Consider the following 270,907-nt stretch of genomic DNA (forward strand, 5'->3'; position numbering starts at 1 on the left):
GTGCTTAAAAACAGGGACCTCATATATTGCCATTTGGAAAAGAAAAAAATTGTAGAGAAATACTACAAAAACACTATGATACAAAATACTACAAAACCATGACTACAGTAATGTTACAAAATACTGAAGAAATATGACAAAAACAATACTATTTCAAGTCAAGTCAAGTCATGTTTATTTGTATAGCCCTTAATCACAAAGAGTCACAAAGGGCTGCACGGACCATATATTATTGCAAACCACAGAATATTATTACACACTGTTTTGGAAATACATCAGAAATACCTCTAGAGAAAAACACAAAGATACCACTTTATAATACTATAATGCAAAACACTAAAAGAAATATATTACTGGTTGGGAGGTGTGAAAATTCTCCCACCGTGGTCCGCTGCGTGTCGTAAGCAGGGTAGGGTAGGGTTACTTTAACTGGATTACTTTCAATTACTTTTGGATTACTCAAATACCAAATATGCTAATAAAAGACAAAAGAAACTAAATATGAATAGAATTACTAAATTTTGTGCTGGCTTGGGGAGTAACGGAATACATGGAACGGCAAAAATGATGTTGGCATGCTGTTTGGATTTATTTTCATTTTCTTTCTGTCGCATTTTATGTTAGTTTTGCCGGAGATTAAAGAGATCAAAGCCAGGAGAGAAAGCTTACCACGTGTTGTGAGTCATCATTTTATTCATATTTAGTTTATTTTGTCTTTTATTAGCATATTTGGTATTGGAGTAATCCAAAAGTAATTGAAAGTAATCCAGTTAAAGTAACCTTACCCAACCTTGGTCGTAAGAGGCGACTACAGTGGAGCGAGCGAGGGGACTGAGGATCATCTCCTCTCTATCTCTACTCCCTAAGAGACAGCAAGGCAAAGAAAGGGGGGTGGGAGACCGAAAGGTCTCGCAAACCCTAGTTATAGGGTCACTAAATGTGAGAGGATGTGGAAGTAAAGCGACTGAGTGGAAGAAAGAGGAGATCGGAAAAATGATAACTAAAAGGAAGGTTGATGCGTTAGTTTCAAGTGAAACTACAGAAGTATTACAACAGAAATACTACAAAAATACAACTAGAGCAATACTTCAAAAATTCTACAATGGAAATACAACCAAAATACTACAAAAATACAGCTACAGTAATACTTTACTACAGAAATACTATAGATGTACATCAAAAAAACTACAAAATAAGACAGAAGATGAAAAATATGATAAAATATTAATAGATTAATAGAGTATTTCTACAAAAACACAGAAATCATTAAAGTACTTTAATACTACAAAAATACTACAGACATTCAACAACAAAATCTACTATCGTAATACAAGATAAGTACTACAGAAATACTAAGAATTTACTACTATGGAAAAACAGCTGAGAAAACTACTGCAGAAATAGTAAAAAAAAACAGTAATATTTAAAAAAAAAACTACTGAACTTAAAAAAAATCAGGGAAATACTAAAAAAAACATTTCAAAAAAAGAACAACTACTAACGCTTGAAAACTAAATATCAAATGAATTTCTTAAAATAGGGACCTTATATATTATTTTACCTAAATTGGGATTCAAAACCAATTTGATGAGACTAAACTAGTTCAAAGAGATTAAAAATAATAAAACCACAGTACTGTAACAACAAAAAACTACAGAACTTCGAAAAAATCTGACTTCAGAAATACTAAAAAAAAACTTTAAAAACTTACAGTACTTCTTCAAAACCAAAGAACAAATTAAGTGCTTAAAACGGGGACCTAATGTACTACTTTGCTGTAGATGGGGTCGTTTCAAAACCAATTTAAAAAGAAGTCTAAAATGTCACATGGCAGCCCCCGACTCCAAATAGTTGCCCACCCCTGCATTAGAAGATGGAATGACTTCTAGTAGGTATGCACATTAACAAGAAAAAGGGGGCCCCAAATCTAATTTTTCTTAGGGCCCCATGAAGGCTTGGGCCGGTCCTGCACACACACAACAGCTGGGCATGATGTGTTTGCAAGTTGCGACTCTCAAAATGCAACTCAACATACAAATGTTCTCTTGCTCCATTCAGACTCGTACCGTTACTCCCGCTGTTTTGGGTCAACAATGCGCTTCCATCCTCTGCTGATCCAGTGAAGTAGGCTGGAAAGTTGTCTATTTAATTATCCATTATCCATTATCAGCACCGCATATCCTCAGTAGGGGGTGCTGGTGTCCATCCCACTTATCTTCGGGCAGTGGGCAGGGGAGACTGGGAGAGACAACTCACTCGCTCGCTCTCACCTAGGGACAATTTGGACCGACCAATTAACCTGACAAGCATGTTTCTGGGATGTGGGAAGAAACCAGAGTGCCTGAAAATAAACCCATGCAAGCACGGGGAGAACATGCAAACTCCACACAGGTTTGATCTCATGACCTCAGAACTTTCCCTCACACGCGTCAACTACTGCGCTGCCGTGCTGCCCCTATTTGATTACTCAATTGTTATCAATTTTTTTTGTTTCTTTGTTCCACTGTCCCTCGTCCATTCCAAGAATCAAGGGATTGAGCCGTTCCAATGATGTTGAAGAGTTTCTGTTCATTAAAATGCTGGGAATAGTTTGTGTGTGTCTAAGTTTCCAGCTTTCTTTTGGGTCAGTGTAGGATCAATATTTTTTTCTCCATTTTAGTGCCTCACTAGTTATGTGCACACCTTTGCTGTGGTCTTTGTTCCTGATCGGACCTTGAATCATATTTTCGATCGTAGGTTTTGGATTCTGATTATCCGTTTACTGTTTTTATCTGAGGTGACCATCACCTGTGAATGAAAATTGGAATAATCTATAAAAAGGAAATTCTGTTTTGAGACAATTTATTTTGAGAAAACTCAAAAAGAGCCGCATGTACTGGTTTGCACTTAAAAGAACAGGATTTTTCAACAGACGTACAAGTACATCATCGGTTCAGAATTGTTCACAATGACATAATGTTTTCTGAAATTATTATAATGTTTAGAAATCAACCTTTAATAATCAGCGTGGGGTTAAAATTTCATGTACATCTGTAGCATTTCTGTTGTAAAGTATTACTGTTGTAAATATTCACGCAAAAATTCCAACATTGGAAAATTACAACTTCATAATGATAACATGTTTGGAAAAAAAAGAACATTTTTCGTTCCCAATATTTCCAAAATTGCGACGTATTACTTTAAGATGAGTTCACAATTGTTTCACAACTTTGTTATCAAAATTATTTCTATATTACACCTAACTCCAGTCACATAAACATATGGCTCATTGGCCGGATTCGGCCTGTCAGATGATTCATGTCAAAAAAGAAGAGAGTATCTAGGTCATTTTTATCGAAAGTATGTCACGGTTGCCCATGGCGCCCAATTGGCCCCGCCCATTTGGCACCAGCTGCGGCTCGTTGACTGATTGGCTTCCCTCCTATTTAAGCTCAGTGCTCTCACTCACCCTTTGTCAGTCTGTCAACGAACCTCTGCACACGCAAGACGTGTGTATGGATTCTTGTCCGGTGTCAATCCCGTCTATTTCGTCCTGTTTTAATATCGGTCTCCGGTCTCCTGTGTCTGGTATCGTTCCCGTCTATATCGTTCTGTCTGATCTCTGTCTCCAGTCTCCTATATGTGTTATCAATCCTGTCAGTCCCATTCTGTCCGGTATCGACACCATCTGTCCGGTATCAGCTCGTGTAACTGGTATTGATCTCGTTGGTCTCTGGCTTCCTGTGGTTCCAAGCCAGACTTTTGTCTTTCTTCTTCTGCCCAGCGATCGCCGAATCACTGGCGTTTGTGTTAATGTGCATGACTGCCCCATTCCCGTAAAATAAAGCTCGTGTGAGAAACGTTACGCATCTGGGTCCTACTCCTATTCCGGTTCTTGACAAAGTAATACGTTTTAAAAATAAATGCAAACCAAATGCTCTCTCCAGACGACGAAGGCAGTGCTGAGTTTGTATAGCGTGGTGATTTGGTTCAAGTGTTAACTGTTAAAATAAAACAGATAGCACACTCAATGCCAAACATGAACATCATTTTACCCCTATTGGTTGTCAATAAACGTCCTGTGTTTAGAAAAGATCCCTTGTCATCCGTGATAATTATATGTCGGGTATGTTCCAAATGTCGGCTGAATGATAAAGCATATGACTGACAAACATAGCCGAGTGTGACATCCCTGTCTTAATCCTAATTCGTACCTTTATTTTGCTAAAAATAAGTCACCATGACTTAATGGTAGGGATGGGCAACTACTGATACTAGAATCAACATCCACACTAGCCTATTTCTAATCTATAGTATAGGTAATGACAATGGTAGCCATTACCAGTATCGGTTGCCTTATAGTGGCCGGGAACTTAAAGTTAAATGAACGGCCAATAAATGAATAAAGTATAGAAAATATCATGTTGGTACTCAAGAGTATTTTTCGGTAAAGACATCAGTCATTTTTTGCTGACTTTTCCATACTTTTCAAGATTTGAAACTTCAAAAATGTGTCACTTTCTTTCAATCCTTTCATGACTGTTTAATATTTAGTCATAATTAGACAAATTGTTGTCGTCAGTCTCTGAGTAATTATGCATTATCGCCATTGGATTTCATTTAAATTTTTCAATCTGCAACCTCAGTGGAACTGTTTAAATCTAGGCTTAAAACACACTTTTATTCTATAGCTTATGAATAACCTATATTTCACGATGTCTGTGTATTATTTGTCGATGCAATATCCATTGCAGCCTGGTCATCCTGGAATGGGAATCACCTCATGTGCGGTGCTTTCGTGAGGTTTCTTCATTTCCCTCATGTTGAGGTATTTGAGCTTTTCCTTTCACCATGTAGGTTTTAGATCAGGGGATGGTGTAATAATAGTCTGTCGTTTGCAATAATCTGTGGTCTGTGCATCCCTTTATGACTCCTTGTGATTAAGGGCTATAAAGATAAACATGGCTTGACTTGACTTAAAAACACGAACAAAAGTTGGATAGTTTGGAAATTGAATTATTTGGCCACGTGTGAGCTATAGAGATTATCCATGGAATACAAAAACATGAGCAACCATTTGAAGACAATTGTCATTTTTGAGCGTGTTTGCCCTGTTTGAATCGTTGGCGGGTGAGTGCTTCTGTCTTACTGCAATGAATTCTGTTGAAACTGTTGAGCCTTTATCTCAATGGTTTAAGTGTAACACAAATTTAGAATAAAAACAAAATAAGCCTCCGCTATCAGTGTTGCAACAAGCGCATGAAAAAGGAACGTGCTCCTGGAATGTTATTACCTCTCCGCCTTATTAATTAAATTCTGTACCTCTACTGCCGATACTACATGCTGCATTGCTGCGTTATGCTGCTGCATGCAGATAATGAATTACAGTGTCCTCTGGTTGCTAAATATTCCTACATTACTCAGGTTGTCACATTCAACCCTTGATATACTAGTAATGTTCTCAAAAGTTTGGGCATATATATGCTTACCTACAAAGTACAACTGAATACAGTTATGACGGAGCCGTCTCATGCACAGAGTACTAGCTTGCTAAATTTCTTCTCATTAGTATTTTCTCTCAACTGTATATACTCATATCCAGGCTGAATTTACAACTTTAGAATAAAATACTGAAATAAGGCTATCATTTTGTGTGTCACCAGTAGCAAATTGTAGGCAGCGTACGTTGGAGAGGAGCATGGCTCATACAGGAACAACAAACTAACGGGAAATTAACGGAGCAAAAGTGAGCACAGAATTTTCAGTAAACGTGTGCTGAATTTTGGTGTCTTTAACAGTAAAATTACTTTTGTAATACACCATGCTTGGAGAAAAAAGGGAAATGTCTTGGACAGACCCCACAAATAGAGAATGAGATCTCAAGGGGTTAGAGGCCCAAAGACAAAATTGATATGGAGTGTCTCGGCTAAGTGTTAGATTGCACAAGCCAATAAATATGAAAGGTTCGCTGCTTCCACAGGTTGTTTTAAACATTTTCTTCCATTTATTTTATCAAGTGGCTATTTCAAAGCAGTTTTAGGGGCTCAGCTTTTATGTGAGTATGTGTGGTAACCAGATAGTTACTTAGTTTTGGGCTTAATTGATTTCTGAATGAAGTAAGAAGTTGCTGTAACTAACTATTGTTTTCCAGTAACGTGCCCCACACTGAGCATGGTACTATGTGCAGTATTTCGATCTTACTGCAGCACTCTCAAAGCAGATTCCTTCTCGTCTTCTGTTATATGTGTTTGAGCACTATACTAAACACCTCGGTGCCACAGTTGCTCTCATTTCTCTGAACTTACTCATTGAACAGATATAAACTGTTATGTTCATGAAGCTTTATTTCACCCATAATGCAGATAATACATGAGAGAAAAAAGGAGAAACCTGCCCGAGTACGGTTTATTCATTCAAGCAACCACATTTCTGGGGAATCTATTACTGTGATATGTATTATGGTATTGCATATATAAATAGCAGCAGGTCATATGAGAAAAGTGTGCAACATATGAGAGTAAATATTCATGTCAGGCTGCACACCAGGTGCAGCTCACCTTTGCTAAAACTGCAGAAAGCAGGGTAAATGAAACGAGAGCAGTTCATCTCTCCATGGACGTGCACATAAAAATGAGTGGATGTGAGTGAGCAAATTCCTAGGGGCTTTCAATAGTCGTCATCGCTGTCATCGTCATAATATCGGTTCTTCTTGATCTGTTCTTCTGCTGTAAGAGTGTCGTCACTGGCAAACGCGTAGGTGTCTACTTCAGCTCGCTCGGGTCTTTCCCTCCACTCTTGTCCTGAATCCAAAAAGTCGTCCCTTGCTGACGGTGGAGACCCCTCGTATGTTGGCTTCTCTATGTCAAATTGGAAATCGGAAAGTAATGTGGCACCGCTTGTGCTCAGCCCGGCAAAGACATCCTCCAGGAAATTTGAGGCGCTCGCCTTCAGCTCGTGTGCGGTGTTTCTGAAAGCATACGCTTCCTCAGCTTTTGCTTCTGGAAAATGCGTGGGATTATCCGGATCTGAATCAGGGGCATCAGCACATTTGGCAATAGCCGGCACGAAGGCATCGTCCCTCTGCGCTAGACGTAACACCTCCGCTGGCATCCAGTTGTATTCATCTCTGGTATTACTGGTTTCCCTCAAAAAGTTGGCCTGAAAGCCTGTTTCCTCATCTTGAGTCGGCCCTTCCATGAAGACATGATGGTCAAATGGCATGTCGTTGATGTCATTGTTATTGTTCGTGTTTGAATTTAGGGCATCTCTATTTGATAACATCTCCTCTAATACCTGTTTGTTTGTTACATCATCTCCTGGTGTCACCATTGGCTCTTCTTGTGTCTCCACAATCGCTCCATTTTGCTCCCTTGACTCCTCAACTAAGTCAAGTAGTGGTGAAGAGTCTTCCAAGACCCAATTGTTTATATCCTTGCTGGCACTCCCAGAACCAGGACAAATTGAAACCTCATCTTTCATTTTCATGTTTGTTGCTCGCACATCATCCTCCGGGGGTTTGTTTTCTTCTTCATCAGGGGGTAACACGGTCGTTTTTTCTACAGTCTCATGGATGTGCTTTTCTCCGACTGCAGTCTCTGCAGGAGGCCATGATGGCTTCTTCAACTTTAACTTATCCTCAATAGTAAAGGATCTCTTTGGAGAATCAGCCTCGGGTGGCCAAACAACAGATATTTTATTTTTGATCTTGGCGTTCCCACTTCCAACTGAGTCAATGTCATAATCCTGATAAATAAATTTGCTTGGGACAGGGGTACACATTGAAATTTTGACTTTCTTCTCAGGTGAAGCTGATTTGGTCACTGTCTTTTGGAGGGAAATGTTTTGGTTGTTGTTCCATCTTTCTTTAAGTGGTTTTTGTCCAAATCCTTCGTCATAATTTCCTTTGGACTTGAAGAGTTGCTTGTAGTGTGGTGGGCAATACATTCGTCCATGGAGAGATGCGTAGTTGCCAAGACTGTTTAAAACAAAGAGCATAAAGAGCATGAGACCTCTTGGCAAAGACATTCCATGACAATATTTACAATCACTTTACCTTAGTTTGCCTCTACAGTGGTCACAGCGAAAGCAGTTTTTATGGAAATTTTGCTTGTCTGCTATCAGAGCTTCCATGGGGTACACCTTCTTCCGACACACCCTGCACAGTTCGGAATCTGGAACTTGAATCTTCTGCACAAAGATAATTATACAAATTATAATCTTAGTTCGAACAGAGATAGATTAGAAGCCGCAGGCAATTCAAAGACCATTTCCAATTGGAAAACGCATGCAATAAAAAAAGCTATACAAAAACCCTATAATTATCCCAGTCAATTATTGACTGCCACTGCTGGAGTTTTATTGTGGTAAAAAAAATTGATCAGATGGAATAATAAAGGTGCTCAGCGAGTAGCCCTTAAGCGAAATCAAAACCATAAAAATCAGCTCAAAGAGTTTTCCTCAAGATCCAGCGAAACCACCATTCCTTTTTTTTTTTTTTTTTGGATGAATGCAAACTATTGAAAGGGGATACAGGATATTGTATTCTTAATTTCATTTTTCAACCATTTGTCTTCACAAAGGTCACAGTGGTGCTGGAACACGTCCCAGTTGTCATCAGGCAGTGGGCAGGATACACCCTGGAGTGGTTGCCAACCATTCTCAGGAGATTTCAAAAAACTTATAAAAACATTTTAGCAGATACTTTTTTTCATTTTATGTTAGGGTCTCCTACACCTTCCTCCCACCAGAGAGCCCCAACCAGGGTTTGATCTGGGTATTGGTGTCCAATCACCACACACCTGTGCCCAATTCATATATCCGACAGCGACCGCTAAGCTACGCACACCATAGTTACGCCATTTATGTATAAAAATATGGGGCGTGACACAACAACAGCGAGCGACTCTTTAAACTATATTCCTGATAGCATAGCAGTATCATTATTTCCGCATTATGCAAACTTATCTCAAAAGTCAGTAGAAAAGGGTTTCAATTATTAAATGAAAAGGTGTACAAAGACACTAACCTTGTAAGGGTGGATGCAAAATGTTGGCTATCAAGGAGGAAGTCAGAAGTCCCTTACCAACTACGCATTAAAATATATTCTGATTTGTCAGGTCTGACTGACTCTTACTGCAAAAGAAGGGCAGGGTATGTACACTTTAGTGTTTTCCTTCTAGCAGACCTTTATGAGCCCCCTTGCCTTTTCCTGCTTCCTGCATTTGGGTCCACCGCGAAATCGTGTTATGATAATAATTTTCTTATATTTTGAATTTTTTTCTGACAAAAAAAGGCAGTAAAAACAATGAGGGATCAGTGAAGCATTTTGTTTTGAACTTTTATCAAGTCAAAATTGTTCTTAGAAATATGTAAAATAAAAACAATACCATTTTGTGTGATTTATGATAGAGTTATATGATTGTGTTATCTGATTATCTGATTGTATCCAAAATCGGTAGATATTAAATCTATTGTTGGTTCCATGTAAAAAGAAAGTGTTTTTTAAAACTCCTGGACAAAACAATTTTTGAAATAAGTGTTTTTCACATGACAGCAATAATATTTAATAATTAATATTCTAGAATGTATATTTTTTATTTAGATTCTATTTAGAGGCTCTAGTTGGGATAGGCAAGCGTTTTGGTTTTTTTAGCTAACGTTATTACTCTGTAATTGCTGTAAGGTACAGCATGATTGTGTTTCTTACATGACTGCTGGTGTATGTTACTGAATGTTAAAGTCTGGAAAAGAAAGTTAATATTTTTAATATCTTCAATTCCAATGTAAGACAAGTAATATCCGATTAATTACCGGGATTGTTTCCGACCAAAGCATAACCAACTTGTATTTTGTTAGGAACCAAAAATACCACGCAAGCAATATTTCAATAAGTTAGTGATATTGTAAAAACAAACAGCAAAATATGTGAACTGCCAAAATCTTGTGTAACAGCCACAATCACAGCACCTGCAAACTGGTCAAAGCAAAATCTTGATCAAAAAGCGGGGTTAATCAAACCCTTATTTTTATACATTGTATTAAAATGTCCCAAAGCAAAACACACCATCACGCCGGATTAGCGTCTTCATGCTCCAATGGCCACATTACCCATCACGACTGTCTCCTGCTGCCGTGTGACAGTCTGTGAACTTCTCTGCTCCACAACGCTGTAGCCAACATTTTGAAAGTTTCCTTGGCTTTCAGCCCAGGATTGCTGGAAGTTCCTCAATAGCTCCTCACTTGAGGTGTTGGAGGGGACACCCACAGTCACCACTTTGCCTCTCACCACATCGGCGTAGGACGGCGGGTTTCCGCGGGTTACAGGGCTTCCAGAATGCACCTCAGTCCTCATCACGTTCCCAAAATTGTCAATGCTGCAGAAAGGTTCCGTGAGTGAGCATGTTTCTGAAAGGTCCACTGGCTTAAAGAGAGAAGAGTCTGCTTCTCTTCTTTCAATTTGCTCCCTGAGGTCTCGAGCAGCCTGGGAACTGTGCTCGCCACTCTCAAACACGTTCTTTATGGCTTTGACATTGAATGTGGACACTTCTTCTGATCGTAGGGCATGCGAGTCGGTCACTGCATCCTCAGTGTCATTCTCCAGCCTCTCAGTGATGACAATTGGTTCTTTCCTGATATAAACTGTGTCTTTTGGAGACTCAAATTGATGGACTAGCTTTGTCATGTCTACCCTTGGTAGATCTTCCTTCAGGATTTCCTCAGTGAAAACCTTGGTACTCTCCTCAGTTTCAGCTTCAAGACGTTCAGGGATATCAATTGGATCCTTTTGTGTGTAGGGTTTGTTTTTTTCTGTTTTCTTAGTCTCCTCAAAGAAAGACTTTTTGTCCATCACCGTTGTCATGGAGCCGCCTTGTTCCACAATATTCACTGTCACCTGCTCAGTTTGCCCTGTTGGTGTGGCCAGTCTAACAGGTGGTGGTGATTGTGCTCCACCTTCCGCAAACAACTCCAGTGGTGCTCTTAGATGGGGTGGGGTGGAGTGACGAGAAAGCTGGGTATCATTGAGTTTCATTATCTTCTCAGAGCGGCTCATGGTGGGAGACGGTGTGGTGCGGAAGGTGGATGTTGAGGTGTATTGCTTGCGGGCTGGAGGCGGAGGCGTGCCCAAAGATTTGTAAGGTGGTGGTGACGGGGTGCCCCTGAGCGGTGATTCTATCCTCCTCGATTCAATGCTAATGAAAGTGGGCGAAGGGGTGCGGATGCTTGCCAACGGAGAGTGGACCCTCTGATCCGCTGCCTCATTCAGCTCATGCTGAATTGACTTTGATCCCTTCTTTTCAGTTTTTGATGAACCAATGTTGATTTTTGATGACTTTGTAGTCACCCCAACTAAAAGTTTCGGATCTGGTTTTGGTGCCACTGGAGGTGGCAAAGGGGTAATTTCTTTCTCTTTTATCTCAATGGATGACAGTTTCTCTTTCAGAGTTGTGTGCTTGATTTGGACAATATTCTTCAAATAAAGTACCATCTCTTTCAACTTTTTCCTACTCGACTGTTGTGCAATCACATTTAAATTCTTTCTTTCATCCGAACCTAACAGCCAGTCAGGGAGCTCACTTATAAGCATGCTGACAGTAGCAGGGTCGATTTTGCCTGGTGTTCCCTCAAACTCTTTGATCTGAGTAAGCAGCTTCAGCAGTACCTGACATTTCTCTAACTCTTGCATTTCCTTTGAATGTACTTGGTCCATTTTAACAGGTACACTTTTTGATTCTTCCGTTGTTTGCACTTTTCTTATTTCTGCACTTTCTTCTTTGTAAGAGCCCTGCTGGACCACGCTCTTGGTAGTGATTGTTTCCTTTTGTTTTTGAATCTGTTCTGATTTTGTGCTCTGTTGAACCGTGGACACGGATGTTGTCTTAGATTTCTTTGGCATTGAAAATGTTGCTGCTTTAACTTCATTTGCCTGCATATGTTTGGAAGACGTGACGTTACTCTCTTGCTGAGGAGGCACCAATATTTTTGAGTCCCTCGCTTGAACTTCCATCGTTGATGATGTCACGTGACTGCCTTCTTTGGTTGATTTAGTTTCACTCCTTTCTGACACTGTGCTCGCCTGCTGCTCAAAGTGTTTCTCACTTGTTTTGGCCTCTTTTTGTTCCAGCATGTCCTGTCTCTCAGATTTTTTCTCATTTGGCAACTTAAACGTTTTAACCTTGAAACTTGGTGTTACCTTGGGAACTTTTGTGGGACGAAAAGCCGCCATATTTACTTCTTTTGTTGCCGCCTCATTGACATTTTTCCCATGTTCTGCTTTCACAATGGCTTGAGCTTGCCCTTGAACATGGATTTTTTTGTCACCTAGACTACCTTGTGAGACAGCGGTATTACTCGATGTGGACTTCTTAATAAACTGCTGCTGCTCAGTGACAACACTAGCACCTGACTGGACTTGTGCATCGGCGGATTTGTGATAAGTCTGAGGCACAGAAAAAGATTGACGCTGAACATGGGGTTCATGTTGATTTTTTTCACTGGCTTTTGAAGTCAGTAATTTTTCTGTGGAGATCTTGCTGGAAAGTTGCTTGTTATCAAAAGAAATATCGACAATTGGGGCTGCAGGGATAAAAGGCTTATTCGTAGGAATCTGAGATGAGATTGTCTTCGTGGTCATATGTTGCACCAAAGTTTCTTCGGTTCCAGTTTGTACACTTGCTTTTGCTGACTCTTTCATTTTTACTTTTTCAGCCCCATCAAATGTGAAAGGCTGATGACTGTCAGACTCTGAAGGGGCTTGTCTGTTCACTGGAAGAGTGGTGGGAGTTGTGACAGAAATGTTCCCTGTATCCTCGTTCTCTATTCTCTGCTGACGGTATTTTTCCTCCGCAAGCATCAATGGCGTTTTGAATTTGCTAGCGTATGGCCTCGGCTTTGTCTCAGGAGGTGGTTCAGGGGGCAGTGGCAACTTCATGGGTGGAGGAAATATTTTTTTAGGTGGCTTTGTAATCGATGTTTGTGTCACATTTGCAGAAGGAAGGTTGGATATTTTTTTCTCTGATTTTATAAGTTCGTGCTCTTCCTGCTTGCTTGTTGTTGTTACACTTTCCTGATGCTTGACTTCTGTGAGGGTTGCGATTGTAGATTTCTCTTGGTCAAGGTGAAGCTGAGTGGGACGTTGCAATGGATTTTGTATGTTTTTTTGCCATTTTGGTTTAACAGGAACTGGCCTTTGTGCCTCGGGTTGTTTGGGCACTTTAAACAAAGGCCTGGGCTTTGGCTTTACTGGATTTGTAGCAGGAAGCAGAGGCATTGCGTTAAGTTCTTCTTGTGAAGGTGGAGGAGGAAGAAAATCTTGCCCAGAGCAAGAGGTAAGAGGAGGAGGTGGAAAAAAATCTGGTTCAGATTTTCCAGTTTCAACAGGAGGTGGTGGTGGTGGTGGCGGAAGTTCACTATCCTGTGTTGAGGTGGGAGCCCTAGACAATGATGATGCTGAGCTTTCGAGCACTGGAGATGGCGGTGGAGGGAGAGAAAGGTCCGACTCTGAGAGAGGAGGTGGCGATAAGGGAGGTGGGGGGAAGTGGATTTCAGCCTTACCCTTTTTGATTATGCCACGCGCCATCATGTCAAGATTATGAGGATTACTCTTCATGTTTTTGAAGTTTTTGTCCTGTGAGATGGCCTGAGCCTCACCTTGTGCTTTGGATGTATGCTCCGATATTTTGACATTTTGTTTATGAGAGACAGTTTCCCGCACTATCCTTGTTTGCACCTGTTGAACTGTCTCTCTTTTATGCATTTGTTTGCTTGATACATTTGTCTTTGATGAGTTGTGCACCTCTTTAATTGTATTCATGTCATCGGTTTTTGCTCTTGCTTGCTCGTAATTAGATGTTTGTTTAGTCATCACCATAATAGGCTTTGGGGATTGTATTTTTTGTGGGGGCAGCACTTTGGGCTTTTCTTCTTTTATGTTCTTTTGTTGAACGGTCCCAACAGTGTTGTCTATTTTGGATACAGTTGCAGAGGCATTATTGGTAATTACCTGTGTTTTCACCAGTTTTCTTTCATTGTGCTTTTGCGACTCAACGCCTTGAGCGAGGTTTTTTACAGCAGTGTTTGAACTGCCTGTTATGCTCCTCGGATTTTCTTCAAGTAAGCGCTCCTGAGTCACTTGATCTATACCTCCTGAATTTTTCTGGGGCGCCTTTGCTTTTGAGTGAGTGCGCTTTGGCTTTGAATACTGTTTTCTTTGCATTAGGCACTTAATTGCCCCTTGAACATCCCCTTTCACTATGTCTTCTTTTTCTATAATTGCTGTTTCTTGTCCTTCATGGAGAGATTTTATGGATGTTTTCACATCTCCTTCGATGCTCCCCCGGCGCTGCAATCTTGGGCTGGTTGTTGGCTCAAGGAGGAGCTGAATTGTTTCTTTAACGTTGCCTTGTTCACTAACTTGGTGCTGATAAACCTTTTTATCACTGGAGGCCTCATGTAAACTCTGCATGGCAACATGTATGTCTCCTTTGACAATTTCCTCTTTTTCAACTTCTTTGACTGAAAGCTTGGCCTCCTCCAAGGACTTCAGGGTACCTTTGATATCACCTGGCACTAAATCTTCAACAGTAGCTTCGGTTTTTGAGGTAGAAGATTTCTCAAGTGACTCAAGAGCACCTCTAATGTCTCCTTTGATTATTTCTGGCTTTTCCATTTCTTTGAGCTGATTCTGAGCCTCCTCAAGAGATTTTAAAGTTGTCGGCAAATCTCCTTTCACCACCTCCTCTTTCACTATCTCTGCTTTCTGACTGATAGCTTGGCTCAATGAATCCAAGGCTGCAGTCAGGTCGCCTTTGACAATGTCTTGTTTCTCTAGATTTCTGTAACTCACGGTGGGCTCTGTCATGAACACTTGAACAATGCTGCATACATCACCAGGAAGTATGTCATCTTTGGCCACCGTGCGGCCAATCACCTGCTGATTCCTTCTGAGCAAAATTTTTGTTTCCTCCACATCCCCACCGATGATGCTCTCTTTTTCTACTTCTTGGACAGATTCATCTGTTTCATACTGAAGCTGTTTTAAGTAATCCAAGGCACCAGACTCGATGCATGTGGAGTAAAAGCTGACATTACCCCTTTCTGTGTCCCCTACCTTTATCCTTTTTGAGTCTTCTGCTCCCGAGTTGGAGAGGAGACGGTGAAGGGTTTTGCTGACATTGCCTTGAATTATTTCTTCTTTATCCATATTTGCTCTTTCCCCTTTATTCAACAAAGAATATATTGTCATTCTCACATCACCCTTTTCATCCTCTTGAATCAGAATGCCACGTTTGGAAGAACTTTCATTCCTAAGCAAATTTTTTAAGGCCTCCTGAATGTCCCCATGGAGAATTTCCTCTTTCTCAACATTGTTTTCTTTTTCTTGATTAAAAAGCTGCTTTACTGTAGTGCTTATATTGCCTCGCTCCTCCATGTCAAGTGTTATTCCTCTCTCAGTGGTCTCCCTGCGGTTCAAGAGGTTCAGCATTATGTTGCTCAGATCCCCGCGGATAATCTCCTCTCTTTGAATTTCGGGGGACTCCTGGTTCATCAATTTGTACTTTGCCATGCGAACATCACCAATTTCATCTGCCTCAATGAGGATGCCTTTTGAATTAACCATTTTTTGACAGTAAAGCTCTTCGAGTGTCTCTTTAATGCTTTTCCCAACAATTTCAGTTTTTTCCACAGTCTTCTCATTAAATTCATGGAAAGGCGTTGTTTCAAAGAGCCATGTAGTTGTCTTCACGTCTCCCTGTGGAATTTCTTCTTTCGCAATCTCAAGCTCTGTGTCATCGGTCATTTTGATGCTGTCGAGTGGCTGCTTCTCAAAAAGCCAGACGGACTGTTTGACATCACCCTTCATCACATCCTCCTTTGTTACCTTCTCCATGCCATCATAGTCTGCTCCTTCACCACCAAGTTCATCAATCGCATGTGTTTCAAACATCCACGTCGCCGATCGGACATCTCCTTTTTGGATTTCACTCACACTGACTGTTCGGATGTATTTTTGCGACATCTCATTTTTTTCGAATCGCTGCTTGTTTGTCCTAACATCACCACCCTGGATATCTTCGACTGTTTTTGACATCACTTTTATTTCTTCTTTAATTTCATCTAAAGGTTGTGTTTCAAACCTCCATCTGGCTGAGCTAACATCTCCTTTGTTAATGCCTTCTTCCGTAACAGATTTGATAACATAAACTTCATCTGACTCTCTAATAGAATCTAGTGGTTTAGTCTCGAAAAGCCACCGGGCACCCACAACATCTCCTCTCATAATCTCTTCTTTAGTGACTGTTGTGACTTCATGGTAATGGCCTTCTTTGTCACGTATAGCATACAGAGGTTGGGTCTCAAACATCATAGTGTAGTTTTTTACATCCCCTTTCTCTGAATCGTTTCGAAAGATACTTGTGAGTTTTGAAATATCGCACTCGGTGGATTCGTCTTTAATCTGATCTAGGGAGAATGTCTCGAACGTGAAACGACCTTTGTTAACATCACCGCCTTGGACATCGGTGACTGTTCGGATTCCCCTTTCCTCTCTGGATTCATCATGGATGGCATCAATTGGGTTGTTCTCAAACTTATAAGTGCAATTGACCACATTGCCCTTGCAAATGTCCTCAGCTTGCTGCATCCTTAATTGTTGCATTGTTTCCTCTGAGGTTGAACTCATAAGGTCCGACGAGCGATTCTCAAAAATGTATTTCATCCTCGAAACGTCACCTGACTGGATGTCGATTTCTGTAACCCTTCGAAAACAGCCAATGTCTTCACCAGTTAGGTTTTCAAGATTTTCTGTCTCAAAAAGAAATCGGGCAAGCCGCACATCTTTTCCTTGGATATCATCTTGGTTTACAGTGCAGGTTTTCAAAATTGTCTCGGACTCTGTATGATCACGTATGTTGTCAAGATTCTGGGTTTCAAAGAGCCAAGTGCATGTTTTGACATCACCTTTCTGCACTTCCTGAACATTTGTCTCACTATTTTGAACCTTCTCATAAAGGACATCCATTGGTTGAGTTTCAAATAGCCAACGGCAAGTTTTGACATCCCCTCTTTCAATCTTAGTCTCTTTTTTATTCTCTGTTTCTTCACTATCAACATGCTTGATTGCATCAAGTTGTTGTGTTTCAAAGAGCCATTTGGCTGTTTTAACATCCCCTGACTCGATCTCTTGTTTTGAGATCCCTTTTATTATCTGAAACTTTTGTATGCTTTCGTCAAATTCATCAATGGGCCGTGTTTCAAACATCCATCTACAACTACGTACATCTCCCTTGATAATCTCTTCTCGTCTTATGGTCTTCACCTGATGGTAATGGCCAGAACTGTCTTGCATCGCATACAGAGGAGTTGATTCAAAAAGAACTCTGTTGGATTCCACAGATCCGCTTGTTACTCCCTCAACTTGAATTTTCTGTGTGCTCTCACTTTTACCTAAATCCATATGTTCAAATTTTTGCTTACAGTTTGTTACATCACCTTTATCAAGAGCTTCAATATTTACAGTTCTCATCTTTTCTTTCTTCTCCTCTTGTATGTCTGCCAAAGGTTTGCTTTCGAAAACCCACTTTTGATGCCTCACGTCGCCCCTCTCTTCTTCACTCGCTTCCATTTTTTTAAGTTTCCCAACATTCATAAGTTCCTTGAGATCTTCCATTGGTACTGTTTCGAACAGATGCTTTGCTGATTGCACATCACCTCCAACTATTTCTTCAGATGATAAAGCTCGAGCATTGGCATTATCTTTCAGCGTATCCATAGGCTGTGTCTCAAAAACCAAGCAGTACTTCCTTACATCAGCTCCAATAACCTCTTCCCTTTTCCTATTTGTAGCCTCCCATTCCTCATCCTTAATTGTGTCCAAAGTCTTTGTCTCAAAAAGCCATCTACCTTTGTTGACCCCCCCTTGAATGTTGTCTTCCATAGAAATCCCACAGATAAGCTTCACATTAGCAAGGTCTTTGTTAATAGTATCGAGGGGTTGTGTTTCAAACATCCAGCGTGACGTTTTTACATCACCCTTCTCAGTCTCCTCCCTGCGTATTGTTGTGATCTGCAGCATCTCTCCAGAATCTCCTCTGATTACGCACATGGGCAGAGTCTCAAACATGCGTGTGGTTGTTTTCACATCCCCTTTAACCTCCTCCAGCTGAGATTTCAGGCTCAAAAAATGGCTCTCCTCAATAGTTTCTGTTTTTCCCAATGAATCCAGATGCTGCGTCTCAAAGAGATACCTGGCAGTTTTCACATCGCCCCCGGTGATGTCTTTTGTACCAACAGTGTCCTGCTCATCTTCTTGGTAGATTTTATTCATATAGTCCATGGGCTGCGTCTCAAAGAGCCAAGTAGCAGTACGGACATCACCTTTTGCAAGATCCGTCACCTTTTGTACTTGCTCTGAAGAAGCCAGGGTCTCACTCCCCAGAGCATCTATGGGTTGAGTCTCAAACATCCATGCTGTCTGTCTGACATCTTTACCAGCAATGATTTCCTGCTGTGCGATGTTCCTGTCCTCGTCCTCATAAGGGGTGTCATTTTTAATTGCGTCCAGTGGCTTGTTTTCAAACATCCAGCGCCTAGATTGTACTTCTCCTCTAAGTATCTCATCCCAATCCACTGATTCTCGATCAGGACTTGTACTTCCACTTGAGCCATCATTCTCAAACATAAAGCATGTCTGCTGAACATCCCCTACAATTTCCTGAGTCTGTTCTAAATCAGTAAAATGATTCTCATAGTCTTCTTCAAGGTTTTTACGGACCTCTGGATGAATGTGCTTGTAGAGGCGCTTTAGTTCAGCCATGCTCTTGTGTTTGAAATACTGTTCCTTGTTAACATTGTTTTTATACTCAGGTGCTTGCCTCTCAAGCTGGACACTGCTCTCCAAGGGTTCCAGTCTTATATCTGGCAAATTAGTGGGAGGAGGAGGAAAGTATTCTGTTGTTTCGTGGATTGCTGAAGACACTGCAGGTGAGGCATTCGTCTTAACAGAGGAGAAGCTTTGGTGGTTGCTCATGGTTGACGCTTTGGACAACTGGCTAACCGGCATCCATTGAAATTGGTTTAAATCCATTTCGACCTAAATAATCAATAGGTGGGCATGGCAAGAAGAACAGTTGGAGTGAGCAGACAATTTTTTTACAAAAGCAACTAATGACAACAGATTTACAATCCAATTAAAATCAAATCAAAGATGTAAAATACTTTCAGTTTTCAACTGATCAGATCTGATATTGCAGCTCTTCATTTCTGAGTCTTTATTTATAAATAATTGTCTTTTTTTTTTTTTTTAGAATTTTAATAGATGTGGCAAACCAGTCAATACCTTTATTTCACTGGATGGCGTGGCTTCCTCAATTGTTTTTTCATATTGCTGCTTCAAAGACTGTGTGGAAACCTTTGGTAGGTCCTCTCTTCCAACAAGCTTAACTGAATGAGACACAAGAAGATAGTTCCTTCATTAAATCCTCCTCAGTGAGGAGAATGGAACATGAAATAGTTCATTTCATTAAAACCCGGGTAGATTTCATTTTCTATAATCATGCAGCTGCAATTACTCAGTTACCTCTTTCTAGTGTTTCACAATACATACAGTACTTTCCGCTTGGATTTTATTGCTGTGCATCTAACAATAAGTTGGATGCATTATTGTATTATTAATAGGCTGCGGATGAAAAATACATGTCTGGCGTGGACTAACCTGTTTCATTGTAATTTCCATGACTTGCTGCCACATTGTTATGGTGCACTCTCCCCTCATTGATCACCTGCTGTGAGAAGGCAAATCATTAGTATTTTCAGTTTTTGATGTGTGTAATTAAAAGGCTTTGTCATATTTTGAACATATAATGGAACAAAAGGTTCAAGATCTCATCACTGTAATGTGCAATAGAAGTACCTCTTGCTGATTTTGAAAGATACTAGTGGAGGGGATAGTCTCTCCGATAGTGCTTCTCACAGTGACCTCTGAGGAACGGGATATCTCCTTGCAATTTAAAAAAATGCACTGAATCACTCCTTTATTCTCAAAATAGACAATTTTGTCAGGTACAATCAATTGACACCCAGAATACAGTAATCAGTCGGTTATCACAGGTAACTAGGACCAGAACCCCCTCGCAGAACGGAAAATCCGCAAAGTAGCAATGTCCCTTCATAAAAGCCGTGAAGGGTCAAACTTACTTTGAGATGATGTCCTCAAGACTGAGAGTAAACGACTGTATCAAACAAACACTGAGAGATTCAAGCATAATTGAAGTTGAATGTGTTTTATTGTGACTCTACACAAATAAGTTTCAAAGGCTTCTGCTTTCAGTGTAAGAAAGCGATTTAGAGAGTGGCTGTCTAGCTGCATGCCAGCATCGGGTGTCCTCGGATTGGGTCGGGTCTTCACGGTGATAAAATACAACTGTCCCGAATGTAGCAGTTTCCCATGAGTTATAGAGGTCATACGTTACATGGGTAATGGATTTGGCGTTGGTGAGAATCAGCAAGGTAAGGGTGGCTTGTGAAAGTTGTTATGTAGCCAGGCCGCAGTAGGCCGGACCTGCAGCTCCTCTATTGCCTTCTCTCCCTATGGCACCTCAGTTGCTTCCAGAACCCCTGAGCACCTGCTGGTGATCAGCCTTTCTTTGCTCTCTTCTGACTTTCCTCAGAGTTTTATTTATTGATACATTTATTTTGAATGTAAAGAGCCGCTAAAAGCTACCCGTCATCATGCTTTGCAATTAGTTTACCTGGCTACATTGACTTGTGCGCCCAACCCTCTGTTTGACTGACAGCATACACCTGCCTATCACAGTTTCTTACACAGGCAGTCACGCCCACCCAATACACACACATTAAACCTGCCCTAGTGATATTTGCTGTCTGCTGCAGAACACAATGTATGATATGTTGATATCAACGCCAATAAGGACAAATCAGTTCAATTCAAAATCCATGAAGCAGTGAACCAGTGATAACCTAAGCGTGAAGTAGTGAAGAGTCTCAATATTTACCGACCAAAATAACTGTATGATGATTCTAATTCTTTGTGAATGTTCTTGCCTTTAACTGTGACACACTAAGATTGTTTTATCTTTGATGTGATGCAAATGCAGTTCACCACAAGTTTGAAATACAACCACAGCTGTGCTTTGATGTAGTGTCCCATTATTTTCATTTTGGTGCAGTTCTTTTACTGTTTTATCTTTAAATTATACTCAATGTGTGGTTGATGAGTATATAACTATACGCCTATAGACTCAAGTTTTATCACCATGTAGTTGTCCAAAGCTGAGCCAGCCGGAGAGTAATTTTCAAAAAGCTTAATAAGAGCCCTTCATGGTCTGCGTGTGTGCTTTTTTGTGATTACTGCACTGAGTTAAAATTACTCCCTAAATTGCTTTCTGTTTGATTCCAACAAAATGCATAGGCCAATTATTCCAAAATGAAATTGTGTGAGTCGGTGGTACAGATTTTGCTGTTAACATGACAGAAATAGCCCATGCTCCTAAACCTTTTAGAGTTTGCACAGTTATATATTTTTGAATGTTCGACAAGCTTTAAAACATAGCATAAAATTGTTCCTGGATAACATATGTGAGAAGAATCTGACGTGAAGTGCTTTCTGTTCAGGCGCAAGAGCGTGAGTCTGTGAAACAGAGGCAGACATTTCTCACACAGGCCTCTATGTAAAATTTAGCATTACGCAAGGTTTTTCACGCTCAGTGGATTCGCTCTGCTTTCTGTTTCAATAGGGATGGTGAATGGAGTAAGAAATGACCTTGCTTTACTGGAAAAGCACAGATGTAACATGTTCTGGCATTTTCTGCATGCACAGTTGTGAAGAATTGATGACCCACGTTGATGACGACCTAATTGATTGAAAAATAAAAATTGGACATCTAAGGCTCCAGGAGTAACTTTTACCAGGGACATGCCTTTTAATGTAATGAAATATAACAAAAAATAAGCTCGATTTGACTGCTAATTTGACTGGAAAATTAGTAGTATGTTAACTCCACTCATTTTAACATTTGTTGGTTGAATATAATAGTGTCCCAATTGTGATAACCAATTGTCCTATTGTACGGAAAATTGTGGAAAGACGTAAAGACATCAAAATCACACAGCCTAAAAAGAGTGCGCCAGCTTGCTAACCAGGTTAGGGGGCGAACATTGTTGCTACTTGTCTTCCTAGATAGAGTTCATCCACTTGACAAAAACATGAACCTGCTGCTACTCTCAAGCAGCTCCAAGGACTTGAAAAACTGCTGTAGACATTTCTGTCAGAAACATTTATCGTTGCTCAGTAGCCTAGATGGTAAGGCGCCCGCTTTGAGACTGGGAGGTCGGTGGTTCGCGCCCAGGCCGAGTCATTCCTAAGACTTAAAAAAAGTGGTCGGCGGCGCCCTCTGTTGGCTGCGGCTGCATCGGCTCGCTACAATGGGTCAGGTGCAATCGACATTTCGTTCTGTGTACATTGTTACACAGAATGACAATACAAGGAAATTATTATTATTATTATTATGTTGATTACATTCCCTTGAGAGGTAATGCTAGCAAAAGTGTAATAGGGAACAAGAACCTCGGGATTTGGGTTAGAAGTTACTTTCATCACATACAAATTTATAGATTCAAATAAACTTGCATTGACCATTATTTCAATGTTTCTATAGCAACAGAAAAACTACAAGTCGATTACTGTATTTTCCAGACTATTGCAATGCAATGCATACTGTATTTCAGTGCCCCCAACCTTTTCTCGAATATTTCTGACGTTATTCTCGTGGCCCGGTCCTATAGTAACATCAACAATTTGGCACAGTGACTCAAAATAGTGTGATGATGAGATGAAATCTAGTGCCTTTTTATGTGACATCAGTATCTAGTGGTCTAGTTGCAATCCAGATTAAAATCCCGTTGAATCCTTTTACGTAAAACTGTGATTGATGTTTTTCTCTGACTGATCAATCGATGGACAAAACGGTACTTTTTTAATATTTCTGCAACCTTAGTTAGCCCTTACTGTAGTTTTAATTCCATGAGCCATATAAATATAATTTTTTGTGTTTGCGAGTTTGACATCATTCAAAATTTTATTGCTTTCCCCCCACAAAAGCACAAACAACTAAAATCTGTAATCTCTAAACAAAATTAGATTCAGGTTGGTTGACAAGTCCATCCGAAAATAAAGACCAATCTGAATTGCATGTTGCACAATAGAAGTGCAATCAGCAAATACTATACTTTATGCCGGTCAGCAGAGGCGTAGCTTCCTATTCAGCTAACCAGGAGATATTTGGGAAACTACTAGTCCAACATGGCCCTAAGTGGACCATCAGATTTAATAATATGTGTCTTAAGGTGAATTAACACTGGGGCCATTGTACCATTCTCAAGCATACTTGCTTACCATACCAAGAGCTCTCCTATAATGATGTTTTATTCCTATTCTTGCATAAATCAACGCAATGACTTAAACTGTATTTTGAAAGTGACTGGTCCAAAGAACTGAGCCCAAGGGAGACTGTTTAGCCACGGTACTTGAGAAATGGCCCTTGTGTGAGTCCCCCTTAAACTTATTACAGAGACCAGCATGCCAATTCAGCCACCCCCCTACTTGTTATCATGGCGTGTTCGGCAAGCAGAAACAGTAAAAGCGTAATAAACCAAAGAAAAAAATGAGACTATAAAGCATGACATTTCTCAGTGAAGTGCAATCATGATTAAGCATTGTTAATGACTCTTTAAAAATGTTGATTATCTAAAATCGAAGGCCGAGTGGTTGCTCATTGGTTTTTGTTCTCTTTTAATCATTACTGATAACTGTAATAAATGACAGGAGCAATTGAAAAACAAACCTGTACAGATTAGTTGATAGCATGTCAGTGTAATGTTTATGTTTACACACTAAAGCTACCATAAAAAAGAGATCTTCTCAGTTAGTTTATTTTACTATGAAATGAAATGAGTCAGAAAAGTCCAATTTTCTTCTTTTTTTAAGAACGTAACAAAATGCAGAGATATTTTTGCCATATTATTGTTTATCAGTTTTTGCTGTAAGTAGCTATTCCAAATCAGCCTGACATGTGAAACCGACTGGCAATAACCATTCTCTGGTACAGCATCAGGTCTTAACTTGCAAGTCCAAATAGGCAAGCTTCCGCATGCTAATGCTATTTCAATGAATAAACAGCATTATATATAATGTATTTGAAGTACAATTATTATTCATTCGTTGAAATGCTAATTTGCATTTTTCTAATCTAACAATATGCATCTGACAAATAAGCCGTTGTCTTTGGTGGCCCGTACCAATTTACCACAATACCCCATCTGCCATGGTCCCCAAACCATTCCTCCTTGGAGCTCCCAAGAACCCTTGCTACACAATCATCAAATTGGGTTGTCATTCTCACCTGTGAGGATCTCTGCTGGAAATGGAACTGGGTGCTGCTGGACTGGGAAGATGAGGAGGAAACGTTTTGGGTTTCAAACTGTTTCTTCACACTGGCCAGGCCACCTGGCAGTGAACAGGCTTCTGAGTCCTCCATTACCTGTAAAATACATCTGAAATCAGTATAAATGAACAGAAACATCAAATACAGGAGTTCAAAATGTTTACAGAGGAGAAAATGTGGGCGTTGAAAAGAGAGCAAGGCATGGTTATGGTTCAAAGAATTGGGATGTACTGAGTGAAAGAGAATGACTCTACTCAATCTAGTGAATTTAACATTGTCCTTGCAGCTATAATTGCAGTTATTTACAAAATTGTTCATTGTTATTACATCTAGCTAGTTAAACTTTCAAAATGTCTTGTTCATGCAGGGGCACAGAAGGAAAGGTTTTTAAGTTTTGGTGTTTTACATTATAACATAAATGCTTGTCTGTCAGTGAGTGCAATGTAGCAGACGTGCAAGCTTTAAAATTATTTGTTTTTTTGGGGATTCAAATCACAAGTCTGATTCACTTGCAATTGGAAACCAAGTAGAGTATAGTTTTTAAATAATTTATCAATGCATGTGATTTTTTTTTAAACATAACTATTTTAGTCTTGTTGCATGAAACCACTCGAGGTGAGGTGGAAGCAAAGTGCAGAAACACAGAATAGTAGAGCAAACGGTGGCCTTTTATTTGGGCAGGGTTCGGTACATGGTAAGTCAGATAGGAAGGCAACAATCTTGTGCCGAGATGCAAGCAAGATGTTCCAGTCAAACCACAAACAGCAAAGGAGTTTGTCAGGTGCCTCTCCTGATCTGGAAGAGCGGGCAAGGGTTTGCTACGCTGGAATAACAAGAGGCTGAGACAAGAGTGCTAGCAGGCAACGGACCAAAGGGTACAAAGTACAGATAAAGGGAGGACACAAATCAAGACAGCTGTGAGGTGGAAATTAGTACCCGGAAGCTATTGACTAAAAACGTTAAGATTAAGCAAGAGTGAGCAAGCAAGCGAGAGAACTGGAGATCATACAGAAGAGCAGAACTCAGAAAGCAGGATTGTGACACTCATTGTGTTTAACAGAGTTCAAGTCAAATGTATACGCAAACAATCAGTCCAATGCAATCTGTAAGGAGCAGATTGGCTTTGGAACATTTTTGGAATTTTGCACTCTGACATTCCTCTCCTGTACTCCTTGTAAGTTCAAAATACATTGATGTCTTCTCTCCTTTTTTGAGTGTCTACTAGACTGTACCATTATCATTTTGTTATTCTGCAATTTACATCATGCACGATACAATTTAATGTCATTCACGGTAGTAGCTGATATACCTGCATGGTTTCCAGTAAAAAAAAAAAAAAAAAAAAAAAGATCAAAGCGGCGCTGCAACGAGCGGCTGCCTTTTCCAGCAGCTGCCCTATTGTTTTATTGTCTGCTCCTATCTTCGGTGTTTTTTCTTCCCGTTTTGACAACTACACTATGGATTACTTCTATCCTATGGACATGGGTTTTAACGCACAAGAAATGCGTTTATTCAAGGAATTTCAACTCCTTGCCCTGAAGAATTCTCGTGCCGGCGTGATGAAGGGGCCTATCGTGGAGGAAAAGCCGGAGCTAGCGTAGCGGCTAGCGGCGTTATAAGTCTTCGGTACCATCCGTAATCATGGTAAATACGAATTCACGACCAAATAAGATAATCGAGTGCTGGTGGAAAACATCGAAGCGCACAGGGAGCCAGTTGCTGTGTTTTGCGGAAACGTGGCTCACGTTTAGCATTCCGGACGCTAACGTGTAGCCACCCGGAGCTACCCGGAGCAATCCGGCTTCAACGCCGCTAAACAGAGACACGAAAGCCGGGGGGAATCGGAGAGGAGGCGGACTTGCTAACACGAGGTGGTGTATCCCTGGATTTTCACAAAGAAAAGTTTTCCATCTGCCGCAGGAATGTCGAATTTTTGGACTGGCGTGACGTCATCCACTTCGCTACAAGCACCCCTAGGGCATCATGTTTATCTGTTAATAAACAACAGGGTAGACTGTTGGAAGTGTGAATTTCCCTACGGGGATGAATAAAGTATCTATCTATCTATCTATCTATCTAATGTGGATTCCTTAAAACAAAAGCCAAATCCTCTGACTCCTTTCATACTTGTTTGTCCGTGGACAAACTGACAATACAAGCTCCGTATTATGTAATATTTAGGTTTTTTGTTTGTTTAACTTGATTGATGCAAAATAAGAAAAGTCACAGTGCAATCCTGCAGGGAAGAAAACTATGGATGGTCTGTTTGTGATGGATGATTGACAAGGCACACAAGGGTTCAATGGGTTTCCTGTTATAATCGTTTGGGTATGCTGACGACATTTGCCCCAAGTAAAGATGGAAGAGGTGAGAAAAAGTGAAAATCCCATGCAAATATATTTCGGGGAACTCTGGCTCTAACTCTCAGCTGTCAGTGCTGCCACAAGAGGCCTGGCGCTAAGCATTAAGTGAGGTCAGAGAGGTTGTGGCTCTGCTACACCGGCTATTACAGCAGTGAAGTGCACGAAAATGATTCAGTGAATCCTGCTTGAAGCTGTGCCGGCCGTTGTTCCATACTGCTATTATATGATGCACGATAAGTCACTATGGTGCAATTTTGGAACTCTGTCCAGACAAAGGATGGATGGATGTTTGGAACCTATTATTTGAGGCTAATTTAGATGGACTTGAAAGGCACTAAGAACCTGTCTGGATAGAAACGTCAGTAAAACGTCTGCCTTTAAAAGGCTTACCGTGAAGACTGGTACCCAGGTCACCGATGTAAAAGCAGAGCTAATGCGTCATCGTAATTCTCTGTTAGAATCACTTTTAAATTATAACGTTTATTGAAAAATGTTGCTTTTATAACCAATCTAGAAAAGAGGATTAACAAACACTCTCTCATTACATACACACATACATCCTGTACATACATACATACATACATACATACATACATACATACATACATACTTACATACGCACATACATGCATAGATACATACACATACATACACACACACATACATATACACACACATACATACATACATACATACATACACACAGACATTCATACATACATACAAACATACACACATACAAACACACACACATACTGTTTAAACATACACACATACATACATACACACGTACACACATATACACACACACACGCACATTCATACTGTACACACATACAAATACACGCACATGGATACATACTGTACAACATACACACATACATAGACACACACGTACACACACACGTACACACACACGTACACACACACATACACACACACACACACGTACAAACATACTGTACACACTTACAAACACACACAAATACATACACACAAATATACATACATACATACAAACATACAGACATACATACATACATACATACAAACATACATACATACATACATACATACGTACATACATCATTTATTTGTATTTTGTTTTTGAATAAAATGTATTTCATTTTAAGCATTGGAAGTTTATTTTGTAAAGAAACCTGAAGTAGTGCTCTAGTATATTTACTAATGAGACTACAATACTCCAAGTAGTTTTTTAAATGGACACTGTATAATATTAGACCAATAAATTTTGTTGAATTGTGCAGTTCAACCGAAAACTGTTGCTACAAAGCACATGGAAAATTACAAACTATAGAGACTCAAATAGACCAAACCTCAGATTGTTCTTTTTGGGTCACCCTTTCACAAGGTTTTTGGTCATGGGGGTACCCTTAGCAGCAAGATGGCTGTCAATCATGTCAGCTTCCTCTAATTTAGCCCCATATTATGTAAAGTAAATTAAAATATCTTGACCCACAAGTATTATAAAAAAAATATTTATATGCTAGTTGTATTTTTATTTATTTTACAAATCAATATTGTGTTTTTTTTACCATTTGAGACAGTAAATAATACACAATTTCCCTTTAAATCGGCTTCCTCCATTGGGTTTTTAAAAAATAATCTTGTTAAACCCATGCTTACTTAAAAAAATGACATCACCACACTCAGAAACCTTTCCATTCAATAATGTTTCACCCATTTATAGTGGGAGTTTTGTACTGGCAGATTTCATCGCTTTACCTTATTTATTTTACTTTTTTATTGTCCACTGACCAAGTCGTCAGGTTACAGTAGAATGATTTGGCATCCGCATAGCTTTCATCTCAACTAACCGCCGTGTCATGATTACGGATGTGAATCACCTGTGCCCGCTCCTTTGGCGCCAACTGCCTCGGACTCTGATTGGCTCCCTGTCCCTATTCAAACCCACTCCTGTCTTTCGCCTTTGGTCAGTCCGTCTGTGAACCTCAGTTAAGACTAAGCAAGCCTTTTTCGACCCTGACTCCCACGTGTTGTTTGCTCCCATCTGTCCCCCGGCTTCGACCCATTTTTTATCCTGACCACGTCTACTCTCCCGTCCCGGCTTTCGAGCTCTTTTTGTCCCCGACCACCTCTACTCTTCTTTCCTGGCTTGCGACTCGCTTACGACCCCGACCACGTTTTTGCTACTGGCCCGTTTTTCCGTTCCCGACAGCCCCATCGTTCGCCACGGAAGATCCACTTTTGCGTTCAGAGAGACCTGCTTCCCGCGTCCATCAATCACCGCAACCCTTTCTCTTTCTTCCAATAAAACATGTGAGAAACGCAATGCAAGTGGGTCCTGTCTCCGTTCTGGTCCTGACACGCCACCTATTTTATATTGCATGTACATAACTTTACTTACTGCTGCAGAAGAGGAGCAGGTGCTTTCCTTTTGGGACACTGCAGCCTGATACATGGCAAGACGCTCTTTCAGTGACACAGACTCGCTGGTTTCACCGTCATCAGTGTCAAGACCCCGAGCCCCCTGGATGGATGCTTGCTCTGCTGCTAAACACAAAAACACACAAACCAAAAAATCATCAAGATGTGACTACCTCAGATGTTAATTAAACATCATCCTCTTTGAGATCAATGTAGACCAATGGTCAGCAACCATCGGTTTGCCGATCGGTACAGGGCCGTGGGTCTTTCGGTGTCAGGCTGCACAGAATTAAAAATAATATGTCTTATTTTTTTCTTATACCGTATCTATTTGTGTAAAAATGCATTTTGTTTTATCCCCCCAAAAAACTGAAAATTTGGATGTGCATCATACACTGTATTAAGCAATGGTGATCACATTTGCTCGGCAATGGATACAATGGGAATCGAGCCCAATTCCTAACCAGTTGGCCTGTAGGAACCGAGATGACATAGGAAGAGGCATTAGATTCGATCACATTGTCACACTCTTTTTACTCATGATCCCACGTTGTGCAACGTTCTAATGGGGCATTATGGGAAAAAGTTCCGCCAACATTGTGCATTGTGGTAACGTGATTAAAAATAGTGTGAGGATGAGATCAAATCGAATGCATTGTCCTATGTCATTTAGAGGTAGATCCCTTGTGATCTAGTGAGTTTTCTATCATCGTTATCACTATTATTATTATGATCATTATTATTACTCATTTTATTATTGGGCCAGGCTCTGAGAATTTTGTCTGACATTAAACCGGTTCGAGTTACAGAAAAGGTTGCAGACCACTGGTGTAGAAAATATCAAAGATATTCAGCATTGTTTTTTCCCACTGCCACTCTGTATGTACACATCGGAAAGAAAACAGTAACAAAGCCATCAATAAACATGCACTATTTTATGATTCTCCATTTTTACTGGATGCACCCTGTGGACTACCAATTAGAGAAGACCATTGATTCTGCATTTGACTTTTCTGCGCTACAAAGCATCATTAAGCTACAGAGAACGCTGTACCATGTCTTTACCCACACCCACATTGGACCTTTTAGCTCTTTGCATTTTCAGTATCTTGCAGCAACAACATAGGATGAAAGAAAACCTACATAAAATATTTTTCTCTCATTATCGGTGCATGGCGGAACCTTTGGACATTTGAAATCCTACGCCTATTTGTCTTGTCATCAGACACTCACATGCAGTATTTGCCTTTCATTCAATGTATGTGTACAAACAAAGGGGTAAGTCATTTGAAGTTTTTGTAAGGAGTTGCCTAACCTGCGTCTTTGGAATATATCCGATGATAATAAAGATTCCGTCTGAGAAATCATCTGCCTGCTTTTTTTTCTGTTTGTTCTGTGCAGCTTCTCTTTTGACATTTAAATCTCCATTGGTCGATACATTCCATTCAGTTGGAGCAACAAAGGCTTTAGGCCGGTGGTTCTTAACCGGACTGACATAAGGACTCAACAGTAGACCCTAATGACATGCTGCGTCCCAAATCTAAAAAAATGTCCACTTCTCAATCAGCAAATGAGGATTGTGCGGGGATAGAATTTATTCATTTTTTAATTTAAAGAAACAAAATGACCCGCAAAACCAAATTTATCATAAGTACCCTATATATGCGTGTATGTAAACCTGAAACTGATTAAAGTAGCCACTTACCAAAATAAATGTATACCCAAAAGTATTAATCAAACATTGTTATCACGTTTTTCCACTTTTCCTTCCCCTTATCACTAACCTCCTCTGTACCCATTTTTCTGGGCAGAAAAAGGAAATAAAACAATGAAAGTCACAATAAAATGAGATGTGGTCCCTCTCAAACACAATTGGGATGGCGTCGATTGACTGAACATGAACAATGGATTGAGCATTATAGCATACAACTCAGGGAAACCAAGATAAGGCATAAGGCTGGTATATATTTGTTATTTTGGCTGGGTTTAGCCTCAAGTCAATTATATGAAAGCAGGTTAAATTTAGCTTGGCTTAGCTACTATGGTGTTTTATTCTCTACAGTCAGCTAGCCTGTTCTATCTCAGACTAACAACCACATTATTCCCAGAGATACATTGTCATGATTAGCCCATTGCCCTCCCCTATGCCTGCTCGTTTGGCTCCAGCTGCTGCTCGTTTCTTGGTTGGTTCCCCTCCTATTTAAGCTCAGTACTCTCATTAATTTCTCGTCGGTCCGTCAGCGAACCTCTGCCCTTGAAAGGCAAGCACTTTTTGTCTCTGGCTCTCGTCTGTCCCGCCCTGTATCCAATTTCCTGTAGCCTGTATCCTGTATTGATCCCCGATCCAAGCTCCGTTCTCCTGTACCGGTTACCCGTATCCTGATTCTCTTTTCTGTATCGATCCCCGATCCAAGCTCTGTTCTGTCCCGGCTACCCGTATCCTGATTCTGTTTCCTGTCTCGATCCTCGATCCAATCTCCGCTCTCCGTTCTCCTGTCCCGGCAACCCGTATCCTGATTCTGTTTCCTGTTTAGACCCCTGATCCAAGCTCCGTTCTCCTGTTCCAGCTACTCGTGACCTGATTCTGTTTCCGGTATCGATCCCTTATTAAAGCATTGTGTGAAAACGTTACGCATTTGGGTTCCCTGCTTGTACCGGTCGTGACATACATGTGGTATGACTACTGCCAATTGTGTAAACAATGAATGGGTTTTACAGCATTTCCACACATTGTTTTAATTTCATGGCATTTATATGGTGGCTATATAGGCTATACATGTTATGGTAACTAGTCATTTCATTAAACCCTGTTGACACTATGATTGCAATAGTTGATTTATAACCAGTCATGTAGTAAATGTCATAAAATGTATTTCAGGCAACATGTTTTAATGCTATGCCGGTTCAGTCTCTGCAAAATCTCTCAAACACCCAATCAATCTCAAAAACCTTTTTCCTCTGATCCACACATTTTACCTTTTTATTACTTTTACTTATTTACTTTTTCATGGCCAAGGTTGAGCTTTTTTTTTCGATTACATGAGCCTCTACTAGTAGGAGCTTACATAATGGCCATCTTTCTTTTTGCTAGTTATCCAAAAACCTAAAACAAATTAGGATAAAATGAGAATTTAATTTGTCTGTTTGGGTTTCTCTGAGTCTCTGTAGTTTGTATTCTTCCTTGTACTTTTAGCACTCCTTTTTGTTACACAACACTAACTATATTGTGAAATCTAGTGGTTAAATAACACACAGAGTCCTTCTATTGTATCACTATGGGTAGATTATAAACCTTTCAATATGAATCCTAACATTTTGACGCAATATGCTAGCAAGGTTAAATTTCTTGAGCCAATGTGATTGGAGTAAAGAACCAAATGTATTCATTTCACTTGATATTGGATGACATTTCATAGAAGCATTTTAAGATCATCTCATTTCCCTTTCAGGATTCTCAAATTAACAGCTTTCTGTCACACTGCCAAAGATATCAGCAAGTTTATATGCACAAAATAAGTTACTGAATTCAACTCTCTCTAGTTTTACATTTACTGTTCAGTCTTTGTTTACATGCAGGTCTAATTCAATATTTTGAAAAGATAAATGGATGCACGAAAAATAGTTCTTGAAATAAGAAAGAGATTTCTGGGGCATGTGGTCTCTATTGATGAAACTGAATCGAAAAGTTGAGCGTTAACTATATAAGGGGTTGGCGAATTGATTCAATTTTCAATGCGAAGGAAGTACTTGGATCGGAACAATATTAATGCTTGATCGCTACGTTCCTTCTTCACCATTTTCCTTTGAAGCATCTTTCTCTACGTAGAAAGCGCAGCCCTTCTCCCTCACCCAGAGCCCATGACCTCTCTATGTTTATGCCTGAGTGGATGACTAACAGGCATGCTTTTAGCACCTGTCCCTACCTGGCCTGCTGCTGCTTCTATGGGAGAAGCCCTACCAGAAGCTAGAAATAAAATAGGCCAATAGGAAAAGCAGCACAATGAGGATTTGTTTTTTATACCTACAGAAAAGGACTACGCAAAGTGTCATTAGTGAGGTATAGTGGTCTGCCACTGTGGCACCACAAGTTGGAATAAACACATAAAAAGAGAGCGCAATAAGCTTCAACCAAAAAAGTAAACCTAATGCTGTTCCTGAACAAAAAGCTCTTGTCACTATGGACAAGAAGAGGGATTCTCACTAACTTTAGGTATATTGCACAATGGAAGATATTTTAGTTGTCTTGTTCACAATATTTTATTATATTTTTCTATTGTTACTGTCATAATTGCCTATATGCTTCACCTGGGCCCGCCTCGTTGTCGCGAATTTCCTTGGACTCTGATTGACTCTCTGTCCCTATTAAAATTCACTCCTATCTGTCCCCTGTTGTCAGTCCGTCTGCAAACCTTAGTTTACTCTAGGCAAGCTTTTCGACACTGACTCACTTCTGTTTTTGCTCCCGTCTGTTTCCCGGCTTCAACCTGTTTTTGATCTTGACCACGTCTACTCTCCTCTCCTGGCTTTCGACTCGTTGCTGATCCCGACCACGTTTTTTGCTCTCCTGTCCTGGCTACTGACCCGTTTTTTCCGTTCCCGACACCGCCATCACTCGCCACCTCCACTTTCAGAGCGACTTGCTTCCTGCGAACAGCGATCACCAGATCGTGTGTGCAATTCGTAGCGCAAGTGGGTCCTGTCTCCGTTCTGGACCTGACAGTTACATTGCTAGTTTTCTGACTCTCTTGGATTTTTTTAGTAAACAGGTGTAATAGAAATATTAATATTTATCTTCTATTCTTTCTAATACATTCTATTTATAAAGTTATTAGTGTTAAAAAATTGTCATTTTAGTGCCCAAGATGTCTACGGATATTATATTTATAAACTAACTTAAGTGGAGGAGGGTTCAATTATTTAAAGATAAAGACATTTTTAAGCAATAAGTATCGGATGAATATTAATCCATACCATCATGCATTTACATTGGATTGGACTGATACCAAAATTCGGGTATCAGCCAGCCCTAGTAGATAAAATCTTATAATACGTCGTATATTTCTCACAAAGATGTGCTTGTAAATAATTGGCAGCCACTGAGGCAGAGACAAACCCCACAAAATATTACCAGCAAGGACAGCCGCCAACCATAAACACCGAATGTGACTTTGAGGGCTATTCATTACAATGATTCAAGCACCACCTGATAAAAACACGTTGTCCTCATGACACCGGTTTAAGCGTCCTGTTATGTTTGGCATGTTGGTGTGTGATGAGTAATAGGCAGCCAGTGGCTACTGGAAATAAACTGAGTCCATTCTATAAATATAGGTCAGATATCCTACACCTGAGACTATGTTGAAAACTCGCACAGGCACATTGACAGAGGCACAAGGATAACGGCTTCATTCATCACCAGAGAAGAACGATCACGTCATGGTCAGAAGCTGTCAGAGAGCCAGAGACTGACTTTTTAAATGATGACGGCAGTGACAACACCGCCTTCCACAAGAATGTTGTCTGCAAAACTGCCATTGCGCAAAGGTGAGCTGGATGGCAAAGAAAATAAAATGGATCTTTTTATATACTGCTTGTTACTGCAGCATCATGTTCTCCTCCATGGGTGTAGGGTTCTGTGCTAAGGGAATTATTCATAAAACAACTCTCCCACTATCGTAATTATTAATGGAGGGATGCGTAGTTTGAGGTGTCCTTAAAAAGTTTCAAAATATATATATTTTTTTATCAAGTATGTCTTAACCATGCACTATTGAGTTCAAAGAGCCTTTTTTTCATGGCGCCTATTTGCTATTATCTTACTTTTACCCTAGGTGTTTCGGCCATGGAGCTTATTACACTAGAGGAAAGGAGGCTTGGGGCTGGGGGGTGGGTGATTTTACGTGCATTCTGCGGTTTTATTTTATTCTAGGATGAAAATGGTGAAAGTAAGAAAATGTTTCAAGTACAGTCCAAATGCTAAGCCAAGGTTAAAAAGGAGGATTATTTGAGCGCATCTAAAATTTGCATGCGCAATAAAAGGTCATGACAGAGGCTGCAATGATAATTTCAGCCAGAAGATGGCATCGGCAAGTAGAAAATGTTGAAGTTAACGACACCACCTTTACCTCAATATGTTCCCTCACTTTTTGCTGCCGATATGTTTCATACGCACCTACAACTTAGTGTTGTCCTTTTTTCTATTTTGATATATTTTTAGATTCAAGTTTTTTGCGAGAGTAAGTTTCAAGAAGATCCCGCGATAGTCAAAACCCGCGAAGTCGAATTTGTATTTATTTATTTATTTAATACTCTATTATACATTAAAATAAAGGAACAAACCAATTTACAGGCTCAAAAATGTTTTGAACAAATGTATAATTTTTACAAAAAAAGTTCTGTACTGTCAAATTAACATTTTCAAAATAATCATGCAGCTTTATCACACTACTATATTGATTAAATAAGCGATCCTTTTTAGTTCAATGATGTTTTGTAGCTAACGTGTGGAGAAGTCCAACTCTTTTGGCAATAGATAGCACGTTCCTCCCCTTTGGGGCCCAGGCGCAGTCGGTCTGAGCGTTTTGTTGACATGATGGCTTTTAGAGAAACTTAAATTGAAAAATATTTTCCCATACGTAACTGACAGTTTATACCGACACAGGCAGACACAGGCAGAAAAGGGGCAGTGTGACTTTTTGGCCAATCATAATGCAGAACACAACGCACAATGAAAATCTATGTGGTAGCGAAACCGTGAAAAGCAAACTGCAATATAGCGAGGGATAACTGTGCATCATTTAAATTTTGAACTCACGCACAGGACACTTTCCTAAACGCATCTTGTACCTAACAACTTTAACTTTTAGAATTCAAAATGTGAATAAACAAATAGCTGCTTTTATATCTTAAATTTGCCCAAAATTGGTCAAATAAGCAACGATGAATTTGCAATTGATGAAAAGTGAAACAGCGAGTGAAAATTCTTTTCAGTGAAGTTAAGGAGATTTTGTGCTTAGTACGGTGTGTGGAAGGGGTCATTATTAAGCATATACTGTAAATTTAATATATAAATAAAGAATTTTAATATTCATAACTGTTAAATGGTATTTGACTCTTATCTATGAAATTGACTGTAAACATTTTTCAACTTATGAAACTTCAGCCTTACCACGGATCAAAAATTAGAAATGAAAATGGGGGTTTCACTGCAAGATTGTAAGTACGCAATGTTGGGTCTTTAAAAATCTACAAACTTTTATAAATGATAATAATTTATAAATCTTAATTCATAAAAAAATACTAATATTTATTTAAATGATAAGTAAAAATACTTACAAACATGCATTTTTTTTAAATACTTGGTCATGAAATTACCTTTTACCTTAAATAACATGAGAAAAACCAAGAGAGAGTTTACCTATTGTCAGTCATCGTGCTGCTACGGGTGCCTAAAAACCTAAAAAAGGCTGGGCAAAAAATGAGAAGTAAAATGGTGTGTTTTGGTCACTTTGAGTTTCAGTTGTTTGGCATTTTACTTGTGCTTTTTAAAATTTGTTTTTGGTTTCACTACACTATACAGAGACATCTAGTGGTCAAACAACACATAACGGTCCTTTCAAGACAACTAATATTGGATTCAGTGAAATTTACATTTGTTTTTGTCATATCCCAAACATATCATTTCCAGGAGCTCTAGCACTACCTGTTGTGTATTCCAGTGGACCTCTTATTTCTATTCAGGAAAATGGTGAGCTGGATGGCCTTTTACATTTGCTTCTTTTTTTAATCAAAATCAAATTTATTGGCCAAGGATGGGTGCCGACATGCTGCACCTGCCCAAGACACACCACAGGAAGTGGTGCCCTTAAGACCCCGGTGGTTAAGGGATCCGTGAGCCGTGAAATATATAAAACAAACAATAAATCTAACTTCAGTTATTTCTCAAAAAACGAAACCAAAAAGCCTGAAGGGATGTTATGAGTGCCCGGAGTTCCCGCAAAAAATAGTATGAGTGAGTAAAGAAAGGATTCGTTTGAGACCCTCATCCTTTTAATAGCTGCTTAAAACTATTTTTCAGTGGCGGTTGACTGAAATTGTGAATCACAAATTTCAGTCACCTGTCACTGATGTCAGACTGACACAAATGTGAAATGTCAGTGATTAAAAGTTACATTGCAAGTAAAGAATACTGGCCCAACACCCACTCTCAGGCCCCCCTCAAACCACACGTCCTCAGCAATACAATTGTGTAGTCTTTGATTGGTGTGCGTCGACAGGAGCACCCCAAATGAGCCCGACTAATTGAAGTGTCAGCCATGGAGGATGATTTTCTTCCCGCAGATAAAAGCAAAACAGGCGCAATAATGGAGTTGTCAAATCTATCAGAAGAAGTTCTTTACATGCAGAATGGATTGCCCTGGAGTGGTTCCTTGTGCTCAGCTAAGCACTTTGTTTCTCATTCGATACACTCTCAGAATACTCCCACTGAGCTTGTCGCCAGCCATGATGGCTGATTGAAAACAGAAAGCCTTGCGGAGTCACTGAAAAATCACAGTTTGCTGCTTTTGGCCACTCAAAATCACAATATTTTACCCCTCACCCCTAGCTATCAAAACAAAAATCTAAAAATGTAAATGTCGTCCCGATCGCCATTATGGTTTTCTGTAAGGGCGCTTGAGGTAAAATTGGTTCACTTGTTTTGAAGTACGCTTACTATTTATAATTCACAAGGACTACTTACCTTTTGCTGAGTAGAGCACTGCAAAACTTGATAGAATTCTACTGGATAGTAAAAGGTTTTCAGGGTCCAAAAATTAAAATCTATCAGAAAAAGCAGCAGATCCGCGATAGAGACCAAGAGCAAAGCTTGGAGACCAGCTCCAGCAGCGTGTTCCTCAGCAGTGTGGCCCTGGCATGTGGTGACAGCTGATTTTATTTTAGATTCCCCCTACGTAAAAAAAGAAATAGGATGGCCTTACAGGAGAGGGTTGGTGCATGCGCCTTGGCCTTTTTATAGATGCAAGTATCGAGGTACTTCGCATGCTCTCTCACTTATGTCACAGGCAATGGTATGAACACAGAAGTTACATACGCTCTGTGTAGGTATGGAAAAGGCCATAAAATTGTATAATCACCTGCTTTAGCATATAGTTTACAGTTTCACGTTCCAATGAGATCCAGTCTTTCACTTGTAGCCATTCTGATGCAGGGGTAAGAAACCTTGGACCCACAGAGAGTAATGTCTCCTTTAGCTAAAACGACTGATTTGATGAACTGGATATTTCAGACTTCTACACAGTCTGCTGAAGAGCTCCTCTTTAGCCTGATGCTTGTGCCTGTAATATCCAGATTATATCCATTTTATACACAAGTTTGATCTATATATCTAGAAAATCTATCTCTCTCTCTCTCTCTCTCCCTCTCTCTCTCTCTCTCTCTCTCTCTCTCTCTCTCTAATATATATATATATATATATATATATATATATATATATATATATATATATATATATATATATATATATATATATATATATATATATATATATATATATATATATATAAGCGTCTGCTTCTTACTACTACCCCTTTTCAAACGTGTTATGTTAACATTATTTTTGTTGTTGAGTCATTGTTTTTGTCCCGTTTTTATTTTATAATGTTCAAAATAAAGTTTTATTCCCCCACTGATACTAAGATGATCCGGATTAGAGCCAAAAATGAGCAAAACAAAATCGGCCTAACAAAATAAAAAATAAAAAATAAAACCCAAACAAAAAACACTTTGCCTCCGCACAAACATTGTTATTCGGTGTACACAATTTTAAATGATTAAGAAAAACGTATAAAATATGGGGAAACGTATAAGTTGACAAGTCAATTATTACGTAAGCTTCATGATACAAAGGTCATTATCTATACAGCTAATTATAATACGGTTGTCTTGATACCAATAATCACATCAACTAACTTAAAATGTAATCACTTCAACACTGAGACAATGAAAACCAGTGAGTCACGGAGCTGCTTGACAGGCCCTTGTCTCGAACATATCTCTGCTTAGTTTTCATGAAAAACCGCGGTGTAGACTACAAAATGCTCGCCAAGCACATTGAAGCTGAACTTTGGGAAATTTGGGGTCTTGCTCAAGGACACATCGGCTTGTGAGAATACAGGACAGACTTTAATGACCATAAGACCAGAGCTAATGATTATCAAAGCACTGAAAATATTTTCCAGAGGAAAAAGTTCTAACCAGTAGCAGTATCAGCATGCACGCCAGCTAACTAAAGTTAACATCAGCTAATATAGGCAGTCTTACCCGTAAATGTTACCTTAAATTGGACAGCAGTTTCAAAATTGGAAGACATAATTTGCCCTTAACAGTGGCGTTTTTTCCCTATTTAAGTACCCATTAAAGGCATTCTTTTCATTAGAGCCCATGCCTGCAACTACACCATGAGTTGTGGTGCGCCGTGCACGCACGTCGTGTGTATCCCTCATCCCTCTTTGTTCTCGAGAGTCAGTGGTTAACATTATGACACAATTATTCTATCGGTGCCCAATCCATTTGTAACTATACTTAAAAATTAATCATCTATTTATCTATCTATCTATCTATCTATCTATCTATCTATCTATCTATCTATCTATCTATCTATCTATCTATCTATCTATCTATCTATCTATCTATCTATCTATCTATCTATCTATCTATCTATCTATCTATCTATCTATCTATCTATCTGTCTGTCTGTCTGTCTGTCTGTCTGTCTGTCTGTCTGTCTGTCTGTCTGTCTGTCTGTCTGTCTGTCTGTCTGTCTGTCTGTCTATCTACCTTGGTCATATCCCTCAAGAGGGGTGTCCGACAGCAAGACAAACACATACAATAACAAAGAAAATAAAAGGGAAAAAAAAAAGCCAAAAAAAACACACACAAAAATTTTTGGACCATGGCCAACCCAATTGCCCAAACACCCAAACAAGTTAGGCACCTCGGCACCTAAGTTGGTCATGCTTCGTCCCTCCAGATGAAACAGGACACCAGAAAGCGGCCATGTCATTCGGGTCAGGGTGACACGACACACTCTTTTGTTCAACAGCTCTGTTCACTGGTTTACCCCTGCCGCATCATACGGGTGCCCAGCCCATCCTTAAGAACGCGTCCCACAATCCCACTATCCTTTCACAACATAAAAACATTAAGAAGGAAATTGAATGTTTTTGAGATGAAGTGTTTGAGGACTATGTTCGGAGTGAGAAGATTGGATAGATTGAGAAATGAAATTGTGAGAAAAATGAATAATCCTGAAATGAAATCCTTATCTGTAACTATAACAGAATACAGATTTTTTTTGTATTCTAATCACGTAACACCGTTGAATGTATTCAGTCACTCTCTAAACCAGTTTGCCTACAAGGAAAAAAGATCACGTGCCATCACCACAGCACTCCACTCCGTACTGAGCCACCTGAAGAACCAAGGGAGGTATGTGCGACTGCTCTCCTTGAACTTCAGCTCAGCCTTTAAAGACATCACTCTGATTCTGATGCACGCTGTGCAGGATATACTGTAGCTAGCCAATCATATTGGTGGGCAGATTTTCATCAAACTCATACATTTTTTTCCCTGTCTATTTCTCATGTGTGAAAGCACATGCATTAAGACAAATGTCACTGGCGAGTCAAAGACACTAATGCAAAAATATTACTTTTAAGATGTGCCAATTTGAACCTTTCCTCCATCAAAATAAAGTTCGTTACCCAAATATGCTGCATCTCTTCAATCATGCCTAAATAAATGAAAGTTGACACAAATATATTTTGTACAAAGATTAAAGACCAAGCAGGTGTGTATATATAGCTAGTTTTTCATGATTTGGCACGAAACAAAAGAGTAGACCATGCTGATCTGTGAAGAAAAAGATTATTTTCATAATAGGTTGAGGATCTTCTCTGCCTCTTTCTGTTGTTGATCAAACAATACAGAAACTGCATTGAAAAATTTTGATCCCTGTATAAAATGCAAAAAAACAACACATCTAAAAAGAATATTGCTCGAGAGCTGCACTTTAGAATAAGCTTGACACTCACAAAATGAAATCCTGCTTTATTCTGCTCAATGGCTCCGACTCCCAAACATTGGTGAAAACTGACAGCTTCGAGCACCTCGTCAAACAAAGGGCAAACAGATCTTTGTGAAACGTAGTCTGGAGAGGATAGATTTTGAATCATCCGACCAAACGCCGTAGCAGCCAATGTCAAAAGAGTTCTTCTATCAATCCCTCGTGTCAGCAAACATTACTCTGCAGAACATGTGGGTTACCTTCGTAAACGATTGACCTCAACCTAAAGCCTTTTCATTCATTCTTTCCGGCGCAATTTTCTTCCCACAATACAATATTGAATCCATTTCAGATGAATAATTCATGTCTATTTTCTCCATTAGCTGTGATCACTGGTGTTTACTGACTTGAGCCCACCCCGTGAGTTGTTGTCGGCAGCCCATTGACCACAGAAGAGTGCGGTTATCGGCCTTGAAGAGAGGCTGCACCCTGCTGATAATCCCGCTGAAATTGCACATGGATTTCCTGTTCCAACGTGAGGAAAAAAACGCACTCGCACAGAATACCTAATCAAAGAGACCCAACCTATAAAAAAATGCAGAATAGTCTCTGTCGGGTTTTTTTCTATTTATGCAAGGGTTTGGCTCGGTGATTAACAGTTTACCATGTCTGCATCACAGTTCAGAGGTCCTAACTCAAATCCCAGCTACCAGCCTCCCCTTGTTTGCTTGTTCTCCCCTGCATGAGTAGCTTTTCTTTAGGCACTTGAGAGTCCTCGACGGTTGGCGAGTTGAAGTTTTCCCGAGGAATGTGAGTGAATGGTTGTCTTTGTGTCCAGAGTGTCCCCTGCCCACCGCCCATAGTCAGTTGTGTTGAACTCCCACTCTGTGCAACCTTGATTGATTGATTGATTTATTGACATTTTTCTTTTTCCCCACTGGTAATCATATGCTTGGTGAGAAAAAGTTTAAAGCTTTGATTAACAATTGACAGAAGAGAAGAGGGGAAAGGGCAGACAGGAATAAGCCGCTGATTATTTTGCTCCTGTCCCTTGACAACCAAAAGACTTTTCACATCATCACATAAGATAAATAATCATAAATATAAAATTTTGAGAGGGCAGCACGGCGGCGTGTGTGGCACAGTTCTAAGGTCTTGGGAACCTCCTGTGTGGGTTCAAATCCAGCTACCGGACATACTGTGCGGAGTTTGTATGTTCTCCCCGTGCTTGCGTGGGTTTCCTCCGGGCACTCCGGTTTCCTCCCACATTCCAAAGACATAGATAGATGATAGTTAGATAGATAGATAGTTAGATAGTTAGATAGTTAGATAGTTAGATAGTTAGATGGATAGATAGATAGATAGATAGATAGATAGATAGATAGATAGATAGATAGATAGATAGATAGATAGATAGATAGATAGATAGATAGATAGATAGATAGATAGATAGATAGATAGATAGATAGATAGATAGATAGATAGATAGATAGATAGATAGATAGATAGATAGATAGATAGATAGATAGATAGATAGATAGATAGATAGATAGATAGATAGATAGATAGATAGATAGATAGATAGACATGCATTTCAGGTGGATTGGCCAGTCCAAATTGTCCCTGCGTGTGAATGAGCGAGCGAGTTGTCTGTCCCTGTGTGCCCTGCGATTGGCTGGCAACCAGTTCAGGGTGTCCCCTGCCCACTGCCCGATGATTGCTGGGATGGGCTCCAGCACCCCCGCGACCCTGCTGAGGATAAGCGGTGCAGCTAATGAGATGAGAGATGAGATAAAATTTAGATCAGCATAATCATGTCTAGCATAATGTGTCGAATTCATGTTTGCCTTGACCTCTCCCCCTCTTCATTACAATATTAATAAAGGCGGCACGGTGATCGAATGGTTAGCGCATCAACCCCACAGTTCTGAAGTCCCGGGTTCGAATCCAGCTAACAGCCTCCCTTTGCTGTTTCCTATGGGCATTTCCACATTGAAAACCATCCTTGACAGGTTGTTTGGTGACTCCAAATTGTCTCTAGGTATGAATGAGCGTCTGAATTGCTGAATGTCGCACTGTGCCCTGCGACTGGCTGGCAACCATTTCAGGGTGTCCTCTGCCTACTGCAATGTTACAATGTAACACTGCCCCTTTAAAAGGGGCGTAGCTTACACTCCGCACAGGAAACACAAGAGAAAGGAAAATAAGCAGAAAAGGGATGCACGGAAGTAGTTGAAATGTAATATTTGTTCTACAGATTTTTACAGCATTGGAAAACATTAAAAGTGTTTGTGTCATGGTTCTCTTACTACAGACACCATATTAAAAGAAAAACCTATTTCCCTCCCACATAATTTTTAATTTGTAAGCATCTACGCTAAAGAGCCGCATGCTGCTCCTGAGCCTCGGTTTACCGACCCCCTGGTTAGGATAGGGGTGGTGGGGTTTATCTGGGGTAACTATATAATAATGTTCCTGACTTTGTATTACTACTATGGTACTCTTGTACATAATGTGATTTTTCTATTCACATCACAGTACGTATCTGTGTACATAATACAGTATTTGTAATAACACAACACATGACCCACTTAGTACTGAACATATTTGAACTTTGGGCTGATTCTTGTTTGGCCGTTTGTAAACTTCATTTATCAATCCCAATACTTCCTCTTTCACTTATCCACTCAGAGTTGTTTATTTTTCCCTCCCCTTTAAACTTCATCGGTGAGGGCAAGGTGTCACGGTTGCTCATTGCTCTCACTTGGCCCCGCCCGTTTGGCGCCAGCTGCTGCTCATTGCCTGATTGGCTTCCCTCCTATTTAAACTCAATGCTCTCATTCACTTCTTGTCAGTCCGTCGGCGAACCTCTGCACTTGCGGGACTTCTGTTTTGGCTCTGTTCGATTTCCTGCTCGTGTGTCCAATGTCCGGTATAGATCCCGTCCGTCTCCCCCTGTCCGGTATTTTGCTCCGTTCTCCAGTATCCGATATCGATCTCGTCTGTCTCCTTCTGCCCAGTATTTAGCTCCAGTCTCCAGTATCCGATGTCGATCCTGCCTGTCTCGTCTTGTCCAGAATCTTGCTCCAGTCTTAAGTATCCGGTATCGATCCCGTATGTTGTCCCGGTATTGATCCCTTCTCTCCCGTCGGGTATCTACCCGTGTGTCCTGTATCGATTCCATCTATTCCGTCCGGCCTTGATCTCGTCTGCCTCTGTTTCACTTCTTCCGCCCAGCAATCGTCGCATCCCTTGTTCACGCGCATGACAGCCCCATTCCCGTAAAATAAAGCTTGTGTGAAAACGTTACACGTCTGGGTCCTCCTTCTTTTTGGGTTCTGACACAAGGAAACGATTGGTCTAGAAATCTGGAACATACTTCCTACTTTTAACGTCATTACTTTGAGCTACGCTTGTTATGATGAAACATGGTCGAGAATTGTTCATTCACTTCTGTTTTTACTAACCTCAAAACAGTAACTTTGGAATTGGTTATAATATACTGTATAGTTTAAACTGTAATAAATAAGTTTGCCAATAAACAAATACTGCACTTTATACCCATTTATTCTTCCTCGTTATCCCCACAACCACCTCTCCTACCTCCATGTTTTTCTTGTCTAGCAGCACCCGCTGTAGTAATTTACAATTCCATTACACTAAAGAAATATATATAATTGATGCATTCCCTCCCAAAATTGCTTTCAGTTTGTCAGTTTTGCAGAAGGAGGACTAGGTAAGGAGAAGGTAGGGTGCTCCTGGCCTGACTTACAAAGGGGCTTGTGTCCCTCTCTCCTTCACGTTACACTACTCATTGCAGAGGTTTGAGACTTTCTTACTTTCATCATGAACGAGCTTTGCAAAAATTAACCATTGAAATTGAGGGCTAAAGGGAGTGATGAGATTGAGCGTCAGTCCAAAAAAGGCTTATGTTTAGCCCTTCCAGCATTTAAACCCCAACAAAAGATATTTAAAGACTATTTCCTTTGCCTTGAAAATGTATTTTTTTTTAACTTTTAATTCACCACCAAAAAAATATGTGTTTCGTATAGAACCCTTATGTCTTTTCAACCAGATTTTGCATGGTGGCGACAAACATTCTAGACGGTTTAAGTGTTTGACTTTCAATATAAAGAAATCTGATACACATTTACTGCTTGTAGTTTTTGCTGGAGCAAAGAATATAATAGAAAAAAATGAGAAATACATTTGCAATCTAATGTCTACCAACTACTGCTCGACTGCTCTTACATACTGAATTATTTTATGAAGCATGTGAGTGACACATGTCGTAGCAAATAAACAAGGATTTATGAAGACCAGGAGTCATGAGATAAAGACAAGAGCTTTGCATCTGCTTTACGACTATGCCTCGATGCTTTATTTAAAGTTGACGGCTTTGCCTGAAACAGACCCCCAACTCATCGCCTGCCCCTGCAAAACACCCCTTGCCGCAACAGTCTGTTACTTGACACTGCAGATTGGGCGACATTGTCAGAGACAACCTGTCAGCGGTGAGATAGTTGCTTTGGAAAACACAAGGTACAAACATCATCGGCTTGAAATTGCTAGCGGGATTTCAAATTTGCATTGGCAGGGCCATACTTGCAGTTTGTGTGTGTATGTGTGTGTGTGTGTGTGTGTGTGTGGTACCGATCTTTACTTATGTTAGATTATCAAAATAGGTTGTCACCATAACATGAGTTTTCCAGCTTTATTACGTTTATTATTTAATAATCACAGCATTACTTCAATAACAACATTACACATTTAGTTTTTATAATTGTTCATCCACATATTTGACTGAAGTATTTACTTGCTGTATCCTTTCTTATCAGTACTTTCCCAGAAATGCTCTTCCACCTTTATTTTATCATACAACCTTCAAAATCCAGATGTGTGCAGTTTCAACAAGTGTTTTTTGTTTATTGAGATCATTTCTTCTATCGTATAATGTGAGTTCCCAGGAGAATTCCATTTTGCATAATCGACGCCTTCCTCCTTTAAGAGAGAGGCTGAAAGATTTGTCGAAGCCTTTCTGGGTGGGAGACGCGCTTCTCATTGATTCGACCAGAGTGCACTCTGTTTTATCTTTATTTTGAAACTTTGTAATAAATGTCCTCAACTGCATTGCTTCTCTCCAGCTCTATTGGTGACATCGGAATTGTCCTTCGCCTTCACTTGCAAAACATCGAATACGTTATCATGCAAATTGACCACAGCTTACTACTCATTTATCATAAGTTGTAAATATATTCGACCAAACTAGAAATTAGTATGCACAAGTGGTAAAAAAAAGTGCAGTGATCTCTCGCACCGTAAGGGGTATCAGTGGAGCCTTTATTTATTTTGCAATTATTATTCAAATATGCTGAAACCAAAAAAACAAACCCTTTTTACCGACTCAACCATTTGTGTAACAAACAAATGTACTATAAACGTTTTTTGTTTTTGTTTTTACAAACAACAACAGTGATGCCAAATAATAATAATAAGTGGGGGAGTGATTAGTCAATCAGAATGAAGAATATAATACTGTCATGATTACTGATGTGACTCAGCTGTGCCCACTCCTTGGGCGCCAACTGCCTCGGACTCTGATTGGCTCCCAATCAGTATTTGTACCCAGTCCTGTCTGTCCCCTTTGGTCAGTCCGTCTGAGAACCTCAGTTAACACTAGGCAAGCCTTTTTCGACTCTGACTCCTACCCGTCCCGTTTTTTGCTCCCGTCTGTTCCCCGGCTTCGACCCATTTTTGATCCTGACCACGTCTACGCTGCTCTCCTGGCTTACGACTCGCTTACGACCCCGAACACGTTTTTGTTCTGCCCCGGCTACTGACCCATTTTTTCCGTCCCCGACTCCGCCATCGCTCGCCACAGAAGATCCACTTCCACGTTCGGAGCGCAATCCGAGTATCAGAGCAACCTGCTTCCCGCGTCCGTCGTGGGCGCAACCCTTTCTCTTCCTTCCACTAAAACATGTGAGAAACACAACGCAAGTGGGTCCCGTCTTTGTTCTGGTCTTGACAAATACACAATGCAAAAGTAGCAAAAGAGTAAAAAGTAAACTGTGTAATAGCGAGGGATTACTGTATACGTATTAAAAGATAAGTTACACTTGTACTGCAAAAAAATTAAAAGTTGAGGAAGAAATTCCTTCAATTAACCAAAAGTAGTAGCAGCAAAAAAACAAAAACAAGATATGGATAAAATATATTCGACCGACTTTGACGTAGTTGTCAGAAAAAAGCAATTGTTGGAGATGGTACGAATAAAACCATTAATTGATGAGGGAGATTAGTTTGGGCATTACCTTAATTTCAAAAGAAAATGTTTCATGGCCCACAGAAAAGAACGATTTATGGTGGTGGATTCCCCTCTTGCAAGCGGTTGGCATAATGTCATGAGCCATCATTAAATGAATGAGTCTTTTAAGTACTAATTCCCTGACCCTTACATAACTCACTGATGTGTGTTTACTTGAATGCAATCGTTTTCTACTGACCGAATGAGAATGTGTAACTTGATTTTATTCAAATGCAATTTATTGATCAACTAATTAAATATTTTGAGGAAACCGGCCGGCTGTCTTTTGCCTGGTTGGCTTGTTCTATTTGTATATTGTTTGTGTGTGTAGAGTCAGAGCTATGCATATTACATAATGCATTCTCCTGCATAAATCCAAACTGATTATGTCCTATACACGGCATGGAAATATTTGTTCACACATATTTCTTTGCACATGCACACTTGATAATAAATGCCTGGTCCTCTTTTCTGCTGAACCAATGCCGAGTTATATTGTAGCTTTCCTACAGTTCTAAAAACAACCGACAGTGATGTATTGATCAGATTACATTCTGGGTGGGAATAGGCGACAAACACGTACTGTAACACTTAAAGAGACAGTGTGTAATATTTAGCGCCTCCCAATGTTACAATAAAACGTTCATCCAGTAAAAAAGAAAAAACATTAATTTGATTACCAGGCAAAAATTTTAATTTGTATTGAAAATAAATCAAAGGTCGAGAAATTTGTATTGGTTTTTTACTGTGGAATCCCCTTGTCAGGACCAGAACGGAGACAGGACCCACTTGTGTTGCGTTTCTTACATATTGAAAGAAAGAGAAAGGGTTACGCCCACGATCCGGTGGTTGCTGGACGCGGGAGGCAGGTCGCTCTTAACGCGGAAGTGGATCTTCCATGGCGAGCAATGGCGGTGTTGGGAATGGAAAAACGGGTCAGTAGCCGGGACAAGAGAGCAAAAAGGTGGTCGGGGTCGGAAGCGAGTCGTAAGCTAGGAAAGAAGAGTAGACGTGGTCGGGGACAAAAAAGGTCAAAAGCCGGGACAGGAGAGGAGACGTGGTCAGGATCAAAAACGGGTCGAAGCCGGGGGACAAACGGGAGCAAAAAACAGGTGGGAGTCAGGGTCGAAAGAAGGCTTGCCTGGAGTTAACTGAGGTTCGCGGACGGACTGACAAAAGGGGATAGATAGGAGTGGGTTTAAATAGGGACAGAGGGCCAATCAGAGTCCGAGGCAGTTGGCGCCAAAGGAGCGGGCACAGGTGATGAATATCGGTAATCATGACACCCTTATTAAATCAGTGCCATGTTCTTCCGGCATCCTGACGCCTCACTCTGCCGTGTATCAATGGCCCTTGCTCGTAACAGACAACAGAGTGCCATTTAGTGGTCAATTATTACACATTGGGGTTTTAAAAATGAGCCATTGGATAATGACAAAAAATAAAAGGCCTCAAGCTTTTGAGTACAGTAAAGTCTCCAGCAAAGGTGCATATTGCCCATACCCTGATGACGAAACTGATCAAACTGTATTCTACATGTGGTCCAGATAACTTAACATACTGAAAATATTGATAGGGTTCAGAGGGCTCTTCTTAACGACAAAATATAAATCACAAATCTTAACTTTGCCTCCTGGAAATCAATTCTTATATGTCCATGTTTTATTTATAAATTAAAATATCAATATTGATGACCATCATTGCAAAAAACTACTGTACTTTAGTTCATGAGTACAATGGCCCCTCTACATAAAGAATCTTGCCCGATATACGAAAGGAAATCCAAGTTGTGTAAATTTACAGACACTACCACTCTCTTTAAGTTGGCACATGCTTTTCCAGCCATACAGGCCTGATCCAACGTTGTTGTGCTGTGTGTTTTTTTGTGCTCCCTCACTCCACCCACCGGTGGTTTGAACGCTCAAGTTTTGAACAACTTCTGCTGTACTTTTCCCAAGCCTTCGGTGAAATTCCCATTAGAATGACCTCGAGGGCATTCGACATTAGAGCTAAATCTTAAAAACTGTAAACCGGCACAAACACCGGCGGGCAATCACAGACAAACACACACCTGGACACACACCATTCGAAGGACTCCAAAAGTTAGATTGGCACACTTCAACCATAATAGGCTGAAAACAAACTAGTGGTAACTTCTTCAGTGTTGCTATCAGATTTTGAAAATAAATAGCTCAAGGGATTTATTATCTTCTAAAGGCCAAGTCCTATCGAGCAAGAATTATTTAGTTAAGTCACATTTATTTGTATAGCCCTTAATCACAAGAAGTCTTAAAGGGCTGCACAGACTAAAGACTATTACAGACTTCAGACTATCATTACAGCATCTATTGTTCCCAAGATGCTTTCGTATATTTTCTACTGCGGGTAGGTTTGTTATTTGAAAGGGCTAGTGAAGAACACTGAGGCTCCTATCAAACATCCCATTATGTTGTTATTGAAAGTACTCACAGAAACTGTCATCCAGATAGAAGGTCATTGTCTTATCTCGTGGTTGATCGGGCAGCACATTGCATCGGGATGTCACTCGTCTGGATGGTGATGTTGGAACACTTGGCACTTCCTGGTTACAAAAAGAAAGAAAAAGAGTAGAGCAGTCACTTTACTGTGACGCAGGCAAGGTGCCGCCTCGGGTCATTGACAGCAGCTGTTTGGTGTCCGAGTACAAACAAGCAGGGATTTATATCATGGATTTTGAAATACAGTAATCACTCGCTATGTTGCACTTTGGATATCGCTGGTTCACTGCTTTGCAGATTTTTATACGAACTGTCTTTTTTGTTGATGATACCAATGCATCGTGCGTTGTGTTTTGCAGCAGACAGCAGAGAGCAAATGCTGTCACGAAGGCAGGTTGTATGTGTGTTTTGGGTGGGTGTGACTGCCTGTGTGTGCGACTGTGATGGGCTGGTGTATGCTGTAAAAAGAGCAGGGTGAAGGCACACGTCATTCGGTCCACCCGAAATATACAGCGGCACCTAGCTTTTAGTGATTCGTTACATTGAAAATAAATTAATTAATAAAATTGCACACTGAGGAAAGTTAGAAGAACACAAACAATGGTGATCACCAACGAGTGCTCTGTGGATTATTGTCGAGTTCTGGAAGCAACTGAGAAAAGGCAACTGTGGTGCTGCAGGTCCGGCCTACTGCTATTGCTTGGTTACGTAACAGGCTACGCTTGCCAAGCTTGCATCTCACCAATGTCAGATCCATTACCCATGAAACAGATGACCTGGAGCTACAGTTCGTAGAAAACTTCTATTATCGGGACCGTTATATTTTAATCATTGTGGAAGCCGGGCTTAACCTGAGGATACCCGATGTTAGCCTGCAGCTAGCCAGCTGCTCTCTAAATCGCTTTCTTACATTGAAAGGAGAAGCCCTCAAATTTCGTTTTCTGACAATCATTCATTCAACTGCAATTCTGTGTTTTGTGTATTTAATTGTAGATCAATAGTTTTTATTTTGTTACAGTCATATACCGGTACTCTGATTCGGTAAGGATTTCACTGCAACGTAAGTTTGACACTTGTGTGCTTTTATGAAGATGTGGATTTCCTGGGGGGCTTGGCCCCGATTAACCACGATAACCGAGGGATTACTGTAGGTTGAACCAGGTATCCAGTAGGTAGAAAATTAAGACTAATGCTGTACAACAACAAAATCATGGATGAGGAAAACACATTTGCATGATTGCTGGTGTGGCTCACAAAATCCTTATTAATAACTCGATATGACTCTAAAAATAATAAGTCAATGACATACAAATAATAATATTGATGATTAAACGCTTTATTCTCGCCAATACTGTTTTTTTTTGTTTGTTTTTTTATGATGGCACGTCAAAATGAAGATGATTAGACACAAGGTTGTCACAATCACCCGGATCGGGAACACCTGTGTTCAGGATTTGGCGCCAACAGCCAGGACAGCTGACTGGCGCACCCTGTACATTTAAATCCCCAGCTTCCGGTATCACTTTTATCCGATTGTACTATGCGATCTGTTGCCATCTGCTCAGAAAGCCCGTACCTGCGACTCTTTGCCTGCCTCCTGTTTTTCTACCTGATCTCCGTTGCCGACCCGTTTCCGAATCTGCCTACGACCTGCCCTGCCCGCCTGACTCCTGATCTCTCTTCCGAACACAACGACGCCCTTCTTGTCCAGCCCCAACCAACAACACGACTACGCCTGTCCGCAACCATTCCCGCCAAGCCTTCACCCGCCTGTCAAGTCTCGACAATCCGTCAAACAACGGATCGAAGATTCACGTCTTGTCATTCCTTCCTTCCAATAAAAACCAAGAAACGAGTGCAAGTGATCTCAGTTTTCCTTACATCCTGCCTGACAAAGGTAACTTGAAATAAAATCTTGATAGAGGTCTACCAATGTCAGGTTTCGGTAGTGGTGATTTTTTCAAGTTATCGGTAATCACGTTTGTAGCTGAAACCATAATTGACTGTCTTCTAGTGGCCATTAATCAATCAATAACCTGAAAATCAAGTTAGAAGTAAAAGGCCGTCAAAAAAAATCAATATGAATGGAAATCATTTTGCTGGTATCTGAAGAAATTAAATTAATGATATCTGAAGGCATTTCTTTAAAATATATCAGTTATTTTATACAGGGAGAAGTCCTGTTATCTACTTTTACATATTACTGGAAACATGGAATAGGGGTATGCACTAAAAAGCTTTGACTTACGTCTACTCTTGTTGGGTACATGTACATAGATTATATTATTGTGCTCTACATCAGAAAGTATTTTTGTTTCTTTTTGGTAACTAGTTGATGTTGTTTCTTCTGTGCCTAAATAAAAGCCTCAAACATAAGCAATGGAATCGGAGTGTGGCATTTGATTGGAGTTCTAAAGGAAGTGTGTAAAATTTGACCCTTAGACATTGCTATATTTTGTAGTTTGACCAAAATCGTGAGCTACAAAGCACAAGTAAGAATACAAACTGTAGAGAATCTAAGTAACCAAAAAGCACCGTTATTATTTTGCCCTGTCTTTCACAAAGCTTATGGTTTTGGAGTGTACTTGTAGCAACAAAATGGCGGAGTCTCATGTTATGTCGTCAAGGCAAGTCATTTTTATTTGTATAGCCTTTAATCAGAACAAGTCTCAAAGACTATAGAGCGTTATCCAAATTTCTTGACCTACAAATCCATCCATTCATTATCTGCACCAGTGGCTCAGGAGGTAGAGCGCTTGTCTTGGGATCAAGAGATCGCAGTTTGAATCCCGGCTTCTCTGTTTTACATGTCGAAGTGTCCTTGGGTAAGACACTGAACCCCTAATACCCCCAATAAGCAGGTTAGCACCTTGCATGGCTGCACGGCCGCTATTGGGAAATGTGAAGCACACTGTAAAGCGCTTTGGGAAGTCTTGACTTGAAAAGCGCTGTATGAATGCAGATCCTTTCATTTCATTTATCCTCTATTCAATATTCAATATAGAGTCTATAGGGTCGCGGGGGGGCTAGAGCCAATTCCAGTCATCTTCAGGCAGTGGGCAGAGGACACCCTGAACTGGTTGCCAGCCAATCGCAGGGCACACAGATACAGACGACTTACTTTCTCATTCACACCTAGGGACAATTTGGACCGGCCAATTAAACTGACATCCATGTTTTTGGAATGTGGGAAACTGGAGTGCCCGGAGGATACCTACGCAAGTAGAGGGAGAACATGCAAACTCCACACAGGAATGTTCAATCTCATGACCTCATAAATGTGCTGTGGACGCGCTAACCATTCAGCTCCGTGCTGCCTGACCTGCAAGTATTTCTCAAAAATGCACTTCTATGATATTATGTGTATTATTGCTCCTTTATGAAATCCACATTGTTGTTTTTTAATGAATTAGGTATTTTTACCCATTGAAGGTGCTAAAAAATACACAATAAACCTTTAAGTAAAACAACAATGTTTCTGTCAAGACCAGAACACAGACAGGACCCACTTGCGTACGTTTCTCTCAGTTTTATTGGGAAGAAGTAAAAGGATAGCACACACGATCCGGTGATCGATGGTTGCGGAGAGCAGGTTGCTCTGAACGCGGAAGTGGTACTTCCATGGCGAGCAATGGCAGTGTTGGGAGCGGAAAAAACAGGTCAGTAGAGCAAAAAACGTGGTCGAGATGAGAAAATGGGTCGAAGCCGGGAAACAGACGGGAGCCAAAACAGGAGTGAATCAGGGTCGAAAAGCTTGCCTAGCGTAAACGGAGGTTCGCAGACAGACTGACAACAGGTGACAGAAATACGGGGGTTTAGATAGTGACAGGGAGCCAATTAGAGTCGGACACATGCTGCCTCGCATCAGTACCGTAAATTCCGGACTATAAGCCGCTACTTTTTTCCCAAATGTTCAGCCCTGCGGCTTATTCAGTGAAGCGGCCAATTTATGGAATTTTTCTAACGGCCACCAGCGGCGCTGGAGTATAAAAGGTAAGATTAAGACAAGTAGAATATGTGCGCCAAGAAAGACTGCAACCTCTATGTTTAAGCATACATTGTCTGTAAAGTTGAGGTACGTTCCGATAATGAGGAAGACACTCTTGATGGCGGTAGTTATGAGAAGGGAGTTGAGGACTATCTTCCGTGAATTTCACAATTACGGGACCTTTTTTTTTTAACAGGTGCGTTGGATACATTGCGAGCGTGATCCTACTAGCGTGTTGGTACCTTTCAAAGGCACGGTTTGGGATGAAAGTTATATTATTATTATTAAAGCTTTGAAAACTCTCTCGGTGTACCGTCTTTCTTCGTAAATATGTGTGACCATGTATAATATGTATTTGCAACTGTACATTTTTGTAATGTATTTATTTTAGAGATTTATTCTGTTATGTGTTCTACGGACGAATCAAAAAGAAGGGGCGGAGCAAACGCGGGCTGATGGGAATTGGGGTAAAGCTGAGTTACCGGTAGATCTGTCTGTTGTCGCAGCGTACTATAGTGGATATGTATTTTTCCTACCCTTAACTTTGGAAATATACATTTTGTTTCATTGGATTAGTTTCAACGGGACCTCGACTTTACAAGTCTGCATCATACCTTAATTACAGGTACCATTTTCTATTTATGATGCCAACTGTGTTTCTAGAATTGTGTACTATCTGATGGAATAAGAGCCGGTTATGAAAATCTAGATGTGTAAGTGTAGGTGGTTGTTCAAACCTCACATAGCTTGGCCTTTTGCTAAGTTGATTTTTGCAATCCAGAGATGGAATAAGAGCTTGCTCTGTCCACTCCACGCATCGGCCCGGTATTGCAGTACCTCCGGGAACGGTGCATTCGCAATGATCGCAGCAAGGCTTTAGGGATAGGACCTTAGCTTGGCCTTTTGGCTGAGAGTAAGTGTCCCGGCTCCTAGGCTTTGTAGCGTATTATGAACTGACCGATAACGGATAATGGATAATGAATAACGAAGATAGAACAATAACCCTTAAAAACCCCCAAAACCCCAAGAGCTTGCTCTGTCCACTCCACGCATCGGCCCGGTATTGCAGTACCTCCGCGAACGGTGCATTCGCAATGATCGCAGCAAGGCTTTAGGGCTAGGACCTTGGCTTAGCCTTTTGGCTGAGAGTAAGTGTCCCGGCTCCTAGGCTTTGTAGCGTATTATGAACTGACCGATAATGGATAATGAATAACGAAGATAGAACAATAACCCTTAAAAACCCCCGCAATATAATATTGTGAATGTGCTTAATTGCTGTTGAGATATTCATGATTGTTTTCTGTTATTAGTGTCAATAAATTTGTTCAAACCACAGTTGTGAATTGCTGTTAAGATTGTTGAGAAGAGTTTTTCAAACCTCACATTATTTGTTTGCTGTTATTAGTGTCAATACATTTGTTCAAACCACAGTTACAATCGTGGAAGTTACAGCCTGGCCTGGGTTAAACTTGTGATTGTGTCACAAGTGTTGATCCGGGCGCACGCGGCTTATACATGGGTGCAACTTATGTAAGTACAAAAGTGGTAAATCACCTAGAAAGTGATGGGTGCGGCTTGTAATCAGGTGTGCTCTATAGTCCAGGTGCGCTCCATAGTCCGGAATTTACGGTAACCATGACAGATTCATCTCAAAAAATAAAAATAGATAAAGTAACACAATACACATCATTTAAAAATGTAAAAGGGCAAAAATATTGCCTGATGTAAATTAGATTAAAATAATAATAGCTTTTGTCTTGTTTTAGATGCAGATCTTTAAAAGTTTGGTGTAAAATAATGACAAAACGGCTTGATTTATAATCAAATGATAAACATGTATTGACGAACGTATTTTCTAAACATCCGTATATCTGCACGCTATCATTGCCGTTGAAGTAGTTTTATTCACAGGTAAAGTGCATGTTGTTTAAACTGAAGTCTGACACTGAAAAAGTAGGACGAATCAAATTTGAATATAGGTACGAAATGACAACTGGTTTGAAAAAAAAGAACACTGCTGTTCATCACAAATACTGCCTAAGTAAATATGGAGAAATAGGGTATACATTGGAGAGAAGCTCACATGGTTGAGCCGCCTTGAATAGAATATATTCTGCTTTTTGTGAATCTCTCTACTAGAAAAAAGATCCTTCAACAAGAACGCGTCCTTGGTGGAATGTATTTCTTCCGAGAGCATTTTGTTACGACTTAGAAGTCAGCCCGCACAACATTTTTCCATTTGCAAATCTAGTGCATACGTGCGTGAGTGCAAATGTTTAGGTGTTTATTTTATGCTAATTATATTTTCCCCGTAGCAGGCTTTGAATTGCATTTTGCACCGTGTTACCATGGAGTCACTTCAGTCATAATAAGCGCATTTGGCCCATAGAAAAATAATGCAATTATAATGCGTCAACCTTGTGTAACCCCCGTTAAAAACGGAGTTAAAAATGAAAAAAATCATAATTCAACATTTAAGAAAAATGTAAAAAAAAAGATAGGAAACACATTGTGGTAAAAAGTATTTATACAACTAAATTATTGAATGAAGTAAATTACTTTAATTAGCGACCAATGATTTTGTCAGGACCAGAACGTTTACCACAAGTTTTTATTGAAAGAACGAGGAAGGGCTGCGCCCACGATCCGGTGTTCGGAACCAAGTCGCTGTCGGACTCGGACTGTGATCTGAACACGGAAGTAGATCCGTAGCGAGCGATGGCAGTGTCAGGGACGGAAAAACTGGTTGGGACTGGGAGAGCAAAGCGTGGGCGCGGTCGTAAACGAGTCGTAAGCCAAGACGGGGGAGTAGAAGTAGTCGAGATCAAAAATGGGTCGTAAGCCATGACGGGAGAGCAGACGTGGTCAGGATCAAAACAGGTCGTAGCCGGAGACAAACGGGAGCAAAAAGGGGACAGGCGGGAGTCAGGGTCAAAAAAGGCTTGTCTTGTATACGAAGAGGTTTACAGTTGGACTGACAACAGGGGATCTACAGAACTCGGTTCAAATAGGGACAGGGACCCAATCAGAGCCCGCAGCGGTTCGGGCCAAAAGAGCGGGCACAGGTGAATCACATCGGTAATCATGACAGATTTGTTATTTGCTTTTTCAATAAAATTTTGAAAAAACAAAACCAAACAAAAATCCACGTGTGCGGCACGGCGGCTGGGTAGTTAGTGCTCAGCCCTAAGGTGCGGAATTCCCGGGTTCAGTTTCAGCTGCCGCTTTCTTCCCGGGCAGAGTTTGCATGATCTCCCCGTGCCTGCTTGGGTTTCCTCCAACATTGCAAAAATATGCATGTCAGGTTAACTGGCCGATCCCAATTGTCTCTAGATATGAAAGAGCAAGTGAGGTAGTTGTCTGTCAGTGTGCCTTGCCACTGGCTGGCAACCAGTTCAGGGTGTCCCCTGCCCACTGCCCAAATATGCCTGGGATGGGCTCCGGCACCCCTGTGATCCTTGTGAGGTTAGGCACAGAAAATGGATGGATAGGTCGTTTAAAAAAAGACATCATAGCAAGAACCAATAGTACGTCTTTGTAGATACCTGACAGGAACATAGATTATCAATAGCATTTGTTAGCAAGACATTCCTTGGAAAATCAAGTCCCTCCTTTTCTTCGTTTTGACTCCACCCTCACCTATGGTCATGAACTTTGGGTCATGACCGAAAGAACTCGATCCCGGATACAAGTGGCCGAAATGAGTTTCCTCCGCAGGGTGGCTGGGTTCTCCCTTAGAAATAAGGTGAGAAGCTCAGTCATCCGGGAGGGACTCGGTGTAGAGCCACTGCTCCTCCACGTTGAGAGGAGCCAGTTGAGGTGGCTCGGGCATCTAATAAGGATGCCTCCTGGACGCCTCCCTCGGAAGGTGTTCCGGGCATGTCCCACCGGCAGGAGACCCCGGAGGCGGCCCAGGACACGTTGGAGAGACTATGTCTCTCGGCTGGCTTGGGAACGCCTCGGGGTCCCGTCGGATGAGCTGGAGGAGGTGGCTGGGGATAGGGACGTCTGGGCTTCCCTTTTAACGCTGCTGCCCCCTGGATGACCAGTCAATAAACTAAAACAGAAATTAAACATTGACCAAACTTAAAACTCTGATTTGAAACCCTTTAACCAAGTAAAAGAGTTATTTTACCAACATTTCTGTTAAATATTGACCATTGTCGTGTCCATTGTTTATTAAATTGCAAAATTTTGTTCAAATTATTTTTGATTCTGGTCTTTCTGCTATTAATTTCACCATTCATCAAACCTAGAAGAAGTCCATTACCTTTTCTTGTCTCTGCCTACCATGATAGGTACTACACTAAAAATTAAAAATGCCCTTAAAAAAAAAATTGGAAGCTACAAATGTTTGAAAACCCTTATATACATGGTAAATGGTCTGCATTTATATAGCGCTTTTCAAGTCAATGAAGACCTCCAAAAGTTCTTTACAATGTGCTTCACACTTACCCATTCAAACACACACTCACATATCTCAAATTGCTGTCTCACTTTCCACTCACAATGGAGTGTTCAGTCTATTCTTTTCAGTCACTATCATTCCTTCGCTTCCTCTACTGATGCTCACCTCGAATGAAGCTCAATTCCTTGAGCAGCTCAGAACAGCACTGTCACATGGTCAAAAAACAGCTCCCCAGGGTGCCATGTTTTATGAATTGTTTGTTTGACTTCACAGAAGAGATTCACTGATGTCACTCACCGAGAACATCAAGTGTGCTTGATTCATGAATCTCAGCCACAAAAACATCATTATTAACCGTGTAGCACTCAGACACACCCTGAAATTTATATTCTTGTTTTTTCCGTGTCTTTAATAGCGATGTTTCTATTAAAGATTTTGCAAAATAGGAGCAATTCTTTGAATAAAGCTGGATGTTTTCCTTGAAGGGTGATTTATTTTTGGTGTCTAAGATTTATCAATAAGGTATACTGGCTGGTAGAGGACGAAGATGAAAATATAGCGAGAAAAGAAAGCCACAAAGTCAAATAAATCAATGTCACACTAACACAAAACCTGAGGAAGGTGGCTATGACAAACAACAACAATAGACTTTGCCCTTGCACATAATCCGGTGATGAAAAAGGGAACGAAAGGCAAAAGTGAACAGAAATCCGATTAGGCTACCCAAGAGTAGTCTAATTGAAAGTGTTAGGTTATTCCTTTCATTTTACAACCTATCGTGCATGTATACCCCTTTGCAATATTCTGCACACAGTTTCACACATTACGGTTCACAGAGCCCTTAACAGCCTTGGTCATCGAAGCACAACTGAGGACGCAACTCTGGACAGCTTTCTCCACTGCTGACATTTCCTCGGCTGTTTGTGAGTCGTGGCATAGTGGCACCAGTCCATCCCTTGATGTTGTCTGCCCAGTCCTTTTTCTTTCTCTCCTACTGCCTCCTCGGACTGTGCTTCGGAAAATTATCTTGGCCAGTCCAGATGATGTTGTGACCAAACTGCAGTTTGTCTGTGCACAGTTGAAAACAGTTCTTCGTAAAGTCCAATGTGACTTCTGATAATGTTGCGCACTGTTTCACTTGTCATATGGGCTATGCAGCTGTTGCCCAGAAGTTTCCAGTAGCATTACATCTCATTGGCCTGGATTTTCCTTTCAAGCTATGTTTGGCGAGTCCATGTCTCGCAAGCATAGAGGAAAATAGAGGTAACCAACGCTTGCATGAGGCTTGGTGCCAGTTCACTTGCTGAGAAATGTCATGTATTGTTTGATTTCTCCAGGACATATTCATTGGTACAAAATGCCACAGTTGTATCAATCCACACATAGTGTAAGTCAATCCTCCTGGCAAACGAGATACATGCACAAAAGACATCACGCAGAAATAAAGCACAACTTTAGAGCAAGGAGCTAACAACCATGGTACTTTGTTGATTTTGTTAAGAGACGTTAATGATATCATCATTTATTTAATGTAAAAAGTGAGATGTGGAAACAATGTCTATTTGCATAAAGATCTTGCTACTGCTTGAAAAGGTTTCAAAATCATTTGTATTTTTTTATGAAGAATTGTCTTACAAGTTGATCAAGTTTGAGTGAGCGTGAATTCATGTCATCGGATATCTAGAACCAGGGCTCCTGTAAAATTGGACACAGGAAGGCTGTCCCAATTTGACAATAATATTTACGATAATTATCAAAATGTATATACCTAAAAATGCAATACACTAATGAAATCCGGATGTTTTTTTTGACGTACATGGGTGCTACAATCTTCTCAATGTGTCACCTGTGCCCGCTCATTTGGCGTCAGCCGCCGCTAGCTATCTGATTGGCTCCCTGTCCCTATTTAAACCCTGTCATGTCACTCTCCTGTTGTCAGTCCGTCTGTGAACCTCTGTTGATACAAGGCAAGCCTTTTTGACCCTGACTCCCGCCTGTCCCGTTTTTGCACCCATTTTTCCACCTGCCCGCTCCTGATTTCCCTGTTTGTATCCGGCTGCGATTATCCCGACCACGTCTGCTCTTCCGTCCCGGCTTACGACCCGTTTTTGATCCCGACCACGTCTGCTCTCTCGTCCCGGCTTACGACCCGTTTCTGACCCCGACCACGTTTTTGCTCTCCTGCCCCGAAAAGCGACCTGTTTTTCCTTCCCTGACCCCGTCATCTCCCCCTACGGAAGATCCACTTCCGTATTCAGATCACAATCCGATTGCGAGAGCTACTTGTTTCCCGCGTCCAGCTAGCACCGAATCGTGGGCGCAGGCATTCCTTTTTCTTTCAATAAAACTTGTGGTAACGTTACGCAATTGGGTCCCGATTCCGTTCTGGTCGTGACACAATGGGCACCAGTGAATCCATTCCATTAGCCTGAACATTTGTCAGATATGTGGCATTTAAATCGGTTATAATCAGGCAAAAAGAAAGAAAATTCTGTCCATGTACATAGATAAATAGACTGGCCAAGGCTGGGTTTTCTTCTTATGGTCTCCAGCAGACATTCAGAAATAATACGAAAAAATAAACTGCGACAATTAGAATCAAAGATGCCAGACATTCACAATGGAAAATTAATTCATCATGAGGAAAATAAACTGGCACTGTTTAAAAGAATTCCAGATAATGAAATCAATTCAAGCCATCTGGGACCATTTCATGTGACATACGCCAACTGCAAGGCCGTTGAAACGGGGCAGCGGTGAAACCATGGTAACAGAGAAGTGCGCATGGTATTGCCTGGAGAGATGACACGGTGCCATTCTTCATACAATCCCCACATCGGGTTCTGCCTACAGGAGGGAAAAATGACCACCCGACTGCAACTAACACACTCTTTTCATTTCAGTCTTGCCTCAACTGCTGATATTTTTTGTTCCCTCCCAATAATCGTGAATCAAACTTTTTTAAACGAAATACCTGTTCGGATTCTGGTCTCTCGGGAGTTCTATTGACTTTCCCTAATGTGAATAGTTTGGCGTCTTTTGCTCTTGCTCTTTATTACATTCTCCTTCCCAAACTGAAAATTAATATAGGCTTGTGGAAAGTGCTTATTTACATTTAGTTTAGGGTGTGTTGTTTCTATTGAATGATTATTTTTAACCTTCTTTTTTAATGTTACTGAGTGTTAGTTCACATGTCCTCTTGGCAGTTGGTAGAGGAGAGTTAATGTAATGCCTAGAACATACATTTTAATAATGATGTCTGTGGATCAATGCAAGTCCTAGTGGTCAATAAGTGACTCACGGGAGCCTGACGAAAATCGGACACTCACAATCAGTAAAATTGCGTTGTACCTTTTATCCATTACATATGCAGCATAAAGCTCTCACAATCACCCAGACAGTTTTTTGGCCAGTTGCCTTGAGCTGTATTAAATTTCATATGGCTTTTCTGTCATAGTGTCAGCTCCAAAAACATAATATACCCTGCGTGCAGCAAACCATCAACCAGTCATTTCATCAGACCAAAATACTGTAATATGGAAAACAAAACAGATTCCCCAAGTGAGGGCCAATGTAAGACGACCAAGTGATAATTACTGCCATTAAGACAAAAACTTGCAAAAAACACAAAAAAAATTGACCATGGCCAACCCGAAAACCCAAACACCCAAACAAGTTAAGCACCTCGGCACCCAAGATACTCATGCTTTCCTCCCTCCAGATAAAACGGGACCCAAGAAAGCGGCCATGTCACTCGGGCCAGGGTGATGCAACACACTTTTCTGTTCAACAGCAGGGCCCAAAAGCCTTCACTGGTTTACCCCTGCCGTATCATACAAGTGCCCTGCCCATCCCTTAGAACACATCCAAACATAACACTATCCTTTCACAACACCTATCCACTCATTCCTATCACCAACAAGAGCTCTAGCCATCCACTATATTTAGACCTCTTTCTAGAAAACTATTATAAAGGCTTTGCCACTGCTGATCAGTAATAGAAAGCCTCTGGGAATTATTTCAGTATAATAAATCACTACTAGATGGTAGTGATAGCTTTGATCAGATCTTTGTCCAGAAATCGATGACCCCTACTTCCTTGTGTTGCTTCCTTTATCAAGTGATTGGGAGTGTGTGGGCGGCCCCTGAGTGACCAAAATTGTGTGATCACGTGACCGGAAACAACGGGCGCTGAAATGTTCTTGAAAAATTCCTGTATAGTTCATTGGTAGTTCATCCATAGGTTGCATGTTATTGTAATGAAATTTTATTTTGCAAGCAAATTGCCTTTGTGTTTATGGAAAATGTTATTAAGATATTGTAGGTGTCACAAAACACTGAAGTGAAATTTCTTCCTGAAATACGTCCTTTCACAAAAAGCCGTTTTTCTATGAAGCTTTATTCGAAATGAGTTGTTTCTTTTGTCAGTATAGCAACAGAACTCAATTTTCTATAGGCCTTAAAAAAGGAGTAAAAATGGCAAAAATTGGCTGGCACCAGCACTTCCCATTTGAAAGAAAAATTAGGAATTGAATGTGTTGATTGGCAGACTTTCAATTGTAATGATAAAAATTGTAAAACTACTATAAAGAAATCAAGTTACATTACTTCATTTCCATGACACTAGTGTTCAAGTAGTCTGACTACATTTATAATGTTTTACTGTTGAGATTTGTTGTGAACAAAATATTTGAAGTGCAGTTGCCTTTTTCTACTTTTCTGCCTTTTTTTAAATTATTTTACACTGCAGTGTTAAACACAATTTATACTGTTGAACTCGTTACTTTTGATGTCAAAATGCTTAAAGTACAGTAGCATATGTCTACTTGAGCGGTTGTCTGATTAGAGATTGTGATTTATTCTGAAGAGCAAACTCACTTTATATTGTTTTCCAATGGACTTTTGTTGTGAACAAAATACTATGTCTACTTGACCAATTGTCTCAAATGTGAGAGTTAGATTTTACTGCTGATTGTTATTTTATTGTATAGTTACTGTTTTTTGTTGTTGTTGCAGTGTAGGATAAATCTGTTGCTGGTGAGGTGCAATAAATATTTCATCGTTTTATAACACAATTACCTCTGTGTTCTTCTCTGTTTGATTGATTCGAATGCTGCTCAGAAACCTTCTTTGACGTGCAACAACAGAAATAGTTACTTTCCCTAGTAACTAGTTACTATACTGTTGAGTAATTCAATTGCTAACTCAGTTACTTTTTGAAAGAAATAGTGAATACCTAAAACCAAGTCGTACGGTCTTTGCAAAGATTTAAGCAGTGGTTGGATTAGCATTAAAATATTCTTGCAAATATACCCAATATTATGGCATTATTTCATCATTTTGATGATCACAGTGTTCATTTAGTTGTAATTAATACCCTTTATAATTATCTATATAACTATAGTATAGTATTTAGTCTAGTTATGTTGATGTCTCGTCCGGTCGTTGTGCATTCTTTGAATTTCTTCCAAGTGATTCGGTTTGTGGTAACGAAAACCACCGGACAACTTATAAAGTCCAAATTGCCTGTTTGAACCGGATTTTTTTGTAAACAAAGTCATTTCGGAAAAATGTCATTACTTTCAAAGATTGTTCTTTCAAACAACACTACTGTTTTTGATTGTTTTCACAAGCCCAGAACTGTATATTCTGTTTTTTGTTTTATCAGGTCAGCACGGCAACTGATTTGTTTGCACGTCCGGGCACAGTTTTGAAGTAACGGGTTAAAATCCAGATACTAGCCTTCCTGTGCAGAGTTTGCATGTTCTCCCAGTACTTGCGTGGCTTTCCTCCAGCCACTCTGGTTTCCTCCGACATTCCAAAAACATGCATTTTAGGTTAATTGAAGGAGCGTGTGAGTTGTCTGTCTCTTTGTGCCCTGCGACTGGCTGGCAACCAGTTCAGGGTGTCCCCTGCCTACTGCCTGTAGATGGCTGGGAGGGCTCCAGCACCCCCGTGACCCTATTGAGGATCAGCCGTGCAGATAAGGAATGTATGGTTGTAATAAAATCCTTCAAGGACCTGCTCTCCACCAGCTTGGGTTTTATTCATCATAAAGTCTCGCTCTGGATGTTGAATTGAGCACTAAGAGGGAGATAAAGCTTCCTTTCATTAATTTGAACTGTACACATTATTTGGCAATTTATTGTGTCACATGAATTACACAGGCATATTAATGCTTACTTCCCGACGTCAAAGCTAATCACTTGCCCTCCTCCCTCCAATACCGCATGCCTTCTGTTGATATTATGCAATAGTGAGCATTCTTCTTATGAAGGTCATCCAGACTTTTATAAATGCCTCATCCTCTCCCTCAGAATTTTTATACTGTTCAGCTTTGCTTTCTTTCTCTGCAAGCTCTGTGTGCTGTTTGGTGGAATAGGGGCTCCTCTTTTTAGTCGTTTAAACAAAACAATACTTTTTCCCATGCAACAGCACAAATCTGCATGCCCCCTTTATGTATAAGCATAGTCAATGCAAGACCATTTTACACAGACATAACCACAGAGTACACAACAGTGTATAAGAGCGATGAGATGAGAAAAAAGCTGAGGGAATCGAGTGAAAAATACTGAGATGATAGAATTATAGAAACATGAAAGCTCAGGAAAAGATTGCAAAAGGAGAAAAAAATTGCGCCAATGTGGTTTGGGAAGCCATTGCTTTAACAAATAGAGCCCATAATTACCATTTCGGCAAAGCACGCAAACAGTTTTTGAAGTGCCAGATGGGGATTGTCATGCAAACTTCTGCTTGAGCGATATCAACAATGTTTAAATTCTAAAGCCAATGAAAACTTTAGGGTTTTTATGCAAAACCAAAGATCTCCAAAATGAAAAAAGTATCTATATAATTTATCTTGTGCATTATAACAGACCTATTTAATCATTAAACAAATACTCAATCTCTATTGAAGTCACAAAAAGAGATCAAAGAGATTTATGTATTTAAATTGTCACATTATCTAAAATGAACCAACATATTATTCATCTAAATTAAAATGGATAAAATTTGTTTACTTAAGTATCGGTTGGGTTGAGCGTGGGGGCTGGGAATCCCCTCCTCTGCACCAATCTTCCAGAAAAAGTCAAGAATGCAAGAATATATATATATATATATATATATATATATATATATATATATATATATATATATATATATATATATATATATATATATATATATATATATATATATATATATATATGTAGGAGCAGAGGTAGAAAACAAGTACAGTATGTGGATTGTATAAGCGATACAATGATATCAGTTACGACAAGATAATCATCAGAGCAAGTTATTACCTTTAAAGTATAGGAAGGGGAGGCAGTTGATTTTAAACTAGGTTGTAGGAGACAGTGTAGTCAGACTACAAAGGATGGTGTGAAAGATAACCGTCACTGTTGGAGGTGAAGAAGATTAAGAAGATGCAGTCCAAAACAATTTCTGAGGAAGTTGAGATAGAATGATGCTGTGCAACTTTTTGAAGAGAGGTCAGGCACGTACTGGGTTTGTAGGAGAAACATCAGTTTGAGTTGATTCAGAGAGACAGGAAAAAGAATAATTGGAATTTTTCTGGTGACATATGGGAGAATGTGATGGTAGAGCCAGGAAGTAGAAAAAAAATAGATGGGGGGTGGGAAAGTTATGGACACTGTGTGCATTGGGCAACAATGTAAACAAGGATGGCAAAGTATAGTTGGTAACGGACAAATAAAAGGTAGTTTGACATAAAAACCGCAGATTAGCAAGACATACTGTTAGATATGGAATGAATGTGCAGTAGGTCAGCTCGGGTGTAGGATTTTGTGAATTAGAAAAGTAATGGGGAATGAAAAGTAGAAGAGGTGGTTATGGTGGACCAGGAATTGGCAACGTTTAGTGAGGGGAAAGTTGGAATTTGACTAAATGAAAGGCAGATTGAAAAGATGTGCATGAAAAGATACCTTGTGGAGCATGTCAAAGAGCTTCAACACAATGAAGTCACTTATCATGTTTGTAGGATAAATACTTGGTGAATACAAGAACCAGAGAACGAAAAGAAGGCAGATGGAATGACAACTGTCAAGCAAAATATACTTAGCTGACCAAAACTGTAACGCCCCACTTGATTTTCTCTGTTACGCAAAACTGACATTTTCATAACCATTTTTATCTGAAATAGGCACAAGGCGTGCATACAATGTCATACAAACATTTATAGAATGATCCTCATAAAATTAAAGATTCCACAAATTAAATATCATGAGTAACACACACACACACGTGCACCAACCCATTGTTTGACTGACAACATACAACAGCCTATCACAGTCGCGCACAAAGACAGTAACACCCACACACATTCAATCTGCCCTGTTCAGCATTTGCTGTGTGCACTCTGTAGACCACAATAAGCGATACAATGATATCAGTTACGACAAAGACGATTCAATTTTCAAATTCACGAAAGAAGGAAACATCGATTAACGAATCGCGAAGTAGCGGGGAGTCCCTGAATGTATTTGTATATGTTATATACAGTATATAATGTTTGTTTGTTTTTTTGTTTGTGCGTCTGTCCACCCAAGAAAAGGGGAAGGGGTTTAGATATGAACACCATCTTTCACAGATGGGTTACTCTAGATGTGAAAAATGTGTCTCAGCTCAGGTGATGTTTTAATGGCTCAAAGCCCTTCTAGTTTTACCTGAGTTTCTGTTTATTGATACCACAAAGCAGTATTTAAGGACTGAATTTTATTTATTTTTTTGTTCTGCCCCAAAAGGTAAAGCCAAGAATTTCTCTGCATGCAAGGATAGCTTGCCACTGTATGGTCTGCTTTGCATCTAATTTATTAGCCGGAAAAAGAAAAACACCCTGTTTTGTCCTGGCTCTAAAACATAACTCTTTTCTTTGTCTTATTAACATTCCTACACTCTTTGTTGGCTGTACATGCAAGATATAGATCCAAGATTACCCTCCAGATTCAACCCACTACACCCCCAACTGACAACTGTTGACAGTGTCATGGGGTCTCGTAGACCAGATGACTCACCCTGAATCAATTTTTAACAGGGGGACATTTTGTTTCAAACAAGTACAAAAACAGTGGTTCTGACCAATGTGTGAAATGAGTTTAATTTTAAAGATTATCATTTAATTTGTATGTCCATCAGTTCATCCATTATCTGGACCGCTTATCCTCAGTAGGGTTGCAGGGGTGCTGGAGCCCATGCCAGCCATCGTCGGGCAGTGGGCAAGGGACACCCTGAACTGGTTGTTTATTCGAGACCGAGCGAAAACATGAGTTGGCCTGGAGAGGGATGGGCGCCTCCAGGCTGTACTTGCCCAAGACACACCACAGGAAAATGATGCCCCTACGGCCCTAGTGGTTAAGGGATCCAAACAAACAAACAAACTTTATTGTCATTGATTACAAAGTAGTGCACCTTGTCCACAAATTTAGTGGCACTTCAAGACAAGCATACAGTATAACAAAACTCCTTGAACTCCCCGGTGCTGTGGAATGCTCTTCTCCCTGAGATTCGATCTGCAACTTCAGTGGAAATGTTTAAATCTAAGCTTGATGACATAGTGGTTAAAGAAAAATGGGAACAAGAAGCTAATGTAGTGATAAAAGACGACGAATGGGAAAAAATAACCAGAAGCCCGACAAGGTGGGAGTTTGAATGGAAAGTAAAAATGTGATTCTTCTATACACCCTCTATCACTTAAAAATATAAAAATACCTCAAATCTAGGTAGGTGAAACTGTGGGAGGGTCGGAGATTTTACGCATATTTTCTGGAATTGCCCTGTAATATTAAATTTCTGGAGAAGTATTCAGACAGAAATAAAATTAATTATTGGTTAGGAGTTGCGGTTGGACCCAGTGACCTATGTATTAGGAATTTTGCCAGAAGAATTTTTGACTGGGCAACATAAATATATACTAAAGGTTATGCTTCTGGTAGCAAAGCAAATGATCACAGTGTCCTGGCTGAAACCACAACCTCCTGACATAAAACAATGGAGAGACAAATTAAAGCACATGTACGTTATGGAAACAATCACTGCAAGACTTCAACTGAAACTAAATCAATTTGAGAAAAGATGGAAGCTTATCACACAATTTTTACTTGATGTCTAAACACCTCACTTTTTATTTCATTTATTTTATTAACATTTTTTGTTGTTGTTTCTTTTGTTATTTATGGGTATGTCAATTGTATATATTTTTTGTTTGTGTTGCTGTATGATGGAGGAATCAAACCTCTGTCAAAATGTGTGTGAGAAATAAAAAGTTATAAAAAAAAACACACTTCTACTCTATACCATATGAATAACCTATATGTTGACAATATAAGAGGATGGTATCATAAGAGTCTTTGATCTGTGCAGCCTTTTGAGACTCTTTGTGATTAAGGGCTATACAAATAAACAGGACTTGACTTGACTTTACTCCTGTGTGGGTTCAAATCCAGCTATCGGACTTCCTGTGCGGAGTTTGTATGTTCTCCCCGTGCTTGCGTGTGCTGCCTTTGATCCCTTTGATTTCTATAAGGGGAATTAGCATTTTAGCAGAACATAGATAGATAGATAGATAGATAGATAGATAGATAGATAGATAGATAGATAGATAGATACTTTATTCATCCCCGTAGGGAAATTCACACTTCATGCATGCAACATGCAACGTCCGGCAAAACTAACATAAAAGGCGATAGAAACAAAACAGCTTGACAACATCAATCACATTACTGTGCATGTTGAGAGATTTGTCAGCAGTGGTTTAAATGTTTAAAATTAACTATTAATTATTTTTCAGAGCACCAAGAAATTGTGGTTTCCTCCGGGCACTCCGGTTTCCTCCCACATTCCAAAGACATGCATTTCAGGTGGATTAGCCGGTCCAAATTGTCCCTAGGTGTGAATGAGCGAGCGAGTTGTCTGTCCCAGTGTGCCCTGCGATTGGCTTGCAACCAGTTCAGGGTGTCCCCTGCCCACTGCCCGATGATTGCCGGGATGGGCTCCATCAGCCCCGCGACCCTACTGAGGATAAGCGGTGCAGCTAATGAGATGAGATGAGATGAGATGAGATGAGACATGACTTTAAGTAAAATATTTGTATGGATAGGTAATATTAACAAGGTAGTACTTGTTGGTGCCCGCCCCGAGACTCGGAGGTTGTGGTTCAAGCCTTGGCCGAGTCATACCTAAGACTTAAACATTGGTACCCGTTGCCTCCCTGCTTGGCGTTCAGCATTAGGGTTAGAATTGGGGGATTTGGTCACCTAATGACTCCCAACAACTCAGTTGGGTTGAGCGGGGCTGGGAATCCCCTCCTTTGAATCAATCTCCCAAAAAGAGCCAGAAATGACTCTAGCCACCTCCCACTAGGTAGGGGGATATGGCTGTGGTATGTATATATATATATATATATATATATATATATATATATATATATATATATATATAATATATATATATATATATATATATATATATATATATATATATATACATATATAGTACTTTAAAATAAAATTAACTTGACCATAAAATAATTAAAATATGTAAAAAAGGATAAAAAAATACAAAAATAATAAAACAATAACAAGGTCTCACGTTGGGTCAAAAGCCAAGGAATAAAAATGTTTTTTTGAAAACTAGGTTTAAAAACGGACGGTGAATGATCCTCTATGATTGGCTGTATTCTAAGGTTCTCCTCTTTGCTGCCGTGCACCCGGTATACCACAACATGATGCAGTATGCCAGTATAATACTCTCCATTGTGGCTGAGTCGAAGGAAAGTAGAACGTTATCTCCTAGGTTGTTTTTTTCTGATCACTCTCAGGATGTAGATAGATAGATAGATAGATAGATAGATACTTTATTCATCCCCTAAGTACTGCAGGTGCATGTGTGCATGTGTGTGCGTGCTCATATTTGCTGCATCTGTTTGGAATATGAATCATTTTCTTCTCAACTTCACCATGGTAAACGGGACAGGAGAGCAAAAACGTGGTCGGGGACAGAAACTGGTCGTAAGCCAGGACAGGAGAGCAGAAGTGGTCGGGATCAAAAATGAGTCGTAAGTCGGAACGGGAGAGCGGACGTGCTCGGGATCAAAACGGGTCGTAGCCGGAATCAAACGGGAGCAAAAACGGGACAGGCGGGGGTCAAGCCAGTTAAAATGGGAAGTGACATCACTGAGCAGCAAAGCAAGGACATTCAGCGCCAGAATACTCAATTGCCTGTGATGAGTTGTGTAATGTGATGGTGTCAGGACCCACTTGCGTGACATTTACCACAAGTTTTATTGGAAGAGAGTGGAAGGCTGCTGCGCCCATGAGCCGGTGTTCGCTGGGCAAGGGGAAGCAAGTCGCTCTCGTACTCGGATTGTCCTCCGAACGCGGAAGTGGATCTTCCGTAGCGAGCGATGGCAGTGTCAGGGACGGAAAAACTGGTCGATTGCTGGGACAGGAGAGCAAAATTGTGGTCGGGGACAGAAACGGGTCATAAGCCAGGACGGGAGAGCAGACGTGGTCAGGATCAAAAACGGGTCATAAGTCAGGATGGGAGAGTAGACATGGTTGGGATCAAAACGGGTCGTAGCCGGAGACAAACGGGAGCAAAGACAGGACAGGCGGGTGTCACGCTCGAAAAAAGGTTTCCCTTGAAAAACAGAGGTTCGCAGACTGACTGACAGCAGGGGACTGACAGGAATAGGTTCAAATACTGACAGGGAGCCAAGAACCCGCGGCAATTGGCGCCAAATGAGCGGGCGCAGCTGAGTCACATCAGTAATCATGACAGATGGTTTTATCTTTATCTTTATATCTTTATTTTGCCAAAGCAATCAAATATATTGTAATTCATCACTACTGAAATGAAGTTAAACAGAGTAGTCACGTTTTGCATCAATATTTAGAGGATGTGCTGCATCCAACTTTCATTTAAATAGTGGGCTAACATAGGCAATATACAGTAGATACAAATAGCAAGTGTTCATAAGGCATATAAAAGGATTTTAATTTTTGTGAGGCATTGGACACATTTTTATGTTTTGTTTTTTGGTCCAATGTGGCTCTTTAAACATTTTTGGTTGCCTACTTCTGCTTTTAGTAATCATCGCTCTCAAAGCTCTATACTTAGAATAGCGTACGTGAGATTGTTTTTTTAAAGTAATCATTTCTTGCACGTCTCTACAAATTCTCATACATCCTAACCTTTTTAAAAAAAAAACCTCAGTAGAAACCTGTAACACTGATTATGCATTTACCGCAGTGTGCAAGTGTGTGCGTTTGCACGTGCGTGCGTGTATGTGTGCGTCACTTTAACGAACATGTTAGATCACAGTCTGCAGATTTCCATATCGAGCGCAGAGAAGCTAAGAAGGCGGCTTGCAAGGTCTTTGCATGGCTGTCATTCCTCAGTCATGTCAGCTACTTGTTCAATGTGAATCTAAGCCCTGCTTCCAGGTCAGCTTTTCTCATCATGAGATTCAATAAATAAGCAGCCTAACATTTTCATTGGTAATGTTGACATGGAGGCAGCTTCTTAATAACCATACCAAACTCAGTTGAGAGATAGCAAAGAGCCTCCAAAGCAACAAAAAGCAACGGATTACGGTAGATAATAGACACTTGCATGAGTACCGTTAATTCCGGACTACAGAGCGCACCTGATTATAAGCCGCACCCACCCGATTTCGGGAGGGAAACCGATTTTATACATACACAAGCCGCACCTGTATATTAGCCGCATGCGCCCACATTGAAGAAACGCAATACAAACACGAAATTAACCCATACCCGATACTGTCTAATAAACTCCGCCGGCAAAATGAACGGAAAATGATACCGGTACTTAATATTTAATGCAGACCTGCAGAGTCCGGATGCCTGTTGAAAGTAATCCAAGGAAAAAAGTGTATATTTCCAAAGGTAAGGATGGGAAAAATATATATCCACTATTGTCAGCCGCGTCCACAAACACGTCTCACTTTTACTCCACTTCCCGTCAGCCCGCGTTTGCCCCGCCCCTTCTTTCTCATTTGCTCGTACAAAACATATCAGAATAAGTTTCTAAAATAAATACATTACAAAAATATACAGTTGCAAATACATATTATACATGGTTACACATATTTACAAAGAAAGACGGTACACCGAGAGAGTTTTCAAAGCTTTAATAATAATATTATAACTTTCATCCTAAACCGTGCCTGTGAAGGGTAGCAAAACGCTACTAGCAACATGCTCGCAACACAGCAAATGGTTTTCTTAAGAAAAACATACCGTACATGTAGAAATCACGGTAAACCATCTTCATCTTCCTCCTTATATCTGGCTTTGTCATATAGACGTCGTCCCACGCTTCCTTATTCAAACACACGCTAGCATCACGCTCGCAAAGTATAGTTTGCGTGCGGTAGCTTTGTTTCCTTCTATATCGGACTGCTCTATTGCGTTTAGCTTGAAAGCTGCGTCATGTGCCTTTCTTTTTGCAATTTGCATGATGAGGATATATCTACGCTAATTTAATTCGTGCACAAGCTAAGAAGTTGCAGTCTAAATTTTACCTTTTGTACTCGAGCGCCGCTAGCGGCCGTTGGAAAAATTACGTAAACTGGCCGCATCACTGAATAAGCCGCAGGGTTGAAAGTTACTAGAACCGCTTTCTTCCATCTCCGTAACATTGCTAAAATTCGTCCTATACTTTCTCAGTCGGATGCGGAAATCATAATTCATGCGTTTGTTACCTCCCGTCTCGACTACTGTAATGCACTACTTTCCAGTCTTCCGATGACCAGACTCAAGAGTCTTCAGCTGGTCCAAAATGCTGCAGCGAGGCTTTTAACAAGGACAAAAAAGTACGATCACATCACCCCAATTTTGGCTAGCCTGCATTGGCTCCCTGTTAGCCTAAGATGCGATTTTAAGGTTCTCCTACTACTATACAAAATCATACATGGACTTTCCCCCTCATATCTTTCAGATCTGATCTCCCCCTATTTCCCGGCCCGAAGCCTTCGTTCCGAGAGCGCCGGTCTCCTGGTGATCCCAAGAGCCAAGAAGTGTTCCGCTGGTTCGAGAGCGTTCTCCATCCGGGCACCGGTGTTGTGGAATGCTCTTCCCCCTGAGATTCGATCTGCAACCTCGGTGGAAATGTTTAAATCTAGGCTTAAAACTCACTTCTACTCTATAGCATACGAGTAACCTAAACTTCTTATATGTAATAACTTGTGAAGCCCTTAGAGACTAATTGTGATTAAGGGCTATACAAATAAAAATGACTTGACTTGACTTGAAAGTTTTCTGGGAATCCATGTTTGGGTTTGTATTATTGGAGTTAATCACACTGTTGATATAACAGAGGATGCAGCAAGCCTTAATATTTTTCTATTTAGCTAGCACAAACGCAAAATAATAATTGAATGTCCCACGTAAATTTGGAATCATTTTTCGATAATTGTTTGTGATCAGCCATCAAGAGCACAGGTGTCAAACAGACGGCCCACAGGCCAGATCAGGCACGCTAAGGGATTGAATCCGGCCCGCGAGACAACACACAGAGAAGCGCAAGATAAAAACCAGCTGCAGGTTGAAATATGTCAACTTGATGTTGCTAAAGCCAGGTGTCTCTCACAAAGACACCTTACTTGTATTTATTTCTCTCTCTCTCTCTCTCTCTCTCTCTCTTTACCACCCCTTTTCTCCCACTCTCTGTCTCTTTCACTCTGTCTCTCTTTTCCTCTTGCTTTGTTGCTGTTTGTCTCTTTCTCTCTCTGTCTTTTTAACATATTTTTCTCTAGTTTCCTTTTTTTTCCTTGTCTCCCTTTTCTCTTTCTCTCTTCTTACCCTTTGCGCTTTCTTTTCTCTTTTCTCTCCTTCTGTCTTTCTATTTCTCTTTGGATTTCTTTCTTCCTCTCCCTTTCTTTTCTCCTCTCTCATGACTTTTCTTTTTATCTCTTCTCACGCTCACTCCCTCTCTCTCTTTTTCTTTCTTTGTCCTGCCCTCTCTCCTTTTCCCTCCCTCTTTCTCTTATTTCTTTATCTCACTTTTTGTTTCTCTTTAATCTACTAGTCCGGCCCCCGACAGAATGTTTGTTCTATCGTGTGGCCCCCGAGTTAAAATGAGTTTGACACACCTGAAGAGTAATCAACATGCTTCGAAAATGAAATGGCTACATATCAAGGGAACCACTCACCACGCTTTCATCCTTTCCCCTAAAATATGTAGCTAGGTTTGAGCCTTTACCACAGACAGAATCAGGAGCATCATGGCTGCAGCTGCCATCTACGACCTAGACCTATATTTCAGAATCTTCTTTCCGACAAGAAATAAAAATTAAAGTCCAATTACTTATTGAAAGGACTCCCGTGCCACATTTGGCAAACTCACTGCAACAATTTTTGTAGCCGACGGGGGACAGCAACAAGTCATCACCGCGCAGCACATTTGCAACTCCATTAAAAGATTTGAATCAGTCAAAGCGAGGCGCTAGAGATGCCTGGTAAAAGTTAATGGAATTTTCCCGAGCTCAATAAACTTGATGGAGGTACCAGTGTCCTCATCAAAAGCAGATCAATTTCATGCTGACACATTATGTCTCTTGGTGTACTTAACGTCGTGGGCGATTTTAGGTTCAGAGCTTTAGGGGTGACCAGTGTGTCTAGCTGGTGCAAACATTTGTTTTTCATTTCACTTAACGGTACCGTGTGTAATATTTAGTGCCCAGTGGTACAAAAAACTTTCATTAAGGTAAGATAGGTTAAGGGTTACCTCATGTGCAGTCCCTTCCCAAGGTTTCTTCCTTTTGTTGAGGATTTTAAGTTTTTCCTTGCCCTCATGTAGGTTTTAGATCAGGGGATGGTGTAGTAACAGGCTATAGTTTGCAATAATTGTCACGGTTGCATTGGCGCCAGCTGCGGCTCAGTGACAGATTGGCTTTCCGTCTATTTAAGCACAGTGATCTAACCCTTCCTTTGTCAGTCCGTCAATGAACCTCTGCCCCGCAAGACGTGGGTTTTGACTCGGTCCTGTTTCCTGTTGGTATTTCCTTTCCGGTATTGTTCCTGTCTATTTTTCCCTGTTTAATTTCGATATAATGTTTTGATATCAATCCTGTCTTTCCCGTGGTTTAATATCGGTTTGCAGTTTTGTTCCCGGCTAGTTTGTCCTGTTTATTTTGGATTTCCTGTTTCGATATCAATCCTGTCTGTCCCGTCCTGTCTGGCATCGACCCCATCTGTCCGATATCTGCTCGGGCAATCGTTATGGATCTCGTCGCCTCTGGCTTAGTATCATTCCACGCCAGACTGCTGCCTAACGTGCATGACTCCCAATTTCCCGTAAAATAAAAGGCTTGTGTGAGAAACGTCACACATTTGGGTCCTGATCCTCTTCCGGTTCGTGACAATAATCTGGTCTGTGCAGCCTTTGGAGACTCCTTGTGATTAAGGGCTATACAAATAAACATGACTTGACTTGACTTATGAAAAAAACAAAAAAACATTGATTTGAATACCAGGCAAAAATACATGAACTATCTTACCATAAAAAAAAAAAAAAGGTCGAGAAATTCGTATTTACTTTACATAGTGGAATCCCTACCTAGAAGTCTCAGCCCTGCTTGTCTGGCATCTCATTGCTCCACTGTCTTCTGTGACACTGGTTTTCGTTTGCATTAGACAGTACAATGCCATCTAGTGGTCAAATATTATACATTAGGGCTTAAAAGTGAATTAGGACGATTCAACACTGTTATTTCCCATTTGTGAACATCACATTAGACTTTGAGGTTAGCAGAAATGCTATTACTACGCCATGCCCAGTTTTTCCTCTCACACACATACATCTACAGAAGAAGAGTGGAACATATTAGTCAATGATGCATTCTATTCAACACTTTATAATTTCACCCATCACTTTACGGATTAATCTGCATCGTCTGGGCTTGAGGGTTGCAAATCTTCCAATAACTTTTTGGTGTTGCACTTGGTCAAGCACATCTTTTTCAATTGCCAGGTTCCCTCTCCTCGCTTCCCACCCCGCCTTCTCTTAGCGCTGACAGCCATATACAAATAATTTAGTAGAAGGTCATGCGTATATCTTTATAGTTACAGTGGGTAATAGATTCTCATCTCAACAGAATACTTTATTGCGGTAAAACTGCAAAAGTCCATGCTGGTTCTGGAAGGATAACCACTCACATGTAGCTTACACACACGCAAAAACTAAGCTATGGTGATCATTGTTGCATTTGATTCGATGCAGCTAAAATGAGGACTCATATCCAATGTTCCCTCTAATTTTCCACGGGTCTGAGCGTTCACACAAAGTCGGTGAGCAACGCTTGAAACAACAGTGAGCAACAGCAATCCCAAGTGTTGCAACTAAGTCATTATCAAACATGTCCAAAATTTGACATAAAGTTACATTTTGCTGAGTTTCCGGCGATGCAAAAAAATTTTCACTTTTGAATGAATTGACTAATGTATTATTGCAAAGGTTGTACGGCCTTACAAACGTCATTTGTTTTTGCAACAATTCTTTCACAAGATTTCCATTTCTTTTTTTTCCTGGTATCTTTTGTCGCATAATACTAACATTTTTGGGGGCTTATTTAGTCGGTTGCACGATACACAACTGTATTTAATCACATTTTTTAGTGGAAGTACAATGTTGGCAACAAGATTGACTTGGTATAATTGGAATTTATTTGAATGCAACACAAACTTTTTCTTCTTTTTCCCTGTTCTTTTCTATTTTTTTTAATCCCTTTTAAAAAAATCTCATTGTGTTTATTTTTTCCTAGCTGTTACTTGTTTCTTTTTGTTCTCTATTTACTTTTTTTCCCTTGTTGATTTCTTTTCTTTTTTTCTGGCTTTTTTTCTAAATTTTTACTTCTTTTTTCTCTTCCTTTTGTTTCTGTTTTTCTCAGCTTTTTACTACTTTTTCATTTTGTTATTTTTTTCTTTTTTGTTCTATTCCCCCTTCCTTTAAGTCATTTTGTACATAATTTTACATAATATTTGGTCATATAGGGATGAAAGAAGCAAAAACAACCTGAAGAGCCATTTAGGACCCGAAAGAGCCGGTTCCTTTTAGTGAGCCGAGCCGAAGAAGCCGGTTCTCGAAAAACTCGAAAAACTCACACACGCAGTTTAGAGGGAACATTGCGCTGGATAGATTTTCTTGTGCACTGAGGATGTGCAGCTTAGAGGGAACACTGCTCATATCCGTTCATTATAAATAAATCATGGTATTGGGTGGTAAAATAGTTGTTCAACATAACCATTGTATAACATACTACCTCCCTAATACACCAGAGCCTCCAAAGACTTAACTGCTATGCAGCAAGTGGCACTAGCCAAGCAAAAGAGGAGACAGGAGAGCCAGGAAATAAATGGACTGAACCATCAAGGCAGTGGAGTATTTCGGACGCTGTGTTGTTCACATTTGTTTTGTTTTCCTTTTTTTAAAATTCTAAAATCTTTCATCATATTGAAGCCCAATCCCTCCTTTGTTAGGTAAAAAGGTGTTTTTAAAATCCTACAACTTCGGGGTTGCTTGGGTTGAATTTGGGGGCGATTGAGCACCCCCAAAATAGAGTGTAACAAGCTTTCGTGGGGCTCTAAGCAAAATGAGATTTGTAGTATTTCTGAATTTTTTTGTAGTATTTCCATAGTACTATTTTTCAGTATTTTGGAGTACTTTTGTTGTATTTCAAAAGTATATATATATATATATATATATATATATATATATATATATATATATATATATATATATATATATATATATATATATATATATATATATATATATATATATATATATATATATATATATATGTATATATATATATATATATATAGTGGTATTTTGTACTATTACAGTAGTTTTATGATTATAGTATTTTTGCAGTATTACTGTAGGATTATTTTTTTAATTATTTTATACTATCAGTGTTGTATTTGTAGTATTTCCATATAAGAATGTTTGTTGTATATCTGTTGTATTTCTGTAGTATCTTTGTAGTACAGTGTTACTGTAGTTTTATTATTGTCTTGTTTTTGTGATATTTCCATAGGAGAATTTTTGTAGATCTTTATAGGTGTAATTTGCAGTTTTTGTGTTGGAAACCTCTTCCAGTAGTATTTTTGTAGTAATATTTCTCTGGTAGTTTTTTATATTATAGTACTATGTAATGGTATTTTTTGTATATCAGTATAATTGATGTATTTCCAAAGCAGCATTTTAGTAGTATTTTTGTATGCCCATAGTAGTATTTTTTTCCATATTTCTTCAGTATTTTTGCAATAATCCGGGAGTTGTCCTTTTGTAGAATTTTTGGAGTAAAAAAATCTGTAGTAGTATTTTGTAATATAGTGTTACTGTAGCAGTATTTTTAAAGTAATTCTATATTATTTTTTTTATTTTCAGAATGAAGCAACATGATATACGAGGTCCCTGTTTTGAACCATTAAATTTGATACATTTTGCCACCCCTCAGGGATTTGCTTTAAACGCATGCTCAGTGTGAGCACTTTTACCAAAGAATTGTTTACATTTGACAGGCTTTATTCCATCAAAAATAAAAAGGAGGCAGACATTTTACTGAAGACACAAGTGAAAAAAATATTAATCTATAGCTGATGAGAATATTAACGAGTCGATTCGTGAAAAAACAATTTCCCCCAACAACCAACTCCCCTCATTAAATGCATTCACTATGATTTCATGTTACCTTGCAAGTTCCCATGGATTGCTACTTTGAGTCAAACCTATTTTAAATGCATTACTATTTCACATACTCTTTTGCTCCTCCATACTCTGATACATAAATTACTGGGTGGATGTGTGGGACAACACCTACATGACAAATACACAGCCTGTATTAATCTTACAGAAAAGAGCAATGAGAATAAAGAATAAATGTGTATATGGAGAACCAATAAACCAATTTTTGAAAATAAAATGAAATGATTTGCATTTATATAGAGCTTTTCAAGTCAATGACTTCCCAAAGCGCTTTACAATGTGCTCCACATTTCTCAATAGAGGCCTTGTAGCAGCCATGTAAGGCGCTAACCTGCTAATTGGGGTTATTAAGGGTTCAGTGTCTTACCCAAGGACACTTCGACATGTAACAAGGACGAGCCGGGATTAGAACTGGGATCCCTTGATCCCAAGACGAGCGCCTTAATATTCCTGTAAAATTTGCCAATCTAAGACGCAACCAAAGTAAAATAAATTGCTCTGCTTGAGCTATTTGGAGAATATTGTTTTGTTCTCTTTTGAAAGGTAAGACTCTCAAGTTTTATCTCAAACTGAGGTAATCACTGCAAGTGCTACTAACATTGATCTGAGTTGGAACACACGGAAATAGAAGGTTTTTCTTCTCGCCTGTATATTTTTTTGCAATTAAATGCTTGCAGAGGAGCGTAGCATAGGCAGGTGAGACAATAGCTTGAGGTCTTACCTGGTATTTTGTCAAATTCGATCACAATCTGAAAGACTAAACATTGTGTTTTACACATTTTTCAAAAAGTACTCATGTGGGTTTGATGTCATTTTTAGCTTCAATTTTTCTTTATATTTTGTGTCTGTAGTTTTTTATTTCTTTTTCTTTAACTTGCTTTAACAATAGTTGATTACAAACGTATTTCTTATAACCTGAAAACAATTTTATACTATATACATTCAGAAGGTAAGGCAGGTTCATTGTGTTAAAAAATATATTTTTTTTCTTATTGTTACTTGTCAGGACCAGAACGGAAACCCAGTTGTGTGACGTTTCTCATAAGTTTTATAGAAGGGAAAAGGGAAGGCATACCTGTCAACCTGTACGGTTTTGCCGTATAAACTACGTTTTTTATGACGAGTACGACGTACAAGGAAATCTGTACAGAAAAACGCAAATTTGTCAAACGCATGCGTCTGCCGCCTGGGGATTTCCCATCATTCAGAAAAAAAAGATATAGTGTACGATTATTTTGTATTTTATACGAGAAAATACGACAGTTTGTACGGGCATGGAGCTGTGGAGGTTGACAGGTATGGGAAGGGCTGCGCTCACGATCCGGTGGTCGCTGTACGCGGGAGGAAAGTCTCTCTCGTACTCTGATTGTGTTTCGAACGCGGAAGTGGATCTTCGGTAGCGAGCGATGGCGGTGTCAGGGACGGAAAAAACGGGTCGGTAGCTTGGACTGGGAGAGCAAGGCGTGGTCGGGGTCGGGGTCGAAAGCGAGTCGCAAGCTAGAACGGGAGAGTAGACAAAAAGAGGTCGGAATCCGGGACTGGAGAACAGACGTGGTCAGGAGCAAAACAGGTCGTAGCCGGAGACATACGGGAGCAAAAAACAGGACAGGTGGGAGTCAGGGTCGAAATAGGATTGCTTAGTGTTCACTGAGGTTCGCAGACGGACTGACAACAGGGGATAGACAGTACCGGGTTCAAATAGTTACAGGGAGCCAATCAGAACCCGCGGCGGTTGGCGCCAAATGAGCGGGCACAGCTGAGTCACATCAGTAATCATGACAGTTACTACTATTTTTAAAGGGACACTGTAGTATTCCCCCACTAGATGTCGACATACTGTTTAGTGCAACCGTAAAAGAGTGCTACAAAGTACAAGGAAGAATACAAACTACGAAAACTCAAAAGTGACCAAACAACACAATTCTTTTTCTCGTTTTTTCCCATAGTATTTCACAAGATTTGGGGTTTTTTAGGGTTACCCTTAGCTGCAAGACTGTGGACAATCATCTCAGCTCCTTCTGGCTGAGCTTTATGTTAAATAAATACATGGGTTCAAATCCAGCTACTAGGCTTCCTGTGCATGGTTGCATGTTCTCCCCGTGCTTCAGTGGGTTTCTTCCCACATTCCAAAAACATGCATGTCAGGTTAATTGGCTGGTTAATTGTCCCTAGGTGTGAACCCGCGAGTGAGTTGTCTGTCTCTGTGTGCCCTACGACTGGCTGCCAACCAGTTCAGGTTGTCCTCTGCCCACTGACCGATGATTGCTGGGATGGGCTCCAGCACCCCCGCGACCCTACTGAGGATAAGCGGTGCAGCTAATGAGATGAGATGAGATTATATATATATATATATATATATTTATATATATATATATATTTGTTGTTTTTTTATGGAGGGCTGCGGGATATGAAACCTTAAAGCTGCAATGTGACTTTGAGCCAGGAAATGGCGACAGAGTAACACATTATTTGCATAAATTTCTGAATAAACTCTTTATTTTTCATCTTTTTGCGGTCTTTGTTCCTCCCCGAACAGACCTGATAAAAGTAAGATAAAAGCAGATAGGCGCAATGGGAAATAAATCATAAATGCTCTTCAGGTGGGCATTGTTAACTCATACTTAAAAGAGAAAATATTTAACTTTCAACTTTTTAGACGCCTCAAACTATGCACCCTACCTTTAACCACTAAGAGGCGCTATATTCCCAATACACTATCACTTTGATGTAGGGTATCTGCCCAGGCTACATTTTTGTCTTAAATATACCAAGAAAGCCAAAATGAGACACTTTATATTCAAACCAAGAGAATATGACAGACAAATGTATATATTTATTTAGTTTGTGAGTTCAAATTCTTGGAGGTGATAATAACTGAGATAATAAGGTCTCTGTCGTAACGTACGCAGTCTCTCTTGTTCTCTTGTTTGTCTATTAATGCCACACTACCACCCACTGGTCAAAAGCCGCCAATACATCAGTGCGCGACATAACTCGGAATATTTATTTAACCTGGAGAAAACTGATCATATGACAAATGGGAACCAAATATCCTCGCATACATGTTTTTTTTTAAATATAAACATTTTGGGGGGGAAGAAATAGGAAAACATGTTGTCAAATATTTAGCTTTGCCTTATGAAGGAGTCAATGCCTAGGTTGTTTTATAATTTTCTTATTACGAACCTTGAAAATGCACTTACAGACCATTCAAGCATAGACATTAAATGTATAATGCCCAAAAAATCTAGAATTATTTTGACTAATGAAACTGTTAGGAGTCTTTAAAAAGTGCAGACAAAGTTATGATTCGTCAGGGATGTAATTATTGATTGAATTATTGAGATATATAAATGATCTGTGAATTATTTGGTCATTTAATCAATGCATGCAAAAATATATCTTTTAAAAAATCCTTTCAAATCAACAAAGTCAAAAAGTTACAAAAATAAAAAAATAATTTTAATTTACTCGAGTGAATGTTTTTGTTTATAACAGGTCAAAACAAGGAATATTGGAATTTCGTTTTCAACAAAATAAAACAAAGTTGCTTTCATCCAGCCAAAAATGTTTCAATACAATGAATAAACAAATATCCATACATCCATCTATGACTTTTCATCCACCTTTTCAGGGTCGGGTCAAAAGGGCAGCAGCTTTAAAGGGTGAAAGTGTTAGGTTTTGGTGGTAGATAATGGACCCATGCGGGGGAGGCAGGAACTGGAAACAGCGACGCTCAAAACATCTATCTATCTATTACCAAAACTAGGACCAAATACCAAACAATTTGGCACAAAGCAACAACAAAAATGCTTAAACCAGAAACAAAGACTAACCTGGAACTGGGAATGCAAGGAGTAATGTTACATATAAACCATGGACTAACATGACATGGGGGTAGAAATTAAAATGATAATGACCCAACCAAGTATGGTGTCCAGACAGTCGTATATAAAGGCCTAGGATGATTAAGGACAGGTATGAGCCTAGTTCCAAAGCAGCTTGGGGCGCTCTGGTGGAAGGAGGCTTACTAGACCCCAATGCCAGAGTGACTAATCAGGAAGAACAGGAGATTTTCCGAAGGGCTGGCTCATGTCAAAGTCGAGTTTGGGCTGGCTCAGTGAGAAAAATAATTTTAACATATATCTGTCACTTGTACTAGCTAACCTTAATCGTGCATTAATCTCTAGTTTCTATTTGGCCACATTCAGCACAACCCCAACATTGTAGCAGCAATTCTCCCCTTCTAAATTTGAATAATTTCCCCAGGCCGAATCATGATTCACGATTGTTCAGACATCAGTTAGTTTTATTTTCCGAAAATAAAAACTACACTAATCTATTTTGGGATTAATTATACAGACTATTCTTTGAACGTAAAATGCATTAGCTTTTTATATGATAACCCATAAATCGTCAAATTATCGATTAATTGTTCAATTAACGTGGCACGGCAGCGCAGTGGTTAGCGCATGTGCGGCAAAGTTCTGAGGTCATGAGATTGAACCTCCTGTTTGGAGTTTGCATGTTCTCCCCGTGCTTGCGTGTGTTTCCTCCGGGCACTGCCCACTGCCCGAAGATAGCTGGGATGGGCTCCAGCTCCCCCGCGACCCTACTGAGGATAAGCGGTGCAGATAATCGACGGATGTTCAATTAACATGAAGATTAATGTTCTGGAGGCATATTTTAAACCATTAGTGAATAAAATCTTTGAACAGATGGATTGCATTAGCTCGGATGTTAACAGAAACAGAAGTGACTACAAATGGCATGCTACTGTGTCTGGAAGCAATGTCATGTGCCATATACTCGCAGCACATGTGGGATTAACTTCTGGAACAAGTTTGAACTCTATTGCTTCATATAAAAATTCGGTCATCTTCAGCCTAAAATATCATAATTTGTGAATCTCCGTGATCATATTTTGGCAGAAAAGTCTAAACACTGAAACTGCAGAATTTTGTAAGCAAATATCAGCATTTTGGGGTTATACTGAGAAGAACAAAGGCCCTGCTGGAAGCAACTGTGCCTCTTTCTGTTGTTCTCGATGCAGATCATTAGCAACAATCATGTGTGTTGAATACTTCTACCCCCGGTTGCCAGATGTGACTTCAACAGATCTTTCTTCGTTCACTCTCTTTTTAGATGTGTTTGATGTGGGTCCAGCGACTGCCGACGTACCAATTACAGCACTATTTTCACATCCTTTTTAACCATACATTGGTCTCAAATAACAGGGCGTCATATAAATGGCAAATGCAGGCGTACTGTGCTAGTGTGTCTGTGCCACCCCCTGGCATTGCATGGCAACGTTCCCCATAATAGGCCAACTCGGGATTGTGTTCTGGCATCTGCAAAAGATTTTTGATCGTTGTGGTAAAGATTCCATTCACCTTCACCTCAAAAGTAGGTGCAATAAATTTCACAACCACAGTGGGTCAGAAAGTAGGTCGCCTGGGCTTCTCAGAGTCATCACTGAATATTAGGAAAATATGAGTGAGACTTTCCTTTCAGGTTGCCAGCAGGGGTGGAAAATGGAACAGGAGATACGTGCATTTGATCGTTTTCCCCCCCCCTTCAAATGAATTCAATAAATGATGGAATGAATACAATGCATTTTCATTAATTGACTACTAATGCTTTATTTATCCGTATTTTTCATCCAAACAATAGCAGAGTAATTAAGCAACATTTGATGTTGGAAAAATCGTGTGATGTTTCTTGTGTTTTTTTCCCACTTAATTCAAGAGGTTGTTTTTGCAACTAAGAAATTAACAGTAGAAATAACTTATCTGTGGAGAAACTAGATTTCCATGAGTGTAATTTTTCCACATGGATCTGTCCACCAGATGCTACTTGTGGCTTCTGCATGCATTTTTCTCATTTCTTTTCAGCCTCCTTGTAAATATGTGGCCAGCATGAAAACCCCCCATCTATGTGACATATTCAATCGAAATCGCAAGGTTCATGACAAACCCTCAGACTCTGGTGACATGCAAAACGAGTAAAAATTGTATAAGCAGGTAAGGGGAGATTCAAAAAGTCTCTCTACTCACGGTTGACTTTTCAAACATTCTTTTCAGGCTGTCAAGGGGGATGTCAAATCTCTCAATCCTCTTGGCAGCTTGCAGGTCTTCTTTGAGCACCTGATCTTCCGATGTGGCTACCTGGGGCCCGTGCTGGCTGTGTGAGTGGCGGGCCGAGGACGCAGGGCTCGCTTCGCCTTCTCCATTTCCTGATTGAATTTCCATTGTCCTTGAGAAACTGTACCTCCACCTTCCTTTTCCCTTTGAAGGAGGAAGTGTAGTGTGTGATTGAGAAAATAAGGGACTCTGAAAAGGTGAATAAAAGACTGTTGCTGGTCCTTCACTGTGCGAGAAGCTCCACAAGCTGAGCAAGCTGAAAAGAGGAGGGGAAAGGGAAAGTTTGCCAAAGTTTTTTTCCCAACTTCCCTATAATTACTTACACAGAGGGAAGAAAAGAGTGGGGCTGCCAGAGCAAAAATGGAACTGAAATGTTGTTCTCATTGACTACAAATACCTTCAAAGAGACTGACTTGCAGGAAGCTGCCATGGACACTTTTTGACTGCATTTTGCGCGACAAATGACCTGTGGTTTTCCTCAAACAGTAAAAAAAATCACTACAATAAACAGTCAGTACAAACCAACTGTATTGACTCTTACGCTCACATAGTGTCACGGAGCAGAGCGGAAAACAGGAAATAAGGACCCATTTGTGTGGACATACTCACAATTTATTGGGGGAGGACGAGGAGGGTGCGCACACTCGATACAGGGATCGATGGTCACGCAGTGGATTAGAAATCCAAACAAAAGAAAAGTTGTCAAAAACAAACGGATCAGACCAAAAACAAAACAGGATCAAATACGGGCAGATTCACAGAACTAAGCATTTAACAGGGTTTAACAGAAGTCTCGTATAAGTCTCGCAGACGTTTCCCAAGTATAACAAACGCTCCAGCAAGGCACAGTTCAAAGGAACGCGTTTAAGTACTCTAAGAAGCAATCAGTCAAATACGTCTCAGCCGGTGTTCATGGGCGGGGCCAACTGGGCGCCGAGGCAACCGCGCCAGAATCCGGCGCCACCCGGCTGGGACCAACTGGGCGCCATGGCAACCGCGCCAGACGTGACACTTAGAACATACGGATGTGTTCCATAGGCTGAAGCAAGACTGCCATGTTTTTAACAATTAACAAATTTTGTTTCACTTTTATATCCAGAAACTTCATAAGAGTGGTAGCCTGTAACAAAGAAGTATTTCTTAACTTCAAAAAAGTTGGAGCCCTTTGTCTAGTATGAGAACTGTAGTTGTTGGACTATGAACTGGTGTGGTTGACGACAAGCCACACATAATACAAAGTTAAAAAAAAACAAAAAAACACTTTGGACATAAATAAGCCGCACCTGACTAAAAGCCACATGTACCCATGTGCACTGTAGAAAGACATCTGCTCTCTGGGCATCCACCTTGCATTCAAGAATGTAGTCAGTTCCGGCCTCCTGCTTTTGTTTCTCCCAACATCTTTTTATTTTTTTTTATTTTTACACTTCACCAGGTTTTTCCGTTCCTGTTTTCAGCAACTCACTATTGATTCAACAGAGCAAACTTTACATGCAGCCGCTCTGTTTCCTTCTTCTTTGGTCAGCTAAAATGCTTGATTCTTGAGATCTGCGTCATATGCTTTTCTTTGTGTATTCTCCAAGATAAGAGTCAGTTTATGCTAATTTCATTCACTTATCAATTGCGTTATCGTACGATAAAAGTCTTCTTTCATGGTATTTATTGGCGGATGTTGTGCCAAGCCAACGCTTTGGTGTGCTTTTGCGCCATCTCAAATATATACAAACACTTTTGTTTCTAAATTTGTCATTAAGACCATCCTCTTTGTCAGCCCTCTATTAGCCCTGGGGTGGTGATTGAATTCCTTGAACTGTGCCTGCTTATCCCGCCCCATATGGAGTACCTGGATGTCTTAATGTCTTCTAACAAAGGGGGACAATCACTAGCTACTCCATTCACCGGATCACATTAAGTACAATTCCATTTTCAGTACAATGACATCTCTTTCACAAATTGACTTTGCTTGCTGAATCTTAGACCTGAATCCAATCAAGGATCATTTACACACAATGCTGCATCCAGCAATAGTACAAAAATCAGACTGTGATCTGAGATCTATTCACATTGTCAGGAGAACGAACATAATAATGTCATGATTACCGATGTGAATCAACTGTGCCCGCTCATTTGGCGCCAACCGCTGCGGGTTCTGATTGGCTCCCTGTCCCTATTCAAACCCAGTCCTATCATTCCCCTGTTGTCAGTCCGTCTGTGAACCTCTGTTTATACAAGGCAAGCCTTTTTCAACCCTGACTCCCGCCTGTCCCGTCTTTGCTTCCGTTTTGATCCCGACCACGTCTGCTCTCCCGTCCCGACTTACTACCCGATTTTGATTCCGACCACGTCTGCTCTCCCGTCCCGGCTTACGACCCGTTTCTCACCCCGACCAGGTTCTTTTTTTCCTGTCCCGGATATTGACCTGTTGTTCCGTCTCTGACACCGCTATTGCCCGCTGCGGAAGATCCGCTTCCGTATTCGGATCACCCTGAGATTCGGTCTGCAACCTCAGTGGAACTGTTTAAATCTAGGCTTAAAACACACTTCTATTCTATAGCTTATGAATGACTTATATTTCATGTTGACAATATCTGTGTATTATTTGTTATTGCAGAATCCATTGCAGCCAGGTCATCCTGGAACAGGAATTACCTCATGTGTGGTCCCTTTTCAAGGTTTTTTTCATTTACCTCATGTTGAAGTTTTGAGTTTTTCCTTGCCCTCATGTAGGTTTTAGATCAGGGATGGTGTAATAATAGTCTGTAGTTTGCTATAATCTGTGGTCTATGCAGCCCTTTGAGACTCCTTATGATTAAGGCCTATACAAATAAACATGATTTGACTTGACTTGAATAGCCCTACCAGTCCACAGAGGAAAAGTGACCTTATTTCAAGATGAACTGAATTTAACCTTAACACCGATGCGGCCTTTCACAACAGACTTTTTGCATGTTTTTCTTCTCATAATGGAGGACACACAAGTATTTTGTTTCATTTATTAGAGGTTTATTCTGATGTGTAGCAATTAACTTATCATATTCAGATACCGTATTCAAATAGAACGTGATTGAATTCATGTTTTTCCTGCTTTACTCTCACAGAGTGGGGATCAAATGCTGCTGATGATGAGGGGTGCAAGTACCTTGAATGAGGGTGTCATGAAATAGTGGCATATTAGATCAAATAATTAAGATAAGAAATGTCAAGACCAACAGAACAGTTTATAAAAAAAGAAAAGTCAAGAGGCAATCTGTATAACATTGTAATCTAAATGAATCATCAGTCACTACTAAAGCTGGACTATAATGGACACATTGCACTGCCTTTATACTTGGGACTGATGTATTATTCAGATGGCTCACTTTACAGCACCTAACCAAGAACCGTGAATCACATACCTGAAACAACGGTTCAATGGTTTTGTTTTAGGTTTTCTTTTTCAGTTTTTCTGTTTAACTGCAACCTGTTCTTAACCATTTGATCGCAAAAGGGTTAAAGTAACCACCTCTCCCAGTAGGTTTTTTTCTCAATACAATCAGATAATAAGTCTTTACGGGCTAACTAAGATAAGATTACTAAAGGAAAAAAATGTTTTTTTGTTGTTGTTGTTTTTAATCCTTTTCAGATCCCGCTATCCGTGACGGTGAACTGGGCAGTACTGTCACAATTGCCATGGCGCCCAATTGGCCCCGCCCATGTGGCTCCTGCTTCGGCTCGTTGACGGATTGGCTTTCCGTCTATTTAAGCTCAGGGGTCTCACTCTTCCTTTGTCAGTCCGTCAACATATCTCTGCCCCGCAAGACCTGGGTTTTGACTCGGCCCTGTTTCCTGTTGGTATTTCCTGTCCGGTATTGTTCCCGTTTATTTTGTCCTGTTTGGTATCGGTTTCCAGTTTTGTTCCCATCTAGTTTGTCCTGTTTATTTTCTATATCCTGTTTTGATATCAATCCTGTCTGACCCGTCCTGTCCGGTATCGACCCCATCTGTCCGATATCTGCTCGGGCAATTGGTATCGATCTTGTCAGCCTCTGGCTTCCTGTCATTCCATGTACATGACTCCCCATTTCCCGTAAAATAAAAGGCTTGTGTGAGAAACGTCACACATTTGGGTCGTGATTCTGTTTTGGTTCATGACAAGTACTGTATTTAGCTTATCTGAATTTGAGGAATTCTTTCTTCAACAGTCTTCAAACAGGGGTGCCGTCTGCTCCCCTCAAAAGCAATCAGTTTCCTTATTTCTCTGAATAAATAGGATTAGCCTTAAAAGACAGGGTTGTCGGAAGCTGTCGCTGCCACTTTTTAATTACATATTGCGCCACAGAAAAATATCCAAAGCATGTGATTTTCTTCAGACAGTAAAAAAGTCATTCCAATAAATGTTCAGTCCTAATCAACTGTATTTACGCTTATGCTTACCAGTAAAGTGCAGTCAGAGGAGGCAAGGCCTCACCTGTCAGCATTGAAATCTAGAATTAAAAATATATTAAATGGTTATATGTATTAAGTGTTATTCTTTATTTTGCTCGCAAGAGCTGAATCCTAACCTTGGTGACTTCTAGATGGACAATCAATATCAACTCTGATCCTTACATTACCGAATCATTTACCTTCACATTTTTAGTCTTTCTTTTTCAATGAAATATCCCACATTATAAATACAATTAGTTTGTATTACTTGTCACGACCAGAATGGAATCAGTACCCAAATGCGTAGCGTTAATTACAAGTTTATTGATAGACAGAGAAAGGGCAGCGCCCACGATCCTGTGCTCGCTGGACGCAGGAAGCAAGCCGCTCATGCAATCGGATCATGATCCGAATACGGAAGTGGATCTCCTGTAGCGGGAGATGGCGGTGTCAAGGACAGAAAAACAGGTCGATAGCCGCGACAGGAGTGCAAAGACGTGGTCGGGATCATAAACCGTCCGTAAACCGGGACAGGAGAGCAGCCGTGGTCAGGATCAAAAACAGGTCGTTACCAGAGACAAACGCTGAGATCAGGAACGGACAGACGGAAAAACGGGTGCAAAAACGGGACAGGCGGGAGTCAGGGTCAAAATGCTTGCCTTCTGACTACAGAGGTTCGCTGACGGACTTACAACCGGAGAGTGACAGGACGGGGCTTAAAACGGGACAGGGAACCAATCAGGTAGCCCGCAGCGGCTGGCACCAAATGAGCGGGCACAGGTGATGCCAATCGGTAATCATGACATTACTGTGCTGAGGGTCTGCAGATGCAGAATGAGGCTCACAATTCTCTTGCCTCATGGCAGAGTACAATAGTAAGACCAAGAATTCTGATTTAGTACAAACACGTAAAACCCAACCAGTAAAAAAAAATATGTTGGTTTTTTTTGCAAGCTAACAGCAAATCAAGCCATCTAGGATTTTTTTTTACTCTTTGCACGGACATGTTTTATTATAAAGCCTAGTAGTTTGATCTGATGTAATCCTTTTATTCAAAAGGAGCAGCGCAAAAATTGCATTTATAAGTTAAGGTAAGACAATAAAAAAAAATAATGCTACAGTTTATATATTGCTTTCTTGCTCTGCTGATCAAATGATGAAGAAGATGTACGTTCATTTATCTGTGAATCTGACACGAACCTCATCGCACGTCACTGATACTTACATTATGCATAAGGATGTGTTACATGGGCCAAAGGAAAAAAAAATGTTTCCTCCTGCTTCTAACAAATTCGTTTTGTTTTACATCAATACAATTAGATAATATCTCATGTCTTCAGAGGCTTCCAGGGGTAACATAACTTGAAATGACTAAACTTTTATTTTTAACATTTTAGGTCTTCTGCTATTCTTGGCAGTGTGCTGGGAAGTACTGTACCTAGCTTTACTGTCTTTGATAAATCTTTAAACAGAGGTTTTATCTGCTCCCCTCACGAGCAATCGGTTTCTTTGTATCTCTAAGTATGGAAATTTAAACATGTTTTATTCATTGCCACCTTTGGCATTATTATAGTGTTGTGGGAGCAATCAGTTGTAGATAGAAGTAAAGTCATTAGGAGTTGTGCTAATTTGAGAATAAATAAAAAACCACTAAAACTCAAGACTCACTTGAAAGGTTTATTCTGAGACCTCATGTGGCTCGTAAAACTATCAGCATAAAGCGGTCCGATAAATCAATTACATTTACCAGTGCAGAGTCTAAAATAACATCTCACTGTAGGGCAATATTATGTTTTCATGCTCCTTGCTACTTTGAAACTATGAAAACTGAACGACCAAAAAATAAAACATAAATAAAAATCTCAGTCTCACATTTATGTAAAAATATGACACAAAATATACTATAGATATTTTGGAGGGAAAACTGCTCTACATATAGCTCATAAAAACATTGGGGAATGACATTTATTAACAATAGAGGAAGAAAAGCACTGCATAAAACACTTGTTTATTATGTTGGTTACTTTCCAAAAAAGACTCACGAAAGGCAAAATCAATGATAAAAAAAACTTTATTTTTCTTAAAATAATTAGACAACTATATACTTTACTACAGTTTGTGCTGAAAGTGTCAGAACCCGAACAGACGGTGGACCCAATTGCGTAACATTTGCACACGAAGCGTTATTTTACGGAAACGGGGCAGTCATGTACGGGAACACAAACGCCAGCGATTCAGCGATCGCTGGGTAGAAGAAGTGAGACAGAGAAGTCAGGCGCGGGAAAACAGGAAGTCAGGGGCAGACGAGATCGAAACCAGATATAGGAAACTGGACAGGACGGGACAGACCGGATTGATACAGGATACAGGATGCACGAGCAAGATATCTGACAGGATGGAACAGACACCGGATACTGGATACATGAGCAGGATACCGGAGAGGACGGGACAGACGGGATCGATACAGAATACTGGATACACAAGCAGGATACCAGACAGGACAGGACAAACGGGATCGATACCGGATACCAGATACTGGATACACGAGCAGGATACCGGACAGAGTCAAAATGCAGGCGTTGCAAGTGCAGAGGTTCGTTGACGGACTGACCAGGAATGAATGAGAGTTTAAATAGGTAAAAAATGGTAAAATCCCTTATTACGGCAAAATTGTCACCACAAATGATAAGAAAAATTGTAAATCACACTGTCAATTTAGATCATGTGATAATGTAAGCTCTTTTTAAAAAAATACATGGAAATGGTGCCAGGAACTAATTTTCAAACATTTTCGACAGTGTCCCTGAGATTTTTTATGAAGACAAGTGGGCCTTGGCTCAAAAGCGGTTGAAAAACATTGGTATACAGTACATATTTTTAATATTTGATCACAATATGGGCAGCACGGCGGCGCAGTGGTTAGCACGTGTGCGGCACAGTTCTGAGGTATGAGATCAAACCTCCTGTGTAGAGCTTGCATCTTCTCCCCGTGCTCGCGTGGGTTTCCTCTGGGCACTCCGGTTTCCTCCCACATTTCAAAAACATGAATGTTAGGTTAATTGGCCGGTCTAGATTGTCCCTAGGTGTGACTGAGTGAGCAAATTGTCTGTCCCTGTGTGCCCTGCGATTGGCTGTCAACCAGTTCAGGGTGTCCCCTGCCCACTGCCCGAAGATGGGTGGGATGGGCTCCAGCATCCCCGCGACCCTACTGAGGATAAGTGGTGCAGATAATGGATGGATGGATGGATGATCACAATAACCAATGCCAGAGTGACTAATCGGGAAGAACCGAAAGATTTCCCGAACATCCGGCTCATGTCAAGGACAAGTTTGGGCTGGGTAGAGAAAAATAGTTTTAAATTGTATCTGTCACTTGCACTAAACTCACGCGTGCTTTCATTCTCTAGTCAGCTATTTGGCCCCAACTTCGTAGCAGCAGATGAGGTGAGTTTTACCATCTTGGGGGAATGCTACCCTCCCAAATTTGAAGTTGGTTTGGCCCACTACCATTTTTCTTTTCTGTAGCGCTAAAATGAACACAGAAGAGCGCAAATGATATGATTAATTTATGATGGAGGGTAGAAAGATGCTAGGTGCAGCCAGGAAATAAAAATAAATGGGTTAAAAGAACGACTGTTATTATTCTTTTAACTCATCTTACATATTTTTCCTGTGTGCCGCCAGTTGCGTGTTGTGCTATGTGTTTGCAAAATTAAGCAGTTAACTACCTTTACCTGGTAGCTCCTCTCACTCAAATAAACATGAAGTGATAGGGTTTTCATCTCAAACAAGTACAAGGCTAAAAGTATCAAAATTATATAAGGAAAATGAGGAAAAAAAAATTGAAAAAGAGGAAAAATGCTATTAAAAAAGAGAAAGCTTTGGGGGGGAAAGAAAGAAGAAGAAAGACGAAAAAGGAGGTCCTATTACAATACTGTATAGCCTCCTTACAGATGCCTACCATGTCATTGGGTAGGGTTGGGTGTACTCCGGTTGCAGGCGAGCAGAGCTTCTCTGCTTTAAAATGTGTGAAAACTGGGTTAAGAAGCTCCCTGTCTAAGGAACCTTTGGATGCCCTCATGTTGACATACACTAAAAAGAAAAAAATCGCAGGTTCGATTCCCGGCTCTTCCGTGTTATATGTCGAAGTGTCCTTGGGCAAGACACTGATTCCCTTATGCCCCCAATAAGCAGGTAGGCGCCTTGCATGGCTGACTCCCTATTGGTGTGTGAGTGTGTGTGTGAATGGGTAAGTATGAAGCACATTGTAAAGCGCTTTTTCTTCATTGACTTGAAAAGTGCTATATAAATGCAGACCATTTACCAAAGACCAGTGTTTTGCTTTGGAGGATTTTGATGTTTTAAGTAGTCTACTTAAAATGTGTGTCATGAAGCTACTTCATAAGAGTTTAGTGTAAAGCCGACCTATCTGTTGCGAAGTCTGATGCAATTTTTATTTCAAATTACTGATGATGTACATAGGTAAATACAGAATGTGTAAACAATTTTCTAATTCAGTCTCGTCTATTTCTGTCAAATACAATAATAAATTCCTATATGTTTTAAGGGTGCTTTCTAGCAATAAAGGGGGAAAATAATTCAGGAAAAAAATAATATACATTTAAATAATACGCAAAAATGCATGAACCTTCATGTACATGTGCATTTTTATTTATCGAATATGATTTATTTTACATAACTTGAGTCTCACCTAAAGGGAGCTGACATAATTGTCTGTCATCTTGCTGCTAAAAGAATCTGAAAAGTTCAAAAAGGCTGGGCAAATAAAAGAAAAGAAGTAAAATGGTGTGTTTCGGTCACTTTGAGTCTCCAAAGTTTGTATTTTTTTTCTTGTGCTTTTTAGCACATTTTGGTTGCGCTACACCAGGGGTCTCCAACGTGTTGCCCGCAGGCACCGGGGTGCCCTCTTTAGGATCGCTGAGTTTCCCACGGAGCTGTTCTGAAAATACCTAACCAGGGCTGTGGCATTTTTGATTTAGTAATATTATTGTTATTTTAGTGGTTGGCTGAGTTTATTTAACTGTGATTCCAATATTTAACTTGGTAGTAACATAGAATCAACAGTAATAAAATTATAAGTTTGTTTTTTTAGATATACATATGAAACCAGGTGCCCTTTGCGCGTATTAGCAACAAAAAGTGGCTCTCAGCTTGCAAAGGGTTTGAGACACCTGCACGACTTCATACAGTGATATCTAATGATCAATTATTACACACTGCCCCTTAAAAAAACTATGGCTGATTTCTTACCAGCTGCATCATATTTCGTTTCTCCACTGGATGGCAGTACAATGTCAGCAACGGAAGTAAGCAAGGAAAGCCTTGGCAACCTCGAGAGGCCACATCGACACCGTAAAAGACTCAAAAATGTCGTAAATACATTGATACAAATGAGAATTTTTACCCTTGTCCTCCATTTGATTTAACTAAATAGTAGTTCATTTCGCGACTATAATAAATAATCATAATTTGCAAGTGAGCACAAATTATTTTGTTTTTCGTAGACTAGTTTTGATGTTGCAGTCGGACTGCGCATTAGAGTTCCGGTTTATTAACAAAATAAGCGACCACCAGACATACAATCACATTGGATAAGCGGTTTGTTCCATAACTATACTATGATGAAATGATTCATATAATCTTTCAGTGTGCAAAAAAAACATTGTTTCAATGTAACAAAGGATAATTTGGAACGAATATATTTTATTTTGAAATGCAGTTGAACGACATTATCGAACAGAGGTAGACTGTTCAGTCTACTGGTTGGGTTGTGTTTGCCAACTTTACGCATTTCGTTCAGCAAAGATTCGTTCGCTATCCAGGTGTTTTTCGAGTCTCTTCGGCAAAACCAAAACAAACAGGTACCGCCATTATTATAAAATGTTCAGTGGTTTGACAGGTTTTGTAAGACAAACTGTTTTTTTGTCACATGAGTAGGAGGAGGGGTAGGGAAAGGAATGTTCGCTGATGGAAATGGGAATATTGACAGCTAGCTTGACGTTAGCTTAGACAGGTAACGTCTCGTTTTACTTTTGTCCCAAATTGTCTTAAAATAATTTCGACTACGGCTGTATATTCATGGCATACATACAAGAGGTTGTTTATATATGCGTGTTCCCTGTGTAAGACAGTCTTGTTTCGGTTTTTATATATCCAGTTGAATTGCTCAACTTGCATCGAGCGTATAGCAATTTGGTAATGGTAATTGTATTCACCATCGATTCCTTAAATCTTGCTTCTCTGACAGGATCAACATTTTGGTCAACGACAGTCTGCTCCTCTCGAGAGACACCGAAGGGTTAATCCCCAGCAGCCATCAAGCAACTCCTTCTTGGGACCATTTCCGTGGATTTGGCTGGTTTTGTATGATGTCATGCCAGTGTGGAAAGATTACGATGCTTCTGCCCTGCAACCGAGGTTGAGATCTTGACTTGACGAACATGAAATTCCCACGAGATTGACCTGTGGAGTTCACCGCCCAAGGGGGGGCACTCACTGGAAGCGATGGCTTCTAAGGAGAGACTCTACGAGGTCTGGATGCTTTACTGCTCCAAGGTAAGAAATGTGATTCAATGTATGACGCCTTGATTGGTCATTCGTGTATAAACAATACTACCAACAATACTTGCTATCATTGTTCCCTCTAATTTTCCACGGGTCTGAGCGTTCACACAAAGTCGGTGAGCAACGCTTGAAACAACAGTGAGCAATCATAATCCCAAGTGTGGCAAGATAATTAATTATTAAACATGTCCAAAACTTGACATCAAGTTACATTTTGCTGAGTTTCCGGCAATGCAAAATTATTTTTCTCTTTTGAATGAATTGACTCATGTACTATTGCAACGGTTGTACGGCCTACAAACGTCGTTTGTTCTTACAATTCTTTCACAAGATATCCATTTCTTTTTATTTACTGATATATTTTGTCGCATCATATTAATATTTATGGGGGCTTATTTAGTCGGTTGTAAGATACAGAAGTGTACTTAATCACATTTTTTAGTGGAAGAACAATGTTGGCAACAAGATTCACTTGATATAATTGGAAATTATTTGAATGCAACACAAACTTTTTATTCTTTTTTTCGGTGTTTTTTTTTCTACTTTTTTTAAAAATTCCTTTAAAAAAATCTCATTGTGTTTTTCCGAGCTGTTACTTTTATCTTTTTGTTCTCTATTTACTTTTTTCCTACATTTCGTTCTTTTCTTTTTTTCTGGCTTTTTTCTAAATTTTTCCTACTACTTTTTCATTTTGGTATTTTTTTCTTTTTTGTTCTATTCCCCCTTCCTTTAAGTCATTTTGTGCATAATTTTACATAATATTTGGTCATGTTGGGATTAAAGAAGCAAAAACAACCCGAAGAGCCGTTTAGGACCCAAAAGAGCCGGTTCCTTTTAGTGAGCCGAGCCGGAGAAGCCAGTTCTCGACATACTCTACTAACTTTACTCGACTTCGTTCGTCTTCAAAATACCGCATTTAGGACACAACGTCAGGGGAACCCGTGTATTTTTACCTTCATGCACTGTAACTTTGACTTAAGTCGCTTCTTAATAAATAATTTTGAGCCCTCATTTTTGTGCGCTGGCTAGATTTTTTGTGCGCTGAGAATGTGCGAGCAGTGCGCAATTGCGCACGCGCGCAGCTTAGAGGGAACACTGCTTGCTATGTCTGAAAAATACAAAACAATAATTCCTGTAAAATTAAACCCAATCTGTGTGATACTTTTTTCATCATGACCTAGCCACTATGGTCTTTGAGTGATGTTTAGTGTTCCCTGTGAAGCTATTGAAAAAGCTGACTATTAAACAGAGACGGCACACTTGACTCAGCTGTTGGTTAGATTTAATTCACCTGCATATAAAGCCTAAGCATTTGCAGGCGTCCAATCAAAACAGCCTGCCTGAGCTGCCCCTCATGTGAGTCTGGCAGCAACAGCACACGACCCACACTAATCCCTGGGCTTCGCACACACAGTTTGGCAATCTCCTTCCAAAGAGTATTTTCTCCATAAAGCAAAGCTGTTTGTTAGAGTAGGACTTCGATGGTCACATGATCTCAAAAGTCAGTGATTATAAATAAATAAATATATTGGAGATGGAAGGCTTCACAAGACCTACGATTCATTTCATTTTAGGTTTTGTATTCAGTTTTTGGTTTTGTGCATTGATTCTTTTATACTGTAGAGCTATGTTCCATCTAATTTTCCACGGGTCTGAGCGTTCACACAAAGTCGGTGAGCAACGCTTGAAACAACAGTGAGCAACAGCAATCCCAAGTGTGGCAACTAATCCATTATCAAACAAGTCCAGAACTTGACATCAAGTTACATTTTGCTGAGTTTCCGGCAATGCAAAAAAGTTTTCACTTTTGAATGAATCGACTAATGTATTATTGCAAAGGGTGTACAACCTACAAACGTCATTTGTTTTCTCAACAATTCTTTCACAAGATTTCCATTTCTTTTTTTTCCTGGTAACTTTTGTCGCATAATACTAACATTTTTGGAGGCTTATTTAGTCGGTTGCACGATACAGAACTGTATTTAATCACATTTTTTGGTGGAATTACAATGTTGGCAACAATATTGACTTGGTATAATTGGAAATTATTTGAATGAAACACAAACATATTTTTTCTTTTTTTTTAAATTCCTTTAAAAAATCTCATTGTGTTTATTTTTTCCTAGCTGTTACTTTTTTCTTTTCTCTTTGTTTGTTTCTTTTTTTTTCTGGATTTTTTCAGAATTTTTTTCTTCTTTTTCCTCTTCCTTTTGTTTCTTTTTTCTCAGCTTTTCATTACTTTTTCATTTTGTTATTTTTTTCTTTTTTGTGCTATTTCCCCCCCTTCCTTTAAGTCAATTTGTGCACAATTTTACATAATATTTGGTCGTGTAGGGATTAAAGAAGCAAAAACAAACTGAAGAGCCGTTTGGGACCCGAAAGAGCCGGTTCTCTTTAGTGAGCCGAGCCGAAGAAGCTGGTTCTCAAAAACTCTACTGATTTTACTCAACTTCGTTCTACTTCGACATTGACATAAAAATACTGCATTTAGAACACGGCGTCAGGGAAACCCGTGTATTTTTACCTTCATGCACTGTAACTTTGACTTAATTCGCTTCTTAATTAGCAATTTTGAGCCCTGATTTTTTCTGAGCTGGCTAGATTTCCTTGTGCGCAGAAAAGCTCTGGGTAGTCCGCAATTGTGCACACACCCATCTTAGAGGGAACATTGTGCTGGATAGATTTTCTTGTGCGGTGAGAATGTGCGGGCAGCTTAGAGGGAACATTGCTGTAGAGTAAAATCCTGTGTTTTTGATCAACAGTGGAAGTATAAGTTAAGTCCACACCTTTGTCATTATTAGCATGGAGACCGGAGCCATTATTAACCAGCGAAAGCGCTTATTCCTGAAGTGAGCCAAAATTACAGCGTTGAACAATTTAATCATTGAATTCCGGACTCTATGTAATTTCAACTAATGTGGTTATGCTAGTTGATAAAGGACCCTCTATGCATTCACATAGTTTGGAATTGCATTCCTAATTATGAAAAGTACATGTCAGGCGTCTCTAAATTTTAACTGGTATTTTTGCCATGGAGACATACTATAACCTCAAAATGCCAAAAATGTTGATTGAGGGAGGCAGTCCTTTTTCATTTATAAAAACGGGTCAAGTAAGGCAAGATTTACTGCACTTCTGGTATTTGGCTCCATTTAAAGATATCCAATTACTGTATGTGTAATTATCCAAAATACGTGTGTGTGTGTGTATACATACAATGTGTATGTGTTGCATTATCTATTAGTTTATTATCTATCCAAGCACATATAGGTCTCATATCACAAATGTAGGCCAGTTGCATGTATAGTGTCATGCAAGCAGATATATAGCAGTGATGATTTGCCTAAGGAGCGCAAGATTTCAAAATATGTACAGTGCAGTTGAGGGCATCTTTATGTCACGGTATAGTTCAGTAATGTAATACATTCCATCCCGGTTAAATCACTGGTTCGCGCATAATGTCTGGCGCTGTCAGTCTTAATCAACAAGTGCACATGGTGCTGTCAATCTTTATCAAATCTGTGTTAAAGTAAAATACATAGGAATGCAACAAAATAATAACTAATAACTAACTGTACTCACGAAAGATCCGAGGCTCATGGAATCACATCAAAACGTAAACACCCTGAGCCATATTTGACAACTAATGTCTCAGATCTCTTGCGCACATTGTGTAGCGCAGGTGAGAACGTACGCCCAAGTTGTGCTACTTCTATATGAAATTCAAATATATTATGATGATAAACAAATGCTTGATTTCTTTCTAACAAGTCTTGTTGGCTAATTGGGTTGAATTTTTTGCTGTCGATACAATTTCTTTGACATCGTATTTTGCTGTTGTCGGTCCGATAACTATTAACCCAGTAATTATCGTCCATCCCTACTTTTTTCCTGTCACTTTGCATGATATTGATTTCAATCAATTTAAATTAAAACAACCAACAACTAAAAGTATTAAATGGATTCAAGCTTTGAATGATCACTGCTGATGCCCAGCCTTTACAGTGCAGCAATAATGTCCGTATTAATTGAGAAGTGGAAGAGATTCGGATGTCTTCTTCTGCTATACTCATTCCACATCTCGCACACGGCTCTTCAAAGTTGACAGTCTGTCAGCATATTACCTGGTAATTCTAGGCGCTTGATTATCATTAATGCCTGTGTATTTAGTCAGATGTGAACCCAACATATTTTTATTCTTTTTTTCCCCCGTTTGTCATTCGTTAGCTTTTAAGTTCTTGTTGTATGCACATAGTTTTAACTGCATTTAACTATGGACATACAAGTGGCTCCTCCCAAAATGTGACTTTAATTGAAGTATTTTAATATCTGAACATCAATGACGAGAGGTTGGTACAGCCGAGTTGAAAGATTTAGATGAAATAAAATAATTTCAGATACATTTTCAACCTAAGTCCAGCAATGAATGAATGAATGAATAAATGGATAAATTGGTAGGAAAATGAAAAACAGTTTGCCAATCCTTCCTTATTGGATTTGCATTCCAACTTTGTTTGATTAATGAATAAATTGTGGTCAATTTTCCATGGATGTTGCATTCTCCTTTGTTTTGTTTTGTGTAAAATCCTGGCTGTGTCAGCATTTAGTTGTGTTAAACAACTGTTTATGGAGACCATTTTGTTTCCTTCAACTTTCGTCCTTGCTTTTACAGTTTATTATATTATATGTCTGCAAATGTAAGTGTTATTGGTACTTTATTGTATTTTTTTGTGGTAGTGGCTGTCATGCTTCAATGTGATTTAGGCCCAATCCCATTATAATCTTTTTTACCAATTCTTCCACTTGGGACAAATTGTTTAGGAATTAGGAACTTACTGCCTACCACATAATCACTTCGAGCTGCACTGGTTGTGACATAATATCTGACAATTGTTCACTCTTTTGGGCGGCAAGGCAGCTGATGGGTTAGTGCGTCTGCGGCACAGTTTTGAGGTTATGGGTTCAAATCCAGCTACCAGCCTTCCTGTGCAGAGTCTGCATTTTGTCCCCATGCTTGCGTGGGTTTCCTCCGAGCACTCCGGCTTCCTCCCACATTCGGTGCATATAATTGATGGATGGATGATCACTTTCTTTTCTCTTTTCTTTGTCATTTTCAAATTTTATTTTCATTCATCTAGAAAAGGTAACTTTGAAACGAGGTACAACAATAAACTGTAGAGTTCAACTTACAAAAGAAACAAGTATGCCGCCAGACGGTTATTGCATTTGCTCTTCTTCATTCTCCTTCATTCTTCCCACGACAAATTCACCCTCAATGTACTTTTCCGTGTTTCACACCACCTTCTTGAGTAATTTAGGTTTAATAACACCATAAATACATATTATCTTGCATGGTTGCTTCCACCTAATCAAAAATACAGAGGGGGAGTGGCTACAGAGTAGCTACGGGGCTCCCGACATGACTTGTTGAAAAGGGGATTGTGTCCCTTACTTTTCCACCTCACTCTTTCACCTCACTCTACACTTTGCAGAAGGTTGGGACTTTCTTTACTTCATTATGAACGCTCTTTGCTGGAGTATGAAGTAAAAGTGAGGGAAATGGGGAGTTATGGGCCCTAGATCTGACTCGATACCATTACCCTGAGGAAATATTGTAACATGCTACTCAGTCAAGCCTCAAGCATGCTCACTAGATTTTACTTGATTCTTCTCCCAGTCAAATTTGAATGGGTCATTGGACTTTGGTTGTTTCACTGACACTTTCATTCCTTTCATCAGAGTGCTGAAGCATTTCTGTTGCATTTTGACAGCAGACATTTCCCTTGACAGAAAACAAAGAAAATCCAAGTGGAGTCATTCACCACTTAGGGTTTTACCATTTCTGATGTAGGTATTTAATGCATCCATTCAAAGTTGTGAAAACTTTAATGTTTGTGGAAATAAAAGAATGTAATGACTTTGAACATGGCAACTCAGTGACTGTTTTGAGGTCTTTGCTGTTAAAGGAAAGCCATCTGTTCGATAAATTAAGAATGAAAACACAAATACTATATGCCTTTATAGAGGAAAAAATGTCACCCAAACCAGTAGTCTTTTATTAACCTTATTGTCATGTCCCTCCATTTCCTCCATTGCTTTGAATGTCCCTGGAGTTACATATCATAAATGTCTTATCCACTTTTTTTTCGATATCTTTACTCACAGACCACACCCTTCACAGTTTAAGTAGCCGTTTTGACAGTGTGGTTTTGGTGACTCCAACCGTGTCACTTCTCCCAAAATGGCTTGTCTACGCAAGCAAAGCAACGGGCTGACCACGCCTGTCTGGAAGGTTTGGAGTGCTTGCCAGGCTTCCTTAGCAGTAGCCTTGGCAACATACTTCTAAATCTAAAATCAGAAAATTATGTCACAGAGCTGAGAAGATCCGTTTTACCAGATCAGTTACTGGTGTTTATATTTATTTTCACTAGGGTTTGATGACACTAATGATGCTTCCCAAGCCCTTGACGTAGATTCAGGTCCCACCTGATGGTCGGACCTGAAAAAAGTTGTAGTACCGCGGGCGCAACTAAAATGCGTTGCGGCAGGGCGATCAAACAGCCGTCGGGCCAATGTTGATTAGTTTTGACCGTGATGAACACTGTTGCGGTTCTGTCATTTTAAGGCCTGAAAGAATAAAGGAGATCAGAGACGATCATGCTTGTCTTTTATTTTGGGACTTGACAATCATGGCCCCATTTTGTATGCACTCGACACAGTGTTTTACTGTTAAATAATGAAAAAAAATGTCTAATTGTATGTCTGCGAGTCTGAGTGACTCTCTGTGTGGGTTTCTCTCTGTCTTCCTGCCTATGTTAGTTTTTTTCCCTCCGTCTAGTAAATAAAAGCCCAGGCCTCATAGAAGGAGCCGTACAGTGCAGGGTGTGTCCATAAGTGCCACGGTCCAAACCCTCAATGGTCATCTGTGCTCGCAAACTGCTGCTTAAAAAAGGACTCGATTACACACACACACAGACACGTACACACACACACACATGTTTGCATGCATACATGCAAACTTGTGTTTGCATGTATGTAATCAGGTTTTAGGCTATTAACTGGTTGTGAGTTAATATATACAGGATTGTTACAGAAAATTAGAATATTGTTAAAAAGTTATTTGTTTTCTGTAATGTCATTTTTTTTTAGATGAGAAATTATATGGCCTCATTACAGCCTAGAAGTACTGTATACCATTTCATGATATTCTAATATTTTTAGATGGGATATTGGAGTTTTTCCCATAATAAGCGATATTAAAACAGTAAAATACTTACAACAAATAATACACAGATATTGTCAACATGAAATATAGGTCATTCACATGCTATAGAATAGAAATGTGTTTTAAGCCTTGTTTTAAACAGTTCCACTGAGGTTGCAGATTGAATCTCAGGGGGAAGAGCATTCCACAGCACCTGGACCCGAATGGAGAACGCTCTCGAACCTGCGATTCTCTTCTTGGCTCTTAGGATCACGAGTAGACCAGCATTTTCAGAGTGAATGCTCCGGACCAGAACATAGGGGGAAATTAAATCTGAAAAATATGATGGAGCAAGTAAATGCATGATTTTGGTAAATACCAACAGAACAATTTTATTTTTAGTTGTATTACAAAAATGAAGATCTTAATCATCATAATTTACTTTTCTGTGACAGTCCTGTAAAAACCCATATTTTTGTTTCAATGATGCTCAAATAACCTGATTTTGTGAATCAGCTCATTGGAAAACTCTTTGATGGGGAAAAAATGATGCAAATTCAACTGCTTAAATCACATTTTGCATGCTTCCTGTCTAGATTAGTTAAAGTTCTTTTAGCAGGTTACATTCATGTAGGGCCTACTCCAATAGGCTAAAAAGATCAGAAGTCCTGTGCCTCATGAGTGCAATTCATGCTCTGTGGCATGGGCTGCTGTTTTTTTCTTGTCACTGACTCGTCATTATGACTTCATTAGAAAAGCAGCAAGTGTGCTTTCTGCTCTGGTGGCCTTATATCCTCTCGAGGAGGCAGACAGGCGGAAACAGTAAACCTTAATGTGATGAGCTGAAGAGCATATATTGATATATTAATGGCATAATATTTCATTAACATTTTCATTTAATAGAAGCATCATACATCTTTTTCTCAAGATTGAATGATATGTGAGTATAGTAAAATCTGTATTTACCGGTCGATCGTGTTGCCGAACCGTCTCATGTCTTGTCTTTATCCCAAGAATTTCGGACACAGTATGTCACAAAAGTGAGTACACCCCTCACATTTCTGCAGCAATTTTATTCTAACGTTTAATAGAACATCACTGAAGAAACATCATTTCAACACAATGAAAATAATTATGTAAACAAAGGCCATGGCTTACTGGAAAGGTATCCTCTGCTCTGATGAGACAAAGATTACTTTATTTGGCTCAGATGGTTTAATGCATGTGTGTCGGCAACCAGGTGAGGAGTACAAACACTTTTGTGTCATGCCAAAATTCAAGCACGGTGTTGGGAATGTCATGGCTTTGGGCTGCATGAGTGCAACTGGATTTGTTACATCTCATTAAGGGAAACAAACTCAAGTATGAACTGTGACATACTGGGTTGCAGTGCCCCCAAATACATTTCTAAGATTACCAAGGCTTTTCTAAACTGGCTGAGAGTAAAGGGGATGGACTGGCCGAACATGTTTCCAGATCTAAATCCGATAGAACATCTTTGGGGCATCCTCAAGCGGAAAGTGAAGAAGCACTACATCTTGAATATCCCCCAACTCTGTCGTGTTGTCATGGAGGAGTTGAAGAGCATTCCAGTGGAAATTTGTGAGGCTTTTGTTAGATCCATGTCCAGGAGGATTAATAGTGGTTTTGAAAAATCATGGTGGCCACACAAAATATTAAACTTTAGGGACTTTTACTTACAGATGCACTCACTTGTTACCAGGGGTTTAGCTACTAATAGCTATATTTTGAGTTTTTTGAGGGGGAAAATAAACGTAAACTGCCATACAAGCTTTACACAGACTACCTTTCATTGTGCCCTAGCAATATTTATTTCGTGTTATTCAGTTAAACATGATGAAATCTCTGCAGAATTGTGAGGAATGTAAATAACCTTTGTGACAATGTATGTTGTTCAACACCAACCAAAGTTTCCCCCTCAATCCTGTTCCATAAACCACATTTCAATTCTGTCACCGTTTCAACTCTCAGAATGCAGTCTGACTTGTTTTCTACTCCTGTAGATGCATATTGTCTTTCATGTCTAGGAAATAAAAAATATACCCACAACCTGCAGTTGTCGCTCTCGTGTTCGCAATGTGCAGCAAGGAATTCAAAAATGAAAATTTACATTGATACATTTGTAAGAAAGAGAAATGTAAAGTAAAAACAACAATCTAAATTTACTGATGTGTATCGGTGAAATAAAAGCTTTCTATTTGTATGTCTAGCCTTCTTTTCCCTAAATAGTTTAATTTTACCAAACCAAGTATCATCCGGATGTACTGGAGTCCATCCCAGCTGACACTGGGCAACTTGGACAAATTCCCAGGCAATCACAGGGCACACATAGACATACAACCACCTACACACACATTTATGCGTAGGAACAATTAAAAATGTAGGAGGAAAACAGAAAACCCACACAGTCACGGGGGAAACATGCACAGGGTGGTTGGTAGCTGGAATTGAACCTAGGACCACCAAATTGTTAGGTGGACATTCTGACCAGTGATCTAACATGTCCGGCCTATTGAAAATGAAAAAGGAAAAATCAAATCATCATAATAAAACCAGGCAATTCCCCCAACCGCCCCAAAATGTAGATTTCGTAAAAGTAAATGTAAAATCATCAACAAGGATAACACCTTCCCCCCAAAAAATGATTTTTTAATTTCAACCGCCCCAAAATGTAGATTTCGTAAAAGTAAATGTAAAATCATCAACAAGGATAACACCTTCCCCCCCAAAAGTGATTTTTTTCATTTTTTTCAAACTTAAAAACGTAAAATGAGTCACATAAAGTTGCTACACAATGAAAAGGTCTACCCTTGAATATGTCCTCTGAATAAGCACAACAGAGACAGTGGTAAGGGGGCAAAAAACGTCTTAGTTTCACTGTAGGCAAAAACCTCAGGCAAATTAGGTTCAGAGTGAGCCCCTCTGCATAGATTATTCTAACAATGTAGGGGCAAAACAAGTTAAGCATATACCTCTGTGAATAAATCTATTTTTTGGGTTTCCATAGTGTAGATCATTATTATTATTATTATTTTCATCAAATATAGTCTCATGCGATTTTTATACTATTGGTTGAATTGGTTGACAAATTCACACCCTTAAACTGACTCACTGTTTTTATTGACATTTTATTAAGTTTATTTTTGATTGATTGGTTTTCTGTTTGATCTCTCTAGGAGTAATGCATACGTGTATTATGTTTTTAAATAAATGTAAACGTTTCATTGCTTTTTGGTAACTTACCATATTTAACTTCATGGGTTTGGAAGAGTATGTGATCGGCGTAAGTTATGTGTCACTGTTGGGAAGAGTAAGGTGATGAAGTGTTCACGTGATGGAGTGGGCATGACGTTAGAAATCAGGTTGCATGGACAGGTGCTGGAAGAAGTTGAAAGCTTTAGGTACTTGGGTTGTGATGTGGCTGCAGTTGGTGGAATGGAGTGCGAGGTATTGCACAGAGTGAATCAAGGAAGCAAGGTTTTGGGTGCTCTGAGGAGAGTGATGAACAACAAGAGTATGAGTATGGATGTTAAGAGGGGACTATATGAGAGTGTGATTGTGCCGACTGTGTTGTATGGTGCAGAGACTTGGAGCCTGAACGCAGATTTAAGAAGGAAGTTGAATGTTTTTGAGATGAAGTGTTTGAGAACTATTTTAGAAGTGACAAGATTGGATAGATTGAGAAATGAAATTGTGAGAGACAGAACTGGAGTAGTCGTGGAACTGAGCAAGCGTGTTGATAAGAGAGTACTCGGTTGGTTTGGACACATGGAGAGGATGGATGAGGAGCGAATGTTGAAGAGGATCTACAGAGCAGAAGTCAATGGAAGGAGACCAAGAGGGAGGCCGCGATTGAGGTGGATGGATGTTGTTATGAGTGCACTGCAGGAAAGAGGTCTAAATATAATGGAAGCTAGAGCTCTTGTTGGAGATAGAAAGGAGTGGAGACGTTTTGTGAAAGGATAGTGGGATTGTGGACGCGTTCTTAAGGATGGGCTGGGCACTCGTATGATGCGGCAGGGGTAAACCAGTGAAATCTGTCGGGCCCTGCTGTTGAACAAGAGTGTGTTGTGTCACCCTGACCCGAGTGACATGGCCGCTTTCTGGTGTCCTGTTTCATCTGGAGGGACAAAAGCATGACCAACTTAGGTGCTGAGGTGCCTAACTTGTTTGGGTGTTTGGGCGATTGGGTTGGCCATGGTCCAAAAATTTTTGTGTGTGTTTTTTTGCTATTTTTTTCCCTTTTATTTTCTTTTTATTGTAAGTGTTGTGTTGCTGTCGGTCACCCCTCTTGAGGAATATGACAAGGTAGATAGATAGATGGATAGATAACTTCATGGGTATTTTGTAAAGTTTAAAAATTCACAATATCTTTAAATATTAATACATTCCACTTAAAAAAATGGTTTTCTGAGTAGCTTTAAAATAATTTTTATTGCTATTTTTATAATAAGAGAACAACATTGCTGTCTGTTTTGTGGGTATTTCCCCAGGCCTTATTACAGTACAGCTGAGTGAATAATATCTCATCTCATTAGCTACACCGCTTATCCTCAGTAGGGTCGCGGGGGTGCTGGAGCCCATCCCAACAATCATCGGGCAGTGGGCAGGGGACACCCTGAACTGGTTGCCAGCCAATCGCAGGGCACACGGGGACAGACAACTCACTCGCTCATTCACACCTAGGAACAATTTGAACCTGCCAATTCACCTGAAATGCATGTTTTTGGAATGTGGGAGGAAATCCACGCAAACACGGGGAGAACATACAAACTCCGCACAGGAAGTCTGGGGCTGGATTTGAACCCACGCAGGAGGTTCCCAAGACATGAACTTGCACATGCGCTAACCACTGCGGCGCCGTGCTGCCCTTTGAATAATATAGTATTTTTAATTAATTTTGCTTTTTAAAACTACTAATATACATCTGGTATACATTTAACATTTGTAAATCACAGTTCATCATTGTGTTTTTGAAAGTTTAGTTCACAAGCATTCATTCTCACAATCTTATGGCTTCTGTTTTCTCTTTCAGAGGGACCCAGATTACTTGAAGCTTTGGCTGGAGAGCTTTATCAGCTCTTATGAGAGATGTCTGGACGTGGACTTTGAAAAGCCACCATTAAGGTAAAGGGAGACTCCGATCAGATATTTATTTTCTTTAATTTCATCATCAACTTTTTGACTATGAACTAGATTAAAGATGTTTTTGTTTCTCTTTCAAACAAGCTGTAATGCAATATTGACTTTGCACACACTGGTTCAACAGGTAGGGCTTGGGGGTTTATCAGTATATCCTGGCAGGCTAAGTATTCGATGAAAAAGATGATGTATTTTTTTTTTGTTCTTCTCTGAAGTCATCATACATGTTTATTCATGTATCTACATAAAATCTATATGATGTAAATTCAACTACTTAAATCACATTTTGCAAGCTTTCTGTCTGGATAAGGTAAAGCTCTTTTAACATCTTTTAATCACATAGGCTATACCTAAATTAATTATGATTATTTTTTTCCTTTGGTCCAAGTTGGATGATAGCTTTGCTTTATCACAATTCTTGCATTCCATTAAGTGACAAAAGATCAAAACATTTTTTTAGTTTCATCTATATTAAAATTATTTATATAAATGGTAAATGGTCTGCATTTATATAGCGCTTTTCAAGTTAATAAAGACCTACCATAGCACTTTACAATCTGCTTCACACTTACCCATTCACATTCACACTTGTTAGGTTCATGTCCCCAACATTTTTAATAAAACGCTCTGCAATATAGGACAAAGAGAATCGGTTCTTTATAATTAGTTACTTTATTAATCATCATATTGAAAGCCGCCGACATTCCGTTGTTAGACATCTTTTCGCTCGCTCTGCCCTGCTTGCTGCGCTCTGGCTCGGCTCGGCTCTGGCTCTGAGGATCTCCTCGAAAAACCTCCCTTCTAATATTCAGTTTTTGCCTTTGCTACGTAGAGTTGATTAGTCTTCTTTGGAAAGCTTGTCATCCGGCTGAAGATGGACGGTTTCCTGTTGTTTTGGGAGAGCCTCCTTTTCCTTCTTCTCACGCTTTTTGGTTAAAAACAATCTTGAGTTATGGCATGAAGAGGTCATAGGTCAGGCTACATCCGTTGGTATGTGAGAACAAAACACAGTCTGTACATCGAAACACAACTCATGGCCTTGCAGGCTGAGAACTCTTCAAAATGGCTATAACATATTAAATGTCAACTGTAGGATAAATATAATTATACAATCCTAACATTTCCCTCCTCTTTATCCTACAGTTGATATAATACTTCATTCAACTGTCATTTCGCAATACGATTTTCAACAGAGAAATCATGAATACAACACAGTTGTTACACTTAGAGGTTGTCGTCATAATGACCAGGATCTGAGTAAATATAAGGAAAATGCAGAGACAGGAAATCATCATCAACATTTGTGTCATTACAATTTTCACCATCGTCATTTTTATGGTAATTGCCAGAGTCATCATCAGCATCGGTGTCCGAGGGCAACAGAGCATACAAAGGTACCATCTTTGCCTGCATTGGGGCAAGAGCTGTTGTAATTAGTCTCATTAGCAATGTTCTTATGCACGGAATACAACAACATCCACACAATGTGAGAATTGCCGCAAAAACGGCTATAGCCATATATTAATATTTTTTATATTTCCCAAACGTATCTCCAAAACCATCCCACATTGATGTGTCAACTCCTGAGTGGTCTTTCATCTTGTTGTTAAGTGACCTGAGGCCTTCCAGGGCCTTTGTCAGACTTCCGTCTGCTGCCGTGTTGTTCGGTATGAACGTGCAACATTGGTCACCAAAGATAGAACAGACCCCTCCCTTTTCAGCCAGTAGCATATCAACAGCAATCCGGTTCTGGAAAGCCATGAGGGAGGTAGCAGAGAGTTGCTCGTGTATGGCGGAGAAACCTTGTTCTGTTTTGTTTCCTAACTTCTGCACATTGAAATGGATATAGTTTATTCTGTCAACATTTTTATTAATTGTACACCAATAACAAATCAAAGATTCAAAACCCGCTGCTACTTGATCTGCTAATTTGTATTCATCTGGTACGCCTCTTGGAACACCGATACTGTCGATGTATGTAGGATCATTGTCACTCCAGGCATAGGTAGACCTTTACTTTTCCATGCATGTGGTAACAAGCTCTTCACAGATGTTAGCAATTCAGGGATTGTGGTGGCGGTTATAGACACAGGTAAAATAAGACACAGATGCACACAATCCCGTGGTATTGTACGGTAGTCTATCATACAACTTGTCTTCTCCACACCACCACCAGATGTCACTCCGGGAGAGTGGTTTAAATGTTATATTGACTGTCAACATTTGGTGACATTGTGTACTATTCAGATTACTTATATTGTCACCAAATCCGGTTCTATTTATACAGGTAAAATTATTTTGAGCTACTCTTTTAGAAAACACAGGCTTATGTTTTTCAACTGTCGTTATGGGGTAGGTTTGATCCCAGAAAGAGCAGTTTCCGTTTGGTACAGCATTATTCATTACGTTTATCAGGCACTCTGAGTTCAGAGTGGATGGTACAACTCTCAAAAGAGGGCGAGCACCCATACACACAACACAATCCGTCATGACAGCATGTGCCGCCTGCTCAGCCATTAGCAACCAGTTGTTATCTATCCTTGAAATTTCTGTGGTAACTTTGAACCACCCATCAATGTCTTTGACTGACATGCTTACTGATGTGATATTTGTCGTTACAGAGTAGTTACTTAATTTTGGCTGATCAGTCGATTTCATACTGTCATTTACACACACTACGACCGGGAAAAAAGGGGTCCATGCCCGAGGACCAGGCCCATAACGTGAAACCCCAGCACGTGCTGTTAAAAAATCTGATCCCGGAGGTCGAATTGTCTGGTTTGTAACGGTTATAGTCAGTTGTAAATTGCTTCCTTGATGCTGCAATTTAACCCGATTTTTTTTTGAAATACTGGGCCTCAGAGCTGTCCCCTGGGGTCCAGTACTCCCCTGCTTCCGTTATAACCAAATACTCCCACCCTTGGAACGCTCCGTGTCCAAACACGTACCACCAGTACTCCTCCCACCCTTGCCCAGTAATATGTGTTGGCTGTCTCCCTAGACTGCCTCACTGGAACCCTTTTAAAGAGGTTATCGGTATGGACATCACAATGGTGGCATTTGGTGGCACAGTCACTGTCACAGAGTTGTTATAGGTCCACGATATTAACCAAGAGTGCATGTCGTGGCGTGTTTACTGGGGAGTCGGCACATTCCACTAACACCCCTGCTTTTATTAAATTTTCACTGGTTGTATCCCAGCCATAGCATCTGAATGGAGTGGGTCAGGTAAGAATACTGCTGCTATGGCAAACATTATTTTGTACACACAGTTACCATAAACACAAATCATTATTCAAGTAAGCACAATCAGTTTCATACTTATGAACAATTATTTTCCAAAGCAAAAACGCAACAGGATTTGCAATGAGCGTTCAAAAATTGGCATCTGAGCGTCCATTGAAGTTCCATGATTTTCATTTGTTTCCAAGAGGGCACTCGAAAACCACTCTATATTTTGCTCGAAAAAAGAACTGCTACCATATGCAATAATATTTTGTTTGTTTGTTTGTACATGATTCAAATTGAATCGTTTCTTCCGGCGCCGTCACAAATGGCAGCCACTCCAGCAGCTCCCGTGTTATTTTCGATTGTTCTCGATTGTTTGTTCTCAGCTCAGGGATGCTGCTGGAAATGTGAATTTCCCTTCGGGGATGAACAAAGTATCTATCTATCTATCTATCTATCTATCTATCTATCTATTTGACTTTATGTCTGAATACTATCTTGGCTTAGTCACGCTGTTTGGTGTTGCTCAGCAGAGCTTTCTTCTTCACATTCAAAGGACATGTGACCCCTCGACCGCAGGCCCAACACTTCACGTCTCGCCGTGTGTGTTACCCCCACACTCCCGTGAGCTCGTTGTTTATGAGCGTAGCTGGGATGTGCTCCATATCACTCCCTTGGCCTCGCTGTTGATAAGCGGCGCAGACAATGGATGACTGATGTCTTTGGCTCTTTCAGCAAATTAGTCCATGACCTCTTTTTGACAGATTTATATGTCCTTTGGAGACCCAGAAAGAGTCTTTTTGCGGAATTCACTGGCACTTGAGAGTCTCGTTAATTCCACTGTGCTTACGTAGTGGGATTTTTTGTAAATTAACCGGATTATTCAAATTTTTCTCAATTTAACTACTAGTAGACATTATCTTAGTTTAATTAATTTCTATTCATTTATTTCCCATGCAATTATTCTTAAATTAGCCCGATATGTCTCAAAATCAACTAACCCGTTTTTTCCTATGGCCCTCTTCAAGATTGATCAGTTTCTCATTGTCTTCTAAAAATGCTCTTCCATAGAAACCGTTCCCTTATTAACTTAACCAAACCATAAGTCAGTATTTGTTACACATTTGTTTATCATTTGTCAATTGTAACACTCATTCTAAAAAAATTCAGTGTGTAATCAATTGTCCTCCCAATTGTCCTTTGGGCTAAACTTGTCAAAATTCCAAACCCTCACACTAAACATCAAAAATCTCAAAAGATCAACAAAAATTTCTCAAAAAATGCCAAATCGAACTTAATGTCATAACTTCTCTAATTGTATTTTCTTCTCTCTGTAACCATAATCAATCTTTTATTGATTCAATATAGAACAATACATACTCGTCACTTATGTCTTGTTGAGTGTATTTATTTTATTTTCATAATCTTTATTCCGCGCAACAATCTTTGTCTTTACGCATTAGTCTTTGTTTTAAGCAGCCCTTCAAGATCCCCCGTGACCAAGGCTATACAGATCAACATGATCTGGTCCGACTATTAATACGTTTCTTTTTTCCTTTGTTTAAAGGAAACATTTCATTCATTGACTGAAATAGCTTCAGCTACGTTATTAATGATTTCTAATCTCGAATTTTCCTTTCTGTGTTAGTTTGTCGTCATTTTCAAACTTCTTTCAAAATTTTGATTATTTTATTGAGAGTAATGTATTATTTAATACGAGAACAACTAAGGAAATAATCTTTTTACGTATTACACCTCTTTTGAATTTGTCCATTTACGAACGAGAAGATTGACACTAAAATTATGGACCGTTTTTAGTCATCTTCATTGCTTTAATCGTCCTTGCTTTATTAGGAGCAAAACTACACGTCTTAAAGTTATTACCCTTTGCTATTCGCATTTTCAACGAAAAATGATTAGTTGTTTACTCAAATATCCTTTCTTTTTAAACTATTCTGTATAATTATCTTGTATTATACACTCAGTGTTTTCATTTTTTTTTTTTTTTTTTACTTACCTGTCTTAAACGCATCATTTATGCTGGGTACGCAACCTTTTTTTTTTCCTTTAAATTTTCATTATCATTTAGTTTACTCTTTAACAAAGATTTAACGCATTTTTGAATTTGCTGTACGAGTTTTTATTTTCCTGCACGCCGATCTTCGCTAATGAGATCTCGTCGCTTCGAGATTACGTCATTGTTGTTGGTAATTCTTGTCGAGCGAAGGTCAGTCTTTTTATTAGACAAACGGCTTTTTCCTTGTTCAATTCATCAAAGAGAGCTTGCTTTCAAACGGCTCATTTGCTTTGATGATTGATATCACGAATTATGTTGTACTAAGAAAAGTACAGTAAGTAGAAAAATGGAAAAAGACAAGCCTGTTATTCGCAATTACCATCAACAAATGCAGAAAATAAATTAATAATTCGATGATCAAAACTGAATGAATACGCAGATATTTACTATATTTGTCACCGATTTATAAGTTCGATCTTTGTATCACTAAATTTCAGGGGTTCTGCCAAGATCTATAAATCTTTTAGCAAGCTAGTACACGGAATTCAAAATTCCTATCATATTATCATTATTGATAGTTCAGTTAAAAAAAATCATATATATCAGGGTGTCTCTTGCCCACTGCCTGATGATTGCTGGGATGGGCTCCAGCACCCCCGCGACCCTACTGAGGATAAGCGGTGCAGCTGCTGAGATGAGATGAGATATATATTATATATGTGTGTGCAGCACGGTGGCGCAGTGGCCAACACGTGTGCGGCATTACTAAGGACCTGGGAACAGGTGTGTGTGTTCCAAGCCAGCCTGCATGCTCTCATTGTTACGGTTTACTTTCCTCTTTCAAAAAACATGCATTTCAAGTGGACTGACTGGTCCAAATTGTCCCTATGTGTGAATGAGCTAGTGAATTGTCTATCTTTGTGTGCCCTGCAATTGGCTTGCAACCAGTTCAGGGTGTCCTCCAATCGCTGCTCGATGATCGCTGTGATGGATTCCAACAAGATGAGATCTACTTATCATAGTTATGGTTCATACCGGCCGAATATGAACACAAAACTTTTCTGGTTCTCACCTGTAACGCCTTTATTGTTGACATATTCCTTTAATATCATAAAAATTGGTTTTTCACTTACCATCGTTCATCCCATTCAAATATCTTCATCATCGTTAGTAATGCTACTTTTTTTTCCTCACCGTTCCTCCATTTTCTCCTCAGCGGATTTTTGAGTCCAAATGAGACAAGAACCAAAATTCTGAAACTCAAAAACATCGTTAGAGCAACACTTTTGCTGTAAAATCAAACGTTTCCTTCCTTTGCAGTGTTTTCACGATAGTTCACTAATATATATATATATATATTTTTTTTTTAGTCTATAATATTTCTCATTATGGCAACAAAATAGTGTAGTTTTTGTATCACTACAGTATTTTTGTAGTCGAATTTATTATTGTAATACTTTGCAATTCTCTCATTTCTTGTTCTAAAGCAAAACAATATGTTATGTCTATGTTCATTTGCCTTCAAATAGATTTTCATCCTTTATATAATTTTCTTTTATTTTTATAGCTTATCTATAAAATTACTGTCACATGTTTTGACTATTTTTCACCAAATGCATATTACACAAATCTCAACTGTATGTAACATCTTACATGCAAATATTTCTGTGTAAATATTGTATCAACTATAACTATAACCTTATCTTCTCCTTAATTTAGTGTCCACTTAATTCCTGCGTCCTCATATTCACCTCTTTTTTTTTTTTTTTTTTTTTAATTATTCACAGCTTGCTCGGTGTCACGTGTAAATCCCCCTTCTAGATTTAAAAGCATTATTCAACCCAGAAAAATAACTCCCTTTTTAATTAATCACTGCCAAGGCCGTGCTATGACCCATGATCTGACCTACTCAGGATTAATCAGTTTCTCGTTATCTATATCTATGTTTTACTCTGTCAATAAGGGGGTCCACTTGGCCTTTTAGCCATTGAGAATCGGGCGGTAAAACCCTACCCTCTTCACGGCTTCTCCTCGGAAGTGGGTAAATGGCCTGGGGGGTGTTAGCGCATGTGAATGATTTGGCATATTGTGGGGGCGGCGTGGAGCGAGGCGTATTACTGTGTGCCTGCTCTTCCTCCCTTTAATCGACGCGGTTCACTATATGGCCCTGTATATTCGTTATCCTCCTTTTTAGGATACATTACGGTATTTCCACAAAGGTAATGCCATAAATCGCAAATGGTTTGCATCTAAACAACGCATTTCAAGTCAATGAAGATCTTCAAAAGCACTCTATAATGTGCTCCACTCTACCCATTTACTTACTCTAGATTTAAAACAGTTCAATGTTGAAAAAGTAAGGTTTTTTTTCCAATCTATTGTATTAAGGTTAGTCTCACTTAATTTTCACCAAATTATCTCTCTTAATATTTAATTAACTTTCCCCTTTATGTTTCTCTCTCCTTTTTTTTTTTTTTTTTTTTTTTTTTTTTTTTTTTTTTTTTTTTCTTTAAACCAATTAAATCTACTATTTTAGCTTCACCTATTTAATGTGAAAATGGCATCTATTTATTTATGAGTTATCTTACTCATTTGAATTTCACTCAATCCATTTTTTCCATTTTAATTGAAAGAGAAAAAAAAAGTATTTATAAACAATTTTTTCAATATTTTTTGGTATAAAAATGCCCTTATCTCAAATTAGTGTATTTCAATTCACTCAATTAGATTTTTCCTATTCTTCCCAGTCCTTTTTTACCAATTTTTTGAACTGAAAACAGGAATATTTTATCTTTTTCGGTATTATTCTGGCATTATTTTGATTTAACGCATCTAAATAGCTCATTTATATTTTTTTTTATAAAATACAATTGCCCAGGGGCAACTTTATATTTCATTCGCTCTTTCTCAATCACACAGACGTCTTGTTTTTTATCGTGATCACGTTCTTACATCGCTTGTTCTTTTTCCACTTATTTTCAGTTGACAGAGGACTCCGCACATCCTTGTGAAATTTAACTAACTTTAAAGCGCTGGGTTAGGGGAGTCCACACCTCCCGCGGAATTTTAACTGTCTGAAAACTATTTACCTGATAGAGTCTAGAATTGTCAGGGTTTTTCTGTTAAGAATCTGCCCCCCGTAATTTCTTTTTTTTTTTTTTTTTTAACGGAGGATTCTTAAACTTTGTCTCTGTTAAGATTTTATTCTTAATCTTTTCGACGGAGGATTCTTAAACCTTAAGAATCTACCCCCCCCCGCTCGCGAGTCAATTTCTTTTACCGGTTATCTACATGCACACAATGTTACGAATAAATTTTACTCACGATTCTCTAAGTCCTTGGCTTTCCGTCAACCGTCAGATCCCAGCCCGCGAGGGAAGGTCCAGTCCCGGAAAAAGGGTCTTTATGCTGTGGCCACAGTCTTTCCTGGATTTTCCTCTCGCGTCCTGGAATCATCTGGTATCTTGGAATCCGGTTTCGAAGGACCAATTAAATGTTAGGTTCATGTCCCCAACATTTTTAATAAAACGCTCTGCAATATAGGACAAAGAGAATCGGTTCTTTATAATTAGTTACTTTATTAATCATCATATTGAAAGCCGCCGACATTCCGTTGTTAGACATCTTTTCGCTCGCTCTGCCCTGCTTGCTGCGCTCTGGCTCGGCTCGGCTCTGGCTCTGAGGATCTCCTCGAAAAACCTCCCTTCTAATATTCAGTTTTTGCCTTTGCTACGTAGAGTTGATTAGTCTTCTTTGGAAAGCTTGTCATCCGGCTGAAGATGGACGGTTTCCTGTTGTTTTGGGAGAGCCTCCTTTTCCTTCTTCTCACGCTTTTTGGTTAAAAACAATCTTGAGTTATGGCATGAAGAGGTCATAGGTCAGGCTACATCCGTTGGTATGTGAGAACAAAACACAGTCTGTACATCGAAACACAACTCATGGCCTTGCAGGCTGAGAACTCTTCAAAATGGCTATAACATATTAAATGTCAACTGTAGGATAAATATAATTATACAATCCTAACAACACTCACACACCAATAGGGAGTCAGCCATGCAAGGCGCCTACCTGCTTATTGGGGGCATAAGGGATTCAGTGTCTTGCCCAAGGACACTTCGACATATAACTCGGAGGAGCCGGGAATATAAACTAACTATTAAACTTTTTGATCATAATGAAATTGTTTTGGAAGGTTGGAGGATCCACCCCCAGTACTGAGTCTTCTCCCAGACAACATCCTCCAGGTTTTGCGCCACCAGCTTCTGCAATGTGTCCAAAAAGTCTCTGACGGCCTGGAGCCTGAGCAGCAAAACTTGGCACTACTGCTGCTGAAATTCCTCATTGTTGTCTGCAGGTCAGGATAACAAACCAATTGGTTACACAAACGATCATGTTTTTCAAAGGTCATTAAAACCTCTAATGCACTAATTTTTTTTTTTATTTACAATTGCATGTCTCTAAAAGGAACTTGGCCAATGTGGAGGAGATAGGCACCTGCTCCTATATCAACTACATCATTGCTATGACAACACTTTATATCCAGCAGGTCTGGCTCGTCTCCTATTACTATTACTACATCACTTGGTTTCAAGTGTTTTGTTTTTACCATTTTTAAGTGAAATTTGCTTTCTAAAAAAAAATAAGTTATAAATTAAACTGGAATGTGTTTTCTGTTACATTTTGGCATCCACACGCAGTGAGTACAGTAGGGAATCTTTAGATCTGTATCTCAGCGTAATGTGCAAAAGGTCATCAGTGTGAATCCGGGCTTAATCCTTCTTGTGTGAAATGTGTTTTCCTCGTGCCTTTTTCATTAATTTATTTATTTATTTTTCGGCGGTCCAGTTTACTGATTAATTTAAAAGACTGGCTAAGCTTTCTTTTGTGTGAGACTCATGTCTTAGGTCTACCCTTAATACACATATGAACTCTGGTCAGAGACTTTTCCTTTCGACAATAAGAAAGTGTACATTTAATGAGAAGTGGCTTGGCCGAAAGTTTTTTGCCATGGCCAAAAGCTGTGCCAAGTAATGTGTACGAAGCACGGTGTATTGTGTGCAAGAAATTTTTGTGTGGGGGTTTTTGTTGACTTATTTGATTTCAAGAGGCCTTCAAAAAGTCTTAAAAAGTTTGCATGTTTGTCACCGTTCGCGAATCAGCATTCCCACCTGTGAGCTGGCATGATGCTCAGCGCGAACCTTCCACAAGTGTGCTCGTAGGCATTGTCAAATACAAAGAAGTGGGGGGCGGAGTCAGCCAAAATCCCCCTTTCTTCTTCTTCCCAAGTCCTCACAAATAAAATATGAAATTCAGGTTTGCTTTTGGCTCGGTCCCTATAATCAAGTTAATTTGTCGGGCTCGGGCATGGTCCGGATGGATTCTTTTAGGCCTGATCTTACTTCTTATTCCCAGAATTAAATCCCTATGAGGTCAAATTACCCCTGCCTCATGCATAGGTGTCCTCACGTGCACCTGTTAAAAAAAATGTCCGGTAAAAACGGAATGTATTTTTATATCAGGGCTAGATAAAATTTTGTAGAAGTCTGAATAAAAAATGTTTTGGGAGCCGGTTGGGTGCCGTGTCTATATACTTTGTCTATTTTTCACAGACATGTCTTTTATGGTTGTGTTACTGTACTTTGCGTGTAAATTGACAAAAACATCTCACAAGTGCATATCTTCTTGTTCATCCAGCTGAAGAGCAATACTAAAGAGAAGGAGCTAATGGACCAAAGCCAGGCAGAGGAATTTGTCCGTCACGCACTGGCTTTCTGTGAAAACCTCTATGATCCTTATTGCAACTGGAGGCATCAAATCTGCAGGTAATATTGTGTAGCAATAACCCATTAAAATATACTTGATAATTAATTATCAATATCACCTGGACATCGGGACAGAACCTTAGAGTGTGTTCAGACTACAGGGGACTCACACACTTCATCCTTCATGGTAAGATTTTTTTGGGGGGTACTGGAGAGGAGGTTCAGTTAGGAAGTAAGACCTTGGACTCAGGAGGGGCATTGTGGGGTTTTTCTGGGCCTCAATGGCACATGGGAGTGTTCCCATCCAGTCTCCATTTGTTTTTCGGGAGTGGAGAAGGCATCCCTCCATGTTCCTCAGGGAGCCTTTTTTCATCAATTCTGTTTGCAAAATTCATGAGCAGAATTTCTAGGTTCCGCAGCATGAAAGGGGCCCGGTTTTGGGGGTCTCAGCTTCTCATCTCTGCTCTTTGCTGTTGATATAGTGTCTTTGGCTTCATCAAGCTGTGATCTTCAGTTCTCACTGGAGCAATTCACTGCTAAGTGTGAAGCGTCTGGAATCAAATTCAGCAGCTCCAAGTAAAGGACATTCTCATCTGGAAAAGGGTGGCATGCCGTCTTTGAGTTAGGGATAATATCCTGCCTCAAGTGAAGGAGTTTAAGTATTTCCGGCTCGTGTTTACAAATCATGGTAGGATGTAGAGGATTTCAACAGGTTGATCAGTGCAGTATCTGCCGTTATGCGAACCCTGTACCTGTCTGTCATGGTGAAGAAAGAGCTGAGCTCAAAGTCAAAACTCTTTATTTACCATTCCATCTACATTCTTACTCTTACGACGAACCACAGCTAATGACCGAAAGAACATGATCCAGGATACATGGGGCTAAAATGAGTTTTCTCTTCTGGGTAGTTGGGCTCTTTCTTAGAAATTAAATGAGCACATCAGTCATGCAGGTGAGTGTCGGTGTAGAACTGCTGCTCAGGCATCATTTAAGGATGCCTCCTGGACACCTCCTTCGGGAGGTGTTCCAGGCATGTCCCACCAGAAGGAGGCCCCAAGGATGGCCGGGTTCATGCTGGAGAGATTAATGCCTGATTAATGCCTCGAGATGCATTGGAAGGATGAAGTGGTTGGAGATGGAAAGGTCTGGGGTTCCCTACTTTATGCTCCTGTAACCCAACCTGGGATAAGATAAAGAAAATGGATGGATTGATGGATATTTTTTCATTCTTTTGCCCAATTTGCATTTTTTCCAGGAACAAGTTGGGAATCATTGAGGGAAGCAGACAAAAGTACAAGGCAGCTCCACTAACAGTTGAATTTGTACCCTTCTTTTACCGTAAGTTTATATCCCTACATTTTTGTTTTAATTTTTATTGATTATTAAGCTTGATGTATCTTAATTGACTGCAATTTACTTTAAAAAATGAAAAGTGCAAAATAATTATGTGCCAACCACAGCTTTTCCGACTCATGTCTCTCCTAAAATACACATGTTTATGATTATAGTATTGGTGGATTAACAGCAAAGTCCACCTGTTTTTATCTATTTCGTGCAACCTGCTCTCGGCCAAAGATGACATCACATTTGATCAGGTTTCAGGTGAGCCATATTTGGTTTATACCTGAGCGACTATCAAATGTGATGTCATCAAACATTTGTCAACAGATGACCAAATGGCTGCCTTTTGAAGGGAATACAAAAACTGGGCATGTGCTTTTTAACGACGATTGGATTCTCAGGCTGCTTGTTGTTGTATTTCTTATTGAATTTTGTAATTTTCTGTAGTAGTATTGCTTAGAATGTAATTGCACTTATTTGTTGTTTTAGTGTGTGTTGTTCCTGCAAATAAGTATACATTTTAAAAAGATTATCTATTATAAGGCATTCGGTCCCCAATACTGAACTTCAAATAGTTCCCAATCTTGCTTCTTAAGATATTCTTGAAATTTCATGAACAATGCCAAAGTGGCATGTGCCCGACCTAATAAGATCTGTTGACAGTTGAGATAATGGATAACCTGAAAATAGCATGATCCTATAGTCCCTGCATTTGGAATCTCTCTTCTGTGCACATTCCTTCCCAACTTTATTATCCTCTTTACAATGTCATTAGACCTTGGTCAATCCATGGTCATCTAATGCATTGCTCTTGTTTTCTAGAGTGTTTTCAAGAGAGTGAACACCTTAAGGATAGCTTAAAATGTTGTCTACTACACCTTTTTGGTGCCATAGTAGCTGGTGATCAGGTAAGGCAACTGAAGCAGATATTACAATGTGTTTTATGTTTTTAAGAAGTTTCTTGGCTTTTTGAATTGTATATTGGGCTTAACTGGAATATGTCTTCTCTAGCCTACTAAAGACAGATATGGTACTCTACACTGTATGGTGTGGAGCACTGTATACATATTTCAATCTACTTCAATATACAGACCTTGGCATATCACATGAATTTGTAATGAAATAAACAAAATTTGGTTAATGCCATGTTGTAGTTTTCCTGTTCCTTCCAGGGTTAGGTACCTATAGTGGGTAGTAATGAGACCTAGTAATAGCACACATCATAGTGCCTCATTGGTTTTATTGTTGTAGGAATCACTCATGTTACTTTTTTGGTGTAACTTACTTGCGCTAAGTTCACCTCACTCTGGTTTTTTTCCAACAAAGTTGCAGAGAACTTTGCTTGGTTTGTGGCGTCTCCAATACAGACCCATCATACAGAAACCCCGCCTTAAAAAAATTCACTTTGTGGTGTGGAATAGGATTCTTTTTCGGCCTTTCTTTAGAACACTAAACGACTTCAACAACAAATTATTTTGTGTGCCCACAGACTTAATGAAGTTAACACTTTGCAGTGTTCGTGCACATGTTGAAACCCAATCCTCTTTAATGCTACTTATTAAGTGAGATTTTCCACTTTCTTTAGGTTACTAACAACATGTAGAAATGTTTTTAAATGGAATTCAGTTGTCCTAAATCCTGTAGAGCATGTATTTTACATTCTGAAGTGCACATTGATCACTTATCTTGCTCTCATTTTTTCCTGTAAAACTCAAATATCTACTCTTAACAATAGTATAAAACAGGAGAGAAAAAAACAAAAGTGTCATACATTTTATTTATTTTACTTTGATTCTTCTTGTCCCTCTGGTAGAAGAATGCACTACTTGCGATCTCCCCAGCCACTATGGAAGTTTTGATTAGAGTGCTGGTAGACTGCTCCATGGGTAGCTGTTCCACTGACAAAGGAGAGGACTGGGACAGTGAGGAGCCTGATCGGAAGGCATGTCTGACCTTGGGATGTTTGAGAGTGGTCGTGCAGTGTCTCCTGGCTGCCAGCTCGGACCAGCGGCAAGTCGAAATTGCTTCTGTATTAGAAAACTACTTCAAACTACTCAACTCGGACCCAGCTGCTGTGGTTGCTGCCCTACAACAAAAGCAAGCCAAAGGACATGTACAAACACTAGGCAGACACTGGGAAAGCAGATTTGTGGCACTGCAAGTGCACATGCTAGGTGAGGCAATCAGAAAAGCACCAGCCTTGTCTTGTAAAATATTAATTTAGTTCTATAATCACGTTGCTTTTTTTCCCCGCTCACTGTCTTTCAGACACAATCAGGGACATGTTCCTATGTTCGGACAGGCCAGTTCTGCAAGCCATCTTTCTCAACAGTAACTGCTTTGAGCATCTAATACGACTACTCCAGAACAGCAAGGTATCTTAGCTGATCAAAACCTTTACAGTGACAATTCCTTATAAAAAATTAAGCTATATATGGAAGTATATTTCCTCTTATGTTAAATTGGAGGTCAGCCCAAAGAGTTTCCCACCAAATGTATGTCTAATGGGCGTGCACTAATCTAAACATGGTATTTTGAGTGATAAGCACTGTATGAACAAGAGCTCATGACGTATTTATACTTAAATTCAGATTCAGGAAATTCAGAAGGATTTGAACTTTTAGCATCAATTTAATTGCAAATACATAGCACACATGTACATTTTGCGTCAGAGTGAAATGGCATTAAACTAGTTTTTACATTTAAAAAACATGGAAATAGTTCCCCAAATAGTAGCTGTAGTGTGCTTCTATGTAGCGTTGGATCAGTTCAACTTTTTTTAGGGTAAAATTTTTCATGTAAAATAGTAAAATCAAGAGTCGCTGTAATATAATCATAAGTTAAATGCATAATGTAATTATGATGAGCCACTAATAACAAAATGCACTCAGTTTACAGGACTTGATCTATTTTCAGTAAGTGTGAGTATATTCGAAAGGCTTTAAGGGATTGAAATGCTTTAGAAAGCATCCTGACTTGGAAAGCTTTACATGCCTTAATAAGCTCAATGTTAGATTATAACAATGCACTTTATGTTAGCGTCTCCCAGTTGACTATCAGTCGCCTTCAACTCGTGCACAACGCTACTGCCTGTATTTAAACCAACTGGAGCAGACATACGCATTGCTCTCCTGTTCCTAAATCCCTTCATTGGCTCTCCGTCTATTTTAGAAATTATTTTAAACTTTGATGTTTGTTTTTAAAGCTCTTCACTGTGTTGCTCCATCTTATTTATCTGAGCTTTTTAACTATTCGCCATCCTGATAGAGTTTTGAGGTCCAAGGACCAACTTGTGCTGGAAGTCCCCAGCTCAAAATATAAATGCTGGGGTGACTGATCCTTTTCTGTTGCTGTCCCCAGGCTCTGGAATCGGCTCCCAGTCAGATTCCGTCTTTTAAATTCAGGCTAAAAACGCACTTCTTTAGGATGGCTTTTAATACTCAGTAGTTCAAGGACACTTTTATTTAATCTTATTTGATACGGTTGTATTAATTGTTTTTATCGTCCTTAATTTATTATTTTTTTTTATTTTTTGGGGGTTTGTACTTATTGTTTCTTTTATCACTGTAAAGTACTTTTGTACACTGAAATGATTGTTGTAAAGGGCTGTTTAAATTAGGACATATACATTTACATCCTACTAAAATTGGAAGCAATGCGTGCAATTGCAAGTACATTGTATTTGTAGAATGAATTAAGAGGCAAAATCCTGTCCTGCGGCTATCCGTCTCAGGGGGCAGCCATTTTGAGAATTAGGACATCTAATCGATGTTGCCCAAGGCTCAGAAAGTAACCAATCAGGGTACCCTTGCTTTGTGAAGCAGATCCATGATTGCTTATCAATTGAAGCCTGTGCAACGATAATATCATTATCACTCGATACTCACTCTTAAATTGGCTGCCCAAAAAATGTAATAAAACAGCAGTATATTGCTTATTAACGCTTATTTTACATGGCATGTTTGGACTAGAAGAGCCCAAAAGAAAATATTACATAAGGCAAATACTGGGAACTTTTTTGGCTCAAAGAGCCATGAAATTAAAATATATAGATTTAAATATTTTTATTTTTTCTAGAGGCCACGCTATACATTTTTCGACAAAATTCAACAAAACCACCACACTCACCCTCCAGATAAACGCTAAATCTTCAGCACATTTTATTTCACTCTGATAAAAATCCATGAAATAATCATAATGCCTGAGCCCTTTTCCCCATATCAATAAATATGCCACATAAAATTTGTCTTTCTCCCGCTGTTATTAAAGATTGTTTAGCCTCAATTTGACCGTCATTTTTGGTTTTAAAACAAGGTGCGAGCAGAGTTCATTTGAAATAAGCGAGCAGAGTTCTTTTGAAATCATGTAAATTGTAATTTTTAAAAAAGTACCGCAAACAAAAGGGATATGGGTGTATTTAGGTGACTGCGCTCTGTGTGCAATGATCTGCCCACCCATATAGCTCACCCAGTCAAATTTGTTTTAGGTGCTTGGCTGGTGTTTTCAGGTGTTTACAGTTTGTTTTGTGGGTTTTCATCACAAAGTGTCGTTGTTTAATAAGCTTCTATACAAAGGACTATTCAGACCCTTACAGCCATAACGCGGTCTGTTAGTGTAACACTGTGAGTGTAAACTGTAGTTGAAACTTAACCCTATTTTGGACTGAACAAATGGCTGCCAGTGTTGCTTTGGCTTCGCATACACTAAACTGTCAAAAGTCAAAATTGCTATGGCCCTGTTTATATCTCCGAGTCAGATCCACTTATGAAAAGAGCCATATCTGGTTTACGAGCCATACAATCCCGACCCCTGCTATAGGGAATCCTTTGGGTAGGGTTGAAGTACTTTCTTTACTTTGCAGAAAAATGTTAAAAACAAAACAGAACAATCTTTTTGCATATTTATTGTCAGAAACGTACGTTGCATGCATGGTAACTTTCTATAGCTCGGCTGGATCACCATTACTACTCCACAGTGACCCCTACTGAGGGTCAGGTCTCCTCACCTCTCACCCTCAGCTTTACTCACGTAATCTTTCCTCCCCCGCACCGACCTTTGTCCTTTCCTCTCTCCTGCTCTCTCAACTCCCCCATGCGCTATGCTGACGTCTTGCCTGTTATTTGTGTCAGCTGGTTAATGCTAGGTGCACGGCGGCAGACAAGGACCAGAAAGATATTACCAACAACAGGTTACTGTCAGGAGAGAGAGACACTCAGGTACAACAGAGGAAGTCCCACCTCAACCAAACCCTGCCCCCATCCATTATCTACCTTCTCCCTCACCTGACCAAAGACACTGGCCACTCCACAGCAAGACCCTCCCCAGATCCTGCCTAGAATATCAGTAGTATGCTAATGTGACCAGCCATGCTAATTTGCTAAATATTTCCCCAAATTTACTTTAAAATTTCGCATACAAATATGTATTCAAGTATTTTGAATATCTTAAAGTTCTCTACCCTTAAAAGAGGAATTAATGTTTGTTACGTTTAAGCTCTAATTTAATCAAGATACTTTGAATAGTAGTACTGTAGATAGACCGACATTCGAAAGGCCAATGTCAGTGTGCTTTTTTTCCTAAGCAGAAAGAAGCACGGTATATGTTCTTTTACAAGTTTATCAGCTGAATGCTAACATATCATAGAATGCAGAACATAAACCTCGTAGAGCCACATGTAGTGTACAAGAAACAACCAATTTTACAAAATATTGTATGCAATTTTGTGTCCAGAATTAACCAAACTATTGAACATATTGAAGGGTAAGCTCTACAGTCTTGCTGAGGAGTGACCTTTTATGCATCCTCACAGCTTTTCCAGTCAGCTTCATTTAATTTGATTGCATTTTTCTGTTTTCCCTCCCTTATATATAGTCTTGGTGTTTCCTCACTTTTGTGATTCCCGTTTAAATTATATCCATCACGTTGGAACAGTGTTTGTTTTACCAGAATTCAAGGGTGTGCGGGCATTTGGGTTAATTTACATTTTCGACACAGTCCCACTCCAGCCGGTCCAAAATTCATTTTTTAGCTACATTATTCTGTTTAAGTATCAGCCGAGGAACACTGCACCTTTTGGACAGGAGTAGGACAGAGCTGGATGGCGATGTGTTTGTTTTTTATTGTTTGGCTTCTGGTGTGTGTGGGATGCATGTATTTTCTATGTTTGTATGATGAAGACGGCGTTTTTGTGTGTAACCATGCATGTTTGTGCTTATGTGTATTATTGAGTGTTTCCTTTTTTATTCCTGACCAAGATAATGCTTTTATTTAAGGTAATCTACAATTAAAAACTTCCATCTTTCCAGCAACTAGCGTTATAGTTCTAACTAACCATTGCGGATGATTTTACTAATTTTTTGCAACTCACTTGGATCAAAAACAAACACTGCCATCTTTTTATTTCAATTTCTATTCAGCAAATAAAATGTATTTTGTATAAGTGTGAAATTAAATTCCTTGCATGTTTTTCCTTGGTGTGACTATTTTCAAACACGATGCTTATCCAGGTGTTTTTCTTTTCAGGTTGTACAAGGACGGTTAGACTCCCTTGCTGTTGCAACCATTAAAGCCCTTACCACAGTGATGAATAAATCACCCGCTGCAAAGGTCATATCAGCAAATCTACATTAATATAAACATTTTCCAAGGCAGATCCCAGAAATGTTCAGATTTTTTTTTCTGATAGTATTAATGACAATATTAAAGGAATTTTTTTCTGTCCTTTACAGGAAGTATTCAAAGAAAGGATAGGCTATAATCAACTATATGAAGTCCTCATTTCGCTCGGCCAGCCATCCCGACAACTCCTTAAAGAACTGATGAACATGGTGTGTCAATTTCTCATTTTGTTGATCCTTTAGGTTATAATAAGTTGTATAATTGGTGTTTGTAGGCAGTGGAGGGTGAGCACACATCAGTGGGCCTCTTGGGAATCAGCAATGTCGAACCTTTACTTTTACTCATCCAGTGGCTCCCAGATTTGGACTCATCTGAGTTGCAGATTTTTGCAGCTGACTGGCTCTGTCGCCTCATCTGCCTCAATCGTCCTACACGCACTACCTGTGTTAATGCTGCCATGGTCTTGAGAGCGCTGGCTGTCCTTGAGTGCCATCGGCGGCTACACCGTGTTTGTTCAGAGAGCCTTTTGCGATTAGTAGGATCTCTTGGCTCCCAGTCCCTAAGTGCAAGGGATCTCCTTAGACTCCTTCACCTGCTTAGACCTTCTGAGTCCAGCCTGGCACACCCCTATGTTGGACCTGCCTTGAAAGCTCTCCTGGCCATGGTCCGTAAACAGGGTCTGGAAAGTGCAATGCAGTATTTTGATCTGTCACCCAGCATGGCTGGCATCACAGTTCCAACTGTTCAGCGTTGGGTAGGCTCTGCTTTCACTTTTTTAGCCTGGTTATCCCTTGACCAGGATCAGTTGGGTCCAATCAGCAAAGACAAAAGAAAGCAGCTTTACAGGTTAGTTATTAAGAACATATGACAAAAATACAGTTCCTAACAACACCAAATTGATTAGAATTTTTTCACTTAAACAACATTTTTGCACTTGAGAATAGTATTTTATTTGATGGTTATGCTTCTGCATGAGCACAAACAAATTGGGTTAATATGTGTAGTATATTTATGCAATTTATTAGGTAGTCAATTATACAGATCTTGTGTTTAATCAAAAATGTGGTCTCCAATTTTTCAATCCATACAGCTTTTTTACCTCTGGGGGCACCGGGTTTGAGGCCTTTATTAGCTCTGCAGGTCTGCTAGTGGTGGCTGTTTGCACAAAGAAAGAATACATCACAGTCATGCTGCCCGAAAACTGCTTTTGTGACTCCCTTTGGGTTAGTAATATGCTGTATATACAACTTTACATACACGTATTAGATTGAAAAAACGTCACCGTCTTGGCAGTAAATTTTCTCCTAAAGTGTAGCACACAGCCAGTACAAGTAAAAAGAATGTTAAATGCTTTGTTGTGAACAGCACAGCATTGGTGTGGTGCACGTACCTGGAAAGAGGCCATTTGGCCAGAGTATTGTCTACATTTATGTGGATGGACAGCAGAAACTATCTGCCCCCCTCAAGTATCCCACCATGACTGAGGTAAAAACTCACGATAGTTTGAATCTGGCACTATTAAAGCAAAGTGTGTAACCAATGTATATGGTTATTCAATGACATGAAAAATTAATGTAGGATCCTAAGTGAATTCAGACTCTTGCTCCCCTTTTGCAGCCCTTTACCTCCTGTTGCATTGGTTCAGCAGGCCACAGGACCACAACTCCACCCCCTTCCCAAATCCCTGACCCCCCTTTTGCCTCAGCCATATCACCCAGCACGCGTTCCTCTTTGGGAAACATCCTTTCCCCTCACACCTGGGGCGGACTATTGGGCGGAAAGCCTGAGTCAGTGACAAAGATCATTTCAGCAGGGACCCAGGACAGTGAGTGGGGAAGCCCCACATCTTTACAGGGTCAGTTGGCGAGTGTCATGGTGTTCCATGAGGCCCTACAGCCCAACCACATTAAAGCCCTCTGTAGTGCTGGTAAGCAGATAATTTTGATATATTTGATAAAAGTCTAAAACGAATGTTGAATATAACGTTGGATTCATTTTTTTACACAGGTCCAAACTGTGTGTCTCCTTTAAAAGCCCAAGAGTCAGAACTTGGTGACTTTTCAAACAAACTGTTGCTGCATTATTCACCAAAGGTATTTTTCATCTTTAAATTATCATGCACAATTTGCCAAATCTTACTTAAATTGAAACCCACTTTTATCAACAGGCATGTCAAAATCCAATCTGTCTCGATCTTTCACCCAACAAACTGCACGGGCGCCTGACAGGGAAGAAAGTTGTTAACTGGGACATCAAGGTTTGGGTTTATTCAAAATACTGTCAGATAATCATTACATGCACAAGACATAGATTATGTTTTCATGGTATTTTGTATATTTAACAGGATATGGTCAATTGTGTAGGCGGGCAGCAAGTGCTGTTTCCTATCCTTGAGCAGCTGGCTCTCCTGAGCCCAGATCAACAAAATAGTGACTCTTCAACTGGGTCAGACTTCATCACCACAGATGTTTCCACACCTGCTGATGGTGAATGGGTTCTTGTCCCATCAAACAGGGCTTCAGGTCTGTTTGGAATCATCGTGTAAAGATAATTCAATGCATAATAGGCTTTCATGTATTTTCAGTCATATTTTCTTTTTTCATGATGTGTTTCAGAAGCACGTCTGGAGAATAATTTGGTTGCTACCTTTCTATTGGTGATTAAGCATTTTTTACAGAGACACACCATAAACCAGGAGAATCTGCTCCATTCTCATAGTGTTGCTACTCTGGGAGCCCTGCTGCAGAAGGTGTGTATTAGAGGCTAATGTTGCACATTCATGGTGCACTCACACGAGGGCCATCACACTGTGCCCAAGCATGCTTGCTACACAGCCAGACCTCATTAAGGAAATACAAGAAATGGCCCGAGTGTGCGCCAACCCGCACTAAAATGCCAAGTAGGCCTAGAAAGGAATGTTGTTGCCATGTGCAAAGTTCACTAGCTCAGTGTCTGACTAAAAGGTCACAGGCATCGATTTAAATTACTTTGTGACTGAAACACTTGTTGGCACTTAAAGTGTAAAAAGGCTTTCACAATCATACACTATTTAAACCATATATATTAACCCTAAAGATTAAATCATCACATATTGATTAATGGATAGAAAAATGACCTTTTGTAGCTTTTCTCCATTGGCATTTTTATTTTTCGTGTCTTCACAGGATAGGATAGGTGTTTTTAAATCAGGATTCACATCATGGCAACAACTTTCTTTCAGATTTGAGATATAAATCTAGAGTTGATACCATTGACAAACTTATGCCTTCTTGAGAGTAACTACATAAATAACAATATGGGTATTTTTAAATAATTCCGCTGATTCACTGATCTACTATTTTGGTTAGAATAGCTTGTAAACCCATAAACCGTACAGTGTTATAAATATAGCGATGTCTTCAGCTTCCAACAGGACACATTGATGTCAGTGTACTCGTCGCCATGCAGCTGCTAATAGAGCAGGTCACTTTTGAGAAGAACCAAGGGCTGCTGCAACAACTTTACACACATCTACTGTTCAACTTCAACATCTGGAACAAAGGGGATTTTCCATTGCGCATAGGTTAGAGCTTGAAGTCAAAAAACACCTAAAAACTTTAAGTAGATATAAGGGGACATTTTAACATTACTTTTAGAAATTTATGGGTTCCCTTGTTTTGTGTTGTATTCTTTTTAAGGTCATATTCAGTACATGACGACTGTCATCAAAGACAACAGAAAGCACTTTCGTAAAAAATATGGCGTCCGATTCTTGTTGGACATCATACGCCTTTATTATGGGTGAGATTCAACGATTCATTTTTAAAATGAAAGGCAAACAAGTTCTAAATTGCGAAAAAAAATAAACTGTTTTTTCTTCTATTCTAGGAAAAACTGTACTAAAGATAGTGACTTAAGTGAGGATGACATTCTAAACATTCGGGCATCACTTTATGACCTGATCAAGTACTACATCTCTAAGGGTGTATCACAGGAGGAAATTCACAGCATTATTGGATACATTTCTGCCATTGGAGATGAGGAACAGGTGAGGAAGCATAAATGACACGGCTTCAACTGTCACCAAATCACCTTTATCAGTCCCTGACATATTTGGAGCACAGACGTGCCTAGTTATTTCATTGTTCTCGTTTCAAATCCTTGAATCTTGTTTTCCTTTGTCCCATTTCAAATCATTTCCTTTTGTTTTTAATACAGGAATTTATTCTTTTAGATTATACATAAATGGTGAGATTAATTGCAAAATTAAGTGTATAGTGCAGTGTCCATCAACGCCCTGCAATTTTAGCTGAAAAATGCTAGTAAGATTAACTATTTAAAGAAACTTTGACATATTAAACATGTTTTTTAAATGTCACAAGTATTACTGTTTCTTGTACTATACCTGTTTTTTTCTTGGCCCATGCCCACTTAAAAAATATAAAAACAAATAACAAATGACTACTCCTATTTCTCCGACTACTAACCCCAATTACTTAGCTAAAGTAATCAAATGGCTTGCATTGCACTGCATAGGTTGCAAACGGGAAATGCTGTTTTACATTAGGCATCCCTTTTTTCCCCTGTATTCACAAATTGAGGCATAAAATATGGGTCAGTGTTTCTTTTTTATCTTTTCTGTGGGATATGTTTCAACCCAGACTGCACTGTGAATTTTTGCTTATGTTTTTATTTATTTATTGATACAAATCATATATATATATATATATATATATATATATATATATATATATATATATATATATATATATATATATATATATATATATATTGGCATCATTTATATGCCATATTTTGATCTTCATAATTATGCCCAATTGCTCACCAATTCAAATATTTCTTACTGTATTTAATAAACAACAGAAAATGAAACATGCCACTGACCATTTTATTGAAATGTTGGTGTTTTGAAGATTTGTGGACTACTTGAGATGTTACTCAGCCTCTTTCAGAGCAGTCCGTCCAGGGACCAGCTTTTCCTGCTCCTCTTTGAGCCCGGAGCAGCAGACTCCTGCTACGCTCTTTTGCTTAACAGTAAATACTCTGACCGGCTTAGAGAACTTGTCTTTAAGGTGGGGTGAGGCCTATACAACCCAAAAGACCAAACTGCAATATTCTGTTGAATTCACCAAATTTTCATCCCTACATCTGCACAGCTGTTTGAGCGTATGCTGCGTTGTGACCGTATCTATGAGAAAAACAAGCAGCGTTTGAGACTAAGGGAAGCAGGTTACAACGGCCTGTCACTCCTCTTCTCTGACCTTCAGATCACACCAGTTCTTATTCGTTGCCTCCTTAATCAGGTCCTGCACACAGGTCAGTTTTCATTTCATAATAATTATTACGTTACACAGGAAGAAAATACATTGTAAGCTGAATCTGTATGCTTACAATTAAAAGATCAAGCGGTGAACTACAAGGACCTGATGGCACTGGTTCAGCTTACTCATCGAACTGGACCTGGTGTGCGGCTTATTGTCTGCAAGAGAGTGAGTCACCTTAAGCTACATCTGAATCTTCTTTTTGTAGAGCATGACATTTAGAACAGTTTTATCAGGCATCTTACTAAATCCCTAATCATATCAAACGCATTTTATAACATTATTACTTTTTATCAGATCTGCACATGACCCCAAAATCTTTAAAAAATCTCTTTAACTTTTACAAATGTCTCTTAAGACGTGTTTCCGTTTTTTCATGCCTCTTTATTTTAGGTCTACCAGCTCATCCAGTCCCAACAAGATGCTGCTATCCAGATTTCAAAACAGCAGTGTTGGCAGGATACTCTTACCAGACTCTATCTGCGAGGAGAAGGCTCATTGCCATCACGTAGTGCAGACACAGTCAGCACCTGCAGCCTGGACTTCAACCAAACCAGCGGAAGCAATAACAACCGCCTGGAACTCCCGCTACCCCGTCGAACAAGGGCAAGCAGTGCTGGCCGCTTGGATCGCCTGGAGGATGACTGGCTAAGCATGGGGGACAACCGCTCTATAGACAGCATGGAAAACAGTGATGTCATGTCACTACTGGATACGCCAACATCTTCTGCTTCAACTGAGCCACAAACCCAAGTCAAGCCCTGGCTAGTAGGAAAATCTGGTGGCCTGGCACTTGACTTGTCTCACCTGCAGACTTACGAAGGCTTGGAGAGTGGCAGCCAGACACCTGGCAGTATGCCTAGCACACCCTCTCCAGTGGAGGCACCAAAACCATTTCCAGGCAACTCTGGAAGTATTGATCAAACATCCCAATTGACTGAAGACAACTTTCTCTTCAGCGACAACATCTCCCTGGGGGAGTCTTTTAATAATAATAATGAGGTGATATTGAATGTTCTATTGAAAGAGTCCATTCTTTTGAAGAAAGGAAACCTAAACTATCTAATTTTATCTGTCAATGTCTTTTTAGCGCGCTGAGGAGGACTTATGCAGTATGTTAATGGAGATAATGCTCTGTGTGATGTGGCGTGGTGTTGAAGGATCTGACGATTCGGCATGGCTAGAGCGTGGCCAGGTTTTTTCATCACTCACCAAACTGGCCACAGCCAATGAGCTACTACTTCCTGTTGACCAAATCAAACTCAGGTCTGCAACATTCTGTCAGGGGCCGGACTATTAGATTAAAGAGAAAGATAAGAGATAAAGAAATAAGAGTAAGAGAGAGGGAAAAGGAGAGAGGGCAGGACAAAGAAAGAAAAAGAGAGAGACGGAGAGCGCATGAGAAACAAAAGATAAAAAGTCGTGAGAGAGGGGGAAATGAAGGGGAGAGGAGGTAAGAAATCCAAAGAGAAATAGAAAGACAGAAGGAGAGAAAAGAGAAAGGAAAGCGCCAAAGGTATGAAGAAAGAAAGAGAAAGATAAAAGGAAAAAAGGAAGTTAGAGCAAAAGAGGTTAAAGGACACACAGAGAGAAAGAGACAAAGAGCAACAAAGGAAGAGAAAAAGAGAGACACAGAGAGTGAAAGAGACAGAGACAGAGTGGGAGAAAAGGGGTGGAAAAGAAAGAGAGAGAGAGAAATAAATACAAGTACAGTGTCTTTGTGAGAGGCACCTGGTTTTGGCAACATCAAGTTGGCATATTTCAACCTGCAGCTTGTTTTTCTCTTACGCTTTTCTGAGTGTTGTCTCGCGGGCCGGATTCAATCCCTTAGCGGGCCTGATTTGGCCCGCGGGCCGCCTGTTTGACACCTGTGGTCTAAAGGAATGATCTAACACGGAAGATGCATATAATTTAGTTCATTATAACATAGTTTTACTAAATAAAAAATAATTGTTCACAAAATTTAAAAAAAACAATTAAAAGAATGAATGATAGCCAGGTTTGTTTTGCGAACTTAAAATTATTCATCTTTTACCCTTTAGTTACAACTATTAAGAAAATAAAAAATACATCCTCTGTGAAGCACTGGTTTAGAGGGTTCAATTAGGCCAGGGCACTTCAATGCAATAGGGAATAGATGCATTTATTTGTTTTGTCTTCTAATTAAAAAGGTAATAGAGTGTAGATTATTAAACATTGCATTTATTTGAAGACAGAACAGCTCTAAAAAGAAAATTCTTGACTTCAAACAAAATTGCCTCAAAAATGATACACTAAAAATCTCGAGTATATAACTAAAGTGTAATATTTTTATTTTTTGTTTCTTTTTTATCTTAAATGCATGGTCCAAAATTTCTTACTATTTTTTGGATCCATTCCACGAAAATCTTACGTTGAAGGGTTTTATCTTTCTTGCTTAGATGGGCCTCTCAGGAAATGATTTTTAAGCAAAGTTAAACATGATTTTACCATCCTGCACTATTGGTATTTTGTTTGGTAAAAAACTTGAAACATAGTTTTGTGTTTTTATTTTTTTATGCGTTACATTCATTTTTGGTGTAATGTGATTCCTCCCCGCTGCCCCTGTGAGCACACATGCTGCGGAGTTTTGTAAGGTAATGCTCTTTTTTGGAAGACCGGAGAGCAGGGCATTTCAATAATCTAACGAAAATTTATAAAAACATGCATCAGTAGCTCCGTGTTTGCCTGAGAGAGAAATGGGCGGTCTCTGGCTATATTCTTGAGATCGTAAAACCCTTCTTTGCGCCTCCTTTCTAGTGTCATAGAACGTATGTTGGAATGGGCAGTCACCGACAATCGTGAGGCATCTGCCGCAACGTTGCCTCAGCACACAGAGAATGCCGTTCGTCTGCTTCAAATGGTACAAGACTTCCTGCAAGCTGAGGGTCTGATCAGCCCAGCCCTGTGGACACAGAAGGTGCTGGAGGAGACCGTTACACTGATGGACTGCCTAATGGTATGGTACTCTGCTGGCACCCAGTGGTTCCAGCTTTCCCAAGTTGGACTGAGATTGTTGCTAGGCTTCATGGCGCAAGAGGACCCAGAGGTGAAACATTGTACAGAATTTGCCTTTGTGTCTTTTCAAAGAACAGTTTCTATCCCCAAAAATTATATGTCTGAAATCACAGGTGTGTGCAATGGCCACAGCCAAGCTCAATTGTATTCTGCAAATGAAAGAAGTGTCCAGCCAGGATGAAGCCTGCTACCTCCTTGGGAAGGTTGAGTGCATCCTGCAACGCTGCGTCCAGGAGAAAATGGAAGACACCTACTCCTTCCTGGTTCCTCTGTTGCGAACACTCCTTTCCAAAGTTTACCGTCTCCTCTATATGGAGCTACATCTGCCCCAACTGCCCGACACTAACGGCAGCCCATCTTTCTTTGAGGACTTCCAGTTGTACTGCAACTCACCTGAGTGGCGAGTCTATCTGGATAAATATGTATGGGACTGAAATGCGCCATGATGCGTTACAATGATAATGAGATTGACAGCATTAGTAAAGTCTCTCCAATTTCTTTGCAGATCATTCCATACATGAAGCAGTATGAAATTGAGACCTTCAGTCAAGGCCACGAGAGCATGGCTCTCTATTGGAAGGAGTGCTATGAGGCCTTCATGGTCAGCCTGCATAGGAGAGAGCGAGAAAGGGGGGAGAGCAAAATCTGCTTCCAGGTAAGTTGGACCCCATTCAATTAAACTCTATAAAAGACAAAATTGCACTAACCTGTCACCCTTTATGTTTTGATGCCAGGAACAGTTTGTTGAGCCATTTTCACGACAAGGTCGTCAGGAGAACCTGCGATACAACAGCATGTTAAAGCAACAGCATAGCCAGAACAGCGCCTCTCTCAGGCAGTGGAAGGCAGCTCGGCGAGGACTCGTTTGTGAGAGGGGGCCATGGGCTGAAAGGTAGGGAAAACCAGTGTTGGGGATTACGCAGTTATGTGATTAGTTAGATGGCAATTCTGAATATAGTATTTATTAAATCGCTGAAAGAAAAGACCAATGACGACTGGTGCGGCAATCGACCCGTGTAATTTGGCCCTATAAGTGCTCCTGTAGGTGAACAAGTGCTTTTTGGAATAAGTAGTGAGTAACTAGAACTAATTACTTTTTTAAACTGCCCAACACTGAAAATAACAGACCAAATTCCATACCAGTCAACCTCAGCCAATCGCTCCTCTTATTAGTGATTGTAATTCCCTTCATAAAGCAATAATAAGCTTTACATACACAGCTAAATACTCACAGTAAGATAAACTATGTAGAATAAAAACTAAGAGAAGTTTTTGAAGCCAGTTTCTTTTATGGACAAAATGAACAACACAAACAGTTCTTTCAGCATCTTTCTTTCCCCAAATGTGTTTATTAGTGTTTCTTATTAAAGATAGTAGTTCAGGATTTCACAGACTTCATCCGGTCTACAGATGGTTTTACTCTTTGACAGAAACTGTCACAATTGAGTTAAAAATATTGAGGATAGTGTACTGCGACAATATTAGCAATCTAGGATGATGTTCTCTGCTAACCTTGACTCAGACGATTCTGATTAGAGGCAAAATGGGCAAAACTGTCTAAAACACGTTTGTTTGTTTTTTAAATGTATTAATCCTTTTAAAAATGTTTCCATACAAAAATTGTTGTACGGCATACAAAATTTGAAATGATCACAAAAAAATAATTATGAAAAAAATGTATTGGTTGAAATCTATGAAATTCTAATATTTCATCCTTAACAGGAATCTCATTTTTCAATATGTTGTGCAAAATAGCTCAAGGTGAATACAAAACATTGAATTTTATCATACATTGCTTTCTCTATCAAATCAAATGTATTTGTAAAGCCCTTTTCGGACAATAAATTGCCCCTCAAAGTGCTGTATAAAAGCATTCAGTGTACAAGACAATAAAATCCCCTCTCCACTTCCCACCCAACAACCCAAGACACCGCATACATAGACACACACAGTGGTTAAAATACAATAAAAACAGAAGAAATAGTAATAGAAATAAAATATTATTATGGCCAGGCACTGACCAACCATGTGATGATAGGGGTCTGATGAAGGCTTATCCACACTGATAGGGATGGCAGCAGATGGCCTCCGGATTTTCAGCCCCCAAAGGAGGAACACTGAAATATATAATTTTAAGATTTAAAGAAAAAACTGCAGAACAAAACCTACAAAAAGTAAAGTATGATAAAGTAAAATAAATGAAGTTAAACAGATCAAACTAAATAAAAATGATCAAATCAAAGCCATTTTAAAAAGTGGGTCTTGAGCCCTTTCTTAAAAATATCAAGGGTCCCTGCAGACTTGGTGTCTCCGACAGACTGTGTCATAGGGGGTGACCATAAAGACATTTAAAAACTAATAAAAGCACTATAGAATTTATCCTAAAACGCACAGGGAGCCAATGCAGCGGTTCTAAAACTGGTGTAATGTGATCCGTTCCCGCGGCCCCCGTGAGCACACATGCTGCGGAGTTTTTAAGGTAATGCTCTTTTTTTGGAAGAAAAACATGCATCAGTAGCTCCGTGTTTGCCTGAGAGAGAAATGGGCGGTCTCTGGCTTTATTCTTGAGATTGTAAAACCCAATTTGGGTTATGTTTTGGATATGTGGTATAAAATTAAGCTCAAGAGTCAATAACTATCACCCTAATTTTTAACGCAATCTAAAGGTTTAATATTTTGTAGTTTTGGTAAAAGTTTCTCTCTCAGACTTAAAGGACCAAAGACTATAACATTCGTTTTGTCTTCGTTGAGCTGTAGTAAGTTCTCTGCCATCATTGACCTAATATCTGAAATGCATTTTGTAAGGGTATATATAGGACCTGTGTCATCAGGGGACCCGGCAATGTACAGCCTGTTGTCATCAGCGTAACTATAAAAGTTGACTATGTATCTCCTGATGACATCCCCAAGGGGAAGAATATACAGATTTAAAAGGACCGGGCCTCTACCAATGTTCTGACATGTCAAGCAAGTTAGAATGTGATCATCACTATGTAAACACATTCACTTTTGTTAGTGTGTGGAATATTACTAATGTTATAAGTTCAGATGTCTTGCTGTGAGCACATTTCTATCTTCAATGTGCTCAATTGATAAATTAACATGATGATGTGTATGTGACTAGTCAAGTTGGCCATCCCTCCATTATCTTCCGCTTATTCGGGTTTGGGTCGCGGGGGCAGCAGCATCAGCAGGGAAGTCCAGACCTCCCACGCTCCTTCATCCAGCTCATCCGACAGGATCCCGAGACCAGCCTAGAGACCTAGTCTCCGGTATGTCCTGTGTTGTCCCCCGGCCTTGTGACATGCCTGGAAAACCTTCCGAGGTGTCCCGGTGGCATCCTTATCAGATGTCAGAGCTACCTTAGCTGCTTCCTCCCAACGCGGAGGAGCAGCGGCTCTACACTGTGTCCCAAAAGACTGAGGTTCTCATCATATCTTTGAGAGCCCAACCACCCTGTGGAGGAAACTGATTTCAGCTGCTTGTATCCAGTATCTTGTTCTTCCATTCACGACCCACAGTTCATGGCCATATGTATGACCATATGTATGAGTAGGAACGTAGATCAACCGGTAAATCAAGAGCTTTGCCTTTTCGGCTCAGCTCCTTCTTCACCAAGACGGAATGGTACAGGCTCCGCATAACAACAGATGTTGAACCAATCCGTCTCTCAATGTCCCGTTCCACCCTACCCTCTCTCTTGAACAAGACCCAGAGATACTTGAACTCCTTTAGATGGGGCAGGATCTTATCCTTGACCCAGAAAGAGAATGCCACACTTTTCCGGCTGAGAATCATGGTCTCGGACTTGGAGGTGCTGATCTTTATCCTGGCCTTTTTAGACTCTGCTCCGAACCGCTCCAGTTAGAGCTGAAGATCACAGCTTGAGGAAGCCAACAGCACCACATCATCTGCAAAAAGTCGAGATGCAATGTTGAGGCTCCCAAACCGGATCCCTTCCCCGCCATAAGTTCTGTACATAAAAGTTATAAACACAATCAGTGACAAAGGGGAGACTTGGCGGAGTCAGACTCCCACTGGAAATGAATCCAACTTACTGCCGTCAATGCGGAGCCAACTCTTGCACCGGTCATACAGGCACCACACAGTCCGGATAAGACTGCCTGGTACCCTATAATACAAAGGCAACCCCCACAGGGCTCCCGTGAGGAACATGGATGAATGCCTTCTTCATGTCAACAAAACACGTGTAATCGGGTAGGCAAACTCCCATGCAACCTCGATGACACTGCAGAGTGTGTAGAGCTGGTCCACTGTTCCACGGTGCGGACAAAAACACAGCTCCTCCTGAATCCGAGGTTCGACTTCCTGACGAACTCTCCTCTCTCATACCCCTGAATAGACCTTACTAGGGAGTCATGGTCAGGTTTACCACTCCTTCATAATTATGACTGTATCTTACTGAACATAACTATTCCCTTCTTGTAACAGGCAGCCTAAGAAGATGCATTGGAAGCTGTCAAGCGCTGAGAACTTTTCCCGTATGAGGCTGAAGTTGATCCATAATTATAACTTTGACTCTTATAAGGAGGCCAGTGCTCTGCGAGACAACCTTGGTAGGACACAAAATTTCATGATTAATTTTTTCACACTATCCAAATATTTTTATTTATACTTTAACGTGTTTTACTTTGCTCAGGTGTCCATCAGCAGTTTGCCAACCCAGAATCATTGCTGCTGGAGGCTGTGAAGCAGGTCAAAGTCATCAATTTTGAAGATGACATCTTGGATTTGCCAGAGGATGACCCAGCAGCAGGAAATAACCAGTACGCAAATTAGACAAGCGCATATTAACAATTAATTTCACAAAGGCATAGTTGTTTATCATAAATCGGGTTTTATACCGTATTTTCCGCACTATAGGGCGCACCGGGTTATAGGGCGCACCCCCAAAAAATTGTTTTTGGTCCTATATCTTCCATAGATAAGGCGCACCGGATTATAAGGCGCTACAATGGGAACGTCGACAAAACATTCAGATGATTCAGTCAAACTGATTACCCTCTTAACATTCCCAAAGCTTGCAAAGAAGCAAATACGTGTCCTAGACACGTGCGGATGCGGTGTCCGTACGATGTCACTCAAATGCATCGTTTCAAATATCATTCGGAAGGTTAAAGTCTTGGGATTCAAGAAATGCCAACCATTCCTTAGTTTTGATTTTCTTTTTCGCTCGCAACTTCACTGTGCATATGACAATAAACACTTGGAATTGAGTTTAATTCACTCAACTCATCACAGCAACATCAAGATCGTTATAAAACAAGATACCGGGAAAATATAAAGCCGCATAGCTCACCTAAGTTCTCACGTTCAATAATGATACGCAATCATGGTCTTCTTACAACCGTGAGTGTAGTAAATCCAGGAGAGTAAAATGTTTACAAATACAGACTAATGAAACATGTTTCTTTATGGCGTAGTTTAGCAAGCTTGCTATTCAGTCATCTTTTTCGGCCAATTGCAGGGTTTGTTTTGGCCCTCTAGCCTATCCGAGGCTCCGAATAACTTCAGCCAATAGCAATCGATTTAACGGATGATTGGCACATCTTTTTCGGCCAATTGCAGGGTTTGTTTCGGCCCTCTAGCCTATCCAAGGCTCCGAATAACTTCAGCCAATAGCGATCGATTTAACGGATGACTGACACATCTTTTTCGGCCAATTGCAGGGTTTGTTTTGGCCCTCTAGCCAATCCGAGGCTCCGAATAACTTCAGCCAATAGCAATCGATTTAACGGATGATTGGCACATCTTTTTCGGCCAATTGCAGGGTTTGTTTTGGCCTTCTAGCCAATCCGAGGCTCCGAATAACTTCAGCCAATAGCGATCGATTTGACTGATGATTGACACATCTTTTTCGGCCAATTGCAGGGTTTGTTTCGGCCCTCTAGCCTATCCAAGGCTCCGAATAACTTTAGCCAATAGCGATCGATTCAAATGATTATTGACACATTGGTTAGCCAATGAAACGCCGGTATATAAATCCCCGCATACACCACGGACTACTCCATCCACGTTCGGGGGGAAATCGAGTCGGCGGCTGTTGCGTAAGTTGCGAGACCTTGCGATTTAATATTGAGCCATATATAAGGCGCACTGTATTATAAGGCGCATGGTCAGCTTTTGAAAAAAATTGAGACTTTTAGGTGCGCCTTTTAGTGCAGAAAATACTGTAATATTTGACCATTTTTACACTACAGAATTGAAGCCGAGGAATCTGGTCAAAAGGAGAAAATGATTCTATGGGAAGAATGTCAGCTGGTAACTGTGGTCGACGTGATACCCGGTCGCCTGGAACTCACCAACCAACACATCTATTTCTACGACAGTAGCCAAGAGAAAGATGAAGGTTCATTCGTGTTGTTTTACAAGTCCCTTATAAGTATTAGAAAAAACTATTTAAAAAAATAAATCAGATTGGCATTAAAATACTCATTTGTAAAATCCCTTTAACATTCTGTTTAATTCAGAAAGCATACAATATTTAAAATATGAATATGCCAAAGATTGGCCATTGAAAACCCATAAAGTCTACAGTTAAGATAATGCCTGATTTACTCCGATTTTCAAAGCATACCATAGCTTCCATTTAGGAACGTAATCCCTGTGATAAGTGAGGGTTCACTGTATTTCAATCTCCAATTCTAATTGAGTAGGGGCTTAGAAAAACCTTAGGAATACCTTTTTGCCAATAGAGGTTGAAAGTAATTTCGTAACAATAATGCTAATTTTACTTTTTCAAGGTGTTGGTCATGACTTTAAATGGCCCCTAAGTCAGGTTCGTGAAGTCCACCTGAGGCGATATAATCTGCGACGTTCTGCGTTGGAAATCTTCCTCATTGACCAAACTAACTACTTTCTCAACTTTAAAAAAGAGGTGATCTTCATGCTTCCTTGAATGGGTGTGAGCGTGAACTTTGCTAGACTAACGCTGCAAAATCCTCTCGTTTTTTTCCTTTTTGCAGGCACGTAATAAGGTTTATGACCGCATGTTATTACTCCGGTCTCTCAGTTTGTATGGCACACGTTCACCACAAGAGCTCCTTAAGGCTTCTGGATTAACACAGGTCAGAAACTATGTTGGTTGATTAATCTTTAAACTTTTGTATAATGGACAAAATCTCACTGTACATATAATTCAGCTGTTACAGATAAAAATTTCTTTAAAAGAAACAGACTACTAAAGTGCAGAATATGTCATTGTCTTTTGGGATGATATTATCCACAGAAATGGGTCAACCGGGAAATGTCCAACTTTGACTACCTGATGCAACTCAACACAATCGCTGGTCGGACCTACAATGACCTGGCTCAGTATCCAGTGGTATGATCTTACACTGAATACGAGATCAGTGAAATATTGCCCAAAAGTTTTAACACCCTTGTCTTTTGGTTACCAGTTTCCCTGGATTCTGGCAGATTATACTTCCGATGAGCTGGACCTTTCAAATCCCCAGATATTCAGGGATTTGTCAAAGCCAGTAGCAGTACAGAACCAGCGCAATGCTAAAGCTGTCAGAGAAAAGTATGTATCTGTGTATGTAACTGGTGTAACATCGAAATCTATGGACAGTATTAACCATCTATTATACATCTGCAAGGAACTATTATGTGAACTCCACTCCTAACTTGTGAAGTAAAAACCTGTATTTATTTATTTAATCATTTAATTATACATCTATTACACAGCAAACACGATTTGCAGGCTGAAGTATTTGTTTGACATATAAAAGTACTGTATTTTATTAATGTTTTTCTATCATATAAGGTCTGTACTGTTTAATTCTAATATTATAGAATAATCTTGCTGTTTTATTGCACAATTTTATGAATTAAGGAAACGATACGATTTACTTTAGATCATACCTTTTCGCCATCATGTGGACGCAATGGAAAACTGCATTATGTTCCAGTTCTGTCCTAAAAAAATAAAAAACATAATTTTGCATTATCAAACATTTTTGAAAAAGCCCCAGGTAGCCACTAGGGAGCAGAAAATACTGGAATGTGACTCCAGAGCATGTTTAGCTGTTCAAGAAGTCTAAGTTTGTTTGGGATAGAAAGCTTCTTTCTATGTTAAGCCAATTAGAACGCATAACAGAATACATGATGGCGATGTATATCTATATTTATTACTTCTAAACCAAAACAATACAATGCCTGTTAGAACTTCAAAATTGTCAGAAGGAATTCTCTCATATAGCAGTTTCCATTATCTGCACCGCTTATCCTCATTAGGGTCGTGGAAGTGTGGGAGGTCATAGCAGCTATCTTTGGGCAGTGGGCAGGGGACACCCTAAACCGGTTGCCAGTCAGTCGCAGGGCACACAGAGACAGACAACTTGCTCGTCTATTAACACCTAGGGAAAATTTGGACCGGCCAATTAACCTGACATGCATGTTTTTGGAATGTGGGAGGAAACCGGAGTGCCCGGCGGAAACCCAAGCAAGCACGGGGAGAACATGCAAACTCCGCACAGGAAGTCTGGTGGCTGGATTTTATCCCATGACTTCAGAACTGTGCCGCGGACACATTAACTAAGCATGCCGCCGTGCCGCCCTTTCATATCATTTTGTACATTATTATATTTTTATTTACTAACTGAAAAAATAATAATTGTTTTACTGAAGTAAGAAAAAATAAAGTATATTCAAAAGTATACATTAAAAAATTAAATAACAACAAAAGAAAAAGGATTTGAAGATAAAAAAAATTAATTTTTCAATCTTCATGAAGTATTTGCCTTTTTAATTAAAACTATAAACAATGAAACCTCCTCTGTGAAGCACTGGTACGAAGGGTGTTTAGTTATAATTCACTTAAACTCAAACGGAATGGCCTTGAGAATGATGAAATGATGAATTTATTTGTTTTATTTATGTCTACAAAGGCACGGTCCAACATTTCTTCTGAACATTTTTTTGATCTATCGACAGGAATTGTTTGTTAGTGGGGTTTTGTCTTTGTTTGCTCAGAAGGCCTCTCAGCAAATGTTTTTGTTGCAAAGATTCACATATATTTACCTTCCTCCACTGTTTACATTTTATCAATTCAAATCCGGAAACATAACGTGTTGAAGATTAGTTTTTTTCTGTTGATATGAAGATCACATTTTAGCACAAATAATGCAAAAATTGAGGTAGTCCCAGAGTGGTAACCTGCTACTTTGCAATTCTACTTTGAAGCTCAGTGCACTCTGCATATACTTTGTTGACTCTTTTTGAGCTTCTGTTTATGTCTGTCAGGTATGACAGTTTTGAGGACCCATCTGGAACAGTCGATAAATTTCATTATGGCACTCACTATTCGAGTGCCGCAGGAGTGATGCACTACTTGATCAGAGTTGAGCCTTTCACCTCCCTTCACATCCAACTGCAGAGTGGGCGGTAAGCTCGACCTCTCAAACTTAGCCTAAACGCATTTTCTTCCCAGTGTAATGTATATCATATTTGTTTCTGATTGTTCTCAGGTTTGACTGTGCTGACCGCCAGTTCCACTCCATTCCAGCAACCTGGATGACTCTCATGGACAATCCCAATGACGTCAAGGAGCTCATCCCTGAGTTCTTCTACTTCCCAGAATTTCTCGAAAACCACAATGGTCAGGCTTGTAATGGACCCACTGTTGTGATACACTTAAGACATTATTACTTATAATCATTTGTGCCTCACTGTTGCGCAGAGTTTGACCTTGGTCGTCGACAGATTACCAAAGAAAGAGTCAATGATGTCATTCTACCCAATTGGGCCAAGTCCCCAGAGGACTTTATCTATAAACACCGCAAAGCCCTGGTGAGTTTTTGTTTTTTCATGTGTTCTGGGTCCCATTATCCTTTCAATACATTTTGGTATACAAGTGTGACAAATTCTGTTCTAGTATCTACTCATTTTGAAAATTGTTTCTTGTGTCGCTGCTACAGGAATCTGACTATGTGTCAGCCCACCTGAACGAGTGGATCGATCTGATCTTTGGTTTCAAGCAAAGAGGTCCCGAGGCTGTTAAAGCCCTCAATGTTTTCTACTACTGCACATATGAGGGTAAATCATCCGGAGTAGTCATCACTGTTTTATTCGGGTTTTTTTTCTTCTAGAAATATATAAAAGTACATCTTATTTAGATTAATTGAAACATAAATATTAAATGCCAACTTGGCTTTCCAGGAGCTGTTGACCTTGATGCCATCACTGATGAAAAGGAGCGAAAAGCCCTGGAAGGCATGATCAACAACTTCGGGCAGACACCATGCCAGCTACTCAAGGTGCAAAAACACGCTCAGTCAGTGGATAGCCCTCTGGTCACCATGGCAAAAAAATACTGTGAGGGAATAATTGAACACCAAAGATAGTTCAATATACAATTTTTCTAAAAGCTCCTGCTAATGAGTTGCAAATGTATATTTGTTTTCCACTTCATGCAAATGCTATTTAATTAAAGGTGCAATAATTAAATGTTGTTTGATTTAATATAATACCTGTGTCAAAGTCTTGGCCCGCAGGCCAAATGTGGCCCTAAACATTATTTTATGTAGCGTCTCAGACAATGCTGAGAAACACATGAGAAAAATGAGCTGCATTCCATGACTCAATGATTTGCTGTTTAAGATATGTCCACTGGATTTCGACAGAAGCCACTAGCAAAGCACCCACTGTAGCTGTAATTGTACCATTTAACAACCAGAGAACATTGAGGAAACCCATGGGGTTGTTCTTTTTCTGAAAATAAAAGTCACAGACAAGTGAAGCAAATTAGCTCTTAGCTTGCCATGTCTCTGGGCTGATTGTCGAGTCTTGGCTTAATGTGTCCACAGTGAAAAAAAATGGACCTGGCATAATTGGACACTCAGAGTTGCTGTTGAATTCAGAAACAGTGGACGAGGACTTGGATGGGTTCGATTTGAATGATTATTAGTGGGCATCTTTTAATGTTTTATTTTCCATTATCTCTTCCGAAGTAGATGTGAAGTTGTTTGTTAAATGAGGAACATTTTTCTTTAGCTTTAGTTTCCTATCATAAAATGTTAAACCTAACAGTGAAGTTTAATCATTAAACCTTACCTTCATAAATCATATGTAATTTAATTGTGAGCCTTTGAAAAAAACAAGCCTCCAGTTGAAGCACACTTTTTATGCAATTAATTTACTAGTCTGCCCTCCGTGATAATAGTTTTTATGTCATGTGGCCCCTGGGTTAAAATGAGTTTGGCCTCCCCTGTAATGGAAGATACTACAATCAACCCTTCCGTATGTTATGTATTAATATAGCACAGTAAGTCATGGCCGATCGCAAATAAATCCCCACTATTCTTTATTTCATCTACTCAGTTTGCGTGTGTCTTTGTTTCTGTTTTGGAAAGTAGGAACCGCATCCAGTTCGCCTTTCTAAGCAGGAAGTGGAGAAGAGGAATGCTGTGCTGGACTCGTATCCTCTGATCGTGTTTGAACACCTCAGTGACCTTAAATCCTTCTTTGTAGAGGTTTGACTTTGTTGCCATCATCTTTGCAAACTATTTCACGTTGCATGTCACAATGCTGTTGCTTCTATGTGGTTGCAGGGCATCAGCGACAACATCCCACTGGTAAAAGCAATTGTTCCAAAGAATCAGTCCCACTCCTTCATTAGTCAAGGGAGTCCGGACACAATGGTGCGCATTTCAGCCTGTTGTTTCACAAATGCCCTTATCTAATTGGCCAATAATTCTTGTTAGTATTTTAGATTGTTTTACTTGATTTCAACACATGCTCAAATTTTCTCTCTGTTTTTTTTCAAGGTGACAGTGAGTCTAAATTACTTACTAGGAACCCATGGGTGGCTTCCCTACAACAAGAACATCTCAAACTACTTCACCTTCATTAAAGATCCCACCGTGTCCAATACCAAGTGAGAATAAAAAAATGCATGTAGCCAATAAGCATTTCACCAAACACATGTTGAATTGATCGCCTGCAGGACCCAGCGTTTTCTGTCAGGACCCTTCGCTCCAGGCATGGATGTGACAACAAGGTTGTTTGTGGTGTCACATGATGGAAAATTGCTCTTCAGTGGAGGCCACTGGGATAACAGCCTCAGAGTCACCTCACTTGTCAAGGGCAGGACTGTTGGACAGCATATCCGACACATGGGTATTAATGAATATAAAATAAAACAAAGTACTGTATTTTCTGCACTGTAAGGTGCACCAGATTATAAGGAACACCCCAAAAAATTAGCATTTTGTGTTATATTCTTCATGTATAAGCCGTGCTGGACTACAAGGGGCACGGATTTAAAACTACTGTAAGAGCTAGGGTTGCATACAAAATAGCAACAAACAATCAACATGTAAACCATAACGGGGCATTTGAATGCCATTTATGTTCCTCAAAGGCAGAACAGTTACTTTATGTAGTATCATTTAACAACAATTCACAAAAGGGTTCACAATTATGTACCAAATGTAACCATAAACAAAAATATTCATTTATCTCATTTACCTACAGATAATTATTGCTCAAAGTGACCACAGAAAGACTTTCCTATGAGCGTTTGGAAGTTGGCGTCTGAGCTGCCGTTTAAGTTCTGTGCCTCTCTTTTGCTTCCTTTTAGCAACAAACAATTAAAATGTTAACCTCAAGAGGACACTCAAAGACCATTGTATATTCAATGTGACAATGTGTTTCCAAATTAATTCACCGTATTTTCCAGTATACAAGGTTCACCGGAATATAAGGCATCCTCTCAAATTTTTGTCCAAGTGGGGGGTTTTAAGTGCGGCTCATAGTCCAGAAAATACGGTACCTATATCCTTGTCTTCTTTTTTTTTTTTTTTTTTTTTTTTTTTTTTTTTTTTTTTTAAGTTATTTAGTGTTTCAACTTATCTTGTGTACACTAGCAATATCTGTGTATTGATTGTTAATGCTACATCCTTTGCAACCTGGCCATCCTTTTTATTTTATTTTTTATTATATATTTTACTTGAATTATTTTATATTTTATTTTTAGTTTCATTGTTTGTTAATTCAACATCCGTTGCAGCCTGGTCATTCTGGAAAGGGGATTACCTCATTACCCTTCTCTTTTTTTTTTTTTTTTTTCTCATGCTGAGGTTTTTGAGTTTTTCCTTGCCCTCATATAGGTTTTAGATCAGGGGATTGTGTAATAATAGTCTATAGTTTGCTAAAGTCTGTGGTCTGTGCAGCGCTTTAGGACTCCTTGTGATTAAGGGCTATACAAATAAACTTGACTTGACCTATTTCCAACCTTTTATTAATGGTGCGGAACTTTTCTTTTGCTTCTTGTATCTCTTTCAGATATTGTAACCTGTCTGTCAACCGACCACTGTGGCATTCATTTGATCTCTGGCTCCAGAGATACCACCTGCATGGTGTGGCAGGTTCTTCAGCAGGTTGGAACATTCTTAGTTTTTTATTTAGGCTTTTCAAACAACAGAAGCAAGTATAACACATTCCTTGAGAACATGATCATCAGCTTTTTGATGAAATTGGTCCGATATTGCTATTCTTCCATCATAATGTTGTAGCAGGTGTGATGGAGCACAATACTGTATGTATACCACACCCATTTTATTCCTGCTGCTTCAACCTTGTTTTCTGTCTTCTTGTAGGGTGGATGTCCAGTAGGTCTTAATCCTAAACCTGTTCAAGTGTTATATGGTCATACCGATGAAGTTGCTTGTGTCTGTATCAGCACAGAGCTGGACATGGCTGTGTCAGGAGCACGGGTGAGTGAATGTTAAAACACGTGCTGTAAAAGGATAAGAAAGCACCATCTGCCGTTGACTTATTTGCTACTGCAGACAAATACATATGAAAGTTACAGTACTGCACAAGTTGGCGCGCATGCTTTGTGGAGTTTGTCAACACATAGTCAAAATTTACGTCTAAGTTTGCTCAAAATCATGTTTTTTCCCTATATCACTATATCATGACCCACATACAAGGGTTAAAGTAAATGTTAGTCTAACTGGACAAATTAATTTGGAAAGGGGTACAAGGCAAAAGTCTGGACTCTCTCCAAGTCTTTTCGCACTTTTCATTGAACCGCAAATAATTTGACAAGATCAAGGTATCTAAGGAGTAGTCATAAGAAGAGAAGATCATAAGATGGCGTTGTTTGCAGATAACATACTGATTTCTTTTCCTCAACCCGACAAAAGTTTTTTAAGATTGATAAGCTCGGAGAAATGTATAGTAAATACCCGGGTTACAAAATTATTGCCACAAAAACACACATTCTATTAAATAATTATGTTCTATCACAGGGAATAAAGGAGAGATTCTGTAATAATTGGAAGAGCGAATCATTAGAATATTTAATGTTAAAACTCATGAAAAGGTCAATTTTTTTCTATGTTTTTTGCTACTTTTTCTTTTTTGTTTTTATTTTTGTATACGTGTTTGTCTTGCTGTCGGTCACCCCTCTTGAGGGATATGACCAAGGTAGATAGACATATAGATAAAACTCACAAAAAGATCGGACGATTTATTTAATGTTAAATATACAAAATTAAGTATAAAAAATTAGAGGGATCATGAAAAATTGCCAAATATAGTATTAAATATGCGTTCAAGACTAGAGGTAGTTAAGGCTAGTGTCTTGCCAAAGCTTGTTTACTATTTCCAGTCCTTTTTAGTGTTGGTCCCCAAACACATTTCCTTGGATGGGATAAGTGGATATCAAGTTTTTTTTGGAGTGGGGGGAAAAACAGAATCAGATACAAGACTTTGCAGCTTCCAAAAGATAGAGGGGGTCTCGCTTGGCCAAGTATACAGGAATACTTTTACCCGGCACAAATTAGACCCCTGATTTATTGGTGAAAGACGGTTATATTGCAAAATCAAAAAATACAGAATTAGGTACAGCAAACACTGAGGTAGGAAATGGAATAGCATATTAAAAATATTGAAAAATATAAGTAACGAGCTGGGAGCAATAACCGATAATGCAATAGGAATCTGGACTAAGATCGTGAGGAAATACAATTTGGAAAGGGAGGCAAAACTTCTGAGGTGGTTTGCCTTCGACGACAGTTTTTTCCTTAGACATAACGATAAAGGGTTCTAACAATGGCCGTGCAAAAGTATCACAGCAATAGGTAAGATAGTTGAAAATGGCAAGCTGCAGATTTTTGTGGAAGTAAAAAAGAAATTTGGGTTACTGGGAAGTATCTATTTTCGTTACCTTCATTTGAAGGTCTACTATCACAAAGAGATAAAGCCAGGGACTGGTCATAAGGTCACCAGCTCAGTAGCCTAGATGGTAGTGTGCCCGCTTTGAGACTGGGAGGTCGCTGGTTCGCGCCTCGACCGAGACATACCTAATTGGTATAATGGCGGCGCCCTCTGGCTGCGGCTGCATCGACTCGCTACAACGGGTCAGATGTATCGACATTTCGTTCTGTGTACATTGTTACAAAGAATGACAATACAAAGGAAATTATTATTATTATTATCAATATTTTTTGAACTTATAAAGTTAAGACATTTAAAGCAATTTCTGAAATACATGAATGTTTGATGGAATGTACTGGGTATTCATCACTCTATATTAAAAGAAAATGGGAAAAGGAGATAGATTAAAAAACAACAGAAGACGAGTGGCGGAATATTTGTTTAAAAAAAACGCTTATCTACTAGCTCTCGGATTTTGAAGGAGTTCAACTGGAAGAACATGGTCAGATTTTTTTATTACCCCAAAATTATGAGCGGTTTTTCGAAGGTTCAACAACCATGCTGGAGAACACGTGGAGAGGTAGACGTTGACCACATCATATATTTTGGCTTTTTCCCATGAATACAAGATAACTGAGACAAATAATAGTCTGTTTTAAAGGAAATTATGGGATATGAGATCCCCAAAACATTCAAGGTGCTATATTTGGAGAATCTACCAAAAGAAATATTGCAGAAAAAAGATCCACCTGGTAAAATTTCTTCTGATAAAGAAACTTCGCCTGGATGCAACTGGGACGCATCATCAGTCATGTATCCTGGGTTCATTGAGTGTTTCGGGTCTCACAACATCAGACACTCTCGCCCTGGTGACCCAGTCAAGGTCGATCAGGCCTCAACTTGCATCCCAGTAGCAGCCCACGGATCTACCCTTTTGAGGCAAAGGCACCTGGTGGCTTTTTCTGCTTGCGGATTGAATGGCTTTCTTCTTGGCTGCACCTGTCACACCCAACCGTCCTAGGACTTTGCAGTAGGATTTTCCAGCAAAACCCCTGCAGCAGACCTCTATTGGCTCAAAGAAAACTTTCCAGCCCCTGCACTCCTCCACCAGCTCCTGGTACTTTGCGTGTTTCCTTTCATTGGCTTCCTCAATGCGCTCTTCCAACGGCACTGTGAGTTCCAGCATGATCAGGTGTTTTGAAGTCTCAGAGGTGGGTCGGAGCGAGGTTGCTGATATGTGCTGGGGGAACCTTAATTTTTTTCCCAAGGTCCACGTGCAACTGCCAATCAGAGGCAATGTGGAGGAGTCCTAATGTTGTCTGTGCACAAGCCCTGGGTTTCTCTCCTGCCTTGATGAAATTAACTGCCTTGCTTGGGCTTGATGGTATTTGCCCCTGTTGATTGCTAGGGCGACGCAATCAGCAACTGCTTTCAGAACCTGGTCATGGCGCCAGCGATAGCGACCATCAGCCAGGGCCTTTGGGCAGCTGCTGAGGAGGTGTTCCAAGGAGCCTCTTCCAGAGCAAAGGGGACAGGAGGGTTTCTCGCTCTTTCCCGACACATGAACGTTCACTGGGCTTGGTAGGATATTGTAAACTGCCTGCACAGGAAACCGGACACCGTGGAAGTCTGCTTGGATGATGCTTGACCAGGTCACTTTAAGCTGTAATGTGTTCTCCCACCTTGTCCATGCTCCCTGCTTCCGGAGTCCGACTGCCCTGCTCACCCGCTCTTCTTCCACACCTGCTCGGACCTCTTCCTGGAGAAGATGGTGTCTCTCTTTCCCTTGGGCTTGACTCACATTGGTCTTTGGAAAGAAGCCCACACCTGCTCTCCCCAATGCCAGACCAGTATGGCACAAACAAGATCTTGGTGTGCACTGTGAAGAAAACATTTGTAATGGAGAGGAGCACATTTAGAAGAAGAATGCAGGAGACCTAATTCATGAATAAATGGGAAAAATGGATAGACCCTAGGGAAAATAAGGATACCACTTACAAAGAATGAAGACTGGACTTTGAAGAATTACTTGAGCATGTGAGATATTCCCCAACACTGCAATGTGGTTTTGCTTTTATTTCCTTCTTCTTCTTTTCTTCCCTCTTATTTACTCCCTTGTTTGTTGTATGTTCAAGAAAGAAAGAAACCAGGATTAAAAAAAAAAAATCATGTTTTTCCCTGCAAAACAATAGTAGTTGTCTTTGTTTCCACAGTGTATATTTTGTTGTTTTTTAATCATTGCAAAATATCAAGCTTTGTAAAATGATTTATTTTCTTTTATATTGCAATCTCAATTGTTCAATACGCACATTTTTTGTGATTATTTCATTAGGATGGTGTCGTGATCATCCACACAGTGCGCAGAGGACAGTACGTGCGCTGCTTGCGACCGCCGTGCGACAGTTCTTTGCCCCTGTCCGTCCTCCACTTGGCCGTGTCCTGGGACGGTCATCTGTTGGTCCACACCTGCCTGGAGGGCAAAGCAACACTCAAAGTACATATCTTGCTTTTATGCAATTTTCTGTTCTGGATTAAATTAGTTGAGGTCATGTTTACTTGTTGCAGGATAAAAATGCCATCCACCTTTACTCTGTTAATGGAAAGCACCTCCGCAGCGAACCTCTTAAGGAGCAGATGACTGATTTATGCGTTTCTGGGGAGTTTGTTGTTACTGGCAGTGAGCAAGGCTACTTGTCCATTCGTGACCTTTACAGGTAATTCCAATCTTACATTCGAACAAATGAATATACAGTATTTGCTGGATTATTCCAGTTGATCCTTTCCATAATCGCTCATCTTGAGTGAATTTCCACGAAGTAGGAATCAAATACAGTATAATCTGTTTCCCTTATCCAGGATATTTAGCACTGTGGAATTGTAGTACAGAGACAAATAATATACGAAATCTATGTCTTTCTCACAAAAAACGCCTCATGTTTGGTGATTGATTGCTCTGGAACATTTCCATTTTCTGCCCCCATGGCAAAATTCTACTGTTGTATCCATCTATTTACAGTATAGTGCCACGAACAGGCACATCTTGTAGACACAGCAATGAAGCCCACTATTGGAGCAAAGAGGAATAAATAAGCACCGGACTTTGATGACACGAAGAAAATTAAATCAAGGAAATTTTCTTAAGTTAAACGCAGAAACCACATCTATTTGCGCAATGACGTTGCGATTCGATTGCTCGGAAACAGCTCTTGTACCGAGTTATTCCTTTGTCATTTGTAACCCATTAGTTCAGATTGCTTCAAAAATTTGAAATTTTATCCCAGCAAGACTATTCCCTGCATCTAAACGTAGTCATTGATAGCGTCGGTGTATGTAGGAATAAACATTAAGAAGGGATGCTGCGTCCCATCTATGAATCAGCACTCAGGAAACGGAAGGCAGGTCTCTAATTAGCTTGAGTGTAACATGAAGTGACGCCGTAATTTGGAGAAATTCATACCGTAAATTCCGGACTACAGAGCTCACCTGATTAAAAGTCGCATGCTCAAATCTAAGAACGAAACTCAATTTTGTCTTTGTATGAGCCGCACCTGATTTAAATCAGCAGGCCTAAACAGCGGTAAAAATCACACTCATTTCTTACATTTTAAGCCTGCCGTGCAACTAGTGCCAAATACGTTGGGAATTTGGTGTTGACGCCTTTGGCCGCAGAATGCCAACGGCACCGTGTTCCAGAGGAACTGATGTCGTTTTCAGCTGCATCATTTTTAGATCTGCTCCAAGTTATTTGCGTCACGTGTTTAAAGATCGTGTGACATTTAAGATGGCTGCTACAAAGATGAGCACATATTTACAACTGTGCTTAATGAAAATGGGCTGTGTCGTATAAAATGTGATCTTATATTTTTAGACTACAGCTCCAAGGCAACCATGCTGTAGAGAATAGTGCCAGATTGCAACACAGACATGTATTTTTTTTATTGTTGTCATTGGTAATGGACCAAATTGCATTCGCAATTATCGTTCCACGAGGGTTAACGAAGACTTCAGCAACTTGACATTTACACTGATGATTCGTAACGAGAAGTGTAGCGCTCTTGAGAGATAATTTCCAGTTCGTAATGATAATATGTTGAGTATGTTGTGCATATTCAATAAAGTACTGTCTGTGTGCAGTCTGTCACTCTGTGCGGAGCCAATGGCCATGCGGGTCCCCGTGCGCTGCGTATCTGTCAACAAGGAGCAAAGTCACATTCTGGTGGGCCTCCAGGACGGCAAGCTGATCATCGTGGGCGTGGGCAAGCCGGCCGAGGTAAAGAATTCTTTGAGGAACTACATCGCTCAGAGCCTGGAGGGTTCTCCGCTCATGGCCTCGCCATTGCTGGCGCCGTTGCGAGCTCGCTCGCCGACTCGCCTGTTGCACCAACGAGAACAATTAGCGTTTAGCCCTGCCTCTGCCAGTCACCTTCCTTAGCTGCTCTAGTCCTACTCCAACCCTAGTTACATTTTGATTGGATGTTGATTACCAAAAATGTTGTTGCATACTAATATGAAAAAATAATAATTTGCAACACTTGTCTATTTCCACAAGCCATATATTGTTGGAGATTACTAATAATGCACTGGTGTAGAATTTTAGTCGTTTTTTACTAAGCGGTACACAGACAAACATCCTCACATAATGTTGTCTATTGTGAATAGCAACATTGAAAAATTCATCCAGATCGTAAAACATTACCCATCTTTCACTTGTCATGTTTTCATTTTTTTTTTTTAAATGTATTTTCCCGGCAATAAGGCCCAACCAATACCACAAATTGGTTTGAAATTTGAACATGCGCCTTATAATATGGTGCACCTTGTGTACAAACAATTTAGAATTGTAAACTAGTGTATCATCATAAATGTGCAAATATAGATCAGTCAAAACTTAATAACAATGGTGGCAACAGGTATCGAACTCGAATGGTTATACTAAGAGTGCCAGATCCTAACCACCAAGTCACTAGGGACATAGATAACTTAAGGAAAGGCAATAGGTCTTATCTCATTATTGTTAGATTAGGCCTCTCAGAAGACTTGAGCTGACCCGCTAGGTTGCTGTGACCTTTCTTGCTTGATGTATTCCAATATTAAAGCACTCTTGCACACATCTACAGTTTCTCACATTGGCACAAAAGTTGGGGCTGAGATCCCCATCTGCCCTGTATGGGTAGGAGGCTAGGAATGTATAAGACTAGGCACTAACCTTAGATAAGATGGACTTCCTCTATGTCATGCTAAAAAAAGGGCCCACAGCTGAGTATTAAATAGTTCTGGCATCCAGCAAATAGTTATACAAGAATATGCAATTGGTGCTAAAACCAATTATGTACACTATTCTTTGTCCCGGTGGTCTTTCCACAACCACTAGAGTTGTAGGGGCACCATTTCCTGTGGTGTGTCTTTGGCAAGTACAGCCTGGTGAAGCCCCATACCTCTAGGCCAACAAATGCAAGTGATTAGAAATTGGTATAACATTTCTTTCCACTTATTCCTTGCTCAAACTAAGCATTGCAAGTGACAAACTTTGAATATGTGAGGCAATTTGTTTATATCTTTCAGCACGAGCAAATTACCTCCCACCATGACTTTCCCTTCATCCAGTTCAGAATCGTGTGCGCTTCATAGAGACATTGCGAATCAGCGATACCATACTATAGTTCAGTGGTCGGCGACCTTTTCTGTAACAGACACCGGTAGAATGTCTGACAATATTCCTGCGCCCGGCCCAATATTAACATCAACCATGTGGCAATGTGACTAAGGAATGCTGCAAAGATACTTTTTAATGTGTTGTCTGTATCCCTAGTAGTCTGGTGGATAGGATCGAGCAATCTCCGCTGTGATTCATGTTTCATTCTACAAGTAGTTGCATTCAATTTTTGCAACTGTGATCAACAATAGATTTCACTTGATCAATCAATACTGATCAAGCACAAATATCCTTTTTTCATAATTAGGGGAATTCATGCCCTTGGGGCAATTTATAGTCCGTTGCGGCTTGTATATGAAAAAAAATTACAAAAAACTATCTTTTGGGTGTGCGCCTTATAGTGCAGAGAATACGGTAAATCAACATTTAATGTTCCACTGATTGCCTTAGCATCAATCACATTTTCCAAACTAATCATGCATCAATCATCTCCCCTTTTCTCCTTGTTTCTTTTGGCTGAATACATCCCTTCCTCTTCATCCTCTTCTGTTCCGCCAACCTTCCTGGGCTACTCCCAGCTGCGTTCAGGCCACATCACGCGGAAGCTGTGGAGCTCCACCAAGAGGCTGACCAGAATCTCCTCAGGGGACGCAGACAACATCATCTAGCATGAGAGAAATTCCCTGCTGTCCCGCTCGCCCCCTGATCCATATTAGCCACCGCCTCCCATCACGCTCAACCCTGTCTTACCCTCTCATTGATTGTTCCAATGTTGTGTCACCTGCCACATCTCCATTGATTTAGTTTTGTCTTAATCTGTCGCACCATATTGAAATTTGCTGAAGTTTGTAAGCTGTCGACCGACCAAATGGCGCTGGCGCTATGGTTCAGATCCGGAATCTTGTTTCAGAATCACACACATAGTTCAAAAAATTTTCAAGTGACCTTCCTCTCTCTCCTTTTTTAGTCTGTCTAGGGTATGGAAACCAGTGAAATGTTGCTTCAAAGACCAAAACTCTGTGTCTCCTTCAAACGTTTTATTTTGCAGAAAATGCACGTAACTGTAAATCGGCATGTATTCCCGTGAAGTGCCATTTCGGATTGCAAACTGTCACTAGGTAATGGGGCCGTCATTGCAGCAGTTTTCTAGAGAGAACCCAAGCAGTCTGGTATTTGAATGTTTTTATCTCTTTTTATTTATAGTTGAAGTAGCATTTCTCCGTGATTTGTTTCCGATGCGGTTTAGGAATTCTACAAGGGCTCCACCAAATGTTAATAGCAATACTTTGTTGGGTGCTTTTGTCTTGTTTTGTTGCATCGGTTGGACTCCGTCCCCCTGTCTTCTTAAAGCTGCCCTTGCATTCTGACTGTTAGGTACCTTTTATAGATTTAACTTTATGGTATATGTATATTGTTGAGTCATGGATTACATTACACATACACACCTTTTCAGTAAATATGGCTCAGTGTTTTTCCCTTTCTAATCCGGACACTAATTGCCATAGTGTGAAGATCCTGTCAGCAACGACAGCAGTTTAGTGTTACAGAGCCAAAGTGTCCCTCTGTCACATCCATGAAGTCTTTTCATGCTATAATTTGATGTATTTTTTGTTCGTTTACTCGCATCCGACATTGAGACGGAGTGCCTTTTTACGAGGGTGGTGCACATCGTTTTGTTTCTAAGAGAAGTTAACTCTAAAATGATTGACCAGGCTGTGTTGTATCTTAGTATCATTCTCTGTCACCAAGTTGATATGTGTATATATGTGATTATTTATGAATACAATATAGATATGTTATGTACAGCATGATTTATATTATTTTTGTGATTATAAAAATGTACTTTTGCACTTTCCCAGGTACTCGTTAGAAATGATCTTAAATTGCCTCCCTAATCTGTACATATTTGCTTTGTTAACACACAAATGGAACATGATCATTAAAGTGTTATCTGGAGTTTAACAAAGAGTATACACTGTGTGGTCCTTAATATCTAAAGTCTTATGAAGAACATACACGAGTGTGAGATGCATTTAAGTTTTTATTCAGTATTAGGATGTGCTGGTTTTTGGCAGAGCTAGATGTTGTCATGGATTTTCATGTCGTGATTTGATGCGAGCAGATGGATGCTCGCTTCAGATCGCAGTCGGCGGCTGTCCACCAGCTTTCATCTGAAAGACAAATCAAGTTGTGACTTCATGAAGGTCTTTTCAACGTAATAGTTCAATGTTCATAGATGGGAAGTAATATCTGTTATCAGGCCAAGTACTAGTAACCTTTGGATAATAGTCATAAATGTTTGATGTCATACTAACCTGGTTTAAAGAATTGTTATGCAACTAGGGCAATAGTTATGATCATTGATGCGCACTGTTGTTTGATTACAGTCTCTTTAATATGGGTTTAACTGATGGGATTGAAATTATTTTAGAAAAATAACGATAGCATAAACCTGTATATTAAACTACAGTTGCACTATGATATTCAATTGATGATTAGATATGTAGACTTTTGTCAATATAGAGCTGGCACACGAATTTTACTTTGGGAAAGCAGGCTATATGATTGCTTGTGTAGATAATTTCTACTGTCTTACCTATCTTAAATATCTCCACACACACCGGCTTGTCCGTGTGAATGTTGGGCTGACCCGGCATCCAGTTACTGTATTTCATCTCTGAGCCATCCAGCCATGAAGCCTGCTGGTTCTGCAGCATTGTACATAAGAACATAGTGTCAAAATCTACCAATATATGCAAAGTAAGGTTTAGTCTATTTCAATTTTATTCTGACCGTGTCACTCCTTAACACGTACTTATATAATGCAGTGAGAAGCTCAAACCGAGTCCAATGATCAATGTTTGAACCAAGGTAAGGATAACAATGTTCGATAGATAACATATCTGACTTGGTTATCCTTGGCCTCCATTCAAAGTCACACCTCATTAATCAAAAAATAAGCTCAAAAGATACACTAAACTGAGGCCTGTTATCCAAGTACAGTGCATAAAGAAAACTTGCCTTAACCGTGGCTCCCAGCCATGTCAACTGGGGGCTGCGCTCACCGCCATTGGTAATCATGGACACTAGGTGAGTGTGAAGGTCGTGGCTTGTTACAGATGCCAGCTCTGCGTTTGGGTTATGAGATTTACAAAAATCCTGTGGACACACCATGTGTATGGATCATGTTAGCGTCTGTACACAGTTCAAAAAAAATAAAACTTGATGGGTGCACAAAACTGTCACCTGTGCTTCTTTGAAGGCCAGTGGTGTAGGGTTGAACTCATAACACTTTCCATGAATGACCTCCCCTTTACATTTCTGCGTTTGGACTGCAGGGTTGGAAGGTTCCTGTCCCTTTTTGGTTTCAATCTCATTCTCAGTTTCCTGCTCTAAACCTTTTGGTTTAGGCATGGAAGGTTCTGTTCCCTGTTTGAAACCTTGTGGGATTCTCATAAAGGGTTCAGTTCCCTGTCTGAAACCTTCTAGTATCAACATTCTAGGCTCTGTTCCCTGTCTGAAATCATCAGGAATAGGCATAAACAGGTCTGTTCCCTGTCTAAAAAGTTCTGGCATAGCCATAGAAAGTTCTGTCCCCTGTCTGAAACCATCTGGTATATACCTGGAAGGTTCTGTTCCCTGTCTGAAACCGTATGGCATCTTCAAAGAGGGTTCTGTTCCCTGTCTGAAACCATCGGGAATAGACATAAACATTTCTGTTCCTTTTCTAAAATCATCTGGGATTGAGCCCAAAAACGTCGCTTCCAGTTTGAATTCACTTATGATAGGACCTGTAGGTTCTGTTCCCTGTCTGAAGCCTTTGGGGATAATAATGTGTGGTTCAGTCCCCTGTTTAAAACCATCTGGAATTTTCAGAAAGGGTTCAGTCCCCTGTCTGAACCCATCTGGGATTGACATAGAGGGTTCTGTTCCCTGTCTGAAACCATCTGGGATCGACCTTGAAGGTTCTGTTCCCTGTCTGAAACCCTCTGGGATCGACCTGGAAGGTTCTGTTCCCTGTCTGAAACCCTCTGGGATCAACCTGGAGGGTTCTGTTCCCTGTCTGAAGCCATCTGGAATTGACATGGAGGGTTCAGTTCCCTGTCTGAAACCATCTGGAAGTTGGGAAGAGAAATGTTCATCAACTCGAACCCAACCACCTCCGTTCTTCTGCACTGGCACATCAACGGTAACTGGAAGACATTTGTCAACATTGTTTGTGTATGTCAGATGCTTGTGGGGAAATGATCTCTTTACTTTCTATGAATATTCACAATTAATGATTTACCTTCATCTGCCAGCCACTGTTTTGGCTCCACCTTTGCCAGTCCATCTTCAATGAGGTTGTTTACCCAAACTACAGATGAGCAGTCATTCAATTAAAGCCCGCGTTGACAAAGTTGTTCAAAATAAAGACCAAAGTATTGAAACATGAAACTGAATCAGCTTAAGAAATCAATTTGGGGTCTATTTGTTGTACCAATTCATACTTCATTCTCTCTAAGATAATTAAACTTTGAATTGTGAGGAAACAGTTTGGAGAAGGCCCAAATAATGGTGCCCACTTGTCATATACGTACTATGTACCTGTCCTGCTCATCTCTTTGATGGGGTCCTGCCTCAGGCGGTTGTTAAAGAAGCTCTTGAAAGTCTCAGAACCTTGCCGATTGCCATCAGGAAGATCTCCGAGGATGTTGTTCTGCTGAGTGCCGTCAGAAAGCCGGCCAGGCATCACCGGCTTGGGCAATCCTCTCAGAGGAGCAATGGGGGCAGCCTGCTGACCTGTGAAGGATTCCGGTTGAAAAGCTACTTTGGCTACATGATAGTCACTTTAAAGGGGACAGCAAAAATTCTTTCCAGGTGAAAAAAAGAATCCATTTTAGAATGATTGACGTCTGATACAGTAATAGTACTCTGCTGACATAGTAAATTATTGTACATTGTAAAGTCCTTTACACCAGTGTCAATCTAATCTAAGCACAGCCGTTCAGGAGGTTAATTGCTGCAATTACATCACTGTTTTTACGGTGAACTTCACCCTTGTCTCGTCCAGTCAACTGTGTAATTTATTTCTCTTTGGATCTGAAAAATCAACATCAATTCCTTTCTTTTTTTTATAGCTTTTGTCCTCAGAACCGAACCTCATAAGGGGGATTTCAAGCTGAGAATTGGTAGATTTGGCTGCCCAGAAAAGCATTATTGAAGGTTCAAGCACACAAATATTGATTGTGAGAAAAATACAGAGTATCGAAAACGAGGCCTGCAAGCTACAACTAGATTACAGAGAGGTAAATTTGTGCCCTTTAGGGCGGAACAGAAACCGCGTTTTCATTTAAAGTCTAATGAAGTTTAGTTACAGTTTATGTCCACTAGATGAGGATTTGATGCAAACATTGAGTCGTCATTGATGCTATTTTATATAATGTTGTAAAGTGTATGCAAGTAACTGCCGTATGATGGTAATAAAGCTAAATATTTAGGTTTTAATTTTGTAAGTTTATTCTGCTTGCTGTTGTTTTTTTAATATTGAACACCTACAAAGGAAATTGCATGGATGCAAGTTTGTTATTTTGACTATCATTCCTCACTGTTCTTTTTTTTATTTTGACTATTATGTATTGTTTACATGTGTGTCACTATCTGCCAATAACGTTACTGTTCTTTTAATTCCACACACTTTAGGGTGGATCTGCTTTTTTAAACCAAGGTGATTTAAAAAGAAAAGAAAGGGCTCAGGAGAGGGATTTTAGATCATTTAGTATCTCATCTCATTAGCTACACCGCTTATCCTCAGGGTCGCAGGGGTGCTGGAGCCCATCCCAGCAATCATCAGGCAGTAGGCAGGGGACACCCTGAACTGGTTGCCAGCCAATCGCAGGGCACACGGGGACAGACAACTCACTCATTCACACCTAGGGACAATTTGGACCGGCCAATTCACCTGAAATGCATGTTTTTGGAATGTGGGAGGAAATCCACGCAAGCATGGGGAGAACATACAAACTCCGCACAGGAAGTCTGGAGCTGGATTTGAACCCACGCAGGAGGTTCCCAAGACATGAACCGTGCCGCACATGCGCTAACCACTGCGCCGCCGTGCTGCCCATCATTTAGTATCATGAGGGTTTTTTGTTTTTTACTTTTGGAGGAAAAAACATTTTAAACGTTTTGACAAATCATAATTTGCAGTTTTTGTATGGAAGTTATCACGGAATGAAAGTGAGTTTGACATCACTGTGCTGACCAGTATTCACCATGATTCTGCCGTAATAAAATAACTTAAATAGCCAAGTACTGTTATTTGTACTCTATGTAAAACAGTGGTTCTCAAATAGTTTTTTTTAACTTCCCCAGAATAAGATGCAATTGCACCGCCAGTATACTAAGACACAGTGGCATTCTCATTGGCACAGTGTTTTATTAACATTTAGCTCACATGTAGTTCATATATCAGAGGGTATAACTATTGAGAATGAAGTGTGGACACAAAGTGGAGCAGACCCTCAAGTAACCACATGATTAAAAGATTTAACACGTCTGTGAAGACGGGCAAAGAGACTAACAAAAGTCTCCTCCTTTTAGTTTAGACGAAGTTTTAGGAAGCATACCAAGCACATTGCTGCAACCACGGAGGGGGACAAGCAAAATGCGGTGTGCTTGCAATTATGAAAATGGCGGCAGCGGACAGCACAAAGCCGAATAAACCAAGCTGTCACTTCAAGACATTACATCCCATTCACGCTGATAAGACACTTGAGGTTGTTGTTATTTCAACCAAAATGTCTCATAAGCAATGTTCCCTCTAATTTTACACAGGTCTGAGCGTTCACGCAAAGTCGGTGAGCAACGCTTGAAGCAACAGTGAGCAACAGCAATCCCAAGTGTGGCAACTAAGTCATTATCAAACATGTCCAAAACTTGACATCACGTTACATTTTGCTGAGTTTCCAGCAATGCAATTTTTTTTTTCATTTTTGAATGTATTATTGCAAAGGTTGGGCGGCCTACAAACGTCATTTGTTTTTACAACAATTATTTCACAAGATTTCCATTTCTTTTTTTTCCTCGTATCTTTTGTCGCATTATACTAACATTTTGGGGGGCTTACTTAATCGGTTGCACGATACACAACTGTATTTAAGCACATTTTTTAGTGGAAGTACAATGTTGGCAACAAGATTGACTTGGTATAATTGGAAATTATTTGAATGCAACACACACTTTTTCTTATTTTTCCCTGTTTTTTTTCCTTGTTTTTTTAATTCTTTAAAAAAAATCATTGTGTTTATTTTTTTCTAGCTTTTTTCTTTTTTTTCTCTATTTACTTTTTTTCCTTTGTTTCTTTTTCTTTTTCTTTTCTTTTTTTTCTGGCTTTTTTCTGAATTTTTCCTTCTTTTTTCTCTTCCTTTTGTTTTTTTTTGTTTGCTTTTCACTACTTTTTCATTTTGTTTTTGTTTTGTTTTTCTTTTTTGTTCTATTCCCCCTTCCTTTAAGTCATTTTGTGCATAATTTTACATAATATTTGGTCATATAGGGATGAAAGAAGCAAAAACAACCTGAAGAGCCGTTTAGGACCCGAAAAAGCCAGTTCCTTTTAGTGAGCCAAGCCGAAGAAGCCGGTTCTCGAAAAACTCTACTGACTTTATTCAACTTTGTTCTACTTCAACCTTGACTTCCAAATACCACATTTAGAACACAACGTCAGGGGAACTCTTATATTTTTACCTTCATGCACTGTAACTTTGACTTAAGAAAATAATTTAGAAGCACTGACATAAAAAACTATTACAAACACAACAACTATTAACTACTGTTGACATATTTTGGTTACATACCTGACAGTGTCAGGAGCAGCACCAGCAGCACTGACTTGGACATCCTGTAATGCACCAGAGTAAACAAAAATTACACAAAAGGACCTCCAATGAATATCAGATATTATAGGCAGTGATCTTATAAATGTGTTATTCACCTGAGGTGGCAGCAATGAAACACAAGCAGCTCCTCAGTGTGGGTTATGAAGTATAAATAGACTCCGGCCTGGGTTGTAAATGCTATCGGAGCCAATCAAGCTGTAAGGAACAGTATTGATTTGCTTATTGGTTAACCTCCATATCATGTGCACTTTGGCCTCAAAGGTTAATGCAACAGCAGCAGCAGTAACTACTCGCAATCTCTCGGTCAAATCAAAAGTTACTGGAACCAGCTTACTCTGCTTGGAATATATTATTACAAATTAAAGAAGATATACTCGGAGTTATTGCGAAGAATTGATTGCTCGAGCAGATATCAGACAGATGGGGTCGATACCGGACAGGAAGGGACAGACAGGATTGATATTGAAACAGGACAAAAATAGACGGGAACTAAAGTGAAAACCGATATTAAGCAGGACAAAATAAACGGGAACAATGCCGGACAGGAAATACCAACAGGAACCAGGACCGAGTCAGAACCCACGTCTTGCGTGGCAGAGGTTCGTTGACGGACTGACAAAGAGTGAGAGCACTGAGCTTAAATAGACGGAAAGCCAATCTGTCAACGAGCCGCACCTGACGCCACACGGGCGGGGCCAATTGGGCGCCACGGCAACCATGACACAAGATTTCTGATGAAAAAAAAAGTGTTGGGACCTGGGCTACACAATAACACCACACATATATTTACGCTCCAAATAAAGTAAACCCTTAAGTTGGCCACCATCGTGTATTTATGAAGCTTTGGCCTTTTTAAGTCTATTCTTTTGTTATTTGTTTGAAAAACAGAGCAGTCGCTGTACCCAGATAAATGACAACCATTATTTAATTTGTAACATTCAGAAGAAGTGGTGCGCTGCTACTTCCTTAACAGAGAATATAGGCAATACACAATAGTAATGGGAATTCCGGCTCCCTTTAGAGAACCGGCTCGACTCTGGATGGATGGATGGATGGATGGAGGGAGGGATGGATGGATGGTTCGATGGATGGACCGAAAGAAAAGGCGCTGGCTCGTGTCGTTTGCGAACAAAATGGCTTTATGAGCAGGCTCTTTGAAGTGGATGCCGGCTACCCAACAATTGAGACACAGTTCCCTTAGAGACCGTATTTTTGTCTTATGATTGGTCATTTTTAGCTTGTATCCCATTTGAAATCACTTAAATTTTGGCTTTTTGTGCAGAATTGTCGGCACAACACCGGCTCCTGGTTGGTGAAAGCCGGTTCACGTCGTTTGGCTCATATAGCCGTTACGTTCGTGAACGACACATCACTAATAAACACCTTATATGGTAAGCCTTAGTGCTTCTTTTTTGTGAGCTATTTTATTTATATGAACGTTTTATTAGTTTCTTTGGATTATTTCTGACGTCCCCATTCGGTTTTGTGTTAACTTTCTATGTGATAATGCCACAGGAAGTAGTCGGTTACGCAATGCGCGTGACACTGACTTGAGTGACTCCCGATAGCTTTCTAAGTTACTAGCTAGCCCGCTAGGTGAGACGAAGCTCGAGTGGAGCTCTTCAGTGCCTTCAAGTTTGTCACTTGGACATTTTGTTCCGTCTTCCAATTATGGCTTCTCTCTTGACGGCGTTTAGAAGAATAACCCATGCTGGACTACGCGAATATGCTCGGAGGACGGCAGCAAGTTGTGCTGCTCCGGGGAGGAATTTCGTCACCGGTACGGAGCCGCTACGGTAGGTTGTTGTTTGGCCACCCAGGCACCGAAAACAAGACGAATTTGTGTTACTACCACTTGGCACGAAGAAAACTCTTTTCGCATGGGACACTCTGCTAATTTGACGCTAAAACAGGGTTCACTAACCTTTTAGAAGCTGAGAGATACCCTTTACCTATTGGTGCCCCGCTTATCCTCAGTAGGGTCGCGGGGGTGCTGGAGCCCATCTCAGATATCTTCGGGTAGTGGGCAGGGGACACCCTGAACCAGTTGCCAGCCAGTTCCAGGTTGCTCAGTCACACCTAGGGACAATTTGGACTGGCTAATTAACCTGAGATGCATGTTTTTGTAATGTGAGAGGAAACCGGATTGCTCGGAAGAAATCCATGCAAGCACAGGGCGAGCATGCAAACTTTGCACAGGAAGGGTGTAACTTGACTTGAACCCATTTCCTCAGAACGCACTAATGAAATGAAATGATGAAATGAAATGATCTGCATTTATATAGCGCTTTTCAAGTCAAGACTTCCCAAAGCGCTTTACATTGTATTTCACATTTCCCAATAGCGGCCGTGCAGCCATGTAAGGCGCTAACCTGCTTATCGGGGATATTGGGAGTTCAGGGTCTTACCCAAGGACACTTCGACATGTAACACGGAGGAGCCGGGATTCAAACTGCGATCTCTTGATCCCAAGACGAGCGCTCTGCCTCCTGACCCACTGCCGCTAACCTTTCAGCTATAGTGCCGCCGCGTAGGGGTACCAGTTTTTCCCAAAATAACGACTTCACTATGTTATAACCAGGTTGACATTTGTTTAGGTGTAAAGTAAAAATTAGTCAGTTAGAAATCAAATTTCCCAGAAAATCCCACTGACCCAGCACTGTTTTGAGAACCTGTCAGCGGTTTCCACTGGTGCAAGCTTTATAAATGTTCTTGCACTATCAATCCTTGAAAATGTTGTGTTTTAAAGGTTTGTTAAGTGCTTAAATTTTGGGTGCTTGTAAATAATTGAAATGGTCTTGTTTTCCGGCAGTCTGACTTGATAGAACACGCATCAAAAGAACAATCAAGTTTGCTTAAAACGACACCAACAAGCCTGCTCTGGTGTCTTCGCTTTGCCGTTTCGTTTATTTCTCCCCCCGTGACTAACGGCAGCTGGCATTAGTTTGTATGGCGTTGTTATGTGAAGCATCATTGTCCTCTACTCATCATGCCCAAGATAACAGGTGAAGAGATCAAGATGCTGGGTACTAGATGAATTGGAAAATTGGCTTTAAAAGTGCTTGAGTTTGGCCATGTTCAAAGTGTACTAACTCTGAGGTGTTCTTAGCACATTGGAGACCCCTGCCCACTGTCTGTCACCATGCCAAACTGTGAAAACTTGTTTTTTTTTTTCCTCACTTTTTTATTCATTAATAGTATAATTGTGTGTGCTAAATTGTTTTTCACATCACTTGTTTCATCCTTTTTATTTTATTTATTATTTTATTTTGATTTTTGATTTTATTGTTTGTTATTGCAACATCCGTGGTCATCCTGGAAGGGGGATTATTTCATGTGCGGTCCCTTCTCAAGGTTTTTTCATTTTTCTCATGTTGAGGTTTTTGAGGTTTTCCTTGCCCTCATGTAGGTTCTAGATCAAGGGATAATAGTCTGTAGTATTTAATAGTCTGTGGTCTGTGCAGCCCTTTGAGACTCCTTGTGATTAAAGGCTGTACAAATACACATGAATTGAATTGACTTGCTTCTGTTCTTTCTATAAGTCCAAAACAAAACCAATCCTGTTAAATTGGTCCTTCGTTCTCATTGTTGTCTCCTTGAAGTCTCCTTGATGTTTTTTTTAACATTTTAATCCAATTATAGTTTTATTTTTTTGTAACATTTTTAAAAAGTCTTCAAATTGGCAAAATAATATACCAGGGCAGAAACCATATAATTTAGTTCATTTTAAGAATTATCCATCCATCCATTATCTGCACCGCTCATCCTCAGTAGGGTCGCGGGGGTGCCGGAGCCCATCCCACCTATCTTCGGGCAGTAGACAGGGGACACCTCAACTGGTTGCCAGCCAGTCCCAGGTCACACAGAGACAGACAACTCACTCGCTCATTCGCACCTATGGACAATTTGGAACGTGGGAGGAAACCGGAGTGCCTGGAGGAAACCCACGCAAGAACGGGGAGAACATGCAAACTCCACACAGGAGGTTCAATCTCATGACCTCAGAACTGTGCCGCACACATGCTAACCACTGCTTCACCGTGCTGCCCTTTAAGAATTATGTTTTAGAAATATAATGTAAATGGATAAAAAAATTCAGCTACTCTATACAAAAGAATACACAAAATAGCCAAGTTTTTTCTCAAAAATACATTAAATATACGTCAATTAAAAAAAAAAAAGTCTTATTAAAAGCAGAGAGAGATAGATTGCATAGTCACCTGAATGATTTAAATTCCAATACAAATATTGGATGCGGACTGAATCAAGTAATTAGTACGTGGTTATATACGGCGTGCTTCTACCTCCCTAAAGAAAAAAGTAATATTAACATAAATTATGACTTCAGCACAAGATGTTAAGTAAAACAAAGAAAGCATTTATTCAACATCTTCAAGATTATTTTTGTAAAATATTGTTGATACTCATAAGCAATTTTAATTTCTGTAACCAAGCACAAACAAAATTGAAAAATTGTCTAAGGGAAAAATCCTGCTGGACTAAAAAATACCTCCAAGTTTTATAATAGAAACTTTGATGCAAGATTTTTGGAAAATTGAAAAATGGTTAATACAAAATAAATACGATCCACATAAATATCAGAAATGATACATTGCTTTAAGTTTCATTGACTAAAGTGATACAGAATGTTTTCCAACTGGGGATCTCGAACTTGGGTGGTATTTTGCTCCATCTACAGAAGGGGTGTCAAAATGGCGGCCCGCGGGCCGGATCGGGCCCGCTAAGAGCGCAAGAGAAAAATGAGCTTCAGGTCAAAATATGTCCATTTGATGTAGTCAAAGCCAGCTGCCTCTCACAAAGACGTTGTACTTGTATTTCTTTCTCTCCCCCCCTTTTTCTCTCGCTCCTTGTCTCTCTCTCTTTCACTCCCTCTGTTGCTCTTTTTCTCTTTGTTCATTTTTGTCTCTTTCTGTGTACTTTTACCTTATTTTGCTCTCTCTTCCCGTTTTTTTCTTCTCTCATTTCTGTCTCTCTTTTGCTTTTGCCTTCTCTCCTTCTCCCCTTCTCTTTGTCTCTATTTCTCTTTGGATTTCTTTCTTTCTCTCTTTTGCTTTTGCCTTCTCTCCTTCTCCCCTTCTCTTTCTCTCTATTTCTCTTTGGATTTCTTTCTTTCTCTCTTTCTTTCCCCATTCTCCCACTATTTCTCTTTTATCTCTTTTGTTTCTCACTTTCTCTTTTTTTCTCTCTCTCTCTCGCTCTCTCTCTCTCTCTCTCTCCTTCTTTTCTATTTCCTTGTCCCACACCCTCTCTTTCTTTTCCCTCCCTCTCTTTCTTTTATTTCTTTCTCTTTTTTTCTTTCTCTCTAATCTACTAGTCCGACCCCAGAGATAATGTTTTGTCTATCCATCTATAATGTTTGATTCCAATATTTTTTTGGGGAAAGTTTTTTTTCTTAATAGGAATTGGTGCAAAGACAGTTTCAGTGCATTTTGACCCTGAATATGTCTTTTTTCACTAGCCCTCAAAAAAAACCTGAAACATTAATAAAACATTAAGCTTAAGTGTAACATTAAACTTTGATTTTACACCTCCTGTTAAAATTTGACATTTGCCATTTTACATGATAGGATGTCAAACACATTTTTAGAACACCGTGGATTTTAAGATAGTACAGTTTGTGTATTATCGCTGGACAGACATGCGTTTTTGAATCATGTCAAAATGTTTTCTACTTGGGAGTTGCTAGAACCTTGAATTGGCAGTTTGGCCATGGGAGCTCAAGGCTGCCGCCGTCCATCATTCTTTTTGTGGGTTACAAGGCCATCACACAGCTTGTTTCTTATCCCTTTCTCACCGAGATTAAGCACTTTTGGGGTTTGCTGGCTAAAGCCTTGTTTGGCTTTCCAAGGTCAATTGGTGCAGGAGAAAGTCTTACTACGGCTCCTTAGAATGCAAGCTGTTAGTCTGATTATGCACGCTTTCACCGTCTAAGGATCATTGTGTTAAATATACACTACTGTTCAAAAGTTTAGTGTTTCTTAGTTTGGAAGGAAAAGCACTTTTTTTCAATGAACATAACATGAAATTAATTAGAAATACACCCTGGTAATTGACTATTTTTGCTGCAAATTTTTGCATTTTAATGCAATATCCACCTGGGTGTATGGATGCCCTTTTCCAGCAACCGGTACTCCAGTGTTCTACGAGTACATTGTGTTTGCTAATTGTGATAAAAGGCTAATGTTAATTGGAAAACACTTGGACAATTATTCTAGCAAAGCTGAAAACAGTTTAGCTAGTTAGAAAGGCTTGTCAAGTACATGGAGTATCAGATTTTTTGCTCTCGTTAAACATTTATGTAAACTTGACAGTCTATTTTTGTTCAAGGAATGAAGTGTGTTCCATGCTAGAAATTTCCACGAACCTGAAGATCTCCTATAACGGTTTATACTACTCCCTTTAAAGAACAGCACAAACAGGCTCTAACCAGAGTAGAGAGTAATGGGAGGCACAACCAAGCAGAGTCCCTAGTTTGTCAAATAGACCGACGCCTTACAGGTCCTCAACTAGCAGCTTGATTAAATAGTTCCCGCATAACCCAATTGTCAACATCGTCAACAGTGAAGCGGTGACTCCGAGATGCTGACTTTTAAGACAGAGTAGCAAAGAAATGGCCATATCTGAGTTTGGCAAACATAAGGAAGAGATTAATTTGGTCCGAAGAACACTGACGTTGTACAACACATTTGATAAATAAAAGTGTGACTTTTTCATAGAAAACACAAAATTGTGTGAGTAACCCCAAACGTTTTGAACGGCAGTGTCTGCTAAAAGAATGGAATCTAGAAGAAATGATTGTGTTTCTGGTTCACTTCCCGTGCAGGTCAGACAACAAGGTGACAGTCCACTTCATCAACAGAGACGGCGAGAAGATAACGGTGGAGGGTTCTCCTGGGGATTCGCTTCTTGACGTCGTCATAAACGAAGATCTGGACTTCGACGGCTTCGGTATGTAAACGGATGAGCGCTAACGTGGGAGAAGCCATCTTGATCTGGCCAATGTGTGTTTGATGGCAGGAGCTTGCGAGGGGACGCTGGCGTGCTCCACCTGTCACCTCATCTTCGACGAGGACGTCTACAAAAAACTGGGGCCCGTCACAGACGAGGAAATGGACATGTTGGACTTGGCGTACGGCCTGACGGACACGTAAGGATTCACTCTGGCAGTGTTCTCGTTTGCCTGCATCCCTGCGTCTTAGACGCATCATTTTTGCTGGGAACGCATAGTCTCAAATCAACGTGCGTCCCCTGGACGCAACTTTTTAGACACAAAATTGTCATTATTACCCGATTACATTTTTTTTAAACAAAGATTTACCGCACTCCAAACTTTTCGTCAGGCAGATCCAGCAGATGTTGTTTTGGTCTCGCGGTTCGAGTTTTCCTCTGCACGCCGACCTCGAGTTGTGTGGTGAAAAGTCCGTCTCTTTTTAGAGAACGGGCTTTTTCGGCTCAACTCATTCAAGAGAGCCGGCTCTCAAACGGCTCACTTGCTTTGATACATTATTTTACGAATTATGATGTTGTATAAAGAAGTTAAGAAAAAAAGGAAGTATAAAAGGAGAAAATGAAAAAAAGACAGGTTTGTGGTTATCCCTTTAATCGGTATATTACCAACAATAATTTGATGCAGAAAATGAATTAATAATTTGATGATTAAAACTGAATGAATATATAGATTTTTATTATATATTTGTCACCGATTTACAATTTCAGCCTCGATAACACTAAATTTTGGGGACCCATAGATCTCTGTTGGGACCCATAGATCTTTGAGCATGCGGGTCCCCGGGACCCATCACTTTTCAGAGGTAAAATGAACACTGCTCTGGGTGGTTCTGAGGGCAACTAGTTAAATTATTTTATTACTTCATTCCTCATTCCAACCTCAATTCGGACGACTACTTTAGTGGCTAAAGTCACCAAAAGCTCTTGATCCATAAAAGAATTCCAAGTATGTGACGATGTGACATGGCTTGTGTTACTCCTGTGATGTCACAACGGAAACAGCAGTGAAAATCACGGGACATTTCACATATTGAACAAATGTATCGATAAATACAATATACATAATTAATAAATCCCTTTTCATTTATTTTATTGACTTTTGTCACAACAAAATGTTATTCAAATGACGGGGCGGGTCAAACTGGCTAAGCTTTTCACCTATTGGTTGATTGTCAAGTGCCAGTGCAAGGCCTTTCTTCTCCAGATGAGGGATGAAAGGCTTTAGTAACTGATTTGTCCGTCACTGATCAGCCAATGGGTGAAAAGCTCGGGAAACTGGGAACCTTTATTTAAAAAAGTTTGTTATGATAAATTACTCGACAACAAAATAAATGAAATACAAAATAAACGACAAAATGCATACATTAATAAATGGCATATGTCATATATTTACGTATTATGTGATTTATTTAGGTGTTCATTTATTTTTATGTCAAATATTTGTAAGTTCCATATATTCCAGACTATAAGCCGCTACGTTTTTCTTACATTTTACACACTGCGGCTATAAATACGGTGCGGCTTATTTTCGTTTTTTTTTTTTTCGCGGTGGCACTGAAGAAAATGGAAAGCTGCTCTTTTCCACAATGTTTGGGCTCTTAATACAAAACACGACGGTGACATCTCAAAACATGAATGGCGTCCTTTCAGAGGAGAAATAAGTCGGTGTTATTCCCAACATTATTAACAGAATACAAAACAAGACAGGAAGTTTAACAGTACTTTATTGAATATAAAAACTCATGATATTTTTTTCTTTGGCTTTGAAAGTGCTTAAAAAGGGCTTGGAGCCATAAGTCAATTCCTTAATTTTTATATATCAGATGAACTGCAATGGAAGTTATCTATCAAAAACACCTAACTTCTGTATCATAGTTGTCGATGTCAGGGTGCGGAAGTTTCCTTTAATTTTTCAGGGATGATAACAAGCGAAAGTATATGGTTTGTTACCATGGCAACCACCAATGACTACAACACAAAAAACATCTGTGTTGCAATTTTACACAGTATGGTTGCCCTGGCACTCTCGTCTAGAAATATAGGGCTCCTGTCTCACGCCACGTAGCCCTCGTTGGTGATTTTTTTTTCAAGCGCAGTAGTAAATATGTGCATGTCTTTTCAACCGCCATTTTGAATGGTCACACGATCCAAAAACGCAGCTAAAGGTATCAACACTAAATTCCCTTCACGGTTGGCACAAGGTGTGCGCCTTGATTAGAACTTAAGAAATGGACGTGAATTTGTTCATTTTTATGGCTGTTTAAAGCCCCAGTGTGTAATATTTGACCACTAGATGATGCTTTCGTCTAATGTGAACGGAAACAAGTGCTACGGAGCACAGCGTTGCAGCAAAATCCCAGACAAACATGGCGGGGACCTCTTGGTGGTGATTTCACTATGTAATATAGATACAGTGGAACCTCTGTTCTCGACCATAATCCGTTCCAGAACCCTGTTCGAAAACCGATTTGTTCGATCACCGAAATACTTTTTCCCATTAAAAATAATGTAAATTGTTTTAATCCGTTCCAACACCCTGAATGTTTACCTTGAATGTTTAACGTAAAGCTAACCCAGGCTAATCGTACGTTCGCGTTATCATAATCTTCCGTACGAAAGATTACGCTAACATGAACGTGTAAAAATAAAAAAAAGGGATAAAGAAAAGAATTATGAATAGGATTTCTTACCTTTGTGGTGGTCAGCAGAAGGCGCAGGTGGACGGTGGGGAGAGGAAAATCATCAAAAGTTTTTCAACCTCTTCCAAAACTTACGGCCGTTGCTTGCTTATAGCCACATCACTAGATTTTACAGCCTCCTTATTCTTTAGTATCATACTGATCGTAGATTTAGCCATGCTGTATTCCTTAGCAAGATCAGACACTCGCACACCTTCTTCATATTTTGCTATTATTTCTTTCTTAAATGCGATAGTTGTACGCACTACTTTTCTTTTTTCACCTGTAGCAACTTTGCTGCTTGCACTGACTTTCTTCGGAGGCATAAGAAGGGGCTAAAACACCCGTACGCTGCTCAGCATCGCACCCTAGCGTACGCACTCACGCATTACCGGCGTTCGAAACTCCGATTTTTTGACCGAACAGCGAAGCAAGAATGTCTCGAAATTTTTGGTCGGACTCCGATTTATTCGAACCGAGAGGCGTTCGAAAACCGAGGTTCCACTGTACACATTTTTCAACTTATGATTTTATTGTTTATACCTATTATTCAAATCAATGGGTTTTACTGAAGGAAACCTTTAATAGTGACGTCAATGACTTCGGATACTGAAAAACAGATCGTTCGACAAGAAAGATTTTAGTTGACGCACATTTCTGATACTGAAACATTCTTAAGATCATTCGATTGTAAAACAAGGTACCACTGTGTTTCTTAATGTCAGGATTTGTCCTCCATATTGACACTTCCTTTTCCTCATAGGTCGCGTTTAGGTTGTCAGATCTGTCTGAGCAAGTCCCTGCAAGGCATGGTGGCCCGCGTCCCCGACAGCGTAGCCGACATCCGACAAAGCCAGGACGGATCCTCTTAGCGACTTTTGGCCGTCTAAGCCGGCGTCCGTAGTCTGCACTGAACTATTACAATGAGCAAACGCGACTGCACATCCACGGACTGAACAGAGCAATCTGGCAAACAGAAGGTGACCAAGCGCAATGCCGACACGCCAACTATATTTTCTGTCACGTGCATCATCTCTGCAGGTTGACAGCTTTTATATAACCATACTATTTTATCATGTGATTGTACATAGCTAGGACACATCTGTGTATAGAGAAAGCAGATAATAATAATGATAATAAAAAGTAACCTTTCTAATAACGTGTTCAAATGAAGAGTATTTTCTGCGTGGGGTCAGTAGAGAGATTTCACTCAAGCAATGATGAAGCCTGATCCTCCACATCTTTCCTCATATAAGGGTGCTTTCAAGGTGTCAATATTATTTGTCAATGACTCTCTGATGGCAATGTCATTGAGGCAGAACAAAATCATTTTTTTCTCCTCAGCTTTCTACTCCTTAATAGCCATTAACTCTGTAAGACTCGGAGACAGTGCCTAGCGAAAAATATTAGCTCCCCAAGAACTCGTTGTCATGTTGCCACATTTCAGGCTTAAAACTCAAAGCTAAACGAATTAAAATATTTTCTAAAAATCAATAACATGTCAGACTCAATCGTGAAGTGGAACCAAAATGTTTTAACATATTATATTGCAATTACAACAAAATCCAAACTAAAAAGTAGGTGCAAATATACTTGCCCTCTGTTCTCAGCTCAGCCAACTGACTTCATAAGTTGGCTAATGACTTCTGAGTGTTCCAATGTCCACCTAAATGACTAGAATGACAGAGTGAATCTGTGTGTCATTAAGTCTCAGTTGAATAGACCTGCTCTGTGATGGGCTCAAAGGTATAGTAATAAGGTGCTCTGGTCACATGAGACCAAAATTGAACTTTTTAGGCTGAATGCAAACTGTTACGTTCGGTGTGCAAACTGTTACGTTCGGTGTTAAAGTAACACTGCACATCACCCTGAAAACACCATCGCCTCTGTCAAAAATGGTGAAGCTTTACAATTTGGGGTTGCATATCTATAGCAGAGACTGGGGAGATTTTTCGAGTTGATATAAGGATGGGTGAAGCCAAATACAGGGCGATTCAATACAGTAATCCCTCGTTTATCACGGGGGTTACATTCCAAAAATAATGAATGATAGGCAAAATCTGTGGAGTAAAAGCCTTTTATTTTTCACCATTATTATACAATGAAATACTCGACAAAAGAACAAACCCTTTTTTACAGGCTCAAGCAAGGGATCCCAGTTCGAATCCCGGCTCGTCTGTGTTACGTGTCGAAGTGTCCTTGGGTAAGACACTGAACCCCTAATACCCCCAATAAGCAGGTTAGCTGCTATTGGGAAATGTGGAGCACATTGTAAAGCGCTTTGGGAAGTCATTGACTTGAAAAGCGCTATATAAATGCAGATCATTTCATTTCACAACAGTGCAGTGTCATTGTGACTTTCTAGTAAAATAATTTTTTGGGGTGGTTACCTGAGTCTATATAACCCTAATTCCAATAATTAACCTGGTCGTAACGTAGTAACAACATAACATGATAAGTTGCATATCAAACTGGGTGCCCCTTGCGCACATTCGTAACAAAGGGTAGCTCTCAGCTTGAGAAATGTTGGAAACTCCTAGTTTAGATATTGGAGGTATCACAAATGCAGAAAACAGCACCAACCTGAAAAGTTGCATCCTTTTCATAAAAAGCTGTTTTTCTCAGTTTTCCTGGAAAGGAGTAATTTCAAGAAAGGTGTCAATGTTCAACTGTTGTTTTCAAAATAATGGTAATAAGCTAGAAACATATTTTTCTTATGACGAATCAGGGTTAAGCTTTCTTTTGATAATTTGCATTCCTATAAAGCTACATAGCTAAATTTTCTGTAGGCCTCCGAAAATGAGTCCAAATGGCACATAACGGCCAACAGTGGCACTTTCCATTTGTGAGAAACGCCTGGCAGTGAATGAGTTAAATAAATACATAGTCAATTTTATACTGGTATTGTGTTTGTCCACGTTTGTCACTTACAATGCTTAGCTTGAGCTGAGAAAAAGTCAAACGAAACTTTATACTGATATTTATACACGAGTTCTTGTTATACACAAATAAATACGGTATCTCTACAATGTTTCTTTCTAATGAACTCAACGGTGTTAATATCAGTGTCTGAAATGACGGGGCGTGCATCTTTTACGTCGGGCGTACAACATACAAAACTTCTCCGCCCGGGTTGCCGAAAACATTTTTTCAAGGTAAAAAAAAAAAACGGCAGATTTTCTTTTAAATCAGACGTTTGTTTTATCTCATCTCATTAGCTGCACCGCTTATCCTCAGTAGGGTTGCGGGGGTGCAGGAGCCCATCCCAGCAATCATCGGGCAGTGGGCAGGGGAACCCTAACTGCTTGCCAGCCAATCGCAGGGCACACCGGGACAGACAACTCGCTCGCTCATTCACACTTGGACAATATGGACCGGCCAATCCACCTGAAATGCATGTCTTTGGAATGTGGGAGGAAACCGGAGTGCCCGGAGGAAACCCACGCAAGCACAGGGAGAACATACATACTCCGCACAGGAAGTCCGGTAGCTGGATTTGAACCCACACAGGAGGTTCCCAAGACTTAGAACTGTGCCGCACACGCGCTAACCACTGCGCCGCCGTGCTGACCCGTTTGTTTTATTTAAATTTCAAAATCTTTTGTTTGGAAATTTCGGTTCGTTTGGCAATTTGCATACTCGACAGCCAATCAGAAGCCTGCATCGAATAACTTCGTGCTTCCGGACTTTCCCGAAGGTCGTGCATTTGCATATCATTTTCCAAAGTAGACGCACAGAGAACACAAGAAAAATGATTAAGTGGTTGGGAATCAAGCCAAAACTTAAGCTCCAGAATAAATATTCAAAAGAAGCTAACAAAATGTATGACGCTACAAAACGTATCGTGGAAAGAGGAGTTCACGTGGATTGTTGCAGATGACGCAACGCAATCATTCCATGAATTAAGATGAGTAAATACAGGTACCTACTGATGCATGCAATGAATGTTATAAGTATATTTATAACAAATTTAATTTTAAAGCGTTCTGTTATATTCTGATTATCAATCCTTCATACTTTGCAACAATGGGGTTTTTTTGTGATTAGTCGTCTTATTGTGTTTCAAGTTGTAAAAAATGGGGCAGGCAACCTTATGGCTGGGCAGGCAACTTTTCAGAGTTGTCTTCCCTGGTGTCCGGTAAGTTTTTGTCACAGGTTTTAGACACTGCTAATATGTGTAATTATTGATGCTCAGGCTCCAACAGACTTGATTCTGCTAAAGATTTTACATGCTTACATGTGTGCTGGAGGTTTCCTCTGAACTTTCTTGTTGAGTCAAGGACAATCTACGATCTTTTCTAAGCCATGAGTTTGGGTGGAGACTCCTGCAACTTTTTAAAGCAACCCATTTAGGATGCCCCTTGGCTGGACAGGTTTTGCTACTTGTCTCCTTTGCACTGCATGATATGTAGGGAGAGCATGGTTTTCCCTGCGTAGGTGCTGGGGATGTTGGGTTGGAGGACAGACTGGAAGAGCTGGTCTCCATGGGCGCAAGTGACATTCTGTAGCTCTGGGTAAGCCCCAAATGCGTGGCACGCTGGCTAATGTCATCGTCATCTCCGCCGTCCGCACTACCACGAGAGTATTGCCGGAATTCGGGTACATGCGTCAATGCCGGTTCGGAGCGCCGACGGTGCCCGTGTAGGCTGTGCGGGGAAACGGAGTCCAGCGTGGACGAGGAGGCGTCTGCGGCAGATGCGTCCCCCCTCAATACCCTCCAAGCAGAATAGGCCTCGTCGTGCTCGTTGTCGCTAAACGTAAGGACCGATTCTAGGCTTCCGGGTTTGGATCGGAGGTAACTGCTACAAAAACTCGGCGAGCCGCCGCTGCTGGTGTCCAGTTCGTTCTCCAGACTGTCGTAGGATGAGTCGGTTAAAGGATACGTCCACTTGTCTGAGACAAAAAACGGGATGAGAGACCAGACATTATTTTCAACTTCTGGCTTTGTGGATATAAAGGACACAAGCTGGCCAGTACCGCAGATTTCCAATTCCTGAGCGTCGGGTCTGCGGGGTGAGCCACCAAATAGAGATGAAGGGTCTTCTCCCACAAGCTGCTGGCAGTGTTCGATCATGAATTTCACCAAGGCACAAACCTGCACAAAAACACATCAAGTGGTCCGGAAACCATCTTGCGACTTATTTTTCTTTTTTATCGTTACTAAATGTTATAAAAATGTTATGAAAATATATATCTTGTTACTTTTATGGAGGGTTTCATTGCACTCTTGTCACAATGCATTATTCTTTTTAACTCACAAAAATTGCACTATTATTTGTAGAGCAAATAAGCCCAACACAATATTGACTTCCAAGTAACTCAAAACTTTGGAATGGATGGAACGACGGCGTCCCCTTTTGGACAGTTTCGGAACGTCCCATTTCACCATGTGCCATAATGAAATCTGATAACGTGAAGTTTTGAATGTAATTAAAGCATCCAAGGCAATGTAATGATAAAATAATGTTCTCACCCTACGTAATTATGCCGATTGGAGGGGCATTTTCAAGTACAGAACATTACGCAAATTTTTCACTTCTTTGGCTTTCTTACAAGTTTAGCAACTTCAATGACCCGATACTGTGAGTATCAGATATCTAAGACCACGCTTGTGGAGGCATGATATGCACCATATAAAAAGAGGAACTGATCGATACTTCGCTCTCTTTTCTACTTTCTCGCATGACGGCTCTTTTCTACTGCCTCACATGCAGCCGCGTGGCACGGTCATGCAGGCCTGCACTGCGGCCTTGGGGTTAGCATGTGGCCCATACGTTGCAACCATCCAGAGCACAAGACCTAATCTCTCCGCAACAACAACTAAGAAGACGGTTTCAAATTTAACACCATGTTTGCTGGTTCTTGGAACGAGCATTTTTTTTCTGTACAAGGTAATCTCTCCAAATCGACGAGCTATATAGCCGGAAACTTTCTTTTTGTGCTAGTAACTTTCAGTGGTCGAAAACTCTTATAATCTCTAGCACCCCCCACTTTTTTTCCTATCATTAATTCTCTATGTTAATAAATTGTGTGTTTTATTTCCGTCGGCCTGGTTTATTGATTCCATTTTCTTGGGATTAGTAATTAATTTCAGAACTCAGATAACTCCAGTAATTATAACATTTATCTTTATCGGTGTAGGAAATTCTAGCATCCTTCAGAGGAAAAAAAAGATTTTTGGGGGAGCACCAGCAACACCTAGAGGCAAATTCGTTCACGGATTGCAGTAAAGAATAATTTGTTTTAATCCTAACGATTTTCAAAATTAAAGATAGAAAAATCCCTACAAATTAGAACTTGGGCCACTCTCTAAGCACTACTTTCTAATTGTTTTTTTTCCTGCCTTTTAAGTCAAGTCATGTTTTTTGTATAGCCCTTAATCACAAAAAGTCTCAAAGGCCTTCACAGAATAGCCATTACACATAAACAGATTATAAAAACTACATTCGTGTGATTACGCCCCAAGATGTGTTACCAATTTTTAATGAGTAAGCATTAAGGCAGGAGTCACCAAACATTATAATTTAAGAGCCAATTTGTATTACATCTTAGCACAAAATAAAAACACTTATAGTATTAACTGTATTTGCAATTTTTTTCTAAATATAACATGCAGTTTTAAAGAAAAATATATTGTCACCGGAACCCTGACATGGTCCAATCTATTCAGAAGTGTACTTGAATGTGTTCATAGTACCTTCTTAACAGGCAGGTTGGTTTGGTGTAGGCTCTTGTGCAGTGGAGGTTGGGTGCATTTAGTGGAGGAGATGGTATTTTGTGGACTGTCCTGCTCCATGTTATTGAAGAGACTAGGCCTTGCAGGCCCTGACGGCCCACCACTGTATTTTAGCTACATTTGAAATTAGATTATCCTGATAGTTTTTTTTTTTTTCATTATCGTTTTTTCTCTTTAAAATATTTATTACATGTTTATTTATTACATTTTTACCCTGGAGTGTCTAATCTCGTTGCATATATAGTTTAACAACGTGTCTATCAATGACAATAAAAAACATTCAATTCAAGCCCGCATATTTTCGGAAACCATGAAAGGGCGGTGGTCGACGTCATTGCCTGAATAAACAGCAGTCAAAAGCAAAAAAGTCTGGGGGCGCCAAATCGGTGAAACTTGGGAGCGAGGGCAGCATATATTTTGGGACCACTGAAAGTCATCATGTGTTTCCAATATCTCATCTCATCTCATCTCATTAGCCGTATCGCTTATCCTCATTAGGGTCGCGGGGGTTCTGGAGCCCATCCCAGCCATCTCCGGGCAGTGGGCAGGGGACACCCTGAACTGGTTGCCAGCCAATCGCAGGGCACACAGGGACAGACAACTCACTCGCTCATTCACACCTACGGACAATTTGGACCGGCCAATTCACCTGAAATGCATGTTTTTCAACGTGGGAGGAAACCGGAGTGCCCGGAGGAAACCCACGCAAGCACGAGGAGAACATACAAACTCTGCACAGGAAGTCTGGAGCTGGATTTGAACCCACACAGGAGGTTCCCATGACATGAACTGTGCCGCACAAGCGCTAACCACTGCGCCGCCGTGCTGCCCTGTTTCCAATATGGCGTGGTTAAATATGCCCGTATTTCGGAAGGACACATTTCATTAACTGCGACTGAGTTTTTAAAGTAGTTGTGTAGACAAATAAAATAAATCCCAGTTTGCATAATTATTACAGACGCTGCCCTATTTACGATCGTTCATAAGTTGAATTTGTTCGTAAGTTGCTTCAGTGCTATATTTTGTATGTTTAAGGTTTATACACTGTAAATATGTTTAAGGCGTGTATAAGTTACCTGTATTGTTTTGTACTAAAACAATCAACATTTCATAAAACAAAATTCTCTATAAAGATAAATAAAGTTAAGTTTAACTTACTTTTGGAAGAGTTAGGTGACTTCCTCCTCCATGGTAAAAAAAATGGACAAAAAAGAAGCGATCCAACCATTTACTCAACCGCATCAAGCTTTCTTATTCCACTTTCATTTAAAAAGAAACGGCCTCTTCACACTTTACAAGAACCATATTGAATGGATGCACGAGATATTAAATAATAAAAACGTCTAAGTTCTTAGCGCCCTAAGGATACAGTGCACATAGTATGTACAGATATTTTTCGACATCCCGAAAAAATTGTTCGTATGTACCGTTTTACGTAAGTCGAGTGGTCGTAAGCATGGTTGGGTAGGGTTACTTTAACTTGATTACTTTCAATTACTTTTGGATTACTCCAATACCAAATATGCTAATAAAAGACAAAAGAAACTAAATATGAATAAAATTATGACTCACAACACGTGGTAAGCTTTCTTTCCTGGCTTTGATTCCTTTGATCTCCGGCAAAACTAACATAAAATGCGACAGAAACAAAATAAAAATAAATCCAAAAAGCTTGCCAACATCATTTTTGCCGTTCCATGTATTCCGTTACTCCCCAAGCCTGCACAAAATTTTGTAATTTCATTCCTATTTAGTTCCTTTTGTCTTTTATTAGCATATTTGGTATTGGAGTAATCCAAAAGTAATTGAAAGTAATCCAGTTAAAGTAACCCTACCTAACCCTGGTCGTAAATAAGGGAGCGTCTGTATATTATGTTTTATGTTCCATTTTTAGCACATGTGTGTCTCGGAGCTCACGGATTATTTAATCGTCAGGATTGTAGGGGCACCAGTTTCTATGGTACTCCACATGAAACAGATAGTACTCGTTTCCATGAGTATCAATAGCAGGAGAACCCTTCTGATCTGACACAGATACAGCATCTTCATCAACTGGTCGTTGTTTTTTCTCGATTTACACCGTCATCTCGCTCTTCAGGGATGAGCCGAACTCAGCCATGACGAGCAGCGGCATTTTCACCTATGTATAAATTACCAGCATGCTCTTCATATAACAGCCAGCTATCTTACTTTCCTGGTTCCTTCATTCTCGGCCTCTGGGCTGCAGAGCGCCCCGGGAGGCCAAAGCATGCTGGGAGCGATGCACACCGCCAGGTTGAAGCCGGTCATCTGGTTTTCGCGGGCGTTGACTCGGATAGCGTGCAGCAAGGCTAGCACGTAGCGCAGCAAAAGGGCGTTGTCTTTCGGTAGCCGGGTCATCACCCTGCAAGAGGCGCAACACGGTTGAAATCTTGACAGCGAAAAGCAAAACTGATATAGACTTACTACTTAAAAACGTTTTTCCTTTTTAGAGTAAAAAAAAGTTTTCGCTAACGGCTTGGTTTGTTCGTGGGAACAAGAGCTACCGTACAAAAATGGACTTAAGGTACATCTGGTTATTGGCTGCATCTTTGACTTTTATAGGTGCAAACCATTTTGTACATACACAAACTGTACCAGACTATAACCCGCATTATAACATGATATATTTACAGGGAAAAACAGTACACAGAAAGAGTTTTCAAGGTTTTAATACGTACATACCTTAACTTTTCCACATAAGAGCATACCTGTAAACCTCCACGGCTCCATGCCCGTACAAATTGTCGTATTTTCCCGTACAAAATACAAAATAATCGTACATCTTTTTTTTTCCGGAATGATGCATGATGGGAAATCCCCAGGCGGCAGACGCATGCGCACAGTAGCATCAAACCGATAAAAACGATACCGAGATAGAGGCTTCCGCGGCGAACTCCTTTGACTTGATTGATTTACTGTTTCGTGATAGTCGGTGTATACCGGATGGTACCCATCATTGACAAATTTGCGTTTTTTCCGTACAGATTTCCTTGTATGTCATACTCGTCTTAAAATGCATAAAAAAACACACAGTCTTATCTGGGCTGTGCTGTCCCTGTAGGCCCGGTGCCAGAGTCTGGTACGCATTGCCGGCAGTAAGTTGGATTTGTTTCCAGTTAGGGTTGGACTCCGCCAGGGCTGCCCTTTGTCACCGATTCTGTTCATAACTTTTATGGACAAAATTTCTAGGCGCAGCCTTGGTGGGGATGGAGTCCGGTTTGGGGGCATCAGCATTGCATCAAGTCAAGTCAAGTCAAGTCGGGCCGGAACATAAGGGGAAATCGGATCTAAAGGTTTGAGGGGGAACGTCCATGTATGATTTTGTATACTAATAAGAGAACCTTGAAATCACATCTTAGGCTAACAGGGAGCCAATGCAGGTTAGCCAAAATTGGGGTGATGTGATCGGACTTTTTTGTCCTAGTTAAAAGCCTCGCTGCGGCATTTTGTACCAGCTGAAGACTCTTGAGTCTGGTCATCGGAAGACCGGAGAGTAGTGCATTACAGTAATCGAGACAGGAGGTAACAAACGCGTGAATACTTTTCTTAATGCATATTATCAAATTTTGTCCTTAGAAGAGGATATAATACATTACTTTCCTTTCATTTTGACTGTTTCTAATAAGTTTGATAAGTTGACTATAGGATTACAGTTTGTTGTTTGACTATTATTGCGCACTGTTGTTTGTTGTTTTAACTATTACATTATTGTCACTATTAGCCAATAAGGTTGCAGTTATTTGATTTCTACACGCTTTAAGGGGGAAACTGCTTTTCTAACCTAGTAGGTTTAATGAAAAGGAAGGGCTCAGGGGAGGTCTTTGAGAACAGGTTGGACGTTTTCAGGCTCAGGAGATAGAGCGCTCGTCTTGGGATCAAGAGATCGCAGTTCGAATTCCGGCTCCTCCGTGTTACACGTCGAAGTGTCCTTGGGTATGACACTGAACCCCTAATGCCCCCTATAAGCAGGTTAGCGCCTTACATGGCTGCACGGCCGCTATTGGGAAATGTGAAGCACACTGTAAAGCACTTTGGGAAGTCTTGACTTGAAAAGCGCTATATAAATGCAGATCATTTTTTCATTTCATTTTCATCTGAGGTCTGACTTCCCTCCCTGTCCTTGCAAGTTTAAAATCCATCAATGTCATGTCTCCATAATTTGAGTATTTACTCAAGTTAAGATTCATCAGCTTCAAAACCAATTTCATAAAATGAAAATGTTATATGATGATTATGTTAAACAAACATAAAATTACTATTTATTTATTTAGAAATGCATACGAGAAAAAGATTTGAGACTCTGTTGGCAGGTAAATAATAATCAATCAAAGATTTTCTCCTTTCTGCCCTAGCCCCTTTGCCAAAAATTTGAACTCTACTCGAAAAGGTTTCAACAGCCCTGTCATTGTGAGGATGATTGATCGAACGAGGTTGCTGGGAGGTTTATCACACCTTTGAATCTCTTGCACCCGCTCCTCTTCCCCCCCTTCCTCGGCCAGCGCACCCATCCATTCTCCGTGCAGCTCGCAGCACAATAAACTGCCGGGGATGTTGCGAAGGAAGTCCTGGGAAACAGCGAAGAACTCGTAAGTGGCCGAAGGGCAAATTAAATCGTGTTTAGATGAGAAAAAAATATTTTGCATAACACAAAGACTTGAGTGCTTGCCGGTACACAATAACAGGGATTAGAATACAGATTAAGGACCCAACGGACACGTTGTCCTGTGGGAAGAGATTAAAGGCCAGGTGAGTAAGGTGGCCTACTTTGAAGATGCCGGCAATGATGAAAACGTGGTCCCGTGTGAGAGGGAGAAGGAACTCTCCGGCGTCCAGCGAGTCCCGAAGTTCCCTGACGGCCCTAGCGCCCGCCGGCCGCCGGAAAATGCCTCGAGTCCAGGGGCCTTCGTGATACAGGAGCTCCAACATGTCCTTAGGTGGAAAAATGGCAATGAAGATGAGGACATTTTTGCCCTTCTTAGTTAGACCCACCATGATATTCTCTTTTTCAATATTGGACAAATGCAAAAGAGATCTCATGCTACACCAGTTCCTTATCGCCACTATTATTGTGCTATGTTGTTTTGACATCACTATCCCTATCAGCCAATCATGTCACTGTTCTTTGATATCCACACCCCATAGTGCTGATCTGTTTATTTTTTTTAACCTTGAAGATCAAATAAAAAGAAGAGGCACGGAGGGGTGGCAGAAACAGGGAATGGAATTCTCTTATCTGAAGGCCCCTCTCCCTGTTTCTCCTTACAAGTTCTAAATCCATTGATGTCTCCTCTTCTTATTTCGAGTGCCTACTAAAGTTTGAACTTAACTCACCATCACGGGTTTCGGCAAAGAGTCTTCGAGGCACATGGCGCTAAGGGGTCGACCAAACAAACAGCCCTGAGGAGCAGAAGCCGTTGACGTCGCCGTCCGAGTGGAAGAACCTCGCAGGAAGGCCCAAGTTATGAGAGAGCGCCTCCTCTTTAATGGCTTCTGTGGGAACTCTGATGCAAAGAGATGAGAAACTTTGAGATTGTTGCAACTCCACCAGATTCTCTTATCTGAAAGCTTCTCTCCCTGGTCTCTTTGCAAGTCCAAATGCTATTGATGTATTTTTTTCTTTTTTGGAGTGTTTACTGATGTTCAAACTTAAAATTGCCTTTATTTCAAGCCCCATTTTGTCCTGCAGTTGTTACTATTATTGTTTTTGTTAATCCATCCATCCATTATCTACACCGCTTATCCTTACTACGGTCGTGGGGGTGCTGGAGCCCATCCAAGCTATCTTCGGGCAGTGGGCAGGGGACACCCGAACTGGTTACCATCCAGTCAGGGACATACACTTACTCTTTCACACCTAGGGAAAATTTGGACCGGCCAATTAACCTGACATGCTTATTTTTGGAACGTGGGAGGAAACCGTAGGGCCCGGAGGAAACCCACGCAAGCACGAGGAGAACATGCAAACTCCACACGGGAAGTTTCGATCCCATGACCTCAGAACTGTGTTTTTATTAAGTCACAAAAAATATTCAATTATGGGAGCATCCGTCTTCTTTCCTTTGGTATTCTTTACAAAACAACAACAGTACTTGGAAATTGTTGGGTCAAATAAACTGAAGTAGAGGATGGATCCCTTCGTGACCCGAACTGGGTTCTTATTGACCTAAAGTTTCTTTGAATGTAGAGTCGCACAAGTGAGCTCACCTTCAGCCTCCTCAAGTTGAAGCCTTTCCTCGGTGCGGGCTTTGAGGATAAACTGGCACCGCTTATGGACCTGCAGCTTCTCCGCCTGCATGGCCCAGTCTTTGTTCTGTGCCACCCTGGCATCGTAGTTCAAGTGTCGAATGTGACTCATGTGGATACTGAAGGGGAACTCATGACCTGAGATGGATGAAAAGCCAGAGTAGCTTACTCTTTAATCAAAAGTTACCATGGCATGGCTTAGTGTTAAGTAAATCACAAAATGTTTATTGTTGTGCTTTATTTAATTTAATTATAATGCATTTGTTAATGTGATATAAAAAAGGGGAAGATAAATAAACAGTTAATCTGTTTTTACTATCAGACAACTGCAAAGACGTTTGCTGAAGATGCCAAGGTTTTTCGTTATTTTGTCTATTGTTATTGAGTGCAGTGTTCATTATTTTGGCTCGCTGTTGTTTTGTCTGCTGTTTCTCACTTATTAGCATATTTGGTATTGGAGTAATCCAAAAGTAATTGAAAGTAATCAAGTTAAAGTAACCCTACCCAACCCTGTCTGGGAGATAAGATAAATTGGTTCAACTTCACTTTAAAATCATGAATGCATCAAAACACAAATGGGTGCTCTGTCTGAGAGAGGCATAGTTTTCTGTCATAGGACAATTTACCTCTGGTTAAGAATAATCTCCACCAAAATAATTTATTTTATTTTGAAGGCCATCACCATGCCTTTGAGGATACAACATAATCGTACCTTTGAGGAAAAGCAACATTATCAATTTCAAAAAACACGAACCGATGAGCGGATAAGGTGTATTGTCCCGCCTGGAGAGGATCCATAACTGGTAGTCCTTCACATTCCCCTGAACACAAGGACAAAAGGCACAATTATGCTATATAACTTGTTTTTAATCGTCTAATCCAGTGGTTCTCAACTGGTGGGTGGCGGCCTGTTTTCAAAGGGTCGTGGGCCTTTGCCTAGGCAAAATAATACTAATAAAAAAAGTGAGGGTAAGTTTCACTCCTTAACAGTAGATGGCGATAATGACCTGCCTGTACGAGTTAACAACCGCCATTTTACAACAAAAGAAAAGACAAGTTTGTGTGGACATGTTAAACATGGCGAAATGCAGATAGAGAGAAGAATAAAATATGGAAATAAAATATGTTATTAAATTGAAGAAAAAGCTACTGAAATGAAGCGTTTGATTGTATTGAAGGAGCATTTCATTGTCCATTAAAGGTAGTGTGTCACGGTTGACATGGCGCCCAATTGGCCCCGCCCGTGTGGCGCCAGCTGTGGCTCGTTGACAGATTGGCTTTCCATCTATTTAAGCTCAGTGCTCTCACTCTTCCTTTGTCAGCCCATCAACGGACCTCTGCCCCGCAAGACGTGGGTTTTGACCCGGTCCTGTCTCCTCTTGGTATTTCCTGTCCGGTATTGTTCCCGTTCATTTTTGTTCCTATTTAATATCAGTTTCCAGTTTTATTCTTGTCTATTTTTTGTCCCGTTTATTTTTCTCTCCAGTTTTCGTTCCCGTCTAGTTTGTCCTGTTTAATTTCGATATCCTGTTTCATTATCTATCCTGTCTGTCCCGTCCTGTCCGGTATCGACCCCATCTGTCCGATATCTACTCGGGCAATTGGTATCAATCTCATCCTCTGGCTTCCTATCAGTCCACGCCAGACTGCTGCCTAACGTGCATGAGTCCCCATTTCCCGTAAAATAAAAGGCTTGTGTGAGAAACGTCACGCATTTGGGTCCTGATCATATTTCGGTTCTTGACACAGTGTGTATCATTTGAGCACTGTATGTTGCTGCATTGTGTAGTGCATCCAAAAACAAGTGCCAAAAAAGAAAAATACCAACCATTTCTCCACACAATATTTTGCCAAGCTCTTAGAAAGCTTTTGGGTTTTTTCTGAGAACCGTAGTAGCAAAATGACTGACATTTTTGGGGAGGTTTTTGTTACGTCAGATAAACGAAAATTTCTCAACTTGCAAGAATTCAAGAAAATTCAATGTATTTTTGCTTATGATTTAAATAAATGATATATTTTTTCCCCATCAGGAGTCGCTAAATATTAGGGGATTATTATTACTTGAAGTTGTTTTTGTTTTTTTGTTTTTTAAATGAATAGATTGTATTATCTCTGGCTTAAACTGTAAATCTTTTAATTCAATAAATTTGAAAGTGGTATTTTTTTCTTGATTTGATTTTGATTACTGTCTGTCAGGACCAGAACGCAGACAGGACCCACTTGCGTGATTTATCTTATTTGGAAGAAGGGAAAGGACACACGATCCGTAGATCGCTGGTTGCGGGGAGCAGGTTGCTCAGACGCGGAAGTAGTATTTCTGTGGCGAGCGATGGCGGTGTCGAGAGCGGAGAAAAACAGATAAGTAGCTGGGACGGGGGAGAAAAATCATAGTCGAGATCAGAAAAGGGGTTGGAACCGGGAAACAAACGGGAATCAGAACAGGAGAGAGTCAGGGTCGAAAAGCTTGCCTACCGTAAGCTGAGGTTAGCAGACGGACTGACAACCGGTGACGGGAAGACGGGGGTATAAAAAGTAACAGGTAGCCAATCAGGGTCCGAGGCAGTTGGCGCCAAAGGAGCATGACAACTTTCTATTAATTAGGGAAGGAGAGTGGGTCCTGAAGTCAGACCAGTTGAGAACCACTGCTCTAATCAATCCATCGGAATATTTTCCTTACAATGATGCTGAACTGCTGCAGAGCCAGACGGATCACTTCATTGGTCGAATCTGAGTTGCTGACAGGCAAAGTTTTGATCTGATTGGTGCAGGTGGATTATAGTGAGGAGCAGGGAAAATAGATACAAATGTGTGAGTGAATAGGACTGCTTACAACTCCATAAGTATTAAGTCCCTTCCCATGTACTCTGAGAGGAATGGTTTTTGGTTCTTCCTTTTCTTTTTCCTCTTTAATGCGACTGCAGAGAAAATAAAAAAAATGAGTCATTCCCTTTTTTCCAAACATGCAATTGAACAGCTCACCTTTTCAAGAGCGACCACCACTTCTCTTTTTGTTTGATTGAGCTGAGGGGGAAATGATACAAAGGGGTTAAACATACTGAAGGATTTCATACATTTGACTATAAGGGATTTTATACGATAGAATACAAGTTACATTTATTGCGCCAAGTCTGCTTACCTGAACGTCACAACAGAGTTACAGGTTGGCCACCCGAGGACGAAGCTCCTTTCGGGGCAGGTGCTCCCCTCACATACTTCCTCTATGCAAGTGGCGGTCCACATTTCACACATGCGTGCTTGGGCTTTTGGCTTGAACTGGTTGGCCGACCTGATGCCACAGAAAGAGTTATGCAAGGCGATCTCAAAGGCAAAGTCAGGCAGGCGCTCACTTGGCTTTGGCAACCACCAGGATGTCCGTAAAGAGGAAAAGGTGCCGGTCCTGAGTCTGCATGCCTGTTTTCAACTGAGTGTGCCCATGGAGGAGAAACAACCGGTCTGGATCGCTCAGGAAGGACTGGACCATTGAGCATGTCTCAGGGAACACGGGAACCGGAAAGCTTTCCCTGGGAGATTTTTCAGTACATTATGCGCATACAGAGTCTGAAGAGGTGAGTTTTGAGTAACGATTTGAAGGTAGACAGGGTCGCAGAGTTTTGGAGGTCAGGCGGCAATGAGTTCCAAAGCTCGGGGGCAGAGCGGCTGAAAGCTCTGCTCCCCATGGATTAACACATGATCAAATTACCTGGGCCTGTTGTGTCAAACTCTATCACAAGGGGTGAACTAGTAAATTAATATAGAAAGTGTGCCTAAGTTGAGTCTCACAATTAAATTACGATTATAATTTAGGGATCTAAACTTGAATTATAAAACGACGATTGAGTTTTATTTCCTCGACATGTTTTCCTTTCACTAAGATTTAATCTCTTTTAGATTTGATCAACTATGCATTTGTTAAAAAAAGCAAAACAAAATTAAATTAATTACCAATATTTATTGAACTCAATAAAACTCATACAAACAGGAAAGTGACAAAAAGAGGACACAAAGAATGAAGTGTTTTTCTGCTTTATTTTTTTTTTTTTTTGTGAAAATCTTTACCTGAATTTAGAAATTTCACTGTTAGGGTTCATATGTATTATGGAAAGGAGCTAAAGCTATTTTTTAAATTTTGTATTTAATTTTCAATTACTGGGGATAAAAGAGTAGTTTAGTAGCAAATGTTGTGGTTTAGTGAGTGTAATCATACAGCCTTTAACAGTGTGTCTCTGACTTGTTTTGAGTAAATTTACATTGAGATGTTTTATTCCTCAAAGGTTCTCCGGTTGATAAATGTGAGTCAGCAAATACAGCTACAGTGGGTGGTTTGGTTTGCAAGCGGCACCTGGCTTTGGTGACATGAAGCGGCTCATTTTTCTCTCGTACTTCTCTAAGCATTTTCTCATTGGCCAGATTAAATATGTCAGCGGGCCTTATGTTTGAAACCACTCGCAAAACCAAGATGTCCAATCAACCCATGCCCATCATTATACAGTGGCCTGAGGCATATCTCATCTCATCAGCTCTACCGCTTATCCTTATTAGGGTCGCGGGGGGGCTGGAGCCCATCCCAACCATCTCCGGGCAGTGGGCAGGGGACACCCTGAACCGTTTGCCAGCCAATCGCAGGGCACACGGGGACAGACAACTCACTTGCTCTTTCACACCTAGGGACAATTTGGACCGGCCAATTCACCTGAAATGCATGTCTTTGGAATGTGGGAGGAAACCGGAGTGCCCGGAGGAAACCCACGCAAGCACGAGGAGATCATACAAACTCCGCACAGTAAGGCCGGTAGCTGAATTTGAACCCACGCAGGAGGTTCCCAAGACCTCAGAACTGTGCCGCACACGCGCTAACCACTGCGCCGCCGTGCTGGGCCTGAGGCATATACAGAACTAAAATATGATATTTGCTTTTAAAGAAAGTTAGTATTTCACAAAAATGCTTATTAGTGTTTAAAATTTTAAATTAAATTCTATTTTGGAAAATTCAACTAAATAGAAAGCCTTTTGGCTTCTCTGGTAGAAAAAAACTTGAAGATCTGTGTGCCTAGAAATTGGCCTTTTCTGTATGTGGCCCTCAGAGGAAAAAGGGTGGATTTCCTGACTTAACAATGGCTGATTTAAGGGGACAGTGTGCATTATTTGACCACTAGATGTCACAGTATTATGTCTCTCAATCGAAAATGAGGAAGAATACAATCTATGGAGGCTATAAGACTTAGATACAGGACAACCCAAAACTTAAAGTCTAAAACCGCACCATTATTCTGCTCAATTTGTTGTCAAGTCTTTTACAAGGTTTGGGGTTGTCCTGTATCCGTAGCAGCAAGACGGCCAACACGTATGACAACTGCCTCAGATTGAGGCTCATTTTATGTCAAATAAATGCAAAATTGTCAATGTTTCAAAATGCATGTTTGGATAATAGTTCATGTATTTTTGTCTCATTTTTAAAATCAATATTATTCTAAAAAAATAGATTATTTAGATTATTTTACGACCAGAAGGTTATCTTTTTTCACATTTTAGATATTATTTCACCAAAGTCAATAATAACCTGCATTACCTGCTGAGCCATAGTGACTACATACAGGGAGTGCAGAATTATTAGGCAAATGAGTATTTTGACCACATCATCCTCTTTATGCATGTTGTCTTATTCCAAGCTGTATAGGCTTGAAAGCCTACTACCAATTAAGCATATCAGGTGATGTGCATCTCTGTAATGAGAAGGGGTGTGGTCTAATGACATCAACACCCTATATCAGGTGTGCATAATTATTAGGCAACTTCCTTTCCTTTGGCAAAATGGGTCAGAAGAGGGACTTGACAGGCTCTGAAAAGTCAAAAATAGTGAGATATCTTGCAGAGGGATGCAGCACTCTTAAAATTGCCAAGCTTCTGAAGCGTGATCATCGAACAATCAAGCGTTACATTCAAAATAGTCAACAGGGTCGCAAGAAGCGTGTAGAAAAACCAAGGCGCAAAATAACTGCCCGTGAACTGAGAAAAGTCAAGCGTACAGCTGCCAAGATGCCACTTGCCACCAGTTTTGCCATATTTGAGAGCTGCAACATCACTGGAGTGCCCAAAAGCACAAGGTGTGCAATACTCAGAGAGATGGCCAAGGTAAGAAAGGCTGAAAAACGACCACCACTGAACAAGACACACAAGCTGAAACGTCAAGACTGGGCCAAGAAAAATCTCAAGACGGATTTTTCTAAGGTTTTATGGACTGATGAAATGAGAGTGAGTCTTGATGGGCCAGATGGATGGGCCCGTGGCTGGATTGGTAAAGGGCAGAGAGCTCCAGTCCGCCTCAGACGCCAGCAAGGTGGAGGTGGGGTACTGGTATGGGCTGGTATCATCAAAGATGAGCTTGTGGGGCCTTTTCGGGTTGAGGATGGACTCAAGCTCAACTCCCAGTCCTACTGCCAGTTTCTGGAAGACACCTTCTTCAAGCAGTGGTACAGGAAGAAGTCCGCATCCTTCAAGAAAAACATGATTTTCATGCAGGACAACGCTCCATCACACGCATCCAAGTACTCCACAGCGTGGCTGGCAAAAAAGGGTCTAAAAGAAGAAAAACTAATGACATGACCTCCTTGTTCACCTGATCTGAACCCTATAGAGAACCTGTGGTCCCTCATCAAATGTGAGATTTACAAGGAGGGAAAACAGTACACCTCTCTGAACAGTGTCTGGGAGGCTGTGGTTGCTGCTGCACGCAATGTTGATCGTGAACAGATCAAAGCACTGACAGAATCCATGGATGGCAGGCTTTTGAGTGTCCTTGCAAAGAAAGGTGGCTTTATTGGTCACTGATTTGTTTTTGTTTTGTTTTTGAATGCCAGAAATGTATATTTGTGAATGTTGAGCTGTTATATTGGTTTCCCTGATGAAAATAAATAATTGAAATGGGTATACATTTGTTGTTTGTTAAGCTGCCTAATAATTATGCACAGTAATAGTCACCTGCACACACAGATATCCTCCTAAAATAGCTAAAACTAAAAAAGCCCCACTCCAACTTCCAAAATATTCAGCTTTGATATTAATGAGACTTTTGGGTTCATTAAGAACATGGTTGTTGTTCAATAATAAAATTAATCCTCAAAAATACAACTTGCCTAATAATTCTGCACTCCCTGTATAAGTAAAACTTTAAACTATCAAAAATGTAAACTAAAATGTGTATAACAAATACAAAAACATTATTAGTCTACTGGATATTAGCATTGAGGAAAACAATGGCTCCAAAACCTTGTCCATTAATTAAATGAGTCCAAAAAGGGATAATTCTGTGCATTCACTAAATTTCCTTTTTATCCTCTGTATTGCAATCTCTCTTAAATAGTTCCTGTGCTCAATGTGCTACTTTTGCCGTAGATCATGAGACGACCTCCAAACACTGAATTCAAACCTCAGTAAACATTGAAGACAGTGAAGCATGGTGGTGCAAGTATCATGGTTTGGGCATGTTTCTCCTACTCTGGTCTTGGGCCCATTTATTGCATACCAGGGATCATGGATCAGTTTGTGTATGTCAACATACTTAAATAGGTTATGTCGCCTTATGCCGAAGAGGACATGCCCTTGAAATGGGTGTTTTAACAAGACAATGGCCCTAAACACACCAGTAGACGAGCAGTCTTGGTTCCAAACCAATATATGTTGGTTGATTCTATGCCACATCAATGTGAAGCAGTTATTAAAAAACCCGTGCAACTAAATATTATAATTGCTAACATTTACCTTTTTTGGAAATACAAAATGGTTTTGAGTTTTTACAGTCAGCAGCAGACACTGCTATTTTTTTAACACACCCCTTTAAATTATTTGCCCAATTGCACAGCCTTCGGAGCGTGCCTATTATGACTACTGGGTCTAGTTTATCTACTGCACCTACTGGTTATTTGTTTGGCATGTAAAAATAAAAAGTGTACTAAAACCTGAGATATTCTAGTTAGTCATTCATTATTTTTCCAAGCCTTTGGAAAATGTCCTTATCCAAAACTACCTACTGATGAATACTGAAGGATGATTGATTGGAATTGTGATCATGTTTTACAAAACAGAAAACTGAAATACAAGGTCATCTGTTATGTATGAAAAGTTAATTACCTGGAAAGTGTCTTGGACCTGGACAGCGCTTTTCTGATGACGAGAGAGGGCGCAGACTGACACCGCACACTTTGCGGTTTAACCTTCTAAAAAGGCAAAAACATCAACAATACTTTATTGCAGAACTTGGCCTTGGAACTAGAAGTTGCAAGGTAGGTTCACGATCAGAGCCGACCCAAGGTTATAAGTGAGCTAAGCGGCTGCTAAGGGCCCGCCACTACTAGGAGGCCCCCAGGAGTGGTTAATCTTTTTGGTGCCAACATTGTCCACATTGTCACTTTGTGTGTCCACTCAAAAATACTTCTACAGAAATACTACAAAAATACTACACAATAACTAATAAACTAAAAAAATGGGGACCTCATATATTATTTTACTTTCATTCTGAAAATAGTATAGAATTACTACAAAAATACTACAACAGTGATACTATATTACAATATACTACAACAACATTATTTACTCAAAAAAAATCTACAAAAAGACAACTACAGTACTACTACAAAGATAATAAAGAAATAGGACAAAAATATTACCATGGAAATACTAGAAAAAAATCAACAAAATACTACTAAAATACTGCATCAATTATATTTCTGCTGAAAATAATAGCAATACATAATACTATAATATAAAAAAACTACTAGAGAAGTGTTACTACAAAAATACTACTACAAGAGGTTTACAACAGAAATACTGCAAATTACACCTATAGTGATACTGCAAAAATTCTCCTATGGAAATCTCACAAAAATACTACAAAAATGAAACAACAGTAACACTATACTACAAAAGTACTACAGCAATACTACAACAAACATTCTTATATGGAAATACTACAAAAAAATCTACAAAATATTACTAAAATACTGCATCAATTATACTTCTACTGAAAAAATACCAATACATAATACTACAATATGAAAAAATACTAGAGAAATGTTACTACAAAAATACTACTACAAGAGGTTTACAACAGAAACACTGCAAAGTACACCTATAGCGATACTGCAAAAATTCTCCTATGGAAATATCACAAAAACAACAGTAACAATATACTACAAAACACTACAGAAATACTATAAATACACAAAAAACAATCTTAAGTGGAAATACTACAAAATACTACAAAAATACTATAATCATACAACTACTATTATAACACAAACATACTATAAAAATACTACAGATATACAACAAAAAAATCTACTTTCGAAACAAAATCACTACCAAAATACAAAACAAAATACTACGATGGAAATACTACATAAAAATGACTTCAGAAATACAACAAAAATAATATAAAAATAAAACTACAGTAACAATACAAAAACTGCAGAACTTTAATAAAAAGCGGACTTAAGAAATACTAAAAAAAATCCCTAAATAAACCTACAGTAATACTTCAAAACTAAATAAAAATCGAAGAGCTTTAAACAGGGACCCAATATACTATTTTGCTTTAACTGTGGTCGTTTCAAAACCAATTTGATGAAACTAATCTATTTCAAAAGAAGTATAACATGTCACATACGGCCCCCGACACCAAATTCTTTTCCACCCCTGGAGTAGTAGATGGAATGAGTTCTGGTAGGTATGCAAATTAACAAGTAATAGGGGGCCCAAATCTAACTTCGCTTAGGGCCCCATGAAGGCTTTGGCTTCTGGATGTGCAACAACAATCAGAAAATGCTGTATGAGATTCCTACCCGTTTGATATCCTGTTGAAGTTGTGGAGACATGTTATCCATCCAAACGTCTGCAGGTCAGTCCCTGTCTGACCTCACAAACGTAATTCCATTAATTTGGTCCGGGAGGACAAAAAACTTTGCATTTGCTCAAAACTTTTTTAAAGTCACACAGACCGACAGATTTACAAATCAAAATCCACATAAAGTCTGAGCACCCTCACCGAGGAACCGCATGCAGGCATGCTTTGGGTCTTTATGGATTAGGCAGCTCTTAATGCTGCGACATTTATTGCAGGGGTGGAGACTAGATGCAGACAAAAAATGGCTCTATTTTTAGATGTTGCTCTTACTTTGTTGAAGCTAGACACAGCTAGCATAAACCTCACATATAGCAGCTCAACTTACAGGTGGTAGGTGGAAATAAACACTTCTTTGTAAATTCCAGTGATGCACCGAATGTGACCACTGAGTTCTAATTTATTTCTTTAAGGCAAGTAATTTTTTTTTAATGTTGCTTCACGAAATTGTACATTTTTTAATTTTTCCCATTTTTCTTTTGTTTTTATCGGATTTAGTTGAATTTAATTAATCTTTCATTAAAAAGGTCTTAATGTTGTTAACCTTCACATAAATAAGAATGTTAAAATGTTGATTTGTTGAGATTAGTAAAGCTGTTACGGTTAATGTAAAATTGGATTCGGCTGCTTGGAGTGGTCGGGAGGTGTAGTATCCAATTTTGTTACCGGAGGCCGTTGGAGTACATACCTTAGCAGATGTTTATCATATTTGTTTGGTAGTTTTGGGGGGTACTTTGACACAAAACTTAGCTAAAGACACGCGTGGAGGCCCATAGTACAACTGTGTACCTTTTCACAAAAATTGGTTCAGCTGTTGAGGAAGCCCATAAGTCACATACAAACACACACACTCACACATACAAATTATGATTTGTAAAGCAGTTTAGATTGGATCTAGATTTTTCACTGCTTTTATACCGTACTTTTAGCGAAGCTGGTCGGGACGGGACACATGAAGTAGTAAGAATGGGCCTTGGGGGAGTGCTGCAGAATGATGTTTGACCCTGTGCATTTTTTTCCTTTGGTCTGTTTCGATTTGTTGGTGTGGCGTGAAAATGGTGTAAGTCAGAAAAGGCCAGCATCTGAGTGCGAGAACCAACCTAACCTCCAAGAAAGATAAAAAAGAAGTTTGTTCGAGCGCGTCTAAGGAATGCATGTACTTGCACGAGCAGCAGGGAACAAGCTGACAGAGGCTGCGATGATGACACAAGTCAGGAGATGGCGGTAGCGAACATTTTAAATTCTTAAACCTTTAGAAAAATGACACAGGCCATTTCGCAACATGCTTTCTAATTAAAATGACCTCAGTTAGATCTGTGATTAGTTGTTACTTATTAAGTAAGCCCGAGCAACAGTGATGTAAATGGCCGTCAACCAATGTTCCTTGTAATTTTCCACGGGCCTGAGCGTTCGCACAAAGTCGGTGAGCAATGCTTGAAACAACAGTGAGCAACAGCAATCCCATGTGTGGCAACTAAATCATTATCAAACATGTCGAAAACTTGACATCACGTTACATTTTGCGGCAATGCAAAATTATTTTTCACTTTTGAACGAATTAACTCATGTCTTTTTTTTTTCCTGGTATCTTCTGTTGCATAATATTAAAATTTTGGGGGGCTTATTTCGTCGGTTGCACGATACACAACTGTATTTAATCACATTTTACTGGATGATCGTCAGAATTCCAAATGTCGTTATTTTTATTTTCTTCAATAAAAACGTTTGAATCATTATTAAAGTGAAATCCAAAGTCAGCTTGATTGTCAATACTGCAGCAAAAACAGAGAATTGAAATTGAGTTTCTTTCAGCCCCCGGTGTCTAGAAGATAAAAAGAAACAGAAAAACAATGCTAGGACCAGGGTTGAGTAGGGTTACTTTAACTGATTACTCTTGGATTAGTCCAAAACCAAATATGCTAATAAAAGACAAAATAAACTAAATATAATTAAAATTATGACTCACAACACATGGTAAGCTTTCTCTCCTGGCTTTGATGTCTTTGATCTCCGGCAAAACTAACATAAAATGCGACAGAAACAAAATGAAAATAAATCCAAACAGCTTGCCAACATCATTTTTGCCGTTCCATGTGTTCCGTTACTCCCCAAGCCTGCACAAAATTTTGTAATTTTATTCATATTTAGTTCCTTTTGTCTTTTATTAGCATATTTGGTATTGGAGTAATCCAAAAGTAATTGAAATGAATCAAGTTAAAGTAACTCTACCCAAGTATGACAGATAAATAGACAGTGGACACATAAGTCACAATTCAAAGGCTCCACCGTGTTGCATTAAAACCTTATAAAGACAAAAAAGCAGATTATCAATTTGTTTTCTGGCAATAGAGAAATAGGCCACAAACTGGGCTAAAGCCAAATGAGGCCAGCAAGTGCTACTTCTCCAAATCGGCAACCGTCAATCCTATTTAAGATGGATCGCTACAATGATGACTTTCCCTGATGTTGGTAATGAGCAGCCTTGGGCGCCATAGAAAAAAGAACTTACTAAAGTTTAATTCTCGAGTGAGCAAGTATTGATTTCATGTCCTTTCTCAACAAATCTGTGTAGAACCCTAACCTACATTTTGAATCCTTTAACTCAAAAGCCTTTAAGGGCGGGAGCATTACAAAGGAGAAGTCACTTGAAAGGAGAGGGATAGTGTCTTAAGGTTGAAGGTGAAACAATGACATGACACTTCTATTCTATAGCTTATGAATGGCATATATTTCATGTTGATATATGTGTATTATTTGTTATTGCAACATCCGTTGCAGCCTGGTCATCTTGGAAGGGGGATTACCTCATGTGCGGCCTCTTCTCAAGGTTTCTTCCTTTTCTTCATGTTGAGGTTTTGAGTTTTTCCTTGCTCTTATGTAGGTTTTAGATCAGGGGATGGAGTAATAATAGTCTGTTGTTTGCAATAGTCTGTGGTCTCTGCAGCCCTTTGAGACTCCTTGAGATTAAGGGCTATACAAATAAACATGACCTGACTATCATAGATGAGTCTCTGCGGCAAGAAACTTTTTAGAGAATGATAGCGCTGGAAGAAACTAATAAAGACAAGTTTTTTTGCTAGGATTGACAACTAAGTCGTTTGTAAGATTGGGACTGTGGTCATTGGAGATGGCCAATGTTTTGGGGACCAATGCTGTGGCATTGGAGTAGCTGTAGGGATTTATGAAAGGTACCAATAGTTGCTAATATAAACAAATTGGTTTCCCCAGAACACTGTGGATAATTAAACAGGTAATAGGCCGGGAAGCGTGATGTAATTAATTAAATATGGTGTCATTCTTATTACATAGATTCCTGGCTTTTAACTTTGAATAGCTGTGAATTGTATCCACTGTTGTCTGTAATAGAAGCAAGTAAAAGTAACCCTTCCTTAACAAAGGCTCAGCCTGATGGATGCTAATGTGTATTTTCATCTCCAGGATTTAAAAAATATCAAAACACTTGACCGAATCCAAGCTTTTAAAACTGGCCCGCTGAACCCAATCTGTAAAAATGTAAGTCTTTAACAAGTATTAATATTGTTTTTCCTTTTGCAGCAATGTCCAGATTTCCCGAACAGATGACAGTAAATGTTGATGGAATTACACCTTGTTCCCAGCTGCACTATTAGGAACATGGAATGGGAAGTTTCATCAAAAGATTCTCTTTTTGGTTTCAAGTTGACGTCGTTAAAAGCGAGCGGGAAAGAAGACAAGATTGGAGAAATGACAGAACAATCAGTAATCAGCAGCTGCGATGCAAATAGCTTATAACAGGTAAAACATTTTGGTTGTCAAAAGAATTAGTTGCCCCTTTAACTCATATTCAGCAAACATCCATCATTATCTTCCGCTTATCCAGGGTCGGGTCGCAGGGGCAGCAGCCTTAACAGGGAAGCCTAGACGACCCTATCCCCAGCCACTTCCACCAGCTCATCCGACAGGATCCTGAGGCATTCCCAGGCTAGCCTCTTCCCGGGGTCTCCTGCTGGTGGGACATGCCTGGAACACCTCGCGAGGGAAGCGTCGAGGACGCATCCTTTTCAGATGCCCGAGCCACCTCAACTTGCTCCTCCCAATGCGGAGGAGCAGTGGCTCTACAAAGATTGCCTCCCGGATGACTGACCTTCTCACCTTATCTCTAAGGGAGAGCCCATACACCCTGCAGAGGAAACTCATTTCAGCCGCTTGTATCCGGGATGGGGTTCTTTCGGTCCTAACCCAAAGTTCGTGACCATAGGTGAGGGTAGGAACGTAGATCGACCGGTGCCAGGCCTGGAGGTGGGGTCCGCTGGCGAGCGCCTGGTGGCTGGGCCTTTTTTCACGGGGTCCGGCCGGGCACAGCCCGAAGGGACGACGTGGGTCCCTCTTCCCATTGGCCCACCACCTGTGGGAGGGGCCAAAGGGGTCGGGTGCACAGAGAGCAGGGTAGCAGCCAAAGGAGGGGTCCTTGGCGCGTCGATCCCCAGCTACAGAAACTAGCTTTTGGGACATGGAATATTCCACAAACATTCTCATTATAAATGTTGTGTAATGTGGTAAACAAGTAGGGACAGTGGTGTACAAATATTCTGGGTTGACGAGAGAAATTTTAAATCGAAAAACAAACGACATTCACATCTCAAGTTTTCCTTTCATTATTTTTTTACTTTAGAAAAAAACACTTTCTGTAAAAGACAAAAAGGCTCCACTTGGACAAGGAATTCTGTCAGTTCTTGCCTTTTTGAAGCATTTTTGCACAGCGTGTAAAACCGTTCATATGAAAATATCAGTTAAAACGCAAGACAAAAAAATGGACACGACTGGACATGTGTGTAATGTGTAAATAGTCCAGAGGATCAGCACGCATCCACCTTTCATTGCAGTGTGTAGGTAAACAGCTTATAAGTACTCAATACTAGGGCTGCACGATTAACTGAAATCTAATGATATTGGGATGTGACATAGAGCAATCGTGTAATCTCAAGACACTGCATTTTTTTCCAAGGATTTAATCTTTGTTATATGAGTGATAGAGCATTTGGCCAAGCAGAATAGTTACTGTTCGGGGTTTAACAACGCCAGCAAATCAGAAGCAAGTTCTCACAGCACTAGCCAATAAAAGCGAGGCAAAGTTTGCATGTTGCATGCCTCACATCTATGTGTGAGCCTTATGTGGGCAGACAGGAACCCTATCAAAGCTCCCTAGAAGATGGTGCTGTTTACCTGAAGCCCCAATGTGTAATATTTGACCACTAAATGGCACTGTGTTGTCCGGGACGGGCGAGGGCCAGTGATACACGACGCAGTGTGGTGGCAAGATACCGTTCAAACATGGTGGTGAATTAAATAGGTGTAAAAAATAAAAATAAAAAAACAAGAAATTTCTCCATCTATGATTTTTTTTTAAATAAAAATTAACATTGGTGTGATAGTTCATGTCCTTTTGCCTAGTGTTCAAATCAATGTTTCTTTTTTTTTTCACTTGATGGAAGCTTTTTTGTACCACTAGTTGGCACTAAATATTACACTGTCCATTTCAGTTTAGAGCATGCCACTTGTATTACCCCTTAGATGCATAAAAGGGATCAAAAATTACCCCATTGGTTATTCTTTATAATTAAAAAAAAAAAAAAAAAAAAAAAAAAAAAAAGTCATTTTGTCACATTCAGATATTCCTCATATTACCTGTTTTTTTACTTGATGTCATTAGTCTTTGTATTTTATCCCCAGAGAAAATGCAGTTTTTGAAAATCAAAAATCTCATTGAAAGTTGCAATACAGACGCTGCCTTCCTTACGAATTAGATCGTTCGTAAGATAAATTTGTTTCGTAAGTTGCTTCAGTGCTATATTTTGTATGGAATGTTTAAGGTTTATAGAAGTGTGTTTAAGGCTTGTAGAACCTAAGTTCCGACTCAGAGTGTGCTCTTTTCTCCATCCTAATACAATCTCGAGTTTTAACCTCGACAGCAAGTATATACGATTCGTTCTTCACTGTCGCTCACTTTCCACAACTGCCAGCTGCATCCAAATGGAGGACAACTGCGCCGGCGATGCTAATCCTGCGCAGCCCCAACCGGGCATCTTCTCGATGTCCACTCAACATCTCAGCCAGTTGCCGCGCCAAGGAACCGTCAACTTGGACTTCAGCGATCTGTCCTACACCATCCAGGAAGGGCCCTGGTACAAGAAGACAGGTTCGAAAACTCTGTTGAAGAATCTGTCTGGGCAGTTCAACACCAAAGAGCTCGTCGCCATCACGGGACCTCCCGGAGCCGGCAAATCCTCCATGATGGACGTCCTGGCGGGGTACAGGGAGACGGGCGTGACGGGTAAAATCCTGGTCAACGGTCATCCCAGAGACTTGGATAAATTCCAAAAGATGTCCTGCTACATCAAGCCAAGCGATGTGCTCAAGCCGCACCTATCCACCAAGGAGGCCATGATGGTGGCCGCCAATCTGAAACTCAACAAGCCCATGAACGTCAAGGAGAAAATCGTGAATGAACTTCTGAGTTCTTTGGGTCTGACCGACTGCGCTGAAACCCGAACTGAAAATTTGTCGGGGAGCCAGTCCAAAAGGTTGGCCATTGCTCTGGAGCTGGTCAACAATCCACCGGTCATGTTCTTCGATGAGCCCATCAGTGGGTTGGACAGTGCAACGTCCATGCAGGTCATCTCTCTCCTCAAGTGTCTCGCTAACGGGGGACGGACCATCATCTGCACCATCAATCAGCTAGAATGGGACCTCTTTCAAATGTTCGGCAAGTTGTACATCCTGAGTCGAGGCCAATGCATCTACCAGGGGGCGGTGCAACACCTGATCCCTCACCTGAGCCAACTCAACCATGTTTGCCCTCGGTACCACAACCCGGCCAATTTCATCATCAAGGTAGCGATTGGGACGCACGGGGACATGCACGCCGTCTTGATCGAGGCGGCACAAGGGAGTCAATGTTGTGAGGACAGCAAGAGAAAACCAACCATATTGGATGGGTGCACGAGATACTGAACAATGAAAATGTCAACGTTCTTAGCGTCCTGGAGATAGTATAGACATAGTATAGACAGTATAGAATGTTTACACACGAACTAGGAAGAGGAAACAGATTTTTTTTCTTCCGGGTGGATGCAGTGCAGTACTGTCCTGTACTCGGATAAAGGTGCACACAATACAAAATCTAACTTACAGCAATGTCCAGATAAAAAATGTTCGTATGTACCGTTTTCTGTAAGTCGAATGGTCGTAAGTAGGGGAGCGTCTGTATTGGTCTGAAAAATCGCAATTCCATTTTTTTCCCCAAATCGTGCAGCCCCACTTAATACTGTCAATAGCGGGGGCGCTTGCTATTTGGCCCGTCAAAGACTCCCTCGTTGGGACTCCCCTTTCCATAGGCAGGTGACAGACCACCGGGTGGGCCTTGTGCTTGTGGCTGCAGCGGCGGCTGCTGCTGCTTCGGTGACTCAACCTCAGGTCGTCCTGCCAGCAGGCTACTCAGCGGATATCTGTCGCCTCGCTTTTGGTATCGCATTGGATATGTTGGAGGAAGATCCAGTACACAGAAAAAAAAGGAATTCCCAAATCATTGATAAGTGTTTTGAAATAATCATACTTCAATAATCCTTATGTAGTAGGAAACTACATTACCATGTTGGCATTTTCAGACATCAGCAGTGGGCTCATGTTTGCGTTTCCTTCTTGGATGGCGACGGGTCCCCTTCCAGTCAGCAAGCTCATCATTTGACCCTGGTTAGCAACGGGCCCTGCCGGGGCCTGGTTAAAGCCACCTACACACACACAGAACAATGCGGCGTTCTTTGGTCAATGCATCACTATGTGTTTATCTGCTGCAGGTGGAATAATTTTAAGAACCGAACAACCACATTACCAAGGATGAAAAATGTTGCCAAAAAGAATGCACTTGATTTCTTTTTTTAAATATATTTTTTAAAAGTCATCTTAATTATTAAATTGCTGGGAGAAAAAAAAAGTTCTAAAATAACCTAGTCATATCAAATGTATAAATGATTAAAATAAAGCATATCTTTTATCAGTGACATAATTTATGGTAATATCAAATCATCCGTTAATTCGTCTGTATTACATTGACACATATCTGTTAAATGGGTACGGTGTATTATTTGACCACTAGATGTCGCTGCTGTCTGTAGTGCAACCAGAAAACAAGTAAAGTGGGACCTCACTACTTCGCGATTCCACGTTCGCGGGTTTCAGAACTTCGCGGGTCTAAATAATAATAATAATAAAATAAAATAAAAAAATAAAAAAGAATAAATAAATAAATATTTAGGCATTTTTGAAGGGGCGTCGCTACTTCGCAGATTTTCACTTTTCGCGGGTGGTTTTGGTCCCCATTAATCGCGATAACCGAGGGATTACTGTACAAGAATACAAACTACGTGGACCAAAATGCACAATTTTTTTCTTCCCCAACCTTTCAAAAGGTTTTTGGGGAGACCAGCAGTAAGATAGCAAACAATCATGTCATCTCCCTTGGGTAAAGCCTATTGGTATGTAAACAAACATCTCAACCTATGAGTATTCTTTTAAATGCGTCTTTAAATAATGCATCTTTGATTTTTATCCAAATCAATAGTTTTTTTTTACCATAAAGAGGAGCTAAATAATACACAATGTCCCATCAAGGCAATTTGACTACATTTGTTATTTCAGAAATGTCTATCACTGTTGATCATATTGGTATGGACCATTAAACAAAGAAGTACCAGTAGCTCTTAGTTCCAATAACAGTGGTGAGGGGAGATGCACATAGCTTAGTGTCAGAATTTTCAGGAATGTACAATTAAGATTTGCAAACAGCTTCCCCTTATCCAGGCCCTGCAACTTTTCAACTACAGGTATATTTTTTAAGCACCACCATCTATTTATGCATGCCTAGAGACTTTGAACTATGTAACTTAGCTGACACAAATGTACTGTAAATTCACATAAACTGACTACTAAAGGATCCACCAAAATGAAAATTGGGCAATGCTTGAATGACATTCCGAAAGAGTAAAACAGAAAAATTACCAGAAAAAAAAGAAAGAAAAACAAAAAAGACAAGAGTTTTAGGGACTGAACAAGTGGATCCTGATAAAAAAAACAAATCACTGACCTCTCATCCAGCATCAGCTTATCTAAAAATTAAACTGACTGTTCTTTCCAGACTACAAGTCAGTTTTTTTCATAGCTTGGGGAGCGACTTATACTCCTGTTAGACTTATCTGTGAAATTACTGAAACATTACCAGGTATATCATTTCACAACTTATTTTCACACTAAACCACAAGAGGCGCTCTAAGTCGGTGTTGATCATTTCAACCTTGCCGTGTTGTGCCGACAAATGCCCGGATATGCTTTGGTCACTATTCAATTGTATCACGATGCTAAGGTGCCGATTCAATTTGTATCCCGATTCTCGCTAATTGCGATTCTACAAATGTTGTGATTCGATATAAATAATGATTGCGATTCAATTTTCATTCTTAAAAAAAAAAAAACTTAATTTAAATGATACACTTCTTTGACAATAAACCGTGAATGAGGTTCAAAAAATACACTTCCATACTTCGCATTTTAAATTACCGGGCACAGGGGTTAATTCTTGTCGCTCACTTTCTTCTTTCATTTTACACTTTTGTTTGCTCTCCCGCATTTTTACGTACCGGATACAACATGACAAAATTGATTCTGGGAAAAAACCTTGATTTTAGAAATCGCCAGTAATAAAATCACGATAAATACATGAATCGATTTTTTTGTCCCACCGCCATAAAGCATAGAGACTTTGAACCTTTTGTAGAAATCATTTTTGATCTAGTTGAAAATAATTACTTTGGCGAAATTATGTTATATTACTACCGGTAATTGGGTTACAAACATTCAGAAGATGAGGCGTTATTTCAAGTAAGTATTCAAGTAAATATTTCCAACTTGCTCGAAAAGGATTTCTAATTTATAAAAAGCACTGAACAAAAATTCCACCGAAAAGAATAACGTCGTTTCTGAAACTAACAGACATGTCAATCATTTAACGTTCGTCTACCATATAAACTTATTCAGCATGTTGCTCTCTTTTATTTTAAATTGCCTTTCAAGATGACATGTATGTTTTTTGTGTTGGGTTTTATCAAATACATCCCCCCCAAAATGCGACTTAATACTCTTGTGCGACTTATAATCCGGAAAATACTGTATTTCATTATTACTTCTAACTCAAGAAGACAAAAAAAAATATTGACATAATATAAAAATGGCAAGCGCTTTAATTTGCAAATTGAGCGGATGAGAGCTCAGAGAGTAAATTGCCCTCACCCAAGTAATTTAAGCGCACTCTTCTGGGAAATAGATTTACATGACAATGGATACCACTTTTTTATTTCTCCTTTGGATTGCATTTAGTGAAAAATGAAATAAAGACATTTATAGTGATGAAACCTCTTGTAACGCAAAACAAATGAGACTGATATAAAAGACTGCACGGTCTGCTGTTAACACAATTATGGCCATACCTGCCATATTAATGGCTCCACGAGGGCCCAGATCAGCCACTCTCATTTCCTGTTCCCTCTGAAACAAGTGAAGAAAAACTTTTATATTGACAACTTAGCTATGGTGGTCATTTGCACTAGATTGCCGATGCCAATACTAATAAAATGCACACAAAAAGAGGAGAATGACTGAAAACACAGTAAGGAAATATGGGGTCCATCTTAGGCCGATCCATCTATACCCAGTTGCAATCCATAAGAAAATTGTGTTGGGATGTGGAAATTCAAACCAAAATTATTCTGGCTTTTTCAAACACTCCTCAATCGTAGTAAACATGGGTGTCAAGTCATTACCAGGGTTTTTGGTCAAAATATTTCACCCACGACAATCATTTTTTTATCGTACAGACGCTCCCCTAATTACGACTATTCGACTTACGTAAAACGGTACATCGGAAAAAAAATTTCAGGATGTCGAAAAATATTCGGACATTACCGTACGTTAGATTTTGTATTGTGTGCACCTTTTTCCGAGTACAGGACAGCACTGTAGTGCTTCTTTCTGCCGTTACCGGCGTGTGGTGGCGCTGTGAGAGGTCACCCAGCATCAACCCCAAAGAAGAAATCTGGCTTCTGCTTATTAATTTGTGTGTAAACATACTACTGTACGTGTACTGCATCTCTAGCACGCTAAGAACTCTCGTACATCCAAACAATATGGTTGGTGTAAAGTGTGTAGAAGAGGGAAGCAGTTTCCTTTGAAATGAAAGTGGAATAAGAAAGCTTGATGCGGTTGAGAAAATGGTTAGATTGCTTTTTTTCGGCCACTTTCTACCAAAGAGGAGGAAGTCACCTAACTTTTGAAGCGCTTCTTCCAAAAGTAAGTTAAACTCAACTTTATTTTCCTTTGTAGAACATAATATTTTATGAAATGTTTATTTTTTAGTACATACTTATATAAACCTTAAACATACAAAATATAGCACTGAAGCAACTTACAAACAAATTAAACTTCCAAACAATGGCCTGGAATCTTTTTCGTAATTAGGGCAGCGTCTGTACATCATATTGGTTCAACTACCCTATTTTCACACCCATAAGGCGCACACAATAGTCTCTGATTTCTTTCAAAATGTGAGCCGCATCCTATCACACAGAGAGCCTTTTTGGCGGACGTGACAGAGAACAGCAGTGTGGGATTACCCGAGAAAATATGAATTGTGGGCGTCGCCGCTAAAACCTTTGAATATTGGGCGTTTCCGCTATGGTATACAAACAAGCAAATGAAAAAGGCTGGATGGACGAAGGCATTCTGAAAGAATGGCTGAGGGATGTTTGTGTCAGAAGATGAGATGGCTTTTAATGCTGCCCCTTCGCTTTTGATTTGTGACTGTACGCGTGCCCATCTGACAGCCGATGAGAAAAAAATAGTGAAGCAAATGAACTCCGATCTTGGCATCATTCCGGCGCAGCTGACAAAGGAGCTTCAACCGCTAGACAGCGGTGTCAACCGGCCGTTCAAGGTGCAACATGGGAGCGATGGATGACTGAAGGGGTGCAGTTTTGCCACAATTTGTGAATGGATTGTGGACGCGTAGGCGCGTATTGTTTCTGCTCGGACTGTAGTTCGATCGTTTTCAAAGGCCAGCAGCATTCTCAAAGGGCTACACGGCAGTAACTCGGAAAATAAAGCTTTGGCGCAGTTTTTTATGTCCGAGACCGGAGGATGAAGAGTTCTGAGGGGTTTCATGAGTACCAAACTGTTGTCTGTTTTTTTTATTTTTTTTACAATTTTGTTGTATTCTGGTGTTCTACTTTGTGATAAATACTTAATAAACCGCAATCAAACTCCCAGGGCTTTTTTGTTGTTGTTGTTTTGATACGCACACTTGTGGCCATAGGAGTAGACAAAAACAAACAAACAATTGAAACTAAAAAGTGTGCTCCCTTTAAAACAGTGCGCCTAATGGGTGTGAAAATTCGGTACTTTTATCAAATCAAAAAGTCGGTGTCTGCGTTTTCAATGGCATGACTGTATTCCACTTACATCCTGGTAGGCAGGTTTTAAAGAATCTGGTTGGCGCCTCAGCTCATCCTGCTCTCTGTGCGTCCTCATCATTTCTTCTTCTCGCCGTCTTCGCTCTTCTTCATGTCTGCAGACAAGTAAATGTTCAAAGATTATCTACAGAGTATTTAATTATTTATTAAGTATTTTATATAAGTTGATTTTTTAAATTGCCTCATTATAAAAACACACAAATATTTTTAAAGCTCACAATATCAGCTAGCTGAATGAAAAGTAAAAGTTCACGTTAAAATATTAAATTTTCTTCAGAAAGAGAAGCGCACTCTGTCATGTAGTGCGAAAAGTCTATGTTCTATTAGTTGTGAAAGAGAGGACACCATGAAAATTAGACGGCAAGCATTGAATAGAATGTTATCATTAACAATGATGTAAAAAAAAACAAGAATATTTGTGTCAATATGTGTTTCCACAACCTGTATGTGTACCATATGCATTTTACAGATATTGTTGGAATATTGAGTATTTAACAAAATATTCGAGCCACTGCATTTACATATTTCTTCCCTTAGTCAGGATTTCGCTTATGAAGGCTCATACCATTTGCCTTAGCGTCAGTGTTGCAATCGCGACAGTATTTTTCCATGGTATTTCTTTTATCCATAAGCTATCTTCTGTTACTTCTCACATATATAGCCACGGAACACTTAAAACAAACGCCATCAGATTGAAAAAAATACTCTATTAACCGATGTCACTATTTTAAATGGTTATGTGATGTCAAATATATGTTCAACACAACCTGAAGCTTCTAGGAAAATGGCATGTGGTTTGCGGGGATAGCGCAGCCGGCTCAGACTGCAAATGGGTTCTGGATCATCAGCCTCATCTGAGTGAGGCTTCACAGCTGATGTGAAAACAAAAAAAGTAAGGGAGATAAACGCGAAGCGTGCTGTCATTCCGGGAGCCTTGATATAGGAGCTCCAACCGCTGGATACCAGTGCGAACTGGCCGTTCAAAGAAAGGCTGCTAGCAGCTTGGGAGCAATGGATGACCACAGTTGAATTAAGATTGTATTGTAAATTCTTGGGCTTCAGTGTCAACCTCGTATTGTGAGTTTTTGCAAAATCCAGCATCATTGCCAAGGACAGGAAGGTTTTGTTTTTACCAAGGACAGTGAAGTTAGTGAACCTGGGACGTTTGATGTAGGCTTAACGCAGCTGTCCCTACCAGAAACAGAGAAGACCTACCTCAGTTCAATCTGTTTTCGTCTGTGAAGCTCCTGGTTGCGAAGCTCCTCTAACCGCCTCAGCTCCTCTTGACGTCTCATTAAATCTGGATATTATTCATAACATACAAAAGAATAGAAACATTTGAGACAGTCTTTTACCGGTTAACATGTCCAATAACTCGCGGAAGAAATCCTACCATGTCTCATTAACATAAGCTGATGTTCATGTTTGGCTGACTCTAATTCAGCTTCAAGCTTCTCTTTGGCCTCTTTAATACTTCTGCCCACTCGCTCTCGTTGCTGTTTCTCCAGCTCGTGAAGAGCTTTCCAGCGAGATGAGTATTCAAAGTCAAACGTCCCCGGTTGGGCAAAATGGGGCGATTGCGCTCGTTCCCTGAAGAAAAATACACATTCCTGTTATTTAATTCAAAAACGATTGCCCTGAATCATCGTGTAACTCACTTGAGGTATTTAGGAGTTATTGAGAACAGTTTTTCAGGCAAACCTTCCTCATCATCAAAATGTTCTGTGGGCTCTACAATAGCTGGGCATGGTGTGCTAAGGAGAGAACCATACATAAGTTTGATCGTTCATCGTACATTGCATACATACAGTAAATTGTCTAATCTTAATTCTTTATGTATTCCAAACACAAATAACTTTTTGGTTTCAGGAGATTTAACAATCGTTTCAGAAAAAAACATACGCTGTGAGCAGCAACGCGCCCTCCGTGCAGCTTTCCAGGGCTTTACGTGCGGCCGCTTTGCTAGCAAACTCTACAAATCCTTTGCCAGTGGGCTGCCCTCGGTCATCTGTGACAACAATACACCTTTCCACCGGGCCAAATTGTGAAAAGGCCTGCAAGCAATAGGTAAGACGCCCATCATCATCAATGCACAAAGAAAGGAGAACTATTGGAAAACTCTTTTGTCTACCTTACCTGTTCCATGAGCTCATTCGTGACAACAGGCAGAAGGTTGCGCACAGTTAGAGCTGCTCCATGAGCAGCAAAACGTATCCTGATCGGTCGATTATTTAACACTGTCCCATCAAGTTCAGCTTTGGCGATTTCCGCTAGAGTACGGCTTTCCTGAAAGACAGAAGAAAAAGGTGAGTATAGCAAGCACCTAAGTGTAAAATCATTGCAAGGGCGTAGTTTTGGCATGGGAAGACTCCCACATTCAAATAAAACGTGCACGGCAGGTAATGTATGAGCTTTTAAAAGTGCTAATGGAGTGAGAGCAAAATGGAGGAATACAGAGAGAGTGAGAGATAGAGAAATACAAATACAGCATTTGTGAGAGGCACCTGGAATAATTGTCTCTGTATGCCCTGTGACATGCTGACAACTTAAACTGGGTGTCCCCTGCTCAAAGCTGGAAGACAGCTAGGATGGGCCTTAGCATTTCCCAACCCTAGTAAGGAAAAGCGGTGCAGAAAATGGATGGATGGTTCTTCATTTGAGGATTCAACCATAATAAAAACAAAGTTGTTACATATAGCCATATCAATAATGCTTTGCATTTAACGATACTATACCCACAAGTTGAAAGATACAAATGTGGCTCATCGACTTTCAGTACAGTACTCATTTTAATGCCTCATTGTAGAATCCCACACTATCCTGTGCTGCTGTTACACATGACACACGGTCCATGCATGCATATATGCTTGCAGTACTAAATGCTTTAAACTGAAACACGTTTTTAAACTTAAGCCAACACAATGCGACAGATGTTTATGTGCAGAAGTGCATAAGAATGCTTGCTTTAAGCATGTATATTTACATGTGATTTGCTGTACCATGCAACCCTTCATCAGCGGAGAGGCCGAGAGCATATGCTGGTTTACCCCCTCCGCATCATATCCGTCAATATCGGTCATTATTATCTATCCTTCCCCAATCACATCCGACTTTCTAGCCCACCTTATAGCAAAGTATCAGAATTTAAAACAACAAAACCCTATAATAACGATTTTACTTCGAAAACATGGAAACAAAGTTGCAGCAAAAAGTAATTCAACAGTCATGGAAAAATTATGTTCATGAACTTTATACACACCAAACGGATGAAGCCAAATCCCCGATCTCTGTTAATAAAAACGTCAGCCGTATTTCCATATTTAGCAAATAAATTAACAAATTCCTCCTCGGGTATATCCAGTGGCAGGTTAGCAACAAAAAGACGGGAGCGCTGCGTGAATGTTTTTTCGCCCGGTTTCCTAAAACTTGCAATATCGAGAGTCATTTGAACTGGAGCCTGAGCGCTTTCTGTGGCAGCTCCTTCGGCTCCTTCAGGTGCGGATGACTGCTCAGCCGATGCCGCCAGACTGTCTTTGTTCGCTGGGGTTTGCTCCGCGCTGGCAGCGGGGGAATTTGTACCGCTTTTTGGTGTTGCTGGTGGACTGCTACTTTGCGGGTTTTGTAACTGCACGTCCGGTTCCGCCATTGTTTAACAATGATCACAAACTCACTTTAAATGCGTTGAAAATAAATGAAAAGCACGTTGGATAGAAATAAAACAAGCAGGAGACAAACTTGGTGTCAATATGGCGAAGGTTGCGCGCGCAACGAAGTGTACCGGAAGTAAATACAAGGAACTTCCGTAAGCACTGACCCGATTCAACAAAATAAAATACAGTAATCCCTCGGGTAATGGGGACCAAAACCACCCGCAAAAAGTGAAAATCCGCGAGGTAGCGACACCCCCTCAAAAATGCTTAAAAAAGTATTATTATTTTTTTAATCATTTTATTTTATTACTATTATTTTTTTGGACCTGCAAAGCTCTGAACCCGCGAACGTGGAACCACAAAGTAGCGACGCCTCTTCAAAAAAATGCTTTAAAAATTAAATAAATAAATTATTTTATCTTTTTTTTTTTTTTGACCCGCGAAGCTCTGAACCCGCGAACGTGGAACCGCGAAGTAGCGAGGTCCCACTGTATATCACAAAAGTGAGTACACTCACATTTCTGCAGAGATTTTACAGTAATGTTTGATATAACATTACTGAAGAAAGATCGCTTTGACACAATGAAAAGAAGTCTGTCAACAAAGGCCATGGAAAGATATCCTCTTGTTTAATGGGGAGTACAAACATGTTTGGTGTCCTGCATAAAGTCAAGCATGGTGTTGGGGATGTCATGGTTTGGGGTTTGGAAACACGTCGTTGGTTTGGACACATGTCACTCAAACATGTCTAGCCAATGGGGAAGCACCCGCCCAGTGCGGGAAATTTGTGTCAAAATGATTCAACTTCAAAACTTTTTTCACTTCGTTCAAAAAAATAAATAAATTGAAAAAACACTTCATATGACTTTTTTATTTTTGTATTTTATTTTTATTCCAACAAGTTTTGTTTGGATTTAATAATAAAGACACCAATGTCCTACTCAAACCATGATCGAAACGTAGACATGATGACTTCAATCAAAGAAAACATTTTCAATACGAAAAATAGTGTTAAAATGCAATTTTTTGAGGGTCATTTTTTTGCATTCAAAAGCGTTTCTTTTTTTTGAACAATTTTATTGACACTATTAACAGCAATTGAAAAACACATTCACAATTCCATTATATCATATTCTAACAATATGAGTTTTGAACAATTTTTATCAACACTTTTAACAGCAATTAAACACATTCATATTTTCACAATATCATATTCCAACAAGCTTTCTGATTGAAACACTTTTTTAATAGAATAATAAAGACACAAATCTACCTTTATTTTTTTTGGTTTGAACAAATTTATTGACACTAATAACAGAAAACAATCATGACAATCTCAACAGCAATTAAGCACATTCACAATATTACAAATCTACCTTCATACTTCATGACCTAACGGTATCATGCGTTAATGATCACCGTAATGACTTCACGAAAACACTGCAGCACGTGTGTGCACTCGCAAAAAACGAGGTAATGGTGACATAACGGGACAAACGTGTCGTATTCTAACGCAACGCCTGGGCCTGAACGCTCAAGGTGGTTCTCGTCAAATGACACAGGGAGAGTGTTTTATCGGCGAAAGGCAGTGAAATAGTTTTGTCTTCAAAAGGCTTTACCTTGAAAGGATTCGTTAAGGCAGGCTAGGTAGTCCTTCAACAATCATTTCCCCAAAAAACAAAAGATGAATATCGATCAGAGCGGTCAGACTGCTCACCACCCCATCGATGACGTAAGTAATCACACACATGCGACATAAATCCAAATAATAAAACTCAGTGATCATTTAGCTTGCATTTGAACACAATAGTGTAAGTGAAATAATAATGTATTTAAAGCATAACAAAAGGAAGCTCGCGGTTCTTACGTAATGTGCATACATCTCGTGATCCACGTGGACTACCCTGATGACATCCAAGCACAATGTCAACATGCCTTCCTTACTAGGATAACTTACTGTATTGTTGCTTTACACAAGGGTGGGTGGGAAGAAATCCCACTTGAGAAGACAGAGTATATAATATAACAGTATAATATAATAGTATTGCCCTTTACACATTGGTTAACTGCTATTAAAAGTCTCGATAAAAATGGTTCAAACCTCATATTGTTAGAATATGATATAATGAAATTGTTTCATCTCATTGGCTGCACCGCTTATCCTCAGTAGGGTCACGGGGGTGCTGGAGCCCATCCCAGCAATCATCGGGCAGTGGACACCCTGAACTGGTTGCCAGCCAATCGCAGGGCATACAGGGACAGACAACTCACTCGCTCATTCACACCTAGGGACAATTTGGACCGGCCAATCTACCTGAAATGCATGTCTTTGGAATGTGGGAGGAAACCGGAGTGCCCGGAGGAAACCCACGCAAGCACGGGGAGAAAATACAAACTCTGCACAGTAAGTCCGGTAGCCGGATTTGAACCCACACAGGAGGTTCCCAAGACCTTAGAACTGTGCCGCACTTGCGCTAACCACTGCGCTGCTGTGCTGCCCTAATGAAATTGTGAATGTGTTTAACCAGCTCAGTAGCCTAGATGGTAGTGTGCCCGCTTTGAGACTGGGAGGTCGCTGGTTCGCGCCTCGACCGGGACATACCTAATTGGTATAATGGCGGCGCCCTCTGGCTGCGGCTGCATCGACCCGCTACAACGGGTCAGGTGTATCGACATTTCGTTCTGTGTACATTGTTACAAAGAATGACAATACAAAGGCTATTATTATTAATTGCTGTTAAAAATGTCGACAAAAATTGTTCAAACGTCATATTGTTAGAAATTGTGAAAATGCTTAATTGCTGTTAAAGGTGTCGAGAAAAATTGTTCAAACCTCACATTGTTTATTTGCTGTTAAAAGTGTCAATAAAATTGTTCAAACCAAAAACTGAAAAAAACACAATAAACACACACAGTAGTTGAATCAATAATGCCTTGTCGGGATGGATACATGTTTATTATTAATTTGTCAGAGTTTGTTGGACCGGCGCATTAATGATTCTGTTTCGCTTGTTAGTCCCCAATTCAACCCAAATATTTGCGGTGCAGCAACTTGACTATGCCGATGCTCCCCATGGAATTCTTCAAAAGCGAATTACAGTTGTACCTGGATGGCTTGACAAAAGAGTAAGTAAAACAAAACAGCTCAAGTCATCCATGTGATGCTTAACAACTGTTAATTATTCCCTGCAGGACTTGGGACTTGATAGAATATGGCCATTTTGATTGCAATGCTTTTATGGTGCTGTTGAAAATGTGGCAAAGCATCCTATACAAGATCTCCACAGAGGTCCTGAGTGTCGTGTTACCTCAGGTGAAACAGCTTGGCCAGATAAGAGTGTAAGTCCAACGCCTCCGCCCACACTCAGTACAAAACCATAAAAAAATTACAATGCTGTTCTCGGTTTGGCAGGAGTAAATCGGAATCTGCTCCCTGGGTGCTCAACTACTCCCGTGTGACTGTAGATGACATATATGCATGCATTTGGGATTCGCTTCTGCTAGCTCTCAAAGATTCCATAAACGCCGTGGAAATCGGGTCCTCTTGCGGCGATCACCTGTTGGAGTTGGTGGCGATAAAAGTCACCAACAGTGTGAACACAGCACTGTCCGATGTTTCATCGCAGCACAACTACGTGGCACACCTGGACGTGCCTCACCAGGTGTCCGAAATCGGTGAAATAGCTTTGCAATCCATCTCCCTACTCAGGGATTGCCTGGAAACCATAAGGCGAGCGGGTAGCCATCATATTGAAGAGGACCGTGTGGTCAGTAACCCATCAGAAAGCATGAGGGCGACCTTAATAGCACCTCTTCCCACTCCTGTGCAAACGTACGAGCAGGGAGAACCACACATACGCATGCCTGCGCCCGTCGAAGTGCACCAAAAGACAGGAAATGTTTGCCTTCACCCGCCGACAGAAACGTGGACAAAACGAGAAAACATTTTTTGTACGGTGTTCTTGTGGAAGTTGATGGACCACATCGCTCACTTGAATGCCAAGTCAGTGCTGGAAATGGATATCGATTGGATGCTGGCGCAGCTAAAGAGCACTGTGTTGGAAACTCGCCCCAACCACCCACAGAACATAGGCGACTTCCACATTGACATCTACAAGGACCTTTGTCAGGAATTTGGTTCCAAGGAGCGGCTTTATTTTTCAGTGGTGTGCTGTCAGCTAGTATTTGTAGAAGCTCTTGCTAGAGCATTGAAAAACCATCTCCTGGCACCAAAAAAGAAGGACTTTTTTACAGTAGTGAAGTCTTTTTTTAAGAAAAGGACCGCTAAAGTCTCGCTGGCCGATGATCAGGGGCGACGGGCCCAAACCATGAAACTATGACATAGAACTAAAATTGAAGAGTTCGGATTTATACTACTTCTGATGGAAAAAACACATAACAGGAATGTTTATCAGTGCAGCCTGAGGTCAATTTATTGGTTCTGCTTTAAGAGACTACAATTTGAAAACCCCAGCTGACTTAAAACTGAGGAAGTGACGACCTTTGCTGCTGAAATCTTTTGGCAAACTGTCACAGTTCAGGTATGCGGATGCAGTGCGGGGCCAGCACACAGTTCCCGTGTGAATAAGTCGAGTCCGTTTGCTCGGTCGCAGAGTGTCATGTGCACGTTACATAGACAAATACAAACCAAACGCACTCTGTTCGGGAGAGCCTTTTCACAACATAGGATTGACTTTGAGCACCATGAAAATTATTCAGCCTCATCATCCAAGTCGTGTGAGAGTCCTTGTAGCCGTGTGACAGCGCCGCTGTGTGTCGGCGCGTTGGTAAAAACCGTCCCCACAAACTGAGGCGTCCCTCGCACAATGTGTTGGATAATCGTACAAGAGCCCGATATCTCGATGCGGAAGCCTGAATGTCTTGGCTCCTCCCCTGTTGGACCAGAACTAGAGCTGAATGGGGATGCAAAGAACTGTTGGGAAACACAAAGACAACAATTAACCACAAATTCTAAAATAAAAACTACGTTGAAAACTCCATCCTTCACTATAATACTATTCCTTGTCTATGTAACGTGAACAACCTTGAGATAAGACCATCAATTTAGCCCCGATGTCACTGATAAAAATCCTCTTTTCTGTCCAAGTACGTGAATGCACAAATTGTTTGTCTCCAATGGTATGAGCTGCACTAATCATTCTGGCTTGTTAGCACAACACTAAAGACGACACTTAAGTTCAGTAATTCTTCATGTAACATGAACGCACATTTGGTCAAGTAGTAGCACCTCAAGTTTTACTAAGTTAAGAACACATATTTTGGATTCATTTAGTTTGAGGGATATTTCATGTAACGGTGTTACGTGACTTGAGCTTGTCAAGTGTAAAAGAGTGGGGACCAGAGGGAGGAGATGGGGGACATGGCAACAGCGAAATAAAAACAACACCAATTTTAAACTCCCACTTGCAAGGATTGCATTATCCTTAGAAAACTTGGTGGCTTTAATTGCCTCCTTGTTGATAACAGTTTTCCCAACCGTCAATTGTTTACAGCCGTATCGCATAGTGAATGTAACAAGTGTGTAATTTATTGATTTTTCGATAATTCCAAGCTTTGTGGCCATTGTTACATTTTTACTTTCCCCTTTAGCGTCCCTGCAATAAATACATTAACAAAATACAACATTGGAAGGCATTGTGGGAGGTAGTTTAGCCAATAGCATATCAGTATCTTCATGATGCTCCGAAACATCCAATAGCATTTGAATATGATGCGTTTTTGGCACACAAAATAATTTGTGGCGGCACCGTGGATAGGTGGTTAGCGTGCAGCCCCACGGTGCAAAGGTTCAGGGTTCAAGTCCAGCTACCGCAGCCTCCCCATGTGGAGATTGCATGCTTTCCCGTGCTTGCTTGGGTTTCCTCCCACATTCCAAAGACATGCATGACAGGTTAATTGGCCGGTCCACATTGTCCTTCGGTGTGAATGAGCGAGTGAGTTGTCTGTCTGTGTGCCCTGTGACTGGCTGCCAACCAGTTCAGGGTGTCCCAGACAGCTGGGATGGGCCCCCAGCAACCCTAGTGAAGATAAGCGGTGCAGATCATGGATGGATGGAAAATAATTTGTTGTTCATGTCCTATTGAGGGGAAAATGCTACAAAGAGGGATATATTTTCCACACTGTAAAGTAAAATGTAACGCATGGTTGCCGTATCCCCGTGGTCTTCTGTTTTATTTTCAGGCTACCTCTAAAGCTCAGTATCTAAATGATTGCAAACCTTATTACAGCTTTAGGACTTACAGCTTCTCCCGTGGTTGGATCTATGAAGTCAGCCCAGTAGCCTGCTGTCCACAGCGCAAAACACATCTCCTTAGCACCGCTCACAAACTGCAGTAAAGAGGAAGCATATTGAGAATCCCCTCACACTTTTCACATAATCCAAACTCTGACAAAAGTGTACACAACAAGATGCTGGTACAGTCGTATAAGGTCATCCCACCCTCATCTAAAATGTCAAAAATGCTAGATCACGCTATTTGCTCTGATGCGGTACATATAATATACAACTGATTTTGAACTTTTGTGCAACTTGAAGAGGCATTCATAACTTTAAATGAACAATTTGCCAGTTAAAGTTGGAAGATTGGCTCCAGTTCTAACTCACATTTCCAAATATGATGTCATTTAAGGTAACAATTTTGGATGGTTATTTTAACGTACATGCTCGGCAATCATTTGGTTGTTTGTATGTGCCCTATGATTGGCTCCCTGCCAGAGTTCATAAAGCCAAATAAATGTCTGTCAGAAAATTCCCCAGCTAACGGTTGATTCAACCTTCAAACCTCAACACTCACTTTGTTGAGGATTTGCTCTGTGTCTGGCTCTGCCTCCTTGGAGTGACCACTCTGTTGAGAGACCGTCACAACTGTGATGGAAGTATTAGGCACTGTTGGGAACAAGAGCTCCAAATCTGACAACACAAATAGTATATGGCATTATGGACCGACACTTTAGCAAGCTTTATTTTGGTAATACTCACGGGAAAAACACTCTCACCTTTTCTTAGCAGCTCAGGACAGGAACTTATAGAACAATGTGTGTCTGTTTGATTGAAGTACTGCTCAGCTTTGTGGACACGTTTTGATATGGGGCCCAGTTTCCCCTGATGAGCAGAACAAGCATATACAAAAATAAACATTAGGTTTTCTTCTGGGTATGTGCAGATTTAATTCAGCGAAGCTGTTGCAACATTTTAGCTTTTGAATGACCATGACTTTTCGTTCACAAATACAATGCACAAACAACGATTCTAAGAAGTGAAACTTTGACATCCCACATTTTTCACTCAGGCCCAGTTTTGCTGTAAGAGGCGATACAGGGAACATAATTATTCGTCATATACCCCCACCAAAAAGTAACATATTCTGTAGTTACAATACATTCTACAATATTGTTCCTCAAAACCAAGTTCTCAACTTATTTAAAAACTCACTTGGCACTATGGTGCTAATCAGTAATATTAATGAATTTGACAGAAGATTCCACAATTTTGAAGCGGTGAACTAAGTACATAAAAAGTTGGTGAATTGGCGTCTGATGCTCTTATAGAGGCTAATATATACTTATGTGTATTTTGTGGAAAAAGGTAGGCAATATTTTACCTACAAGTATTATTCATGAACACAATTGTTGGCATAAAGAAACCAATGTTTGACCTTACAGGATACCAAATACAGATCAAAAATATCAGAAAAGAGAAAGCCGTTTTCTTATGTTTGTGACTTGTTAATTAATTTTTTATGTATTGGATTGCCTAACAATGAAGAGGGCGATAGTGAGACCAATAATTCTGATTTGGCGCACACCTCAGCTCCAAATAATATAATTGAAGGGTTCCTACAGCTTGAGGCAAGTAATATTCAAGACTTTTTATTGGCTTTTGAAATCAAATTTAAGACCAAGTAGACAAAAAAAATCCCCAATCGAAACAAAGCAAAAAAACACAAGTACTTCTTGCACACATGGCCGAAATAGTTCAACAACACCCACTTCCCATTTCATTCACACTTTCTCATCATCCAAAGTGTCTGAATTTGCTATGTGTATTGTGGGTAAAGCTAAGACATGCGTCTGCTCTGTTAGGCTCGACTGAAATCAAATCACCGTTTTGATAGTTCCGTTATTGTGGTCACGCCATGTTGCCATGAAAGTGAATTGGTGAATTATTAAAAAAGATGATAAATGTTACTCAAACCTTTTAGTTAAGGCAAATTTAAATCTTATTAATGTGTTCACATTTTTAAGACTTTCGAAAAACTGCATTTGAGACATTTTTATGCTAATTAAGGCCTTATTTTTAGCATAATAAATCACATGCCTTTTAAGACTTTTCAAGGATCTGCAGGAACCCTGAATTAGTGATAGTATTACAGAGAGTGCAGAATTATTAGGCAAGTTGTATTTTTGAGGATTAATTTTATTATTGAACAACAACCATGTTCTTAATGAACCCAAAAGTCTCATTAATATCAAAGCTGAATATTTTGGGAGTTGGAGTGGGGCTTTTTTAGTTTTAGCTATTTTAGGAGGATATCTGTGTGTGCAGGTGACTATTACTGTGCATAATTATTAGGCAACTTAACAAAAAAACAAATGTATACCCATTTCAATTATTTATTTTCATCAGGGAAACCAATATAACAGCTCAACATTCACAAATATACATTTCTGACATTCAAAAACAAAACAAAAACAAATCAGTGACCAATATAGCCACCTTTCTTTGCAAGGACACTCAAAAGCCTGCCATCCATGGTTTCTGTCAGTGCTTTGATCTGTTCACGATCAACATTGCGTGCAGCAGCAACCACAGCCTCCCAGACACTGTTCAGAGAGGTGTACTGTTTTCCCTCCTTGTAAATCTCACATTTGATGAGGGACCACAGGTTCTCTATGGGGTTCAGATCAGGTGAACAAGGAGGCCATGTCATTAGTTTTTCTTCTTTTAGACCCTTTCTTGCCAGCCACGCTGTGGAGTACTTGGATGCGTGTGATGGAGCGTTGTCCTGCATGAAAATCATATTTTTCTTGAAGGATGCGGACTTCTTCCTGTACCACTGCTTGAAGAAGGTGTCTTCCAGAAACTGGCAGTAGGACTGGGAGTTGAGCTTCAGTCCATCCTCAACCCGAAAAGGCCCCACAAGCTCATCTTTGATGATACCAGCCCATACCAGTACCCCACCTCCACCTTGCTGGCGTCTGAGGCGGACTGGAGCTCTCTGCCCTTTACCGATCCAGCCACGGGCCCATCCATCTGGCCCATCAAGACTCACTCTCATTTCATCAGTCCATAAAACCTTAGAAAAATCCGTCTTGAGATTTTTCTTGGCCCAGTCTTGACGTTTCAGCTTGTGTGTCTTGTTCAGTGGTGGTCGTTTTTCAGCCTTTCTTACCTTGGCCATGTCTCTGAGTATTGCACACCTTGTGCTTTTGGGCACTCCAGTGATGTTGCAGCTCTGAAATATGGCAAAACTGGTGGCAAGTGGCATCTTGGCAGCTGCACGCTTGACTTTTCTCAGTTCACGGGCAGTTATTTTGCGCCTTGGTTTTTCTACACGCTTCTTGCGACCCTGTTGACTATTTTGAATGTAACGCTTGATTGTTCGATGATCACGATTCAGAAGCTTGGCAATTTTAAGAGTGCTGCATCCCTCTGCAAGATATCTCACTATTTTTGACTTTTCAGAGCCTGTCAAGTCCCTCTTCTGACCCATTTTGCCAAAGGAAAGGAAGTTGCCTAATAATTATGCACACCTGATATAGGGTGTTGATGTCATTAGACCACACCCCTTCTCATTACAGAGATGCACATCACCTGATATGCTTAATTGGTAGTAGGCTTTCGAGCCTATACAGCTTGGAGTAAGACAACATGCATAAAGAGGATGATGTGGTCAAAATACTAATTTGCCTAATAATTCTGCACTCCCTGAAGTAAGCTAACAACAAGTCAACCCATCTAGTATCTTTTTCTCATTGCATGGACTTTTTTTCCCATGATGGAGGATTACGTATTTATAGATTATTTTATTTAAAAAGATCATCGAAAAAAACTTTAGAAATTTAAGTAAAACAATAAAACTTTTTTTTGCTAGTTTATACATCGCCTTCTTGGTCTGACGATCAAATGATAAGATGTAGGTTCATTTATTTATTAATTTGTGGATCACTAGACGCAAACTTAACGCACCTCACTGTTGACCGATTATCTGATTTGAAAAATAATACACATGCATGGATTGGGATAATAGCTGAAAAGTCATAAAGTCCAAATTTCCCCTTCTTCAACACCACTGGTAATGTTAAGCTTTTTACATACGCATAAAAACTCATACCACGTGACCCTCGTGAGGATAAATGTTTCAGAAAATGGATGGATGGATAGAAACTCAAACCTGAAATTCATTGACAAACTGGGCTAGGATGAACTGTTGTCTCTCTGTGCTGCAAGGAGTCGTGAGTACATCAGGCGCACTCCTGTCGGCTGGGGATGTCTTCTTCTCTTCCACACCATCCAGATGGCTATCGAATCCCGCGTTGCCTGGTAACTGGAAGCGTTGGTCTTGAGGTCCAAAGGGTCCCATATTCTCATCGGGCCACACAGTCCTGGGTCCTGCAAAGGACACTAGAGTTAGAATCACTCTCAACTGTTTGGTTAGTTAATAGTTAAATATTACGGGTCACTAAACTGCAAATAAACAGGTTAAGATGCATGCATAGCATTTCACAGTTTCTCAAGGTTGCGTTGTTTACGACCATACCTGATTGAGTGTGTGATACCGCAATGTAAGGTTCATCCGGTTTGGCAGTTGAGAAAGTTCCAACTCTGCCGACTTTGAGAGCAGCTAAAATCTGTCGACCGAGGGTCTGAGATCGGACCAGCCGGCCGCCACCACACAAAACCTGAAAAGTAATAAAAGCACCTGAATTATGAGAAAACCACTGCTATATGTATCAATAAATGCCTACAAATATTTGCGTTATAAGCAAACGAACAGAAATGAATCACGTAATACCTAAATAAATGACAAAAATGCATCATTTATCTTGTGTATTTTGTATTGTCATCATATTGTCACAACAAAATGCTATAAAAATGAGAAGGTGGGGCAAATTGGCTGAGCTTTTAACCTGTAGCCATTGATCAGGGATGAATGAATGGTTTTGCATGGACTTGCTCCCTCATATCTTTCAGATTTAATTTCGCCCTATGTTCCGGTCCAGAGCCTTCGCTCTGAAAATGCTGGTCTACTAGTGATCCCAAGACCCAAAAAGAGATCCGCAGGTTCAAGAGCGTTCTCCATTCGGGCCCCAGTGCTGTGGAATGCTCTATCCACGCGTTATAACACTTTTTTAAACTGGATTTGTTTTAAATACAATGCTACATATAATAAATGACACTCAAATTACCGTATTTTCCGCACTATAAGGCGCACCGGGTTATAGGGCGCACCCCGAAAAAATAGTTTTTGGTCCTATTTTTGACATACATAAGATGCACCGGATTATAAGGCGCTACAATGGGAACGTGGACAAACTAGTCAGATAGTTCAGTCCAACTTATTACCCCCTTAACATTTCCAAAGCTTGCAAAGACGCAAATACGTGTCAAGAACACGTGCGGATGTGGTGTCCGTACGATGTCACTCAAATGCATCGTTCCATCATTCGGAAGGTTAAAGTCTTGGGATTCAAGAAATGCCAAACATTCCTTAGTTTCTATTTTCTTTTTCGCTCGCAACTTTACTGTGCATATGACAATAAACACTTGGAATTGAGTTTAATTTAAAAATAGACACTCCATTCCATCCATTATCTGCACCGCTTATCACAGAAACATCGAGTTCAGTCTGAAACAAGATACAGGGACAATATAAAACCCGGAGTAGCTCACCAAAGTCGTTGTGTTCATGATAATGTGCAGCCAATGTCTGTGAGGGTAGTAAATCCAGGAGAATAAAATATTTGCAAATAGAGAATAGAAAAAAATGCTTTCTGTATGCCGTCAGCCACGTGCTATACGCATTCATCTTTTTCGGCCAATTGCAGGCTTTGTTTTGCCGTTTAAGCCAATGCCAGCCTGTAAATGATAAAAGGATCCGCCCCTTGACCTCCGAATAACTTTAGCCAATAGTGATCGATTCAAATGATGATTGACACGTCTTTTTTGGCCAATTGCAGGCTTTGTTTTGCCGTTCAAGCCAATGCCAGCCTGTAAATGATAAAAAGGATCCTCCCCTTGACCTCCGGATAACTTTAGCCAATAGTGATCCATTCAAATGATGATTGACACATTGGTTAGCCAATGAAACGCCGGTAAATAAATCCCAGCATACACCGTGGACTACTTGGCGTTCGGGGGAAAATCTAGTCGGCGGCGGCAAGTTAGTTGCAAGACTTTGCGAATTAATTTTGTTCCATAAATAAGGGGCACTGTATAATAAGGGGCATGGTCAGCTTTTGAAAAAAATAAAGGCTTTTAGATGCGCCTTATAGTGCGGAAAATACGGTACTGCAATTGGGGAAAGAACTAAGTAAGATGCTGAAAAAAAAAATGCTGTTTATTTTGTAAAGAAACTTGTTTTACACAAATTATCTTTGGTTTTATTCTACATAGTCTGTTTTGCTGTGAGTATAGAGGAGCCGTGTTATGTTTATCATCGCTTAATAAGGGAAATTGATATCCTAAATAAGGGGAGCAATTGGCTGAGGTTGACAAGTGTGACATACTCCCCACACAGTATCGGTAGTTTTTTTTGCAGATTGCTCAAGTCATGCTTTGTGTAAATTAGTAACAACTGCAGGCTTGGGGAGTAATGGATTACACAAACAGCTTTACATAATTAGGATACAAAAATAATAATTGTATTATGTTGCATAATCCGGTGTGCGTTGGTTTAAACTTTTTATTTTTTTCCTTTGGTTACATTACTCTTGTTTACATTTGCCATGTCCGATCATGGCGCACTCTCTGCTGTCTCATTCATGCCACACAAACACACTGGTGCGCTCACTCTCAGGCCCCCCGCAGCATGACCATATGACCAAAAACTTTGCAAAACTAACAGAAAAGTCTCATAAGATTAAAGTGTAACAACGTCAACAAACAAGTATGAACATATAAATGAAATAATCAAGTGAAATGATAAATGCAATTTTATGACTAAGGGTGTGTGCCCTCTTCCAAAAAATCCTTTCAAGCTTCCATTGATTCACTTCATGGAGTTATTCACATGCGTCTCACATTTAAATAGACAGAATGCGCAGACAGACAAATTGTGTTTATCATCATTTCAATCATTTATGCTAAAGAGACAGAGATGACAAGAAATCCCAGAATGTGCTTTAATTTAGAAAGAGCACACTAGATGCGCTTAAAAGAACATTTAGTGTCCTTAATGTGAAATAAAACAGAGCATATTTTGTCTGCCATGTGAAAGAGAAATGTTCAATTTTTCTGTAGTGCAGTGGTTACAACATTCGCCTTACACGAGAAAGATCCCCGATTCGAGAGTGGGTGGAAGCATGTGTTGGCCAAGTGAGGGATGGGCGCCACCTGTACTTGCCCAAGACACACCACAGGAAATGGTGCAATCCAACAGTATCTATCTATCTACCTCGGTCATATCCCTCAAGAAGGGTGACCGACCGCAAGACAAACACATACAATAACAAAGAAAATAAAAGCAAAAAAAAAAAAAAAAACACAAACATTTTTGGACCGTGGCCAACTCAATTTCCCAAACACCCAAACAAGTTAAGCACCTCGGCACCTAAGTTGGTCATGCTTTCGTCCCTCCAGATGAAATGGGACACCAGAAAGCGGCCATGTCACTCGGGTCAGGGTGACCCAACACACTCTTTTGTTCAACAGCAGTGGCCAACAGCTTTCACTGGTTTACCCCTGCCGCATCATACGGGTGCCCAGCCCATCCTTAAGAACGCGTCCACAATTCCACTATCCTTTCACAACACCTCTCCACTCCTTCCTATCACCAACAAGAGCTCTAGCTTCCATTATATTTAGACCTCTTTCCTGCAGTGCACTCATAACACCATCCATCCACGTCAATCGCTGCCTTCCTCTTGGTCTCACTATACCACGTAGTTAAAATGTGAGCACTTTTTGTTGGACTACCTGATCATGGTTTCCTCTATTTTTCAAGGATCATATTGTTCATTTATCATGAACAAAATTAGTAATTTTATTTATAATCAATTAATTTGGTCTTTTATTCGCATATTTGGTGTTGTTCAACGGGAATTGATTTAGGTTATTATGTATAGTATTATTATGCCAACGGCATTCCTCCGACCTATTCTACTCTAGTCTTGTTATTTACATATTCTTTCTTTTAAAACTATTCTATATAATTACCTTGTATTATACACTACAATATCTTTTTTACTCTATTCTTTTTATTCTTTTAAATCTATTATTTTATCATTATTGAGTGTTGGCGTGTCGAATAATTTCTTGTGTATATCATGTTTATGGTTTATACTGGCTGGATAAATAAATACAATACAATACAACACGGGCAGCATGGCGGCGCAGTGGTTAGCGCGTGTGCGGCACAGTTCGAAGGTCTTGGGAACCTCCTGTGTCAAATCCAGCTACCGGACTTCCTGTGCGGAGTTTGTATGTTCTCCCCGTACTTGCGTGGGTTTCCTCCGGACAAAAACATGCATTTCAGGTGCATTGGCCGGTCCAAATTGTCCCTAGATGGGAATGAGCGAGCGAGTTGTCCCTGTGTGCCCTGCGATTGGCTGGCAACCAGTTCAAGGTGTCCCATGCCCACTGCCCAATGATTGCTGGAATGGGCTCCAGCACCCCCGCGACCCTACTGAGGATAAGCGGTGCAGCTAATGAGATGAGATGAGACAATACAATAGATGGAGTAATCCAAAAGTAAATGACAGTAATCAAGCTACCTTCGTGCAATATTATGGTACACGGATTACGTTACTGATTACATATTTCAACAGCTAACTAGTAAATGGAGTGGATTACATTTTTTGCAGATCAGCAAAGGTAGCGACTAACTCGTATCTGTTTACATGTTTTGAACTGACACCCCATGCCACACAAATTAGCGAACAACAATATTAACAAGACGCTTCAAAAGCGCCACTTACCGTGCTGGACATCACTGGAAGTCGGCCTGTGTCTTCAAATGAAACCGTCCAATCTATTCAGGGGGGAAAGAACTCAAGTTTAACAAACCCAAGTCGTATATTAAGCGAAAGTTGAAGCTAACACAAAATGCTAGCCGTGGTTTGTTACAACACACCCGCACACTCTTAGACGAGCTGACGCAATGGTGTCGTTACGCGGGTATTGTTCATAATTTTGTGCGGAAAAAATCAAGAACAAAACCAATTTTAATCCAGATAAAAACTACAACTTGGAGAAAAGGTGTCAAAAGGGGAATCGGATTTGGAAGCAAAAGCAAAAGTGAATCAGCTGATCCTGTTATGACACTTTCCTGTGTTGATTCTCTCATTAGTAACTCAAGAGCAACTTGTTTTTATTAACAAATTCATATAAAATTATTACACAAATGACAATCCTATATCGGTGAAAAATAAGATAAAGTACATTTTGTTCTTACCTGGCATATACGTTTTAACCTTCGCAAAACAACTACGGGAAGCGATTAAGGACTTGCGCCTTTGCGCACGCGCAGTCAGTGGCGTCAACTAGAACATTTACCGCAAAGCGGCAGCAAAGACCAAGTAAACGCTCGAAGGCAGTGTTTTTTTTCCTTTTTTTGTTAAAAATTATCATAGTACACCTTCCGTCGAAAATCCTTAATAATTCGTTCCCTGCACCACTTTCACCTTTGTGTTTTGGTTATCATTTTGCCCAAATGTGCGGTGTATTTTTCTTATTTTATAATTTGTGTTTCCCGTGGCTCAGGACTAAAGTAATAAAGTTTTTTTTTGTTTATTAATTCTGCTGTGCTTTTAGATTTTGGATTATTTTTAACCTATTTTATACAGTTTTGCCAAATTTCTATCCCTTTTTTCTGGAAATATTCACAAAATTAGTATTTAAAAATGGCAAAACAATATTTGGCTCAGGAAGTCATAAAGATTTTTTGTTTGATAATTTTCCTGTACATTTAGATTTTGCAATTTTTTTAACCTAATTTATACAGTTTTGCCAAATTTCTATCTTTTTTTCTGGAAATATTCACAAAAGTAATACTTAAAAATGGCAAAACAATGATTTGGCTCAGGAGATCGTAAACATTTTTTGTTTGATAATTTTCCTGTACATTTAGATTTTGCAATATTTTTAACCTATTTCATACAGTTTTGCCAAATTTCTATCTTTTTTATGAAAAACTTTACAAAAATAATACTTAAAATTGGCAAAACAATTATTTGGCTCAGAAGGTAATTTTCCTGTACATTTAGATTTTGCAATATTTTAACCTACTTTATACAGTTTTGCCGTTTTTTTTTAACCTGATTTGTTTTCTGGAAAATTCACAAATTAATACTTAAAATTGGCAAAACAATTATTTGGCATAGGAGGTAATGAAATGAAATGAAATGAAATGAAATGTAATAAATGTTTTTGTTTAATAATTTTCCTGTATTTGAGATTTTGAAACCCTTTTAACCTATTTCACATAGTTTTGCCAATCACTATCTTTTTTAATGAAAAAAGTTACAAAAAGATAATACTTAAAATTGGCAAAACAATTATTTGGCTTACGAGGTAATAAAGGTTTTTTTGTTTAATATGTTCTTGTACATTTAGATTTTGCAATATTTTAACATACTTTATACAGTTTTGCCGTTTTTTTACCTTTTTTGTTTTCTGGAAAATTCACAAAAATAATACATAAAATTGGCAAAATTTTTTTATCTGCAAGTACACCAAAACCCTTCACTTACTACATTTTTAATGTTTTCTTTTTTTATGTTGTAAAATACGAAAATAATAATAACATTTAAAAATAATGTGTGCAGTAGTTTTATTTTATATGATGTGTTAATTTTTTTTTTTTGCAGCACAGCTTCATCAAACAAAATAAGTTATTTAAAACTCCGGTGTGAAATATTTTACCACAAGATGGCACTGTGTTGTCTGGTACGAGTGAGGATGCAGGAAGCCGGAAGAACATGGCAGCAATCCAAGAAGGGATTCCACGGTAAAAGATTTTTTTTACAATTTTCTCAACCTATGATTTTTTTTTTTAGAAAATGTAATATTTGTATAATAGTTCATATATTTTTTCCCGTTATTTTTCTACCACTAGGAGGCACAAAATATTACACTCTGCCCCTTTAATATATTTCCATGTACTCATTATGAGCAGATATATGTAATCGGGGGAAAATGCTTCCACCTACTGGTGTAGATGAATGATACAGCTCCTCAGCTGATCACTGGACTGAAAAAAAGATGCAGAACAATGGCATGCTATTTTGCAAAGATAAAATTGGGCAATTTCATGTGGTCCACTAGACAAGGTCCCATGACACACTGCTGTGATGCCGCATCATAACTTAATTAACTTCACCCCCCTTTGCTGGTTTAAGATCAGGTAATTGTGTAATTTTGTAATTGTAATCCTGCACAGATTTTTGTGATTAAGGGCTATATAAATAAATGTGACTTGACTTGACTTTTTTTTCTCCATAATTTTCCAAAATTATTTCTCAATTTCTCCCTACATGAATTAAATTTCATTTCAACAAAAACAAAAATGGTTCCTCTTTTTGAAAATATTTCTAAAAAGAAAGTAAATAAATTAAAGGTCACTCCATTGTTTTACCATGGATGACCTCAAAAATAATACTTTAATTGTACCAGACAGTATTTAAATGCTATAGTTTCCCCCTTCCATCCAGAATGTTGACTATTGGCTGGTTATGGTTTTACATAGAAAATGTTCTCAAAGTGTTGTGCTGTCTAAGTGAAAATTAATCAGTCATATTTGAGGTTTAACGGCTAGAAAAGTAACTCAAAATGAAGAGCAAAAATTGCTGTAACGAAATATAATTTAGAAAGACATAGGATTTGAAACTTGAATTGAATTGACTTTATTGTTATTGATAACAACACAGTGAACATTGTTTGCAATGAGAATAGATGTGGGACTCCAGGGTAAACACATAATCAAGACTTGAAAGAAAAGAAATATGGGGGAAAATGTCTGAATAAATAGGCAAAATTATTTACAAGGTAGTGCTTTGAGACTGGCCTAAGTTGTAGTAATAGTGCAACGGAAAATAGTGCATTGTAACCAATGTTCCCTCTAATTTTCCTTGAGTCTGAGCGTTAACACAAAATCGGGGAGCAACCCTTGAAACAACGGTGAGCAACTATAATCCCAAGTGTGGCAATTAAGTCATTATCAAACATGTCCAAAACTTGACATCAAGTTACATTTTGCTGAGTTTCCGGCAATGCAAAATTATTTTTCTCTTATGAATGAATTGACTCATGTACTATTGCAAAGGTTGTATGGCCTACAAATGTCGTTTGTTCTTACAATTCTTTCACAAGATATCCATTTCTTTTTATTTCCTGATATATTTTGTCGCATAATATCAACATTTTTGAGGGCTTATTTAGTCGGTCGTAAGGTACAGAACTATACTTATTCACATTTTTTAGTGGAAGTACAATGTTGGCAACACGATTCACTTGATATAATTGGAAATTATTTGAATGCAACACAAACATTTCCTTCTTTTTTTTCGTGTTTTTTTCTACTTTTTTTTAGATTCCTTTAAAAAAATCTCATTGTGTTTATTTTTTCCGAGCTGTCACTTTTTTATTTGTTCTCTATTTACTTTATTCCTACATTTATTATTTTTATTTTTTTTCTGTTTTTTTTCCTAAATTTTTCCTTCTTTTTTTCATTTCCTTTTGTTTCCTTTTTTTCTCAGTTTTCACTTTTTTTATTTTGGTATTTTTATCTTTTTTGTTCTATTCCCCCTTTCTTAAAGTCATTTTGTGCATAATTTTACATAATATTTGGTCATGTTGGGATTAAAGAAGCAAAACAACCTGAAGAGCCGTTTAGGACCCAAAAGAGCCGGTTCCTTTTAGTGAGCCGAGTCGAAGAAGCCGGTTCTCGACAAACTCTACTAACTTTACTCAACTTCGTTTTACTTCGACTCGACTTCAAAATACGCATTTAGGACACAACGTCAGGGGAACCCGTGTATTTTTACCTTCATGCACTGTAACTTTGACTTAAGTCGCTTCTTAATTAGTAATTTTGAGCCCTCATTTTTGTGCGCTGGCTAGAGTTTCTTGTGCGCCGAGAATGTGCGAGCAGTGCGCAATTGCAAAAGCTTCCACAGGTCTGAACAATCGCACAAAGTCTGTGAGCATCGCTTAGAACAACGTTGAGCGACATCAATCCTGCATGCAGCAATCAAATGGTGACCAAACGAGTCTGAAACCTAAAATCAAATAAAGTTGAATTTCGCTGAGTTTTTGGGAATTGTAATTTTTTTTTACAGAATTGTATTTAATCCGTTTTTTAGGGGAAGTAGTGTTGTCAAAAAGATTGACTTGATATATTTGAAAATTATTTGAATGTAACAAGAACTTTTTCAGCAACCTATAACCCAAAAAAAAGACAATATTTTTTTTTGTAAATGTGAACAGTCGGACTCCTGGGACATTTGACATAACAGCTGAAGCCAAAAATGTCAAGTTGTTTTAGTACCATGGTCAAACAGGAATAAACATGTGTAGGACACAGCACAAAGGCAGAAACTGACTGAAAGTTTCTTACCGTGCAAGGTGCAATCATGACCGACACTGCGGGGTTAATCCCCTCCACTACCCCCACCCCAGTCGCCAGTCCCCCCACCATCTCCGGCGCCAGTTCAATCTCGTGCTGATATTGACTTCAAAATACCACGTTTAAAGCTCAGGAAACAGACCGAAACCACATTGTTTTAACCCTCATGCAATGTAATTCTGGCCAAATTTTCTAGGAAATTAATTTTGCAATTTCAAGGCCTGATTTTTATGCACTAGATAGATTTTCTTGTGCGCTGGAAGGTCTGGGCAGTGCGCAATTGCGCATGCTCGCACCTTAGGGGGAGCATTGATTGTGCAATAAATGCACAATGAAAATAACATATCTTTATATGCACTTAAAATCTGATTGGAAACAGAATATTGCAAACTTTCCAATTATGTAAAGCCATATAAATGTGCACAACAAGGTTTTTATCCAAATGCGAGTTTTCCCGATTGCATTGGTTGGGTTAGTCCTTTCATTTTTTGTTTGCTCGTGCATGTATTTGCATTAAAGGATGTGATTGCTTCTGCATGCATGCATAGTTCGCCTCATCAAGGATATTTAAATGCAAAAAAGCATTGTTAATTTGTAGGACTGATGCAGACAAACTCTGTTTTACTCCCTAAAAAGCCTCATGTGTATTTCTCCATGACTTTTCCATTTCATCTTCTGCCTCTACAGCGAAAAAGCCAAAGATGTATTCATCTATATATGTTGGATGACACAGTTGTATCCATCTACACCAAGGGTCTCCAACCTTTTTCAACCGTGGATATACTTTTTGTTACTAATGAGCGCAAAGGCCACCGGGTTTGATATGATTTTCTAAAATAGCAATTTAGCCAGATGGCTTGCTAAATAGCTAAAGGGTAGCTTGATAGTTAGCTGGATAGTTAACCAAGTAAAAAACTAATAGGGACCTAGATAGCTAGCTTAAAGAGTAAAAGGCCAACTAAATAGCTGGATAGAAAGCTAAAGACTAGATAGATAGCAAGAAAGGAGGCTAAATTGTAGCTTGATGACTAGCAAAAAAGATCAATGTTAGCTACATAGCATGCAAAAATGTAAACTTTTGTGAGCTAGACAGCTTGCGACCAGCTCGGTAGCCTAGATGGTAGGGCGCCCGCTCTGAGACTGGGAGGTCGTTGGTTAAAGCCTCGGCCGAGTCATACCTAAGACTTACAACATTGGTACTCATTGCCTCCCTGCTTGGGGTAGGGGGGGGGCTTTCTGGGCTTGTAATCGGTTCATTTGGATTGCCCCAGAAATAAAATATTTAATTTCCAATTAGATGATTGCCTTTATACAAACGTAGTCATTGATGGACTGTACCGTTGATATTTCTTGTCAGCTTTTGTTGCCGGTATTTATCAATGACTCAAACTGGTTAAACTAAACCCTTTGATCGATTGCTAAATAGTCAAGTCAGGTAATGTTTATTTGTATAGCCTTTAATCACAATGAGTCTACAAGAGCTGCACAGATCACAGACTATTGCAAATTCCAGACTACAGTGGAACCTCGGTTTTCGAACGCCTCTCAGTTCGAACAAATCGGTTCTCGACTAAAAATTTTGAGAAATTCCTGCTTCGCTTTTCGTTCAAAAAATCGGAGTTCGAACGCCGGTACGCTAGGGGCGACGCTGAGCGGCGTACGAGTGTAGATTGCCCCCACCCCTCGTGAAGAACTGTTGTCACGGCAACGCGCACTCCTTTTCTGTTTTCGTTTTTCAAAAGCGGTGAAGGGAGTGTTTTAACCCCTAATTATGCCTCGGAAGAAGGTTGTTGCAAGCAGCAAAGTTGCTACAGGTGAAAAAAGAGGAGTAGTGCGTACAACTATTGCATTTGAGAAAGAAATAATAGCAAAATATGAAGAAGGTGTGCGAGTTTCCCTTCTTTCAGGAATACAGCATGGCTTCTGCCGACCGGTAAGAAATCCTATTCATAATTCTTTTCTTTATCCTTTAACCGCTCACCACTTTTTGTGGAGACCCGGGTGCTAAATGACGTGTAAATTTTTTTATTTTTACACTTTCATTTTAGCGTAATCTTTCTTACGGAAGATTACGCTAACGCGAACGTATGATTAGCCTGGGTTAACTTTACGTTAAATATTCAAGATAAACATTCAGGGTGTTGGAACGGATTAAAACAATTTTACATTACTTTTAATGGGAAAAAAACGGCTTCGGTGATCGTACAAATCGGTTTTCGTACCAAGAAATGGAACGGATTATGGTCGAGAACCGAGGTTCCACTGTATTATCACACCATCCCCTGATCTAAAACCTCAGCATGAGGAAAACGAAGAAACCTTGAGAAGGGACTGCCCATGAGGTAATCGCCCTTCCAGGATGACCCGGCTGCAATCGATGTTGCATTAACAAACAAAATTAAAAATAAGATACAAAATAATTCAAGTATGATATAAAATGAAAATAAATAAAAAGGATGACCAGGTTACTATGGATGTAGTATTAACAAACAATACACAAATATTGTCAACATAAAATATAGGTCATTCATAAACTAGAGAATATAAGTGTGTTTTAAGCCGAGATATAAACAGTTCAACTGAGGCTGCAGATCGAATATAAAATAAGTATTAAAAAGTGTCCTGACATTTAATGATTGCTGAAAACAAAAACAATTGCTCCATCTCCTTCAAAACATTCATAGTCGCCGGTGACGTGTTTCATTTAAATCAAAGTGATTTGGAGTTTTTTTAACTGGCATGCTTTTTACTTACTTTGAAGGTTATTTAGCAAACATTTAAACACCGTGAGCACACTACTCTGAAATAATTTGATTTCACAAGGACAAAAGGTAGCATTGAACGAGGGAGTCGTCACTCACGATAAACAGCTTGTTTTGTCTCCTTTTATGCATCAGGAAGTTTTAGATTTTCGGTGAAAAAAAACTGGCCCATTTACAGAAGTGCCAGCTGTAACAGAAAGGATTCAAATGATGAACTATAACTGGAGGTGCCTGCACCTGACGCACACACAAGAAAATCCCAAAACGCTCCAAGTACTATCAGGGTTGCTGAACTGTGCAATGAGGCCTTTCCCTCAGTTAGAAGCCTCGGGGCAGCTGTCGCTAATGAGCTAGCAGTGCGTATGTGCACAGTACAAATCATGCATATGCATCGAAGGCCGCTGGGGTTCTTGTTGCAGAAAACGCACCGACAGACGGTTGATGGGGCATAGCACAGTTTTTAAAATATAGTTCACTCCACAAATTCAATTTTTTTGGTGTCCTGAAACCAGTGTTCATTTTACCTGTGAAAAGTGATGGGTCCAGTCCCATGCTCAAAAATGTATGGGTCCCAACAGAGATCTATGGGTCCCCAAAATTTAGTGTTATCGAGGTTGAAATTGTAAATCGGCAACAAATATATAAATAGATATATAAATCTATATATTCATTCAGTTTTAATCATCACACATAATTGGTAATACAAAGCAGTTATCACGTCAGATTTTTCAGTTCACCAAAATATTGTACATTATACAAAATAATATTTCTGAAATATTAGTCTATATATTCATGCAGTTTTAATCACTTCAGATTTTTCAGTTCATATATTTTTCGTGGTTTGCCCGCCACAGTTGTAATGCCTTCTCAAGGTCCAATTGCAGCAACGGAATTTCCATAGCTAATTTGTGGTTTTCATTGTAGTTGCGCCGATCCAATGTGCTTTTCTGAAAGTTCGTATTGCAAAATGATTTATGCAATCCAGTTTTTTTCTCACGCTGGGTGCACGCATCACAGAACATGTTGCCTCCATTATCATCCTCCTCATAGCATAACCAGGAATATAATTGAGTCCATTTTGGCAGAAAAGTCATTTTCTTGCTAGGAGTATTCTTTTGTTTATCTTTCGTCGAATCGTTCGCTTCAAAACACGTCTTTTCCCTGCCTTCGCGGTCTTCTGAAGAATTTCTCCGCTGTTTTTTCGTGTCGGAATTATTGCCGTTGTTACCACTTTCTGTATTATGTTTCGACTTATTACCGACACTGAAGAAATTACTAATTTTTTGTTGATTTGCACCTAATACCAACTGTTTTTACGGAGGCATACTTCTCTTTCACTCGACAACCACCAAAACAGTGACGTCATCTCGAAGCAACGAGATCTTGTTTGCCGAGATCGGCGCGAGACCAAAACAACAATGTCGGATCTGCCTGACGAAAAGTTTGGAGTGCGGTAAATCTTTGTTAAAAAAAAAAAAAAAAAAAGTAATCGTGTAATAATGACAGTTTGGTGTCAAAAAAGTTGCGTCCCGGGGATGCACGCTGATTTGACACAATGTGTCCCCAGCAAAAATGATGCGTCTAGGACGCAGGGACGCGGGCAAACGAGATCACTGCTGAAACGCACACTGCTATGTAGTAAAACTGAGATGCAAACTAACAAAGCAGTTTCTGCCTCTCTTCATTAAAACTTAGAATTGTAAATATGAGCATTGGATAAACATAACAGTATCGTCAATCAGCTCTGAAAAGGGTTAAACACAATTTCAGTACCCTCCTCTTTCTCAAGTAACCTTAGAACGAGGCCAAGCACTTTGATTTGAATAATTCATTTTTTGGCACCGACTGCAAAAACCATCTCAACTTTACCCCAAATCAGTGCAGAGCCAGTCATAATCAAATCATAAGCATTGCTGATTGCGAATAAACTCCAATCTGCAATTTAAAAAGGATCAATAACTACTAAGAAATTAGGAAACAGTTTTTTTAGTACTGTGTTGTCCACATGGGTCGATCGGATATGATTTATTACTGATTCCGAGTTCCAATCCATGGATTCTTTATTGGGATTTCTAAAAGACTACGCCAAGGCGTGACCTGCAATATGAATTTCGGGAATCAGGGGTCCCCAACCTCCAGGTCTGGTACTGGGCTGTGGGTCATTCTGTATCAGAATGCGCAAATACAAAAACAAATACCATATTTTCCAGACTATAAAGCGCACTTAAACCCTCCCTATAGGCCAGAATGTGAAAATGCGCCTTATAATCCAGTGTGCCTTATTTACCAGAAAATACGGTTGATAAAACTGGAAATGCATCGTTGTGGGTAAATGATACTGCATACTGTAACTGTTTTACCATTTGGAAACATATTAAGTTGTCTTCGAGTGCCCTCTTGTATTTTACATGTTAATTGTTTGTTGCTTAAAGGAAAAAAAAAGAGAAGCGCAGGACTTTGACGGCAGCTTAGACGCCAACTTCGGAACGCACAATGCAAATATTCTGTTACTGTTGCTTGCCCTTAAATATGTAACATATTGTGATTCCTTGAATGAAAATTTTTGTGTGTTGTAATGTTTTGTAAAGATTTTGTTCTCTTGCTTGAAACGATACTGCATGCAGTAACTGCTCTGCCTTTGAGTAACATATGGGGTCGTCTTTGAGTCTGCTATTGCGATTGTTTGCTGAAACCAAATGTCGTAAAGTTAATTTATCCATCCATCCATTATCATCAGTAGGGTCGCAGGGGGGGCTGGAGCCCATCCCAGCTATCTTCGGGCAGTGGGCAGGGGACACCCTGAACTGGTTGCCAGCCAGTTGCAGGGCACACAGAGACAGACAACGCACTCGCTCATTCACACCTAAGGACAATTTGGACCCGCCGATTAACCTAACATGCATGTCTTTGGAATGTGGGAGGAAACCAGAGTGCCCCGGAGGAAACCCACGCAAGCACGAGAACATGCAAACTCCACACAGGAAGGTTCGATATCATGACCTCAGAACTGTGCCGCACACACGCTAACCACTGCGCCGCCGTGCTGCCCATGTTAATCTATGTTCTATCAATTATTTCAATTTTAATGTATTTACTTTTCAACCCTATCTCTCATGGTAGCTTTAATTAAATAGACGCTCCCCTACTTACGACCATTCGAAAAACGGTAGATACGAACGTTTTTTTCCTCATGTCGAAAAATATACATTGCTCTAAGTTGGATTTTGTATTGTGTGCACCTTTTTCCGAGTACAGGACAGTAATGTAGTGCTTCTTTCCGCTGCTACCAGCGTGTGGTGGCGCTGTGAAAGCTCACCCAGCATCCACCCCTGAAGAAAAAATCCGGCTTCCTCTTTCTAGTTTGTGTGTAAACATTCTATACTGTATCTCCAGCGTGCTAAGAACTTTGACATTTTTATTATTTAATAACTTGTGCATCCATTCAATGTGGTTGGTGTAAAGTGTAAAGAAGAGGCGAGCCGTTTCTTTTGAAATTGAAGTGGAATAAGAAAGCTTGATGAGGTTAAAAAAATGGTTGGATCACTTTTTTTCGGCCACTTTCTACAATGGAGGAGGAAGTCGCCTAACTCTTGAGGCTCATCTTCCAAAAATAAGTTAAACTTCAGTTTGTTTATCTTTATGGAGCATATTATTTTATGAAGTGTTTATTCTTTTAGTACAAAACAATAAAGGTTACTTATACAAGCCTTAAACATCCTTATATAAACCTTTAAATATACATTCCATACCAAATATGGCACTGAAGCAAATTACGAATTGTTCGTAAGTAGGGCAGCGTCTGTAGTCCAAAGCGCCTTATACAGGAAAAATGCAACACAAATGACTATTTGTGTGCCTTATAATCCAATGCGTTTCATACTGAGGAAAATATGATAATTTTTTTATCTACCATACATTTTCTTTCAAGACTTATACTGTCACACAGAAAGTGAATAGGGGATTCGAGAAACTGCGTTTTCATTCATTTCAATGTGAACCGCATGAACGGACACCATCAATGCCGGCGGCAATGATCCCCAACCGCCTACCCTTGGCCAGGTACCGGGCTGTGGGTCATTTGTCATCGTGCCGCACTATTGTTTCTTTTCGGAATCACGACTGCTCTGCTGGTCAATAAATGAGAAAAATTGTATAGAACAGACTCGTTTTGTACTGTTTGCATTGAAGGATTTTCCATGTTCTTATCACCCTCTTCCAAACCAGTGCTTCCTGCTGACATTTCACCCAACAGTGAGGATAATCGCACCACAGGAATAGCCAAAGCTTGCAAGTAACTTTGTGTGATGTATCTTTGATTCACATTCGTTTCCACTGGACATATGTGACAAAATATGCGATTGTGTGTGTGTTCTGGCTTGTGTGTGACCAAACACGGTCTGTTGTGACATTTCTGAAAGCACATAAAACCTTTCTACTAGTTTACAGCGCTGTCTAGTTGCATTTTAGCATTGGCGGGTATAGAGTAAGTGGCGTATCCACCAAAATATTTGCATTTGGAGATACATTGATTTGTGTGGGAATTGATAATTGTATGGTTTACGAATGACGCACAAAAAAACAAAGCAGCCCTTATGCTGTGAAAATCTAGGTACAATTAAGAATTATAACCTTTAGGGCAAAAAAACCCATTTTTTTTTCAAAAAGCTTTGAGTACAAATCAAAAAGCTATGGGAAATTAACTTACCGGTCATGTTCTGGAAGGTTGTCATGGCACCCAGCTGGCCCCGCCCCTTGACACCGGCTGAAACGCATTGAACTGATTGCTTGTGGAGTACTTAAACGCTCCTTTTGGGACTGCCCGTTGCCAGACCATTGCTTAACCTTGTTGAAGACCTGTTCATGCCTGTTCAATCTGAGCAATGCCTAGTTTGTTATTTTGATTGCCTTTAAACCTGTTTTGTTTTGTCTTTGGTCCGTTTGTGTGATGGACAACTTTTATTTCCTAATTAAAGTGACAGATCGTCTACGCATATGAGTTCCGACTTCCTGCTTCCGGGTCCGTTTCCTGACACCATGGTTTCAATATAACGAGTAGAAAAGCTCCCTGATTGCCATGAGATTGACAAGGAAATTTCATAATTTTTCACACTGCCTCGGACTCTCAATGGTCTCCCTCCGTTTACTCTAGACAAGCTTTTTTCGACCCCGACTCACATCTGTTTTTGCTCCCGTCTGTTCCCTGGCCTCGACCCGTTTGTTGATCCTGACCACGTCTACTCTCCTCCCCTGGCTTTCAACTCGTTTCGGATCCCGACCACATTTTTTGCTCTCCTGTCCCGGCTACTGACTTGTTTTTTCCATTCGCGACACCGCCATTGCTCGCCACGGAAGTCCCACTTCCGCGTTCAGAGCAACCTGCTTCCCCGCGACCAGCAATCACCGGATCGTGGGTGCAACCCTTTTCTTTCTTCCAATAAAGCTGAGAGAAACGTAACGCAAGTGGGTCCTTTCTCTGTTCTGGTCCAGACATTATGCACTATTTAATTTTTGATTGCAATTAAAAAACTATTTTTTAGCCCACTCTGGAATAATTCTCAATCAAATGAAATATCACAAACTTTTATTATTTTAATATTGCTGGTTACTTCAATAGCCTACTAAATTACTTTGTCGTTATATCCTAATAATTTTCGATAAGTGTATGCCATAATATGAATATTTGGGTTATTGGTATTGGTGCAGGATTTTTTTAGGTCTTGGTATCAGAAGTTATTATGTCAATGATGAAAGTTCTTAGGTGAAACATACATGCACACAAGTGCAGAGGAGGCAAAACAATTAAAAGCGAGCCTGGAAAAAAAGTGTTGAATTGAATTCCACAGGAGGCTGCAATAATGTTAGAAGACAGCTGGAGATGGTCTAAAATAGAGACTCATAAGGCATCAGGCCCTTGGGGCTGATTAAACTCTTCACGCTTGGTTTAAACACACCAGCATGATATAGTGCTGAGGGGTAACAACACCTTTGAGTACAATCATCAGATGGCCAAGGGTCGCTCGATACGGAGACAAAAATAAGTACTTACTGTAGGTACTCTTCAACACAACACTCAATAATACCGTTCAATATTTTCTGATCTTAGTCTTCTAACCGTGTTGTGATTCTTTGCTCAAACAAGAAAAGGAGTGCTTGGTAAGAGCTGAGGAATATTACTTTTTAGCATGACAATCCCTTCGCTGTATCTCTGTTTACTTCTTGCGGGTTTGATACTTTGCGGATTTTGAATTGAATGAAATGTTCTTGGGATTTATATAAACCTTTCATGCAATGTTCTCTGCTGCAGACAGCAAACAGCAAATGCTATCACGGGGGAGGTTGTGTGCGTGTGTATAAGGTGGTAGTGACGGTCCGTGTGTACGACCGTGATAAGCTGGTGTATGCTGTCACTTAAACAGCCGGGTTGGACAGGTACACAAGTCAATGTGACAACCCAAAACAAACTACAAAGCACGGCTAGAGCTACAGCTAATATTTCAGCGCTTCAGTTATTGCTGCATCACGGATTTTGAATTGAATTGTCTTTATTGTCATTGATACCAACATATCATGCATTGTGTTCCTCAGCAGACAGCACACAGCAAAGGCTATCACGGGGCAAATTAGAGAGGGCTTTGTTTTCTGGGTGGGTTTGACTGTGTGAGCGACTATGATAGGCTGGTGGATGGTGTCTGTCAAACAGCGGGGCGAGTGCTCAAATCAATGTGACCAAAACAAACTGGGGAGCAAGGCTATACCTAGCCTTTAGCGGCTCGTTACATTGAAAATAAATTCATCAATTAAATCGGACTCTGAGGAAAGTCAGAAGAATGCAAAGAAATGGTGATAACCAGCGGGTGCTCCGTGGATTGTTATCGGGTCGCAGAAGGGACTGAAGTGCCTTTGGGAGAGAAAACAATAATGGTGCTGCAGGTCTGGCCTACTGCTATAGCTATTTAAAACGTCCCCTCTGCCGAGTGTGTGTTTCACCAGCGCCAGATCCATTACATATTAAACAGATGACTTGGTGCTGCAACTTGTGGGAAACTGCTACATTCGTAAAGGTTTTATTTGAATCATCATAGAGACTTGGCTTAATCCAAGGATACCTGATAGTAGTGTACAGGGTTGGGTAGGGTTACCGGTACTTTAACTTGATTACTTTCAATTACTTTTGGATTACTCCAATACCAAATATGCTAATAAAAGATAAAAGAAACTATATATGAATAAAATTACTAAATTTTGTGCATGCTTGGGGAGTAACGGAATACATGGAACGGCAAAAATGATGTTGGCAAGCTTTTAGTTAGTTTTGCCGGAGATCAAAGAGATCAAAGCCAGGAGAGAAAGCTTACCACGTGTTGTGAGTCATAAGTTTATTCATATTTAGTTTCTTTAGTCTTTTATTAGCATATTTGGTATTGGAGTAATCCAAAAGTAATTGAAAGTAATCAAGTTAAAGTAACCCTACCCAACCCTGGTAGTGTACAGCTAGCCAGCTGCTCTCTAGATCGCTTTTTTACACTGAAAGGAGAAGCCCTTACACATTTGTATATTGAAGATAAAGACCATTCATTCAACTGCAATTCTGTGTTCTTTGTTATTATTTGGAGATTTATAGTTGTTACTTTGTTACAGTCGTACTTTCTCAGTTGATAAAGATGTGATCTCAAGGTAAGTTTGACCCGTGGGGTCTTTTATGACCCCTGGGGGGGTGAATGTTTACGCTTTGCTAGAGGATCTGACCCCCATTGACAGTCATCTAAGCCAATATGATTAAAATATGGATTAAGGAAAGGCCGCAAGTCTGTGTCTGCGGCAGTTGGACAGAAAGACAAGGTAAAGAAGCTGACCTCTCGCCATCAGACAAGAACGACCTTCCGAGAAGCAATGACCTAATTCGAAGCGTTATCTCTTATCCGTTTACGTTAACGTCAGCAGCCCATGAGCACTTTTCCTTGCCCCTGCAGCTGTTTGTCATGACAGGTGGTAAGAGCTGGCACGTACGCTCGCGTCCATCTGAGTCTTTTTTTTTTAAATGAATCAAATTCTCTTCTTTTGATAGCAGGGCATGAGCCGTGGGGGGTTTGGTATTCATTCATAATGGAAAGGACGCTAATGGTGAGCGCTTGCTAATGTACTCTACGTGGCAACCCTCAGGAATAGGAGCACTGGAAATCAGATGAACCTGAAGCACCTTCGACATCTTTAGGAGAAACACGTTCTGATATGTTGGGAAAAGGCTTTAAGGTAATATTCAGTGGAGTCCACACCCCCATCACCCGTGTTGGAAGGCAATTACTTTTCTCTGTACTTTTTGTGGACAATATCTCTGTATTATTTGTAATTGCAACATCCTTTGCTGTCTGGTAATCCTGAAAGGGGGATGCCACATGTGCGGTCCCTTCTCAAGGTTTCTTCATTTTCCTCATGTTGAGGTTTTTGAGTTTTTCCTTGCCCTCATGTTGGTTCCAGATCAGGGGATAGTGTAATAATAGTCTGAAATAATAGTCTGTGCAATAACCTGTGCAGCCCTTTGAGACTCTTTGTGATTAAGGGCTATACAAATAAAAATGACTTGACCTGACTTGACTCTGTAACAATTAATAGTAACGTCTCTTGTTGGATTGTCCTGAATCATTCATAATGTCACATACAGCCCGCCATCCACCAGCCTTTTGTGGAAGTATTCATTGTGGGCACATGTTTAAATTTACCCACAAAGTACAACTAAATACAGTTATGACAGCAGCGTTTAAAGCGCAAAGTACAAGGTTGCTGAATTTCTCCTTATGGAGATATTCGCCCTACCATAGATATTTGCATCGAAGCCGAATTTACAACTACAAAATAAAATACTGAAAACAGGGGGTCATCTTATACGTGGATATTTGGTCGTGTGTCACCAGTAGCAATTGCAAGGCAGCACGTGGGGAAGGGGGTGTGGCTTAAATATAAAAAAATACAACAATGTGAAACAAGTGGGGTAAACGTGAGCATTTATGGTGAAAATATTTTTGTCTTTTTATTTGTAAAATCATTTTTACAATACAGCATGCCTGGAGGAAAAGAAACATTTAAATAACTGTATGGGCTTATATAAAGTACAATCATGTTTTAACATGACTACCAGGCAAAGAAGCTGTAGCAAAGAAAAATTGCATTGCAGTCCAACATTTTCTCCTTCCCTTTGGGCAAGTCTTTTCCCTTATTTCTCCCTCTCTGATCAATGGCGGGTGCGATGAGGTTTGCGGAATCAATAGCCACCGTTCTGTGTGCTATCTAATAATCAATAAGCTTATCCACTTGAATCTGCCCAAAAGCCAACAGCCATGAGCAATTGGGCCAAGCATCTTCTCTTGATGAAAATACTTTCAATTATACAAATTGGACTAAGACTCATACATAATTTGATGTATTTTCAAAGAGAGGCCAAGATGACTGCCATCAACGGTGATAAGACAGGTGTCTTCACAGTTTGATGAACATCTGCAGAACACGCTCGTTGTGATGGGATCAGAAGATAATCAGAAAAGCAAAGATCCACAAATGGCTAGGTTGATCAACAATAGAACCTCAAGGTCAGAAACGTTTAAATAACTCTATGGGCAATTACAATAAACGAATCATTGTCATGCGCAAATTTCATACCCACAACGCAATGACCAATTCCTGAAACACATCGCGTTCTATTGTCAAAAATCTCAGTGTAAAATCGTCCTAACCTGAATTATTGCCAACTGCAACCGTGATGATAAAATGATTGTTGTATTAAGATTGAGTAAACATCCACCCATCCATTATCTGCACCAGTCATAGGGACAGATAATGAGAGACAGACAACACACTCGCTTATTCACACCTAGGAACAATTTGGACCCACCAATTAACCTGACATGCATGTTATTGAAATGTGGGAGGAAATCGGAGTGCCCAGAGGAAACCCACGCAAGCACGGGGTGAACTTGCAAACTCCACACAGGAAGGCTGGTAGCTGAATTGTATGCCTTGACCTCAGAACTGTGCCGCAGACGCGCTAACCACTCAGCCGCTGTGCCGCCCTGAGTAAACATTACATTACAATATTGTTGTGTTCAGCACCACTGACAGGTTGCATCGTTCTGAGCATAACTGGATCGTACAGCACATTGTCAGGCCTGCTGACAGTTATGTTTTTCAAAGGAAAGTGAAGGATGGCGGTCACAGGTTGAGAATAAATATGGGCAAACTCTGCACACAATCTTGAGCAGGCATTGAATGACTTGGGGAGGGTTTTCAAATTGAAATATTTCCGGAATCATTAGAATACAGTAGTATAAAGATTTTTAAACATCACGGAAATAGTTTCTCTAATCCCCTTCACAATTTTTGACAAATCTAATGCATGTACTACTCGATATATGAGTCATGCTGGCAATAAAAGCAGAAGAAAATATACAGCATACATCTCTTTTACTCGACAGGAAACTGGGTAGGTGGCAAAACTGCTAATGGCAAACACTGAGACTCAGTGGAAAGCCACTGCCTGGAATCAAACGCATCAATTGCAATTATCTCATCTCATCTCATCTCAGCTCATCTCATTTGCTGCACCGCTTATCCTCAGTAGGGTGGCGGGGGTGCTGGAGCCCATCCCAGCAATCATCGGGCAGTGGGCAGGGGACACCCTGAACGGGTTGCCAGCCAATCGCAGGGCACACAGGGACAGACAACTCGCTCGCTCATTCACACCTAGGGACAATTTTGTACCGGCCAATCCACCTGAAATGCATGTCTTTGGAATGTGGGAGGAAACCGGAGTGCCCGGAGGAAACTCACGCAAGCACGGGGAGAACATACAAACTCCGCACAGGAAGTCCGGTAGCTGGACTTGAACCCACACAGGAGGTTCCCAAGAGCTTAGAACTGTCCCGCACACGCGCGAACCACTGCGCCGCCGTGCTGCCCCCAATTGCAATTATGTGAGATAAAATAAACTGTTTACAATACTGTCACATTAGCATTAAAGACAAAAAGTATTGTTAGCAAATGCTAAAGCAGCTTCATAAGGGCAGTGCTAGATCACTAGCTAACATTTCTAATGCTACATTGAACCCTTGTTTATCAGAGGAGTTTCAAAAAGGACTCATGATAAGCGATATCCATGAAATAGAAAATATTTTTTTTTACAATTATCAAACAATTAAATACTGTACTATACATTGAAACAAAAGAACAAATGCTTTTCACAGGCCCAATCATGTGTTTAACAAATAAAAGTATTATACCCTGTACCTGTAAACGTTTATTAATTTATATTTACCAATATCAACTCCCTTAGGGAGTTACTAGTGAACCAGAATGCAGGACACAATCCATGATAAAACTCTGTGTAGCATCGTTACCGTAAAAGGTTCACCACATTATTGACCTTTTGCATGTGACGTCACGTTGCCTTACCCAGCAAAATTAAATCCTTTATGGACGACACAAACACCTCAGAGGTGAGCACTTGAATTAGGATTTGAGTTGAAACAAATACCAGTTACGACATTAGAAGAATATAACTACCAGTTTCTACGTTGGTGATTGATTGCTGGGCGGCGGGCAAGGCTGTAAGCCCGATTTGGAATTGTGTCGCCTTTGATGAAGACAGAAGATGGAGATGTTTATCTGCAAATAGACCAAAGGGACTCGTGTTGTGCCGAGGTGCAACACTGGCAGCCTTGGTGTTTTCCAGGATTTACAGCAAACATTTTTTACAAGGTACGTTTGATGTGTTTTCGAGCAATTTTATGTTAATTCGGTACGAGTCACGTCAAAGCCACTCGAAATAATAAGTTAGCTAGCGCTAACTAGCTATGTTAGCGTCATACCCTTGCCATTTCTAACTACTGAACCGGGCTGCTTTTATTGTGATTAACCAATGATTCAAAACAGTAATTTTCTGAATTTCAAATGTATTAATAATTGTTATGTGCTTCACCATAAAGTTTATTGTGCCAAATGAACTGCCAAATCATCAACGGATAAAAAGAGAGACAAACGTTGAAAAGAGAAACGTCATTTCGCCTTAAAATTTTTTTTTAAAAATGCTCAAAAGTGATTTCTATTCAAGGTGCAAATGCCCTGTGCTTTACAGTTTAATTGAATTCCCTCCAAATGTAGATACAAAGTCGTTTTAGTAAAGTTGGGGCGGGAGGAACGCTAGGGATTTGACGGCATTTGTCGGAAAGACAAATCATACGCATACCAGCTACGGAGAACTGGTAAACAACCAGACTCTTATAAGCTTATAGATAAGCGCTGGTGTATGGGGATACTCCATTTACAATATAGTGGTATAGAATGTCGGGACTGAAGTCAGGCTGAGTGGATGATATGTTCAGATGTGTGAATATGTCAGGGGGAGGGAGGACTGTATCGTTCACTAGCTTGCCAGTGATTTTCAACCACTGTGCCGCGACACACTAGTGTGCCGTGAGAGGTAGTCAGGTGTGCCGTCAGAAATTATCCAATGTCACTTTTTAAAATTAAAAATGTTATAAAACATTTATGGATCATTTTCTGCAAATATTATGTCATTGTCAAGTATCTCTGCTGCAAAAGCTGGGATATTATAAATTATATTGTAATTAAACATATTGTTCAGTGTCATTTTATAACATTTTTGGTCAGTGGTGTGCCGCAAAATCTTTCCAATGTAAAAAACATGCCCTGGCTCAAAAAAGGTCGAAAAACACTGGCTTATACTATCCTCCGTGTCTCCAATTAGCACTTTTTGTGCTTCCCGACAAGTTGAGCCACCTCATCTAACAGCTGCACAGTATTTCTTTGACTAGTTTTTGCCAATGGTGTTGAATTGTATAGCTGTTTTTGTCGTTGTGTCTTCTGTTTACCGGCCTTGTGCACTGTTTACGATGGCATACCCTGTCTGCCATAATGCCGTCCCGTGATTAGGTCACGTAGCTAGGTCGCGTGTGTACAAGTGTTAATAGCAAAGGATTACTGTATATGTGAAATGTCGCACTATTTCGTGTTTTCAACAGCATATTTTAAATGGCCTGAAAGCCGTGTTTTCCCAATTTACACAAACTCTGCATTAGATTTTAGGAATAACATCAACAAGCACACATAAGAAAAGATGCACAATGAGAAAAAGTGCTTGTGCAATGATTTATAGTCTTCACTTGCTTGCACACATTAAACACACTTTGATATGAGTGCCTGATTTATTGACCTATGCCTAATAAACAAATCAGATCGAAATAATAGAAATATATTGAATATCTTTCCTGCTAATAATCATGTGGTGATTTTGTAACAAAATTATGCCTCATAATTCGATTAAATACCTGTCCTTTAGGACATGCTCCCAATGAGACCATGGGTGGTGTCCTGCGAGATCCCCTTTAGGACCAGGGCATCACTGAGCTCCTGGAAAGTCTATGGAGCAACCTGACTGTGATAAATGGTGGCGTGCATTCAGTGAGATACATACATGGGAAGTCTTCATTGACTTGAAAAGCGCTATATAAATGCAGATAATTTCATTTCATTTCATTTCTTTGATCCAGGACAGGGGTGGGTAAACAAAGACCCCTGGGCCATAAGGCCTGTAAGGCTTTTTATTCTTGCCTTTCAAAAGAAAATGGTAAAATATAAAGATAATATACTCCTACTCATGAAAAAAGTAGTTTTGTTTGCCAATAATGTCCCAAGTGTCCCCTTGTGTGCCTCCACCCTCCCATAGAAAACATATTTTTCATGAATCATTAATGTTTACTGGACTCAAGGCCAACTTCTAAATAGCTGGCTACATTTTTATGTACTTGCTATTTCTCTTATCATGTATTTTATCTATAACCATTTTTGTTAGATTTCACCTGAGAAAAAACCTTTGTGGGTTAGCCTTGATGCATTTAGAGGATTTCAATACATATAATCAAATTCAGTGCTTAAACAGGGACCCACTATAATATTTTCCTTTAATTTTGAGTGTTTCAAACCCATCCATCCATCCATTATCTGCACCGCTTATCCTCAGTAGGGTCGCGGGGCTGCTGGAGCCCATCCCAGCTATCCTCGGGAAAAGGGCAGGGGAAACGGAACTGGTTGCCAGCCAGTTGCAGGGCACACAGAGACAGACAAGTCGCTCGCTCATTCACACCTAGGGACAATTTGGACCGGCCAATTAACCTGACATGCATGTTTTTGGAATGTGGGAAGAAACCGGAGTACCCGGAGGAAACCCACGCAATCACGGGGAGAACATGCAAACTCCACACAGGAGGTTCGATCTCATGACCTCAGAACTGTCCCGCCGATGCGCTAACCACTGCACCGCCGTGCTTCCCTGTTTCGAACCAATTTGATGAAATTAATCTGTTTATGGTCAAATGAAGAAATAAATCACATGTACATACTGATGTCTGCTTGTATATGTGTTCATAAAAGTAAATGAGAAGAATTGGGTAGGTCTACATTATCTTTTTTCCTTATGCATCGCCAGGGGTATTGGATTCGAGACCATCGACAGATACAAAAAAAATCGAATCAATCATTTATTTTGCACTTGGTCCAGCCCTCAATTACATTTTGTAACCCAATGTGGGCTGCTACTCAAAGAAGATTGATGACCTTTGTGCTGGGAGGGACTTGATGAGCCTTCTGGGATGACAATCTCAAACCCACACACTTACACAATGAAGATAATTTTGAAAAAAAGTGGTATAACAAACTAAAAGCACTCCACAAGAAGAAGAAAAAACACAAAACAAAGGCAATTCAGTCCGGGAGACGGATGTCAATACAGTCCAGGGACAGTCTGAGACTTTAATTGAATTGTCTTTATTGTCATTGGCATGAACGTTTGTGAAAAATGTTATGCTACGAGATTAGACAAGGCACTCCAGGGTAAACACGTGTGCCCGAAACAACGGGCCTGCAGCGAATAATCATGTGATGATGCTGTGTAAGTGGTAACACAGTATAACATGTTTCATACCAGCACACCTTGATTAAAACACAGTGAAATGTGCAAGTTTCTGTGAAATATCTATATCGCTGATGGTGGGGCTCATGTAGCGCATAACGGAATCTTTCCTTTCCTCTTTCAAAGCTAATCTGCAGTTAGTTCCTTTCAAACCGTCACAACAATTATTCTTTTGTGCGCCCAGAGACGGCGTTGACAATGCTCAAGGTCAGATGCTATCTGATGTCGACATTACCGAGCTACAGCCCTGCCAAAATAAGCCCGCAGATGAACATGCTTGATGGGACTGCTTCAATTTACTTCTATTTCGGGAATTTATCATTTTGTAAAACAGACCAAAGAACAGGAATTGGAAAGGAACACAGACTTTTTAAAGGACCTTTTGAGCAACTGGAAAAACTGGCATTGTTCCACTCCCTGTAGGTGACAGTAATAATGCTTGTGACACAATTGCAAACACATTTCAAGAAATATCACAGCATTTAATCAGTGTTCTCGTTTGCCCGCGTCCCCGCGTCCTAGATGCATCATTTTTGCTGGGGACGCATTGGGTCAAATCAACGTGCGTCCCCGGGATGCAACGTTTTTGACACCAAATTGTCATTATTATTATAGTGTGCCTCCGAAAAAACAGTTGGTACTAGGTGCAAATCAACAAAAAATTGGTAATTTCTTCAGTGTCAGTAATAAGTCGAAACATAACACAGAAAGTGGTAACAACGGCAATAATTCCGGCACAAAAAAACGGCAGAGAAATTCTTCAGAAGACCGCGAAGGCAAGAAAAACACGTGTTTTGAAGCGAACGATTCGACGAAAGAAAATAAACAAAAAAATACTAGCAAGAAAAGGACTTTTCTGCCAAAATGGACTAAATTGTATTACTGGTTACGCTATGAGGAGGATAATAATGGATTGGACATTGAGAAGGCATTACAACCATGGTGGGACAGCAAACCACGAAGAATATATGAACAGAAAAATTTGAAGTGATAACTGCTTTGTATTACCATATAACGGTGATGATTAAAACTGCAAGAATATATAAATATTTCAGCAATATCATTTTGTATAGTGTACAATATTGTGAACTGAAAAATCTAAAGTGATAACTGCTTTGTATTACCAATTAACTGTGATGATTAAAACTGAATAAAAATATAGATTAATACAATTATTTCACCAATAATATTTTGTATAATGTACAATATTGTTGTGAACTGAAAAATCTTGAAGTGACTGATTTGTAAGACCAATAAATGTCATGATTACTCAAGTGGAGCCACCTGGGGTAATCATGTGGCGCGCTGGAATGTGCTTCCTGATTGGTTAATGCTCCCTTTTTAAACGCGTTACGCGGAGAACTCTTTGTCGGAGGATTACTTTTTACCCCGTTTGACTCGCCTGATTTTCCTGTGTATTTTTGACTTGTTTACCTGATTCTGCCTGCCTCCGATCCGACCTGCTTCCGTTCCACGCTACGATCTTCTCTTCAGTCCCGGTAAACTCGACCTGCTTCCGTCCCACGCTACGATTGGCTACGTGTCCCGAAGTTGTCTTCACGGCGTTGCTGCTGACGTTCGACGGTCATCACGTCTCCCGCTAACCCCTACGCTTCCCCAAATAAAAGACATGTAACGAACGCTCTGGGGTCTCCTGCTCTGTTCTGGTCCACCCTGACAATAAACTGTGATGATTAAAACTGAATGAATATATAGATTTGTATTATATATTTTTCACCGATTTACAATTTCAACACCGATAACACTAAATTTTGGGGACCCATAGATCTCTGTTGGGACCCATAGATTTTTGAGTATGCGAGTCCCCGGGACCCATCACTTTTCACAGGTAAAATGAACACTGATTTAATGTAAAGGTTCAAACTTGCCTAAACATGATATGTTCTGTATTTAAGTGGCTACCAATTCGATTAAGTCAATTGGGGTAGCTGTGACCTTAGGAAGACTAAGTGGAACAGAAAATTGATGAAAGGATAAGAGCTTGCTATCAAGGGTAACATCTGGATTGCTTGTGACAAGAAAGTCGTAGAGAGACTCAGCATCAGCACTTGCTGTAGCTTCGGTTAATGGGAAAATCGTGAAGCAGCTCCCTTGGTGGCGTGCTTGCTTCAATGGGTAAGCACTTTGATTCCATCGAGAGTGCTTTCCTTTGTCCCTTGCCCACAGCAAAATAGGAGACACAGAAACGTTACATTCCTGCATAAAAAAAACTGCCTGTATGTCTGACCCGCTGCCACGGAACACGGGTTTAAAAATAAGAAGTATCACTTGAGGCAATTTCAGTCATCCTTACAAATGGAGGTGAGCTGTTGGTTTCCATGGGCAGGTTGTTTTTCTTGCATTGCCCAAGATACCTGTGACCTGTTTCAATACCTACGTGCCTCTTTTGATTGATGTGAGAACTTTTTATCACGGCTCGTATTGATTGGCTGGACTTCATCTTAAACACAATAGTGTTCAGTCGGTCACAAAATGTTTCATTCTAAAGAAAGAATTATTTGAACTAGAGAGAACAGATCACTTTCAGACTGTTTTGACCTTTTTTGATTATTTGATGCTAGATACATGCTTTTAATAAATCTTTGTGTGGATCAGTTATGAGCTTGAGATTGAGATTCTTCTGTCGTTCTTGCGCCCGAAACCAGTCAGTTAATGTCATATAACGTTAGCGATTTACCCAAAAGACACAACTAATAAAGTCCCAAATACTTTCTTGCTCATCCTTTCTCAAAGCTAATGTTTTACTGCGAATTTGGAGACCATTAAATAGCATGGGGCTATAGATATGAGAGAACAGCTAATGTTGTTTGCCTTATAACCACCTTGTGTCTAATCATGATTGTAATGCTGTCAAAATTCCCTCAAGGTAGCTATGTAGATATACTATCTCAACCAAAGTATAAAAGTGAGAGTGGAAGAATAAGCTCTTCACTGTGAAGTCAAGTCAAGTAAAGTCATGTTTATTTGTATAAAAGAGTCTCAAAGGGCTGCACAGACAGACCACAGATTATTGCAAACCACAGACTACCATCCCCTGATCCAAAACCTCCATGAGGGCAAGGAAAAACTCAAAAACCTCACCATGAGGAAAATGAAGAAACCATGAGAAGGGGCCGCACGAGGTTATCCCCTCTCCGGGATGACCAGGCTGCAATGGATGTTGCAATAACACATAATAAACAGATATTGTCAACATAAAATATAGGTTTATCATAATGCATTAATCAAATGCAACACATTGTTTTTACTATTCCATTAATGCAGGGGAACGATTTGGTGGTTAGTGAATCTTTTAAACAATTATATTTGAAGAATATATTATTATATAATATTTTATATATTATTATAATATATGTTTCTTAATCAACACCATAGTATTGACTGATTATACTGAAGGTTTCACAGTGGCTGGGTGGTAGGTGCACAGTCTCACGGTGCAGAAGTCCAGGGTTCCATTCCAGCAACTGCAGCCTCCCTTTGCAGAGTTTGCATGTTCTTCCCGTGCCTGCGTGGGTTTGCCCCGAGCACTCGGGTATCCTCCCTCATTCCAAAAACATGCATGTCAGGTTGATTGGCCGGTCCAAATTGTCCCTAGGTGTGAATGAGCGAGTGAGTTTTCTGTGCAACTGGCTGGGAACCAGTTCAGGGTGTCCCCTGCCCACTGCTCGACAGTGGCTGGGATGGGCTCCAGCACCCCCGCGACCCTACTGAGGATAAGCGGTGCTGATATTGGATGGATGATTATAATGATTTTGTTAGGGTCTGGTCGTTCCACTGGACGGCGGCAACTTTGTTTGGAACTGGGCACCGATGTGTGGTGATAGGATACACCTCTGTCCAATTATCCTCACCCTTCAGAAGGATCAGGTCATTTTTCATTTCTTGCACCACAACAGGTCTGGTTGGTTTCTGGTTTCTTTGTTACTCTGCTCTCTTCATTTTCTATTTACAGTTTTGGTCTTTGTATATAATTTGGACTTTCTCAGGGGTTTTTTTGTTTGGACATTTCGTTGTTTCTTGAACGAATCTTTGTCACTTTGTGTCTTCTTTCTTTATAAAATGAAATCCCTACCCTGGTTCCTGCTTCCACCGCGTCAACCCCACAAAGAGTAGGATACAACTCATTCCAAAAGTAATTGCCTTAATACTTCATAGAGTAGACATGTCAACCCTTCGTTTCTTCCATTTTGATTATGAGACAACTCAATTGAACAAGTGTCACAAGTTCACATTCAAAGCATTTCTCTATCATCTGGCAGTTACATGTGTGAGTGTGTCTTAGCTGGAGGGCCGGGGGTCTTTTGGGAGGCTCACAATAACATTGTGATTCATTGATGCAAGATTAGACTATAAAGCTATTATGGAGATTTTTTTCCCCTCTATTTTTTCTTGTATTAAGATATAATCTTTTATAAGTGTACATCAACAGTGCATTTGAAAAAAAGAAAATAAAAGCAAAACAATAATTTAATTCATTTCAACTACTGTTTATTTAACTCAGACAAATCATGCAGACTGTAAAGTCTTGACTTGAAAAGCGCTATATAAATACAGATCATTTCATTTCATTTCAAAGATTGATTTGAAAGTCTTTCTGCTTTTTATTTGCATGAAAATGTTTCTTGAATATGGTAGCTTTTACTGTTAGATTTCACATCTACGATAGAAAGGACCTAAAAATGATGTGGCGGGCTACTTTTGTCCCGCAGGCCATGAGTTAGATCCAGGTGCTCTACACAAACACAATGTCAGTTTTTAGATGTGTTTTTAGTATGAAATCCAAATTCCGATAAACAAGTTGTAATGCATATCTGTTTTTTTCACCCGAGTTTTTGAATACAAACAACCGAAGCCCCAAATCCAGAGACATTCACACTATATGATTGTGCTGATGTTGTTGTGTTGGAGGTGACACACCACAACGGGGATTGAGCCTCACCATGATGAAGATGTTGGGAGTGAAAAAGACCTTTTGATCTTGTCAGGTTTTCGTGTGTTGCCGACACAAAATCAAGCTGGCAATCTGGAGCATTTGCCTGGCGAAGCTCGCCCGTGGCGCACCATCAGCAGATGCAACAGCAAATCGAAAATGAGTATTACGTGTTTACAATGCTTGAGGGTGCGAATGCGCAAACACATTCTACCTTCATTAGTAGCTTCACGTGGAGCTCTTTGTCACACAATGCTGCAATGACATTAGAGTGTGTGTTTTTTGTGCGTGTGTGTGTCCACTGAAGTGAAATATAATTGGCAACAAACTGCATGTTTTTACGCTTTTATTATCTTCTCTCTGCATAATCTTATTAGTGTCAACATTATAGCGAAGTATTCAAACCATGCATTTAAAGGGATTTTAAAGGACTCTTTTTTTTAATTTGGCACAGAACGTGTTGTGTTCCTCCCCACGATCATGCAGATTTGTTCCAAAATATTCCACGCGCCAAGTATCTCGAGGAATTATATCTCAAAGTAGACAGTTTGATGTCATGTCGCCCAGAGTTGTGAGGTCACCGGAAGACAACAAGAACCGAAACAAATGGTGTTGAAAAATAGACAGTGATTGTAGTAATCACATTTCAGCTTGGAATGATTGGAACTTTGCTTAAAGGGTCGCTGGGGAACTTCTGGCTGTTGATCATCCAAGGGTAAGTTTATCTGCCGTTGTGTACCGCATGCGTTCCTTTTTTGACTTCACCTAATTTTAGGTATGTGATTTTGACTTTTCTCCGGTGTTTTTGCTGCTTGTCTTGCAATTAATAGAAAGTTGTTCAGATAGCTCCCAGTGAGGGTGTGGACTCCCGGCAACTTCCAGTTTCGTTTGGTCTAGGTTAGCCCTATTAGCAGTTGGCTAGCTGGCGCGCCTGCCGTCCTCATTGTTTTTCTCCCGGCTTGGTTCGTGTTTCTTGCTGCTGTGGTTCGTGGTTATCCTGGCGCATCTTGCTTTCGGTCAGCCAGCTTCCCGTGTTTTTCCGCTGCTCGGTCCCGGTTCTTTCTCTATGGCAGCCGGCTAGCCTGACGTGTCCTGGCTGGTTCACCCCCTGTCAGCTCTGTGTGGTTACTTTTGCCAGTTTGCAACATTTTTGTCAGAAAACCAGAACAGACCAGTGGACCCCAGAGCATTCGTTTAAGTCTTTTATTTAAGGAAGCGTTCAGGGCTTGCGGGAGACGTGATGGCCGTCAGACGTCGCAGCGGCGCCGGGGAGATAACTTCGGAACGAGTCGTCAACCGTAGGGCGGAAATCAGGCAGGTCGTGTTTACCGGGACTGGAGAATAGATCAATACGTGGGACGGAAACAGGTCGGATCGGAGGCAGGCAAAATCAGGTAAGCAGAGTTCTAAACGAACGGGAAATCGGGAAAAACACACAGAGTTACAAGAATTTACGCCTTGACACTTCTCTCTGGGCGCAAGGCGCTTAAGAGAGGAGTGCCAGCCAATCAGAAGGCGCCCACCCAGGCGCCACATGATTGCTCCAGGTGATCTGAGTTAGTAATCATGACAATTTTGGCCGTTAGCCGTTTGTTGTACCATTGCTGCACCCAAATGCGACACAACACATAGGCCTTCTCCACAAAAACTACTAAAACTTGGCTTAAAGCACTTCTTTTCAATTTGTTATCATTGTAAACCAATAAGGTGAATGGCTTGTTAGGGTACAGGTGTGATTAACATGACGTCAGAGCTCAGGAAGTTAAAGACGAGACAAAATAATTGGAATATACCAATGACATATGCAGTATACAGTATAGATACTATGCAAAATATATGTACTATTTTTTTCAATTCTTTTATACATCTAATTACCTGTCAACATCAGCCAATTGCTCCCCTTATTAATGATTGCAATTGCCCTCGTTCAGCGATAGTACACCTTACGAACACAACGCGGCCCCTGTTGACTCAAAGCAAGAGAGACTATGTAGAGTAAAAACTAAGAATTTGCCCAAGCGAAAAATAAATGATTGATGGAGGATAACATTTTTTGGTGCACTGTGACAACATTAGCAGTCTACGATGAGGTTGTCATCTGCTACCAGTGACTGAAACGATCTGGATTTGAACCGATATGGGCAAGACAAGATGAGTCTAGCAAAAAAACGTGTTTATTTTTAAATTAGTTTTTTTCCTGATGAAAAAATGTTGTACGGCATACACAATTTGAAATCATCAAAAATCGGTGAAAATGTGGTGAAAATGTATAATTTCACAGTTATATAGTGTTACTCTATTGTGTAGTGCAACCAAGAACAAGTGTTACAAACCACAAGAAGATTACAAACTAACGAGAGTGATAGTGACTGCTCATTTTTTTGCCCAGCTTTTTGTTTTTTTTCAAGATAGCAGACACTCAATTTCTCAATGACTTTTTAAATAATATGCACATTTGTATGACGGTTCATGTATTTTTCTTATTATTTAAATCAATTTAGCTTTTTTAAAGAATTATGTTTTTTATCACTAGTTAGGGGTCAACAATAAACAATGTCCCTTAAGTTTCTGAAAGATAGCACAAAAATAAAAACTATTATACCATGGTCTGCTTCTTCATCTTGCAATGTCAGTTGTTTTGGTAGCCAAATATTTCCAGGAGAGTTTCTTTTATCTAATTATCTTATAGGTGTTGTATTATTTTACTTACATTTGCGATATTTGACCACAGGTGGCAGTACCCTGAATCCCCTCCCCCTAAAACACAGGTGGAGATGAGGGGCAGTATAATGTCATACAGTTTTCACCTCACACTAATATACTCACTTTTACACATATATTGGCTCCAAAGGAAAGCTTCAGTCATAATGATATACTACAATAACGGCCTGGAAAATCGATGACACAAGCCCTTTTAACAGCTCCCGGCCAAGGTTGGTTGGTGTATAATTCATTCGTTTTTCTGTATTAGTTCCTTTTTTTGTGTGCAAATTTGGCAGTCCTTTTGAAAGTGCAACCTTATTTTCGTCCAGACGCTAGGCATATAAATCAGTCTAATCAATAATGATATTTTGATTACAATTTAGAAATGAAGACAGAATCACTTTTATTGTATTGCTAATTACTACTTGAAGTCTTGCCCACTGGAAAGTCAATCAGAGGGATTCCTGCAAGTCTTTAGGAAAATTTAAAACATGGTTATTCAACAATAAAAAGAGTAAATAAAAATGTATTCAAGGGAGCCAGTTTTCTGCCATATTTTCCTACTCGGGCGAATTTTTCTACCGAAGGCTAATATAACAGTAATATCACATTTTCATTATTCGCGTGTATTTTATCTGATATATATTCAATAAAACCTATTCAATAATAGTTGATTGTTAGTTTTGATGGGTTCAATAATAATAACAAAGTTTTAAAGTGTGTGCAAGCAGAGGGGAGTCAATGCTTCTATAGTTTAACTCATGTGTGAACTAAGCTACTGTAGATGTGAACTGGTCATGTGAGCCACTATTTTATTTGCTTTTATAAAAAAAGTATTTTACCGATATGGACCACCAATGTATAAGTGGCAAAAAAGTCACACAAAAGCTCAATTTTAGTGGCTCGCAAAATTTCTTTCTATGCAAAGATGCCACCTGTGTTCTACCCTTCCATGCTACTGGGCGAGATTATTAAATATGTGTTATTTTATATAAAATACACGAGAAAAAATGAAAATGTTATATTACTGTTAAAGTCGAATTAGCCTCCAGTAGGAAAATTTGCCCGAGTAGGTAAATATGGCAGGCAGTCCCGGAGTAAGCAAAAAGCTCAAAGAGCTGTTATGTTTGAGAATGACAGATCACTACTAGTATTCATGCTTAAAATGTAGAAATTGTGATTTCAGCGTTGGATAACGCTGTTACGTAACATCATTATTTTTTCAGTAACGGGGTAATCAAAATAATATAACAAACTAAAAGGACATTTGGGAGTCGAAAGAGCAGGGCTCTTTTTTAGTGAGCCAAGCCGAAAAAGCCGCTTCAATATAAAGAGTCAGAATTCCCATCTCTACAACGACCATTAGAGTTAGATATGATTTATAAAACTCACTTTATATTGCTTACTGCTGATTTTCATTTGATTATATTATGTACTCTTTCTTTTTGTATCACTTCAAGTATAGGATAAATCTGTCTATGATGAAGTGCAGTAAATAATAACACAACAACCGGTCTATTCAATTGACTCGAGTAATGCTCAGATCATTTCAAATTCTTTGACATAAAATGTATTTTTAAAGTAACAAAAATAGTTTATTTCTCTGGTAACTAGTTACTTTTACCATAGAGTAACTCAGTTACTAACTCAATTACTTTTTTTAAAGTAACGTGACAATACTGTTGTTCATACACACAGACTCCAAACAACAGAATAAAATATTTGAATTTATATTTTCTGTATGTGTATGCAAAGCTGGGTTTAATTTTTTTCCGCAAAAAATCTGGAAATTTTCTCAAGTAATGAAATGTTAAATTTGTTCATTCCCACTTTAGCACGCATAGGCTTCCTTAGCCGCGTCTCAAACACTTCCTGACAAAATAGCTTCAGGCGGCGGCTGCACCCAGTGACACTGTTGTGACAAGCGGTGGCACTTATTGCCGCATAATGAGCTCCCACAAAACCATATTTCACATGACAGCTTCATGCACGTCAGGGTATGGTCAGGCTGTTGTGACACTGCTAAAAATGCAGCTTGAGGCCTTGGCTACACCTTGTCTGTTATCTGTTAAGGATATCGGCTATGCTGGTCTACTAGTGAACCCAAGAGCCAAGAAGAGATATGCAGGTTCTAGAGCATTCTCCATTTGATGCCGTGGAATACTCTGCCCTCTGAGATCTGCAAAGTCAGTGGAACTGTCTAAATCTAAGCTTAAAACACACTTCTATTCTATAGCTTATGAATGACCTATGTTTCATGTTGACAATGTCTGTATATTGTTTGATATTGCAACATCCATTGGAGCCTGGTCATCCTGGAAGGGTAATTACTTTATGTGCAGTCCCTTCTCAAGGTTTCATTATTTTTCTTATGCTAAGGTTTTTGAGTTTTTCCTTGCCCTCATGTAGGTTTTAGATCAGGGAATGGTGTAATAATAGACTGTAGTCTGTAATGATCTGTGGTCTGTGCAGCCCTTGGAGACTTCTTGTGATTAAGCGCTATACAAATAAACTTGACTTGACTTGAACCCTCTTCCTTGAGTAAGTTTGTATTTACGATAACCACAATACAAAGATTATAGCAACAGAAAATGTGTTTCCTTTTTTCAATTAAAAAAAACAACAATTCAAACCTTAAGAGTATAAAGAATAAATGTAAATTTTTCCATTACCTGTTCCAAAACAAAAGCCAGGAAAGTAAGAAAGCAGTTATGTAACAGAAATACAAATATAACAATGTCCACATGTCACCAACATATGTTTCCACCCGGTTTCGAATCGGGGACCTTTCGCACGATAAGCAAATGTGCTAACCATTGCACGACGGAAATTTGCCATGGTAGCTGACAAATTTCCCACACAAATGGCACCTGTGTTTCCCGATTGCCTCTGTCACATTTAGCTTCTGCTAAGGTAGCATGCATAGATCTGGGCCTCTATTCTGCCTGGCAGGCAAAATGCAGCAGCAGGCCAGGAAGGGAGAGGTGCTAAAAATGTGTCTGCCAGTCACACAAACAGGCATTAACGTAGGGAGTAGCAGAGGGCGCTGGGTGAGGGAGAGAAGGACTGCAATCCACATATAGAAGCTATGCTTCGAGAAAACTAGTGGAGGGTAAGGTATTGATCCAAGGATAGATAGATAGATAGATAGATAGATAGATAGATAGATACTTTATTTATCCCCGCTGGGAAATTCACACTTCCAGCAGCATCCCTGCGCTGGAGAACAAAACAATAATAAAGCAAAAAGAATACAATACACAAATACTCAATGTGACGTGTTAATACCCAATGTAGCGTGTTATATAGAGTATATAGATAGTGCTACACAGAATACACACTGCAATAAAAATACGGTAATATGCAATGTGGGGGATGTGGTTTAATGTGGGCCTTTACTCCGCCGGCTGGAGTTAAAGAGCCTCATGGCATGAGGAAGAGAAGATCTCCTCAGTCTGTCCGTGGTACAAGACTGTGACAGCAGTCTGTCGCTGAAGCTGCTCTTCTGTCTGGAGATAATGCTGTGTAGTGGATGTGATGAATTGTTCATGATTGACCGCAGCTTTTCCAGTGCCCGTCTCTCAGCTACTGTTGTCAGGCTGCCCAGCTCTGTGCCCAAAACAGAGCTCGCTTTCCTCACCAGTTTATTGAGACAAGAGGGATCCTTCTTCTTGAAACTGCCTCCCCAACACGCTGCCACATAGAAGAGGGCGCTTGCCACAACAGTCTCATAGAATATTTTCAGGAGCTTTTTGCAGATGTTGAAGGACGCCAGCCTTCTGAGGAAGTAAAGTCGGCTTTGACCTTTCCTACATAGAGACAACACATCAATCTCATCCAAGTACTTGCTTAATATTAATAATATCAACATTTGGATCGATCTACACACCCCAATGAACAGCAATTCACAATGGTAGGCAGCTGAAATGAAACTATTATGATGCATTGCTACATGGTCTTTTTTGCAATGCTTACTGTATGTTGAGTTTGTTTGTTTTCCTCTGACAAATACTATTTAACGTTCATGCATTTTAGAGAAAGTGACAGCAGTGACAATTGTGTTCACTCGCATCAACAACATCATTCCCTGGGGCCGCCTGACACTGCTGTCATTTCGCCCGCAACGACCAGATAGGCGACAACACCTGCCTACATGCACACCAGTCATTGTTTTTATGGGTCACAACATGATGGTCACTCAATGTTCCTGTGGCTAGGCACAAAACGCTGCTAACCAACCAAAATGCACATAGAGTTGAGTATTTTTGACACTGAGCTACTACAGGCAAATCAATTTTAATGCTATAAAGAAATCCCGTGGTCCACTTTTCACGGTTTAGCATCTTTATGGAATATCATCACATGCCTGTCAATTCATACATTTTCCCCGTATTGTATCCGTTTTTGATCATTTCAAATAATGTATGCTGTTTTTGCATGGGAATTTTTTTTCCCGTTTTTTTGTCAATATTAGCACAGTTACAGTTAAATAAAGAAAAAAATGTGTAATTTGAGAGAGACACAACTTCATTGCTTGCGTTCGGCATGGTGCAATAGAGCTGTATTCATTGATTTATAAAATGGTAAAAAAATCTCAACTCGAAGAATAATTTAATCTATGAATAGAGTCTAAATTTATGAATAGATGTTTCATAAGAATGGACGTTAGTGGGAATTTTGGTATCAATCTGTTCCAAGTAAATACAGAGAAGTATTGATAGATACCGATTCGATACCAACACTTTTTGGTCAGGAATGTCATGATCATTGAATATTTGAGCTTTCCCCCCCTTTGAGTTAGTTTAGAATTTTAATTAAAAAAGCACAAAGATTTTAGGCACTAAAAATGTTTTATATTTTGATAAGTGACTACATTGCAAACTTTAGAATAAAATAAAGAAATATATAAATATTTTTATCAATACTGTTTCAGTGTCAATTGTCTCTCAATTGTTTTGTTGCCATAGTGACAACAGATTTACAGTTTTTTTTGTCAGGAACAGCAACATGTTTAAATTTTTGCTAAAAGTTCGTTGATCTCTGCATGGTGAGTTTTTTCATGTGTTTGTGTAAATTAGTGTGTTGCCACAGTAACATACAACTTTACCACATAAACTAGACTTGGCTTTGTCCTTTCCTGTGGTTGAAAAAAACCCAACACAACACTGGGCCTCCTGTTTGCCTCTGTCATTTTTGGCTGCTGGTAGGGGTCGGTGCCTAGATTTGGCCCTTTCTTCTGCCTGGTAGCCAGGCTGTGGCATCAGGCGAGGTAAGGAGAGGTGATTAAAGTATGTGTCAGTCACACACTCAGGCATAAACCTAGAGAGTGGCAGAGGTTGCTGGGTGAGGAAGAGAAAGCCTGCACTATCTCCATAAAGAAGCAGTGCGTTCAGGAAATTGGTAGTGGTGCTAAGTATCGATCCCAGGACAATACTATCGATCTGATTCCAATTACTTACTGAGTGTCGATAAAATCAATATTTGGATCGATCTACCCACCCCAATGAATAAAAATGTGAGTTTTTTAACAGTGAGAACTGGGATGTTTCCATACGCTCAGTAAATGCATGATTCGGTCCTAGAAATTTGAAGAAACACTGTAGTATGGATAGGATAAAATCATCTGATATTAAATCTATCGGAAAAAACAAATGATTCTAATGAGAAAAGCAATGGCGAAGCAAGTATTCCCATCATTAAGGTGATCTCCACAAGGCATGTAATACTGCCTGCATGTGCGTTAGGGAGCAGGGATGAGAATGTCACATTTACATGACCTGACAAAGAAATTGTTCACAGAGGGAAAATGCTCAGCCACGTGAGGACAAAGCCGTAACCATGAAATTTGAAAATATAAGCGTTCTCCAAAAAATAGCATCATAGAAGTGACAGAACTGGGTCTCCACCGGTGTGGAACAATTGTCTCAGATTTGTCCAAAGCCGTGCCACAACGACTCGCTGTCATGTTTGGTGAAATCAAGCTGTTGCTTTTGTGAATTCATGTTTAATTACTCTTACAAGTGAGCATGTACCTTGTGTATTACCTGGGATTTGTGTCTTCATTAAGCACATTGAGACATCCAAGAATTTAATACAATATACTCTCGAGCACTTCAGTAAAAACATTTTTTTAACAGCAATCGAAAACAAAACTAACGAAAAGTGTTTGACCTGAAAAATAGCTTTACTTGCGATAAAAATGCATAGTCAAGTCAAGTCTAGTCTAGGTATCTGAGTAAAGCATTTACTTCTCATTTTGTTTATTTGATGTTTTTTCTGCTTGTAGTCAAGTAAAGTCAAGTCTTGTTTATTTGTATGGCCCTTTATCACAAGGAGTCTCAAAGGGCTGCACAGACCACAGAGTATTGCAAACTACAGACTATTATTACCATCCCCTTATCTAGAACCTACATGAGTGGAAGGAAAAACTCAAAACCTCAACATGAGGTAAATGAAGAAACCTTGAGAAGGGACCGCACATGAGGTTATCCCCCTTCCAGGATGACCAGTCTCCAACATATGTTGCAATGACAAGTAACACACAGATGTCAACATGGAATATAGGCTGCTCATAAGCTATAGAATAAGCCTAGATTTAAACGGTTCCACTGAGGTTGCAGGTCGTATCTCAGTGGGCAGAGCATTCCACAGGCCCGGGGCGCGAATGCGGAACACTCTCGAACCTGCAGATCTCTTCTTGAATCTTGGAATCACTAGTAGACCAGCATTTTCAGAGCGAAGGCTCAGGAACGGAACATAGGGCATACAAAAAACATATACTTATATCCATTTACGCTAAAATTTAAACTACAAGCCGTGCTTTTTTCCCAAGCTTTCAACCTTGCGTCTTATGAAACGATGCGCCCAATTTATGCTTTTTTCTTTCTGGCCACCAGGGGCGCCAGAGCAGTATGTCACGACCGGTACAAGCAGGGGACCCAAATGCTTTATTAAGGGATCGGGAAGTCAGGGTGAGAGGAAAAAGATAGCAATCTGGGGCTCGCTGGGGAGGAGGAACGGGAAGCCCTCGCGAACGAAGGATGGTCCGAACAAGTCGGTCAGCCGGGACTGGAGACGGAGCGTGATCGGAGATCGGAATAAGTCAGGCAGCCAGGACAGGAGAACGGAGCTTGGATCGGGGATCAATACAGGAAACAGAATCAGAATACGGGTAGCCGGGACAGGAGAACAGAGCTTAGATCGGGGAATGATACAGGAAACAGAATCAGGATACAGGAAGCCGTGACAGGAGAATGGAGCTTGGATCGTGAATCGATACAGGAAACAGGTCAGGATCAAAACGGAATCCAGAGTCAAAAGTGCTTGCCTTGCATGCGCCGAAGTTCGCAGACGGACTGACCAGGAGTGAACGAGAATGACTTGTTTAAATAGGAGGAGGGCTAATTAGGGAACGAGTGGCAGCTGGGGCTGAAAGGGTGAGCGCAATTGGCAAATCATGACAGGTAAGAGTGAGACAGGTAGAATATACGTGTCGAGGAAGACGCAAGTTTAAAGAAACTTCGCTCTTTTTGGATGACTAAAACTAGCTTGAACAGACCCTCATCATGGAAACGATGTAATTCAACTCATGTGGGTGTGTTATGGATACTCATAAGTAAATAAGAAAAGATAAATGTAGGACAAAGTTGAGCTGATGACAAGATACCTAATCAAGTTCATTTGTTAGGGAAAGAACATCGAGGATGTTGAGCGGGTCTTACCCAAACCCAGATTCAACATCCTAAACCTTTTTTTTCAAGTATTCTGATCTGAGAAAAAGCCTGAAGCCAAAAAGCGACAGCAGGAATGGATGCCAGATTGAAGTCCAGTTTTTAAAACTAAACTATCAATATTTAGATGTTACTTGTGCTTTTAGAGGCTTTTGGTGCTTTTAACAAGTTAGCTCAAACATCACCATGATTTAAGCCCCGAAGCAAAACGAGGGGACATGTACTTTCTTCGAAAGTCCCCAAATTTAGACCTGCAGCATAAGAAATGTGAAATTTGTTAAGCACGTTATAAAAGGGACACTGTATAATATTTGACATCTAGATGTCGCCGTATTGTGTAGAGTAACCAAAAACGAGCGCTGCAAAACACAAGGAAGTATACTAATTACGGAGACTCAAAGGGACCAAATCATTTTTTTCCCCGGCCTTTCACAAGTTTTTGGGTTTGGGGCTGTCCCCAAAGCAGCAAGATGGCAAACAATAATGTAAGCTCCCTCTAAGTGAAGCTCGTGTTAAGTAAATAATAAAAATTTCTCAACCCACAACTATTTTACACAAATGCACGTTTACAGTATATGATAGTGCATGTATTTTCACTTATTATTCCAATCAATATTTTCTCTAATGAGTTGTTTTATTTTCTAACCACTAAGAGAGGCCAAATAAGGCTGAATATCGGTTTAAATGACTAGTATCTGTTGATTTTAACCCTGTAACACCAATATAATTGCACCTTACCTTTGACACTATAATTTTTATTTTTATTTTTATTTGAATAAAGTAATTGGGAGACGATAGTGAATCAGAAGTAAAACCCTGTGTTGACAAAAAACAAAGTCACTCGCAGGCAGTGCAAGTCGTTGTGATATGCCCTCGACTTGCAGTCTGTTCAAAGTAAAGACTGGTTTGACGTTGCAGGAATTTAAAGTAAAATCTTTGGTTCCAAATGTTCGACCGCTAAGTACTTCTTAATGATTGTGTTTTTCGCAAAAGTTTTTGTTGGTGTAGACAACCGTGTCCCGCAACTTTCGGGATTTCAACCGAGTATTTGGACAAAGGTACAAGAGTTGAAAAGAGCACTTCTTTTATTACAAAGAAGAATAATGATAAGTAAACAGAATATTCTAGGCTCACGAACAGGACACAGGTCGCCCTATCAAGTATTGATAAAATGGTTGACCACTGTTTTATAGGAAAAGTGGGATTGACAAAAATGAAAGTGAACCGAAAAATAAAACAACTGAAATTGTATTTTCCAGTCAAAGTAAGGGAGTCACATCTTCACAAAAAACCTTTGTTTAGACTAGATCTAACTGGATTTTGCAGGTGGTATGATAAGATGATGGCAAACATATCCGTGTACAACTTAAAGACATTGCTGGGATGGTACTGAATAAATACATACATTGAAACATCAAATGAATCCAGCAAGTAAATACTTCATTCAAATATGTTGATAAGCATTGGGTGCATTTGTTGCAACTAAATGAATTATGTGATTATCAATGTAATAATTTTATGAGTCAATAACAAAATTAATATTACTGGAAAATGTATGCAAGCGGCATATATTCGTAACACTTCATTCGATTAATGCAAATTTTATCACAAAAATAGCTGAGAAAATGTTTTTACAGTGAAGGCTCTTAACATTGAGGCCTATTTCACAAGAAGCTAGTTGGAGTGTAACAATATGATGACATTTTCACACAGAAGTGATTAAAGCAATTCACCATGTTGACTGTCATGATTACTGATTAGCATCAGCTGTGCCCGCTCATTTGGCGACAGCCGCTGCGGGCTACGTGATTGGTTCCCTGTCTCTTTTTAAGCCCAGTCCTTTTACTCTCCGGTTGTCAGTCCGTCAGCGAACCTCTGTTGTTACTAGGCAAGTATTTTGACCCTGACTCCCGCCTTTCCCTTTTTTGCATCCCTTTTTCCACCCGTCCGTTCCTGATCTCCCCGTTTGTCTCCGGCTCCAACCTGTTTTTGATCCCGACCACGTTTGCTCTCCCGTCCCGGCTTACGACCCGTTTTTGATCCCGATCACGTTATTGCGCTCCTGTCCCGGCTATCGACCTCTTTTTCCGTCCTTGACACCGCCATCTCCCGCTTCGGAAGATCCACTTCTGTATTCGGATCACGATCCGATTGCGTGAGCGGGTTGCTTCCTGCGTCCAGCGAGCACCAGATCTTGGGCGCTGCCCTTCCTCTTTCTATCAATAAACTTGTGGTTAACGCTACACATTTGGGTCCTGATTCCGTTCTGGTCGTGCCAGTTGAAAGTGTTTTTAGTAAGGAAATGGCATGTTTAAATAGGTAAAATATTCCAAAGGTGTATTCAGCTGATGGTCTTTTTAGGAATATACCTTTTTGACTAATGGCTGTACAGTAATTCCTCGCAACAACGCGGTTCACCTTTTATGGTCTCGCTATTTCACAGATTTTCATCATGCATTGTGATCTGCATTCTTTTTCGCTGAACTAAGTACGACCCGCGGGCTAGATCAGGTCCCCCAAGGGTTTTAATGTGGCCTGAGAGGCAACAGTGAGAAAAGCACAAGAGGAAAACGAGCTGCAGTTTTAAATATGTCCACTTGATGTCGCCACAGCCAGGCGCCACTGACAAAACAACTGGAGCTGGATTTCTTTCTTTCTTTTTTTTCTTTTTGGGAATACATTCTACTATCTCTGCTTTGAAATGTACAAGTCATTCTTTTGGAACATTTCAGAAATTGAATTTTATTCTTGATTTGGGTCGCAGTTTGTCATTAGGTTGGAATGGTGGGTCCTCATGTCAGACCAGTTGAGAACTGCTGCTCTAAATAGATAATAAAGTGTGACCTACAGATGATCGTTCAGTCACTTCCCAAAGAGATAAACTAGAAGTTCATGAACACCCAATGGGAATTTTGGCCTCGTTATTCTTCAAGGTTCCAGATGGTTGGAACAATCCCACGTGCCCATTTTGAAATCTGTGGAGTGATCGCAGAGCAAACACAACCCCCTCATTTTAATTGACTTTAAGGTTTTTTTTTTGTGTATTTTTTTGGGGTAACGGAATACCGTGCTCGACCTAGAGTCATCCATGACCTTCTTCTTGGTCGTAATTGCTTTTGGCTGTGGAGAAGCTAGGTTTGAAGTAAACAAGCAGGAAGAGGCCTCGATTACTATGAAAGTGGCTTTGGGGTTGGAGGGAATTGATTTCCCATGGTGTCTTCTTAAGAAGACCAGCCGGCTCATCAGAGGAAAACGAGCAGAAAAGCAACCCCGAGAAATCTCATCCTGCCGTCCTCTCGCAACGTGAGATGAAATGGAGCCAACCCTTCAGCAAAACAAAACGCACAGTGGGGAATCAGCAACACTCCAGGAGAAAAGGGGAGATGCAGAGAAGAGGGGGGAGGGTGGCCGTGGTTTGGGTTGTTTCCTGGTGGCCACGGGTGGTTGGCTTGACATCTTAAGATGATACATGTTAAATGCAAAATGGGTGAGGAGGGGCTTCTTAGTCTGCTCTCATTTCTCACAACAAATAGCCACACTAGTGCCTACTGAGAAGTACTTTGGATTTGAATTGGTAATATTAGTTTCAATTGCTATGCAGATGACAACCATATGTGCCATTCAAGGAAACTTCTATGTTAAGTAGTAGAAATCTGGAAGTCTTCCTCAACAGGATAAAATTGAGATAAGAATCTGAGATGTTGACTATAGGGCCAGCTCAATGGTGTGACGTGTTCTCGAACACTGCTCAGAACCTTGAAAAATGTAGCACCATCACGAGGATTTGCCGCATGTTGTCCTTATCTGATCCTGTGATTCATGCGTTCGTTACTTCTCGTCTCAATTACTATGATTTCTCTCTGGTCTCTCGCCGTCTTGCATAAAAAGTTTGCAGCGGTTGCAAAATCCTGCAGTGAGACTTTTGATTAGGAAAAGAAAGGTTGTTCATATTACCCTAACTTTAGCTGAATTGCATTATCTCCCTGTCCGTTTAAGATGTGATTTTAAGGTTCTGTAGCTAACATACAAAAGTTTGCAGACTTGCCCCGTCTTATTTTTCTGATTCGATTGCACCCTAACCATCCTGCTCGGAGCCTGCTCACAGAAAAGGCTAGTCTACTACTGATTCCAAGATCCAAGAAGAAATCTGCAGGCCTGGGAGCGTTCTCCATTCATTGTGGAGTGAAAACATAAACACTATAAGGTGGTCAAGCTCGTATGTGTCCTGAGGTCAAAGATTTCCTAATCCTATCCTTTTAACAAGGTTATGAACGTGTAGAATGTTGACATATGTTCATATTCGGGATGCATTTCATCTTCAGGTGAAAATGACTGCAGAGTACTTTTTCGATTCAGCCAAAAGCGAAAAAAAAATGAAAAAATGCTGCTGAAAAATGCGAGGTTAGCCTTGTAAAGCTGGCCGTCACTGAGGGAAGT

At 40.0% G+C, this 270,907-nt stretch overlaps 8 protein-coding genes and 2 pseudogenes across 14 annotated transcripts; 5 read left to right on the forward strand and 5 right to left on the reverse strand.

Annotated features, from left to right (window-relative positions):
- Nucleotides 1-7,816: 7,816 nt before the first annotated feature.
- xirp2a (xin actin binding repeat containing 2a) lies at nucleotides 7,817-85,455 on the reverse strand. The gene is made up of 10 exons (XM_088329813.1): nucleotides 85,261-85,455; nucleotides 50,047-50,158; nucleotides 29,187-29,332; nucleotides 24,393-24,530; nucleotides 19,886-19,972; nucleotides 19,688-19,754; nucleotides 19,313-19,416; nucleotides 10,087-19,066; nucleotides 8,033-8,166; nucleotides 7,817-7,954 (listed from the first exon to the last, which is right to left on the reverse strand). The coding sequence occupies exons 1-9, from the start codon at nucleotides 85,453-85,455 to the stop codon at nucleotides 8,072-8,074; spliced, it is 9,924 nt and encodes a 3,307-aa protein (XP_088185939.1). The 3' UTR covers nucleotides 7,817-7,954; nucleotides 8,033-8,071.
- Nucleotides 54,785-54,901, forward strand: LOC148368949 (U2 spliceosomal RNA; annotated as a pseudogene).
- Nucleotides 85,456-95,548: 10,093 nt separating the features above from the next.
- Nucleotides 95,549-158,839, forward strand: nbeal1 (neurobeachin-like 1). Of its 5 annotated transcripts, XM_088330863.1 has the most exons (55): nucleotides 95,549-95,633; nucleotides 96,020-96,327; nucleotides 108,597-108,688; nucleotides 118,141-118,302; nucleotides 118,413-118,494; nucleotides 119,643-119,770; nucleotides 120,966-121,048; nucleotides 121,874-121,959; nucleotides 122,865-123,225; nucleotides 123,320-123,426; nucleotides 126,181-126,267; nucleotides 127,574-127,657; nucleotides 127,780-127,878; nucleotides 127,944-128,515; nucleotides 128,760-128,892; nucleotides 129,035-129,154; nucleotides 129,287-129,596; nucleotides 129,677-129,762; nucleotides 129,837-129,926; nucleotides 130,014-130,191; nucleotides 130,285-130,418; nucleotides 131,072-131,231; nucleotides 131,347-131,449; nucleotides 131,537-131,696; nucleotides 132,583-132,741; nucleotides 132,826-132,985; nucleotides 133,070-133,158; nucleotides 133,384-133,992; nucleotides 134,081-134,256; nucleotides 135,769-136,057; nucleotides 136,140-136,448; nucleotides 136,532-136,681; nucleotides 136,761-136,918; nucleotides 140,479-140,603; nucleotides 140,687-140,813; nucleotides 142,248-142,396; nucleotides 142,791-142,924; nucleotides 143,013-143,114; nucleotides 143,276-143,371; nucleotides 143,448-143,572; nucleotides 145,294-145,434; nucleotides 145,518-145,648; nucleotides 145,730-145,839; nucleotides 145,968-146,085; nucleotides 146,209-146,306; nucleotides 147,405-147,521; nucleotides 147,600-147,689; nucleotides 147,816-147,925; nucleotides 147,995-148,167; nucleotides 149,335-149,429; nucleotides 149,649-149,765; nucleotides 153,548-153,709; nucleotides 153,781-153,929; nucleotides 155,350-155,485; nucleotides 157,447-158,839. In XM_088330863.1, exons 2-55 carry the CDS (start codon nucleotides 96,277-96,279, stop codon nucleotides 157,534-157,536), a joined length of 8,262 nt encoding a protein of 2,753 aa, XP_088186989.1. In that variant the 5' UTR covers nucleotides 95,549-95,633; nucleotides 96,020-96,276; the 3' UTR covers nucleotides 157,537-158,839. The 5 variants fall into 5 exon arrangements, with proteins under 5 accessions (XP_088186989.1, XP_088186992.1, XP_088186988.1 ...); XM_088330866.1 differs by lacking the exon at nucleotides 126,181-126,267; XM_088330862.1 differs by lacking the exon at nucleotides 157,447-158,839 and having other exon boundaries at nucleotides 155,350-156,329.
- Nucleotides 158,840-158,921: 82 nt separating this feature from the next.
- On the reverse strand, nucleotides 158,922-164,888 carry LOC148368951 (uncharacterized). Its single transcript, XM_088329814.1, has 8 exons — nucleotides 164,841-164,888; nucleotides 164,704-164,747; nucleotides 161,456-161,650; nucleotides 161,157-161,225; nucleotides 160,115-161,061; nucleotides 159,890-160,027; nucleotides 159,465-159,576; nucleotides 158,922-159,039 (listed from the first exon to the last, which is right to left on the reverse strand). Exons 2-8 carry the CDS (start codon nucleotides 164,744-164,746, stop codon nucleotides 158,966-158,968), a joined length of 1,578 nt encoding a protein of 525 aa, XP_088185940.1. The 5' UTR covers nucleotide 164,747; nucleotides 164,841-164,888; the 3' UTR covers nucleotides 158,922-158,965.
- A 1,269-nt stretch (nucleotides 164,889-166,157) lies between these two features.
- fdx1 (ferredoxin 1) lies at nucleotides 166,158-175,611 on the forward strand. The gene is made up of 4 exons (XM_088330867.1): nucleotides 166,158-166,541; nucleotides 171,590-171,714; nucleotides 171,784-171,913; nucleotides 175,216-175,611. Exons 1-4 carry the CDS (start codon nucleotides 166,417-166,419, stop codon nucleotides 175,322-175,324), a joined length of 489 nt encoding a protein of 162 aa, XP_088186993.1. The 5' UTR covers nucleotides 166,158-166,416; the 3' UTR covers nucleotides 175,325-175,611.
- Nucleotides 175,612-176,474: 863 nt separating this feature from the next.
- Nucleotides 176,475-201,379, reverse strand: LOC148368953 (rho GTPase-activating protein 20-like). The gene is made up of 15 exons (XM_088329722.1): nucleotides 201,284-201,379; nucleotides 195,577-195,662; nucleotides 190,800-190,973; nucleotides 190,589-190,738; nucleotides 190,432-190,473; nucleotides 190,283-190,367; nucleotides 190,130-190,207; nucleotides 188,207-188,273; nucleotides 187,414-187,590; nucleotides 186,541-186,710; nucleotides 185,974-186,138; nucleotides 185,662-185,774; nucleotides 183,379-183,571; nucleotides 179,430-179,547; nucleotides 176,475-179,345 (listed from the first exon to the last, which is right to left on the reverse strand). The coding sequence occupies exons 1-15, from the start codon at nucleotides 201,377-201,379 to the stop codon at nucleotides 178,678-178,680; spliced, it is 2,382 nt and encodes a 793-aa protein (XP_088185848.1). The 3' UTR covers nucleotides 176,475-178,677.
- Nucleotides 201,380-202,968: 1,589 nt separating this feature from the next.
- pspc1 (paraspeckle component 1) lies at nucleotides 202,969-213,651 on the reverse strand. The gene is made up of 10 exons (XM_088330868.1): nucleotides 213,155-213,651; nucleotides 212,032-212,181; nucleotides 211,798-211,949; nucleotides 211,554-211,649; nucleotides 211,289-211,485; nucleotides 211,111-211,195; nucleotides 209,885-209,990; nucleotides 207,859-207,916; nucleotides 204,971-205,110; nucleotides 202,969-204,839 (listed from the first exon to the last, which is right to left on the reverse strand). Exons 1-10 carry the CDS (start codon nucleotides 213,539-213,541, stop codon nucleotides 204,651-204,653), a joined length of 1,560 nt encoding a protein of 519 aa, XP_088186994.1. The 5' UTR covers nucleotides 213,542-213,651; the 3' UTR covers nucleotides 202,969-204,650.
- LOC148368955 (ATP-binding cassette sub-family G member 1 pseudogene) lies at nucleotides 203,354-204,334 on the forward strand (annotated as a pseudogene).
- A 1,354-nt stretch (nucleotides 213,652-215,005) lies between the features above and the next one.
- On the forward strand, nucleotides 215,006-218,746 carry LOC148368956 (uncharacterized). Its single transcript, XM_088330869.1, has 4 exons — nucleotides 215,006-215,277; nucleotides 216,562-216,671; nucleotides 216,738-216,884; nucleotides 216,958-218,746. Exons 1-4 carry the CDS (start codon nucleotides 215,230-215,232, stop codon nucleotides 217,883-217,885), a joined length of 1,233 nt encoding a protein of 410 aa, XP_088186995.1. The 5' UTR covers nucleotides 215,006-215,229; the 3' UTR covers nucleotides 217,886-218,746.
- mmadhca (metabolism of cobalamin associated Da) lies at nucleotides 217,953-229,264 on the reverse strand. Of its 3 annotated transcripts, none has more exons than XM_088330871.1 (8): nucleotides 229,184-229,264; nucleotides 228,705-228,759; nucleotides 224,327-224,468; nucleotides 223,961-224,178; nucleotides 220,563-220,668; nucleotides 220,361-220,476; nucleotides 219,807-219,893; nucleotides 217,953-218,478 (listed from the first exon to the last, which is right to left on the reverse strand). In XM_088330871.1, exons 2-8 carry the CDS (start codon nucleotides 228,714-228,716, stop codon nucleotides 218,257-218,259), a joined length of 903 nt encoding a protein of 300 aa, XP_088186997.1. In that variant the 5' UTR covers nucleotides 228,717-228,759; nucleotides 229,184-229,264; the 3' UTR covers nucleotides 217,953-218,256. The 3 variants fall into 3 exon arrangements, with proteins under 3 accessions (XP_088186997.1, XP_088186996.1, XP_088186998.1); XM_088330870.1 differs by having other exon boundaries at nucleotides 228,705-228,757; nucleotides 229,181-229,245; XM_088330872.1 differs by lacking the exon at nucleotides 229,184-229,264 and adding an exon at nucleotides 228,860-229,143 and having other exon boundaries at nucleotides 228,705-228,757.
- Nucleotides 229,265-270,907: the final 41,643 nt, after the last annotated feature.

The sequence above is a fragment of the Urocampus carinirostris genome, chromosome 3 (assembly GCF_059441175.1).
Source record: "Urocampus carinirostris isolate Australia breed hairy pipefish chromosome 3, RoL_Ucar_1.0, whole genome shotgun sequence".
In the NCBI taxonomy this organism is placed as follows: domain Eukaryota; kingdom Metazoa; phylum Chordata; class Actinopteri; order Syngnathiformes; family Syngnathidae; genus Urocampus; species Urocampus carinirostris.

Coding starts and splice junctions, on each gene's coding strand:
- xirp2a (XM_088329813.1), bottom strand. CDS start 85,455: ATGGAAATTCAATCAGGAAATGGAGAAGGCGAAGCGAGCCCTGCGTCC. Junction 50,159..85,260: donor GAATGTTTGAAAAGTCAACC/GTGAGTAGAGAG, acceptor TTTTGTAACCAG/GAAGTGCCAAGTGTTCCAAC. Junction 19,417..19,687: donor TGGAAATTACAATGAAACAG/GTTAGTCCACGC, acceptor TGTCTCATTCAG/TTAAGCTTGTTGGAAGAGAG.
- nbeal1 (XM_088330862.1), top strand. CDS start 96,277: ATGGCTTCTAAGGAGAGACTCTACGAGGTCTGGATGCTTTACTGCTCC. Junction 142,397..142,790: donor TAGCCAAGAGAAAGATGAAG/GTTCATTCGTGT, acceptor TACTTTTTCAAG/GTGTTGGTCATGACTTTAAA. Junction 149,766..153,547: donor TGGCTGTGTCAGGAGCACGG/GTGAGTGAATGT, acceptor TTATTTCATTAG/GATGGTGTCGTGATCATCCA.
- LOC148368951 (XM_088329814.1), bottom strand. CDS start 164,746: ATGTCCAAGTCAGTGCTGCTGGTGCTGCTCCTGACACTGTCAG. Junction 161,062..161,156: donor ACAGTGGCTGGCAGATGAAG/GTAAATCATTAA, acceptor AATGTCTTCCAG/TTACCGTTGATGTGCCAGTG. Junction 159,577..159,889: donor GGCTGGGAGCCACGGTTAAG/GCAAGTTTTCTT, acceptor ACAATGCTGCAG/AACCAGCAGGCTTCATGGCT.
- fdx1 (XM_088330867.1), top strand. CDS start 166,417: ATGGCTTCTCTCTTGACGGCGTTTAGAAGAATAACCCATGCTGGACTA. Junction 166,542..171,589: donor ACCGGTACGGAGCCGCTACG/GTAGGTTGTTGT, acceptor CTTCCCGTGCAG/GTCAGACAACAAGGTGACAG. Junction 171,914..175,215: donor GCGTACGGCCTGACGGACAC/GTAAGGATTCAC, acceptor TTTTCCTCATAG/GTCGCGTTTAGGTTGTCAGA.
- LOC148368953 (XM_088329722.1), bottom strand. CDS start 201,379: ATGCGTCCTCGACGCTTCCCTCGCGAGGTGTTCCAGGCATGTCCCACC. Junction 190,208..190,282: donor GACTTAATACTTATGGAGTT/GTAAGCAGTCCT, acceptor TGCACCAATCAG/ATCAAAACTTTGCCTGTCAG. Junction 179,548..183,378: donor AGAATGAAGGAACCAGGAAA/GTAAGATAGCTG, acceptor GTTTTTGTGCAG/GTTTGTGCCTTGGTGAAATT.
- pspc1 (XM_088330868.1), bottom strand. CDS start 213,541: ATGGCGGAACCGGACGTGCAGTTACAAAACCCGCAAAGTAGCAGTCCA. Junction 209,991..211,110: donor CGAAAACAGATTGAACTGAG/GTAGGTCTTCTC, acceptor ACTTGTCTGCAG/ACATGAAGAAGAGCGAAGAC. Junction 204,840..204,970: donor TGTCTGAAAATGCCAACATG/GTAATGTAGTTT, acceptor CGATACCAAAAG/CGAGGCGACAGATATCCGCT.
- LOC148368956 (XM_088330869.1), top strand. CDS start 215,230: ATGAATATCGATCAGAGCGGTCAGACTGCTCACCACCCCATCGATGAC. Junction 216,672..216,737: donor CTGGATGGCTTGACAAAAGA/GTAAGTAAAACA, acceptor TATTCCCTGCAG/GACTTGGGACTTGATAGAAT. Junction 216,885..216,957: donor CAGCTTGGCCAGATAAGAGT/GTAAGTCCAACG, acceptor TCGGTTTGGCAG/GAGTAAATCGGAATCTGCTC.
- mmadhca (XM_088330870.1), bottom strand. Junction 219,894..220,360: donor CAGAGCAAATCCTCAACAAA/GTGAGTGTTGAG, acceptor TCTTTACTGCAG/TTTGTGAGCGGTGCTAAGGA. Junction 218,479..219,806: donor ATCCAACCACGGGAGAAGCT/GTAAGTCCTAAA, acceptor GTTTCCCAACAG/TTCTTTGCATCCCCATTCAG.